This window comes from Micropterus salmoides, unplaced genomic scaffold (assembly GCF_014851395.1).
Source record: "Micropterus salmoides isolate LMB-PRFRI ecotype aquatic unplaced genomic scaffold, ASM1485139v1 Ms_hic_scaffold_22, whole genome shotgun sequence".
Classification (NCBI taxonomy): Eukaryota; Metazoa; Chordata; class Actinopteri; order Centrarchiformes; family Centrarchidae; genus Micropterus; species Micropterus salmoides.
In genome coordinates, this window is record NW_024041373.1 from 22,245,652 (window position 1) to 22,473,027 (window position 227,376).

The 227,376-nt window shown below is 40.1% G+C and overlaps 4 protein-coding genes and 1 pseudogene across 12 annotated transcripts; 2 read left to right on the forward strand and 3 right to left on the reverse strand.

Moving 5' to 3' along the window:
• The first annotated feature begins 1,016 nt into the window (after positions 1-1,016).
• On the forward strand, positions 1,017-16,955 carry cfap36 (cilia and flagella associated protein 36). 2 transcript variants are annotated; one of them, XM_038737986.1, is made up of 11 exons: positions 1,017-1,381; positions 1,919-1,983; positions 2,142-2,243; positions 8,237-8,351; positions 8,443-8,530; positions 10,332-10,491; positions 11,912-12,011; positions 13,639-13,820; positions 14,552-14,713; positions 15,155-15,262; positions 15,788-16,955. In XM_038737986.1, exons 1-11 carry the CDS (start codon positions 1,276-1,278, stop codon positions 15,869-15,871), a joined length of 1,272 nt encoding a protein of 423 aa, XP_038593914.1. In that variant the 5' UTR covers positions 1,017-1,275; the 3' UTR covers positions 15,872-16,955. The 2 variants fall into 2 exon arrangements, with proteins under 2 accessions (XP_038593914.1, XP_038593915.1); XM_038737987.1 differs by lacking the exon at positions 15,155-15,262 and having other exon boundaries at positions 1,022-1,381.
• A 449-nt stretch (positions 16,956-17,404) lies between these two features.
• ppp4r3b (protein phosphatase 4, regulatory subunit 3B) lies at positions 17,405-32,064 on the reverse strand. 2 transcript variants are annotated; one of them, XM_038737984.1, is made up of 16 exons: positions 31,638-32,064; positions 30,969-31,024; positions 30,382-30,480; positions 29,585-30,208; positions 28,337-28,414; positions 27,884-28,000; positions 27,612-27,728; positions 25,744-25,875; positions 25,452-25,554; positions 25,311-25,352; positions 23,176-23,334; positions 22,754-22,923; positions 22,500-22,639; positions 20,334-20,482; positions 20,097-20,236; positions 17,405-19,584 (listed from the first exon to the last, which is right to left on the reverse strand). In XM_038737984.1, the coding sequence occupies exons 1-16, from the start codon at positions 31,777-31,779 to the stop codon at positions 19,480-19,482; spliced, it is 2,373 nt and encodes a 790-aa protein (XP_038593912.1). In that variant the 5' UTR covers positions 31,780-32,064; the 3' UTR covers positions 17,405-19,479. The 2 variants fall into 2 exon arrangements, with proteins under 2 accessions (XP_038593912.1, XP_038593911.1); XM_038737983.1 differs by having other exon boundaries at positions 20,097-20,251.
• A 319-nt stretch (positions 32,065-32,383) lies between these two features.
• On the reverse strand, positions 32,384-43,203 carry LOC119917596 (polyribonucleotide nucleotidyltransferase 1, mitochondrial). Its single transcript, XM_038737985.1, has 28 exons — positions 43,085-43,203; positions 42,721-42,781; positions 41,754-41,828; positions 41,385-41,490; positions 41,215-41,264; positions 41,014-41,077; positions 40,886-40,933; positions 40,632-40,745; positions 40,269-40,455; positions 38,870-38,921; positions 38,595-38,652; positions 38,339-38,435; positions 38,135-38,237; positions 37,881-37,951; positions 37,617-37,653; positions 37,451-37,517; positions 37,261-37,350; positions 37,069-37,122; positions 36,640-36,749; positions 36,413-36,484; positions 35,566-35,629; positions 35,377-35,460; positions 35,071-35,154; positions 34,830-34,936; positions 34,638-34,693; positions 34,394-34,472; positions 34,235-34,282; positions 32,384-34,143 (listed from the first exon to the last, which is right to left on the reverse strand). Exons 1-28 carry the CDS (start codon positions 43,201-43,203, stop codon positions 33,988-33,990), a joined length of 2,313 nt encoding a protein of 770 aa, XP_038593913.1. The 3' UTR covers positions 32,384-33,987.
• Positions 43,204-51,717: 8,514 nt separating this feature from the next.
• On the forward strand, positions 51,718-121,329 carry LOC119917478 (girdin-like). 7 transcript variants are annotated; one of them, XR_005447286.1, is made up of 38 exons: positions 51,718-52,422; positions 52,557-52,657; positions 65,037-65,145; positions 81,410-81,479; positions 87,438-87,496; positions 88,323-88,406; positions 88,617-88,757; positions 89,538-89,710; positions 94,002-94,083; positions 94,571-94,729; positions 95,260-95,406; positions 95,531-95,675; positions 96,327-96,505; positions 97,826-97,963; positions 98,951-99,134; positions 99,287-99,417; positions 100,781-101,074; positions 101,379-101,561; positions 102,103-102,381; positions 102,643-102,767; positions 103,096-103,234; positions 103,856-104,032; positions 104,164-104,325; positions 106,014-106,291; positions 106,454-106,597; positions 106,758-106,944; positions 107,197-107,342; positions 107,539-107,631; positions 108,112-108,314; positions 108,743-108,790; positions 111,028-111,105; positions 112,880-113,116; positions 113,353-113,406; positions 115,595-115,684; positions 116,170-116,450; positions 117,056-117,509; positions 119,360-119,465; positions 120,150-121,329. XR_005447286.1 is itself a non-coding variant. In XM_038737827.1 (37 exons), exons 1-37 carry the CDS (start codon positions 52,360-52,362, stop codon positions 117,965-117,967), a joined length of 6,162 nt encoding a protein of 2,053 aa, XP_038593755.1. In that variant the 5' UTR covers positions 51,718-52,359; the 3' UTR covers positions 117,968-119,307. The 7 variants fall into 7 exon arrangements, 5 of the variants coding, with proteins under 5 accessions (XP_038593755.1, XP_038593751.1, XP_038593753.1 ...); XR_005447287.1 differs by having other exon boundaries at positions 120,408-121,329; XM_038737827.1 differs by lacking the exons at positions 119,360-119,465; positions 120,150-121,329 and adding an exon at positions 114,855-114,941 and having other exon boundaries at positions 117,056-119,307.
• A 4,948-nt stretch (positions 121,330-126,277) lies between these two features.
• Positions 126,278-219,247, reverse strand: LOC119917479 (annotated as a pseudogene).
• Between the last annotated feature and the right edge of the window lie 8,129 nt (positions 219,248-227,376).

A 227,376-nucleotide genomic window follows, 5' to 3' on the forward strand; every position in this document is an offset into this window, starting at 1 on the left:
CCTTATAATAATTTTAATAATTTTAATTAGTATTTAATTATTTTCAGGTTTGGATTGTTGGTTAGACAAAACACTGTTCTGGGTAGCTGTGACAGCATTCCTCACTATTTTTAGTTTTCACAAACCAAACAATCAATTGATTATTGGGTAAATATAATCAGCAAAATAATCCATAATGAAAATAATCATTGGTTGTAGTCCTACACGAAATACCTCAACCAATTACAACAATATCCCGCTTTATATTAACGCATAAGTAATAATAATCTAATGATATAATGGGCTATGTAATAGATTGTTTTCTACATCGAGAACCTTTAGTAATAATAGGCTACTTAAGTGCATTTTTCTAATTATGCTTAAATACTTTACATCCTATATTTTTCAATGCAGGACTTGTAGCCTACTTGTAACAGTGCATTTTTACAGTGTGGTGTTACTTTTACTTAAGTAAAGGATCTGAATACATCCACTCCACCACTGGATTGCATTTTTTTTGTTTTTCTTTATTTTTACAGGCAAGTCATTAAGAACAAATTCTTATTTACAATGGGGGCATGAGCGGCAGCAGATTGGAAAGAAGCAAGACCAAAGGCAGAGTTGGTTTTGGGAATACTTAATTGAAGACGAAGTGAGGACCGGGTGTTGTATGTGACAGGCTTGAGACAGATGACCCAAGTAAGGATAGGCTATAGTTTAAAACTAAAATGTTGCATAAATGTTTACAAGCAGCAACAGTATTTCTTTGTGCTTGCATACGGCTGAAACACAGGGAAAGGATGGTATGATGAAATTAAGTGAAAGTGAGAGATTCCTGTGGCTGGCGTTGGTATCCTACTTGTTTTTTTCCTAAAGATTATTATTTTGGGGGCTTTTATTTGGATAGGACAGATAGAGAAGATGGAAATGAGGTGGAGACAGAGGAAGACATTCTGCAAAGGGCTCCTGGGGCGGGCACACTACCGACTGAACCGCTGGTGGGCTCGAGCAGCAGCCCACTGACGTAACAGTTACCTTAGCAACTGATTAGGCGTTACCAGACTCGGCTGCAAATTCATGAGTGCGCTTTTCTTCTCGGAGACGGCCCCGTCCAGTCAAGAGACGGAGAACCAGCCACTGTGATGGGCCATGGGGGAATAGTTTATGAAGGACGATAAACCAGATGTCTTTTTCCATCTGTTTGAGTTGGTGTAGTGGAGCTGGACGCACCGACCTGAAGAACATCGCTTCTCTGGTGCTGCTGTTGTTGCGTTACGTTACCCAGCAGCAGACAACATGGCTGAGGATGACTGCGAGTGGGTTGTAGAGAGCATCGTCGGCTACCTGGGAAGTCCCGAATGGCTCATTCCTGTCACGGACTTTATGGAAAACAAATGCACAGGTAAGAACAGGTGATCCCCCATGTTCTGTCTTGGGCATCTGGCTACACAGTAACGTTAAAGCCTTTCTAGAGCTGAGGGCACCGTTAGCGCGGTGGCTAAGCTAACGCTAACTTGTGACTGCGATGTTTTTTTATCGTTATTTGTAGTCTATTATGTTGTTGTTGTACCGCCTGCTAACTCTGCGCTTTCCTTAATGCACGGCCTTGTTGCGAGTAAATCCAAATTACAGAACATTTGCCTCGACATGAATGTCACAAAGCACACATGTGACTAAGTTATAAAGGTAGCAAGTCATAAGTTACCACAGCAAAGGTAACTTCGCTAAGATAACTTAGCTAGCTAGGTAGAAGTTACTAAAGAGGTCGTGTAACGTTACTGTCTATACACTTTTTGTGTGCAAGTAACGCTACAAAACTACCAGTGTGTACATAGCTAGGTAAATAAAGGTGTAAGTTAAGTGTGTTTTAAATGTCTATGTGCACGGTATAAATACCGAATTACTAACATTTACATGTTGTTATTCTATATTTTTGTAGTTTTTGATGACGAAGATGAAAATAAGTTATCATACACAGAAATCCATCTGCAGTATAAGAAATTGGTGAGTACAACATTCGGTCCAGATGTGTCAAAGATGTTTACTGAAAGATGTAAATTTGTGCCCCATTTGCATGCATTACCTCATCAACATTATTAACTTGTGGTTTTATGTTGCTGACTCATCAGACTGGGCTGATGTAAGCTGCTTTGATTTTGTAGGTGGAGAAGCTGTTAGATAATTACATGCAGGAGGTTGGCATTAATGAGCAGCAGTTTCTGGAGGCCTGCACCTCTCCTTTTGCCAAGTCCAAAACTCTGCAGGTAAGTTAAGCTCCCTGTCCTCATACCTCTGTCAGCCTGCCAGTTAACCTGGATTGACCAATCATGGGATTTTCTTACACAATCCCAGTTATAGTCCTTTTTTATGTGGTGACATACATATCTGCTCTCTGTCTCCTCCTTCAAGGCAGCAATGTTTGTTTTTCTGATGAATCATCAAAATGAGAGCCCAGTTTGTGAAATAGTATACAACCACATTTATGCTTTTAAAACAGATTTAGATCTGTCCTATTTAAGTGCCTTGATTTTGTCAGGCTGAAGTGTGTGACCCAAACAGTGTCCTGAAAATACAGTATGTGCAATTGTCAAGACAGGTCAGTTCCAAGCAGTGGGTTTTAATCAGAAGTTATTAATTCTTCTTCATGAATTTCTCGAGTTTTCATAACTGTACCTAAAACTTGACATGAGATTCTTCTGTTTGTATTGTTGCCACAACATTTTAAGCAGAGACAGAGAAACAGATGGAACTGGTCTGAAAATGTAAGCCTTTATATCTATGGTGGTGGAGGTATTACTGAGAAGTTGGAAAGTAAAACTTGTATTTGGAAGGTTATTAGCAAACCAGTGGGCTTACCTCAATAATTTTCAATCCTGCTGCTGGTGCCTGTTGGCCTGCTCATCTTTGTTTTTGCATGTTTATGCTCTTGTGTAGCAAGCATGGAACATACACTCACCGACAACTTTATAAGTGCACCTTGCTAGTACCAGGTTGGATCCCCTTTTGCCTTGAGAACTGCCTGAATCCTTTGTGGCATACTTCCAACAAGGTGTTGGAAAAATCCCTCAGAGACTATGGTTCATATTGACATGATTGCTGCAGATTTGTCGGCTGCACATCCATGATGCAAATCTCCTGTTCCACCACATCCCTCTATCGGATTGAGATCTGGTTACTGTGGAGCTGATTGCAGTACAGTGAACTCACTGTCCCATTCAAAAAGAGATGATATTAGTTTTTTGACATGGTGCATTATCCTGCTGGAAGTAGCCATCAGAAGATGGTATACTGTGGTCATACTGAGGTAGGCTGTCACATTTAAACGATGCTCAATTGGTACTAAAGGACCCTAAGTGTGCCAAGAAAATATCCCCCACACCATTACACCACCACCAGCCTGAACTGTTTATACAAGGCAGGATTGAGCCATGCTTTTATGTTTACGCCAAATTCTGGCCCTAGCATCTGAATGTCACAGCTGAGATCGAGGCTCATCAGACTAGGCAACATTTTTCCCAATCTTCTATTTTCCGATGTTGGTGAGTCTGTGTGAATTATAGCCTCTATTTCCTGTTCTTATCTGACAGGAGTGACACCTGGTGTTGTCTTCTGCTGCTGTAGCACATCTGCTTCAAGGTTCAACGTGTTGTGCGTTCAGAGATGGTATTCTGCATACCTTGGTTGTAAAGAGTGGTTATTTGAGTTTCTGTTGCCTTTCTGTCATCTCAACCAGTCTGCCCATTCTCCTCTGACCTCTGACATCAACAAGGCATTTTCGTCCACACAATTGCCACTCACTGGATATTTTCTGGAACATTCTCTGTAAACCCTAATGATGGTTGTGAGTGAAAATCCTAGTAGATCAGCAGTTTCTGAAATACTCAGACCAGCCCGCCACGATCAACCATGCCACATTCAAAGTCACCTAAATACCCTTTCTTCCCCGTTCTGGTGCTCTGTTTGAGCTTCAGCAAGTTGTCTTGACCACATCTACATGCCTAAAAGCATTAAGTTGCTGCCATGTGATTGGATGATTAGCTATTTGTGTTAACAAGTAATTTGAACAGGTATACCCAATAAAGTGGCCGGTGAGTGTATATGGTAAGGTTTTGGGGTTTCAGGTGCGACTTAGCCCACATACCAAAAATGCACTTCCATCACATTAAGGTGATATGAATAATAGCGCTGTGTTGTGTCTGTGTGTATTAGTATTCAAAGATGCAACTGTTTGCCCAGGGTGTGTGAAGCAACTTGCCAAATAACATGATGCTTTAAAAGTGTATTATATTTGTTGAATAAGAATTTAAAAGATAATATTAGTTGCAGTGTAAAAGTTAACAGTGTATCATTAGATGTTCCTCTGTCCTGATCAATAGGTGTAATGTGGCTGTGCCAGATTGGCAGAGATGGAGATCTGGATTTCATTGCAATCCTCAGGAGACTTGGATCTCATTAATTACCACTGAGATAAATACTTAATGTCTGTAAAGCAGGTCAAGTTCTTATTAATTCAAAGGTTAACAGTAGCAGAAATTGCAGTATGCAGAGGTTTCATCACCTGTTAGAGATTACACATGCAGAAACTTTGTATAAAAATGAGAACAATATTATGCAGTCAGGCGAAACAGGCATTATTTTAGTAATTGCAAATTATTATTTTTAGTTCTAATCTCAACTATATGAGATTGCTTGCTTTACTTTTGTGTCCAGGATAATAGGGCTCCAAGAAAACAGAAGTTTTGTCAAGCTTTGCAGTGAAAATCAGTGAAACATAATTTTACCTTATTAATTAAATGTCCTGATGGAAAAAGCTAGAAACATAAAAAAATATGGTCCAGATTTAAAATTACTTAATAATGAATATGTTCCTTTAACTTGTTTAAATTGCTTGTGTGTTTGAGAGCATATGAGAGAGATTTACACGTGAATTTTCAATTTGAAAATACACCTCTATACCTATTATTATATATCAAGATAATACAATGCAGCAGCTTCAGTAGTTCTAATGCTGAATATAACTAGTTCTACACTTATGCTAGAAATCTTTGTACTACAAAGCATGAGCACATGTTTGTTTTAGGGCTTGGGCTGGTTTGGTTTATGTAGCAATGTCTAGGCAATGGCCTCCTGTCTCATGTTTGTTGATCTTTGTTGTTGTATATATTTATGTGTCAGTTTATATATTTATATATACACAATATTCTCTTCCGTTGCCTTACTTCTGCATGGCACAGACCCAGAATAATGCACATGTATATATCTGCAACATTGTTCTTCCATTCCATAGTTATATATTTCTACATTTATTTATGTTGACTGTATGTTTGTCTGCGTGTAGCACCTTATCACCACAGCAAATTCCTCGTATGTGTAAAACACTACTTGGCAATAAAGCTCCTTCTGATTCTGATTGTAGCAAACAAAAGACCAGTTGCTGCAAAATAGTTGACAGCACCTTTTTTTGTTGAATTGTTTCATCAAAGAAAAATTTACAAGAAGGTAAAGAAAACAAAATAGGATAGCCCAAACCTACAGGATGTACTGTAGGGCTTCAGACAGAAACAGTGTAAGATAAGAGAGGCTGACAAAGGGAAATGGTGAGGAGGTTAAAGAGAGAAACTGAGCATGGAGACTGAGAAGCTGGTGACCCGGTTGTACAAAGTACTCTGATCGTGTGTTTAAGTTGGTCAGAAAGATTTGCCCAGCATTAGCCTAGATGGATGACAGAGCTTTACCTATAGACAGGAAGCTGATACGATAGATTAGGTCGAAGTGCCACTCTGTTTATAAACAGCTTAATTTTTCAGGGTGTCCGTGGGGTCTTAAAAAGTCTTAAAAGGTAATAAATAAATTTTGCAAAAATTAAGGCCATTAAAAAGTCTTAAAATGTCTTAAAGGAGACCTATTATGCTTTAAACACAGTCAAAGCTTCAAATAATGTGGGTAAAGTATTTAAAAGAAATCCCTGTTGGCCAAAACCTCATATTTCCTCCTGATCTGAACGCTCTGTTATAAACAGCTTTTTCGGCTCTGCTTGAGGACACACGGAGCTAGACGGAGCAGGTATTCCGTATATGGTCATTTGCTCCACAGAGCTATGTCTGTCAGTCTGTACCACTCGGCGACAAAAACAGCCTGGTGACACGCTTCAGGTCTTGGCCAATCAGAAGACTGTGGGCTTTGAGAGGGAGGGCCTTAAAGAGACAAGAGCATCTACAGCTTGTTTCAGATAGAAGCTGAAATGAAGGCCTACATGAAGTCAGTATAAGACAATAAAATAAAGAAAAATATTTTTTGAACTTTGTATTTAGCTGGCTATTTAGCCACATCTGTGCCTTTTTTATTGAAACACAACTTTTCATAAAGCTGATGCGCTCGTCAGTGTCACTTTTCGTGAACAGATCAATCACAACCAGGAGGGAGCGGGACATAAAAAAGTCTGATGTGCTACATCAAACTTTTCAGATGTTTTTCTTGCACAAAGTTAATGAATAAAAAACAACCCCAAAATGAAACAGCTGTAACTGGAACTAATATTATAGTTTATTGTTTACTATTATATTAACAATATACTTTTAATATAATGTTATAATATTATACTAATACACTCATTCATACTAGCTCCTCTTCCAGGGTGTGGATAGGGCCACTGTAGTTGACAGATGTAGATTTAGCCAGAGCCAGGATGCCATTGTGCCAATATGTGCTGCTTCTAGCCTCCGCCTCCTCCTCCTCCTCCTCCTGAGAGCAACATGTTGACCTTGTTCTGTTTTACATCTGTTTTACAAAAGATCTGTTTTAAAAATCTGTTTTACACAAATCAGATTTAGGATGCAGACAGAAGCTGTTGATCACAAATGTCTGTGCTACACTGCCTACAATACCAACGTTATCCATCGCTCAATTTATTCTCTTCGGCTTTGTTTCCATCTGGCCTATTTGAATTATGTTGTATTGATACAGTGGTCGATGAAAGTTATCACAAAGTTATCTTGTTTAGTTTTACAGTCTCAAAATCTAATATAGTAAATGTAAGTTAAAGATGCGTTGTGTAGTTTTTAGTGGCTTCTAGCAGTAAGGTTTCAGATTGAAACCAACAGTATACCCTTTACATATTTATGCCTGAAAGTAAGTTACAACTATGTCAGGTAGTTATCAACTGGTCGGCGTTTGCAGGCAAGCTAACATTATCTAGTTTGAACCAACTAAAATACAAATTCACACTGTGTTTCACATGTTTTGAATCAGAATCAGAAGGAGCTTTATTGCCAAGTAGTGTTTTACACATATGAGGAATTTGCTGTGGTGATAAGGTGCTACACGTAGATATACATAAAGTCAACATAAATACATGTAGAAGAATTGTAGAAATGTAGAATTGCAGTAATATTGCACACATAAACATCATAGCCTATGTATAAGACAATGGATTTTCGCAGGAAATCCGACCAGTCCTTCACATAGAAAAACGCAGGCCTAAACAGGCTGTTATAGGCAACTGAGAAAGTTGTTGAATTCCTCAATTGTTAGGTGAGGTTACAACCTGGTCACACATACTCAATAAAAATGTTATAAATATATTTAAATTCTTTTAAAAACTCCACAATGCCCCTTTTAAATGTGTGTTGCTGTCAAAGTGGCGTGGCAGTCGTCAAATATGTTGAAATGGTCTTAAAAAGTATTGAGTTTTACTTCAGGATTCCTGTATATGCCCTGTTTTTGGAAGGACTTGAGTGCCTACAAACCTGTCCTGATCTACAAGTGGCTAACAGAGAATAACAAGAATAGCCTAAACTCTACATTGATTATGTTTTATTGTTTATGGTTAGCTACGCTCATGTAGCCAGATACCTGTTTCTGGAAAATTCAAGCACACAATTTGCACATTTTTTTAAAATAATGGAGAACCTTTTTTGAAATGCTGACTCAAAATCAAGCATATCAGATTTTCTGATTGTTTTTCTGTGCAAGAGTAAGGCTCAGTCTACTGGATAAACTTGTTACCAAAAGACTATGTGATATTTAAATAAACAGATTTTTAATTTAGAGAATGATGATTAAAACACTATGTTCAGAGTACATCAGCACTCATTTACTGGGTTTCTATAGATGTGTATACTGACCTATTCTCTACAGTCATAAATGCTTCTCTCTGCTGAGTTGTGATTCATTATTTGCGTTACATGCATTCATTCATTATTATCTTGGGGCACAGTTATTTTTCATCTTCATAGATATAGTTGTTTTTGTTTTTCAGTCGGTGTTCCAGCCTGTTCTGGCTGCAGATGACTTTCAGCTGTTTCGCTCACTGATGGTCCACAAGAATATGGAGCTGCAGCTTCAAGCCCTCAGAGTCATTAAAGAAAGGAACGGTAGGCAGGATCCACACCCCCCCACAAACAGTAAAACACCACTGATATAGCTGCAAGTAAAATGCCTGTGTGTGTGTGTGTGTGTGTGTAGGGGCCCTCCCAGAGTGTCTGACTGATGGTATGGACGTGATGACAGAGTTGCAGCAGCAAGAGATGAAAATCCTGCAGGAGGTTCTCAAGTAAGTCACTAGTCTCTCCTTATCCTATTCTCTGTGACTCTCTCAATCACTCACAGACAATCTCACACACACACACACACACAGTTGACTGCCCTCCCCAGGTCTTGAAGTGAAGTTAAAATTGAGCATGCATGGACAATACAAAGGTAGAATCAAATAAATATGATCCCCGAATTTAGGGGTGCACAATAACTTCACTCAATACCGTTATCACAATATCTCATTGGGCAATATCATATATCTTATTCTCATGTGGGTTGATTTTTTACTCTGTTATTGTTGGCAAAAATCAGCTTTGTTAGACTGCTGTCATGGACAATGTATGTGAAATGTAGGCCTTTATTTATGTGCACAGGTTTCTAGACACTCCTGCCACTGCTCTCTAATGGGATTTTGCTAGTGGCAGCCTGGCCACTGAGTCTAATGGGACCACAGTTAAGCTCCTTAGGGTCCAGCTAATTTAGGTTGGAGGGATTGACACTAAACAAGCAACTGAGAATTTTATTTATTTTTATCCCATTTATCTTACCAGGATGCCAAGGCTGCTTATCAGCACTGCATTACCCTGCAATTCCACCCTTCCAGATATTCTGTCGATACAATGCTTTTCTGCAACTTTCAAGTTTCAAGTCTGCATTTTATACAGACATAACTTAAACCCCATGCATTAACTTAATTCACTGAAAGAAGAGCCTTAGGTAAATTTTTTAAATAATGAAGATGTACTTCCTTTTCTACCAATGACTCAAATCCAGCCCCCCCCCCCCCGCCTTTTTCTTTCTATCTTTAGCTTCACTATCAAAACAGTGTTTGGATGCTATAAAAATCTTAAAAGGATTTTTGTCACAGCTGGAATGAATATGATCAAAATGCTGAAATGTAACTATACTTTCAATTTTGGACATTGATACATTTACATGACACTACTACAATATATATCACCATCACTGAGAATAATTATCATGCATGGATAATTTCTTTGTTCTATGTAAAATCTTGCTTAATTTTGCTGAATACCTATCATGATGACATGCTGATCTTGTGCATAAAATGTGTAAATGTAGACCATTCTTTACTTGCTCTTTTAAATGATATCTCTCTCTATCTGTATTGTATACCTACGGGTAAGTGCTTTGCAGAAGTCTCCTCTAAGGCAATTTAAGTTTTTAAGTAAATCAAATTAAAGGATCTGTGTGGTGCCATAGTGATCTCTGTGATGAGCAAGCCAGGGCATAGCCTGGTTAGCATGTGGGAATCCCTGACGCTGGTATCTGATTCCAGTTTCTAGTCCATTTGTACAAGGTAGATTTATTTAGGGTTGTATAACGAGATGAAGTTGTAGTTCCCTTTATGCTACTCACAAAAGCAAACATATACAACATGCATATACAGTAGATGGGTGGATAGATAACAAATCATAGAAATAAAACAATTTTACATGTTGGAGTGCTGAAGATGAATTTAGGAGTCTCTGAGACTGGTGGAAAAAAGCTGCTCTGGAATCTGTATCTTTTGCCACAGACGGCAGCAGTGCGAAGAGGCTATGGCTGGGGTTGCCGTTAGCCAAAGATTAAATGGACAATAGAATCTGCTTAACTATAGATAAACCAGGCTCTTATCACGCTGGGATGCTAAACATACTCCCGCTCTGTAGCAGGACCAGTTCAGATATTTCAAGCATTGCAAAATAAATTATTTTTGTCTAGACTAATTTATGCATGGTGATAATTCAGACAAATCTAACACTGAACTGTAATAAAACTTGACACTTTCTTTTTCTCTTCTGATAATTTGTCTTCAGAAAGTCAAAGGAAGAGTATGATGAGGAAATGTCCAGGAGGCTGCTATTAGAGGAAGAGGGTGGTTCCACCTCCAGCAGCTCCTCTGATAAGCCAATGGCAGAGAGCTGTGAAGCCCAGAATACCACCTCTGCTCCCAGCCAACAAAGCAACACTGCCAAGGTGAGGCATCATGAGCTGTATTAGCTAAATAAGACCAAATAACACCTGTGAACCAGCCATCTGTAAAACCTGCAGCATCACTGTGTTGCCTTTGTTGAACTTTTCAGTTTTATTTATACAGCGCCAAATCATAACACAAGTAATCTCAGGGCACTCTTCATATAGAGCATGTCTATACCGTACTCTTTATAATATTCTTTACACAGACCCAGCAATTCCCACCATGAGCAGGCACTTGTTGGGAAAAAAAAACTTTTAACAGGCAGAAACCTTAAGCAGAACCTAGACTCAGGGTGGGTGGCTATCTGCCTCGACCGGTTGAGTTGAGAGAGAGTCAACAACTAGGCTAAGCTTAATGGCCTTGCCAACATACATTTTCCCCTTAAACCCCCATGTTCATTTATAGCTTGACACTGTCTCCAATTTGTTATTTATTCCATGCTTAGGCCAAAGCTGAGGGAATCATGATTGATTGTTGAGTTGGAGGCTAGCCAGAGTAAGCCACAATCCTCAGCTGAAAATGTATACACGTGCGTTTGTTGTTCTCCGCCTGATTGGGCTGTGAGTTTTGGTTGTAACGTCACAGTCATGAGTTAACTGGGTGTCGGAGAGAGCTGCAAGTATAACTTGTATAGCACTCGGGTGATGGTTGTGTTGGTAAAGCAGTTGTCTGGTTGTCGTTCTGTTGATGTTGTTGGTCTGATGTTTGCTGTATGACACTGAATTTCCGAAAGGACTAATAAATATCTGTCATCTATCAACTTACACAGCTGAACCCATTATGGGGGGAGGTCGCCGGCAACCAAAAGTACTTCTTAAACGATGCATCCATGAAATAATCTGTAGAAGCTTCGAGGCCATCCCTACTGTATGTGACACCAGTGTTGGCATAATATTCAAAACCTAGGTATCAGTGCATCCTTATGGCAGATAGTGTTTCTGTTTCATAACCTCTTGCTGCTACTGTTTGTCACTTAGCAGCTTTGTTGTAAATTAGGTTGCTCATGTGGTATAAATAGATTAAAAAACGTTTCCTGACTGCAGGGTGACTGGGAATTGTTTCTTGCATTTTACACGCTGTTAACAATTAAAGTGAAACATTGTTTTTTAGATATTTAGAACCCATTTAATAGCACATACTGAGTTATCCACAGGTTCCCTCACCGGTTTGTTACCAGTCAGAGTTCAACTATCAGAGGCTGAGTTGACCAGAAGTGAAAGGTGCCTGCCTGGTCAGGTACCAGCAAAAGGAAAGAAAGAGAAGCAGTTTTTCAGTTTCCAGACGTTTTCTGTTGGTAAACACAAGTCTACAGTCTGAGGACTCTATGTTGTGTTGTAGTGGCATTTGCTTGTTGCAGTATTGGGTTTGCGTTTGATGCAGTGTAAGCATGTATTGATGTCTGTGACTCCCTCCCTCCAGGTCAACAGCAAACCTGTGAGAAACGAAGAGAGCAAGGCAGCAGCCCCTGGAGATGTGAAAAGTGCAGCTAAGAGCAGCTCCATGTCTACACCCACACCAGGTAACCCAGAAAAGCTTCAAACTCTTTACCACCACCTCTCCAACTCTTCTTGTTTTTGTTTTATTAAAATGCCCCACTACACTTATCTGGTTTACTGGTGGCCGTTTGATCTAAAGTATAGTTTGTCAGGCAATGTATCAAGTGAGGATAAATTCCCCACTTGATAGTAATTGGATACAAATTAATTGGAGATAAATTGTTTCTTGTTGTTTTTCTACTAAGTAAGCCATGTGAGCAGTCCTGTACTGCTAGTATTCTTTAAAGAAGTCATATTATTCTTTTTGCTTTTTCCCTCTCCTTTATTGAGTTATATATCTTTTTTGTGCCTGTAATAGGTTTGCAGGGTGAAAAAGCCCATAGTCCACCCCAAAGGGAGTTCCCATCTCCCATAGAAAACACTGCTCTGAACTGCCTGTAGTCCAGCCTTTCCCCTTTGATCCCTGTCACATCACATCAAAATGTGTGTCATAATGCTCGCCAAGCGGCTAGTCCGACACACCCTAAAAAAAACAACGGTGGAAAAACACTGAGCTGTAGCACACAGTGACAAGACGTCCGCCTGCTGCCTCTCCTCTCCCTTCCAAACACTAGCTACTAGTGATGGCAGTGAAGCTTCGATACACGCTTCAAACCCCTGGACTACAATCCTATTGAACCACTGCTTCAAAGCTTGCTTTGGTGCGAAAAAAATCATGTGACATGTGACGTGCCAAGCAGCAACTGCTTCACTTACTGAATGAATCACCGACTGGTTCGCGGTTCATTCACGTGATTCACTGGCACTGCCTCGATCGTCTCGAAAGCTTTGAGTGTGTTTGTGCACCCCATCAATCACATTCACCCCCTGTCATAGTTACACAAGGACATCCAGCCATATTTCCCAGCACTCTTTCCTCAATAACAAAATACATGCATTCATCAATCTTTATTTGAACATGATGTTCAGTCTTAATGTGTAAAAGTAAAGTAGTTTTTCCAGCACTGCTCATGGAGGGGCGTGCATGTATGTAATTAAAAGCCTCCTGTCCACCAGTTAGTCTAATTTACCTGCAGCCTTGAACTTCGTCAGGAGAGGTCACTGTAACTGAAGCTTCGAGTAATGAACCCATTTTCGAAACAATTGGCTCAGATGGTTCACTGCTTCACAAAAGCTTCATTTGCCCATCACTACTAGCTACCCTCCAGGCAGTCAACGGACATAAAGTTGTTACTGTGATGTAAAGACAGAGCTCAGTTAAAACTTTATGGATGAAAGATACATTTGTTACAGATTAATAACTCACCACTCTGAAACTCTTGCTCCAGTCCACGTTGCTAAGCTGGTAAGGGGATATACAGCTGAACCGAAGCCGGCTTCTCACGACCCGTTCTACTCTGCTTCTGATTGGCTAGAAGTCCTTAAATGTGCATGTGCAACTCCCAACAAATATCTTGCAAGATGCATCACTCCATAGCTAAAACGGAGTGTTCTGGTACAACCCCTAAATAAGATTTTGAACCAAAAGATTAGCATAATATGACCTCTTTAACTAATATTACTATTAACACACAATTTTTTAAATAATATTATACAATTTTTTAACACACAACCATCCCGAGAAAGCTGAATTTGAATATGTGTGTTCAGCTTGTGGCAGTAACGGTATGGAGTCCAGAGTGCTTCCAGCAGTGAGAGCTCCAGTAAAGTCTGGTGAACCCTCCGCCAGCCTCAGTCCTGATGCCAAGGAGCAGAGCAGTAGCAGCCGGACTGCAGCTGAGGCGTTGCTGGAGGAGGCACACAGGGAGGCTGGCTTCTCTAAGCCATATACTGTGAGTCTGTGAGCTTGCCACATACAGCACATCATGTGTGAGATGCAGAATGCTTCATTGGCTTTATTGTGCTCATGCTAAATCTGGCTGTCCCTGTAAAGTGTTTGTCATCGGAGACAAAATGTTGCAGAACAACAAAGTTTTTTTCCTACTTTAGTCTCTAGCCCGCTTTTTGTGTTGCAGGTTGTTCCTCCTCCTTGTTTAAGCAGTTGTGTTATATTTTGTTTAACAGTAAGATGTTGACCAAATTCAGTGAAGAAATGTGTCTGACTAGTTCATACTTTTCAATGTGCACACCACCACATTAGAGATGATCTGTAGAAAATAATGAAACTTAATCTCGATGGTACAGGAATCTGGGGAGTTTAACAGCTTTGTAGTTTGTGCTCAGCAGAGATGACCTTATGACATTATGAATGCTGTGTTAGAGATAAAAACCATAGAATTTGATATAAAAACTGCACTGCATCAACTCTGGGGTTAAATCATCTTTATCATAACTAATCAAAACAGTTCATCCAATCATGGCATTTGAATTAACATACACATGCAGTACAATTCAAGAGTTTCTAGAAAACTAAAACTTTAAAAACATATAAATACACTTTTGTTTTGTTTTTTACCATTTACAAAGTTGTCATAAAAAGAGTTGACATGGCAAAATTCATAATGCTTGTGCATGGTTTCAGTTGCACTCCTCCTGTTTTACCTTCAACTCCACTTCCCTCCAGGAGTTATCAGCGTCTCAGCAGGAGCAGCTCCAGCAGAGGGTGGCATATCTGCGTCAGCAGCGAGACAAGCTGCATGCACTGAAAAAAGACCAGCAGAAACCCAAGCAGACAACCACACCAGAGGAGACACCTACACGAGAGGAGACACCCACCAGCACCCCGGTAACTACACCTCTCATCACAAGAGGTCAGGGTCACTTTGGCCAGTGGAAGAACATGGCTTAATATGGAAAAAAAATTTCATTTTGCTGGCCTGATTATATTTATGTCAGATGTAAACTACTCACTATTTCCTCATCTTGACCATTAAAGTTATGAATAGAAGTTATACAAATTAGACAGTTGCATTTTAACACTGACTGAGTTGTGTCTCTCAGTAATCGCAGTAAGTAATGGTGCCAGGACCTAATCATTTAGACTTGATCCATACTTTTCTACTTCTTTTTTTTTTTTTAATCTTTTAATTCAAAAACAACATCCTTAATTTCACTGGATTTTCTTTAACCCACATTTTCCTCTTCTTTCTTTTTCTTTGAACCATTCTTATTGATTGCATTCTTGTTCTTCACTTCCCCCTGTCTGTAATCTGTCCGGGACTGTCAGGAGGCAGTGGGGCAGTCCCAGAGGAATGGGGCCTGTACCCCTCCACCTCCTCTTACATCTCCTACTCCTCCTCCAGCACAACACTCTGCTAACTCCACCAAACAGAAGGTGATCCATCAGCTGCCTCTGCCTGATGTGAACACATGTACTCATTCATCCCTAGTATGTTGCTAAGGTTTTGCTGCGTAGTACTCCCTCCCCGCTGTCTCTGTCGTATGGTCTCACAGAAACTTACTGAAAGTCCTCAAGCCCCTCAAGCGCAGAAAAAGGAATACACTGCAGTCTGAGCTCGTTTCTGCCAGTTAATTGTTTATAAAGCAAACTAACTGTGGGGAATGAGATGTCATTTACACCGCAGATTCATTCCCACCTCACTATTTGTATGCCTTGGGGTTTGAATTGAAATCTAGCATTTTTATGTTTCAACACTTCCTCTTCAGATGTATAAAGCTTTATAAATATTTAATTATGATACCACTTTAGAAACCATGTAAAAACAGGTGTGTTATAGCATACTCCCAACATCAGCTGTTTTTGTTTCGTCCGCTTAGTAGTCTTTCCCACTGCTTTTTCACTCCTTTGAAATTTTGCCCAGTTGTTGACTATACTGCCTGGTCTGGTCTTGATCCACAGGAGATATCTGCTGAGGAGAAGAAGAAGCTACAGAAGAGAAAACATATAGCTGACAAGCTCAAAGAGGAAGTGATCAAGAAATGACTTCTGTCCAACTGCAATATTCCCATTTATAACCTGTTTGTTTACTTTGTAAATCAAACACATTGCTTCCTTTACACTGCCTCCTTCAACCAGAAAATTCACTTTGCGTAACACAGATCAAGGTTTTTCCAAAGAAACATAAAAAGGTCTTCCTTCCTCAAAGTTCTTCTCATTGCTGCCTGCAGAGGAAGCATGTACAACTCCTATATTTTGGATGTACCAGCCTCCACTCATAAGAGAGCACTCAAGTATTCTAAGGTCATGTCTGTCAAGTGAACTGAAAAGCACACGGACCAGTTAAGCAATATTCTGCCAGTGTTACTGACTTCCTGATGACTCGTCTGGATTTTTGCTTTTCATCACTACACACACCTGGGCTGTGTCCAAAGCACTCCTTATTTGCTATAGTGCACTACATTTACTTTAATGACATTCTGGAGTTTCAATTCTGTGTGCAAAATCAATGGACTATATTGTGCCCTCAAAAGGCCACATTGGAATTGTTTGAATTGGAAAATGTGTTCACAGCATGTACACTACTTGCTAAAAATCTTCCAATGCATTGCATAACTATCAATAGATGTGTAAATGTGTGTTATGCAACACTACACTGTTCAGTAATGATATAAAATCACAATAACTGAGTTTCTGCTGGCTATAGAGTAAACTAGTGACTTATGTTGGAAATCCCCGAGATTGTTTTCTCAGACATCAGTCAAAAACGCAATAAACTGACCATGTGGTGAATCAGACTCGACGTTAAGACACATCTGGCCTGGAGTTTTATCAGTGAGTTAAGGGTTAATGCTGGTGAAAAGACTTGATTGGCAGAGTCCTACATTGAGTTGATGGCAACATTAGCTAGCACAAGTGTGCAGTCTGGTTTTCCACTTTTAGCATTCCCAGAGGGAACAGTCAGGAGGTACATTGTGTAGCTGACAACACTGTAGCAGCTCATCCTAGTTAAAGAGCACACTGATGACAATACTGTTGTAAAGGGGCCAAGGGAACAGTATGTCACTTTCCAAGAGGAATGCAGTATTTCATGTATGTTGTTTAATAAATCACATTTTATAAAAACGAACTGGACTCTGACTGTGTATATATAAGCTATAAAGCTGCAGTTACTTGATCAGTACATAGTAGCCGGTCTCAAACTATTCTGATTTAATCTGGAAAAAGGGCTTTTGTTTGGATTTATTACCTTGTGTTCTTATTTGTATTTGCAGCACTTTGAGTACAGAACAACCTGCATGAGTCACTTCCTGATACAAAAATGTCAGGACACACTATATTTGTTGTTAAATTTCTTAGAGTAAGAAAAATAGAGCGACTATTTCAAGAAATTGCAGAATCCTAATATTTCCACAAATAGTATTCAGTTATGATTCCACTCAGTAATATCCAATATCAGAAATTGCTTGAGTGTAGTTTTGATTTGATAAAATACAACCACCTGGACTCAAAGGAGTAGATCAATAAGAATTTTTTTAGCTCCAATTGCCAAATCAGTAAAAAAGCTAGATTCACAAGTTCAATGTCAGGGTCACATTTAATTTCAAAACTTATCAAATAAATTCATACAAATGTTAAGAATGGATAGTGGTAGTAAATGCACTTGGTACAAATTCATCAAGGGAGAGCAAAAACAGTCATGTTTTGGGGCGACGCTTACAGGGGAGGAAAGACACACCGCTGCTCATGTACTGGTGAAATCCTGAAAAGCACATCGTCAATAACTTTACTTGAGCTCGACCCTGCTGTTCGTAGTTTAACTCAGACAAAAGTCTGTAATCTAGCATTTTGAGTCCCTTCACCTGCCTCTCAAGTTTTCTTGCGGTGAGACCAGAAGAGAAGATGCAACACGAGAAATGTTTCAATCAGACACTGAAATATCTAAAAAGAAAAAGTTTCCCTTCAACTTGTTTTTTTTTTTTTATGAACAGGTTCAAAGAAAACTTAACATTAGACGTAGACTGTGGAACAAAGGTGACTTCTGACCCGGATCAACTGGTGCTGAACATTCTGGACCTTCAAACTGGGATTAAAGGCCCCCCAGGCACCTCAAGCCCCTTATAACTCACTAGAATCCTCCTCCATTCAGCAATAACTGTGAGACGTTTCACCAGCCAGCCGTGTTAGAGTGCACAGACACGGTGGGTGGCTTTTTGTTTCTGATGCAAACTGAATTCTGAACCTGAGATCTGTCTGAGAGAAGGGTGCTGAGAGTTGAGCCTCCTGAAGCGCACTAAATCTACTCTAAGCACACCAACAGCTCAGGTTTGTCACCAAAGACTGGGATATGTGTGCGTCACAAAGCCACTAAAATTCTTAAATCCACTAAAATACAAAACTCCAGACATCCTCAAAATGTTGGCTGCAAAAATGACTTTACTGCAGTTTTAATACGTTATTTTTAAAACCAGCATTTGCAACTTCTCTGCATTTTACATTGAATCAAATGAACTGGACTGAAAGGGTGAACAGCGACCCCACCTTTTGTGCAACAACAACAAAAATACACACAGGTAGGTAGGCATCTCTCTCCCCTTTGAAAATCCGATCTGGGGCAAATGATTAAAAATAAGAAAGAAAAAAAAAACATTTGTACAGTACTTTTTAACAAAGTCATGAAATACAGGATTTCTGGCTAACGCAGTCCTGTGTGTGAGACGTGTCTGAGTGTGTGTTTTGTGTGTGCCTCGGCCAAACTGACGCCATGGCTTTTGAAGGTTTGAGTCCTGCTCCTCTGGGTCTAAGCCTCATTACTGTTGAGTTTTAATCCTGGTACATTTTGTCATTTGTCACCTCCCTAGTCTCAACATTTTGTTTAATTCTTCTGTTGTGTGGATCCCTCTATCCCCGACAAAAGTGAACAGTTCTGTGGCAGGGTGGCACACACTACTTCAGCCAGTCAAGCTTTCTATATCTATGACGGCTAGTCCTGCTAGCCTGACTGGCCTGCGGAGCAGTTCATTCACTGGCTGGTTGTGTTCTGGCTTCCTCTGTCTCTGGAGCTCACTGGTTTCAGGTTCGAGAAGGATGGAAGGGAAAGTTCAAATGAGCTCAGGTGAGGGTTCCTGTGTGGTTGCTCTAGTACCGCCGCTTCCTTGCTAAGCAACAGAGCAGAGTTGGGAACCGCCTTGGCACTTTTATTTCCACCACAGCCTCTCTAATCGGTAGGTAGGATGGATGGATGAGGAGAAGAAAGATGTTCAGAAGGAGGTCAGAACTGGGAGAGCATGAGAGTGTTATGAGATGAGTTTGCAGAGAGTCAATGAGTTTCTCCTCGGGAGAAAGAAAGGAGATTTTGGGATCTCCTAGAGGAGGCTGTTGGTAAAAGGAAGAGGTAAAAATCAAAGGACTGATGGAACAGACTGATCAGTCTTCCTATCCAAAAGAGAAGCTCTCCATCTCCTTCCACTCAGGGAGAAAAGAGCAGCAGAGATCAGGAGGGACTGAGTGAGGTGGGAGCTCGTCTTTGCCCGTCTCCTCAGTGAGACTGACAAGTGGCACAGGCAGGCCAAGGACCAATGAGACGACCAGAGGAGGGAGGATGGGAGGGACTCCGTGTCCATCGACCACGACCAAACAGAGGACAATTAGCCTTAAGAGCTCAGACGGGGCCGCTTCCTTGGAGATTGCTCTTCCTCCTCATCTTCTTCCTCTTCATCCTCATCGTCAGGGTAGTCCACCAAACCAACCAGAGCGGTCTAAGAGACACAAGAAGAGAAACAACAAAAAATGAAAGTGAAAGCCGTTTGTCCATCATGATCAGTTTTCATTTCTCTATGAGGAAGAAATGGAAAGGTTTGATGCTTGTTTATCACGATCCTTCTCTGTTTGCTTTTATTTGACAGTCTGTGTAGAGAAAGGAGGGATATGACTCGCAGCAAAGGTCCTACCTTAGCCATTAGGCTACTGGGAGCTCCTTTCAACATGTAATGTTGTAAGCATTAGAGTCAGTGAAATTTTGGACAGTGTAAAACATGATTACCATGACGAATAACATGATAGAGAGAAAATCAGGTCTTTGTGGTATGAAGTGTGTACTTCTGTCTGCAGTGTCGAAGGACAGCATTCAAACGAGATAACACTAGAAACATGATGTGGAACAAAATAAGACTGCATTTCAGTCGTCACAGTCCTCAAAACATAAACACCACAAAATAACCGGATTAAAACAAGGTGATCCATGATCAGGATCTGAACTTCACAGCATTACCTTTACGACCGGTGTGGCAGGAAGAGCAACTGTTTTGACAGAGGAAGTTGAACTGTTGTTTGGAGTGACGGCTGCAGAGGCAGGTGGGATTACAGCAGCTTTCCCATTATTGTTGGCACCGTTAGCTCCGTTGGCAGCTCCTGCAGTAACAGAGACTTTAAATATCAAATTTACAGGGCTCTTGCAATCTGCGGAAACAAAGTTTTAGGAAGATACAGTTATATTAGGGCAACTTACCTTTTTTGGCTTCCATGTACTTGCCGTAACTGTCAGAGAAGTCATCCTCCATCCGGCTCTTCTCCACAGCCTCACCATCATCATCGTCGTCATCGTCATTGAACCACAACTCCTCATCCTCATCCAACGACCGTGCATCTCTGCGATATCTACAGGGGAAGTACAGTTATTAAGTACAGTTATCTTCAGAAATAAATCCTTGATGCCTGAGAGAGCAGTGGGAACTGGGAATTAAAAAAAAAACAACAGGTATGACATCTCTTTAGACTACAGGTGTGCACTCAGTGTGTAGATCTCAGGTGTGTCTGGGGCACGTGGGAGGGAACAGGTGTGCAGGGCAGGCAGTGTGTATGCATGAGAGTGTTGGAGGGAAGGGGAGAATGTTTTCTTTGTATAGATGTATGCAACATATGGGGTGGGGGGAAAAAAAGTGATTCACTTAAGAATTGCGATTCTCATCTTCTAAGAATTATTTTGTCTAAGTGTGGTTTCTTCTCGCTGCTGGCAACTTTAACTTGCCATGTGTCCCTTCAGGCTTCTGTAAAACACAGTTGCAGCATGCAGTGTGGCTGCCTATTGGCTAGTCAGTTGCAGCTAACGTTAGCTCTCGGACAGAGCCCACAATTAGCACTCGCAAGTTAAAAAACTACACTGGCGAATAATAAGAGGTCAGCTGCCAATAGTGGGTTGCTTAATTATACTTATTTTACTTCAAACTCCTCACCGCAACACATAAGTTGAATGACCACTTTTACATCCACTCTGCATGTGTCATGACATGTAATGTATGACCGTCAATAGGGACTTTTTATTTCTCTGTGACAGCAAACACCATACTTTCAGTTACCATTATGCCACACAAAAGCCACATTACAGCTGACTAAAGTAACTTAACTAAAATGAAAAGCAGCTAATCTTCACATCTGTGAAGCAGGAACCATGAAATGTTTTTACATGAAAAACTACTATTGTCAAAATAGCTGATCCCCAGTAATATTGCTCCCCAAGCAAAATTAAAGAACTGTAGTATAATTCAAATGCTCACACCATGCCATCGTTTGCTACACTGCCTGTCTTAGCACACAGCAGACTGGAGTAGATCCAGAAATTAGCACACCTATCTAATGCATTAAGAATCAATTTGGAAATGAATCGTGACCCCAAGGATTGAAAGATACTGAAAGATTCACACCCCTAATGCGATATCGTTAGTGTTTGTATAGTTTAGTCTCAGTTTGGTTTAAAACAATGATGGATGTGTAGGCGTAGCGTGTATGTGTGCAGTGGCAGTGGAGGAACGCTTGCTGAAGAGACGGAGCTCCAGCTTCACATGTTGTGCCGAGTTGTCCGCATCTCGTAGGACTGTCTGATAATTTATCACCATAACCACATAAAGAATATTTTATCGTTTTTAAATAGCCGGCTACTTGAAATAGACCTGCTGGGAACCGCGACGTGCATGCAGTTGTCGGCAGCATTAATGCACGTAAAACTCTGCACCGGTGAATGACAGGCGAGAGAGCGCACCTCAGTTTAGCTGGAAATTTACAGTGTAAGTTGAATGAAAAGAGACTGCAGCTCTGCAGCTTCTCAAGATTAAAGCAGAGCTACAGTGTGTAACCCCCCCGCCCCCCTGCCTGTAATCTCCACGCACAAAAAACACATGATTCGACTATAGGCAGGACTTGATGATTCTGATTCGACTATCTAAATCCTTAGTCGGGGACAGCCCTAAAACAAATAAAAGGAACAATAAACTGGACGAAAAGTTTAAGTGTCTAAATTTAAACACTGTTATTTCTTTAAAACGTTTTGATGTTCTTCCATACCTCAGGCTCCCAAACAAAGCAGAGAATCTTACAAAATTGTCACCCCCACGCAAGATGGTGGCAAAGACAACAAAAATGGGGATTTATTAATCTCGTATTGTGCCAAACTTTACTGGCTCATAACATATCGGGTATTGAATTGATCAGTAGATGCTCCAGGTCAGGATGAGACATCATTTCTATGAATTTCAGTTTTTTAACCATGACAAAGGACACAGTGTGGCCTGCAACAGACTAGGTAAACTTTGCTTTTAGCATAGCTGAATGCAGTTTGCTGTCGTAAGGCATATGGTAAAAAAGGGATGATCTGACCTTTGTGTCCAATGAGTCTACTGACCTGTTGAGTCTCTGACTCTGTCTGTCTTTTTCCTGCTCGTACCGGCCTTTCAGGCCCTTGAAAGTCTGGACGTACTCAATGGATTCAAGTGCTTTATAGAAGTTATCCACAATGTGAGCTATGAGAGACTTGATGTCCTCCTGGAAAGAGAAGACATAGTGGAAAAATCACAAACAACCTACTTACAGTGTCACACGCATACACCGTATACTAATGAACACTTAATAAAAGCTTTGTTTAGTTTGTCTACACACCACTTTAATGAACTCAAAGAGCTCTATGATGGCTGAGTTGAGGAGGTTGTATCGAGTGCCGTTGTCCAGCAGGGCATTAATGACAGGCTCAAACAGGTTGCCTTTGATGATGTAGCGGTTGTAGTACTCATCCTTCAGACCAATGATTCTGCGCATGAAACGCAGGGCACCTTGGACAAAAATAAACAATAACTTAATTACAGTAATAGCACAAATAAAGTCATTTACTTTTGCGTGTGTTGTTGGTGTGAGCTTGGATGCATACAGCAGATCCACAACTCGGGTATGGTACAAACCCCGTGACTGTATACTTGGTAAAAGTTCATTCATAAAGTAGGATCACCATTGACAGAACATTGAAAGAAAGAAAAGCAAGTTAGCAGAAAGGTGTGTGTGAACCATTTGTGAATGTGGGGACTTACAAAGAGCAAGGAAGGTGTGTTTTGAGTTCATTAGCACCAGCACTCTCCTGAGCAGGTCTTTGTTCATAATGTAGGTCTTGATGTGATAGGTGTGGTGCTCCACACAGAAGGTCAGAAGCTCCAGGATAAGTGCCAGCAGCTGAGCTGTCTGGAAGTTGTCTACACAAAAAAACAAAGCTACTTTCACACCAGGACTTCACAAATACAGGTGCTGGTCAAAAAGTTAATTTATTTCAGTAATTCCATTCAAAAAGTGAACCTTGGATATTATATTCATTCATTCATTCATTCCTTCCTTCCATACAGACTGATATATTTCGAATGTTAATTTCATTTAATTGTGATGATTAAAACTGACAACTAATGAAAATCCCAAATTCAGTATCTCCAAAAATTTGAATATTACTTAAGACCAATACAATAAAAGGATTTTTAGAAATATTGGCTAACTGAAAAGTATGAACATGAAAAGTATGAGCATGAACAGCACTCAGTACTTAGTTGGGGCTCCTTTTGCCTGAATTACTGCAGCGTGGCATGGAGTCGACCAGTCTGTGGCACTGCTCAGGTGTTATGAGAGCCCAGGTTGCTCTGATAGTGGCCTTCAGCTCTTCTGCATTGTTGGGTCTGGCGTATCGCATCTTCCTCTTCACAATACCTTATAGATTTTCTATAGGGTTAAGGTCAGGTGAGTTTGCTGGCCAATTAAGAACAGGGATACCATGGTCCTTAAACCAGGTACTGGTAGCTTTGGCACTGTGTGCAGGTGCCAAGTCCTGTTGGAAAATGAAATCTGCATCTCTATAAAGTTGGTCAGCAGCAGGAAGCATGAAGTGCTCTAAAACTTCCTGGTAGACGGCTGCATTGACCTTGAAAACACAGTGGACCAACGCCAGCAGATGACATGGCACCCCAAACCATCACTGACTGTGGAAACTTTACACTGTACTTCAAGCAACGTGGATTCTGTGCCTCTCCTCTCTTCCTCCAGACTCTGGGACCTTGATTTCCAAAGGAAATGCAAAATTTAATTTCATCAGAGAACATAACTTTGGACCACTCAGCAGCAGTCCAGTCCTTTTTGTCTTTAGCCCAGGCGAGACGCTTCTGACGCCGTGTCTTGTTCAAGAGTGGCTTGACACAAGGAATGCGACAGCTGAAACCCATGTCTTGCATACGTCTGTGCGTGGTGGTTCTTGAAGCACTGACTCCAGCTGCAGTCCACTCTTTGTGAATCTCCCCCACATTTTTGAATGGGTTTTGTTTCACAATCCTCTCCAGGATGTGGTTATCCCTATTGCTTGTACACTTTTTTCTACTATATTTTCCTTCCCTTTGCCTCTCTATTAATGTGCTTGGACACAGAGCTCTGTGAACAGCCAGCCTCTTTAGCAATGACCTTTTGTGTCTTGCCCTCCTTGTGCAAGGTGTCAATGGTCGTCTTATGGACAGCTGTCAAGTCAGCAGTCTTCCCCATGATTGTGTAGCCTACAGAACTGGACTGAGAGACCATTTAAAGGCCTTTGCAGGTGTTTTGAGTTAATTAGCTGATTAGAGTGTGGCACCAGGTGTCTTCAATATTGAACCTTTTCACAATATTCTAATTTTCTGAGATACTGATTTTGGGGTTTTCATTAGTTGTCAGTTATAATCATCAAAATTAAAAGGAATGAACACTTGAAATATATCAGTCTGTGTGGAATGAATGTATAAATTATACAAGTTTCACTTTTTGAATGGAATTACTGAAATAAATCAACTTTTTGATGATATTCTAATTATATGACCAGCACCTGTATACAATACAACATTTCCAAAAGGGGCATGAAGCTGCACCTTACAGTCCTGCCATTTTCCAAAACACATTATTCAATTTAAAGCAAGTGTGAATATAAGAATATAAAATTATATTGTTGACAAAACATTGTTTATAGTAACTCTTCATCATATAAGGTAGAAAAAACACAGCCAATGCATCATTTAAGCCATTATGAGGAGGTAGTGGTAAGTTATTTCACCCTTTTCTGGTGGGTGCAGGAAAATAAATGTGTGACTAAAACGAACTGAGGGTCTGACGTGCACAAGTTTTTGACTTTGGCTGGCTAATGGTTGATGTTAAGTTACTGGACACCCACCTGGACAGACCGGGTTGATCTTAGCTGATCCCTCCTGCAGATCTGAAAGGCCATGACACAGAACAATCAGTCAAATCTTTATTTATCTAACAGTCTGAATCACCCCAGTGCAGTTATGTGAGGCATCTGTCCTCAGCTCACCTTTTGAGTTTTTGTCATGTGCAGTATTGGCCAGCAGAGGAGCAGTTAGGACATGCATGCAGTACTTGTAGAAGAAACTCAGAAATTCTGTCTTCTCAGTTTTCTAAAAAGGAAGACGATAACAAGAAGCTTTGATAAGTGCTGTTGATGTTTTAGTGTTGGACAAAGCAAACAGGGGTTTGTAATTTAGTTTGCAAGTTAGATTTAAGTTAGACAAATGATCCTGGCCATCAATACAGAATTTTATAGCTGATCTCCATTAAAATTCTTGTTTTGTGTTTGTTCTGCTTACATTGGTGGAAGCCAGCATGTTCTCGGGGTCGATGAGCGTCCTGAGCAGACCCATCAGCTGGACAGCCCCTCCTAACTCTGGGTCAGAGTCACAAATCATCTGCTTGATCACAACATTTATCAGCAGAACATCCTGTAAACAAAAGAAAGCACACACACACACACACAGCGAAAGATACAGTCAAAATCATGCAGTTTCAGTCTAATAGTGTATTCAGATTAAAAGGGGAATTCAACAAAAACTCTGCATGACACAGGAAAGCACCCCTAATCCTACTGGAACAGTGATAGACCTATTGACCGGCATCAAGGCCAGTATAACAAATACTAAGTTATTGGGAGCACTGGGTACCCCCAGGATTCTCCAAATTAAATTTTTAAGACCTTTTTAAATACCACCTGGGACGAAATTTAATGCCAACTTCACTTGTTGTATAATGGAAAATCTGTATGAATTTTAAGCTCGAGAGAATTATTTACAAAGTATCTGAATTAAATAAGACATTTTATTCATATTTAATACAATATACTTTTTGGGGTGTGTTTGTACTTTGATAACATAAAATGAATCAAGGACGTCACTTTGTGTTGAGAAGTGGTGGGGACATAAAGGTTCAGGTTAGGGGTGTGACGATACACTTAGCTGACATGCAGGATTCACAATATTGGGTTCACAGGAACAAGAGAAGAAGATATTTTAATGAAATATTCAATGCGGAAATATAAATGGGGGGTCTGTGGGTCCTCCCCTAGAAAACGTTGAGCATTAAACACTTAATTTCCTGCATCCTGGAGACATTTTCTGCACCAATTTATGGTAGAATTGTCTTTATTTATATATAGTCAAACATAAAATTCAGGTGACGATTCAAACAGAACACTTCTCAAAGCATTTTCATTGTTTTGTTTTTTTAACATTTCTTGTTGCAAGCCATTTTCCATAACATATTTACAAATGCTTTTATTGCACTAAAAACTCTTATGGTGTGAAATCAAAAATACTAAATAAATGGTGCAGTTTGAGTTATAGCCTAATATGCCTTTGTAAAAGCCAATTGCTTCAGTGATTATTCATCCTGTTCTGTTTTTGCATCTAAAGGCTGCTTGAAATACAGTAGTATTGACTTGAAAGCAGCGGGGATAAGGAGTTGGGCTCCGGTTTGTTTTTTCCTCTTCCCAGTTATCGGCGCATTTGGATGATGTAAGTTTAATGCACATTAAACTGCATGTTAGCAAACACTGACGTAAAGCTAAACACTGACATAAAGTTTAAACAGTAACGTTACCTGTACTGCTGTATAACATCCAAGTCACACCAAACAGAGTAATTTGTAATGTCACACAGACAAAAAGGGTTTATTTATGACGTTACGCCATTTATTTAATCCTACAAAAAGACAAGACAAAATTTAAGACCTTTGTAAATGGAATTTAATACTTTGTTAATGAAATTTAATATTTTTAAAGGCCTTATTTTTAGAATATGAAATTTAAGACTTTAATACTTTTAAGACCCCACGGGCACCCTGTCTAAGAGCCTTTAGTGCTTCTTGCCATGTTCAGTTATTTGTGCATATAAATTATGTTTAAAACTGATGCAGCACAGAGTTATAAAAGTGCTATGAGGGAAACACTTTAACGGTATGTTTGCAGTACACAACATTTCATACAAGTATCAACCAACCTGAGCACGGTACATAATTCAAATATTCTGTTCACTTATTTGTCACAACAATACTGTGCTAAATGGAACCTTTTTTTTATTTATTTATTTTTTTTTTTTTTATGTAGAATTTTATAAATGCAATATTGGACTGAACCAAACCAAAGTGCAAGCATGCTTGTTGACAGGGTTGTGTAGCTGCTTACGTCATCTGTTTGCTGTGGTTCCTGCATGACAAACTCCCTGACCATGGAGGGGCTGAATTCCACCAGGTAAGAGAAGATGTCTGTAGCTGCTGCCCTCACTTGCAGGTCATCCATTCCCTGAACAGGAGAAAAATAGTTACGCTGAAGACCAAGACAGAGAGAATTCTATACACACAAAATACTCCCCCAGTTGACCATTCATAGGCAAAGAAAATATGGAGTATGTTCAACCAAATAACAACATTCACACCCAAATTATGCCTAGAACATACCATGACTATTTCAAGAGCAGGCAAAATGCCTAGATTTGCCAGCGTTTTGAAGAAAGCGTCTCTGTTTTGCGGCTGCAACGTTTGTGAAAAAGCACAGAATTCTTTGACAAAGTTCACCTGAGGAGTAGAGGAGGACAAACAGATGTAATGGCTGATCGGCATTTGACACATTAAAGGCAATATTTAAAGGTCACTCAAAAATACTATCCACAAACATAGTTTCATTTGTGATATTGTGCAGCAGTGGGAAAAAAAATTTCTGGTTCAGTCTCAAACTGTAATTTTCTCCATTTCAGGATGTAAACTTTTTTCCAAAGTTGAATAAATGAAAACTGCATGGGAGAACAGAATTAATCATTTCCAGACATTACAATAGTGCCCATCCTTTGGTTTCTACATTTTCCCACAAAAAACAACAAACTGGCCTGGAGAATTGACAAGTCTTGGACTTACAAGTTCTCTTCTTTTACTGTCCTCTGTGGCTTCATCTGTGAGCTGTGCAAAGACCTCTGTTAGGAACTTCTCATCCTCCTGTGGCACAGGAAACAGTGTTTAGAATCAAGACACTGAACAAATAAAAGGCTACAATACAAAGAGGAAAAAAGGGAGGATGGCAAAAATTAATCTAGGACAGTTTGCATTCAGATTTTGCAGCAACAAGAACCAAAAAAACACAGAGAAACCCATGATTATTAGAGAGTCACTTCTCTTCACATTAGCCCTGAAATACAATAATATAATAATAATATAATAATGCTGAACGCTTAAATATGAAATGATTGGCCTGTAAAGTACTGTTTGCATCATGAAAATGATTATATGGTACAAATTATTTACAATTAACACACAGCTCACATAAGCTCCATATTCAAGTCTACTGACGAGCCAAACAATGGACATTTAACTCATTCACTGAATTTTCAAAACCGTTTCAAAAACTGTTCATTATCTTATATTTTTAATGGGTCAGTCGTCACATTACAAAACTTGATACACAGACACATCTTTAACTTGTGGACTTGTGGAAAGTTTCCAGAGTGTCCATATACATTGGGATAAACTGGAAGGCAATCCAGGCACAATATAACAGGGACGGAAATATTAAAAAGCATTTATTATAGTGGCAAAATCATTAACAAAGCTAACATGCTTCAACAACTTATATTATGGAGTGCCTGGATTGTCTTCCAGTTTATACTGTTGTTTCCCCAATTTTACAAGACCACCTGACACATGTTTGATCTACGATTGAATAAACAGAGTTATCCCCTTTCCCTGGCCACGTGCATTGTTTGATTACAACATGTACAGGTAGATTATCACAACACATTATAGATTCAAATTACTGCTATAAGTCTTACTTAGATACATAGATAAATCGAACTTCCACACGATTAAACATTTTACATTTCCCTTAAGAAATTATTACATTTAATGATGGAAATTCAGTTATTCATTGATAATCAAGTATGAGCCATGTTACTGTCTAGAACCACAGGGAGGACAGGTTCTCTTGTGATTGTCAAACTAACTTCTGTCAGTTGCAACTGATTGTAGATTTGGGAAAACACATGCAGAAATGTTCCACGGCAGCTTCTTCAGCTGGCAAGTAAATTTGGTATGGAATGCCCCATTAGACAAATACACGATGATAATCATGGCCTTAAAGAGTAATACAAGTTACCTGGTTTGGATCCTTACCTGCAACATACTGACAATCTCCACCTTGTTGAAGAAGATGAAGGAGTTGAGTGTGGACAGGAAGTTCTCCTCAAAGAGAGATGGTGTGGGCAGGATGATGTCCTGGATGTACTGCACCCGGTAGGTCTGGTGGATCTTCTGCCGCAGCTCAGAGTCTGTGATAGGGATCACCTCCTTAAACTTTGCTGTCTTGGTCAAGAATTCCCGGTGCCGTTTAGGCTGAACCAGCGCTGGGTCATACTCAAGGCAGCCCACTACATCCATGATACAGTCGTCAGAGAACATCACCTCAAAGAGGGCAGCTTTATTGAGGAACAAGACACCACGGACAATCTCATAGAGGTGATGTAGGCCTTCCCTGTTGTCCAGGTCCTCACAGACTCTAAAGAGACCCAGGAGTTTCTTGATGTAGCCCTCGCTCATCAGGGCCAGGGCGAGTTTTTCCCTCCGGATGGGTGAAGACAGGACAGAGGTAACCAGGTCAGCGATCTCCTCCAGCCGACTTAGCTCGCAGGGAGGGAGCTCCACCAGGTGGCTTGTCTCTGGAATCTCCTCAAAGCGCTCCTCCTCCGACTCATCAATGGGGTCCTGGGTGATGTCCAGGGTAGGGTCCTTGCCTTGAACCTGAGCAATAAACAGTTGGAAGATATGAAGTGAAGAATTAAACTAGAAGTGTCAACGTACTGCATCTTGCTTTTTGTGGTAGTGTCAGTAAAAGGTCTCACTACTGTTTGAGTACTGCCCAGTAAAGAAACCTTTTAAAACAATGCACAAAATTTAGTAGAACTGGACCATACCTGACAGATCTTTTCCCAGATCTCATCACAACCAGCCTTTTCCTGGAAACTAAGGGCAAGGTCATAATTATCTGCTTCCGACCAAACAATCAGCGTATCCTGGAAGAAGGAGAGAGAAACATCAAACTGTACACAAAGAACTGCTTATCATATTAGCAGGACACACTAAAAATGGTTGCAACCTCATATATTAGTTTAACGCATACAAGCGGTTTCATGCCTGTAAATGTATAAACCTGGAAACAAGTCCTTTAAAATTATGAATGAGGTCACTTTGCTACAATATGCAAGGGAAATATTTGGCTCAAATCTATTCTAACCAAATTTCTGTAACAAAATTGTTTATGTATTTTCATATGTATTCACTAATGATGTGACCTGCTTATTACTGGTTTCCAGGTTTACAATCAGATCAGATTCTGATTCCCACTGTCTGCATTGCATCACTGTAGCAGCAATTGTCCAGCAACAAGTCTGAATGTTGAAATTACTAAAATGTAATACTCTGATTTTGACATACAGTGAATTTGAAAGAGGCAACGTGTGAGAAGATGTAGCTGATCCAGACTCAGATGATCTATTCTTACCTGCTGTTTCTGATATGCAGTATTCGGGCTTATCTTCGACTCCAATAGAAGTGATCCTAAAACACAAAGACCTGGGTAACTTTTCACTTTCTAGCTAGTGCGAATGAACAACAACAAAGACTGCCAAATGACAACTTTGATAACCAATTCTTGAAGATTAAGGCCAATTATTCTGCCTGGTAGAGAGCATTTAACGTCAAATAATAGACAATGTGTAATGCTGAGTAAAACAGTGTTGCAACAACACAAAGTGAAAGCTAACAGCGGAGTTTATAACATACCGCTAGCCTTATCCAGTGTTTAGTTTTTTTATGATCTGTACATGAACACACAATCATTTACTATGCTGAGCAATAACGAGTTTGTACGTTTAAGACTAGACTTTGAAGGCCCCCATGCTACTGAGATCACGTCGCCTGCTAAACCAACGAGCTTGCTAGCACCAGCTATTCAATAAATTATTGCCGTTTGTCTACAGGGAGTGCTGTTGTTGTTCACAGTCTGAAACCAGTGGCTCCAAATAGTGCAGCAAATGTAAAGCAGCAAGCCCAATAAATTAAGCAAGTATACATACTGGCCAATGAAAGCATTCTGTGCGAACAACCAGGGGTTAGCATGCTAATGCTAGCCAACGTAACGTCAATGCGGCTATGCTAACCGGGAACTTACCGTCTGATTCGGCCCGAACTAATAATGATATTCCCTTCAGACGTTCAACAAAGGTAGACGAAACGTGTCCGGTACCCCGATCGTCCCACTGCCTGTCTTCATTCAGCGTATATACTTTCACTCGCCGCCGAGTGTCCGACATGGTTAACCGAGTCGGAGCTAGCAGGCTAGCTGGCTGCTAACAAGCTATCACCTCACCCCGTCTGGTGTTTTCCTACCCTCGACCTGTTAACTTTGTTTCCACCCGCATGTTATAAAACATGCACGTCTAAGTGAAGTTCACAATGGCGGCAAAGTGTATCGGTAGCTATTTCATAAACATATTACGTTCCCGATGTGAAACAACTAAAGTGGAGGCCCAAAACCGAGAAGTAAAATTTACTGAGAACACAACAACTCTAACGGCCTCCTTGCTAACGTCCACAGACCGCCATCTTGTAATCCGATCTTGTGTTCTTTTTCTTCTTCGACGTCAATCAAGCGCTAACTGCCGCGGGGTCTCCTCCTCCGAGCGACACCATCCAATGGCAATGACCGCAGCACAACTACAACGCGCCACCTAAAGGTACGAAATGTAACAGCAACAGCAGGTACCTGCAGATGACATGAGGTAGACATGACGATAACTGCCTTTTCTTTCAGATGGTTTTTAATTAATAACCATTAAAATACGGTACTATATTAACTACATAGTTTAAACAAATTATGTACTTGCCCATCAGACTAATAAGCCAAAGAGACACACACACACACACACAGTTTATTGGTACCGTTACAGATATTGAGCATCCTGAATGCCCTCCAGCCAAGAACGAAACACCAGTACACACTGTACTTTCCCTGCCCAAAGGGGTCCGTTTCTGGACAGTGCAAATGACTCTTTCTGTTCTGTTGTATTATTCAGAAAGTTTCCAGTTAACAACAGATGCTATTTGGAAAAGCGTATACATTAACAGATTGTCTCAATGTTTACCCCATGGAGATGACATATTAATTTGGCGCATATTTAGGTTAGGGTGTTGGGAGTTTTAAATGTAACCACAAATTCTGTCAGAGGCCTGAATAATTAAATTCTTATTTATGTAAACAATTCCAACCAAATCCAGGCAGTGTGTGACACAGCAATGGGTATTTCCCGAGCCTCAGGGCTGTACATCTCATGGGTGTAGGAAATCTCACCACCAGATTATTTAGGAGCCCTGAAACCTTAACCCTGCACCTATCAAGCTGTTGATGTTTTTATGTCAAGCATGTTGTCTTCATGGGTATTACAACTGGTGATGAGGTCCTTGTGTACGTCCCCATTTGAACCAGCAACAAAGACGGCCTTTTTTTTTTTTTACATAGGTGAAACAACAACAACTAGCTGTGCGCCAGGGTGGGTGGGTTGAAGATGGCTTAAAGCTTAAAATAGTTTGGATCACTGCCTGTTCACTGGTTGGTATAAAGTAGCTCCAGCCGTCAGATCGGGTAATATTCTTTTTTGAATCATTTCATGTCTTCAATTACAAATTTTTCATTCAACACATTATCCATTTTATTGTATAGCATTTTTACTTCCTCCTATTGTGCAACCTGGCTTTTGTAGTCTAAAATTTTGCTTTAACTATGTTTTTTATCATTTCGATTGGTTATATTGACCTTTTTCTCTACTAAGAGTACAATTTGTGGCATTCTGTTGTTGGCTTTTTTTGTACATCTGGTATCTGAATGTTGGGCTAGATCAGAGTCTGGTTCCTTATATGTGCATGGTATTTCTTTACTGGAAATGGTTGTGAATTTCAACACCACAAAGCAACCACTTATTTACAGATGACTCACACATACTGTAAATGCAACACAACATTAAGGGAATATTACAAAAACAATTTTCTTTGTCCATATCTTGATCCTGGCAGCTTGGAGGATACACTGCCATAGTGGACACCAAATATGGAAGTTCCATACCAGAAGAGGCAGTATGATGAAATTTGAATAAGAAACACTTTGTTAGATTGCACTGTTTGTTAGGTAAAACCGCTAGGTGACTGTGTTGGAGGAAACTTAAAGCAAATCCTCTTACTGCCTGATTCTGTCAAAGTTACTCCAGGTGGCAAAACAAGACACCATGAAAGGGGATATTTAAAAATGAAACATGTAGAATTTTCTAACACATGTCTCCTGCTCATCATAATCCAAATGTTCTTCTCAGTTTGTGTACATTCATTGAAGCACAGTTCACCCCAGTGCTCCAGTTGAATCACATCCATATCCACAACCTCTTTATGTACAGCACTGGTCCAGTTTGTGACAAGATCTGATGCTTGGTTTGGTAGGACTATTCTGTAACACAATCTAGTCTGTTGGTGTGTCACAAATCGGTGCTGGTCGTGTGGCTGTTGCTTGAAACCATGGAGATGCTCTGTTTCTCACTTAGTGTCTTAACAACAGTTGCAGCAGGAGACTGGAGCACCTTCCGTGAAAGTCTCATTCTCCCATCTGTTGGGTCCCGTCCAAAGTACTTGACCTGTTAGCATAAGTCCAGTCAGAGAAAATGAGCCCACAATGTAAACACAGCAGGCTAATTTTGACTATACAGTCTTTAGTTATTGACATACCTGTATCTGCTGTCCCACCTCTAAACCCAAGGCACTTGGATGTTTGATCTGAAAGAGGAAAATGCAAAAGAAACTACCTGTAAGTGGTGATGTAATTCTCAAACACTCATAGAAACATGGACACACAGGAAAACAGCATGCAGAGGCAAATTTACTGACCCGTTTGTGGTCTAGTTGCGAGTTGTGCAGCAGGACAGCACTCATGTTGGGATAAAGTTTCACCATCACACCAATGTCCCTGAAGCAGAGCATGAAAAAGGCTTCAGAATCTGTTTGAATGCTGAAAGGGGCTGCTAGCTTGATTTCACAGTGTGATTTTCTTGACTGTGCTTGTTTAAACTGAGTGCTAATGACTGGCATCAAACACTGTTTGACAGTAAACATCGCAATGTATTATTATTACCTTATCTCAGTGATGGTGGCAGTGTAGATAGCACCAAACTCCAGCTGCTGTTCTTGCTGCAACACGAAACAGAAATACACATATGTTCATGCACTTACCGTACAGCCATGAATTTACATGCAAACAGCCTCATGTTCCGATCAATGTCAGACTCATTCATGTTCTGCTTTTTTAAAACAGGTGAAGACTCACGTCATCTTTGCAGATGTCACTGATGAAGTCTTGGGCTTCATTCATGGCTCCTGGTGTTGGTGCGAACACAGAGAAAGTCTCCTCGTCCACCTGACTTATTGTCACACCTTCAGAAGAGAAACCAAAACTTCAGTTTCAAAATTCTGTTAAAAAGTCTGTATTATGAAAAAACAAACTTCATTGACAAAGCTGTTGGTTTCCTGAGTCAGTTAAAATATGAATTTTAGATTACACACTTTACCTGTTTGAGCTTGTAGCCTGCGAAGGTTATAGCCGCCTGGACCAACAAAGCGTGCTCGTCTAGAAACAGGCACCCGGACATTTTCTGAGGACAGAATGAAACTCACAAACATCAGTTATCAATACACAATAAAAAAAGGTATCTAGCTCCACTAGTCTTACAGATAGTCACAAATTATATCAGAAAACTTTTCACACCATTGTCAGACTTAATGCTCCTTTTAAGCTTCTGAGACACATGTTCAACTCTAACCAAGCGTGTCCCCCTTCCTTGAAAATATATTTTATGTTCTAACACCAAACTTACCCACAACAGGTCCATTCTCCTTCCTAGTCTCTCTGGGTTTTGCTATACATTTGTTCATGATGCCCAAGATTTCCTTCTTTGCCACTGGGACATAATAATATTGAAAGAAAGGCCATCAAACCACAACAAATATGTACAGACTTTATTCTTTAGTGTAAAATGTTCAGTTCCACTGCCAGTTGAGCTTACCTGTGGCCTGCTGGATAGCCTCCATGACCAGCTTCAGAGGCAAACCTGGGATCTTCACATCAGCCTGGAGGTTAAATAAAGTTTTGTAAAATATGCGACAATGTAGTCTAAAGCTGATGATACACGGGGCAACTTTTTGAGCAATGTTGCAGGGCAATCTTGCTGGTGGCAAGTCCGACTATGTTTTGAACGGATAGCGGCGGTGTTGGGAGGTTGGGTGAGTGATGGGGGAAGGAGATTACAGTAGTAATCTTTACTCATTACCATTGATGGCAACGTTGCCCTGCACGATTGCTCTAAAAGTTGCTCTGTGTATCATCAGCTTAAGGCTCTTTGTCCCTTTGACGACCATCCAGTCAAATGTAAATGCTCCGTATTTTTATAGCTTCTTTCTAGTCTTTTCATACACTGAGCCTAAGTGCTAAGTGCTCAAACAGAAACTAACATTCACGCATTCGGGGTTCAGTATCTTGCCCAAGGACACTCTGACATGCAGCCTGGAGGAGCCGAGGATTGAACCGCCAACCTTTCCCAATTAATGGGCAACCCGCTCTACCTCCTGAGGCACATCCGCCTCAGTGGTTCTTTTTCTAAACAAGATCCTGTTTGGCTGGCTGTAACAATGATTCAACACAGTGTAGCAGTATCTTATAATTCAAATTAAACTTTATGTATTCATGAATAGAAAATCTTAAATTGAAGTCTGCCCTGGTCTCTTCTTTAATGTTTGGGCCAGGTGAAATAATACTTTTCAGGTAGATTTATTTTGTTTTCCTTCCCTTTTCTACTCCAGAGTGAGCCTAAAAATATATTTTAGACACTTGCTATGAGTTATCAGACACAGTACCTGTAAAGCAGTGATGCCCTTGTTTGTTCCTGCCAATTTGAAGTCCATGTCTCCAAGGTAATCCTCTATCCCCTGTTTAGAAAATAATAGTTCACATTCAACATCCACTATAGTTAACTAGGGACATTAACTATTCCTTTTTGGGGATTTGTATTGCTTAACTAAACGTTCACTTCCATTTGGTAGTGATAAATGGTTACAACCAGCTACAGTTGTACTGTCTGTACCAGAATATCAGTTAGTAATCTGTAGTCTTGGATCTCAGCAGGCTTCTCTGGGTTGGCCTTGGAGATGAGGCCAACTGCAACACCTGCCACAGCGGAAGAGATGGGCACACCTGTGAGACACAGATTTGGACATATTATGCATATTACCACACAACTGCACTTAACTAAATGTGAATGCAAACACTGGTGCAAATCACATCTAGATATTTTATCATATGTATCCATCTTTAAATAATGGGGTTACTCTTTGAAATTGAAACTAAAAAAAGTCACATACTTTTCATACAACCTAATTTTAAATCCTAGATAGAATTGACTGTTTTATTGGGTTATCGGAGTAAAGTTAAGTAAAAATAATACATTTGAACAATTCTACTATAGGCATTATCAACAGTAAAAGAGCTATTTCAGGCATTCCCACTCTGGTACCTGCATCCATCAGCGCAAGGCTGCCTCCACATGCTGAAGCCATTGAAGAGGATCCTGAGAGGCGATAAAGAGATGGAAATATAGAGTAAAGAAAATAAAGACTCTGAGACATCCTGACAAACAATGAACACATTTCCTGGAGGACTGCATTGTTTTCAAACCTTAAAAAAAAAACTGTATCACCACACTCACCGTTTGATTCAAGCACCTCAGCAGTGACCCTGATAGTGAAAGGGAAGTCTTTAGGAATGACTGGTCTCAGAGCTTTCTCAGCCAGGGCCCCTGGGAGTACACAAACACACAAACATGAACAAATACTTCCACATCCACACAGTCTTTGGTGGTCATTAATGGACACTGAATACAAGTAAATCACACAAACCATGTCCAAGCTCTCTCCTATTGATGCCTCCCATTTTTCCAATCTCATTTGTTGCATATGGAGGGAACTGAAATTAAATGCAAGGTTGATTTTAAATTCACAGGATACAGAATCACACATCTAATAATCTATGTGAATTTAAAAATGAAATCAAGATTTCACTCACTTCATAGTGAAGCATGAAGTTTTTGTCTTTAATGCCACTGCAAAAAGAAAATGAAATAAGAGACCGGAGAGAGAGATTTATGACAGTGTGAATAATTTAGGCTGCCACTCAGGAGAATACAATATGTGAAATGGCATTCAGATATAGACAGGAAAGTACTAAAAATGTGGAGAATGGACCAACACTATGTGAAGTGTCCTGATGAAGTAAACAGTATTAATGTGTGGTTTCATGTGTGAATACCAGTAGTCATGATAATTTTACCTCAAAGCTGTGGTGATAATATCTGCTTTGACACTGGATTCCAGGGAATCAAATGTGACACTGCTCAGCACCTACAGCAAAAGGAAGAGGATAAGAACTGAGCATTCTCTGTTGAAAGAGTGGACCTAATTGGTCGGCCTCCTCCTGCTATTGCAATCATTGTCAAACCTTTACTACTGTGCAGAACACATCAGTTCTTTTACAAAACACACCTTTCAAATGAAGGTTCTGTGGCCCTCCTGTGCTGTACCTACCTGTGTTTGTCCTCTCTGGAACAGAGCTGAGCCATGCAGTGGTTTAAAGAGGTCGACATCGCAAGAAATGTTCCTTAAAGCAGTCAACTCCCTCCCATCACATCTACAACACGCAAAATCAAAAACGTTTTTGCCTCAATTACAAAGGCTCTTCATGTGTCATGTGAAAATACATTCATTTTGCCATGGTGCCACGGTGTTTACCTCTTGTACTCATTAAGCACTAAATTGCGAAAGATTTCTTTGCACACAGTGTTGAAGGATTCAATGACTTCAAAGTGCTCAGCCTGTGGGAATTTTTCTAGACATGGAAGACATCAAGTGACACTGTTCAGCTAACAGACAGGCTCAACTGAATTGAAACGTAATAAATATAAATATATTATTGTGAAGGCGGTTGCAACAATATTTGAAACACCTAACTTAAAATTCTTTCCAAGCAATACTGAAGCTGATCTACCTTTAAGGTCCTCTTCAGTTTCTAGTCGAACTTTGTTGATAGCTTCATCTCTTGAAATCTACGGTAAGATTATTACTGTTATTGATCAAGAAATAAGTTAATCTTCTAAAAAACATAAACATTGTCATATCACTGAGAAGAGAAACACCTGTGATTTAAAATGCTTTAATATACATATTCATTATAATGGGTTCAAAATGGCCATGCCAGGTGGTAAGAGAGGGCTAACACACAGAGATAACTTTGAGTCAACAACAACAGACGTCCGACTTTACCTTATCGTGAGTGTAATCAGTGAAAACCGCATAGATCTTCTCAGAAGCTAATCTGTAAGGAAGAAAAGGTAAAAACAAGTCATTACTAACATCTAAAACAACATTATTCCTATTTCTGTCTCTTACTATTGAGAAATCAAGCTCAGATACTGCTTCATCAAGTTTGTAAGTACACTGAACAAAATTATAAACACAACACTTTTGTTTTTGCCCCCACTCATCATGAGCTAAACTCAAAGATCCAAGACTTTCTCTAAGTGAACAAAAGGCCTGTTTGTCTCAAATATTGTTCACAAATCTGTCAAAATCTGGGTCAGTGAGCACTTCTCCTTTGCTGAGATAATCCATCCACCTCACAGTTGTGGCATATCAAGATGCTGATCCGACGGTATTGCGCAGGTGCGCCTTCCGCTGGCCACAATAAAAGGCCAATCAAAAATGTGCAGTTCCATCCCACAGCACAATGCCACAGATGTCGCAAGTTTTGAGGGAGCGTGCAATTGGCATGCTGACTGCAGGAATGTCCCCCAGATCTGTTTCCCATGAATTGAATGTTCATTTCTCTAGCATAAGCCATCTCTAAAGGTGTTTGGCAGAGAATTTGGCAGTACATCCAACCGGCATCACAACCGCAGACCACATGTAACGACACCAGCCCAGGACCTCCACATCCAGCATCTTCACCTCCAAGATCATCTGAGACCAGCCACCCGGACAGCTGCTGAAACAATCGATTTGAAAACCAAAGAATTTCTGCACTGTCAGGAACCGTCTCAGGGAAGTTCATCTGCATGCTCTTCGTCCTCATCAGGGTCTCGACCTGACTGCAACTTCACACAGCCATTGAAGAGGAGTGGACCAACGTTCCACAGGCCACAATCAACAACCTGATCAACTCTATGCAAAGGAGATGTGTTGCACTGCGTGAGGCAAATGGTGGTCACACCAGATACTGACACATTTTTAAGTGGCCTTTTATTGTGGCCAGTCTAAGGCACACCAGTGAAATACCCATGATGTCTGATCAGCATCTTGATATGCCACACCTCTGAGGTGGATGGATCTTTAAGTTCAGCTCATGATGAATGGGGGCTAAAACAGAAGTGTTGCGTTTATAATTTTGTTCAGTGTTTTATAGGTAAACCCATTTCTGAATAATGCAAGCCTTTGTCTAATTTACAGACAATTTCATTCAGTAAAAATAATCCTTGAAAGTGATTTTGTTTTATTCTGGAAATTAAATCTAAATACAGTCCCAGGGCTATACTGATGTTTTACCATTTTATACACAATTCCTACTAATATAGCTAAAACTCTCCTTGTATTGCACGTAAGCAAACTTCACTTGTCACCTAAATCACTCTTAAACTGCAGAAAACTGTTTCATCTCTGGTCTTACTGCCGAACATTTTCCACCATGTCAGTCGGGGCTGAGAAGACCTTGACTGGGGTGCGCTTGGTGACCTTCTGTTCTCGCGCCAGCTGCTGGATGGCGTGTATGATCTGCTGGGTGTGTTTGACTCCCACCTTCACTGCATGGCAAAAGTCCTGCTGCAGCACGTTCTCAGCTGACGCCTCAATCATCACTGGTGGACAGAGAGACGCATTAAAGAAGTGTTGTATGATGCTACCACTTTGCTACTGCTTTATAAGCAGCTGTTAGTTTATATCACTATGAAATGGTTCATGTATAAGTCAAAGTGTTTTCAGTAAATAATCAACTGACCTTCTGCTGGGAGTTTTACAGTGTTTGTCAACGTACCCACTTGACTGCTGGGGCCCCCAGCCACAATGAGGTTAAGACTGCTGGAAGCCATCTCTGCCCTAGTGGGGTTAATCACCAACTCTCCATCTACCATGCCAACACGCACAGCACCTGGAAAAACACACGAGCAGTCCCGAGCTAGATTAAAACGAGTGTACAGTAATATATTCCAGGAATTGAAATTGAATAGAGGAGTTAAAACTAGGATTCAATAAGTGTGTGAATAAGCCTTAATCTGTTGTGTTCCTCACCTATGGGTCCATGCCAGGGGATGTCAGACAGGGCCAGAGCAGCTGAAGCTGGAATGAAAGAAATTATTGTTTTAGGATATGAAAAACTCTGCTCTGTGGAAAACATGAATAGCTGAAATATAACTCACCTGCATTAATAGCCAGCACATCTGGATCATTGACACCATCAACTGCCAGCAGGTTACAAAGAACCTTCAGGAGACATTGACATAACCGCACACATACACATAAGAAATCGGTGTCAGAAACACATTAATATCATCTTTGTTCAAAAAGCAAAAGAGGGCAAACTTATTATCCCATAACAGTGAGAACCCCTTTAAACTGACCTGAGTATCATAAAAGTAACCTGGAGGGAACAGTGGTCTAATAGACCTGTCTGAGCAACAGAAACATGAGGAACTGTCAGTCAAATCACTCGAGTTAAAGGCATTCACAGTCAGTACACACCGCCTACATCAGTTATACATATAAACAAGACACATTCTTATCATCTCACCTATGAGCCTGCTGGTGAGTATCTCATTGTCGGTGGTGCCCAGCTCCCGCCTCAAATAGTTAGTGGGGATTCGACCGGCAGCAGCCGCTTTCTGTCTGTAGTCAACCTGTCAATCAAAATGAATGTTCATTCACTAGACAACCCAGAAACATGTTACCCCAATGCACTACTGTACTGAGGTCATCTTTTTAGAGTCACAAACGGCGGGTGATGACAGGCTGGATAACACTTTCTATCTACTTAATGATTCATCTACCAAATACTTTTACATTATATATAGATATAACAAGACAAAACAAGAAAAATCCTGAATGAGTGCGATAAACTACACAATCACAGTCTAAAAACAAAGAAAGTTAGAGAACATACCACAAGAGGCATAAACTGAGATGGAGAAGGTTTGGTTTTGCTCACAGCAGTCACCATCACAGAGGTCTCTCCCAGCTTCAGAAAGAAACAGAAATGGAACGGGTTACCAAAAAGACAAATAAAAGCATTATACATAGCATCAAACATCTGGGAGCGCCCAGTTTAGTCCTACAGCACACTTTTCTTTTATGAAAAGGTTTTCGTCACTATATTTTTAGCGATGAAAAGCCACACTACACACCACAAAACTTTAATTTACACAAGCTCTATTGCACTAGCGTTGGATTACCAACTGGAAAAAGCTGGCTAACTGCACAAGGTCCCATAGGCCATATGTGTCCATATCATGTGTCAACTGGTTTGTGTTCTTTTGATTAACTGGGCAGTTGTTTAGCAATATACACATCTGTATCGTTACCCCTCTTATCAACCTGTTTTTAGATGTGCTCCAAAAAAGAGTCAGTAGTCATTTTTGTCAAAGGCTCCCTGGTGGGTTAATCTAGCCATTTTTTACACAAGCCTTATGAATGTTAACAAAAATAAATAAAAACACCCTCATCGGAAAACGTCAGGATAATGTTACATCAGATAATTTGAGCAAATACATTTCCTAATCTGCCGACACATATTTTGCACTGAGTCAAGTCAAGCCAAGTCAGTTTTACTTCAAAGCCCAAAATCACAAATCACAGAGCTTTACAATCTGTACAACATATGATATTATCCTCTATCCCTAAGACCCGTCACATATGGGACGGCTCCATCAAAGGAGTAGGAACCTCAGGAAGAGCAATAGAGAAGGGACCAATTTTCTAGGCCCGACAGACATGCAATAGATAGTAATATTACAACATGGAAATGTTGTAGAATAAAGTAAAAACATATAGGACAAATATGGATAAGGGGGAACATTGAGCAACTTCCAGGTGCAACCATGCACCTATTTGTTGTGACATTTTTTCTGTACCTGTACCACAGCAGCTCCATCAGCAAATCTAGCAAACCTCCCTGAAGAGATCTCAAGTTTCCTGCCAAAACAACAAGACCACAACACATGAAAATGTCTGAGATACTAAACCACTGTCATATGTACATGCAGTCACGCTACCAACGTAATTCTGTGTTCTGTAACGTAAAACCAACACATCCCAGTTGGCTGGTCTGGGTCTGGTGATGAGCTACATCAGTAAAAGTGAGGACACCAAAGCAACAGATACACTTTGACAGCGGGCGCAGAAAAGCATCATAAGTTAAAAATAAATAAATAAATAAATAATGCCTAACTCGTTAATAGTTATTGCCGGTAAATGGAAGCTGGAATGTCAACTCACTTTTCTCCAAGGTCCACTCCCAGTCTTCGTGGGTTTGCATGGCTGCTGTAAACACTATGGTGACATAAACGGACATGGAGGCGGGCAAACGAATGCCCCAGTCGGAGCAAATACCTCATATCTAAAGACCACGAAAACAAAACAAGAAAATTATCTGAGAACAGTCTCTTTACAGCTATGATGTGCGCGTGAGGGCTTCCATGTCAGTTCGTCACATGTACGGAATTACGTATTAGAGCCGCGTCCTCTGATTGGTCCGACCGAGGTAGTGTGTAACATCGAAACTGTCCGTACCACCTGACACGCAACCATTCCGCTTTAGCTGCTTTTAAAATACGAGGAGTCTAATAGATAACACATAAGTTTATTTGTGGCGAGGGAAATTGTTAAATTATTTAAGTTGTTGGTAAAAAAGGTAACGTTACGGGATATAGGAAGAATTAACCAGATTATCTATTCTCCACGTTAAATTATCTTTTCCATTTGTCTCTGGCCCCTTTAAACATTCTTGTTAAAGATGCTTTAACAAGATGCATGCGTTGTATGTTATATGTAAGTCTTTGCCTGTTAAAGTGAAATATTTGTCATTTCTTTTCGAGGATGCAAATGGCTGTTACAAGTGCCACGGCTCATACCGTGACACTTAAACTCAAAGAACAATTTCAGTATCTGTACAGGCAATATAACTCAATTGCCCATTTAACTCCATGTTCAGCGTGTCTCTGAAGGTTGACTGGCAGATGAGAGAAGGTAAAGCAGCCTTAAATGTGCAATTTGAAATCCTGACCGCCAGGTGTCAGGATTGCCTGTCAAAGATCATCTTTCAGTTTAGTGAGAACATCCATAAATACATTTATCAACCACCTCACTTTCATAATACAGTCGTCAGCACTGATACTGTATATTTTAGATATTTTGTGTTACTAGTGTCATTATTTTGATCAACCACCTCCCACTTTTTATATGCATACATCACTGAAACATGTGCCTTTGAAATACAGTATTTTTCAATTGCTAACAAGCATTAGACAATACTGAAGCCACCTTAATACAGTCTGCGTTAGGCTACCAACATGCATCTTGACCAAAACAGTTAATCTTACCTCCAAAACTCTCTCAAACCACCAAAACACTTCATACATGTCTCAAAATAAACTCATTCAACCAAACACTGGCAACAATTCTCACTCAGAAAGCATACACTGTCACTCATTACACACTAACCTAAAAACACTAACAACAGGGAGCATTAGATATAAATGACGCATTTGTATCTTTGAAGTTTTAATGATTTTTCACATAAATTAGTATTTCATTATAGAAGACAGTTTTTGATGGGACACAATGACCACAACCTGTAATTCATGTACCAATCCCCCGAAACAAGTCTGCTAAAATACAAGCACATTTCCTGCTTTACTCTCAGACTGCAGTTCAAAACACTACACACAGTTCTCTATGCACATAGAGGTAAACATAAAAATTACTGTAAATATTGTGTATAAGATTTTCTCTGTATTTTAGTCTGGTTGCTGCAAAAATGCAGGACATTTGCCATCATTCTGTTTTGAATGTGTGTTAGCATTTGAAAAATATGCGGCAAATATATAGTTTTTTGCAGGTGGTGGAGTAGTAATGAGTTCATGGATTTTGGAGAAAGTGGTCATTGAATGCTTTTTTGTATGAAAGCAATGAAAACTGATTCACAGTTTGGTCCACAAACAGTTATGTTTCTCTGACTATGTGAAGATTTTTGACAATGTGACTTCAGTTTTGACCAATGCATGTTAGCAATTGAAAAAAAAACTGTAACAGTTTTTCTGAAAAAACTATGTGCTTCAAACAGCCAGTTTGTTTGCCTGTCAGTACACCAGACAGTTGGTAAATCATGAGTGACCTTGCTTGCTGATCAGCCAACCAGTCTGGAAGTTATGTTACCAGCCAGACAGCCCTCCAGTTAGTCAGTGAGCCTACTCATTAACAGTGGGGCTGCTGCAGTTGTTATGGAAACAGATGAGTGTTAACAGCATCTCTCTGGATTACTTTCACGCATGCAAACACTTGCACACACAGAAACACATGCGCACGCTAATTACAGGGAGGAATAGCAGGATTTCACACAAGCACACATTCCCATTATTACCAAGGTTTCTAATAGTATTATCTTGTTTCCATGGCTCCGGGACACATTGAGATCTCATTATTACCAAGCAGAGCCGTGGACTATGAGTGGGTAATGGACCAGTCAGGGTTTTGTGGTAGAATACAAGCATCATAAACAGCTCAGTGGAGGATGCTGTACGGCTTTGTCTTGAAGAGCCTTTTCTTTTCAGAGAATCTTCTCATGTAAATGTCCACCGACCAACGTAGAAATCAATTGGTTGTCTGTCAATCTAAATATCAATCCATTAATAAATAATGATCCAGTCATCTTACAGCAATCTTTCTGACCCTTGAAATTATTTGGACTACGCTGTGTAAAGAGAAAAGGCATCGATCTAATTTGATTGATCAGTGGGTTTTTATGAGGAGTGATATTCAAACAAATTTCGAGACTGACAACCAAAGTGTAGACCACTACATGAAATGATACTAGTCCACCTGAATGTGCATTTTCTTGTTTGTAAATGTTTCAGTGATAACATTTTTGTAGATAAGTTGTAAAACAATTTGGTCCATAGCAATTGGTCTTCAAAGTAAAGGACCATGTATGAAGCAACAAAAAGGCAAACAGGTTTTTTGTTGTTGCTTGTTGTCATTTCCTTTGCCTAGGTGTAGGAATAAAGTCCAATGGAAAATCAGCTTTGGTGTATGTGTGTGTGTGTGTGTGTTTGTGTGTGCGTTTGTGTGTGCGTTTGCCCCAATCACTGCAGGACTCTAGAGGTTTAAGTGATTTTCATGCTGTGATGTTACAGGAGGTGACAACGTGACTGCCTGCATGAGCGCTGCACTGATCTCTGTTACACACACGAACACACACAAATGCAGATTTCACAGCCAGGGTGAGATTTGAGGATTTTTCTGAGTCCTTGGCAACAAGGGATATTATCTATCATCCATTGACAGTTTTACTGAACAGATTTCTTTTGTGTAAAAACATTTTTGTAATCAATTTTACAACTTTTCTTGCAGAATTTCATGTGTCCAAATGTTGATTCAACTGTGATATAGATATTGCCTGTATCCTTTTCTTTGGTTGAGAGACTTTTCCTCTGTCTGTCACTGATAAGCCACTAATTGGATCCACCCTCCTATGACCAATATGGACATGCATAAGCTTGAGGGAACCACCATTTAGACAGCTCATATTTGAATTGGGGGTGCATGGTTTCCTTTGTCACAAGCGTGGTAATTATATTATGGCAAATGGTATTGGTTCCACATAATAAGGTTCCATGGTCTCGTAACAAAGTAGAGCAGAATTTAAGCCATAACCAACTTTGTCACAGTGATAAAATCCTTTTATCTTATGGGAGATCAAAAAGTATTTATTGAGTCACTATTACATGTGTGTTATGGTACGTCAGGTACATGCTAGAAAATCAACTTTCCATATACATAGTTGAATGGCAGGTTAGATAAATTAACCTCACAGGATTGATTGGATGCAGATCAGAAAACACCCATTGTTTCTGTGTGTGTGTGTGTGTGTGTGTGTGTGTGTGTGTGTGTGTGTGTGTGTGTGTGTGTAGTGTGTGAGTAGACTATCTGGATATGACTGATGATTCATAGATGAGTGGTTAAGTGTCTAAGCCTGCATTATACATGGACAATAAACAATAAGCTGATGCAACAATCGAATTGGAGTAAGATTCAACGATTAATGAAAAACATTAAAAAAAACAGACAGAGAAAATGCACTTTTTCATTATTTGTTTATTATTTTTAACAGTTGCAGGGTGCAATTAGCAGGTACCAGTGTACCAGAGAGTGTACAACTCAACAAATCAATGTTGATTTAATTTTCTCACACAAATATTTGTTTCATTATAACTCTGAGCCTTGCATTCCTAAATATTGGCTCCCTGCAGTGTTGTTGATCTAAAAAGCCTCTCAGACAGAAGGCAGACAGAGTGATTTAAAGACTTGAGGCCTGGACTTCAAAGAGCTGATTACTTTTTGGTCTGAAGCCTTGAATCCAGAACGGTTATTAAGGCCCCTCTCAAGAACCTCAGACTCTGCTGTGGCTCACAATGGGTTAAACAATCTAAGCAAATTAAATAATAAAAGAGAAATATGATGCACACATTTTTGAAATCCATAATAAACAAATTTATGTTGGCAGTAGTCAAACTTGATGACAGCTTGGTGTTTGAGATGGGAGAAAAGAGAATAACATATCATGTTTCTGTATGTCTCTGTGAAAGAAATTTCATCATTTTAGGGAATGCATCAGAATTACAGGATGCAAAGGGACAGGCACACATTTTTACTGCCCTGTAATGTTACGCAATTAGTTTTTGACCGTATGCCACTGGGGTCTCAATAATTTGAACTGGAGATTTGAATGTTGGGCATTGATTTTCCATAACAGTGCTACAGGATGGAGACAGAGACAAAGTGGATGGTCATGTTGACCTCGACTGCAAGGCTGGAGGTCAGTACTTTAAAATATTTTGTTAATCTGGAAAGGCAGGAGTAATGTTTGATGATCTATGTGAAAGTTGTGATATTGTATGCTGATGCTGAAAATATGATATTATTTATGTTATTATATACCTTCTGTGCAGAACCCTGGGTCTGGAGAGAAACTAACCACAGGTTAAGCTACATACCTCTCCATATCACCAAAATGTAAATACACTGTCCACCTATCTTTCAAGTTCCTTATTGTCATATGAATTACAACTTGTTGTTGACAATAAAATTCTTAGTTCTCAGGCTCCCTTAAACAATGCTCATACAAATATGTATAAAAAAAGTAAATAATGTAAGTAAAAATAATAAAACTATTTTTTGTCTTTAAGACATAAAGACAAAAAATAGGGCAGCTATTCAGTAGGAACAGAATATAATAAAATATATATGTGTGTCTATATGTATATACTGTGATAAATATATATTAGAGAGATGTAAACAGGTTTAACCAGCACAGAGTGTAAAGGGACATCCATTATTAATACCTGTAGTATTAGTCATTAGTACCAGTAGTATTAGTCATATTACCTTATATGGGGAAGTCAATGCAGGATATGTGTTACATGAAAAAATTGGAAAGGGTAGCTACTAAACAATTCTGTCCAGCATTAGTCAGTCCTCCATTCATGGCCACATGAGATCAGCACCGCTCCAAATAAACATATTTGTGGTGACTTGTTAAATTCCAGTGAAATAACTAACAGGAAACTGCAGTAATCTTAAGACAGAAGAAATGTATATGAAAAAGCATTGCAAGGTCATGCGGTTGTTGGGAGAAAGAATTTATTTTTGAATGTTTTTTTTTTACCCTTGGGCTAGATTAATATAAACTAGAGGAAGACTTTCCATGTGTTTCCGTGTGTACACTGGTTCTGTAGAGTTTGAGCCAAAAGAGAGTGGGTTTCCTCTGGGTAATTTTTCCAGCTTTCATTGCTGAGTGTGTGTGTGTGTGTGTGTGTGACAAAACTTCTTAAAAGGATCATAAATAATAGATTTTGATGGAACAGGCAGGAGCACCCTATTCAATCCAAGGTTAATAGATCCCACACCAACGTAAACAAACACTACGTACACACACAATCGCAAACACACTGAGCTATACAAAATATCCACCTAATCCTCCACAGTAATTGAGCAGAAGATAATTGTATGCAGGCTGCTGTGTGGGTAACATGCACTGTATGAGGCATGGAAGGTTTTCATTATCTGCGTCAGTGTTTAATCAACCAGCGGTCATAGGATTATTAGAGATGTGTGTGGGCTGCTTCAGTAAAGGGCTATATTTGATTTGAAAAGATTTGATTTGAGTAGATTCTGAAGCAAATTACCCCTTTTATTGTACATTAAGATTAGCTTCATTGATTTCCGAGGAGAACACTGAGTCGTTGTGGGAACAATGGACAGAGGTATGATTGAAGAACAAAGTGTAAAAGGTACTAAACGCCCTGAAAACCTATTTTCTCAATCAGCGTCTTAATCTGACAGCGGGCTCCTACCTGAGCATAACATTTTCAGTCAGTTTTGGTCATTTTGCATTAGATTTTCTGTATTTTGAGAGTTTTTATCAAAGCTCTTCTCACTGGTTTTAACAGATTTAGCCACATGTGAATCATCAAAATGTGATGACAGATATGCGGCTGTTTGTTTATGTTGCCAAATTACTAGCTGGCAAATCTGAGAAAACCACAACCCAACAGTCTAATGCAGCCGATAAACTGAGTTTTTAAAGGCTAAACCATTATTGAATATAACTAAGGTTGTGGTATGTTGTTTTCATTTACTTTTATTATTCTGTGTTCTATGTGCGCTGATATAAAATCCGCTGTTTATACTCAGTGCTGGCTCTGAAATGGGAAACAAACAAAGTGGATCGGACCGAGCCACACAACACTATTCCAGCCATGATTTGTGTGTCAGGTAACTTTATTGTCTTGCCCATGGACATTCTAGTTAATTTCTAGTTTGCCCAGATATGCTGTTGTTGTGATGTTAGTAGCAGGAGAGTTGTGATAAAGGATGTTACTGATTCATTTTGCTGAATTATGAGACTTCTCTGCTTGGGCTTCTGTTACACTTTGGCACCATTATCCTGTAATTGTCATGTGTGGCCACAATGGCTGCTGTTCAGCAAAAGTTATGTAGGCTCACTTTAAGATTTGAAAGTACATATCAAAATATAAAACAGATAAATTAATGAATTAGCACCATAGACTGTATATAAAAAGATTAGCACTGGTATTCTGTACACAATTTCTACAAAAAAACTTATTGCACATTTGGTTTTAAAGAAAGAGTCTCCAAATGGCACTTTCACAGTACAAACATGCCAGATCTTACCGTCAGACATACAGACATAATATTTTTAAACATATGTGGCTTTGACCAAGCTTCTCCTTGTCCTAATGAACATTTTAGCTGTCAATGTCCAGATTAATATGTAGACTAATGTGTAAATGACAGATAAAAGGAAAAACTAAAATCCCTGTTTTGATAGTTTGGTTTTGGGTTTGCCGTTGTGGCAAAGAAGAAGCTGCACTTTATGCTGTAACCTCCTGATGTGCTTTCACTGAGCTTACATCCTTCCAGTCAAACACGTTTTGCAGCAAACAAGGCACAACAGGTCTAGTCAGGATCTCATATAGCCTCAAGCTGAAGCACCAACCAGAGTGACCGTTAGTCTAAATGCAAATGCGAACCTCTGTTTATCCAAGAGAGCTGCTGCTGCTTATTAAAAGTTATAGGTGAACATACAATAATCCATTCATTCTAACTGGGTTCCTGAGAGATGACCTAGGTCCCCAGTTCCCAAATCAGTGATTGTGTTTTAATTGGTTATTGGGCAACACTGCCTCTGATCCCTTTTCACACAGACAGAGCCATTCATCATTTGTTGATTAGGTGTCTCCTACCTCTACAGTGAATTACTGTGGGTCTTACCATTCAGTACCTTGCTGCTGATACAGCCAAAAGAAATACTGTGCATTTAAAATAACTGGTTGCTGGTATAAATTGGAGTTCAGCATACATTTCTTCAGTGGCTATAACACAGTATGTCCTCTCTACAGAACTTCATTCAACAACATGTTATTATAATTGAAGTTTGAGTCAACATATTTATTTGAGTCAATGCAAATTTTTTTACTTGGTGTTCATATCATTGGTATCTTTGCACAGATAGAATCAGTCACTATGATTTGACTGTATAGACTGTATAAAAATATTATTTTGATCAACTGTTTGGGTCATAAAATGTCAGAAAATAGTGAAAAATGAAAATCACAGTTTCCTTAAGGTTGAGGTAATGTCTTGAAATGTCTTGTTTTGTCCAAAATAAAAGACTAAATTAATTCAGTATTTCCTTTAGATCCTGCATGATGCGCCATTGAGACAGTCTGTTCTGTTTTGTCAAACAGGATGTGATACAATCCATTTCCATTTGTCATGTCAGTTTGATGAGAGTAATTTCTATGATTGGACAATGACTTTTCAACCTCCTACATATATTTGGATAAAACTCACAGAATTATCATTTACTGTACATTTACTGTAGTCTCTTTGTACATTACCCACCAGGTGTCAGTAGCCTACTTCCCTTGCTGCTCTAACGCACTGTATGCTGTAAAACAAAACGCAAAAGGCAGCATATGCATGGATCCTCATTATTTCTACTTGCCAAGGAATAAAATAAGCAAACAATGTTGTCATAGCGTACTGTAAATTACAGCAGTAGCACCGCAACCAAACTTTTTCCTATCCAATTATGTCTGCATCACTCCTTAAAAACCTTCTTTCCGACACAGCTCTTCAAATAATTGAATTCAAATGTGTTTCAAGACCTATCATTGACACTAAGACCTTAGAAAGAAATGTTAATAGAAAGGGATGCTCTCATCAATGCCCTATTTTTCTTTTAGAGCAAAAAGAGGCGGAGGGAGATGCGCAGGAGAGACAGAGAGGGAGGCGGTACTAAGTGTGCTCCAGCCATCCTTCAGCTCACCCTGTTCATTAGGATGCAGCATTTGACCGGAGGCAGACGGGAGGATAAGAAATGACTTCACATTTAAAATGAGGAGTAAACCGTCGATTTAAAAACAAGGACCTTGAGCCTCTGAATTCCCCCCGCACTGGATGTTTTCTTTTCTTTTGTCGTGCCGGAGGAATATTTCCCCTCAACGTTAAATCTTTTGCATTAATAGTGGGTTTTTTTCCAGAGTAGCTAGCGTAAAACCATACCTGGCACAGGTCATATGTAGGCTGTCTTTACCATAGACTGTATACTCGCTTTATTACGTTAACTGAGACACCGGACGCTAAAACAGAGAATACGTTCAGCTGAGGGGTTTTTCCTTCAACAAAAATGTGAGTCCTTGTTCTCCTTTCAGTGAGGTAGCCAAGCCCAGTCGTTGGCATCTGAAACAGCTGGGTCGTGTCGAGAAAGACTGGATTAACGTTGTTTTTTCCCTGAACACCTCCAAGAAGAAACCGCGGACGTCTTTTACAGTGACCGTCAATCAAAATGAGCGTCGATTTAACTGAATCAACTACGTGAGTGGAGTCTAGACAAACACGTTTCTCCCAGGGAGCGTACATTTTTCTACCCACATCTGAAATAAACGGCTCCAGTTACCCTGGAAAATATGGAAAGCGAGGTTTTCACCCCTTTGCTGGAGCAGTTCATGCTCACGCCTCTGGTCTGCTGGGTAAGCTCCCTAATTAGCTATTCAAATGTGTCTTAAGCTCGCTAATTAAACACCTCTGCCCTCTGAAAGCATTTCTTTGAAGTGCTTATTGATTACTTTAACAACAATTTTGCATTGTCCCGTTTGTTTTTTAGGTGAAGACAGTCGGGCAACCGACAGTGACCGATGGCAACAAATTATCGGAATATATTGAATTAGTGGATGGGATTTACCTGAACGAGATAATGCTTGAGATGTAAGTAATTTCACACAGTCAGAAATGTTATCTGTCCCCTGCACCACCTGAGTGTAACAAGATTGGCCAAATAAAGGCGTACAGACCTTTGCTTTGGGAGCTTAAACGCACTGTGGTAATAGATCTAGGCCTATGTATGCCTCAATAAATTGCTTAAATATAGTAGACACTTTCAATAAGTAGATATAGATGCAGTTTGTTTTCCTGCCTCTGTCTAGCACTTCAAATTGTCTGCTGAAGTGAATGTAGGCTAAGCACAAAGGGACCTTGTATTGGGGGCAATGATGGGTCACACTGTCAGAGACCTTGGCAGACAGTTATTGTTAGGATCCCTTGGAGCTGTGTGGGTTCCTTCCATTTGCTCTGTTTTTTCAGTCACCCTAGACTGACACCAGGCCCCTGGAAGCCCCTGAGCTCACGTTTCCTGCTGTGCTGCAGATTAAACTGGAAATAGTAGCCTTAAGCAGAGACACACTTGTCTGGTAGCTGTGCAGAATCTGGATGCAGATTGCACATCAGTGCAGAACCTTCTTTAATGTAGCAGGCCGGCACAGATGCACTTTTGTTGGTTTTTATTCAGTTAAAAGGGAAGTAGGTGCTTTTGGCAGATCAGGGGCAGGTAAGAGATTAGATGTCAAATCTGTCTGTCTTTCCAGTCCCCTCCTAACATATAGCATGACCGGCGACAGCTTTCCATTCCTTTGTCTGGCTTAAGGCTGCTACTTTTCGCTAGCAGGGCAGTTTTTCATATTTTCCGCTAATGCCACACTCTACTCTGTCAGCATTTACTCCTCCTGTTCGTCTGTCAAGGGAGCGTTAAACCAAGGCTGCTCCCAATGGAACTGATTTTCACATCACAGGAGATTATGGAGATTGCAGTTTTGTAGGGCAACTTCTTGTCACCTCACTTCAGTATCGGTCATATTCCTAGGTTATAATTGTCTAGCTAAGGGAACCTTGTCTTGTGTACAAATCTCTCTGTTTTTCCAAATGTGTAGATTATACCTCAGTACTCTGTGTGAATAGACTTCAGAGGGGTTAAGCTGTAGCTGTGTTGCATGAGGAGCTGATTAACTCTGAATGGCCGTTTCCTGTCTCTGGTCGTTGTCCTCTTGCTCTGCCCTGTTCCACTGTCCTCGACCTCCTGCTGCTCGTCCGCATCACTCTACTAAGCCGCCTACCTTCAGGTTTCATTTACCTCTTCCACCTCTCTTCCCCATGCTTGTTTATCCCCCTCCTACTCCTCCAGGCTGCATCTACGCTCTCATAGAAATCCTTCAAAACAGAAAGGTGTTTAGGGAGGCCATTGCAGGTTCAGTTGGACAAGGGCATCTTTCCTCTTCCACACACAGACTATTCAAAACCGTGAACAAGTCAACAGTATTTTTAGAGCATTTTCCCTTATGGGACTTTTTATAGTGGAAGGATATGGGGGGGGGGGGGGTTGGAAGAGTTGGAAGAGTGAGCGAGATGGAAAATGATTTGCCAAAATGGTTAAAAACCTTACACATTGACAGGGAGGACATGCAAAGAAAAGAGCAAGAGGGTGACACGCAAAAGACAAATTCAAGCCTTGGTACGCCGAGCCACATGGCAACTCCACAGCTCTACATATCAAGACTGAATTTTTGATGAAATACTCGGTAGGATTTCTGTCTGCAAATAAATGGAATGAGCTGCAAGGGAATTTTCTGTGGTTAGTTGAGTACTCCTGTAGAGAACAGCCAGCACAGAGCTGAAATGAACTGTGACTGGCTTAGTGATCGCCTGACAGGATGTTGGGGATTGCCAATCACAGCCAGCTCTTGTGTATTTATGTTTGTGTGTGTGTGTGTGTGTGTGTGTGTGTGCGCGTGCGGGAGTATGTGTATCTGTGGGTTTTTTTCCCTGTGCATTTGGTTTTGGACAGAGGCAGCTGTTGGTAGTCGTCTTGCACAGCCACCCTCCCACACAGAAGGCCTACAGTGTTGGTCAGATGTTATGTTGGTGAGGCTGCTCTTTGTTTGCCTCTCCAACTTTACCAGCACTACGTGGTCACCTCCAGTAGGCTCCGACAACTAAAATAGACTTTATTATAAGCTACAATGTATGTCACAGATTGTGCATCATATATTTTGCAGCTAGTACCCATCAAAGATTTAAAATGAGTTAATTCAATATTAAAAGACAGAAATGCAGTTGAAATATGCCACATGACCCAATGTTTGTTCACATTTGAAGCTGCATTTTGAGTGGAAGAATTATTTGGGTGTTTAGTAATGCCTCCTTCCCTCTTTTCATCTCTCTCATATTGCTATATTCATTAAAAGTAGCTTAGAAACCGCAGGTGATTTTTCCAGCTTCTTTTGAAGAACTGTAGGCAATAATTAACAGGGATTGTATTTGTTCCAATTCTTGGACTTCCACAAACACACACTTATGTACGCATTTTGTTTTCTCCTCACCCCCTCTGTTCTGACAGCTTGAAATATATAGTGAATGGCATTGCGCTGCTTGTGATTGATCCATTTGTGCTCTGCTTGCGTTAGCCTCAATGCCAGTAGCTGCTGTTCACACTGAAAAAACACCATCCAATTCCCACCAAAACTCAGATTTTCAATGGAAAAAAAATCAGAAAATAGCATTTATATTTACATTTGTACTACATATTTACATAAAAAACTGATTTATGATTCCCGTCCTGTCCCAGTCCTGTGATGAATAGTGACAGTGACTCACAGGAATCCCGGTGACCTACAGGATTTCCCCCCCCCAAAAAAATATATTCAGCCTCTACTCCGCAGCTAAGAAACACACCTGTCTTTCAGAGTGAATGCTAAAACTACAACGATACACGCACTAGTGTGTGGTTTAGAAAAGTGGCTGAAAAATATTTTTATCTCTCTCTCAAACTCACACTTGCAGTACGCTGGCTGAAGAGCTTTTAACTTTTCTGCTGGTGATGTCAGCTGTTGTAGTATGGCTGTGTGAATGTCTATGGCCTTTAGTGCAGACTGGTTGGCAGCCGGTCATCGGGACAGCATGGGATAGCGAGAAGAAGAAAGACCTTGGGATTATCTAACGGTTTGCTGACACCCAGATGGCACCACGTCCCCTCCCCCTGCCCTCTTGTGACTGACATTACCTAGCCAATTAGATTGCCTTCTCGGTGCTGTCAAACCAATTAGTTTTCCCGCTCAGCAAGAGGGAGCCTATTATATTTTTGTTTGAGTAACAACTGTCCAGTTGAATTCTGTGGGTTTTTTCCTGCCAATCCTGTAGACACGTGCTGGCTCATTGCCATCTTCAGTGAACCAGTTAGTCTGCCCTCTACGGGTTCTTGGGACAGAGTTATGTGATTGAGATAGAAACTTTAAGGAATAAAAGGAGATTTGATTAACTTTGAACTTTCTTGCACTACATACCAGTGTAACCCGGCTTTAACCCTGAAAATTTTAAAAACTGGTTGTGTGCTAGTTTGGGTGAAAGTGCAAGTATAAAGATGTAAAACATATGGGGATTATAAAAAGAATGCTGTTGTGCAGGTCAATGTTTCTGTAGGCTTCAGTATTCAGACAGATCTGAGCATGTCTGTAAATCTCTCTGAATGGCTGCACTCATGGGGATGAGAATGTAAATAACGAGGCAATGTGTCCACCCTCCAGCATTTTCCTCTGCAAATTTCTTTCTGCAGATACCATGAGTGTGCTTGGAGGTGGTTGTCTATCATAAGGCTGTAAACCCATGAGTCAGTAAATATGGATCTGTTAATACTGAATGCAGATTGTATTTTTTTTTTTTTCTCGCTCAAGGCCACTTTACAGTAAATTCACTGTGTGGGCTCATATACACAGGATGCAGTCCTCATGCGCTTGTCATCATTTCCTTTCATGACAGAATTAGCTTTTCAACACAACATGCATACACACACACACACTCAGAACTTGACCAATGAGCTTTGGAGAGGAGTATTATATACTGGCACAATACTGAATGACATGTGTTGGTTTAAGCCCTGGACGCAGTTGGTCTTTTGTTCAAAGTTACTTTACTTTGTTGTAGACTATCGGACGCATCATTTGATTCTCTGTTAATTGTTATACTGACATATTGAGGCTACATTATGCTCATGCTATGCAATTTATGACTTTGATTCTCTTGTAGAATATTCTGAGGTTAGACGACCATCTTGCAATGTTTTATTATTACAAGCTGCATCTAGAAAAGGCCACATACAAAGAAACACACGAGTCGGCTCTTCTCCAGTTATTTATTTCAATCTTACATTCGTCTTTTTCTTCTGTTTACAATCCTGGGTGTTTGGGAGACTTGGGTGATAACAGAGGGGGAAGCTGTTTAATGTAGAAATAAAATATTTAAGACCTTAAAGATTTAACAGTTTTGCTACCCCTTTAGACCTAATCAAGCATAAGATGTGATTGATTATAAATGAAATATTTTTAATATGCCCTTTTGAATAAAATGTGTAGAAAAAGTTCCCCGCATTTCAATGATCACTGGTCTTAGAGTTTAATGGGCATTGAACATCTTTGACATTATAATGCACAAGTAGTATTTTTATTTTTTTTACAGTATTTCTACCTGTGCTGGCTTCCAGCCTTGTTGTGGTCATCAGATTTCAGTGTTCCCCACCGAATGACAGTGTAAATGTGGCGGGGGGGGCGTCGACATTGACTAGCCGCTCTGTACAGTGTGCTAACCTCGACCACCCCAGCTGTATTTTAACGTTAACATAGCCATCCTTATTATTTAGGCTCCTCTTGCTAATAATTTATTTGAAGGTGGGTCTTCGAGATTGACAGCGTTGTGTTAAGTACATAAATTGACTAACTTATCAAAGTTAACTTAAATGTATTAGTTTTGGAAGCGTTTGTGTGGTGGTGTTCATGATACTAACCTTTCAACTTCGTATTGATTTAGGAAAAGAAAGAGGCTAAGTATGGAACGCCAGCTAGGTCACAAACACGCTGAGCGAATCTATGAGCTGCGCACACAGCTCTTCAGTGAAATACGATTTTACCCATTTTAAATAGAATAATAAGGAAAAATTAAAATTTATGGTGGTCAGAGTTGATATTGTGGTGGGCTGCCACAAATAAATCAATGTATGGAAAACACTGGATTGGACTTGAGCTCAAATGTAAGAATTTGAACATTTCCTTTGTCATGTAAATAAAATATTTGCGTTTTGGACTGTCATTCAGTGACATCATATTGCATTCTAGGAAACTAGAATGGGTGTTTTTTTTGACATTTCAAAGACTATGAAAAGATTGGCAGACTCATCGATAATGAAAACAGTTGTTAGTTGCAGCCCCAGATTGGACTACTTCATGTCCTCTCCCTTATATTGTTTTTCTCTCACCCGTCTCCCCTTTCTGTCATCCCTCTTTTTCATCATGTCTCAACATCTACTGCTGCTGTACCTCTTGCTGTTTCCCTCTTTCTCCCATCCCTCCTCCTGCTGAAGTCTTTTTTTTCTTTTTCATCTCTGTCTCCTTTTCTGTTCATGCCACACCTCTCCCACTCTCTCCACGTTACCTCCTCTGTTTTCTTTGAGCACCCTGTTGAAGCCTTTTGTTGGCTTTCTCCAGGGCTAATTAGAGCAGACATGGTTGGGATTCCAGCTAACTAGAGAAAGGCAGAGCTGCCTACTCGGGTGCCAGTTGGTTCGGCTCTCCCACTGCTGCTGCCTGTACTGAGGTGTCTACCCGTCCATATCAAAGTGTAGAATCGAACATTAATCTGGCATAATGATCTATGTGTCATTCTGTGTATCTGTCTAGCAGGAGGATGTGTATAAAGTCAGACAGGAAACAGCAGCTGTGACCTTGAGAGGACAAAACTTTAACAAGGCTGTGAGGCACTCAAAATCCCACAACCAAGGACATGTTAAACCCTACAGGGACCATCTTACGATTTTAGACAAAGGTTTGCTCTTAGTCAGTCGTACTCGACATTTAAAGCAAGGTATTCTTCGGATTAGTAGTTGGAATTTGTCATGAAATGGCCAAGATATTACTATGTAATGTCTCAATTGTGCAGCATTTCATTTAAGTACTAATGGAAAAAAGCCCACAAAAAATTAAATTCTACACACATTTTTTAATGTGCCGATGCTCGTCTTGTTAATTATTTATTTATTTAGAGAAACCTGCCTTTAGTTGAGACGTTTGTGAAGGTTCTCAGTCATCCAGGTCATAGTTATCAAAGGAACGTTAAAGTCAGTAGCAACTGGACTTGGTTGAAGATACACGAAGACGTCTCGTTCCGTTATCCGACAGACTTCTTCAGTACTGAAGGTGTGGCATGAACAGTTTCAGAACAAAAGAAGTCTCTTGGATGATGAAACATCTTCATGTATTTTCAACCAAGCCCAATTGTTGCTGAGTTTTACCTTCCTTGGATGACTTTATTTGAGACTGAGATTTTGTTAGACGGGTGTTTATTTTGAATTTTCCCTGCTTAATATTTGATTAGACTTGATCGAAATTTGTCTCCTTTTTGTCAGTTTGCTGTTGCTGCTGTTTACTGTTAATGCAAACTCAACACTTCATCCATCTGTTTCATGTTACATGCCCTTCAGGGCACCTAATCCCTTCTGTTCCCCCAGAAGACTTTTGCTGTGAAACATCTGCAGGTAGTGTTGAGTTTCATTAACAGCAGCTTCACAGTGTGAATTAACAGCGCCGTAGAATTAATCAGTGACAAAGCACAACATTTCTGGTTAAAAAAAAAAAAAAAAAACCCAGTGGCATAGTAATGAGTATGGTATGACTATGTTGTGTTCAGGAAGTGTACACAATACTGGAGCCATTGAGCAGTCACTGAATTGTGTTTCAATGTTTGATGGAATAAGTGCTTTTAGTCCAGTACAAGGCAATGCATCAGATCACATCCAGCTTAGCAGAAATTATTTTAGCTGCAGTCCCTATGGATACAGTGACAGAGGAGAGACATTGGGAAGGCACCCCGTGGAAACAGAAAGACAAAAACAGGAGAGAAACAAGTCCATAAAAAGCCAAGACAGGGAAATAGGGTGACGAGAACCACATACCAATGGTCAGCTTCTCAATGGCCTGTTTATATACTACAGTTCCTGTTGTGGGAAAAGGGCAGGGGATGAGAAAATAGGATGCAGTCGTCCTGAGTATTAGGCTTGCATGACAAATATAATATATTGACATACCTGCAATACTAACAATAACGTTATGTTTTCTAATATCGTGGAATGCAAATGTAATTTGCATTTACAGCCCTAATTCAAAAGTAGATGCATGGTGCTGAAGGTATCGTGTCCTTCTTCACAAGTTTGAGATTAATTAAATTTTTACAAGTACTCGAAAGCTTTCAGCTCTTTCAAGCTTCCATTTGTAAAGGCAGTCAGTGTGTTGACTTTCACTCCAGCCTAACAAGATTTGATTCTAACAAGATTGAGGCAGAATTCCAACCATTGCAACTGTCGTTTAAACAAAGTTGACTCTTAATTTGATTTACATAGCTATATTACTCATTACTGTCTTGAATTACTCTTGCCATATATGCACCATTGCACTGGTTCTTGATTCTGTGCATGCAGCATTGAGGGCACAGTGTGATCTGTTTGGGGAAGGGCATGGCAATATTTAAGGTAACGCAAAATCCTATAACTTCATTCAAAATGATGATTGATGTTTGTCTTAGTTCCTATTGGCCTATCGGCTAAAAGAAACCTTTACAAACAAATGTTTGTTTTTTAACAAGTTGCAGGTTCCCGTTTGTTTGTGGCTGACTACTCATGTTGGTGTCAGTCTGTTTCTATTTGTAATGTTACACAAACAGACCCACAAAATGATCCTGAACTGAGCTGTTAAACTTATCATGGCTGCTAATAAGGGCTCATCCCCCATATTCGTCTTACTGTAGCTGTTTGGCCTCCTGTTTGTGTGTGTTTCACACACACAGAGGCAAAAACACACATTCCCCCCCCGCTGTGTTTGGACAGTACAGCTCATAAGCTCTATGCCGAACACGTGGCCAAATGTAGCCTGCGTTTTCTCTTTGTGTGTGTGCATTTAGCCTACTTGAGCATGTGCCTGGCTGCCCATGCTGAGTGTAATGTAGCCTGTCATATATAGGTTAACACTACTCCCTCCCCACCCAGCCAATCAAAGCCAAGAGATGAGAGGAGAAAGCCCAGTGGCCCCAGGCTCTATATGAAACTGCAGTGCCTGGCGACAGCACCGACGGACCGACTTATTGACTGGCCGTCTGGCTGTATCGCTCACTAGTTGTCTGCCTTGCTGGCTGTTTAGCTGGCTTTCTGCCTGTCTACCCCTAATCTATTTGTCTATTTAAAGTCTTAAGTTTACTGTATCAGCAGGAACAGGTTTGGAGGAAATAAGAGGGATTTTTGACCCCAGTTGCCGTTATAAGTCGCTGCATTAATTCGCCCGCTGATCCACAGGGGACGTCTGCCTCTCGCATGCTTGTGTGTGGCATCGGGGACAGAGCCAAAGAAATGAGGGGTGGATTGTGTGGTGCCGTCATGGTCGTGTTGTTGTGGCTACCATGTTCTTGGCCGACTGATGCTGATGGAATGTATGAATGGGCAACCCTTTCCTTGCTGTTTTTCTCTCTTTCAGTCTCTTTCTCTCACACACACCTCGTCACCCTCCTCGCCCTGACAAGATTACAGCCTCCTCTGTGCTTTTCAATTAACGGGTTAAATAGACCCCCTACTGTGGACCTCTGGGGCCTGTGTGTGTGTGTGTGTGCGTTTGGAGGGGGGAGATGGGCAGATCACTTGATTGTTCATTAAGACCACTATTAAAAAGAACCCTGTGTCCTTCTGATTAGCGTGTGTGTGTGTGTGTGGCAGGGGGCGTATCAGGGTGGAGGCAGATCAAAAGACTAATTAACACATCCACACTGCAACCGGGTGATTTAAGGGACAGGAATTCTGCCCTTTTTCTTGGTGTAACATAAGTATTGTGCTTTATTAAAATATATATATATATATATATATATATATATATAATTTTTAAAGTTAAGCTGTAAACTCCAGGTGGTACATGAAAAGATACATTTCTGGCTTTTATTTTTTTTTCATCAACATGTAAATTTGAGTAAAGGGATAGTTTATAACTTGGGCAGGAAACCGGTTCCTATGTTTTGGTTTTATGTGAAAAATATGTATGTTAATTGAGAAACAGGACAGCAGCATGGTCTGAATATCCTTGATGTAGATAGAAAATCCTTCACCTTTGACCTCCCCTCTCGAACAGAACAAGATGGATAATATACATAAAAATATGTGCTGTCTTTGTGTTATGTCAGGATTCAGCTTTATTGAGCTGTTCTGCCTCACCAGACACAAGACATGGCTGTGCTATTATGAAGTGCAAGAGCACAGATGCATAAATGACGCGTGCATGACTACACATGTGCTACACACTGCATGCATGCATGCATACATTCACAAGCAGCCAGGACTCTCAACCACCTGCTCGAGGCATGTTGACCCTCCATATATAGGTCATGTGATGTACATGCTTTGAAGTCTGAAGTGCATATCATGAAAAAGAGAGAGCTGTTCTTCAGCAGTGTTCATGTAAGGCTCTAAGAATCTTAAGTACATGAGTAGTGTTGTTTTCCCAGACAATCCCAAGGCAAATGCATCATAAATTAATTACAGGGATAGTTATTTTTCGTTGTTGTTGTTTTGTTTTTTTTTGTGTTTTTTTTTAAGGGAGGGTGAGTAGGATTTTACTACTTTTCCCTCTTGGGCTCGATGCATGGTAGATGAAGGATAACACTGATTGTTAAAATGTGTGCCACAACAATTTACATTACTAATTATTTTTTTAATTTCTTAAAGAGTTGGTATTATGCTCATTTTCAGGTTCAAAATCTTATTAAGGGGTTGCAGCAGAACAGGTTTACATGGTTTAAATTTCAAAAAACACCATATTTTTGTCTTGCTGCAGCTCCTCTTTTCATCTTGTGTGTTGAATGCTCCGTTTTAGCTATGGAGTGATACATCAGTGTTTCCCATACTTTCATTTATTTGTGGCGGCCCGCCACAATATCAACGCTGACCGCCACAGATTGATATTTTTTTTTTTTTTTACTAGGCCTATTTAAAATCGTATTTAATTGCAGAGCGTCATAGCGCGTTCGCACAGCACATCCTCTCGCTCGTCCCTCTCTTTCTCACTCACCCGTCCCCCTCTCTCCAGCGCGCGCTCTCTCCCTCTCCCTCATGAACACAGCTGCACAAATTGTCCAACACAACGCTGTCAATGTCGGAGACCCACCTTAAAGTTATTAGCAAGCAGGTAAGAAGCCTAGCTAATAAGGAGAGCTAAGTTAATGTTAGAAAACCACTAGCACTTTGTAGACCTATTACATGCACAAAAAAGATATAAACTTAATAAAGGAGAAGGAAAAGGCCAAAAAGCATAATACCACCTCTTTATTTGTAGGATCGTATCTCATACTAGGGCTGGATAAAATGGCCAAAAATGTTATCACGATAAAAAGTTTCATATCTTTCAATATCGATAATTATTACAATAAATATCAAATCGTTATGTCTCTCAAGTTTTAAGGCTGGTTTTTGCTCCTGAGTGAAAGTTGTAGAAACCTGATGGTTAATTGTGGTTTAAACTCTTCTTTATGGTCAACACTTGATGCAAAACAGTGGATCACTTCACAAATCTGAGGTAGAACTTTCAAAACAATTATGATAAAATCTTTGTCAACAAATATGCGTCATTAAAATTAAGTAAAAACTTTCAGTCCTTTTTTCCTCAACAAAAAGTCATAATTCAAGTCAATAAAATCTAAAATTTATTGAATATTTATTGAACATTTGTTATATTGTTATTGAAAACGTACATTGTGATAAATATTATTTTATTGTCCAGCCCTATCTCATACATGATGAAATTGATGAGATTAGGGGATCTGGGGTGTTAGACAACTAGATGTGGTGTTACTAAAGCACAGTAAGCCCTCTCTCCTGTGCTGCCAATGTTAAACAATCAACCGTGGAAGATAAAAACCCAATTTCAACTGCAGAATAGGTTACGTTTAAAGTTCATCATTGAGACTGGATAAGAAGTAAGAAAAGGAGAGAGGTTTATTCAGAGCAATGACACAAAGGGGTTAAAGTAGAATATTTGGTGAAGTAAGCAAACCAAATCCAACTGCCTTACATTGATTTTTGAAGCCAGCGATGTATGACTGCATGTCCACTCTTTTGAAGCATCCCTCTGCTACATGTTGAAACCGTATCAGCTCTTAGGTGTGTTCTGTGAAGGCTGGAGTCTATAATATCGGAATTTCCCTCAGGGGATCAGTAGATATCACATTAAAGCCACAGGTCTTGCACAGTATTACTCTGTTTTAACTTAATTATATGCAAAACTGCAGTTTTAACAAGCTTTTAATCAATACTACACATGCTGTCAAAGGTAGCAGTTAAGAAGCCCTAACATGTTAACTTTACAGTTAAAACATGGGAAAGTAATTAGCTGGAAATGCATGGATTACTGTTTAGTACTCATAATGCCAGCCACATTATGAGTACTGCCAAGCATTCCAAAACACAGACACAGATGGCCAAGAAACTCAGTTACACCAATGATCTAGTCTGTAAATGTAGTTTAAAATCAGGTTTGAGATAAAATTAGGTTTTGTATATTTTAAGTTAATTTCCCTAACATATGCAAATAGTTGTTTGGATAGTTGTAGATTACAGCGGCTGGGGAGGTGGTACTGTGTGAAGTTGTGGAATGTCAATGAGGCTCACTGAAACATGTTGACACCCGTGATAACATCAGTCGTCATGCAGCCCTTTTTAAATGTCCCTTGAGCAACACACAAGCCTTCTGTTCTGCAAGCACTGAGAAGATGTTTCTCCTCTTTGAAAAGACATGGGAATCATGGCTATCATTCCTAAAATACAACTCTTGTTCAGGAATATGTATCTGTGACAACGTAGCCTGAAAAATGCTTCACGATAATGTTGGAGTTGGAATTAACATTAATTTAATTTTGATTTGAAGGCTGGATACACTGTCTGAACAGTGGTGCCACCAGATTTAAGGAGCTGTGTTTTTTATTTGGGTCTGGGTCTCTGTTTTCTTTAACATGGTCATGGCACTTGAACAAGGGTCCATTGTCACTGTGCTCCGAATGTTTTAGCCAAACACTCAGTTGCTACATCACATAGAGCAACATAATGTCAAACTGAAACACCGATGTTTCAAACAACCCAGTGGCACGCAGTGAGAAACATCCATTTTAAAATGTCTGTCTGCATCATCAACTGACATTTATCTTTTCTACAAACAGCAATTAAAGTGACTGTGTTGCCATTTTTTCCCAACAGAAATCCTAAGGCCACGGTGCAGAGAACCAACAAGAAAGTGAACAATGACCCCACACTGCGCATCCAGAACCTTTCTATTCTCACCAGGCAGATCAAAGCCTACTATCAGGTAAGATTTCTATCTGCTGAAAAAACTGCAAAATCAGATATCCCTTGTTCCTCTTTTTGTTTGATCAAAAGTTATGGTTGTTTAAAAGTCTGTCTATGTAAATAAAGATTTACACCCTGTTTCCTTGTTCCCTTACGCCTGTGCTGGGGTGGCCTGCATTCAGACAGTGGTGGGTTTTACCTCTTATTGTGCTTTCAGACCTACCGCGAATTTTTGCACTTTCCTCGCGTGAGTACATTCGCTGCAAGTGTTCACACACAGCGCAAGAAGGTGATTTTAACGTGAATAAACACAACTTGCCATTACTACAGCTCTATGAACCCAAAGTAAACATTTTGTTGTGATTAAATAGCAACTACAATATGATGCAGTTTTGTTAAACATATGAATTCATGCTTTGTCAGGTCTGTCAGCAGGACAACAACTTCTAAAATGTTTGTTTTCTGTTTGGATCGATCAAGGCTATAATATGCTAACTTGATCACAGTAAAGTACAACAATAGCTGGAATAAAGTTACATACAGTTTTCTGAACTCACCAGGTAGTTCAACCTCCTCGCTTTCTTTTCTCCCAGCAATGTCCAGTTTTGTCCGGTTTTTATATAAATATGAAGTAGTGTCAAACGACGCTAACAACACTGGAACCGGATGTGTATGGAATCTAGCTGCTGAGAAGCTCGAGTGAAGATAAATCAATGTTGTATTCCTAAAAAATAAAGTAAAAAGCTAATTTAATAAAAGCAGTTTACTCCGAGCTCCTCCCTCGAACAAACGGCGTAGTTGCAAGCTCCTCTAGCCCAAGTTTAGCAGCTCTTGATTTTTCAATCGCCCGCTCTGCCTGGCCCTCTCCACACAACGCTCTGAAACTGTCGGTGACAGATTGACAATCTCAATGTTGATAGGCTATCACAACAGAGTCATGAGAATTTTTTGCTTGAGTTGAAAATATTCAACTCGCGCGAATTCCTTCGCGTCGCCGGCGACGCTTCGCACCGCCTGACAGGAAATCGCGGCGCTACGCGTCTTTGCATTGACTTTGTATGTAAACTCACCGCCCCGAACGTTCACTTCGCTTTTGGTCTGAAAGCACCATTAAGTTACATGAGCTCAGACAACACCGCTTGCATACAGACAGAAGTGTCCACACAGCACGTGTCACATAAAGACTTGGCAATATAAACAGAGATATATTTACAGATGTGTACAGTATGTGTGTGACTGCGTGTGATGTGGTAACATAATTCCCGTCAGATGTTGGAGAGGGCCCAGTAAGTATACAGAAGCATAAGGGATTTAAAACGCATGAAGTCACTGATCTGCCTTTCCCACTTACTTTGATGAATCCTTCAGTGCATTTACTTGAACTTTTTTTATCTCAAAAATGATCTTGTGCAGCATTTACCCCTTTATTTATGTATTTATTTTCTTTAGATGAAACCCATCCTGATAGATGGTGACACCAAAGCTACAGAAAGCAGCTCATGGTATTATCTTAATGCCAACTAGACAGACATAGAAGCTTTAATCAGAGAGGTGTGAAGGTGACAGAAGCACAGCAAGTCACATGTAGTGTGTCTTATCTCATGTTCAGTCGGTGTTTACAGCTTTGCTGCTCATAAGGCCCTGAAACATCTCGGTTAACACTCTCAGCACAGTTAATCATTACTTCAACCAAAAGGAAAAAAATATATTTATTTATTTATTTATATGTGTATATCTATATTGAGACTTGCTGTTAATCTAATGGGCTGCAGGGGAAGTGCAGGAGGAAGTGTGGGGGAGTAAAAGATAACGGAAAGACAGGCTCCTTGATAACCAGATATCAGTAAGTGAGCCCCACACTTCTCACACGCAACAAGGCATATTTGGTTATCAGATCACAAGTAGAAAGCTATAAATGCTGGTGAGAATGATGCCTTTATATGAGATTAGTCAGGAAAATATTGTGCTCATACACTATATTCGAATGCATCCTGGACCATCCCTCGACCACTTGGTCAACTTTGCAGTATGCTCATGTAGCATGCTGCATGGTTGATTCGCCTGTGTCAAACAACTTACAATGGTTTGAAGTCCATAGCCGAGGCTAGATGCTAAATCGACGATGTCATCCTAATCTATAATCCATCTCACTCTGTGTGAGTGTAATGTGTATTGTATTTTTTTTCTGCTTAGAAGTGCACACAATTTCTCACCTTCTATCAAATGTGAGAGGTGGCTGTGATAGCTGGTGTCAACTTTAATCATTTTCAACTAGATCTAAACACATTGAATATCTTTATCCTGAAATGTTTAACAGATCCCTGCAAATCCTTGGAAAATGGCTAAACCTAAGCCTGGCTGGGCTTGCTAGCACATGGTCCTAGTTTCTCTGCATTGTGTAAATTTATGTAATCTCTTAGGCAGTGCTTTATCGTGACACCATCATACCATATAATGTCACATCCTTATTGTTCGGTCATTTAAAATGTTAGGTGTCAACATTAACAATATGTGTTAGTTTCTGCTGCTGGTATTCCCAACCAAATGTCAAGTTGCTTTTGCTGTGTACTTTTTCTTTGTTTCCAGTCTGCTGCTGCCATATAATAGTATTGCTTAAAGGCACAGTATCAGTTCTTAACTGCATGTAACCTGTTATGCCAATTGTGAAACCCGTGAGCTTAGCGAATTGAAACAGTCCAGAGAGAATATGATTCATTACACTGCTGCAACAGTGTCTCAACTGTGTTATAAACAGGAATTGAGCATGACCCAGCATGCTGTTGCGACAGTGCGGTTAGTTTAGGAATGTTATCATGGCCAAGCAGCCACACAGACACAGATTTCCCACACTGCAGACCTAGGACTGTGACCTCAGGGGCTGTGACTGTGCAAGGGCTGTTCAAAGGCACTTACTTATCATGTAATTTGGTGTTAAGTATTTTAAGGCTTAGTTTTAGCTGGATCTAATAATATTTTCTCTGTAACTTTATAAGCTCATGTATTTTTATTGTATATAAATCAGCTGTTTTTGTTTCTGAAGTTCCATCTCAATTTTTGCTCCCCGAAGTCAAGTGAACAGTGCCACTAATTGGCTAATTGCTTTGTTAGATCTGGTTTGCCTTGGTTCTAAACATCCTGTTAATCATTCCCAGTTCATCTTATTTAAACAATCAGCCTATTGTGTAGACTTTGACGCTATAAGCCTACAAAAGCTCCACTAGGCCTCCACAAATGGTTAGCAGAATTATCTGTCTCAGAGTCAGTGGTGGGGGTCAGTGGCTGCTGGGGTTAAGTAGTCGGTGAGCCGGCAGATGATGAGATGATGGGAAGGGTTAAGGACATTAACTGGGGGCATCTGGGTGATTCGGTTAGCGAAAAGACATACCCTGCGTCTTTACCATCTTGGATCCAGCATGGTTATGCAGTATTACCCCCGTTTATTAAGAAAATATGAAATGGTCTTTTTTTGGCATTGACAGGAGATATATTTTGTAAACTTTGTAAAAAACATTGCAAAATCTAGTCCATCTGCAGTATTTCCTGTTACTTTGAGTTGCATTTTCAGTCCTTTTTACTTCTGCTCAGCAGGTTTCAGAAAGTATTAAAAATGTACTGAATTGAACTGAATCTTTTTGTCTTAAAGATAAGTCAGCTTTAGTCTGTATATTTTTAATAAATGGCAAATACAATGCTGTCCACTTTTATCAGTTTCTTGGGCTATTAACTGAAAGCAGTGACAGAAAATTTGGTAAATACGATGTGAGTTTTGGAGATCTAAACTGCAGTATTTGTTTTGCAGGCATTTAACACATACTATTGGGTTGTCATTTTAGCTCTGGGAGTTTCGTTAATCTTCTTTTTGTCCCTGCATCGCTCTGTTGACCTCCTGGTCAAACTATTGTTCTGCAGGCTGTCCCTTACAGAGACCACCTACAAATTAAAAACACCCATGGTCCACTGCTGGTCCTTTCTGTGTGTCCGTCTTCCCCCTTGATGGCCTTTTTAATGATGTAAACAGCCACTAAGAGTCACTCAAAGCCCCTTTTTACCAAAGTGGCTCTGGTTCTTGCACTGGTTCTGTTCAAGAAGAACCTAGGTGCTTTGGTGCTCTATAGCAAACCAGCCTGCGTTTAGTTTTGAGTAGAACCATTGTAATCAAGGATGCATCATCAGTGGAGGGCATTGCACAACAACCTGAAAAATATGACACGCCCACTTCGGGTTCGCACTTAAGGTCAGGGGAAACCTGCAGTTTATGGTTCCAGCTTGGAGCTAACTTTTGTGTTCCGAACAAACTTATTTTTGGTCGAAATGCTCCCAACGGTTCAATTTGTATAAAATGTCGATCAACGTTCTCCAAAACCCAAAGATGACATCCTGAACTATCTTGTTTTGTCCACAACCCAAAGATATTCAATTTACTGTCATAGAGAAGTAAAGAAACCAGAAAATATTTGCATTATTTTCTTTAAAAAAAACACCCAAGTAAAATAAGTATAAAAGAATAACTACATGCCTTACATTGTTCACCTAAAATGGACTTCCTAAACAGCCTCTGCTCTGTCATTGTTTCAATGGAGATGTGCTGAAGCACAGATTCAAAATGGCATAAAATGTGTCAATGTCCAAACACTTACCTATGGATCACAGTGTTACTCACACACAGTTTCTTGTCTAAAAGTCAAAAGGAACTGGTTCTTATTGAGGCAGTGAAGAGGAAAACTGGCTTTGATAAATGGTTAAGTGGTAGTCTCCTTTTCCTGTGGTTGTTATGTCGCTTACTGGTTTCAGATTTCCAGAGCCGTATGGGTGAAAACAAAACCATTCAAGTCATAATATAATGGTCTTAGCAGGTTTTGAATGTACTGTACTACTCTTGGAGTGAGTGGAAGCCTTGCATGGTTGGTTGCTTCCTGTGATTAAATAAATTATTACTTAAGACTCTTAATAAAATTTTCCTAGTAATCTTATATCAGAATTGGCTAGGAACCACTCTCTAAGTATATTACTGTATTTCAACAGAGCAAATGGTCTGTATGTGTTTTTTTTATAGGTGGAAAAACCTAAAAGTAATGCAAAAACATGAACTGAAGTCATTCACAAACTGTAGACGTCTAACTGAAGGAACAGCAGTTATGCTTTTTATAAACCCGTGCACTGGTGTCCATAGATATGTTGTCTCTATAAAAGCTCTATATTTCATTCAGAGTGTCTCTGAGGGAGGAGGAGACTCTATTGAATTGAAGCTTTTGCTGACTCGCCAAAGGATCTTCCGGTGTCAAGAGATGACCAATTCATTAACCTTTTTGAACCATCAGAGGCAAGCAGTTGATGACCTTCCTCCCTCCCCCATCCATTGCCTTCCCTATATCTCCATTCCTTTTCCACTCCTCCTCCCTGCACATTCACTTCTGTACAAGATGTAATCCTAGAAATGTGTGGAGATTGACTTTGTGCAGAAGTTGTGAAATGTGAATTGGTGCAGGACAATAATTTTAATAATAATGGTTTTCAACTCATTGCCTTATCTCTCTTGTGTGGAGCGTGTGCGTGTGCGTGTGTGTGTGTGTGTAGTCTGTGATTCAAGTTATTGCTCTGGTATAGTAGATGGTGTAGGAGGGAGGTCAATGTCTAGACAGGCTTCAGACTTTGATTTCAGAATCTGGTGAACAAATCAAGGCTGAACAGCTGTAAGCGTGTATGTGCTTGTCTACATGAATGTACTGTGCAGTTTTTAATGTTACATAAAGGCAGACATGACGATTACTGTAACCAATTCCCTAACCGTTAGTGAGCATACATTTTAATGCTAGCAATTATCACATTTCTTTTTCCTGAGTGGGATATTTACTTTTCCTGTTATTTGGTCATTTCTGGACAGCGGAGTCCACTGAAGGTTTCTTTTCTCTGGCGGTCAGTCCAAATATATCCTGAGCCTCCTTTTAATTTAGTGGCCTTGGTTTGGCATTCTTAAGTAGGGTGTAATATAGAGCTTCAACCAGATGAACTAAATTCTTTGTGCTTTTACTTGCTAAGTGAATCCCTTTCTTTTTTGTTTATAAAAATCAGGCTCAGAGAGCATCTGGTGCCATTCACTGTCAAAATTACTCATTCAAACTGGTGAGGGGGGTGATAACCTTTTTCTTTTTTCCAACGACAGAAATGGGTACTTTTTTTATTCGTTAAACAAGTTGTTTTATAAAAATCTGTAAGCTCCCGTGGATTTCATATAATTGATTTGTTATATTGCAGGCTGATGTGCATTGCAATGCATTTAAAACTACCATTTCTGTGTGCTGGGGGGAAAAAAAGCTTAAGACCTTACTTTTGGAAATAAGGGCAGTTCTGTCCTCTCTTTGCCACTGCTTTGGTTTGGGGTGCGGCGTAAAGGCTGCAAGCTCTGTTTGGACTATTTAAAGGGTAACAGAGGCCACCATTCATGTTGAGTGGGCCTGGCCCCAAAGCTTTGCAAGGTTTTTTGGCATGGCTTTGAGAATAGGTAATGCAGGAAAGGTTATCAGGCTTTCTTTAGGTGTTTTTATTTATCATCTATAGGCTAAGTTGAGACCAGCTTTTACAGTCCTTTCTGCACATTTGTGGTGTTTTTCTCCCCCATTTTGGTCTTTGCATTCAATACCTGGACTTGAAATCCAGATTTCAAATGTTTGTCAGTTGAAACACTATCATTATATATGTCCTGCTGGCATTAAACCTGAAAAAGCCTTTAACCTTTGAGATGGCAAGGCTCTCCCATGCCTTTTTTGCCAGGCTGAAAGGACACACTTTGTTTTTTTTTCACCTGCTACTTGAAATATTCTGAATTATTATGTATTGTACAAATGTTTCTGCTGATGTTCTAAAGCATTATATTAAGATAAGAGTAATTCAGATATTCAGCTTACTCAACTGTTGTTTTGGGACACGAGGCTGGCATTTTGTTGACCTAAAGCCTCAGACACACTCTCCTTGCCTCACTCACATGTACACATAATCTGCTGCAACATATTGCAGCAATGGATGGCTGTTGTTGACTTCATCAAAAATGGAGAAAAGAATTTTCCAACCTTGTTGTTGCAGCTTTTGCCTCAAGCCTGCGGTTATTTTTATTGCCCTCAACTAGAACCCGTTCAAAATATACAAATATTTTTTCTATAGATCTTTGTTTTAGAAGTCTGGAATTCCCCTTTGACTTCTTGTCTTGCTGCTCCTTTCAGCCTCAGTCACGAGGAAATCAGTTCAGTAGGGCATGTGCCTGTAGCTGCGGGCTAAATGTGTGTTGTCATGCAGACTCACATGCTGCACAGTCATCTGAATATCCTGTTGATGATGTTGAAGCAGCTAGCTAACTAGCTAGCTAGGTTTTTAAACAATTGCAGAGGCAACAGCACTCTTAAATTCTCTCACTCAACTCAAACAAGAGATTTATTTCAGTTCAGATGTGATTTAGAAATGGATATATCTGGCTCAAGCCATAAAATAAACAATATGCTCCTACTTATTTATTTTTTGTTCTGTTCCTAAAACTATTACAGTGCTTTGTTTTGAATCGCTGTATGCTATGTTTGGCAGCAAAATAAGAACAATTACAGAATCACTTAAAAATGACTACTACTAGACGTCATGACGAATGTCCCTAATCAAATACCTGACTATATTAAGGACTATCATTTAACCGTATCTTTAGCCATATCCTTAATTATGCAGTGCCACTAATGGTTAATATCTGTATTTAAACAAGCAAGATTAATTCAGCTAGATGAAAAGCATTAATACATCCCACTGATGGGGTGTTTTTTTTTTGTTTGTTTTTTTTCCTCCAATAAATGGACTTTTGTGCTTTCTCTCATTGGTATGATTCATTCTGAATATAATCATACATTGTACTTTTTCTGATCACAAACCACAAGGTGAAGCATTCTAGTCCGCTGGCTTTCTTGTTAGCTGCTTACTTTAAACACTCACTTATTCCGAGACATATTTGTACACAGATATCCTCAGTGTGTTTAGAGCATTCAAGACCTTCATGTTCAGTAGCGTTCCTGCTTACACCCAGACCCACTCACCAATCGCATCATATAATCACAGTCTCGAGTGGGAACTGAACATTGGCTTACCAAAATAACAGTGTGTCCCGATGTGTGCATACATTTTTGCAAGAACTTACTTTGTGTGTTTCTGCGTGTGCCTAGTGGGATAGAGTACATGTGAAGGGGAATTTGTGGCAGTTCTGATGTTGAGTAGGTTCCCAAATGCTAAAAGGGTGCTATATTTAGAGTCAGTGTTTCAAGGGGAAGCCAGAAACTGGGTGGTTCTTCTTGTTTTCCACCACTGCAGTAGAGCATGTGGGTTGTGTCTAGAGTGTGGTTAAAAAATCAATAAAATATAGTCTTAAAAATTCAAAACTTAGCTTTTAAAGGTGATTATACTGTATTTGTCACTCCTCCATTTGAAAGAACACAAGGCGCAGTGATTTTTTTTTTTATTGTAACATACACAAACATCCAAGTAAACACATTAAGTAAACCATCATTGCAAAACGCAATTATCACAGCAGCTCACCATGTTTAGTGCTAAAAAGCTATTTAGCAAATTAAACTTAAAACAGAAGATTAGAGTTAAAAAAACAATCCAACTTCATTTGAATTATGCCTTAAAGAGGGCAGTAATTACACTGACTTAAAGTGCATAGAATGACATATGTGAACTTTTCCAGACAGTGTGAAGTCAAGCCCTGGGGTGATTGGGTAGGGGTGTAGGGGTCAGGCTTCCCCACCCCACCTGCCTCCACATTTTGAGACGAGCAGCAGGATCCGTCCGTCCACTCGTTCGGCCTCAGGGCTCTGTTGTAAGAAGCACTCTAGCTGATAGATAACAGCGGAGAACAAAAGAAACACGGTGTTAATGGCCCGTCGTCTCCTCCTCCTCGTGTAAGAGATGATCTGTCCATCTGGCCTGACAGTAGACCCTGATTGCTGTTCTTTTCACTGGTTTACTGTTGAGCCAAGAGCAACTGTTGAGGGTTTTTTTTGTCAGGTCCAATCTAATTAATTAAGTAGTTCAACAAGCAGGTTGGCTTTATTGCACTTAATTTATGAAATTTGCACATAACCAGTACTTATGTGATGATTTAGTAGAATAGCTTGCACAAGGGCATTCTTAATTCTCCATATTTTGTTCTTTAACTTAAAAGCTCGAGGAAATGATAAGTAAAAAGGTGAATGGCCAAATTAGTTTTATTCATTAGTATTCCACTATGAAATTGAACAAGAACTTTCTAAGTTAAGGAGACATTGTCATGACAGGCCATTCTTTTTTTTTTTTTTTTTTTTTTTTTATCTTCTTTGCACAAATGATTAGAGACCTTAGATTTAAAGAAATCCAAAATGGTCTAGCTTTATTAACATTTTGAGTTATCCTTATTATTTAAACCCTAATGTTGCTGCTTGTAGCCAGCTTGCATCTGTATTCAATCACTCATGAGATCATTGTTGTTTTCCTGTGAAAAATGCTAGTTCCTGAGTCTGAATGAGAAAAATGGTGTGCCTTCAAGTCATCCATCCAATAAGCTACTGGAGAAATGTGTTGCTCCTTGAACTGCAGTGCGCCAACCCCTTTTGTGTGTTCTTATGGGTCTATTACAGTGCTGAACAGCAGGAGAAGCTTTCATTGCATTGATTCAGTTCAAGGGGATGTATTGAGGTGTGTGTGTGTGTGTGTGTGTGTGTGTTTTAGATGTGAGAAAAAGAGGAAACATGCTCCTTCTCATTGTTGTTGGTAATAACCTTTTCAAGTTCATAATCTCTGCAGTTTTTCAATAGGAGAGAAGTCCGCAGTGCCTTACCCAGGAGGGTATGGGGGGGGGGGGGTGCGCGTACGTGTACTGTACTATGTGTGTCAGACTCGCTTGCATGGGGAAAATAAACCCATCTCCTCGTTTCTATGGTAACACTCCATGTCTGCAGAATGGCTGTGACTAAGGCTTTCAGGGTTCAGGCAACACTTGTACGCACGCACGCACACACAAAGTGTAGCAGTACAATTAGTCCGCTGTTAAAGCTGTGTAGCTATAGCGGAACTTGTGTCTGGGTGGATAGATGGGGAGAAGTTGTCGGGAGGTGTGTGTGCAGCTTTCTAACCTTTCCACTGACACAACTGTAACACAAACAGACACGTATATGCTTCCCTACTGTAGGAGCACACGCACTATTTAGCTTAGCACGGCCATTGCCATGTATTACATTTGCAGCTGTGAGCGTTAGGTTTGAATTGAGGATGCAAGAGATTAACTTTCCAGAAGAAATGTTTGAAAAGCACACATAAGTAAAGGCACAAGCCTTATACCGCGTTTCTTTGCACACTGTATGCATACAGACAAAATATATTGAATGAGTAAATTCCATTGTGCTTGACAAGCTCCCCTTTAACCAATGCCTCATTCTATCAATCTGTCTAAATGTCTCTGTGGGATGGAAGAGGAGCCGGTGTTGAGGAGCTGTGAATCTGCTGGAATCAATAATACAGAAATATAGTGTCAGGAAAGGGGGATGGGGGGAAATGTTTGAGAAGAGGAGGGAAAGAGGAGGAGGCAGCTCAGCCCTGCGTGCCTGGAGTGAGAAGTGATGGAATCAAAGCTGCATCTCAGTTCCTCTCAGTCTTCTCTTTCCTCCTTTGTCTTTTTTCCATCCATCCGTCCACTCTTCCATTTTCTCCCTCATCACTCACTCCCTCTCTGTGTGACTGAGCCAAGGACACTTCTGCTGTCACAGCTTCAGTGAGGCAGAGAAAGCTTTCCATTTGAAGTCTGTGTGTGTGTGTGTGTGTGTGTGTGTGTGTGTGTGTGTGCGCGTACATGCATGCCTCTCGCTGTTTGTAGCACATCGCCATGACATGATCAGTGTGGTGGCTAGTCCTCCTCCCGCAGTGTCCATCATGTTTAATGTATGAAAGCTCCACCAGCTAATCCAAGAGGCATATTGGTCTACTATAGTTTAGGTTGATTAGCCTACAGCTTAATCCTCAAAGCATGTTATTACCCACATCTTTCAAAAATACAGCCCTTTATGTACACGATCTGACTAGCAGCATACTATATAATTCTATGTTTGTAGTGTACAATCAATCCATTTCATCAACATGGTGGTTGGTCTTATTGGTGACCTATTTCTTTTAGCTATTTCCTTTTATCTCCAATACCTTAAGCAGTTGGAACCCTGTAGTTTGAAACTAGTGAGTTAATTTCCCTCTCCATTTGGCATAATATGAACAAGACGTGGGAGAGAGAAAGCGGTGACCGTGCTGTGCAGTGCAACACACAGTGGTGTTAGCGCGATGACCATGATCAAGCATCTAGTCTGCATTACAGGGGTTGGACAATGAAACTGAGACGCCTCTCATTTTAGTGTGGGAGGTTTCATGGCTAAATTGGACCAGCCTGGTGGCCAATCTTCATTAATTGCACATTGAACCAATAAGAGCAGACTGTGAAGGTCCAATTAGCAGGGTAAGAGCACAGTTTTGCTCAAAATATTGCAATGCACACAACATTATGGGTGACATACCAGAGTTCAAAAGAGGACAAATTGTTGGTGCACGTCTTGCTGGCGCATCTGTGACCAAGACAGCAAGTCTTTGTGATGTATCCAGGGTAATGTCAGCATACCACCAAGAAGGACGAACCACATCCAACAGGATTAACTGTGGACGCAAGAGGAAGCTGTCTGAAAGGGATGTTCGGGTGCTAACCCGGATTGTATCCAAAAAACATAAAACCACGGCTGCCCAAATCACGGCACCAAAACTGTCCGTCGGGAGCTCCACAGGGTCAATATACACGGCCGGGCTGCTATAGCCAAACCTTTGGTCACTCGTGCCAATGCCAAACGTTGGTTTCAATGGTGCAAGGAGCACAAATCTTGGGATGTGGACAATGTGAAACATGTATTGTTCACTGATGAGTCCGCCTTTACTGTTTTCCCCACATCCGGGAGAGTTACGGTGTGGAGAAGCCCCAAAGAAGCGTACCACCCAGACTGTTGCATGCCCAGAGTGAAGCATGGGGGTGGATCAGTGATGGTTTGGGCTGCCATATCATGGCATTCCCTTGGCCCCATACTTGTGCTAGATGGGCGCGTCACTGCCAAGGACTACCGAACCATTCTGGAGGACCATGTGCATCCAATGGTTCAAACATTGTATCCTGAAGGAGGTGCCGTGTATCAGGATGACAATGCACCAATACACACAGGTGAAAGATTGGTTTGATGAACATGCAAGTGAAGTTGAACATCTCCCATGGCCTGCACAGTCACCAGATCTAAATAATATTGAGCCACTTTGGGGTGTTTTGGAGGAGCGAGTCAGGAAACATTTTCCTCCACCAGCATCACGTCGTGACCTGGCCACTATCCTGCAAGAAGAATGGCTTAAAATCCCTCTGACCACTGTGCAGGACTTGTGTATGTCATTCCCAAGACGAATTGACGCTGTATTGGCCGCAAAAGGAGGCCCTACACCATACTAATAAATTATTGTGGTCTAAAACCAGGTGTTTCAGTTTCATTGTCCAATCCCTGTAGTTCTGTAGTGTTACAGTCTGTCTTCTGTCAACAAATAAGAGGAAAGGCATCATAAGCTCATATTGTCCAATTTATTTTCCTGAAAGCTCAGAGCTAACACCTGGGCAGATCAGAAAAGCACAGACTAACAAGAACAGGTCAATGGACCCTTGAGAAGGCAAGGAAATCTGGTGCTGAATAGACAGTGTTGCACTAAGCCTCTCACTCTGCACAGTACAGATAATTCCTCATTTCTCTTTAACTGAAAAGAGGGGAAATCAGTTTAAATTAAGCATTTGTGGTTGGAACAAGAGTACCACATGTTTGTGTAACAAGCGACACCTACACTGAAGCGAAGCCTTTACTATATTTTTTGCCCTGCACTTGTGTTCAGTACAAGATACATATTAGACTCCCTTGCAGTGTGAACCGGTAGTGTTGTGTTTTTTTTATTTTATTTTTTTTTATTTAAAGTGAGTTGTCATTACATTATGCTTGGGTGGTATGAAAAGAGTCTGACAGGGGGGAAAAAAGCACAGCCTGAAATGTCGTGCTTGCACAGCACATGCTGCCATTCAAGGGGACAGGTGTGAGCGTGTGTTGATGGGAAGCAGTGGTCAGAAGTGGGACAGTTGGTTGTGAAGAAGGTGTGTGTGTGTGTGTTTTTGCCAAACTAAAAGTACAGGAGTTCTCTTCGCGGTGGTGACTCATCATTTTCTACAAAGTTAAAAGCACAATTAGCAGTTTGCAATATATGTGAAAACAAAGCTCTTCTGTTTGTCATGGCAACACACATACAACAAATGTGACTTGGAAGAATTAACAAGTCAGCTTTTCCCTGAGCCAGTTCCTAGGCTTGGAGGTTTGTATCATAAAAGGAATCTGTTTCTCTGAAATTGATTAAGGACACCAACTTGGGGGATGTCCGATAACTTCAGATATCAGGGTAACTGTAGGATCTGTAGTTTTTTGCTGCAGATTTTGGTTTCTTTGCCCTTTTTAGTCTTTGCTGATTCTGCCCAAAGTTGCTGTCATGAGTTGGACATGGTGGATTGGCTGTCAGGCACACCAAATGCTTCTCTGTGAGACACCAACTGCAGCTGTCTGAGCTACACTGATTATTCTGTCTGATGCTTGTTGAGTCAATCTGTCTCAGTCTGACTGGAGCTGCCTGATATTAGTCATCATCAGTATCAGGGTCACATAATAATAATAAGGATGATAATAATAATTTGTTATATGATAAATCAGTGTTTTTGCTACCACCATATTTGCAAATGTCTATGCATTTATTTATTCATAATTAACATTTGGTTGGTATTTCCATAGCTTTACTCACAGAACAGATAACTTTATTATTAAGACCAGTATAATCTGCTCTGAATAAAATATCTTAATTACATATCTGAATAAGTCAGAGTCTCATTGTCTGGCTTTTTCTTGCCAAGGTTAGACTCCTAACACACCACAGACAGAGCACCCGGGGTCAGTGCTCTTATCACCACTGACAGATAAACCATGGCAACCATGCTCCCAACCTAATAACTGTGGCTTCCCATCAGTGCGACCTAAACTTTGACCTTCACCTCGGGGCATAGCATCTCTGAATGTTTGTGTGTGTATATATGGGGGTTAAAGACCCACCATCATCAACACAGGGATGGACAAACTAATAAAAACATTTCACAATACAGCATGATACATAATGTCTAGTTTCAGCTCCTTGTTTGTCAGACTGTGCTACTATCAGCTTGAAACCAGATGTGAGTGATGCACTGGAAATCTACCCCCCCCTCCATTCTCCACATCTTCCTCTGTAAACCAATGGTTTTTCTGTCTGTGCATAAAATCAAACTGACAACAAAGGTCTGGACAACCTCAGCCTCTGCTGGAAGCTCTGATAAGGAGGATATAGCTGAAGTTGTGTTTGTAACTGTACTGAATGAATTTCCCTTGACATGGGGAAACAATGACACGTGTGGGTTCTTCAAACAACAAGCACATTGTGTTCAAACACAGGTATAATGGGAGAAAAGAGGAACCAAATCATGGTGTTGAAGAAAACCTTGGAAGAGAATTGCACCTTAGAAGTTTAAAAATGTTTCCTAACATTTGCATTGACGTAAATATGGTCATTTATTGACCATACGGTTTTAATTATCGTGTTGGGGCATGTCAGTCTACTTTTATAGATGAGTGACAAAGATGGGATGTTACTTGTAGAGTCAATTTGGAAGTCAATGATGCATAAAGAATATCCTAGTAAGTACGATGTCTTCTGACTTGGTATGTTAGCTCTCGGTCAACTTACTTAGTTGCTTATTTTGAGAATGCTTGGAAGCAGCACAGTTTTGGCTCCATTTTTAACCAGTCAAAACCTCCAAATGATGTCAGATTTCCTGCCCCTCTTTACCTCCATGATGAGGTAATGCAATGTGTATAGGGCAGATGGTTATGGCGGCTTCTACAAATCCCCTTACTTATATAAGCTTTTTAGTCATGACATCAGCAGGAACCTGCATAGATAAGTTGAACCATCGGGTCAGCTGAGTTCAAACTGCTCTCTGCCATCAGGTAGACATGAAATATTGAAGTTAGCTGACCTGCAGTCTTTACTGCATTAAAAAAAACAGCTTTTCTTTTCAAAGCAACTCTGGTTTGCTTTGGTTTATACTGCTCTAAAGGTTAGGATTATAAAAATATTTTGGCAGGCTGTTGCGTTATAGCCTCCATGTATGACTTATTATGCATCACCTTACCAAATGGCTATTCTGGTTGTTTTTAAGTGAATACACTGCCTCATGTTACCTACTGAAAGGTTTAGACAAGGTAAGTATGTAAAGACATGAGTGTAAGTAATTTGTTGTTGCAAGTAGCTTGTTTGTGCCCTATTGCAGTGCCCATAATATGATTTGACAAACCAAAACATCACCACTAATAACTAATGTTCTGCCCATCCTGTGTGTCTGTAAATATATGTGTGTGTCTGCATTAATGTTGTAAGTTGCAGCTCTTGGTTTCATTTTGGTTTTTGTGATTGACATGTGAATGTAGTTTGCCTTGCAGCAAAACCCACACCAGCAATTTAACCACATGAATACTTATTTCACTTGCATCACCACACTCACACACAAACAAACACACACACACAGGATGATATCACCTTTGCACAGGAGACCACTACTCTTGTCCACCGTAAGCGATTGATACTGTTAATTTTACTGCCCCCTTGGCTGTCTTGATGGTCTACAACTCGCCCACGCTGTAACACTGTTACAAAAGTGTGCCTTAGGCCTGCCATTCACTATAACCATTTTGACTGAATATGATATTACAGTCAAAGCCTTTCACACTGTCAAAGCCCTGAGGATTGTCGTTATAGTGTTCTTACTCTAATGCTGAAAGCTGTCTCAAATGTGCACTGAAACCCTCTGCTTTCTTAGCTAAAGTACACATGTAGAATGCTAAAAATCTTATCATAGTAAGCTCATGTTATGTCCAACAATAATGCTATTACAATTATGTCAATAGTCAAATGTAAACTATACCTTTTTACATGTTTAAATCTTCCATTTAATGTTGATCAAGCCCACTCCTAATGACAAAGTCCAACACTCAAAAACTGCTTTTGAATAATTAAGTTATTTGGGCTTAGTTTTGTATCTCTTCATTTTTGTATGCCTAATTCATTTTAAAAACTAAATTTCTTTTAATTTCTTTGTGTAACAGGAGACTCTTCAACAGCTGGTGATGATGCCTTTGCCAAACGTGCTGGTACTGGGCCGGAACCCTCTGTCTGGTAAGTGTCAATGTACTAAACAGACTACCACAGTATTATACAGACTAATACTTAAACAAAACCACAAAATAATCCATACCTGCTCCAAGATCTACCTCTTGAATCGCATGGGCAGCAAGCATGTGCACAGTTCACAAGCAGGAAACATTCAGTGTTGAAGTCCTTTTGTCACTACATCATGATGATGATGATGATGATGATGATGATGATGATGATGATGATGTGCTGTCGATTTGACCGGCATTTCTAACCCACGGCAATACAAATTTGACATGATTGCAGAATAAAAGGGGACTTGATAAAATACAGCGAAACATTCTGATTTTGTTGTTGAGGTGATGGGAAATAGATTAATGGATTGGTTTCAAGGACGGAATCCAAATTTTGGTCACATTGATCTAGCCTATAAAGAACAAAGACAAATGGAACCGTTTAAAACTATTAATGATGCTAAAATGGTCTGGGACCTACATTCTAAGCCAAAACAATGTTGAGTGCTTAATAGTGTCACTATGTCCTTTACAAGAACAGTTAAAAGTAAACCTTAACGTAAAATACCCCTGCCAAGGTATAATGAAGATCTAAGAAGATAGAAATCTACATATTTGGTTTGCCTTCATTTGTCTATTACCTGAAGTGTCAAAATTACTTAACCATTTTTCAACAAAACTTTGATCTTCTGTACCCAGCCATGCTATTTGATATGTCTGAGGCAACCTTAAAGCAGCAGTAGTCGAGTGTCGCATTTTGGGAAAATATTTTTGAGCAGTTTAACCTCTGCAGCCCCAAGCGAAACTTGATATTTCTGTGTGACCTTGATGAAGCCACTGAGGAGAGAAGATAACTAGTAGCAGTGTGGAAATAAAAGGTTTTTATGGATTAAAGTAAAACTGTATAATTATTATTGGCAAAATATCTCCCACTGCAGAACATTAGCTAAACCACTACAAGCTCATTTGATTGGTTGTTTTACTTTTGGAAAGGAGTGCCCACACAAAGACTCTTAGCTTTTGTGAACATCTCTGCAAATACAGTCATGAGTTCTTCAAGGTGAATTGTTTCCAGGCTCAGCTTGCAGAGCTTGTTGAAGGAAATCTGTAACTTTTTTTAAGCAGATGAAATGGCTTCTAAATCCCTGTCCTCCCTCAGCAGCCTTTTATCACACTTTCACCACAGCCATTGCTGTTATTTTTGGCTTTTCATCGCTTTTCACTGGTCACAGTTACTGCTTTAATTTTCGTACGCACCCAGAGAGCATGCAGGGTAAATAAACGAACAACAGGAGGCTGCACTGAGTACACACATTGGAGTGCGCTGTTGTGTTTGACTTGGTTGTTAATTTACCTTAGTGATGTGAAAGTGTCATGCCAAAGTAACAGTAAAAAGACGTTTTCATCATTTAAGACGAAAACCAAACTGTCGACACGATCCTTTAGTAAATAGGTTATTGCAGTATAAAAGTATTTTAATGGGTTATTCTAAATATTTGTTAAATTACTGGTGATATCAATCATCTGCAGCATACATTATAACTCTTAAACAGCTTTAATTTGGCATTTTAGTCATGCCTTTCAGTGCTGCTTCCCATAATAACCCAGTCTAGTCATTGTGAAACCAAGAGGGATTCTCTCCCAAACTCCCCAAATTGTGTCTACTGCTTGAATATTTCACAGCAGTACATTTCTGATGATCTACTGCATGTACACCACCTTGTACTACTGCTCTACAGCCTTGTATAACGACCTTCCACACAGCTGAAGTGAGTACTGAGTGAAAAAGCCGACCCGACGCAGACAAGAGTGGAGGGCAGCGCCGAGCAAGTGGACCAGAGCAGGCAGAAAGCATTAGACTGCATTCCTCAGGGTTTCTTTTACCCTTTACCCTCTAGCTTGTCAGATAATCATCCAGTCCGACCAGCGGTAGCTATGGAGTCTGGCTCTCTGGCTCAGCGGCTGCCAGCTGAAAGTCATTGGCCATGTGGCTTTTATTATGCTCTCATTAGGGGGCAGGGGACGACTGTGCATGTTTGTGTGTGTGTGTGTGCATGCACGTTTAGTGTGTGGATGGGGGAGGGGTGTTTTCAAAACAGAGAACAGTGGGAATGCACTGTAGTACCACCCCAGGCTCAGATTTACCTTAGTCTGCCTTGTGTATATACACGCACAGTGAATGTGCACACACACCCTCCCTTGTGCATGCAAGTAGTGTTTAGTGTGTGTATGTATGTATGTATATGTGTGTGTGTGTGTGTGTGTGTGTATATATATATATATATATATATATATTATATATATATATATATATATATATATATATATATATATATATATATACACACACACACACATACACACAGAGAGAGAGAGAGAACCACCTCTGTTTAGTCTGCCTTAAAGCCTGTGAATTTTCAGCATTGATCTGAAAACTTAATACTTTCCCCTCAAATATGTTTGTGACCATCAGTGTTGGACTCTCAGGCCAAAATTTCTGATTTATTTGCTTGTATGTAGCTGCTTGACGTGAGTCTGTTGCTGCCATTTATGTTGTTATTGCATAACTTTAGTCTGCAACAGTGATTGACTACAAAACCATATAGTCTCAGGTCACTACTAGTACTGAAGGAGAACACTGCACAGACAAACAGACTGCCATTGACAAATTTCAGGTGCAATCTAGATTTTATAAATAAATCTTTTATAAATACATTTTATAACTACAAACCTATGGATGACACAAATCAAAACATGGTTTTAAATGAAAGCACCTCTCAATGAGCTCTTTGCTCCTTATTGTTGCTGTTAAAATCTTTTTTAACTGTAGCGACAACTGGAAAGACAACTGTTGACAGCTGATAAGTATAAAGTGAAGGGCTTGTCGTGTGTGGTGAGTAGTTCAGGGAAAAAAAAGTCAGGTCTGCTATTTTTGCTTGAAAACAGTGTTCTATGTGTGCAGGCGAATATTTGGTGTGTTTACAGTCTGTTTTGAAAGCGTAGTGGCGTCTTGTGTCTCCATAAGAAAGAATAGAATAGACAGAATTGTTTGTGTGTGTGTCCGGGTTTGGCCTTGAAAGTTATGAAAAAGATAATATGAAGATAAACAGGAGAAAAGGCCAATTTTTCATATTTAGTTTTTTTTATATATATATATATAATATATTTTTTATGATAAGCTTAAACCAGGTCAGTGTTCATTGTGTGAAGGCAGACTGGGTTGCGTGCAAATGCCCTAAAATAAATCTGAAAATAATGTTAAACCAACTCTGTCCTCTGCTCCAGTTGAGATGGGTTGAATATACTCTGGCATGCTGTCAAGGCAATATCAGATTGCTTGTACCAGTTTCACCACTGACATGCAAGTCATCGGGTCCTGAATGATTCTATTCATCATGGCAGAGGAGAGGGCTGTAGCAATTCATTGCACATGCACGCAAACTCACATTTTTGTTTTTCTTCTGCTTCACTCACATCCTTGCACGCAGATTAACAATGGCATTGCAGGAAGAAGGGTTAGTCACTGTCCGTCTGACCTCTTGTGTGCTGGTAGAAGGATGGGGGGGGAGGGGGGGGACGAGGTGGAAAAAGGAAACCTAGATGAGTGAAGGCAAACACTCAGAGGCGCAGATGATATGTAACAATGTTGAAGGAAGGAAGGATGGGTGGATGTGTGTTGCAGAGAATTAATGGATGGATGAAATGAGTGTGTAAGAAGGGGAAAAGGGACAGAGAAAAGATGAGGCTAGCAGAGAAGACGTGTAGCGCCTTCTTTAAGCCTCGTTGCTGCTGCTAGAGGGAGATGTCTTATTTTCAACCATGCCTCTTTGTCTTCTTCCTGCTCTCTTTCTTGGTTTCTCTGTTACTATAACCCTCCCATGTGTTTGTGTTGCTTGTGCTCTGTGGTGCTTTCCCTCTTTTGTCTTTTTTCCTTTCATCTCTGCCTCTTACCTTTTCTTCCTCTTGTTCTCCCACTCCATGTGTATAAATTATTTATCCTATGAGGTCCCTTATCTCTCCTTCGTTTCTCCAGTAGATATTCTGAGCTAAATCCCTTCCCTGACTAGAATAGGTTCCTATGGCTCTAATAGCGTGCCATTAAGCCCCGCAGCCGTGAGAATTAACTTTTATCTACAGTCATCCTTTCAGGTCCAAATTCCCTCATTCTCTTTTATATGTTGAATATTTCTTCTTATATCGTGAATGTACTTTTTCCTGTTATGGACCAAGACTGACTCAGCACAAAACAGTGACATCCGCTTGATTGATAGCACTCCAAGCCTACCTGGCACACAGCTAGAAAATTTCCCTGAGACCCAGAAAAATTCATCATCTTCCCTTTGCTGCAGTACCCAACAAATACAATTACAGCTGAATTTCCATATCATGAAACATCCTCCTAGCATTAGCCATTAGTCTTAATGGGTGAATCATCAGTGAAATAGCATACAGAGGAAAACGGCTGCTGCAAAGCTTCAGTTTTCCACCAGCTTATAAGGCCAAATAACCTCCTATGACATCACTGATTGGGCCATGACCATATATAACATATCAAAGTTTCAGTCTGTAGAGAGCAGTGCAACGGCAGGTTTCTATCCCTTATCAGTGATGATTTGATTCAAGGTGAACAAGGGAAGGGAGATGGATTTGATTGTGTGGTGGATTCTGTAGAATTGATGAAAACATGCTGTCAATAAATGTCATTTCCTGTCAAATTTTGATTTGGCACACTGCTCGGTCATCTGTTTGTTGCTTTCTAAAGGGGCGCTTTACACATTCGACTCACATATTTATTTATATATAAATATAAAATTTGCGATAATGTTGAAGTAGTTTTCTTCATTTAATTTGATTTTCAAAAATCCCACAAAGTGTAAAATCATTGTTGGTCATAATTGTCTTCCTCCTTTATGTCTGCTGTTGAGCTGTTCCTGCTGTGATGATTGGCCCATTACAGGCATACAGACCTCCCTACACAGAAATCATGCTGTCACTAATCTGGATTTATTTATTTTAAGAGCCGGACAGCACTCACTGCCCCCTGGGCCACATGATGAGCTGGCTTATCACAGACACACACACGCGCACACACACACAGTGCTCCGCTCCGAAAATGAAAAACACAAAGTCCTACTATATACACAGATGCTCACAACTTGCATATACCATACCACACAACTTAGTCAGTGTAACACACACACACACCACCTGGCGTACTTGTTGTTCAGCCTCAAATCCCACAGATGAGTTGAGGCCTGTTGAGCATTCTAGCAGCTGTTTATAAGTTTCAGAAGTTTCTGACAATATGTCCTGATATGTGGAAGAGTACTGGGAGTTCATCATGCTAGCTCACTGCACTGTGGAAAACATTGTGGCACTGTAACCAGGGGAAGAGGTTTTATTGGGGGGAAATTGTAATGACCTAAGAATTTTATTAATTGGTTTGTCAAAGTAAATTTGGGATGGATGGGGAAATCTTCCTGCCTCTAAATGAGGCAACGATAGCACCTTAACAGTTACCTCCTAAATCTTGATTTGTTTTTTATTGGGAAATAAATGCGTCAGAGTTGGTAAATGTACCTTGGAAATGCCTGCTATGACCTAATTATTTATAGCTGTAATTTAAAAAATGACAATGTTTTGCTACAAAGCACTTTATAAAATGTCACTGAAAAGAAGGGCTTTACAATATCGTTATTAGTCATCATACTAAATCGATCAACAGACCTCTCATTTTGTGATGGAGTGCTCGAGGCACAAGGTTTCTACCGCTATCAATCTATCAATACAATTTATTCATCAAACTCTATGTAACAGCTGGTTGAACAGAATGTCAGACAAGACAAAACAGAAACAAGACAGAATTTGAATTCTTGTGCTTGGTTTGGTGTTATGTTTGGTGTCTGCCGACAGACTTAAGTGGTTTGGGTGTAGTAATAATACTCTGTATCTTTGTTTCTTTCTTTAGAGCTTGGCCTGGAGGAGATGAAAAAACTGTTGCTGCTGCTACTAGGCTGTGCTGTCCAGGTAAGAGCACAATTTAGTCCACCTAAACGCTTTTACACACTTTCACAAATGCATATGTTAATTCAGGTTTCAAGGAGCAGGGACCAAGCAACTTCATAATAAATGGCAATCAAATTTTGAAAGTCAATTTGTGCCTGTGATTCAAAATATTGATATTTTAAACGATCCCACTCTGTGATGTTTCCTATGTTGTGAAGTTCTTCAACTAAACTAGTTGGTAAAATGTTTACTTTTATCTTCCAAAACCAGAAATCTAAAAGAGTCTCAATTTGGTTCAGCCTCCCTTGATTACAGCAATTGGCTGTCTTTTGATAAAATGAATTAATTCTTGCTCTGTCACACAACAGACCTTTCCTGTCTTGTGACAAAGCCCCATTCAGCTGTTACTCACTGCATTTCAAACAAGAGCATTGACCTTTCACTGGCTCTATTATTTTAGCAAAAAGACACCATGGTTGCATTCATCTAAGTGACTCTGACTTAATATTCTGTCTACTTGAAGGTGGCATTAAGCCCAGCAGTACCTGGTGCTGAGTTAGAATTAACAGTGAAAAAGAGGTTACGTCTTTAGTGCACAGTCCTGTTCTAATCTCATCTTCTGCAGCAAGAGAGGAAAATTATCCTCTCCTGATCCAGACGATAAACTTGCGTTTGAAGACTAGACTACTTTCCTAAATACAACTACTGCTTCCTGGAAACCTGTATGTTGTAGCAACTTCTGCAATGTGTCTGCCATGTTGGCCTACTAACCTTCAGGTGACCCCCCCCCCTAACCCACATACCTGAAACATCTCAAAAAGCTCTCCTATCCCCTCTGTGTTTAAAGTGCGAGAAGAAGGAAGAGTACATTGAGCGTATCCAGACTCTGGACTTCGACACCAAAGCTGCCATAGCATCTCACATCCAGGAGGTATTTTTCCTTTGGCTCCATCTAATATACAGTATGCCATTAGTGGGAACGGGCCAGTAAATAGTTTAAAAAGGTTAAACTTTTGAATAATGTACCAGTCTGACAAGGTGTTCTTTCTTTCTGCATCTTTGAACAGCATTTTTTTTTTTCTGTACATCAGGAGACAGAATGTTGTTGTTGTTGTTGTTGATATAACAAATGTGATTTTAGGTGACTCATAATCAGGAGAATGTAGTGGACCTGCAGTGGTTGGAAAGTGGGGAAATGCCCCCTGAGGACCTGGACAGCCTCTCCAGAAACCTGGCTTTCCATCTCAAACACCTGGTAGATGAGAGGGACACACAGCTGGAGGTAATGAGATAAAGCACAACTAGGAAAGTGTGGTACTTTTTCCCCCGGTGTTTTTCTATTATTTTTCTGTCATGTGCAGTACATGTTTGTGGATGTCAGCTCACAGAACTTTTGCTAATGAAAATGATGGCCTACTTGTAGAAGCTTATGTGGAAACTTTTCCCCTTTTTGCTCCTACCACAAGAGAGCAGCCTCAGGAAGGAAGGGTTGAAACTGTTAACTGCCTCATGGTGTGTGTGTGTGTGTGTGTGTGTGTGTGTGTGTGTGTGTGTGCGTTATTCAGAGTATATGCGTCATTAAATGAGTTTCCCACCCATAGGACGTGGATGCCCACCACTGATATAGTTGATCTTTGTGTGTCAGGAGTTCTAATAGCCTCCAGATTATCACTGTGTAGACCAGCCGTTCTCAATTAAAATCCCATTTCCTGTCACGGGCACTAGATCAAAATCGGCTGCGTGTGGGACTGTGGATTTACATTTGCCCTAATGCCTGTGTTCTACTTTTGGGTGGTGGGGGTGCTTTGGGTGAATCCATGGATCGACTCCGTTTTTGTGCCTTTAGTCCATGCTAGTTTAACAGTTGAATGTTGTTGGGCAGAAAAGAGGAACAGTGTTTTAGATCTGTATCCTAAATACAAATTTTCTTTAGTGTGTTCATTTTTTTCACAAGTCTGGCTTTGAAGAGTCAAATATGAACTCTTACAGACTTCTATCAATGCTCTTCCACTCATATACGCAGCAGAAATATCACTACATGCCCTCTCATTTTTCCATCCAGACTATAGTGGAGTTGACCCAGGAGAGAGACTGTGTGCAGCTGTCTCCACTGGCTCCTTGTCCGACCCAATCTCCCGGTGACTCCCCCAGTATGAGGAGGACTGAAAGCAGACAGCACCTCTCTGTGGAGTTGGCTGATGCCAAGGCCAAGATCAGGCGTCTTCGACAAGAATTGTGAGTGCCGCGGCTTTATCAGATAAGCAGTTTCAATTTCTGAAATGGGGCAAAGGGGACAAAATAAAGAAAAATAGAAACACTATCTGCTTCAATCTCCATAGCCCAAAAAAGCTCAAGAGCTACATACAAAAAGGTCATTTGCTGAAATTAGACAGTAATAATTAACCCTAATCTTGTTTGCTACTGTAGTTCCCGTTTTTTACTTCTCTTACTGTCATCTGTTTCAATCTGAACTGGGAACATAAAGTCCCAGATCGTCATCGGCTGGTTGATGATGATGTCAGGTCCTCATCGTTTGGACTTGTACTTGTGCTTCTGTGTTACTGTTATGTCATACAGTTCACTGTACCTATACACACTGGTTAAGAAATTTATTTGTCATGAATTTGAAGAGTTTCATAATTTTGTAAATTTGCATTGTTTTCTATCCTGATATCAGGCCTGCCTACAACTTTTTTTGGTTTGCTTTTAGTTATATTATTTTATGCTTTGATTAGGCAGCAGTAGTGGAGAGGAAATGAGGGAGAGAGAAAAATTAAATGACCTTCCCAGCCGTGGTGTTTTTTGCTGTTTAGAGACCTGACAAATCATTGAGTTTTTTTATGACTGTATTCAAGCCTTAAACATTATGCTGAAAGAACAGCAATGATTATGCAGAGAGGAAGAGTGATCAGCAGTCCATTTCCTTCCTACATCTCTGCTACTCTCACAAAACCAGGCTGCTGTGATGTGACTGCATCACACAAATGCACACCCACAAACATTGATGAGGCCTTTTTTAAATCCTGCCTATGAATAATAGAACTTCCTTTTTGAAGTGCTATAATCCCTTGCCAAACAAAGGCTTAATGGTCAACACAGAGCAGTTAGAAGAAAAGTAGCACAGGGAAGTATTTAAATTTTGCACAAACTTGACATGTAATTTAACAGACTGGCTGGCGTCACAAGGTCAGTGTTACTGAGTGCTTTGACAGGAACTGTGATGTTGTAAAAGGGTAAAGAGGGGTTGTGTACTTCATAGTATATCCTTCTTTTACAAAATGTTTTTAAGAGTCCCCACTGAAACTAATCTTGGATTAAATTTCTGTGACGGTCTGTGTCAGGTGAGAAAACAAGTGGTCCCTACTTCTTGGGAATAATTTTCACACTTGAGTGGATCTGATTTCAAGTCCATCATCACCTTTGAGGCATTAAAATGCTTAGTGTTAATGTTGCATTGTTACAAAGATTAAAAGTGTTTTTTTTTTTGTTTTTTTTTACTGCTCAAATTTGACAGAACTTGTTCAGTTATTACATTTCATAATAGATAAATAATGGAAGAATAACTCCTTTTTAAAAGTTGAAAATGTATTCAAATGAACCATCTTTATGCACTTTTTAGCAGTGGATCTTAATGATCTGGAAAGGGCATTGGGTCACATTTGAATGCTGTATCATTCTGTTTCTGTATTTTAGCAGGAGACATTGTTCTGTCTCATTTGTCAAATAGACAATGACATGTGTGAGGGATAAACCCCGACGAGAATTATGGTTCTTTGACAGTCTGAAGGGAGCACAGGTCACCCTCTGCTTAGTCACATGAAAAGACCGAAAAGCATCTCTCCTTGAGTGAGCCCTTCATTGTGGTTTTCGTGCTGAAAGGACTGACATCCATCACTGGAGACATGTCCTGTATACATCCTTGACCTACATTATGACATTTTTTTCAGTAGACCTAAAAAGGAGAACAGAACTACACCCGACAACCCAATGAGTTATTTTTGTTTGTTTTTTTTCCCATGGTATTGTTTGTGTTGCTGTGGTATCTGGCCAGTCACATGATCATACATTTCCATCACGGACAAGGGACAAAAAGGGATCTGTCCATGCTGATGTAGTCTGTTCACATGAGTGCAGTTTGTTCTCTAAGGCAAAAGAGAAGTGTGTTTGTTGTGTCTGGACACGTGCACAGATATTGTGTGTGTGTATGTGTGTGTGTGTGTGTGTGTGTCTTAAGGAGACCAGGTCAGAGCCGGGGGGTATGCTACAGTGTTCCCACTGTGGTCTGTTTAATGTTTCTTTGAAAGCTACTGTGTTTTTGTTGCATTTCCTCCTCCTGTTCAAGATCAATGCACTCTGAGATATTCCACTATGAGTCTTTAAACAATGTATTTTGTATTGCTTCCATTTATCTACCTCTAAAATGCCCACATTAGCTTTAAATTTAAATGTATTGAACCTTTCTTTCAATATAAACTACATTGCAACCTTCGTGAAGGTAGGCTTTATTGCATTAGACTGCATTAGTTGTAGCCTGGTGTACCTAATAAACTGGCAACAACTTGAGTATAAATGTATAGTTTAGACTGGGCTAGGAAAAAATTATTAGCTAGTTGAGATTATTACAAAACAGTAACCCAGCTAAAAATATTAGGTCTTATATACTTTAAACGATTAAATTGACATTAAGTACTGCAAATTCTAACCAACTCAATGGGATGAAAGGCAGGAATGTTATGTAGCAACATCTAAACTTGGTGTGAACATTTTTTTTCCCTAGACAAATTGCATTTTAAACCAGTCCGCTGTACTGTCATCCTTGTTCATTTTAAATGTACAGTGTATGTGAGTGTGTGGTATATTGTGTAGAGTGCAAGGAATAAAGGTTGCCTTTATATTTTCAAATATAGCAATGCATAGTGTTTGTGCCTCTGCTTGCACAGATGCATTGCGTGCTAATCCATTAACATAAGCAGCCGAGCCAGCTGCATCCACAATATGAGCCCAAAGCTAATCTGCCATGCTCGACTTGACAGGTGTGATTTGGGGATGGGCTGCAGGAGGTGGAGGGGGTTAACTGATGAAAGAAAGCAACAGAAATGGGTAAAGGAACATCCTGTCTGCATAGTGACTTCGACTTCCCAAATAACTGTGGGTGGAAGGTGGAGATAAATGGGAGAGCAAGAAAAGAAGTATGCCTTTCCCTTTTTGAGATGCACTCCAAGACTCCACAGAGCTGTAATCAAATAGGCCGTCAGATGTTCAGTGGAGCGGTTTCATGCAAACGCGCGCACACACACAGAACTGCATCTCAGGAATACAGTCGTTTTCCTTCAAAACAGAGTAGCACATTCTCCCTCTATGGTAGGAGCTTGGAGAACTCACACAGCAAATGTCGCAGTGACTTAAATGATGTAGGAAAGTGTTACATAGCAGATAACAAGACCCTACTATTGAGAGTGAAAGAATGAGACATTATAATTATGTGTTTAGTACCGATTGCACAACCAGATGTAAAACTTACTTCTCTCCTCTAATCTTGTCTGTTCTAGTAGTTTCTCTAGAATAAAGGAAGATGGTAGGTTTGAGCCTCAGGGGTAGATTTGCATATGTTTAACTCCGAAGCCGTCACAGGGTACTTTTTTTCTTCAGTTGTTTTTAACTGATGTCTTTCCCCTCTCTGTTTGTCATTGCGTGTTTATGCTGAGTGTGATGTCCAGCACAAAAAGGTTGTTTATTAGTAGCTGAATTCAAGGCATGACACAGGAAAGACATTGTGTCCTGACCACCGTAGCTCAAACACACAAGACACAATAGTCTATTTTTACTGAAGAAAATGGGTTATTAGGTTGGTTGATGTCTTGAAATCAACATGTGAGATGCTTATTTATCCTGCCGACAAAGGCCTATAATGCTTAATGTGATGTTTCATATGCTATGTGTCAATGCTAACAGCAATGTAATTGAATTTGACCAATCACATTTTGAGAAAAACGGACTGTATGACCTCCAAATAGTAAAAGGGGATTGCTTTCAAGTATTTTAGTGGAGTGATTCTTCAATTCACTCTTGACACTGACTACATAACTCCCTTGAAAATGATGCTAAAAACTCACTAAGCTTGCATTGCTACATGATTAATAACATTAATATTTGTTGAAACAACTCAAAAAATGTACAATATGCTACACTACTGAAAGTAAAGTTAAGGTGCTGAAGCTACTGAGGTAGATTATGTGAAAAGCTAACTGTTCTGTGCAACTAGGTCAATAGGTTGCTACCATTAAATGATTTGGCTGTAAGCTTTAAAAAGGAAACAGCCCTAAAGGAATGTCTGTGTTTATACTCTGAATTGATTCACTCCCATGCACTTGGCACATTATTTTTGATGTAGGGCTTCATCTTAATCACAAGAGCAGAGATATCTGCATCTTTTTCTCCCTGCTCCTTTCTGTCCTCTTTCTCACATTCTCCGACTTCTTCCATTTTATCCTCGTTTAACTCCTCTCCCTCCCTGTCTTTTTTTCAGAGAGGAGAAGAGTGAGCAGCTTTTGGACACCAGGCAGGAGCTTGAGAACATGGAAGTGGAGCTCAAGAGGCTTCAGCAAGAGGTGATGGCACAAGTGACGGCAACCCTCGCACACCCACATCCACACAAACCTAAATGCCCCTTCATCTGCTGCTGCCTTCTCTTTCTAAGTACTTTGTTTCTGCAGCACTGCCAGGCTTTAATCAGCTAGCTAGTGACTTAGCTCATTAGAGGCTATTAGAGCTATCTTTAGTCCAGCAACAGCCTCACATGGCTTTTGATTTGGAGTTTGCGGCTGGCTGGCTGGCTGGCTAACAGACTGGATGCTGTAAACAAGTTGGATGAGTTCAGGGCACAGAGGATAGTTTGCACGCGTGTGGATGCGTGTTCGTGGTAATTGATAGTGTGCAGAGTTTGTTCTATTCTTGTATATCTGTTTATATTTTTATTCATACTTTTCCTTATTTAGAGAGATGCCCTTGAGTCAAATGATTTTTGCAAATATTTTCAGAATACTTAAACATATTTCCACACATTAATGCTCTATATTTGTCTGTCAACTCCTGCAGAGCTACCAGCTGCTGTCAGACGCTCGGTCGGCTCGGGCATACCGTGACGAGCTGGACGCACTCAGAGAGAAAGCGATCCGTGTCGACAAGCTGGAGAGCGAGCTGAGCCGATACAAGGAGAGACTTCATGACATTGAGTTTTACAAGGCCAGAGTCGAGGTACACAACGGCACACACACTGTGTTACTTCAAGCTAAGAAGACGGTGTTTATTAGAGAACATCCCTGCCACACTTGAAACCTTTTGTATTTGGTGCCAGCCTTTTATACTATGCAGACATGCATATTTAGAAAAAGTATGACTTATGAGGTAAAATATTTGGAGCAGGTAATGGTGATGCATGTGTAACAAGAGTCGCACTGTTTGGAACACTGTAGACAATGGCATGAATTAAATGTGATCAAGTTTGAGACAGAAAAGATATTAAAAGTTAAAGATGTTGCTAAAACATTTGTGGTGGAGACATGTCTTTACCCTGAAGCAAAATATAAGGAACGAGAGGAACCTCCTGAACCTAAGAATATATCGGTATTACTACTATACAGTATTTATACAAAATATACTACTATTTCTACTGCAGCTCATACTGTTACTAATAATACAAAAAAAAAAATACAAAAAATGTAATGGCTGCAGTGTTTATGTTTTGTTGTTTAACTGGTATTCTCTGCTGATGTTTGTTTCTGTAGGAGCTGAAGGAGGACAACCAGGTCCTGTTGGAGACTAGGGCCATGTTGGAGGAGCAGTTGGACGCTACCCGTACCCGGTCTGACAAACTGCACCTCCTGGAGAAAGAGAATCTGCAGCTCAAATCCAAGATGCATGACCTGGAGATGGTGAGGAGTAGAAAAAAGAAGTAGTAGAAGTTGGGAAAAAAAGGGGAAAAAATGGAAAAAGGGACAGGGTCATTTCAGCAGTCAGCATATGTGTTTATGTCAAGACACCGTCTGTTATCTCCAGGAACGGGACATGGACCGTAAGCGTATGGAAGAGCTGTTGGAGGAGAACCTTGTGCTTGAGATGGCCCAGAAACAGAGCATGGATGAGTCCCTGCACCTGGGCTGGGAGCTGGAGCAACTATCCAAGACACCAGAACTGACCGACGGTAAGAAGAATGGAGCCATGGATCCTATTAAAACCAGTGAACAAGAAAAAGTTTCTGAATGTTGACTGGCAGCACAAACAAGTTAAATAAGAGAAGGAAATCAAAGAATGGGTGTAGAGTTGGATTATCATGCAGCTAATGGTCACCTAAGTTTAAGGCCTCAGACAGCCAACAGACCAGGCTTTGATCATTGGCTCTTGCCCCTGGCGTCATCCCCATGGCTCTTCTGCATTTGTCAACCTCCACTGGGTTTTCTTTCCACATGGTTAAGACCTGTAATTAATATTCAGTGGCTCCTGGAGGATTATCTGTGCGTTTGGATTATAAAAGCTGTTAAGAGGTTTAACTAGCTAGGGATCTGTGTTTGTGTGTGTGTGTGTGTGGGGGGGGGGGGTTGTTTGTTAAAATGGCACTTTAAAAGCACTAAAACCTGTTAAGTTAGACCCTAGGGTTTTGTATTTATTAATTTTTTTGATGGACTTGTAATCTCAACAATATCAACTTTATTTATAGTGATTTGTGTCTCTTAATTTTCTCTGTGGTTCTGACTTGAAACACCAAAAATATTGAAACTGATTTTTCATTTATTTGTTTTTATTTGTTAAAACATTGATGTATAATCCACATTTTCTTGCTGTCATTTACTTCCAGCCCCTCAGAAGTCTCTGGGCGAGGAGGTGAATGAGCTGACCTCGAGCCGTCTGTTGAAGCTGGAGAAAGACAACCAGACCCTGCTGAAGACTGTGGAGGAGCTCCAAGCAGCAGCCAGCCAGGACACCGTGACAAAACTGGCCAAAGTCAGCCAGGAAAACCAGAGACTAAACCAGAAAGTAAGCAACGGACTACGTATCCAAGTGTTTTTCTGTGGTTAGGTAAGGGTTAGGTTAACAGTCAAGTAATTTCCATTTTTAATAACTCGATGCTAAAATTACACACACAGGTAAACTCTTAACACTCTCTCATTTTATTAGTAATATCTTAGTTATATATAGTGTTTTTACAAGGAAAATAGGCTTTGTTTAGCCATCAGATAGCCTGTAAAATAATTTGTTCATTATGAAATACCTTTTTGCAAAGCAGTTAACTTAATAATAGGAAAATTGTGTGGATGTATATGTTGGACAGTTTCCATATGTAGACTGGACTTGAACACACCTAGAGAACATATAGTATCCAAAAAAATGTTTTATTTCTGTGACTGTTTGGAATCAAGTGAGCATGAGAGATGTATCAGGTGTGTACTATAGATAGATTGACTGTATCTGTCTTAAGGCACTTTGCAGCTTTGGTTGGAATTGCAGTTTAATTTCCTGCCCCTCATCAGGGTCTCCACCAAGATTAGCATATTAGACCAGCACTCCTCTGTAATATATCACCCTAGCACTTCGCTTTAGGCCTTTTCACACAGTAATGGTGATAAATAAAAAAGAGAAAGAAGGAGGAGAGTATAAAGAGGGGTGGATAGGAGGATGAAAGCAAAGCTGTAAATCCAGGCATTCTTGCATTGCCTTTTTTTCCCCATTCTTTGACACTCGAATGCCCCTCGCTAAGAGAAGTCTCTCAGCTATTTTCAGAAACATAAGCCTCTCTCTGTGGCCTCTGAATAAAAAGCAATGAAATTGTGTTTTTCTCTCACAAAGAGAAAATTCACGGTGAGAAATGGTATTTCTGAGTGACTTTAGGACACATTAAAATATGAATGCAGCTGCTGGTATGCTCGAACAACAGAAATAGTCTCATTTAACGTGTATCTATCTGTGTATATGTGCACATCAACTTGTGTGTGTTTGTCTGCAGAGTTGTGATAGAATGAGGTGATGTATTATTTGTTTGGATCATGGATTAATAATTGCACCAGCTTCTTTGTGTATAGTAATAATAGGATAACTCACACTATAATACGTTGGTTACAATAATAATAGCATCATAATACAGGTGATACTGCAACATAGGATGTGATGCAAGAAAATTATTTACAGTGCATCGGTATCTGTAACTGAAACAACTTATGAAATGGTACATAAAAGTTGACAAACATTTTGTGAGTCATTACTAAGACTCAGTTTTTGTTATGAACACCAACATTAAATATTAAATCCCAATCAAGATAGTGCAACATTTTAAAATGTTACTTTCACCATTGTTTACAGTTGGAGCAGCTGGGCAGTGAACTGACCGCAGACAGAGAGTCGCTCCGCAGCGCAGAGTCACTCAGTACGGACCTGATGAAGGAGAAGGCTTTACTAGAAAAGACTCTGGAAACACTCAGAGAAAACTCTGAGAGACAGGTACACACACACAATGATTTAGTTTGGGAATTTTGTGTCATGACCAGAAGCTCATAATTTTAAACAAGCTCCACTCCATCCGTAGAAAGTATTTAAGTGTATTAAATCTTCTGAGTGATGTTTGCCATTTTTGGCAGAACAGGGTAGCGCAGTTAACCTTGTATCTTATTTGAGACTAGTTGTTGTGAGAATGACTATAATCACATCAAGCATTCATGTGCTTTAAAATATAGTTAACATTGCAGTACAGTGTACACTGGACAAGTATATGGTCAGAACAGTCAGACAAACAGGGCTTTGAGGCTGAGCGTCATAAGCGCTGCTCTCTCTACAAAACCATTGTTGATTCTTGTTCTTGGAAACTCCCAAGAAAATAACATGTCTAATCTGTGTAATTTACTGAAGTCTATACAGAATTTTCTTGAGCAGACGTTGTGCACTTAATTTGCATTTGGCTCGAAAAACTATTAAGTGGAACTACCACTATCTTTTGACTACACAGATTTCTGGCACTCTGTGGCCCAGATGCAGTCGCTTGCTTTGTGTCTGCAGGGACTCTTTTAGACCCAAATGTGACAAGTTTAATTAGTTTAGCCATCTGATTTGTAAAATCTGGCCTTGATGAGCTACAGCAGCAAAGAAAACACAACACACTGCACTCACAGGTTAGTGTGGGCAAGTGTGTCCACTTGGTTGTAGATATGAGGAGATGTAATTAAGGCAATTCAGTTTCAAAACGCATAATCAAATGAACTGTAGGCTGTCCACGCATCAGGTCATACAACCACGGAACACATTCAGAAAGGTGAATTTTTCATCACCTCCGATAATCCACAAAGAACAGGGTTGAGAGACCTGCCTAATATCTTTGTAAAATAGCCCTAATGAAGTTCCTAATAAGTTACTGCACTGGAGTTGATGACAAAATCACTTATTTTAAACATAACCTGAGGCTGTCATTAAAACTCTCTGATGTCTCTTCTCCAGCTGAAGGGTCTGGAGCAGGAGAATAAGCACCTGGGTCAGACGGTGTCGTCTCTGCGTCAGCGCTGCCAGGTTGGTGCTGAGGCCCGGGTCAAGGATGTGGAGAAAGAGAATCGCATTCTCCACGAGTCCATCTGCGAGACAACCGCCAAACTCAATAAAATGGAGTTTGAAAGGAAACAACTACGTAAGTGAGGTTTTATTTCATAGTTTTTGTGGGTTTGGGTTTTCTTTGGGTCTTTTTGATCACAAGGAATACAAATTTTTACCATCTGGCTTCCTTTTCTGTACACCAAGTTCACATGATCATCATTCTGATTGTGTGTTTTTCTTATGCAGGTAAGGAGCTTGATGTGATGAAGGAGAAAGGTGAGAGAGCAGAGGAGTTGGAGATTCAGATGCAGAAGCTGGAAAGGGACAATGAGAGTTTGCAGAAGAAAGTTGCCAGTCTTGGAATCACCTGTGAAAAGGTCTGCTGCATTTTGTTTGTATTTTGAGATGCCTGTGTGTCTGTATGCTCTGTTTGTCTGTCTGTCTCAGTTTCCCCACATGGTTCAAATGAATACCCTTTTGTTTCATGTTGTCAGATCGGATCTGGAATATTAGTTATTCTCCAAAGCTTGTTAGTAAATGTAACAGTAACATGGGAAATAAACGGTTTACAAAACAGTTTGCGTGAGAAATGCAATGTTTGTATTTGGCTCTTGTACATTTTAGATTTGAACATGAATTTGAATTGCTTCCCAGACAATATGCAATAATTACCAGCCTTTTTAGCTAGGATTTTCATTTGTTGTTATCCCTGTCAGCCTCAGGGAGAAAGAACTTGGACTATCTCTAGTTAGGCCTAATGCATTTGATTTTTTTTTTTAATATATACATAATAGTAAGGCTGGGGCGATTCGTCAACGTAATCGATTACGTAAATGCGCCGACGTGCATTATGTGTGTCGAGATGCCGCAGCACTTTGTCGAGACGGCAGCACCGCAAATCGTGTTTACTTTCTGTCGCCACACAAGCATGGCACATTATCAGCACGAGGACACGTAGTATTTCTTCATTGCCTTCATGTTAAAAGTAATTTCTGCCCCGCTGCTGTCATGGTAACGTTACACTGCGAGTCATGTAACTATCGGCTGTTTCATATTTTCTGTTTATTTAACGGCCAGGTATGAGCGAGAACAGCTGAATCTAATTACAGACAATCTGTGACTGTCTGTACAGTCTGTGAGTCCTTTCAGGTGTTCACTGATGCAGAAATACATTTTATTATCATACTGCATTACTCAGTATTGAAATGAATCCATGTCAGAAACATTTAAAGTTTTAAGTAAAGTAGCCTAATTAATGTCTGTTATAGTTATTATTATCACAACACATCAGTGACGTGGAAATTTGATTCATTTTAAGATTTGCTGCTATTGTCATTATTCTAATGTGCTTCATCAGGATGATTGAATAAAATATAGATTTATTGATTAGACATGTTTTTGATATTTATTTAGGATAAATTGGTATGTTAAACGAGTAATAGGCAACTTTTCTTTCTTTAGAATAAACCAAATTAGTCGTTAGATTAAGCGACTAATCGAAAAAATAATCGTTAGATTAAGCGACTAATCGAAAAAATAATCGTTAGATTAAGCGACTTGAAAAATAATCGATATGTACTGCCTTACATGATAGGCTATGATCTTCCATAGAATCTCTTACAAGTTGGACTCCCTCTTCTCACATATGTGGTCTTTTGTCAGAGAGATGCACTTTACTCATCTTCACCCATCACTTGTGTGTGTGTGTGTGTGTGTGTGTGTGTGTGTGTGTGTGTGTAGGTGTCTTCTTTGGAGAAGGAGAACACTGAATTGGAGGCAGAGGGCCGTCGTCTGAAGAAGAAGCTGGATGCTCTGAAGAACATGGCCTTCCAGCTGGAGGCTCTGGAAAAGGAGAACTCGCAGCTGGAGCAAGAGAACCTGCAGCTCCGGCGCTCGGCTGAGAGTCTCCGGTCAGCGGGGTCTAAGGCCGCTCAGCTGGAAGCGGAGAACAGGGAGCTAGAGAGTGAGAGGAGCCAGCTGAAACGCAGCCTGGAACTGCTCAAAGCCTCATCCAAGAAGACTGAGAGACTAGAGGTAATGCTTCAGGACTGCCAGTGCATATCGCATGTACTTTTATGGCGCTGGAGAGCAGTGAGACGCAGCTAAAATGTGTGTGGCAAGAAGCTTTCTTCGAGAAATAAAAAGCACACTGCACAAGGTCGTTCAGAACAGCTGTAGAGTTAAAGGCACCTTAGATATTATATTTTTCATAACGTTATTATCACCATGAATATTTGTATAGGTAAGTTACGGGGGTTTCAGAAATCATGACATCAGGGAGCGGCACAACTAGTTCATGGATGCTTTTAATATCCTAATCTGGCTTTTCTTCTCCCAGCTGAGTTACCAGGGCCTAGATACAGAGAACCAGCGCCTGCAGAAGGCTTTAGAGAACAGCAGCAAGAAGATCCAGCAGTTGGAGGCAGAGCTGCAAGAGGTGGAGACTGAGAATCAAACTCTCCAACGCAGCTTGGAGGAACTCAAGATCTCCAGTAAACGCCTGGAACAGCTGGAGCAAGAGGTGCTGCCCCCCCAAAGTTTGAAATGCATTCAATAGTAGTAATAATCACAATCGCAAAGAAAAAACTGAATTGTAAAGAAATTGGACACATTTTCTGACTGCACTCTTCTCTGGAGCTGAACAGGCACAACATCAAGTGGGATAGCTGTAGGTAGTTTACTGACACAGTTACTTATTTTGGGATGGACTGATTCTGCCTGGCAGAACTGGGTCAATCAGATTGTCCCAAAAAATTGTAGTTGAGAGTTGTTTTGTGATGCAGCAGTTGAAATCATCTCGTATGTTAAAATAAATAAAACCTAAAAATGTGTTAATTGGCACCTGAGAAGTAGTGTCACAAGTTTTAGTTCATTTTGATAATTACAGCATGTTTCCCCGCAGAGTTGGATTATCCCAGATTATTTGTTAAAATTGATTATTGTCCCTTTGGGTTAATCTGTGTCCACTTTTAGCCAAACATGTATTTACAAGGCATTTAGACTTAAAGTAATTCCATCAAATGATGTTTCATCTGTTTGCTCTCCATTACGCACACGAACAGAACAAGACTCTGGAGCAGGAAAGCTCCCAGTTGGAGAAAGACAAGAAGCTTCTGGAGAAGGAGAACAAGCGTCTGCGGCAGCAGGCCGAGATCCGCGACTCCAAGCTGGATGAAGACAACCAGCGGATCTCCACCTTGGAGAAAGAAAATCGGACCATGGGCAAGGAGATGATCTTCTTCAGGGACTCCTGCACGAGAGTCAAAGATCTGGAGAAAGAGAACAAGGAGCTGGTCAAACAGGCCACCATTGATAAGAAGACCCTCAACACACTCAGAGAGGTAAGAAAAGCCCTTACAGAAGTCTGAAAATATTTCCAACATGTCTTGAGACTGAGCTTCACATTAAGTTATCTGTTGTAAATTGTTGTTAATATTCTACATTTATTTAAATGATCCTGTTGTTGAATCACTGCTGAACTAGAAAACACACAACATGGATGGTTATTGAGAAGTGATTATGTCATTTATTGATGAGCATTATTTCATTAAAATCATGCCTCTTCATTATTAGTTACTTGAGAAAAATTCATGTGTGTTTAGGAGCTTGTGAGCGAGAAGCTGCGGACTCAGCAGATGAATAATGATCTGGATAAACTAACCCATGAGCTGGAGAAGATTGGCCTGAACAAGGAAAGGCTACTGCATGATGAGAGCTCTGATGACAGGTATCATCCCATAAACACACGCCACAAATCTTCACTGTTCTGTGAAGGCTTTTAAAACAGTTTTTTAAAAGCCTTCACAGGGATTTGGGCCCATTTTAGATCAGGTGGAGAAGTTTAAATGAATCTGAGTGTTTTGCAGAATCATGCTGTGGAAGATTTCTGAACTTATATCTCCCCCACCTGCTACACTCTTGGCAAGAAGTCAGTTGGCACTGCTATACTGTGGCTATGACGATAATGCATTATCTGTATTTAGGATTACAAATGTGTGAACACAGGTCTTGACTGGACACGCACCCACACAGCTAATTTGAGTATTTATTTTCAGGTTTAAGCTCCTGGAAACCAAACTGGAGTCGACTCTGAAATCATCATTGGAGATTAAAGAGGAGAAGATTGCCGCCCTAGAGGCCAGACTGCAGGAGTCCTCCAACCTCAACCAGCAACTTCGCCAAGAGCTAAAGACGGTCAGTAACACATAGAAATACATCCAAAGCATACCATATTTTCGATATGCTGCATAGAGAAGCTCTGCTCAACCACAACACCGAAGAGCCAGTATAAAAAGAAACACTCAAAGCCTACCCTCCAAAACAGCCAAAACTCCAATCTGCACTTGAGAACAGCATGTTCCAAAATCTTTCAAGAAACACTGAAAACACTGAGGGCTGCTCAAGGCCGTTGCATTATTTATTCATCCACTCTTCCACTTCTATCGCCAGTTTATCTATTCATGAGGCGGCAGGAGTCTGTGAAGGAGGTGGAGTGGAGGATGTCTGCTTTCCTTAGGGAGGCGTTTGTGTTTTGAACTTGCTGACACAAATTCAATCCAAAGCTAAATGGTTGAGAGGAAAAGTTGAGGCACCTGTGGTAGAACTTTTACTGTGTCTATTACTTAACCATTACTCATGAAATATTATAAAAGTGTAGTCTGCGTTGTTTGTTTTGTGATTTTTACAGTCGCGCCTTCACTATTTAATTTAAAGCGGTCTTGGGTTTACGTATTTATGTTGAAGGAATTTATTTTACTGTACTGAAGGCGCACAAAAAACTACACAATGTCATGTTTCGTGCGTGTCTCTTTCCAGGTGAAGAAAAACTATGAGGCGCTGCGTCAGAGGGAGGAGGAGGAGAGGATGGTGCAGAGCTCACCCCCTAGAGGAGGGGAGGACCCTCAGTCTGTCAGTAAATGGGAGAAGGAGAGTCATGAAGCCACCAGGGAACTGCTGAAAGTCAAAGACAGACTCATCGAGGTGGAGAGGAATGTAAGTTAGCACAATACCGGGATGGCTTATGTGACTTTTGCAGTATGAATGGTGAACGCGTGCATTTTGGTTATGCGCTTTCCTCTGAATGGATTCTCATATGTCCTATATTATGTACGCGCTTTTCCCAGAATGCCACTTTGCAGGCTGAGAAGGCGGCCCTGAGGAGCCAGCTCAAACAACTGGAAACTCAAAGCTCCAACCTGCAGGCTCAGATAGTTGCTGTGCAGAGACAGACTGCTTCTTTACAGGAGAACAATACGACACTACAGACGCAGAACGCCAAGCTGCAGGTAATCCCCTACATGTCCTACAGGACTAGTTTTTAACAGATAAATACACCACAGATATAGATAACAAAGCGGCCAGTTTAGTAGTGTACATCTGAAATTTAACAAAATCAAGCAGGTAATCAGTATAACATTGTATATTACTAAAATACATGAAGGAGTAGCAGACTGTAATAACTTTATATTTTAGTTTTAATAATGTGCCACGCTACAATCTGTGGTCTGCGCATTCAGTTGATACGGCAAACAAATACTGACAAAGAGTTAATGAAAGTGAAGATTTTACATTAAGATGGACCACCTGATAACCTTTTTTAGAGTGCATGTAATTTTATCGTCTGTGTTGACATAAAAGTTAAGGTTAAGGTTCAGCTGAGGTTTAGCTGTTCTGGAGCTTACAATCATATTGCATGATCTTCATCAGCAGATGGAAATGTAATTTTTATTTTTGTGTGTTTTAATCCTATTTAAGGACTGAATAGTTATTAGGCCGATATCATCATCAGTTTTGCCTTTTTTATTTAGAGCCCAAAATCACAAATCACAATTTATTCTCAAATGGCTTTACAATATGTACAACATACAACACTCTCTCTTTAGACCCTCTATTTGGATAAGGAAAAAATATATCCTGAAGATTAGGGCTGAACGATTTTGAAAAAACATGCAATTGCGATTATTTTGATTGATTTTTGCAGGTGCGACATGATTTGTGAGACTATGGGGAATCATAATTTTTCCATTATATTTCTCATTTTCATAGAGTATGATGTGCAGGCCAGGACATCTCTGTAGCACAACAATATTTAATTTAAAATGATCATATCACCTTTTATTATGCACCCCCCCCCTGTCATTTGAAAATTGCAGTAGGGCATATTTCTATAATATTTCGATTAATTGTTCATCCCTACTGAAGATACATGCACTGTAAAGTTATATTGGTGCACATGATATAATTATGATAAAGACAGAATAATAAAAATATGATTATACTAAGGTGCTCAATAGAATCAGATAGTAGCACATGTAAAATGCTTCCTGTAGCAATATTGTAAGACACTATATATAATACAACCTACTTTCAACATTGCTCTGTTAGAGCAGTAGCCTAACCAGGCTGCTTAGCTCCATGGTATGGATTTAGACTTGTACTCCCTGTTTGGCAGCAATTCAAACCCTGCTTATGGGCAGGGTTTACACTAACCATGCAGTAGCGTGTGTGTGTGTGAGCAGGTATGTGTGTACTGGAAGTAAAAAGCTTTCTGTTTTCACGTACAGAAAGTGTGTCAGCACCTGGACAGAGTGTGTATATCAGAGTGTGAATACACACACTAGTCATGACTGAAGAGGGATTTGAAACTAGGAAACCACTGTGACCACAAACGAAACATGAAAAGAAACAGTTTCCCTGCTGCTGCTTTGTAGATGGTGCTTCCAGCAAAGGGGATAACAAACCCAACAGAGACACAGTGCCCCCTATGGACAAAAACCGCAACAGCCTCTACTTATTTTACCTTTCTGTCATTTGATGTTTGATTTGAAGAGCTTATCACTCATTACAGATCAAAGTATCTTTTGATTATTTCCGATATAGACTACAAAATGTTTTTTACCGTGTCATTCCTATCCTCTTTTCTTGTTTCATTTCCTTCCTCCCACACCTTCTCCGTTTTTGTCCTCTCCTTTAGGTGGAGAACTCCACCCTGAGCTCGCAGAGTGCAGCCCTCATGGCCCAGAACGCCCAGCTGCAGAGCCAGCAGAGCAGCGTGGAGGGTGAGCGTGAGGGAGCTCTGAAGGAGAAAGAGGAGCTCAGGGCCACCTATGAGCTGCTGCTCCGCGATCATGAGAAGCTGGCGGCGCTCCACGAGAGGCAGGCAGCCGAGTACGAAGCTCTGATCGGAAAGCACGGGGGCTTGAAGTGCTCCCACAAGAGCCTGGAGCAGCAGCACAGGGACCTGGAGGACAAGTGAGACTGGGTTTAGGATCACGGGAGGTCTTACTCATGGCACTACTTTTTCTTTTGTGCATTGCCTTATGAGAGAAATAGTAAAATATCATAAAAGCAACCATGCTGTAGAGATATGTAACTCTGTGAAAAGTTTGTAATGTGTGTTTTTTATGCGTGAAGGTACAAGCAGCTCCTGCAGAGGAAGGGGGAGCTAGAGGAGCTCGAGAAAAATCTGAAGGAGCAGCGGGGAAAAATGGCGCTGGAGAGCCAAACACACCAAGCCACAGCTGACCAGTACAAACTGCTCAAAGAGGAAAATGATAGGTCAGATCAACCTGTATCACCGTTTTATCTTAACCACTATACAAACATTTGAATAACATGTTGTCACAGCCTTTTAAACTCTTGATGATTTTCATATTTCTATGAATTTACAAAAGCCCCTTTGTCTATATATTGAGAAGTCCTTCTGCTCTCTCCTCAGACTGAATTCTAGCTATCGTCAGCTGGTAAAGGACAACGAGAATCTCCAGCTGGACCATAAGAACATAAAGAGCCAGCTGAACAGCGCAACGCTGGAGCAGACCAAGCTGGAGGCCGAATTCTCTAAACTCAAGGAGCAGTACCAGCAGCTCGACATCACCTCCACCAAGCTCACCAACCAGTGTGAGGTGAGGAGATTAAATTTAGTTTTTTATATGGGGGGTTTCCCATTATGTGTTTGTGTGCCATTTTTGAAGCCAACTGTCTTTTGGCTTTTACCTCTTAATGTTTGAAGAAACAACTTCTGAAGCCAGCTGTGTTGCGGATAGTTTACCCCTTTTTACATATGATATTTTTTGTTGAGCCAGGTGTCTTAGCATCTCTCGTGTGTGTGTGTGTGTGTGTGTGTGTGTGTGTGTGTGTGTGTGTGTGTGTGTTAGTTGCTGAGCCAGCTGAAAGGAAACCTGGAGGAGGAGAATCGTCACCTGTTGGACCAGATCCAGACTCTAATGCTGCAGAATCGTACACTACTGGAGCAGACAATGGAGAGCAAGGACCTGTTCCACGTAGAGCAAAGACAATACATGTACACTCCTTGATATGTTTTCTTTATAACGGACCGCAAACATGTTGTCTGAATTGGTCCACAATTAATTTTATATTCCGTCAATGTGTATATTTATGGGATGGTCAAAAGAAATTGGCTGTATTTATATTTGGATTGCATGCATTTTCACTCTTGTCTGTCTTGCTGGATCATCTATCATGTCTTCACCAATCAGAGACAAGCTGAATGAGCTGAGGAGACAGAAAGAGAAGCTGGAGGAGAAGATCATGGACCAGTACAAGTTCTATGACCCCTCCCCTCCACGCAGGTAAAAAATAACTTCATCTAGTTACACAAGTTAAAAAATATTTGACAAACAAACAACAGAAATTATTTTGTGGAAATGGCCTGACCATGAGTGGTGTAACATCTCAATGTAAAAATGCCTCACATGTGAATCTGAGTGACTCAAACAACACGTCTGTGTATCATAGCAAACTGGATTCAAAATTTTGTTTGCTTGTTGACTCATATGTCTGAGGTGGGGCAATAGTAGAAAACACTCATACTGCAGACTCAGGAAGGGATGCATCAAATATTTATGGTCTGCAGAGCTTTAAACCGCTGTACACTGTAACAGTTTTCTATGAGAAGAAGCCTTAAAATTGAGTACACAAGGAACAAATAAAAATAAATAAAAATCCATCAAGCTTTCATGTTCTTTTCATGTTAGTATGTATTGACTTTATGTCCCATTGCCTTTCCTTGTTCCTCTGGCCCACTCTCCCTCGCCTGTCCTTTTTTGTAGGCGTGGTAACTGGATCACTTTGAAGATGAAGAAGTTGATCAAGCCGAAGAGCCGGGAGAGGATGCGCTCTCTAACGCTAACTCCCTCTCGTTCAGAGTATGGCGACGGCTTCCTGACCTTCCCCCAGGACAGCCAGGACAGCTCGTCCATAGGCTCTGGCTCCAACTCGCTGGACGACACACTTACACAAAAGAGGAGCAGCAGTGAGTACAAAGGAAAACACCTTTACACACACACAGATGTAGACCCAAGAAACCAAACCAGCGTAGTTGCAGTTTCGACCGCCACTGAAGGAACTTCTCAAGATTAATAAGGAGACAAATTTCCTGTACAAAAGTATATTTACCCTAACAAACAATTTACATTAAAAGTAGCTGTAGCAAATACTTCATATACAAATGTACATGCAAAGAAAGCAGTGAACAAAATAGTTGCCAGGCAATTCCATGTGATACTCTTTCACAGACTCATCATCACACTCACATACCCACAAAGTCCCAAAACACACTTTGTGTGTGTGTGTGTGTGTGCACAGGTTTGTGCGATTGTGTACTACTTGAGCGGTTGAGTGGGTCTTTCCTCCCCTAACTGCTCCTTATCTCTCTCTCTCTCTCTCTCTCTCTCTGCGAAGGGAAGAGAGGGCAGCAGTCCCATGCCCAAGGGCAGGGTTCCACCAATGGTATGCTGCGGATGGGGAGGGTGGGCGGGGTTTGTAACCAGACTGTCACGTCCCTCAGGGCATGTTTTCGTGAGTCCATTGTCTGTCACTCGGCTGTTGTAGAGGTTACGGTTGAGCTGCGCAGCACCACAAGGTTGACTCTGAACCTCGGACTGGGTTCGAAAAGTAGATTTCCTGTATTTGAAACAACAGAGGGAGCGCTTGATTTCTATAACCTGAGGTAGCCTTTTCCACCACCGCCATTGATTGTGCCGCCCTCACCCTGCCCTCTGCAGCACACAGCAGGGCCAAGCTCCGGCTTCAAGTCAAAGGTCAGGATGCTGCATTTATTTGTGAGAGGAAAAAACAGGCAAATTCAGAATCTGACATTTTATTTATACACATTTTAGGTATAAGGATGGCTCTGCAGATATATTTTGGTATTTATTTTGCCCCTAGTAATTGAAACCATATTTAGCCGGTACCACAGTTATGGAAAAAGGGGCCAGATTTTGACAATGAAGAAGAATGTGTGGAATAAAAAAAGCAGATATCTCTATTTCGGCTACATTGTTTTTTATTTGACATAATAAAATAATTTATTAAACTATAAATCATTACTCCAACAATATTGAAGTACAGTGTTAAATCGGTGGAGTACTCTTTTCAACAGCGTCAGTTATCAAGCTGAATCAAGCGCATCTTATGTGGTTCACATATTGGAAAACACTTCAGGTGTATTTTGTATAATTTTTTTTGGTATATTTTTGTATAAGTCCAGTTCACTCTTAACCTGTCAGTTACAGTCATGTCAACTGGCTGATCTGTGCAGTTCACCTGTAAATGACATTTAAACACCCTCTAATGTAGCATCAAAGCTATTAAAAGGTGCAATGGTACTGTATTGTGGCTGACTTCCAGTCAATGCAAGATGTGTCAAAATCCTGGTTGTCTGGATTTGGTTGATGTGGAATAAAGAATACAAGTTGAGGTCTAGTAGGTTTATACCTACAAATAAGCAAGTACGTTTGCTGTTGGTTTCAGGTTAATCTGTAAAGGCATATAAAGTTTTATATAATGTGTGTGTATATATTGTGTAAAATCAAAAAGCTATAGCCAGCATTAGTAAGCTAGTATAATGAGTGAGTCAGTATATTTTTCGCACCACTGGGGAAAACTAGGGACCACAGAAATGTTTGGCTAACAAACACAATGCATTTTTAAAAAGCAGTAAATGCTAGAATAGAAAGAAAAAGAAGCCATTTTGCAAAGTGAAATGTAACTTAAATTAAACAAATGAATACATTAGATTAACACCATAGTTACAAAACATTAATACTTGAAAGATATGGTTGGTTATGTATGAAAACACTGCAGTCCTCCCTGATGCTGTTACCCCGCCCTATGACCTTTTAACTCTCCTGATTGCACCCTTTAATATTCTTCATCCTCTCTGTTCATGTAGGTGTGGTAATGTGTTGACAGTTGTGTTGTTGTGTACAGTATATAATGCTTTAAAGCCAGTTGTTAATACAGTATACATACACTCATGACCATTAATGGAAGTGATTGTCTGTTGTTGTGTGCCGATAGTGTAAGTGTGTGTGTGTGTGTGTGTGTGTGTATATTGCATAATGTGTTTACATTTTTGTATTCATTTGCCTAACATGTCTGTGTACAGAAGTCTGCCCTTAAAAGTATTATTCAGGTTTTAAAGACATCTGGGGGCATTTCACCCCAGCCACCAAGCACTTGAACAAGTATTTCATTTAAAAATTGAAATGGGAAATAAAAAAATCAGTGCGGCTGAATACAATCTCTGTGGAAATTAAAGAGATAAGAATGAATGTAATCTTCCTAACACAAGCTTCACAATAAAAAACATCTGCATGTTTTTATAGAGATATTATTTCCAGCTCTGTTAACTTCATCCAGCATTGCTAATAAATGTCCATGAGCTAGAAAGAAGGGAGTGTATTTGTATAGATTGAAATACCTAACACTTGATGATAAATCAAATAGGTCCTATATTGTGGTGGTTATGTCTATTGCATTGTTGTCTGTTGTCCATTTGAGTGTCCAGGGGCTCAGCTCTCTCTCTGCGTCTCCCCTGACGCTCTCTGAAAATGTTAACCACATCCCTCTGTTCTGCCCTCCTTTTTTCTTTTGTTTTCTTTTCTCCCACCTCCCTCGGGCTTGTTCTGTCGCTCTCTCTCCCTTGTCTGTCTGTCTGTCCGTCTCTGGCTGCACTCTAACAGCTATAAAAAGGTTACCTTTCATGAGGAACAGATCCAAGGACAAAGACAAAGCCAAGGCCATCTACCGGCGCTCCATGTGTAAGACCTCTGTTAGCTGCCACGCTAGCCTTCCTCCGCCTCCTCTCCCTCTCATCGTCACTCTAGGAGAAACAAAGAAGGAACAGTCACTGGCTTCAGGGTAGCTGCAGTGTGGGGTTGTGACAGCGACAGTGTGGCAGTTTCAGGTTTCAGTCCCAGCTCTTAAACCCACTCAGGCATACAGTCATTAATTTGGCCATTTAATCTTTAAGACAGACTTTTGAGTATTTCACAGCGTTAATGTAATCTGATATCTTTTAGAGATATCTGCACACGATTTTACCAAAGATTCAAGCTTAAAATTTGCTACACTATCACTGTACCCCTATGCTGCATCTGGTGACATCAGTGACCTGTCCTTATCATTTTTTTTCCTAGTAACCCCCACCCCACATCACCTCCTCCGCCCTGCTTCTGCCGCCTCCACTTCTTCCTGTAGAGAATCTATTTAGCTTTTATCACCTTCCACCAGTCTAGTGTCACTTTGTTCTCACTAGTGACAGATGAACGAATAACACAAACGTCACTAATTTTGTCTTAAAGCAAGTGTACAAATGAAAATGAATGTATTGGTGGCAGAAAACATTGAGGACTAACCTCACAATAAAAGGCAGATGCGAAAACGGACAGTAGGATTTTTATTCTTTTTCTATAGATCTGTGTCTCTTGTAGCAGCTTGATTTTCATCACTTAGTTCTGAGTGTCACTATGCAACGGGTAACTTATCGGGCAGCTTTGTCATGTGCTCTGTGGTTTCATTTTGTCTGTGTGTCTTGAATGAAAGGCTCTATGAATGTGTTTGTCTGTGAGCTTGTGTATTCAGGTGAGAGGGTGGGAGAGACTGCGGGTTTGCCTTTCATGCGCCTGTGGTTGTGTTTGCTACCATCTTTGATTACAGCATGACTTTAAAAAAAATAAATAAATAAAACCTGATCACCGCCACTCGCACTCACCATGGAGGACTTGAAATGGAGCCTTTACTCCCTCTCTCTCTGTATCTCTTGCTGTCTCTGTCGTTCTTTTCCGCTGTCGGTGTGCTGCATTTCAGATCTTATTCTGCTGACATGGATTTGCCTCGTTCTGATTCTGGCATTGATCTTTTGTGTAAAGCACTGCCTCCGCCGCTGCTGCTCGGAGCAGCTCTGCATGCCTTCATGCTTCTCTACCGTTGCATACAGCTCAGTAAACAAAGTGTATAAAGACAGTGGCCTCTTAAGGTGATGTATCACCTCTCCCAAAAATCTGTCTGAGATTGGATTGACTGGGTAATGAAAGATGACAAACCATGCAGCCGCCATCTTTATGCACTTTGTATTTATTCAGATCTTTTTTTATTGATTTTTATTTTTATAATACCGTATGCCTGCATGTGCCTTTAAGATGAATTTGTTATCAAATATTGAGATAGACCTAATAGTAATTTTGATCAAGAAAAAAGGGCAATTCTCTGCCATCTTTCCATGCTTACTACTCCTTTATAAGGCCACTACATTAAGGCACTATGAACAAGTAAAAGTTTGAAAACCACTGTTTGAGAGGTAGTACTCCAGCCTTAAGCAACTTTTGGCAACCTGAGCTAAGTCAAGTTGCCAAGTGGATGCATAAAAATGACTGATATAAAGTTAACAGTTTTATTATCTGAAGTATATGGCTTTCTTTAAATCCTTTTGGCTACAAAATCTGCACCATGACTTTAAGCGAGATAAGATGTAATAAAATGTATAATTTTATAATGTTCCTGTCCTGAGATTCATCCTTCTGTCCGTCCATTCAGCTATGAATGACTTGCTGCAGACCATGGCGGTGGCAGGCGGACCCGGGGCTCAGTGGGCGTGTAGCATCGAGAACCTAGAAGGCGCTGAGGCCGGAGACGTCTGCATGCCGGGCAGCAGCAGGCGCGGCGGGCAGCGCATGAAGGAGCTTGCCTTTTCCACCACTGCCATTGATTGTGCCGCCCTCACCCTGCCCTCTGCAGGGCACAGCAGGGCCAAGCTCCGGCTTAAAGTCAAAGGTCAGGATGCTGGATTTATTTGTGAGAGGAAAAAACAGGCAAATTCAGAATCTGACATTTTATTTATACACATTTTAGGTATAAGGATGGCTCTGCAGATATATTTTGGTATTTATTTTGCCCCTAGTAATTGAAACCATATTTAGCAGGCTAGTGAAGATTCATTTGAAAGTGGTAAAAATCCTGTCAGATCAGATTGGAAAAAGCAGCTGTAGCATCACTCTTTGTCTCAACAGATAATGTCTCCTGTGAGGATGTTGCCGGCTCCTTGGATGACCCCAAGAGTCAAGGTAAGACTTGCCAGTGACGTGTAAAATGAGAAAAGACAAAGCATGGGTAATTGCAGCAGCCTCTCTGCACCAGCACAGGAATCTGAAGCCCTTTCAAACAAGGAAAAGGAAAAGACTGAGTAGCCCCAAAAAAGCAGGTCATGTCCTTAGGAGTCCCACTGGTAATCTTTGGGCTGCCTTCCTGCACTTCGATTAAACCTGATCTACAGTTGGAGAAGCAATTTTAGTGGAGAGCAAAAGAGAGAGAGAGATCAGCCTCCACTGAAAGTAGGATTGACTCTAATTCTGGCTTTAGGACGTTATCCAGGGCAGTTAATCTGCGACCAGCCAACTATTCATCAGTTCTGTGCCGTTTTAATGTAGATGACCCAGTTGTTAAACAGCCACCAGACTACTGACACATAGCACTTGAGCGAGGTCTATACATTGCCATTAGATTTGTTTGTTGATAAACTTTTTTTATTACTTTAAGTGCATTTTGTACCTTCATGCTTCATTTTCCCTGCCTGGTGCTTCAGACCTGTTCCTTTTTTGGGGGTTTTCATTGGCAAAAGATGTGGATAGTACCTGGTATTTTGAGTGAGCTGAGCTGATACTAAAAGACTGCTGGAAACCACTGATTGGTCAGAAAGAATACTCACTGTAATCGCCACTTGCGCAGCAAAGGACATCCTGCTGAAACCTGCCATATTTAAGTAGCCAAGCTGCCATCAATAGCGACCACAATTTTGTTATTCACTGTACCCAGATTTTTTTTTAAATGGCAGACCACAAAATCAACGATCAACTGACAAAGTGCAGACATTCCTCTGTTTTAGTTGCCGGTAAAAGGATTGAGTGTGTGGTGTTGAAAATGTCACTGCGGTTTCATGTGGTCTCGCTATAATGACTTAAAGCAAGTAAAGCCAAGCCACACCGTGCAGTGAAAATGAGGAAATGAGTCTACCAGCAGTTATTCTTAAACTAATGCTGAATGTTCATACACCAGACTCACTGCTACTTGGCATCAAAATACTGTATGTGACCTATAGTCCAAACACATTATTCAAGTGTTCCCCAGGACATTGGCGTGGCATTAGTGCCCAACCTGGATTCTACTTAGCTGATGAATTCCCAGAATGCACTCATAAAATCCAATACATTATTGTGAGACCCATTTCCCAGTACATCTTGTAATGGCTGGAAGAAACATCCACTCTCATTCACACACCGGACGTTACTTATAATGTATCAGCCAGTAGGTAATCTTCCAAAGATGTTATTGATTTTTTTCAAGCTACTGTTATGGCTGCCGTGATATTTCCTCAATTTTGTTACATGTTATCTGTGTTTTGAACCATTAAGCGACATTAAACTTTGCTTGCTTTGCTCTGTGGGCTGCAGTAATGAGTATTCATGTCATAACCACTGTTGAGTGTTGAGGTGTGTGTGTGTGTGTGTTTTATCAGGCCTGAAGGTGTATAACAGCGCTCTGGCTCTGTGCCCTTCTCCTGCTGAGCTGAGCATTACGTGCAGAGTTCCTTGTAGCATCTGTAGTAAGTGGCTACTACTCTGCACTAAATCCCACTCTGGGCTGGTTTTCTAGACATAAGAACTTTGACAAAGATCAGTAATGTAATTGTTCATTTTAAATCCTAATTTGGTGTTATCCATGTCCTGAAAACCAGTTTGAAATAATTTCACGGTCCCTGGTTTCCAGCTGAGACTGTCGCTACAAACACAGTCAAGAGCAAGGTCACACTTTCACCACCCCTTTCTTTCTTCTAAGTTCCTCCTCCTTGGTTTCACACAGCACAAGCCTCCCAATCCTTCGTTTTATTAATAGTTGACTTACTTTCTCACTCTTATCGTCTATCCTCTGTTACACAGTATTGTCTCTATCAGTTGCCCTTTATCTCTAGGTTGGGCTGCTCCTGGGATTTAGGCGTCGCTGTCCTCTCAGTCAGTAGTTTCTTTGTCTATTGACTGGACATATTGTGGCTGCAGCCTGGCACTGTGCCACCCTTCCTGTCCCTCTGCCTGGCATGTGCCATCTGCTGCCCCAGCAGGAGACACTCTGTCAACTGTCAGCGTGCACCTACGTGTTACTCTTTGTGCATATCTGTGTGGATATGTGTTCAGTGTGTGTGTGTATATTTTCTAATTGTGTATGTGTGTGCGTATGTCTTCCTTCTTGTCCCTTACCCAGCCTCCAGACCCTCCAGTCTCCATAGCAACAGGACTACCAGTAGTAATAGTAACAATAACTCCCACCTCGCTTCTCCTCTGGAGGGCAAAGGTATGCTCCTCCTTCCCATACCCCCTCTTTTTTTTCTCCTCCTCCCCTCAACTAATGACTCTCAACCTTCCTCCCTTTGCTGCCTTTGTTTTTCTTTCATGCCTTTACTCAAACCTACTTCAATGTGAAAATTGGATCAAGTTGGTATGAGTTAAAAGTTAAGGGTTGCTTTTTTTTCTCTTGTTCAAAATCAGTATATCAGGATGATCAGTTTCTTAGTTTTAATGGCTCAGGTGAAAATATTAATTTAGCAAATCCAAATAGGTGACAGGTGCACTTTTACCATGGCACAAAAATTACATGTCATTACCTTATCATTAAATTTAATGTTCAATGTAGGTAGAGTAGGAGCACTATTCTCCTACCCTACCTACATTTTCATATATTGTTATTGTTTATGAATACTAAGGCAGTTCCTAGTGGTGAATGATATAGATCATAGATTACTTTCCCCATGTCCTAATCACTGCCTCCCCCTCCCACAGGCACAATGAACGGCAGCCTCAGCAGGCCTCACAGCGAGAGCAGTGGAGAGTTCAGCCTGAGCTTGGACCAGGAAGTGTGGTCCAGCAGTGGCAGCAGCCCAGTCCAGCAGCCCACATCCTCCCGCTCGTCCCACCAGAGCCCCCTGCAGCTGCGCAGGTCCCTCGACCCATCCACCGCCGCAGGCAGCTCTGCACAGACCCAGATCAGGAAGACAGGATCCCCAGCCACTGAGGTGCTTTCCCTGCAGCAGTTCCTGGACGAGGGTATTGATCCTGCTGAGGTGAGGCCTCTAACTCAGTTAGAACTGATGTCTTATGTTGCCTTTATGCTTTTGATCGATTAAAACCTGCAGATGATGTCAATCAAGCTTGTTTGGCTGTGTCAATACGATATATATTTAAGTTTTCAGATGCTGGATTGCAATTGTATGAGGGGATCAGTTTAGAGCTGGAGCTACCAAGGACTTTTATTAACAATTTATCATTTATCATTAGTGGAAATTTATCTGTTAATGTGATTTAAAAAATGAAGTATTCACATTGTAATTTTCAGAGACCTCTGGGGTGACGTCTTCAAAAAGTCTGACCAAAGCCCACAAGATTTTTTGGTTTATTGTCTCATATGACATAGAAAAGCAGTAAATCTTCAATTTGGAGAAGCTGGAAACAGAGAATGTTTGACATTTCGTTTACAGCTAATCAAAATAGTATGCTGATTAACTTTCTGTCAACTAATCGAATGATCATTTCCACTCTTAATACATTTTTTTCTGATTTCCAAGACTCTAGGGGACATTAAAAGTCATCAGCATATAAAACCTAGATATGAAAGGATTGTATGATGTTAATAATGGTACTTGATACCGTTTGTTTGCCCTTTCTGCAGTCTGGCAGCCAGGAGAACCTCACTGTAGACTCTCCTCGCCTGTCCACTTCTAATGAGCATGTGCAGAAAGAACGCACTTCCACAAAGGGCCGGGGCATATTACGCTCATCCAGTGGGAAAACAGCGGCGGTCAGCTCAGATCGCCCGCCGAGATCCGCTGGACAACCGGGTCGCCCAACCCTTCGTAAGGCGGAGAGCACCCGTGTAAAAGGCTCCGTCCCGATCCGCTCCAGCCTGTCCTCGCAGGGCAAAGCCACATCTGTCTCCGAACGCCTGGACTCCGCTTCCTCCACGCTGCCCCGGGCCAGCAGCGTCATCTCCACCGCCGAGGGCACCACGCGGCGCACCAGCATCCACGACCTGCTCTCCAAAGACAACCGGCAGCCCGTGTCCGTCGACCCTTCTCCTGCTGTCGCTCCCACCAAGGCTGCAGTACGCTCCCAGCCTACACCCAGTGAGTACCACCCCAACAGCACCAACCTAAAAGGACACCTTACTACCACCCCCCTGCCCAAGTCACTCAGCTTACCTTGCCATAGCTCGGAGGATCCCGACCTCTCCACCCTCGAGTCTTTCCTCGGCCCTTCCTTTACTGTAGAGTCGGTGTTCATGGACTCCATCTTTAGTGAGTCGGCGGGCAAAAATCTCCCCTTCTTGTCTCTAAACCCCACCCTAGTCAGCAACATCAGTGGGCCTCCTGTTACAAACAAAACACACCCTCCTCCTATCCTGAATAACATTTCCACCCAAAACCAGGCCCCTCACAGCAAAGCAAATGGCCAGATGAGATCCAGCCCAGCCAGTCTGAAAGAGCACAACGAGGGCATTGATCCCGATCGTGTGCATAATTCAGAGCAGTCACTGAGCCCAGAGGACAACCAGTCCCTGTGGTATGAGTACGGGTGTGTGTGAATGACAGGGAGGTTCTGGCTTTTTTTTTTTTTAACCAGACTTGACTTAAAGAGGGGAAGGATAAACGACAAATCCTCCTCGCCTGCATGTATTTATTAGAGCATTATCCCTATCTCTGTGTGGTGATTCCCCCCCCCCCCTTTGTTTCTGTTTGCCATGTTGCTGATCGGGGAATTGCTTTTTTCTTTTTGTTTTCTGCCTTGTTATCTTCTCTGATGTGGGAATCTGATGAATGTTCTTCCGTCCAACTGCCTTTGTTATTATTTTCCTATTCAAATCCATTTCACTGGCTAACACGATACTATTATCTGCAGTTAGGGGTTTATGTCTCACATTTAAGCCTTAGTATTTCTGTTTATAGCTTAAATCTTAAATTAGCCGTGAATAGAAACATTGAATAATCTGTCACCAGGAACATTTTAATGTCATAAATAGCTGTTTCTGATAGAGAGCAAAGCATTGTGGGACAGCCCTCGTAGGAGCAATTTTCAGTAGAAATCCAAATTAAAAATTTTCACTGTGTCAGATAATAGATTCACTTTCCACTTTACGTTTATTATGATGTCTGGATGTATGGGGGATTGTCTTTTTCACTGCTTTTGAACTCTGCTGCATCATCCACTAAATTGCACGGCTTTGTTCTGTCTGACCTGAAACGCTCATTTTGATTGTTGTGATCAAAATGGTCATCATGTTTATCTTTTTTTTTTCTTTCTTTCTTTTTTTTTTTTTGTATTGCCAGTGTGTACTGTTTGTTTTTGTTTATTTGACACCTTTTCTGTATTTTCTTTTATATATCTGTGTATATTGTCTTGGGCATTTGCTCCGGTGGGTCGTCACTGACCTCTTGGGCTGGTGACAAAATGACGACGCTTCGTTCCCAAATGATCTGAGGGAAGGTAAAGCTGGTTAAGTGAAAGTTGACAATGAAGGTAGTGGGGTATGTTTTCGTTGATAGTTGGTGAAACAGGGAGTCAATATAGTAAGTTGAGAATAGTTTTCAGTGATCGGATTGTTTTGTGAATGAAGCTAACATCATTTCCTTTGGTATCTGGAAACTTATTTACTCATCCTGATTCCTGATGACCACAACTGCACCACAACTTGAGAATGGTTAATATTTGGTTTATGTATTTTAGACTGACAAGCTCTTGTACAGATTGTTGTAATCATTAAGTTATAATCAAAGACGAGCACTGCTTTATGTGCCAATACTAGTAATACTGTCTGCCTCTAGATGCTTATTTATTTCTGCTTTTGTACTCTGTACTTGGCTGTTTTATAGGTGCTCTATTGTTTTATTTATCTTAATCTACATTATATTCAGGTATAAAGTCAAATGTTTTTGTCACTGTTTACAGATGTAACATAAACATTGCCTTTGTCCTACAGATGTGGAGGGCAGAAAGTCTAAAAGCAGGAGCGGGGAGCCGCAGCAAAGCTGCTAAACCCCGCCCCCACCACCCTCGTCTGTCTGCTACCATGCTGTGAGCGCGTGGTGAGTGAGTGCTGCTCGAGTGGGGGGGGTGGGGGGTGGGGGGGGTTGAGTTTTGTCTCCATGGGAACCTAAAACATGGTGTAACAGATGTCATCCATCCTGCTGTGCACTTGCTTCCCCTGCTTCTCGTAAGCCAAACCCCATCCCCGCTGTCCTGTTCGTCGACCCACTTACCCTGTGGTGCCAAACGCCTGTTCACAGAGCCTGACAGGACCCTGCATGGCATATGGGCCGTTTTGCCATGTTGCTCTGAGTGTGTGAACGCTTTGCCTGTTTGTGTCCCCAAACCCCCAAGAGAAGTCCTATGACTCCAGCACCTCAACGTATCCCTCCTCTACGATGCTTCTTGTGGTGTTGGTGTAGGTACTGCTGAGTGTTTCCTGGTGGTGGAAAAAAAATAGGCCCTTTGCTGTTCTCAGGCTGCGTGTTGTTGCTGCATGGCTTCGGTGTAGCGCTGAAATCCTTCCCCCGTCTTGTTCCCTTGATAACGCACATAGATCCAGACTGGCTGTTTTCTTCTGCCTCCTTGTATATCACTGTCTACTGAAACAGTTTCTGACTTTTAATCTTCTTTATTCTCTCTTTTTTATGTTGTGTTCTCTTCTGTTTACTGTTTACTTTCTAATCTGTCTATTGTTCTTTCTATTCTTACTCTTTCCACTCCTTTGCTTGCCTGGGACTCAGAGAGAAAGGTGGCCTTGGAGCTGTGTGTCTGAAGCCAAGTAGAGTTAATCTGCTGAGACCGTCTACAGTGAGAAAAGATTGTATATGCCAGTTTCCATTTTCTTCCCTGTTTCTTTTTTTTTTTTTGAAACCCAGGACACTTCAGTAGAGAAATGTGGCTTCCTTCTCTGTTTTGTTTTTTCTTCCTTGAATCAAGGAAATGACAGAAAAATATTAAAAATGTTGCAGTGACAGTTTTTTTTCTTTTTTTCTATAAAGACTAAAGATGTGGCAGATTGCACTGCCATGTGTCCTTCAGTGTGACGGACTGCTAGATGTGCACTAGTCAACGGATTTAAGATTAAAGTGCCAATGTTCACACAACAGCCAAAAGGGCGATCTTAAACCAGACTGATGACTCCTTTTTGGATCATCTGTGTAACTTCAAAGACAGTCAGACATTCTGCCCAACACCATGACCATAAAAAAATGTTTTTGTAAATGGGCAGCATGCACAAGCAAAAATAACATTCAGGCAGGCTCGTACAAAACATTTTCATAGCATGTCAGCACTGAACATTTCCACCTGCTATCAGACTGAATAATCACAATGTGCATGAAGCAATCAGCCAATCACCCCACTTCCTTTATCCAATCAAAGAGGAGGACAGTGTTCAGTGGGGATTTTACTTGCCAGGATGCCAAATGGACTTGGACAGGAAGCCATGACAGCTGTGGGATTGATTGGCGTCTGTTGACTGCCAATCATGAGTGACGGTTGTGTGATCTGAGTGCGAGAGAGACTTATCTTGGGGAGTGTTCCAGGTCACCTATATGACAGTTGGCAGCCATAGCTCATGCCACCACAGACAGACATCCTGAAACAAACCCCCTACACACTGTTCATCTTAGCTGAAATCATATATCATCATAGATCCTTGATCAAATAACAGTTAGAGCACCCTCATAGTTCATTGACATCATACCATCACAGTATTGTGTATTTACTTTCTGAGGCATGCAGTGAGAAACTGTTAATAAATCTGTTTGTATAGGTGACCTGTAATCTGCTCCATCACATACGGAACGTGCAGATTTCTGTTGCTGTGTTGAACATGGTGGTGGTGATGAGACCCAGTGTTTTCCTCCTTTTCCACTTTTACATAAACCCATTTGATGTAATTAAAAATCATGAAGTCTACTGTGTGCTCTTTTTGTTTCTGTTTTTATGCCGGAACATCCAAATGTTCATGTTGTTTTTAGGAACACAGGAATATGTTCCTCGTGTTAAAATTAAGTTTGGGTAAGGAGTCTACACACCTTTACAAGAGTGAAAATGGTGGAAGAAAGCTCCACCATTTTCTTCATTCTTTTTCAGTGTTGCACTAAACTTTTTCCCTTTTGTAGAAGTGCACATGTGGAAGTGTAGAATTTCCTTTAAAAAAAAGTCCCTTAGCTGAGATGGAGCAAATATTGTAGCAAATTGAGTCTTACCTGTTCATTAGATGCACCTGTATCACCTTGTGCTTTCTATTTCAAAAGCCCTAAAGGATATCCTACCCTGGTTTTGTTGATACTGTCAGAGAGGTGTTGATTCAATTATATCGTCATTAAGGACGTTGTTGTGTTAAAATATATTAAGAAGGGTTTCTGATACTCTGGTCCAGGACAACATCCTGGTTAACACAGAGTACTGGTTTAGCAATTCACTCGGTGAATAGGTCTTTAAATAAACTAATCAAAGTCTATGTAGAAGAACCAGATATATTGTGTTTTTTTTTATACCATGTATTCTTCTTGTCCAAACCAGGTGCCTACATTGCCCACATTGCAACTCAAACGCTAAGCTCGCTGCTTTGCGTCTCCACACCTTTTTTTTAGATTTCTTTTAATTTTTAGACTTGTATAACTCCCTCAGACCTGTAAAAAGAGTGTGTGTGAAAGTGTGTAAAATTGGTGCAGTTCCCCTCTTAAAAAAAAAAAAATCAATACTTTGTGGTGTAATTTCAGGTATTTTTTGCAAAATTTGTTTGGGGTTTTTGTACAAAAAGCTTTTTGCAGAACTGATTTATATCAAAGGGAAGGTCCTTGCTTGAAAAAAAATTGTACAGATTAATCAGGTGCTTTTACTGACTGTGGCTGATTCTCAGGTGGTTCTCTTGTTCTGATTCTCAATTGCGTTGAGGTCTAATGCAGAATAATTGAGAAAACGTGTGAAGGTTTGTAGGGCCTCAAACAGAACATGAACAAAACACAGATGGGTAGATCTGTGAGGAGCTGCCAGTTGTTGAATTGTCCCTCTTGGTAAGCTCTTTTTCCACCCAGCAATATTTGACAAGGAAACTCCACATCTCCAAACATCATGTCCTTGGTCGCGTATGTATTGTGAGCCACCACAGGCGAACACATCATGTCCTGTCTGAGTGGTGAGGAAAGATTTCATCATGAATCAGAGGTATGAAAACACATCTTCACACCTTCACCCAGGAGCTGAAGCTTAAAGGAGGTTCACAATCTTTCAATAGTCAGAAGCCCACATTCCTGTACTATTTAAGTGTGCTGTAATACAGTGGTGGAAATTAACTATCTAAAGTATAATTTGCGTATTTCCATTTTATGCTACTTTATACTTACTTTACATTTTAGATGCATATTGTTTTTACTTTTACTACGTTTATTTGATAACTTTAGTTATTGTTACTCTGCAGATTCAGATGTATATTACAAAATACACTGCTCAAAAAAAATAAAGGGAACACTAAAATAACATCCTAGAACTGAATGAAATAATCTCATTAAATACTCTTTTCTTTACATAGTTGAATGTGCTGACAACAAAATCACGCAAAAATTATCAATGGAAATCAAATCTATCAACCCATGGAGGTCTGGATTTGGAGTCACACTCAAAGTCAAAGCGGAAAACCACATTATAGGCCGATCCAACTTTGACGTAATGTCCTTAAAACAAGTCAAAATGAGGCTCAGTAGTGTGTGTGTGTGTGTGTGTGTGTGTGTGTGTGTGACCGTGACCTCCACGTGCCTGTATGACCTCCCTACAACGCCTGGGCATGCTCCTGATGAGGTGGCAGATGGTCTCCTGAGGGATCTCCTCCCAGACCTGGACTAAAGCATCCGCCAACTCCTGGACAGTCTGTGGTGCAACGTGGCGTTGGTGGATGGAGCGAGCCATGATGTCCCAGATGTGCTCAATTGGATTCAGGTCTGGGGAACGGGCGGGCCAGTCCATAGCATCAATGCCTTCCTCTTGCAGGAACTGCTGACACACTCCAGCCACATGAGGTCTAGCATTGTCTTGCATTAGGAGGAACCCAGGGCCAACCACACCAGCATATGGTCTCACAAGGGGTCTGAGGATCTCATCTTGGTACCTAATGGCAGTCAGGCTACCTCTGGCGAGCACATGGAGGGCTGTGCGGCCCCCCCAAAGAAATGCCAAACCATTACTGACCCACCGCCAAACCGGTCATGCTGGAGGATGTTGCAGGCAGCAGAACGTTCTCCACGGCGTCTCCAGACTCTGTCACGTCTGTCACATGTGCTCAGTGTGAACCTGCTTTCATCTGTGAAGAGCACAGGGCGCCAGTGGCGAATTTGCCAATCTTGCATCCTGCACGGTATTGGGCTGTAAGCACAACCCCCACCTGTGGACGTTGGGCCCTCATACCACCCTCATAGAGTCTGTTTCTGACCGTTTGAGCAGACACATGCACATTCGTGGCCTGCTGGAGGTCATTTTGCAGGGCTCTGGCAGTGCTCCTCCTGCTCGTCCTTGCGGAGGTAGCGGTCCTGCTGCTGGGTTGTTGCCCTCCTACGGCCTCCTCCACGTCTCCTGATGTACTAGCCTGTCTCCTGGTAGCGCCTCCATGCTCTGGACACTACGCTGACAGACACAGCAAACCTTCTTGCCACAGCTCGCATTGATGTGCCATCCTGGATGAGCTGCACTACCTGAGCCACTTGTGTGGGTTGTAGACTCCGTCTCATGCTACCACTAGAGTGAAAGCACCGCCAGCATTCAAAAGTGATCAAAACATCAGCCAGGAAGCATTGGAACTGAGAAGTGGTCTGTGGTCACCACCTGCAGAACCACTCCTTTATTGGGGGTGTCTTGCTAATTGCCTATAATTTCCACCTGTTGTCCCTTCCATTTGCACAACAGCATGTGAAATTGATTGTCAATCAGTGTTGCTTCCTATGTGGACAGTTTGATTTCACAGGAGTGTGATTGACTTGGAGTTACATTGTGTTGTTTAACTGTTCCCTTTATTTTTTTGAGCAATGTATAATCAAATAAATTATGTATTATTATTATAGGTTAAGATACGACTTCATTGATCCACGGGTGAAATTCATGTGCTACCCAGCAGTATATAAAATGATAAAAATCCACCTTTGTCAGCTGCAACATTAAAGTAATGGACACAATTATGAATCAATACTCCAATAATATACTTTTAAAAAAAATTTATTTATTAACCGTTCCACATATTGACATACTTCCTGGTACTTTCAATATATTTTGATCCAAAAACCTTTGTACTTTAAGTAAAATTTTGAATGCAGGACGTTTTACAGTTTTAAGAGAAGAATTCTATGCTGTGGAATTGAACTTAGATCGGAGTACTTCTTCCACCACTTTTATCATTCCTCCTGTTCATACTGGCCATTAAAAGATCCCTTCCCTAAGGCTTCCGATTGAGATGTGGGACCAAATCCACATTGCTTGTCATTTACAGCGTTTTTAGTATAAAGAAAGAAAGGTAATTCTGTACTAGAAAGACCACTCTTCTTACTTGATTTGTCTAACTGCTGAAGGCTAATAATTAAATCAGATAAACTTTTGAATATTTTTATTTAGCATTTTACCACAAAACAAGGACCTTGGCTTTTGTCACCCATCACTTATACATAAAGCTCTGCCTAAGTTCGAACTAGGAACACTAGCTTTATACTTTATGCTCAGCAGAGTCAATCACTTGGTTTCTATCATACTTTAAATCTGTTCTCTCCTGCTGTCAGCTGTCATTTCAGTAACTCGCTGTAACCCTCCTCTACCCCATCCACCTCTTGCTCATTAGATCCAGGCCCAGTTCAAGCTCATCATAAGTTCCTCAGCATTTTCTTCATCACCACTGGTGTCTATACTCAATCTGGGGATTTCGATACCTCTATGGCTTCATTACCCCTCATTAAATACCACGTCACCATGATGTGGTCTAATCGCCAAAGACTTTTCACATCCTCAAATTCATTCATTGCTCATCAATAAATTGTTGTTCACTCAGTCAAGTCCCTCCTGATTGAAACGAAGCACATTAGGAAGGAGTCTTTTAAAGGCTGGTATGAACAGGAGGAATGATTAGAGGAAGTAAAACTTGTTTCAGTGTACATATGGGCACCTGATTGTTTTAAGACAGACTTGGAAATTTGTTTTCCTATTCTTTAATAGGTGTAAACTTATTTAAATTTTGTAAAATGCTCACTACATGTTGTAAAACATGACAACATGGTCTTTGGCATCTCCTAGCGGTTACTGTCAGTACTACAGTTGCACCAGATTGACAGATGGAATAATATAGATAGATAGATATGACTGTAAAAATTGGTCTGTGTGAATGGAAAGCTAACATTTGTTGTGCAAGATGGATAGCCTTAGTTTTTAATTAATAAATACATTAAAAAATTGTCATTTATTTTCCTGAGTTGAGCTGGTGAAATATGAATATACTGGTAAATACAACATACTGTTTATAACAAGTGTAAAATCATCAAAGGGATGTTGAATGAATTTAACGTTATTCCAGTGTTGTAGATGTTCTTTAAACATGTAAAACAAAACTTCAAAAAAATTTTTGGTTGCTTGTAGTTGTCTTTAAACAGATACATATTTCAATTACACAGTACCTCTGAAAGTTCATAAATGATAGCATTAAATTATCACCCAGCCACATACATAATTTGATCAACCACAGTACTGGGTGTTTTGATAAATGCAAACATCACAAAGAGATTTATTATAAATTGTAACATGAGAGAAACAGACACCAATATTGAAATGCTATTTTTATTATTAAACTTTTCCAATAATAAAACTATGAAGAACAACTATCCACACAAACACGTGATAGTTTTAATGAATGTTTATTAACTGTATGGTCATGCAAAAAATCCAGCATCCAATTGAAACTCAGAGTATAGACACATGTAGCCCCTTTTTAGTACAAGGTTACACTGCAATAACTTTACTTACATACAAGCTAAGGTTTTTGCTAATCTTTTATGCATTTTAATGTGAGATAACATCAATTGATTTCGATATCTCAGACTGAGCCATTTCATAACCTCAAGGATGCAATTAACATAGAATTTCATTGCTTTATCAAGTAAACAGTGAAAAATTACCAGAAAGTAGACATGCATATTTCTTCCATTTGTAAAACTGCATATATAGTCTTGCTGTTTAATATTGTGGTTCTTAAATATCCATTTTCAACAATTGTTTTAAGCATTTCAAGGATCTTTTCTTCCCCTCAGTTCAGCCAGGTACTGTTTTAATCTAACATTGGACATTTGCCAAAGTATTTTGATATTTTAAAACAAATTTTAAAATTAAGATGAAGCAAAATGACAGACAGCAAGCTACTTCTTGTAGGTAGTTGGTGCGCTTAGCCCAAAATTATTCTTTGTAAAGTTTATATTTGGTCGTATCCTATATACATAACTGTGAAAATATACACAATATAAAAATTATGTCATGTAAAAATGCTATTACATTACAATGAATCCTAATGACACTTCAGCTGAAACAGGGAGACCACTCTTTAGTACTGCTATGGAAGCAAAGACAGGCCGTACAGTTTTTATTTTATTAGCAAATTAATACTTAATTGTGACAATTGCTGCAGAATGTTAATGTTGAAATGTAAATACCACTGAATTTATAGCAGTAAAATACTTCAGAATCTTATGTAGTTTAAATTGAAAACACTTACAGGTGGACCAGCTCACCACTAACTTGTGACGTGTGAGGAGTGTCCATGAATAGATTCTACCTCATTTTAAGGTATGAGTGGGCTCACTGCACCAGCTGCCTATTAAGACTGAGTAGATTCAGAATAGACAGATTTTGACTTGTCATAGCAGGAAAAGCACAGCTGTAACATGAATGATGCGTCTGTTCCAGAAAGAACCACCAGGACCCTGGAACTGGCAAAACTGAATGGGTTGCAGCCACCTGTGCTTTTACTGCTACAACATGTCAAAATGTCTGCTGTGAAGGTCTACTTTGGCTTCATAAGAATCGAAAATGCAAATCTGAAGTTGATCCAACTGTTTAAATACTTTGGCAAAATCATCCAATGCGACTGGCTGTTCCCTCAGATCAGTTTCCATTCTTTCAGAAAACCTGTTAAGTTTAACTGCATCTTGCTGCTCTAAACATTCCCATGACTGTGTGGAAATTTACACACACACACACACAACGAAAGAAAGCATTTTGTCAGATTGGTGGCATCAACAGACAACTGGGCCAGAGCCCACAGCACAGACAGAACTACTTAGAGCCATAAAAAACATCACATAGTTTCAGTACTGGTTTTACAACGCGTTGTTGTCATGGTGCAAAAATGTGTGCGTGTAGGGGGTGAGGAAGGGCACAATTTTCATGGCATGTCAGATATGTCACAACACTCAAAGTAGCATGGGCAGTTGATACAGTAGGGTGAGTCTCACGTATGATTCACAGCGTTGTTTGTTTTTTTTTTTAAAAATATGCTGTGTCAGTGTACATACAAAGACATGATATGCAATGATTTGAAGCATCATCGTGGTTTCAGCTTTAAGGTGACCACCAGCTACAGCATGAGTTACTATGGAGCAGCGTAGCAGAGACGGGACAGCCTCAACCCTCTGCTGGTCACTCACTCAAAGTTTCTACAACACTAGTGGAAAAAACAGTGCTGCAAAGTTTAACCACTGACAGAGATATGTTTTGACTTCTTTAAAGGGAGAATCTTTGATCTCATGAGCTTATATTTTGGTGAATTCCAATATATTTAGCCACAGGTGTGCATTTAATATTTTTGTCTCAAGATTTCAAAATTCAGGGTGTGTTTGTGAGTGTGAGGGGACAGTAAAAAAGGGGTGTGGCAGTCTCAGCCGCAATTCATTTCAACATGTTTCTTTTTTCATAGTTCTGGCTAAAACAACTGAAAAATATCAACATCAAAACACTAAATTACTACATTTACAACTGTGACAAAAGGGACAAATCCATTGATTGCCTTCAGCAAAGGTCCCACAGCCTTCAAGCAAGCGTAGCCCTCGTCTAATCATGTCTTTGTCTTGTCCAATCCCTCGGCTGCATTCCCTTTTAACATGCTTTTTATAGTGCCAGGACTTCACACAGAAGTACAGCAAGCCAAGACGGACAACATACAAACTTTTTAAGAACACAATCAGAACAAGAGACAGGCAATAGGGTGACATCATCATCATCACCACACGGCATGGTGCTACTAAGACATTAATGGGGCTGGTTAGTGAAGGTCACAACAGTAACGAATGTGGAGAGTGTAAGAGGCAGGAATGATGGAAGTAGAGGGGCCGAGGTAGGGTGAAAGGAAAGGATTTTGGCGAGCGTAACCTGAAGTTGCAGAAAGGTTCACTCCCTCAGAAGAGCGAGCACAACAGCATCAAGTCTTAAGTGTCTGTGCAAAAACAGTACAGGCCATTAAATAGTTCAAATAATTCATGCTTCACATCAAAAAATACACAAACAGATATAAGACAATTTAAAAAGTTGCTGTGAGTGTGAGTCCGTGCTTTCAGATTAGGTAATTCAGAGATGCGAGGAGCTTTAGACATTGACTGATGGTGCCTCTTAGTGTTTGACTCAAAACACTGCAGGGCAGGCAGATGGAGGCCTTCTGCAACTTCAGGATGAGCTGGCTTGGATGTTGTGTCTAAAGCTCAAGAGAGAAAGAGATTCAGCCCTAAAGACTGAAACAAATGGACCTTGAGTGTGTATGTGTTTACACCTCCGGACCTTAAATCTGAAATAACACAACACCCACTCATGCTCAACTCCCCTCCCTACACCTAAATAATTTTCTCCTACATAAATATCTATTTATACACAATCCTATTAAATAAAATCCACCTTTTTATTAAAAAGTATAATTTTTCAACACAATACTTTAAAATACATTATTCAGGAGATAAAAACAGCTTAACACAATACAAAAAGACAATAAAAATAAAAAGGTCCCTTTGCTTTTAAAAGATTGTGTACAGATGTTTGAACCCAACACATAAAATGGGTGTTAAATTCTGATATTAAGTAAATATTAGTTGCTCACATTCCCATACACCCCACTCATATAACTGACAAAAACAACTTCTACTAAAGTAGATGTTCTGCTGCTCTGAAGACAAAACAAAAAATAATCACATTTTCCCTCATTTTATATTTATTTATATATATATATATATATATATATATATATATATATATATATATATATATATATATATAATATATATTTTTTTTTTTTTTTAACATGTTAATACTTTTGGAGACAGCAGACAAAACACACAAAGGGAAATAAAGGCCATGGGAGAAAAGGACCAGGACAGCGTCACCCCCGTGTCTCCACCAGAAGCATGCACCATCTGCAAGAAGGGGTGACATCAGGCAGGCCCCAACCTCATCTAGCTAGGGTTGGACTGGATTGGTGTTGGTCGGTCATTCAGTCAAGCTTTTGAAATATGGTTGTGTTTTTTTCTTGTTTTGTTTTTTTAAATTTATAATGTATAATTTCCCCCACTTTTGTGTTTTCATAACTTTCCAAGCAGACTCTTTCCTGGCCAGGATCCAGGCACCAATCCGACCATGGAGATTAAATGCTCCAATCAGCTTTAGAGTTCAGGCAAAGCTGCAGAAGGAAGAATCAAAAGGTTAGTGTGCAAATGTCTTTAAGGGGTTGTTCACCTAATTTACAAAAAAATTAGGGATGGGCAAGTTAAGCCGTTTTCGCGTTAATGCATTAATTAATGCTAACAATTATATTACCTCACGCAGTTTTTATTATTTTAGCAAAGGAAAAACTCCCGTACACAGTCTAACTTGCAAAAAGAAATATTTTGACAAAATTTCGGTACACCTACACTACACCACATACATAGTGAGAAGCCATCTTTTGTAGGAGGTGACTTATTTGTCTACACCAATCACCTACTTCCTCATAAAATAAGGCAGCCATTGCAAAACATTCATTCATATTTCCATGAGATGAATGTAGATTTCTGTATACTGTATGTACATCAAAACAATCTTAAAATGCACTCAAAAATAGACACTCGCAAATCTTACTGATGCCTTATATATCAATAGACAAATAACTTAATAGCAAATAAACATAACACTAGAGGAAAAAACCTAATACATATGACATATGACCCAAAAAACAATAATCTACTAATACTTCAATAATGTAACTGTAAACTAACATTGAAATTTATAAAATTTCTAGAACAAGAGGAAAAATCACTATAAATGTTAAAATCTTCACATTACTATATACGTCCAACAAATACCTTGTTGCAGTGCATACATATATAAATATACACAATCAACAGGACACAATCTTTAATGGTCCAGATCATATGTGTGCATATTCATACATCAAAATCAAAAATGTTTCTGCTGATACCTGTTCAGGAAAAAAAAAAAAAAAAATCAAGAGCACAGGTTTATATATGTTGCTCAGAAGGTGCCTGTATGATGTTATGATCGTGGCTCTGGACTCTAACGTGTTTTAACAAGCTAGATAAAAGGTAATGCCCTGGCAGTGGCAAATATCTTTGGTGATATATTTCATTTGATTACATTAATGTTTAAATTGAGATTTACAAGAAATATTTTATTGCTACTGTGTAAAGGGAATACTGCTGGTAAAAAAAACAACTGATTTGTTTAAAATGTTTGCAAACCACGTTATTGCACTTTTGTGTATATAGCAGTACATTTAAATTATAAACTATACTCTACTTTAGAATTCATTATTCAATTTTGTGCATAACTATGCGATTAATCATGATTTTTATTTTAATCGTTGCCCAGCACTAAAAAAATAAATAAATCCTTACTTAGCCCTAGTGGTATCTAGCTATGCAGATAGTTTGTTGAGGTTTTGAGATATCTGGCTAAGATTTCTACCTTCACACCAAATAAGTTGAGGTAAAGGGAATATTGTTTGTGCTTAACAAAAATTACATTGCTGTTCCATGCTGTTTTTGTGAAAGTTTCATTCCAAAATGAAGAATTTCACACCACAGGGCTTCAGGCCCTGCTGTTGGATATTGGCAGGGGGATGGTTTGACAATCCTTTCATAACTGTGAGCACCACAAAATAAATTCCATTGTACTGACGCGGTGGTGGAAGTCTCAGATACAGATATCTCAAAACCTTAGCAGAAACTTTCTGCATGGCTTGATTACCACTAGGGCTAAGTGAGAAATGTGTTTCTTGTAATTTGGCTGAACGGGCCCTTTAATGCTGAATTAATCAACCTTTGTTTGTTTTGTTTTTTTACATTGAAGTATTACTTCGACAATTTGGAAAATATTTATGTGTTATGTATGGTTAGGATGTGGTTAGCTCAGCTTAACATAAAGACTGTACGCCTGACAATACAGCTAGCCTGACTGTCTTGAATTCAAAAACACACTTACCAGCACCTCTAAATCTCACAATTTAACATGTTCTATCTTGTTTTTTTGCTCTGTACATAAAAATATAAAAAATAAATAAATAAATAGATTTTACGGGGAGTTACGTGTTGTAACTACTTGGGTGACTTCCCACAGTTCTTTAGTGACAGTGAGTTTGCCACGTGTGGCACAGAAGTGCCCCTCCCAAATAATTGTTTCTGTCTGTGTTTGAAGGTAGGCATATTTTTTCCCCTGACAGGCTGCTTCCCCTCACTTCTAGTCTTTATGCTAAGCTAGGCTAATAACGTCCAGAATCAAGCTCCATATTAATCGCACAGACGTGGCAGCAGTTTTGGAGCCTCTCATCTAACTTGTCTGTAGCGAAATGTTGAACTATTTAAAACAGTAAATTAATAGTAAATAGTGAATCCAGGAAACTTACAAGCCTAAATCCTAAGTTTCTTTCAAATAATTTCCAGAAAGGAGATTTATCTATTCATTACAGATTGCCAGCATTCACTGTTTACTTAAGCATCTTTTCAATTTACTGGAGACACGGATATTTGCCTCAGAGACTAGCCCACCTAAGAGGGAGGAGGGGGAGATTTACAACAAACTCTGCTGACTCAAGGCTTCTGTTACTGCACGCTTCAGACTGTTGTAATAGTGAAGTGTTCTCACCTTACCTGGGCCTGGGTTGTCAGTTCACTGCAAGGGTGCAGCTGGTGCCCCTGAGCAGTGGAAGTGCACATTGAGCCACTTAGCATCGCGGCGATGCCATACACGCGTCTCCTCTGACTGGCAGGAGCGCGGCCGGCCCTGGCTGTCCATGTACTGCGTCAGGCGGATGTAGGCGATGCAGGCGGCCTCCTCGCCGATCAGATGGACGTGGGGGTTGAGGATGGTGGTGTGCACTGGCTTGCTGTTTTTACTCAGCACTGTAGGGATGGAAATGTGCATTTTCAGCTGTTTGTAAATGGACTTGTCAGGTGTCAAAGTATAGCTGATTTGAGAGCATTTAGACATTAGACAGCTTCTATAGGCAACACATGTTGGCAGCTTCAAACAGCAAGAGGCGCTCACTGTTAGATAACTGAATTTCACATTGACATTAAATGCATTTGAATAAATGGACACATTAAAGTTGTCTCGCTTATCATTCTACAGATATTTCCCCCAAAATTCAGCATGACATTAGCTGTGTTTTGGAAACTCTGGAATCTCTACTTGAACCTTTAAAGTTTTGTTTGGACAGGTAGAGACGCACTACAGATTTTAAGAGGTTAATACCACCACCACTCTGATACCTTTTTATACCAAAGATTTCCGAATGGATGAAAGGACAGCTGCAATACGATCTGCAACAGTTTTAATAGCCGATTAAGTCATTTTCTAAGCAAAAATGCCCCAAATTTACTGGGTCCAGCTTCTCAAACGTGAATATTTGCTGAGTTGTTGTTCTTGTTCTATAATAGCAAATTCAATACATCAAAGCAAGCTGTTTGAATATGTCAACTTGGGCTTTAGGAAATTTCCTCACTCCATAGGGCACCTTTAATTTGGGTAAAGCTGCTGTCTTGTTCAGGTGACACTGGGTACTCCTTTCCATAGCAGCACCGCTTTATAATTTGGTTTATTAATCTGTCTCTTCCCCAACCCCCAATAATGTCTTTTAGAATATACATTTTTTTAACTTTTATAAATACCCAATACTAATTTTAGACTGAGCTCGTGTCAACAAAGGCCTACTTTTGTGTGCCTGTAGATTTAAAAAGATCGATCAAGCACTACAGTAAATAGACTACAGAAGACTGAGTCACAAATAAATGAAAGCAACAATGAGCAACTTACAGTTCTCAAAGTAGAACTTGTGGAAGTCCATGCCCTCCACCAGGTTTCCAAGAGCCTCTGGCTCAAAAGAAGTCAGTCCAGGGTCACAGATTCTCCTGTTAGAGGAAAGCACAACCAGAAATAAACTTTAGCTTTAGAATTTATCCTGCGGTGAAGGAGGAGAAAGCTGTGATGAGATCAAGGTATGTGTTGAAGCCCAAACAAGCATTTTACCCAGCCTCAAACAAGGCACTTAAAAGATGACTTATACACAAAGAAGTTTAAGTTGCAAACGTACGTGTAAGCCTCGAAATCGCCATTGTTGATGGCTTCAATCAGCTGCTCTGTCATTTTTATTATCTCCTGTTTACGAGCTGAAAATGGAGAAAAAGAACGAAAGAATGAGAGGGAAGACAAGCATGAGGTTAAACAGTCAGAAATCATTTGGAAGTTGAACAAACGCATACTGCTCCTCATGCTTTCCCTGAACCTACTGGAAACCTCTGAGATTTGAAATGAATTCACCACATGGGCACCGCCTCTGGTAAAACACAACAGTGTCCACTCTCAATGTTAAACACAGAATGAAAAGTATCTGATGTGTGTAACGCTCGGGAGTCCATGTGCCAAACAACTGAATTTTTTTCCCCACATTTGTTGGTTGCTTTGGGTGCTAAAGGATTTCTCAAATTTTTACCCATGTTTTAAATATTACAGTCTCAACAAAAACAAATCAGGTAATCTATAGTTCGGTCTTTGCAAAATTCGATTACATTTGTAGGTTTTTTGGGGGGGGGGTATTTCCATCATTCTGTTCAGTAAACCCTCTTTAACTAAACAAATTACTTGTGCAAACTACAAATTGGACGCTGCTCAGATTGCTGCTCAAATTTTTAAAATGTCATAGCTCAAAATATGCCCTAATAACTGCTTGAGAGAAGCATTAAAATACAAATACTTCAACTAAGACACTTGAAAAATCTTTTACTGTGCACACACAGACCCACTCCAAGGTACTCCACTGCACTTCTTTGGGAGAAGGCAAATCATTACTGAAATTCCACAGAAATGCAGAGATTGAGAAATGTATATTAGAAAAACATCAAACCAGAAAAGCACAAACTGCATGCAAACACTCTGAACATCAGTTTTAGCTGAGAATAAACCAGCAGAGATGAACGCAAGGGTTTTGTTCACTTTTTAACGAACATGCAGCTGCTGAGCCAGAAAAGCCAGCTAGCAAATCCCCAACATGTGTTCATAGAGTCAGTTTATTTCCTCAAACCTTCTGCCATCAAGCAGCACAGAGTTGACAGACTATATGAACACTGCTTCTGGGTGCCAGTAGATGGCAGCACAGGAGGGCAGAGGGGTACAAGTGTGGTAAGTGTGGAAGGGAAGAGATTAAATTTTTCTTTTAGTCTTATTTATGTGGCACCTTTTTAATGCCAAAATGTCTGGTTTTGCTTGTAGGGTAGATTTTCTTTTTTGTTGGACAGGAAAGGTCAGGACACAAAGGCCAGAGCTGAGAGCTGAATCAGGTAAACTGCTGCTGACTTACAGGATGGTGGTAGACAGTGAGGAGACAGCGTCTGGATCTGCTCCTCAATAGTGCTGCACTGGCTTATCACTGCACTGTCTGTACTAGTAGACTCACGGGCAGCCACTGCCCCCATCCCAAAACAAACACACAAATAAAAACAGATGCACAGTGACTGGGAGCCTGAGAGGATGTTTCTACAATATAATACGAACTCAATTGAAGCGGATCTATCAATACATTTTAAATTAATCAGTTGTTTAGTCTGTAAATTTCTACAGAAAATTGTAACAAAAAACACTACAGCTGCAACACTTGAACAATGAATCAATCATTAGTCAGTCGATAGAAAATTAATCTGCAACTATTTTGATCATAGATTAATAATTTAAGTAATTTTTTAAGCACAAAAGCCAAATATGTGATATTACCAGCTTTCCAAATGTGAAGATTTGCTGCTTCTTTGTCATATTATAGACAAAATGACTAATTGAGGAACTAATAGTTATCTGCAGCCCTAAAAGTTCCCACAGCCCAGAACTGACCAATATCCCCAAACTATTCAAAGTTAATTCACATAAAAACAAAGGAACATTATCTTTACATTTGACAAGAGTTGAGATTTGATTTTTCAAATGGTTGTTGATTCATTTTCCATCCATCAACTATTCAATTAATTGACATATTTAAACACTACAGTATAAATCACAACACACCACCAGAAAATAAGGATCTGTACAAGCCGCTGTAGCCAAACCTTGCAGGTGACTTGTGCTCTAAAGTGGTAAAATTTCAGAAGCTTAATGCACAAGCAACAAGTCCTACTCATTAACTAACTTGTATGGTGAAACCCATTTTTACTCCCACACTACTTTCAAATGAAGCTACATCTGCACATTGCTGGTGCAACAGGCAGCAGAATTGTTGTTATGCAGTGTCAGAATGTGTGACATGCTGTTACTTTCTTCTTAATTAGAGGAGGAACACTCAGATGTTGTGCATGGAGGAGCTAGCCGTGTTTGAGTTTGTATTTCAAAGTAGACGAGACAAATTACGTGACATTAATTTAGCGGATGCTTTCATCCAAAGCAACTTTAAATAAGTGCATCCAACCTCAGAGAAAGACTGAAAAGAACAGGAACTACAGCCTCCATAATCCATTATAAGATCGAGTGCTGGTAAACCCACAGAAAGCTGCCTTAAGTAACTGGATTACCTCTTTTCAGGGAAAGCTGCAAGTAGCAATGTCCTACTTCATTAACCTGAAAACACTAAGGGGTCCACCCTCAACCTGAAGACGATTAGTGTAATGCTGTCACACACTCACACACACCATCAATCAAAATGAGGCACAGGTACCTGCATACTTTAGGCAACGGTAGGTGAATACAGGGATCCTGTATTTGAGCCTTTGCATATCTGGAGGTAAATGCTGTAAGAGCAGTGTGTATACCCTGACTAAAGGCTACTACGTGTTGAGCTTTTATGCAATTACAGCATTTTAAAAATAATTATAATTGTAAAAGTTTTTGTTTCTAAAAATATTAAACAATCCTGTTAAATTGTGATGGGAGTGAAAATTGGTTGCTTTCCGTTGATTCTTCTCAGGTTGAATCCGTGGGAGGAGAGGGTTACAGTATTGATTGCGGTTTGTCACACTGGGTTTTTTATAGTCAGAAATGTGCAAATTATAAACATGGTGGCTTTACATACAAATACCTTTATCATCGGACTGTTTGATGGATGATTATTAAAATTACACAAAGCCTTTTCATGCTGCATTATTCGATACTTTTCAGCCACTTGGGGGCAGATAAACTCTGCTCTAAACAAGCTGAGAAAATGCATAAGTCTAAAATATCTCTTCACTAGGGATGGCAATGTTCAATTACTATTAATCGGCTGATCATTTTCTTGATTAGTCAATTTGTTGTTTTGTCGAAAAAATTACGGAAAATGCTCGTCACACTTTTCCACAGCCAAAGGTGATGTCTTGTTTTGTCCGATCAAAAGTCTAAAATGCTAAGGTATTCAAGAATTACAATTGAGGAGCTGGAACCTCAGTTATTTTTCGCATTTTCGCCTAAAACTGACAAGACTAATCTGTTAATTGCCACTTTCTGTCATCAAATAATAGTTTCAGCTCTACTTTTCAACCTACAAAATAACCTTATCCAACCTTAACCAAATGAATGTTTTAAAAAAGGTTTCATGTTTAAAAAAACACTAGTCACTTGAACATTTGCTGAATAGAATAATCAATTTGGACAACTGAATTTCACTTTCTCTTAAAACTGATTAAGGATGATAATGAATTATAACCCAGTTCTACATAACAGAACCACATGTACACACACAACATACACACAACTGACTTTTTGGAAAGGAGAGAATTTAAGACAACCAGAGCAAACTTTCCTCTGGAGCAAGTGATAACACGACACTACCGTGTTGTTAGTTTTTACAGGACACGTATATGGAGACAACAGCAAAAGTATATTATTTGAGAGCGCTGTGCACAGTGTTTACATCATTACAACTGTTTGTCTTTCCTGTGAAGCTTAAAGGCATCTGTAATTTTTTTCAACTACTAAATTTACTGGCTCTCCAGGCATCCATGACCCTGACTGAAGTTCTTTGAGTTGACAGTTGCCTGAAACCTCTACCCAGCAGACATGCATTACCTCAAATATATTCATATATTATAATATGTCTATCTGATCTGGAGTTCAACAGAGGGACACAACCTGGACAACATTTAAAGTGAACAAAAACAGGCATGCAGAGTAGGTGAAAGTTGGACAAGTACCTTTCCTACCTTTCATCTCCTCCTCTTCTGTGTTATTACAGCTCTCTGTGGAGCCCTGTCAGACAGAGCGGAGACAAAGGAGGGACAAAAAAAGGAGGGACAAAAAAAAGGGGGGGGGGATAAAGATAAATAAAGAGAAAATAATGGATAAAGAGAGAAAAGAGAAATAGTAACAATAATGTTTTTTTATGTGTAAGTGAGATAGGGTTGCAAAACCTTTGACGCTTTAACCATACGGACACACAGACAACCTGACAAGACAGATGGACGGGTGGACAACTCCCTCCCAGGAGCACAAACCAGCCAGGACAGCAGCACAGAGAGCCACACGCACCAGAGCAACAAAGTGTGTGTGCAATTTGAAACTGTGTGGCTAATTTTAACAGGAAGTGCATGTTAAGAGTGTAAAAGTCTTTGTAAGAGACTCAAATTAAAGACAATTGTGTTGGAATTTTAATTATCTAGTGATTCTAGGGCTGGACAGTATGGCCAAAAATGTTATCGCGATAAGAAGTTTCATATGTTTCAATATCGTTAATTATATATATTATTATAAGTATCGTTATTTCTTTCAAGTTTAAAGGCGCATTTTTGCTCCAGAGTGAAAGTTGAAGAAACCTGATGGTTAATTGTGGTTTAAACTCTTCGTTATGGTCAACACTTGATGCCAAACAGTGGATCATTTCACAAATCTGAGGCAGAACATTCAAAACAATTATAAAATAAATAAAGTCTTTGTCAACAAATCCAAGTCCAACAAGTCCTAATTTGTTTAAGATTCAAGTGAATAAAATCAAACATTTATTGAATATTTACTGAACATTTGTTATACTGTTATTTTAAAAAATGATATCTTGATAATTATTGTTGTGTTTTATTGTCCAGCCCCAAGTGATTCTAGTCTTTTGCAAGCTTGTACACCAACATAACAGCACGAGCAGCATGGCAGTTGGCCTATCTTAGTGAAAAGTCTGACATGAGTATTTGAAGTTAAAGTTGTCAGTGTGCATGTGCTGCCATTGAAAACGGTCCGTGTACGACTTTCTCTTTCATATAAATTACCACCAGAATAATTATATACCTTTAAAGTGTTTAATCATAATAACCCATCATCACCCACAGTGCAGCAACAAGAGCTCTGGCACTTTAATAAACATTTTTTTTTACTTTGGGTTTTTTCATGCATCATTTATCAAGCTAGAGATATTTTTGAATGGATTAATTGATTATAATAAAACACTGAAACGCTACATTTATTCCAGTGGCTCCATAATGGTATACAAACAGGAGCTGCACTGATCTGCTTCCAGATTTGGGGAGTTCAAAGGATTCAAATCTCTGGTGAAATCCCTTCTGGTAATCAGGAAGAGAAATAATAAAACATGCTGACAGAAGCCAGCTCACATTAGGTGCACAATGAAGTTCACAGAGTCATTGTTTTGACAGCAATGTATGGAGTATATTTAGAGAAAATCCTCCACAAGTTACCTGCATGTGTTAGTAGTGTCTGGTGGCTGGTGGCTAGTGGGGGGGGGGGGGGGGGGGGGGGGGGGGGGGGAGGAGGAGGGGGGGGGGCTTACCTTGGTGCCGTCAGCTGGGTTGTGTACAACAGTTGTCTGGGCTTCCTGGGGGGAGGTAGGAGACACTTTACCATGCAGGGAGGGGTTGGGTTATGGTGGCACCAGGGAAGATGCCAGGGAATACAAACTTATTCCATGACGACATACATACATAACAGATGCATGTGCGCACACCAAAACAAAGCACAGGGGGTACAGTACAGTGGCTGTGGAGCATTTATGGTGATTAAATAGATGACAGTGTCAGTCTGTTCCCCATTCACCAGCATCGTGGCCTACAGGAAAACAGCCATGAACATAAATTGAGAGCCATGACTGAGGAGGAGGGTTCTGTGAGTTATTGTATGTGCATGTAAGTGTGAGTGCAGTTGTTATGACACGTTTGACTCAATGACTAATATTTACAGAAATATCTGAAAAGCAAACAAACACTGATGCATTAATGAACCAGAATAGCAAGCTTTCAATAACAATCTCAATACTATGGACAGTTTTCCACTGCATTACTAATGACTTGTTTTTGCAAACAAGCCTTGACAGGGCATCACAAGAGCAAAGGACTTTTATCCTTTTAGAGAGAATAAGCAATGATCGTCAGGTCTGATGAAGCCTGTTTACCGAAACGTGTCAGCATAAGAAAAAATTTTTTACAGGCCACAATATTATCCCAGTCCATAAGCTGTTGTTACTTAGCAAACACACACTAGCTTTAAACCCTGCATGCCAAATCTTACTAGCGCACAGCCTATTGCTACATATTCATTGCGTAAATTACTTTCAGTAACACTGGAAATCTCCTTCCTCGTTATCCGATGCCATGAACACTTGTGAGTAATGACCTTGTGAATCTGCGTGATGAATGTGTGTCTGTGTAGCCACTCCTCATCCTCAACCTTGACCCAGCCACAGAAACGTTCAGCACAAAGCAATTCAAGAGCTCCACGTACTGCATTGTTATCCACAGTATATAGGTTTAGTCAGTCAGACACACACTCAGACTCCTGATCAACCCTGGACCAAACATCCAGGGGAACTACAACCTTAAAACATGCAGCCCCTTCGATGACATATTGTATTAAGGGGAATTTAAAGAGTTTAAAGTACTTTGGGGGGCATTTTAACCCAGACAGCGGAGAGGCGCCCAGATTATGGGCCTGGAATTTTTAAAGCAGTCTGAGGAAATCCAGTCCTTAGCTCAATGCCTTACCCCAGTTTCGTTCTTAATTTTGCTTGTTTGGCATGTAGCTCACTGGCATTTGCTGGTGCAGAATTCAGCCCTGGCATTATGTAGAAAATAACGGGCATTATGTATACTTTCTTGCAGAGAGTTAGATGAGAAGATTGATACCTTCTAATATTTGAAAGGCACCACAAGCAGCCAGTTAGCTTAGCTTAGCACAAAGGCTGAAGACTGAGGCTAGCCTGTTTCTGTCCAATGGTAAAAAAAAAAAAATCAACCTATCGGCACCTCTAAAGCGCAATGATTAAAACAATATGTGAAAAGTAACACGTTGTGGTTTTACATGACATTATTAGATGGACAATTTCTTGGCCGGACTTTACTCAGGTCTCTTCTAGTTTCCTGGTAAACCTCATGACGGAGACAAGTCTCAAATATGTTAATTGCTGCGCTTAGAGGTGCTGGTCAGTGGATTTTGTTACCTTTGGACAGTTAAATTAAAGATTATGCAGTTACACGCTGAAAAGAACCAGGGTAGCCGTTTTTCCCTGCTTCCAGTGTTAATGCTAAGCTAAATACTTAACATTAGACATAAAGGTGGTCTTGATCTTGTCAATTTACTCTCCAAAAAAGTGAATATTGTATAATAATAGCAATAAAATGTTGAATTATTTCTTTACACTGTGAACTAGTAAGGACTATAATCTAGTACTTCCAAGGCTATTGTATCAGACTGGATTAACATCTGTCCAATAATTATATAGATTTATTTTAAATTTGTAAGAACATAATCTTAAAGATCTTAATGATATAAACACTTTGACTGCATCCTTCTACCTTTAAAAATTAACACTTCTTCAGTTTGGTCTCACAGAGGACTTTACTAATGCACTTTCTGGTGAGAGGATAGGTTTGGCTTTCATTAAATTGCTATTTCTTTGACATCTTTTCTGCTAACATATTTAAAATCAGAGGCATCCCTTGCTAAAGTTCTGTTGTATGTTGTAAATAAATCCCATTGCAAATATGTACAGAGGGGCTGCATCCTGATAAAAGTATGATCTCTCTGTTACACTTCCACTCCAGCTCCTGTTTTACCCAGAAGTCCTCATCCATATATCGAAGAGCAATTTGTAAAATGCCGTCATTTGATGTAGCAGAGGTTGAAGCTTTTGAATTTTTGAGTTCAGCTTTCAAATAAATTGCTATAACCCCGTTCTTCTTCAAAGACAAACCACCAACAAAGCTTAGGTGACACTGTTAAACAAAGGAGTCACCAGGATGTAGCTGAGCAGAACTTGTGTGAAATATCTGCTGTTGTATCACAAAATGAAAGTAATTGGTCTACCTGTCAGTGTTGTGCACTGTGTAAATATATATACGAGTGTGTCCACAGGAGGTCTGGGTAAAACACAAGCCAGGAGAGAGACACAAACGCACAAACCACTCGTTCAATTTTAGGGCCGTCCACAGCCAACATCACAGTTTGTGTTCAATACAGAAGCAAAGAGGCAGAGGATGAAGTACGAGAGAGAAGATGTAGTACAGAGAAGATTTCACTTAACATGGGATTTGAATAAAAAGGTGAGGAGGAGACAGAACTAAACATTAAAAAGATGGAAACAATGAAATGATGCCATGAAAAGCAACATGAAAGAAACCAAATAAAGATGAGGTACCATTGGTGCTGAAGATGACATGCTGCTGTCTTTGGTGCTGCTGCTGCTTACTACACTGTTTTTACTGTTGTTTCCCTGCGACTGGGGCAAAGAAACACAACACAGAATGACTCCCATTGCTCCCACTGGGTCTAAATCATAAACCACTCTATGGGAATCTTAGGCGTAAAACAGGAACGGAGCCATTACACGGCTAATATAAATATTCCACATAACTTAGGTGAGTAGGATTTAAAACAGCGCAGTCGAGGAGTCGGGCGTATGTGCAGGACTTCGATGCTAAACAGATTTATTTGAATCAATAATCTGCAAATTGCTGCATTGTTCAATTTAAATGGCAGTTGCTGTATTCTCCTGTATGTCTGTTGTGCACAAACTACAAAATAATCTGTTTAATCCATAATATGAGCCTTCTTTTGATCATCAGTAACATATTGTGTTGCTCCAGCAACCATGTGAACCATGTAACTGATATTGTTATTTCTATTATAAAGCTGTGTATTGAGAGATTGTAAATGTTATTTGAGTCTAGTGTCCTGATGTACTGTACGCCTGCATTTAATATCTTTACCTTTTGAATTGTACAACATTACATAAAAGTAAAAATAGTAAAACAGTCAATAAATGCATTTTAGACTGGATTTTGAGTATTTTCCCAGCACTTTAACAAATACTGTAAATCAACTGTACTCTTACATCTGCTGGGATAAAAACTGAAATCACACGTTTGTATCTAAAACAAGTGCCAGCGATTAGTGGCCCATTTCTGACAGCAACACAGCGAAAGCGAAAGCATGTGTAACAGAGTCAGAAAATAAGTTCATAATAATGGTTCCCAGTTCAGGTCTGTGCATGCAGTGAAAGGCCTTGATGACAGGTTCTTCTCTAATTGTGGAGAACAGTGTGTGTGCCTTTATGTAGGTATGTACTGTGTGTTGTTGTTTCCCTTGTTTAGCTCATGCAAAGTCAGCTTTAAGACAATAATAGACTATTTTACCCACAAAGCAACTTTAGCATTACTGCAACTGCTTAGTTGCTTAGCCTTGAACAGACGCTGTTCATTGATTTGACAGAATTTTGACTACTCAACGCTCTGTTCAAACATCGATCAAACATTAGCTTGCCATTTAAAAAAAAAAGATACATAAAGATTTTAAGCAACGTGTGGTTTTAAGACTGTTCTTTTGTAAAAGAAACTAACTTTTCAGCAACATGTTGATGTTTCAACAGCCCCTGCTAAGCCAGAACATATACAGCACAAGTTTTAATTAAACTATTATAAGTATATTCAAAAGGTATAGTCGAAGGTTTTTGCAATGTCCTAACTAAGTAACTATAAATACATTATTTATACTTTTCTGGGGGCGATTTCTGTGCCTTATGCACAGAACAATTACAAAACAATGGTCTGACGCATCAAGGCCAGTTTAACAGTCATGGTTAGTACCACTAGGATTGTGAAAGCAGGTGTATAATGTCTGTAGCTCTGGAGGAGTTTTGAAATGCCAAAGTGATCAGTCATCAGGGTTTATCAGTCGGGCATTAGAGACTAGACATTTTCAACAGAAAGTGTGTGTTACAAACCTGGGGTGCTGAGTTTGAAAAGCTTTGGCAGTTCCCAGGTACGGATAGACTGACAAAAAGATGGTTGCAATTTGGGAAATGTAGGATTGTAGGAATGTTCGGCCTTAGCTGCTTCGATTTTGATAAAAACAAATTTCCCACTCTGTCTTCTGTTTCCCAACTTTATGGAAGCATAAAGCAACATTGTGTGTCATGCTGTAATGTTTTATTGCTTGCTCACTCACATACCAACTTTGATCCTGTTTTGTTGGAACCTGCAAGCCTAAATAGCGGTTAAACTACATAGCAAAGGTGTAGATTAAAGCTATAGATTATAGATGGAATGTGTGATGTGAACAAGAAAACACAGTTTGAGCTGGACTCTCCCTTCAGCCTCAGGTTAACTGGAGGGGAAGGAGTATGAGAAGCTTGTTGAATGCAAATCAGTTTTCCCACAAGAAAGTTGAGAGGCGTGGACGAATAAAGGCAATAAAAAGGTTAAGAGCAAAGTGCTGGGAGGTTTTTCAGCTGTTTTTCTACAACTCTGAGATGAGCGAATACCCCAGTGTGACTTTAAAGATTATTTTGGCGGTCTCCGTGGCCTATTAGGAACATCTTCTAACAGAAAAACTAATGTGCAACACTGAGACCAAACAAGACAAACTACAGTTCCTTCAAGAAGCGTAAATATGCAGGCTACATTTCTTATTATCTACCGTTTCAGGAAATCAAATGTTCTTGATTTGACATGCAATCTTATCCTCCTCTATTATAATACATGTCACCTGAGGACAAATACTATTTTCTTACCAATCAACACACATTCATACCTGCTAGGTATTTAGTACAATTTTAGTGCTGTTGAAATAATTTGAGCACAGTGTTCAATGAAGATCTCTCTCTGAGAGTTTTTTTTTTTCCAGCTTCAAAAAGACTGTTTACCAGAATTGAAATGTTCAGAGCAGCATGTTATTTATAACTGAAAATGTTTATTAGGGCCGGGTATCAAACCTCAACACTCGCTTAGTACCAACTGTGTGTCCATAGCGCATCGTTTCTGATTTAAATCATGTATGGCTGCTTGTGTTTAACATTTAACATTTGAGAGGTTTGGCTTCTTTTGTTAATTTAAAAAAAGGGGTTTTGAAGAAAACAAAAACATGCTTATATTCTCAAAGTAAGGTATCTAAAAAACATGTCCTTTTGGTATCAGTACTGAAATTGAATTGTATCAGATACCCAACCCTGATGTTTATACGCAGGCCTACATTTGTAGCGAGTAAGGCCCCCGATATACTTGCTTTTAACTATGCATCTGGTCCTGATCTGCATTCACGTTTAATCACCCAGGTATAGGGTTAGGGTATATCGGAAGCTTTACAAGCAGTATCAATTTAAAAATGCATTAGATGGTAGAAGTGCAACTTAATCAAAAAGATCAATAGCCTATATTCCTGAAAAAATACTGTTTTAAAATTTCAATTAGATATGTTGTATACACCACTTCTGATATGCAATATGATACGCTCAATCCATCAGACCGGAACTGTCTGTAGTACAATGGTGATTTTCTGCAGGTGACCAAGACAGCCATTTTATTTACAGGAGGGGGGGGGGTCAACTCAAATGAAACATAATGAGGGTACAATAAATGCGCAATTATTGAAAAAGGGAAAATTATGTTATATTAATTTTTACAGCGATTAAAATGCCCCTCTCTTCTGTGAAGGTCATGGATGTTGATAAGCCAAAATGCCTGATCTTATCCACAGGCAGATGCTTCAGACATTGGATAACTTGAAGGGGGCAAGTGTGTGTGTGTGTGTGTTGTTTGTCTGGAGTTGAAATGGTTTTGGTGGAACTTCTAGCAAAAGGGAATGCAGGGATGTTGAATGGAGTTGCGACATCCAACAGATATCGGACAAGACGGAAAATGTCATGGACGACGCTTCAAGCATCACTGCCCAGAAGAAAAAAACAACAAACACATGAAACAGAGAGGAGGGAGGGGAAGACCGGAGGGGAAAAAGACTTGGAAAGACGAAGAATGAAAAATGAACGAAAACGACAGAGCTGATCTCACCATCAAACAAACACTCGAGCTGGACTTCCTTTTCTGACAGACAGCAATGGAAAGGAGGAGGAAAAAATAAGGGGTCATCGGGAAACAGGAAACTAATCAAAAATACTAAAAAAGTGAATCTGCCAGATTGATCCCAGAAAGAGAGAAAAACAAAATAGCTTCACAAGCTTACACAGGAACAAAGATGAGACAAAGGGATACTAAGAGGGCTTTAAAAGACAAAAACAATCAACTGCAAAAACAACATATTGAGTTAATTATTTAAAGGAGAACTGAAAGATATAAATCATTGGTTGTGCAGTTTATTTGTATAATGTTTTGGGATTGTTTTTGGGGAGGAGGTTTAGTTATTGTTACTGTATGTAATGGGAGTTGTGTTTTGGCCCTTGTTGATCATGGCGCTTCACTGTATGCATTGACGCTGACTGTCGTTCAAAACAAAATGAGCACCAAGACATGATGGTCGCTTGAATCGCTGTGAATCAAAGAAAAACCTGGTGGTAAAAAAGCATTTTAACAGCCTATTGGTCTTTATTATGTCCCTTACTTTCACTTGAATCTGATATTTGTATTACCTGTGCCATACCTTTAACTGCTAACTCATAAAAATGATCAAGCAGCTACTTTAGTTTTAAGATCAATCATTTCCCCTGAGAAACAATGTTTAAATCACATTTAATAGACCTTAAATAAACTAACAAAGGAGCACCAGAGCAGAAAGGTAATCCAACTAAAAGAACATAATGCTTTTCATATGCTCACAATATCAAAGATACATGTTAATAGAGAATAGTTAGGATGTCAGACCAAAAAGGAGACAGGGAGAGGAAATAAACAGAAGACAGGAACAGTAAGTAAGACAAAAACAGTAAAGTCAATAAAATCCTCATGAGTTAGAGAACTTACCTTCACGCCGTCCGACTTTTTTGTTTAGTAAGGTTTTGCATGCTGAAAGAAAGAGAGAAAAGATGGTAAAGACACAGTCTGAGATGTAATTGTTCAAAAAAAAAAGAACTGTGGTTGAGATCACTCAGTCAGCACTAAAGCATAAGATGGTCCAATGAAAAAAAAGGTTTATCAGGCCTGGTGAACCTGACTTTACATTTATATTTTTGATAAATAGAACTGAAATTTGATAATATCAAATTTCAGTTCTATTTATCGAATCAATAATTGTTGATCATAGAGAAATAGCAAACTTAAATTAAATTCTGGAAGTATTTGTATTATGTAAAATTTTTTCTTTTAACTTCAACAATTTCGTTCTAGGACATTGTTGATGTTTTGTATGAAAGTCAATTTCCTCCAAGAAAAGAAAAGGGACAACAAATTAGACATGATAAAAAAAAAAGTACTGAGTCACATGTTCAGCTTAATAATACAATTATGTGATAGGAGGATAGAGTAGAGTAAACTTTGAGTAAGTCCATCCAATATTTTTGATTTAGTATCTCGTAATATTTACTGACCGTGAGCACTTCTGTTTATCATGCATAACTTTATGTATTATTTTTTCTTTTCCTGGCAAAATATAGCAGATTTGATATGTGCAGATTTGTAAACATCAACAGTAAGAGGCATTTAGAAGCACTACTGCTCAGTAGCGCAAATATGAAGACATTTATCTTTGAGCTTTGGTTGATATCTTTCTTATCTTCTATGAGTTTCTTTTATCCATTTTCCACTGCAATTTTAAAAGTATGGATTTTGAACCATTTATTTTACTTCCCACTTTCATGTTTCATTTGATCAAATATTAAATTTCCCCTTGTTGTGGAGCTACAAATAAATTAACCTTTTTCTTTTTTAAAGTTCTTTCATGCAAGTTCTATCACCACTGTGGGAGCAGTTAAAACAATAAGACATTAAAAGCATGTACAACAAAAACAATTTAAACACTAAAATAAATGTGAGCACAGTGCCATAAAGTACACAACACAGTTAAGCAGTACTACTAATGAGTGATAAATTCTGGTTCAGTGTTTGATCAGTAATAAAACCTCCTTATTCCTGAACGCCTACAGGGAGCAAATATGGATGGATGAATGACTATTAACTAATGAATGAATGAATGAACCTACGAGGTGCTTCTATCCAAAACAGCCTGTTGTTTATTTCTCGCTGAAATCAATTTAATTTATTTAAGTACAGCTAAAAATATACCACTAGTGTTGAAATAACAATAGAAAAAATCCAAACTTTTGACTTTTACCACAGTTGAGTCCCCCTGCAGGTCAAACACCACCTACTGTATTCTCACCAGTTCATGTTAAGTGAAACTGACATAATATCATGTGCATGCATTTGAAATCCTGATCACATTTATGACTAGACTTGCATAGAAATGACACCAACTACATTTAACAAGAAACTGAATAAAAATGCATGCACACACGAACAAATAAATAATAAACACACATACACACACACTGTATAAACACTCATATTTGTGTTAGTCATGTTCCAATGATCCTCCCTTACCTTCCATTTATAAAGTAGGAAGGAGGGCAATGAAGAAGGCATGAAGAAAACAGTAATGTATTTAATATCTGCATCTCTGAAATGAAAGCTTAAGATGACAACTGCAGGCAAAAACACCTGATAGGCTTTTACTGTATGTTAAAAGACATTCTTTCATCATTTTCACAGAGGTGGTGGGTTCATGCGGTGACAGTGGCTTATCAACATGTCTGGCATGCAGCATCCACTTCAAAGTCTGTATCTTAAAAAGTGTGTCAGAGGGCATTCCTAACATTTTAGACACTGAAACGAAACCTTTAAGTGCGAGACATCATCTCAAAACCAAATTCTTCACTTTTAACAATCTTAGTCAGAGAAGAAATTTAACGGATTCAAGCATAAAGACAATTCCTTTATTAATAACATATCGGCATCCACTTGTTGATGTGTGAACGGCCTTTAAGCAAGCAGCTCGCCCTGTCATGTGATAGTCTCCTGTAAAAGGGTTCAGTATGCTTCATAGAAACGAGGGCTGTCGCAATAACCACAAAATTGAAATACTGCACTATTGGTCAAGACTACCGCGGAGGACGACCGCAATGTTCATACTGTACACAACCATAACGAGCTCTGTAACGGTTCAAGGATGGATCGCCATGGGATGTACATGACCAGACTTCAAACTCTGAAGTTGTAAGTGTTGCCGTGTTTTGTGTTGTTTTACTGTTTATTTTAACTAACGTTGTGATCCTGAAGGATAGTCCAGAGAAACTGTGGACAGTAAGCCTCATTTGAAGCTCACGAACTAAGGAGTGTAGTGTGCCCGATGCCTGCAGCTGTTTTTCATGTCGCTTTCTGTGGAAATGCAGTTATAACGTTACTACAGCGCAGTGGTTAGTTGTGGACAGCCATTCTGTACGCGTGCATGTGTGTGTGTTGCTGCGTTATGTAAATTGACTTGACATGCCCTAAAGTTAATGATATAGTTACGTGTGAAAAAGACGTGGTCAAACTACAAAAAGGTGTTTGCTTGCCAATGTTGTTGACTAGCACACAGCAGATAGCTTAATCAGACCATGAAACTGCTGTTAGCGGCTTGCTGCGCAGTAGGGTGACAGACACAGACACTCTTACTCAGCTATATGGCACCAAATTACTCAATTGATGAATAATAATAAATTTAATTTGTAATGCACTTTATATTTAAGCAAATCCCAAAGTGCTAAAAATAAAAATACACAGAGAGCATGACAAATACAAGCAGAATCAATAGCCTAAGGCAAAGGGAAAATGGCAAGAGTTCAATCAAAAGCTCTCCTAAAAAGGTGGGTTTTAAGGCCAGCGATAATACCGCATACCGCGCTGTTGACCCCCAAAATGGTGAAGGCCATGGAGGAGCTGGACGCTCCGGAGAATACACCAATTTCCGTGGTGGAAATTACTTCACTGCGACAGCCCTAATAGAAACTAGTCTGTACGACGGCTAAAAGCCTGCTGTCATTGGGAGGGATGAGATGCGATGAATCATACAAAGTAAGAAAGTGGGCATCTGTGTTGCTTTAAAAGGGCTATAAGCATAAACCTCTTCAAGGCAACTGTAAGTGTTGAACCTGTTTAATCTGCCATTATACAGAGGTGAGACATCCAGTTCTCTATAGGAGCATACCAAAGAACATTGGAGCTCCATCATTAGGAATTATGTAACTAGTCCTGTTGCAAAAAACTTAAATTAAATTAAACTGTATAGGTATACAAGTCAATAAGCACAGCCATAAAAAAATTGGTGGTAATATCAATTTTCTCTGAATAACAGAGAGAGAATGATTTTTGAGGATTATTTTTTTTTTTTATCTCAAAAGGTCTATTTGTATTATTATATTTTACTGTAGAGTAAATAGTCCTTTATTTGTTTGTTTTTATAATGTATCTTAATGCTGGTTCTCTTTTACTTTATTTATTAGCTTTTTACACTAATTATAGATTATATTATTATAGATAGCACAGTGTAAAACACTAAAGAGGCCAATTTTGGGTGAAGCCTTCCACTTAATCCAAATTATAACCAGAAATGGCATCACCCATATCTATCATTAGGCATAACCCTGACCTCTGTACCAGTTTAGAAATCTAACTGTGAGTGAATACCCCATTGAGCCCTCATATTAATGTTATTAACATCACCTTTGTAATGTGTTGTATGACGATGACCCTGATGCACACACTGGTCTCATAATAATGTTTAGTTTTTTTGTGCCACAAGTGTGCTGGAGTTTTGTTTCAGACGCTGTTTGACAATCCTATACACAGTTTGTTTGAAGCATACTGATGCCTTTAGGTTTTTTGTGGTTTTGTCTGTTCACACAAAAACAACAGAGCAGACAGGAGAGAGGAGACAAAGGAAAATAACAAAAGACACTGTGCATTGTGTTTAACCAGCTTCCCATGCAGGTTGGCATACTGTACTGTACTGTACTGTGCACTCATACACATGCTTGGCTGGCTGTTAGTGCCAGAGCCATGCGGAGGGAAGGTTGCAGCGAGCACAGGCAGGCATCGATTGGGCATCCGCTGAGTACTGTGGATACAAACCAATTCAAAGGAGGCAAAACAGGGAGTGTCACGGATGTTGAATGCTGCCGTGTCTATTTATATTTGTGATATAAAAGGTTAAATGGTTGTGCTGCAGAGGAAAATATATGCAGCGTGCACCAGTAGTAATGCAGAGATGTGTAAACAGAGCTTTTCTGGGTGGCAGCTGCGGTAGTTGAACGAAGGTCAGAGGGTCATGTGGGGTATCAGTTAAATGGCTGTTGTGTTTGACACAGGAAATTAAATAGCCAGTCTTGGAGAGGAGCTCTGTTCATTAGAGTGTCAAAACATGCAGCAGCACTGAAAGGTCAAGAGCTGAGCTTCGTTTGTGGTTTCCATTTAAATGTTTGTGTGTTTGTGTGTGTAAGATGCCCCAGTGCAATGACGACCATGGCAGCAGGTGGAGGGGTTCAAGCAGCCCAGGCCACATGCCAATAGCCTGAGTACAAAGTTGGCAGTGCACGACTCCAACGCCCCCTCAAGCAGACGTACCTTCCTGTGCCATTGCGGCTGTGCTGGTGGTAGCGGCAGGGCTGGTATGCTGCCGTCCCACTATTGGACAGAGAGGGATTCAATGTGGAGGCACAGGTGGGAGAGAGCCTCTAAAGTCTTTAATTTTCTGGATTTCTTAATGTTTAATAAACTTTAGTGTGTTAAACAAGAACGACAGGTTTCCAGAAAGTGTTGGGATCAAGCGGGCTTACAATCAGAGGAGTATAATAAGCAAAGGTGGGAGACCTGCCTGTTTTTGTTTTCTATTTCACTTTTTTATATTTCCCTGTTGCTTTTATGTTTTGTGCAAAGCACTTTGAATTACCTTGTTGTTGTAATGTGCTATACAAATAAACTTGCCTTGCCTTACTGATCCTGCGCCACCGATTGAGCTGCTCACCATTTGACATTTTAACAGTAAAGACAAGATTTTCTCTGATACCAGACTCCTTTTTATAAGGAAGTGAAGGAGCAAACAGGAAATCTTCTCAGCACCAAAATACCTGTTCCCCGACAATTACTAATCTTGTTTCTGTGCATATTAACTTGATAAACATGCCTAAGTATAATGTATAAATCAAATCAGAGGTCTGGCTCGTCTGCTTTTTTCAGTCTAGACTGATCTTGACCAGTTAAAGTTGGCTGTAATCCACATGAGCTGCTTTACTTACATGAAAGCATATAAACACAGGGCAAATTGTATTAATGCATTAGCTTGCTAGGCCATCATCTAGCCCGCAAATTGGGTGCTCTTAAGTGCACTATGTTTTAGTGATCAAACTGCTTTGAGGAGGAAATCCAAGACAAACCCTTGAAGTGAGAAATCAATACTGCAGACACAGAGCTGACAAGCAAATGTGAACGGGAATAAAAATGTGCGGTTAAGGGAACTACATTCAGGCCAAAGAAAAGTAGCAAAGTAGCAGAACAACAGCGATTCGTATCATTTGGCCTCTTTGAGATATCAGATCAGGAAAAAGTGATTACCTATGAAGTGTATTGAAATCTCTTTATTATTAGATATAACAATAAAACAATTTTTTTTTTTTGTCACAAAACAGCTCAGTTTCTCTACATCCAGGTGCTTTCTTTGTATGGCTTCATTCAAATATGTATCATCATACAGCCCTGGGCCCTGTTTAAATTCTATGGACCAAATCAAACAGTTGTCTCTTGATGTATAATTAGTATCACTGCCAAAGCTCACCTGAAAAGTTCCTGGACACCAGCATCGTTGTGAGGATAGCTCCCTAGAGAGAGACAAAAATCAATGTTATACAGATTTGTATCACATATATGTATGTGTGTGAGACTGTGTGCACACTCACTTTAAGTTTCCTCCTGGCGTTGAACTTGCGCAGACACTCTACAGTCTCTTGACGGTGCATCATGGAGGCCACAGTAGAGCGTTGCTGTATGTAAAACAACATTATACATAAATCTAACTTCACTGTAACACAATGTCATTGTACTGTGGGAAGGCACTGTGTTCACTACAACAGAAAATGACAAGGAGTCCTAATAAATGACGATAATGCACAAGGTGGAGGCAAAGAACACAAACTTTGCATCCCGTTTCTTCAGCTAAGTCCATTATTAGGACAACTCCCAGTAGCATATTACTGTGCCATGACCACCTACTTTAAATAATCGTCAAGTGTGTTTATTGTCAGTTTAGCACTTCTAACTTCATTGTTAGCAAGTAGCAAATGTAGCTGCTTTGGATCCGGGCAGTGTAATAGAGTTACATGACTCAAGATTGAGCACGTCTTCAGCTCGGAAAGGCATGAATCATCAGTGCAAAGATTAACAGCTGCTTTAGAAAATATCTGGGTCTTTGAAAAAAAGTCAAAAGGTACAAGCCTATGAGCATAAAAAAAGTATGGTGAGAAGTTAACTATGACTCCCCAGGTGTATTTCGGTAGGAAACATTTAATCACAAATTTTGGATGAATTCGACTACTGCGCCATGTTCTGTTTACAGCTACAACAATGAACCATTTTGAATTCGCATGGTTTCTTCTCATGGTCTGAGGCTCATTGGTATTGCAGTATTTAGAGCCAAACTGACGGCAAACAATTATTTATGAGAAACAAAACAGTTTGAACAATTAAAACTGATGGCCATAAAATCAACCTATATGATAATTTTATTACCCAGGATATACTCGTTTTTCTATATAGTGCAACAATAAGGATATAATTAATAGAACATTTTGAAATTGAAATTAAGAGTGAGGAAAAGTATTTCCAGTACCAGCAGCTTCTCCAACAATTCTATATTTCTTGTGCACGTGTTTAGTTCACTGGTCAAATTACTGACTGGAACTATGTATATCCTGTTAAACGTCTTTTATGCCAGACAATCAGAACCACATATTTTCTGTGGTCACGGTAAAATGTATAGTGTTGTCTAAAGTTCTTACATGTAGTCCTATTGCAGGTCTCTGTTTAACAATACATGATTTTAACACTGGACTACTTGTTGTTTTGAAAAGCAGTGCCAAAAATGAAACGCTTCACATATTTTACAATGTAACTCCAGGAGTATGTGTGTGTGATAGAGCTCCTGGTCATGGTGTCCTGCCAAAGTATTCCCAAATTGAGTCAATGTATAACTGCTTAATGAGGTAGATAGTAAAATCCTGTGAGATAATTTATTGGACGATGGCATGATCATCCACACCAGTACTTTAAAAGACGAAGAGTGTGACTTACGCAGACCCAGGGATGCTTGAGGGCCTGGTCGGCAGTGATCCTTTTGGCAGGGTTAATTGTTAACATCTGATTGATCAGATTCTTGGCCTCGGGAGTCACAGTGTCCCACTCGGGAGAAGGAAACTGAAAGAGGGAGATAAAGAGGAAGAAATGTTAGGAATATCTATCACTGTATATGCTGTCATTTAACATGCTATCATGGAACAACTGGTTTAACACACATACATATGCACACATATGTACTTATATGGACCAGCCAGATTCACGGTATTAAGGATTTAGTGCCAGTTTTTCCAGGTACAGATGTGATATTCTACCCCAAACACGTGCTGTATTGATAAACTGTCAAAAACCTACTCTAGCAGGCTAGAGTCACAGTCTGCTTGTCATTTGTGAGAGTGTTTCCAAAAGGTACCTCTGTGTAATCATTGCATATGCATTTAGAGAAGGTATGACCAAATACCAGCAGGAGACAGGGGTTGGTTATGTATTGCGGTGAATTTAGTAAGGTCACGCAACTGTCAGTTTTGCTGGGAACATTCTCCACCTCTGAGGACCGGGCATAAAACATCGGATTTACACGAGCCACAAAGGAGGCTGTGGTCATGAAAAGAAACGTGCATTCAATAAAGACGTCATTAATGATTGAACACTATCTGATTACTGCGGACAGGGAGTTTTGGTCTATGTTCTTTGTGTGTGTGACCACTAATGAAGTGTAAAACTACTACAGGCTGCAATTATCATTATCAACTGCTAGAACTGCTGCTCCAAATCTCTCTCCTCATTGTGAATATTATGTGCATTTTTAAACGTGTCTTATTTCACCCCATTCATCTCCTTTTCACTTCCTAGTGTACTAATACTTATACAAAATATTTTATCATCACTTTATGATGTTTAGTTACTGAATACACGCAGATTGCGAACACAAACTCTGAGGAAACCACAGTTCATGTTTGTTTTCTTAGTAAATCTGTCCATCTGTCAGATTATCTGGACAATACAGTGACAATAAGAAAGAAATGTGTTGTGTATATATACAGTAGCTTTATTGTTACTCTATTGTGGTTGTTATTTTATAAAACTATATTATATATATATTTTATTTTATGTAGTTTGGAACATGCATAGTATGTAGAACAGTGCAAAGATTTCTCTTTAGATGGCCATATCAACAGTATGACACACAAACAAAAAAAATATTTGATTGTATTGAAAAAGTAAAAGTGATTTTTAGCTAAGTCAATACATGGAGCCCTTCAGTAGTAACTGGTGGAGTTTTCAAAGTCAGTGTAGTTTCTCTCACTTCCGTCACCCATAGCTGTTACCCTCATCCCTCCATTCAAGTAGCATAAAGTGCATGCAAACATAGCAAGCTGTCAAGAGACATTTACTTCAAATATTAAAGTGTCAGCTGTCACTTACTGACAATAAGGGAAAATATGAGATTCAAGGTATTTGCATGACAGTGATGAAGAAGTGCACATTATTACATGTGCATGTCACTTCATATCAACGCTCATATTATGCACATCCATTAGATGTGGTTGCTTCCAATTACGGAAATTAATACGGGTAATAAATTCCAATCTCCCAGAGGACTATGACAAGATCTGATAAATAAGCCTATTGCTCACTTTTTTTTCTACAGCAAGATCATGCAATAACAAGTAGCAAGCAATTAAAAAATTAAACTAAATTTCTAAATTGCTTGTACGACTGAATACAGTTTGTTAATATAATGAGACTTGAATTGAAGGTGTCCTGTAGGGCTCATCTCGAGGCTCTGTGCTTATATTCCCCAATTAAATAATTTATGACTAAGGTTATGTATTAGAATTCAACTTTCAGGAACAATGATGGAGCTCTCTTACAGACTCTACGATCCTTAACTTCTCATCTCTCATCTTCAACTAAAAATGTGCAAAACACATGCTCAGTCAATCATCCTGGGGTGAGCACGCAAAAAATAGCTCCATTAATCCTTTATAAAATAAATCGCCTTAATCAATATGTTATATAAATAATGGATCAAATTACTATTGTAAATTGTAAAAATAGTGGCCACTATTTACCTCAGTGGCAGAGGGAGCCAAGTCTTTATTTCTTATTTCCCCCCAGTTAATGCAAACTCAAAACTTTACTTTACTTTGATCTTGAAAAGCTGCAGCCTTTATTCGCTGACAAACTGTAACCTAACACTGTACATTAACTGCTAAACTTCACTGCTCTCTCCCTCAACCACACACACTCACTGCACACAAATAAAAGAGCTACTCGAGGGCGACGGCGAGTAATGGGGATAACGTTACAGGACTAGCAAAAATGCCTCTGCCCCCTGTTCGGGGAGTATTGTGGGACAAAGCTGTGTGCACATCAGCACCGTTCAGCCCACTGATGTGTCGGTATCCTCCGCAGCAACAAATGTCATTGGGTCCTCCAGCAAGAATCAATTGAAGAAGGGTGCTCATTTGCTATCTATCCATTATTCTATGAGCCATAAGTATTTACTCTAAGCCAAGTAGCAAGCAGCTTTTTTATTGTTTGTTTGTTTTACACAAATGCCATCATATACTCTGGTGAAATGTCAAGAAGGTATGAAAAAATAGATACTGGCCGAGCCTAATTGCAGCTTTCTTTTTACATGTAGGCTAATGTGAACAATCAACATAAAGAGTTGAGTTTTGTTGATGGTAACTCAACATTGATCAGGAGTACAGCAAAGAAGAAACCAAGTAACTATGCATGTAAGAGTATGAAAACGTTGCTGTACTGATAGTTTCAGTGCTGTGGAAAAGTATATTATACTGAATTTACCATGTGAGCTGCTGAGGTTTCAGGTAGGTCCTTCCCCCTCAATATTTTTTAACCAGCATTTATTAGCTGGTTATTAATCTTAAGTAGGGAGCACCCCAGTACTGCTAGTGGAAAAAAGTTAGTCTGTAGCCCTGAACTACCTGATCAGCACCAAATGTCAGATAGACAAAGTGACTAGGCACTAGCTGGTGAACATAGTGGAGCATTTAATAACTAATATATTTATACAGTTGGTATTTACCAAAGGATAGTATCACACTTACCTTCGCCACACACATTCGACTCCACATTAATGCTAATATTGCTCTGTGTCTGCTAGATGTGTAAATAAGCAACTGTTTGCTAACACTTTTGCCATATCAACTTCATAACCTCATAATATGTAAATGCTGTGTGTAGTGGAGTTACAGAGCTCAGCTTGTGCTTCCAGAACTACAATTACAATACATATCATGGTTATTTTAAGTGTATCCAGGAGAATTGCACACAAGCAACACACATGCAGCTCAAATGTACAGATGTAGAGGAAGGTAACTACAAGAACACAAAAGAGAATTACTCACATCATAAGCACCAGCCTTGATTTGTTGGTACAGTTTGTGTTGGTCCTCATCCCAAAAGGGAGGGTAGCCCACCAGCAAGATGTACAGGATTACACCTGACACACACACAAAATACACACACTAAATAAATATACTGCATATAAAACTTATACAAAACCATGTAAATGTACTTTCAGATGCATAATTTTCCTGATGAGTATATGAATGCAGCAACATATACACATACAAAAAGACAGAAAAGACTAACTGACCACATGCCCATATGTCCACTGGCTTGCCATACGGGTCCTTTCTTAACACCTCCGGGGACAGATAACCAGGAGTTCCTGCAAAACCTGCAAAAATGCAAACATACTTCTGTGAAATTTGCCATGAACTCTATGAAAATGGTTGCTTTTATGACGATGATGAATAATATACAGTTTTCTTTTTGATTACCGCATGATTTGAGCAAGAGTACTATTTCATAAGCCTTTCAGATCTCTGGATAAAGTGTTACAAAACGTTTTTCATTTGCAGTGACTATGTGACAAATGAGCATAAAGACATTATCTTAACATTTGTCCTTCTCTATACCCAATACATAAATACAACTGTATTATAGACACCACAGTTGACTAAAATGCAACAATTTAACATGTTCTTAACACATGAAATTGTTTTTCAAAGTCAAAAAATTAAAATAAGTGTCCCGTATTCATTTCCCTCAGGGCATTTTGATTTAGTTCTAGTATTATGTATTGCTTTTCTCTTACACAGTATTAAAACCAGAGCATATTATTATCATAATATGCTGAAACCCAAACTCTCACTACTAATTTAATACTTTATTATTTTCTCAAGCAGTGACGGTGAAGCAAACACCTAGAGCCTTGTTGTGCTCGAGGTTCCCCTTCGAGGGAACTCGAATTGCGTCGGTGACGACACTATGGGAACGCCTCTGGGCGTGGCAGGGCTGAACTATGAATGAAACTACTCCAATCCTATTGGTGTTGCTAGAACGGTAGCGTGTGACGGCGTAACCGGAGGGGTATATAAGCACGCCGGCACACAGGACACATTAGCCTTCAGCAGGCACTTCAGAAGCTCCACTATCGAGAAAGTTGTTGTCTTACCTGGAAATCCTGACGAAGCAGTAGAGTACCATGTCTGGTAATCAGTTCCGACAATGTGTTTTTCCATGCCCACGCTACATAGCGGCTGGGGAGACTCATGAGATGTGTGTTCCTGTCTGGGGATGTCGCACGCCCAGGCAGCTCTCGAGGGGGCTGCCTGCGGCCATGGCGAGGCCCAGTCCCTGAGGGTGCTGAGGTCTCGTGCGGCTCTCTTTCGGAAGACGGTCGGATGCGCTCTCCCCGTGGCTCAGGCCCCGCGGTTGCTGAGGCGTTGCAGCTACGGTCATGGGGATCGCAGCGTAATATCTCCAAGGGCGTCGGGACGGCTGAGGCCTTTTTCCAGTCCTCGTCTGCTGACTCCGCCTCCTCTCTTCCCCGTTCGGAGCCCGTTTCTCGGCTTCTCCCGCCCGAGGTATGAGTTTAGAGAGGCTTGCACAGTCTGATTCTGAGGAGCTAGACGTGCTTAGTATCATGGAGGATGACTTCCCGGAGCTGGGCCGACGTCATCAGTCCGTGCAGGAGCCGCGGGCCGGCAGTAACCTCAATGAGCTTTCTGCAGCCCGAGCGCCACCCCCGCGTCGATCCTCGCCATTCTTTCCTGATTTACACAACTCATTGTGTAAATCATGGAACAGACCGAGGAAAAAAAAAAAAAAAAAAAAAGAGAGCTGCCCTGCACGGCCGACTGCGTCCCCTCTGCTGGACTACAGCAGCGTGACAGAAACTAAGCAGCACGGCGTTGGAACGATGCCTCAGGTGGAGGAAGCACTCGCGAGCTATCTTTCTCCCACCCTCGCTTCATTCCTTCAGACGCCGGCGCTCCCCACCAAGCTGTGTCGGACAACATCCGCTTTGGTGGGCAAGGCGTACATGGCAGCGGGTCGAGCTGGTGCAAGCCTGCACACCATGGCCACCTTACAGGCGTACCAGGCCGATCTTCTCAAAGACTGTGACCTAGGGGGAGGTCCCTCTGAGGAGGACCTGACTGAGCTCCGTAGAACTACGGACTTAACACTCCGTGTTACCGAGGAGACAGCCCGTTCCAGTAGCTACGGAACGCCATCTGTGGTTCAACCTCACAGGCATCCAGGGGAAGGAGAAGGCTTTTCTCCTCGATGTGCCCCTCTCTCCTACTGGCCTGTTTGGTGAGGCAGTGGATGCTGTCGTCAGCAGGTTTCAGCATGCCAAAGGCAGGAAAAGGTGTTTGAGCAATATCTCCCCCGCCGGTCTGGGTCCAGGACGGTGACGGCTGAAGAGAGACGAGCTCAGCCCTCGGCTAGCTCCTACCGCCGGAGCCAGAAGCGAAGCGTCGCTTCCCGTAGTCCCTCTCAACAAACCTGGGACGCGAGGCGACGCTCTTGCCCACAGCCCCTCGAGAAGACGGGCCTGAGGACCATCATTCAGTCTCGGCGGGCTCGGGGAAGAGATCGGGCTCACACACCGTGGGTCGCCGGTGAGTTTCACTAGCGGCTCTCCGCTTCAGGGTGCCACCGGGGACCTACACATAACACCAGCCACCAGCCCCGAGGGGTTGGTTCCCTTAGCGGATTTTGTAGAAGCATGGCGGAGCCTTGCAAACATTTCCCCGTGGGTCCTGTGCACCGTAGTGGATGGCTACAGGCTGCAGTTCCGGGTCCACCCCCCGCAGAAGTTCAACGGGGTGGTCTGGACTGCAGTGCACGTGGGGCAGAGCCAGGTGTTGGGACAAGAAGTTCGTTCCCTGCTGGAAACGGGGCCAGAGAGCTTATTTTCCCGCCAGTCAGGGAGTCCGGGTTCAACAGCCGGTACTTCATAGTTCCCAAGAAGGACGGATGGGTTGCGTCCGATTTTGGATCTGCGGTCCCTGAACCCATCTCTGAGGAGAGAGAAGTTCAGGATGCTCACCATCCCCGCCATCATCAGTTCCGAGGATTGGGTTGTCACGATAGACGCCTCACTCGCGGGATGGGGCGCAGTCATGGACGGCCGCTTTGCGATAGGCTCCTGGGAGGAGCATCATTTCTCCTGGCACATAAATTGCCTGGAAATGTTGGCGGTATTCAGAGCTCTGAGGAGTTTTCTGCCCGCTCTCCGCGGTCGCCACATCCTTGTCAGAACCGACAACGGCCACGGCAGTGGTGGCCTATTTGAATCACCAGGGGGGTCTGCGCTCACGCCCGCAAACTGGCACATCAGATCCTCCTGTGGTCCCAGCAGAGACCGCTGTCCCTCAGAGCGATGTACATCCCTGGGACCCAGAATCAGGGAGCAGACCTGCTGTCGAGACAGGGGCTGAGGCCCGGGGAATGGAGATTCCACCCCGAGGTGGTCGAGTAGCGGGGCTGGATGCCATGGTGCAGACGTGGCCGAGGCTGCGTCTGTATGCGTTTCCCCCAGTCGCTCTGCTCCCGGGGGTTCTGGAGCGGGTCCACCAGGACGGCGTCAGTCTACTATTAGTAGCCCCGTTTTGGCCGGCACGAGTGTGGTTCTCGGATTTAATATCGCTCCTCGAGGGCCTGCCCTGGCAGGTCCCTCTGAGGAGAGACCTGCTGTCCCATGCAGAGGGCCAGATCTTTCACCCGCACCCCGCCCTGTGGCAGCTATGGGTCTGGCCCCTGAGGGGGCGCAGTTCCTGGAGGCGGGCCTGACGACAGGAGCAGTCGAGACGCTGCTCAGCTCCAGAGCCCCGTCCACGAGAAGGATGTACGGCCTAAAGTGGAATGTGTTCACCACCTGGTGCAGAGAACGGGCGGTGGACCCAATTACCTGCTCGGTAATTGTGATACTGGAGTTCCTCCAGCACCGTTTCTCCGCCGGCCTGTCCCCGTCCACGCTCAAAGTGTATGTGGCTGCCATTGCAGCATTCCACGCCCCTCTGAGTGATGGGCCCTTGGGGAGGCTTCCACTGGTCGTGTGCTTCCTCCGTGGACCCAGGAGGATGAGACCCGTGACGCGTTCCAGGGTTCCCACCTGGGACCTGGCAGTGAAGCGCTGGCTGAGGCCCCCTTCGAACCCCTTTTACAGTCTGGACCTTCCTTCTGCACCTGGCACCCGTGCGCTCTCCTCCTAGTCGTGCCGTCGGGTTCTGCACGCTGGGGGCAGGCGGGGTTTCGGCGCGGCCTAAGTGGGTATCTCGTTCCCATAGTGTCGTCACCGACGCAGTTCGAGTTCCCTCGAAGGGGAATGTCTCGGGTTACGTATGTAACCTTTGTTCCCCGAGAAGGGGAACGAGACACTGCGTTGGTCCGTCACACCTCACCCCACCTGGAGTGCCTTGCTTCATAGAAAAGGGCTAATGTGTCCTGTGTGCCAGCGTGCTTATATACCGTAATGCTACCTGCAATAACTGTAACGCTTGTTACCCTTCTTGGGGAACAAGCGTTACATACGTAACCCGAGACATTTCTGCCTGTGAAAAGGGAGTTTTTCCTTGTCACTGTCGCCAAGAGCTTGCTCATGGTTTTCCAAGCACTTGGCGTAATAAGTACGGCCTAGACCTGCTCTATATGAAAATGTACCCGAGATAATCTCTGTTTTGATGTGGTGCAAAATAGATAAATTGAATTGCTGAAAAATACAGAGAATAAGGTTAAAAATTCACATTGTTATTAGAGTGTTTTTTCTTACCAAACCATGCCTGTTGGTCCCCCTGCACCTCGATGGCTAGACCAAAGTCTGCCAGCTTCACTGCTGCTCCCTTCATCTTACTAGCCAGGAGGAGGTTCTCAGGCTGCAACACACACAGACAAATAGTTATTTAGGAGGAAATATTTTCACTCAGGCTGTAACTAGTGACTGTTTTCAATATTCCTTTCTCAATTAGTTTTTTCTCTATAATGTCAAACATACAGACAAAAGTGAGGACTTAACATCCTAAAAGCAACCAGTCATTAAACAAGAACAGGTTGCTACATTTATCTTTGGACAAACTCAAAAAAGTTCTGCATGGTACAAAATAAATTGTATAGTATAAATTGTCATAGTTAAGAGCAAAAAGAGGAAGAAATGTGTAATTAAGGGCAAAAGAGATAATCATGTACCCTCCTTAAAGAAATGTTCTATCTGACTGCATGATTGGATGAGCTGCAGGAACACGATGACATATACAGTAGTAATGAGGCATGATTTGGTCAAACAGACTTCAAAGGCTTCCCCCAAAGGAAAGACCTTTTCAGTCATATGTCACAGAATTTGACAGCATTTTGACAGTGTCCCTCTGTCCCTCAAATGATCGTGCAAAAAGTCGGGACTTGGCAAAGACAAGGACATATTAACTGTGTTTTAGTTGTCTTAACTGCTTCCTCGTCTTCCTTATTTGCGTCTCCAAAATGTGGAAACGCAGGTCAAGTGTAATCAGACGCAAGGTCAGTTACTGATTATGGCTGCACAGATGTTTTACTTTTGTCTTCATCATATAAGGTGGATTTGTGTTTTTCTTTGCACAGGGGCTCAGTGGTTAGCACTATGACCTCACAGCAAAAATGTCCTGGGTTTGACTCCAACGGCCAAGTTGGCTCTTTCTCTGTCGAGTTTGCATGTTTTCCCTTGCTTTAACCCTATGCAATGCACCGTCACAGACTTTAAACAACATCTCATGTATGATCACTTTAATAACAAGGTCTCCAAAAGCAGTATGATGAACGAAAAATCGACGCTTTGGTGGGACAAAGGTGCTTTCTGCTATGTGACCCTTTCCTCAACAAAGGAATAATAATCACCTCTTAACAGTATAAATAATGTTTTCCAAGTGGCCAGGGCAACAGAAAGTACAGAATGAATGCCTTTGATAGTCTTTATCGGTAGAATATGCTGCATGGTTTCTCTAGACCTCGGACCTCATTTGCCTGACAGCTCTTCCAACCTAATTTGCACATTCACTTTGGTTCACAATGGAGGCAGAATTGAGATAACCTAACTCTCCAGGTGTCCAGTTCTTCAAGTGAACATACCAGGTGTAAATGCAAAGGCCTGTGATCAGATATCGTAACCTATCTACATAACAAAGCTGGATACGGCATGTTAATACCAGGTGTAAATGTAGTCTACACAAGCGTTCACCCTGATGGACGAATACCCAATGAATGCTGGGACAGGCTCTAGGCCCCTGTGACCCTGAGCAGGAAAAGCAGTTCAGAAAATACATGTTTATCTTTAACAATGCGGATGCCCTACATTCTAGACTACAGGTCACAACTGGCAGGCCTAATATGTGTGTGTGTGAATGTGTGTGTCTTGAGGGCAAAAATCTTTGCTGTGCTGTCCATATTGCCTCAAATGCAGCCAGACAGATGAATGTCTGACACTTGTACAGACGGCCTTTTGTGTTCTTAGTCTATTTCTACTCATCTGTCCTCGCACTCTTTAACTCTATATATCTAGTTATCAATCCCCCCCCCCCATCTTCCCCCTCTAGCGGGCAGAGCTGAAACAATAGGAAAGAACAGGGAGAAGAGAGCTGGAGTGAAAGCAACAGCGCAAGAAAAAGAGAGAGAGACAGATAGATGGGAGGTGGCATAATGAGTCCCTACGCTGGCGCTGCAGCAGCCGGGTGACCTCACCCTACAGTTACCATGGCAACCCAGCCTGCCACCAGCCAACAGCGTTCGACTCTCTCTCTAATTCCCTTCAGTGAGTGGCCCTCCCAAGATGACAGGGAGGCAAAATTATGACGTGTGTGAGGTCACACCTCTCCATGACACTCTTTGTTGACATTATTAGTATTTTATGGCTCAGATACCGATGTCAGTTATGGCAGCTTTATCCCCACGAGGTTGTTGGAAAAAGACAAATAAACTCAGATGTTCCTTTCTTTTTGACTGTCGGTTTTACCAAGAGTCTCTAAGAGAAATGCCTTAAAGAAGTAATTATTGACTTGGGGGCAGCGCAACATCTGTGAACACAACATTGACTCATTTATAAAGTTGTCCTGGGTGGCACAGTGGTGCAGTGGTTAACACCTCACAGCAAGAAGGTTGCGGGTTCAAACCCTAGCCTTTCGGTGTGGAGTTTGCATGTTCTCCCCATGTCTGCGTGGCCGGGTGCTCCCACCGTCCAAAGACATGCGGAATACCTTTAGGTGACCCTAAATTGTCCTTCGGCGTGAGTGGTTGTTTGTCTATGTGTGGTCCTGCGATGGACAGGCGACCTGTCCAGGGAGTACTGTATGCAGGATAAGTGGATGGATGGATAAAGTTGTCCTGGCACCATGTTCCCTTTTTACACATCCAGCAGATACGGAGCAACATTAGGTTTAATTTGGAGTCCTAGCCACGTGAGTCGTTCACTCTCCTTTAAGCTCTGGTTTTGGTCTCTACCAACTCCTAAGGTAAAGCTAGCTTTAAAGTGGCAATAATTTATATTTTTATAATAATGTGACAATGTGAAAACAATGTGGCAATGTGAAAGGGGCCGCTCGTAGTGATGAACCTAAAGAGAATAATCACCTGAATCTGCAGCTCTCCTCGGTTTTACAGAGATTTACACTGAGTTTAGCCATCCAAACCACAACTTTACTGTTTCCATTTACTCTCACCATTCTAATAGTATCGTTTCTGGATGCAGCAGGCCACTGTTTTCGGTGAAAAACCAGTAAAAACCTACTATACACAAGGTGCTCAGCAACAAACGGCAGACAGACAATTTTAGCAACTTACTTGTGAACATAGTGGACCATTTCATAGCTAAACAGTGAGAAGATGGCAGGTGCCCAGAGACATGATTCCAACTGAATGATAATGTTGCTCTGTAACTGCTGGATGTGTAAATAAGCAACGGTTTACTGACAACTTCACCCCATCAACTTTGCTCCACAAGTGACCAAAAAACAGTTATTGCAGGTAGATTAAGGCTGGAAAAATCATCTTATTCCACTTATATAACAGTTTTTATGCTGCTTTATTCCATAAAATGGAAATAGTCAAGATGCATCATTTTAGACACATTTCCCCCAAATTCAGCCTGACATGTTTGGTATTTTGGGAAGCTTTGGGATCTACTGTATACTAGAATTTAAAATACCTTTCCGTGGGTCTGAAGGGTTATGGTTAGGCTGCACAGAATGAAAAGTTTTGATGCAGCAAAGATACAATTTGAATACATGAAAGAGAGATGTACATTAACAACTAATGTATGTCTTTATATTTCTTCTCTCTGCCCTCATCATCAATCATTATTATCTTAACTATAAAATGATTCCTTCTCCAAATTCATTTGATACAGAGATCCATATACAAGCTAAAAATCAATGAAAAGCAACACAAGGCCACTTTCTTTTCCAATTGCAGTTTGTCTACTTACCCTTACTGCTCTGTCACATAAAAGTAATAGACTAGATTGTTAAGTAAACTATTAAAGTTTAGGTCTCTGAACTCAGTATTGGCAAATGTGGTGCAATTATCCAGGTGTATAAATCTCAGCTCAATTTGCTGCCCTCATTCACAGTATTATTAAAATTTAAAATTAAATAACACAGCTGAGGAGGTCAGGGTGCTGTTGGTTTCTTTTAAGGGTGAACAGTCTTGCTGTGGGGAAAATCGTCACTGGCCGTCATCTCATCCACTGGCCTGCTATTAATAGCAGCTGGTCTGCTTTCGTCACTCCTCAGCAGTGCAGGGGGGATTGAAAGAGAATAAAGAGGGAGAGGAAAGAGGGGGACAGAGGAAAAAGAGGAGGGGTGTAGTCATAGAGGAAAATGGGAATAGAGAAAGAGGAGAGAAAGCAGGTAAAGAGAGTGAGGGATGAAGCTCACCTCTTGAGTTGTTCTTAACGTCACAGCGTGACGTCTATGTGTGTGTGCAAGTGTGTGTGTTTAGACCTGTTGTGAATCTCCGCAAATGCCTTTCATCTTCACTCACAACACAGTGCTATACAGTATATAAGAGATTTTTGTACAATTGGATAGTATAAAAGTCTTCATATTCAACACTGGTACACGATAACTCACCTTCAGGTCCCTGTGCACAATGTCATGCTGGTGGATGTGACTGACGCTCTCCAGGATCTGATTGATGCAGTGACTGTAGGAGACAGATAAGGATGAAAAACAGAGGAAAGGCACATCTGTCAATCCATAACAACTAGATGACAATGGAGTACAGACTGAAGTAGAGGAAGAAAAAATGTTACGTGAAGATGTTTAAAATCAACACAATGTCCTCATCATTGGCTCTTTGTGTACTTACTAAAGGCAAGAATATAGTTAATCAGAACTGCTTGTTAGATGGTCGAAAAGCCACAGAACCTCCTTCTGTAACTTTCCGTAACAGACAATCAAAACCACTGTGTCTTACAGTCTGTAAGTGTGCGCCATTATCTCCATATTTAAATCATCATGAGTCTCCCCCCTCGCTCTCTCTGACGGGCGTCTTTTCACTTCACCTTCCAGTGTGGCCATCTTGAATAGCTATAAACACTTTTGATGTCCGACGTGGTCAGACAACACTACGTACGAACTAGTTCTGTTCTAGTATAACCCAACCTTGATGCTGTTTTGGCTGAATGAGAGCAAATCCCTGCAACTAGGGGCCTGTCTCACAAAATATGTTCAACATGCCAGCAGTGATTTGCAAGATACTTTTGACATGTTATAAATATCCAAGTTGTTTCGATTATAGGAACAAGTGCATGAGCATGTGGCAGCCCTTTAAGACTCGCAAATCTACCAGCAATTTGGGATTTGGGAAACATCACACTGACACCATTTGCGATGGTGTAGTTGGACAGCAGGAGAAGTGTTGTATGTGAGCAGAAATTTAGGTGCATTATTATGTGAATGAATGTGTGGAAGGGAGTGGGCAGGGTTTGTGTGTTGTTCAGGCAGTGGGGGGGTATCTTATATAAGCTTGTCCTTAACTTGCGTTTCAGCAGATTTGCTGGTCTGGTGCGCAGTTAAAATTACTAATATTTCCTTTAAATTAAATTGAGCCTGACATTAGTAAAGGTGAAGAAAGTTTCAGCAGCAGGAGGGTGTGCAGAGACAGATTTTGGCATAGTGGTCTCTCTCTCTGCAAGACAGAATCAAAAGAAAAGCTCCCAGCGTTATGTCCAAATTAGGCTAAATCTGGACTCCACACTTGATACTCCTCCCTGTTTTGCAGCTAATATGGTGCCCGGCAGACTATCTCACTGCTGTACTTACTCACTTTAGCATTTAACATCCCCTCACATTTTTTCTCTTGCCCTGCCCCTCCAATCTTCACCTCATATCTCTTTTGCCTTTCCTTCATTTGTGGCTCAAATGGAACATTTGGTGTAGGATCACCTGTACAGATCACTATCAGAAGAGAACTAATCCCTAATCTGTCCTCTGATCAACCAAACGTTTGAGCCTGGCAGCCCTGATTAGTTTTGTAGTAGTCGTTTTTACTTCTCTCTTTATTTATCACCAAGGTAACATCTGTGGCTAGAAATGTCATTGTCACATATAATTTGGTTTCATTACCAATATGAAACTTTGTAAATATAACTTATAGCTGTTATTTACATGTGGTTTCAAGTACCAGTGCAAGGTGAGGCATTTAAAATGGCTGCACAGTTGATGACATTTGATGGGCATGACAACACATGATTTCATTATGTCACGGTCAATCACAAGTTTGGTTTAAAATGACGCTGAAATGGTGTGTCAGAGGTGGTGACTCGCTGGGCAATGGCAGCGAATACGTTAAAGGTTTTGGGTGCCCAGGCTTCTACCTTGTTCACCCGTGTGTATGATGCCCATTAGTGTAAAAAAGAAAGTGTCTGAAGCTGCCTTCTCTTCTGCTGTTTTGTCTTGGCTTAGGGTGTCTCTAAAATCCATCGAGACCCCCTTCATGGCTTCGGTAAAAGCTTTGCTTGGAGAGAGAACCTCCACACCCAACTTGACCTGTTTATCAGAGGCAGGGCTTCCATCAGTAAAGGCTTTGGAAAGAGACAAACAAGTTCCTCTGTAAGATGGAGCATTGGCTTGATAGGCACAATGATCAGTTGTGTGATTGACTCAGATATAAGAATCATGTCATCAGCTCTCATCTGGTGCAAGTGATGGAGATAACAGATTATATCAGTGCTGTATAAGGGAGGGAAAATGGGTATGAGCAAAGCAGGGAAGCAAATAAAAAGTTTATTATGACGTAAACTCTGAATCAACAACTCACCCGATGTATCCAAATAGTATACACTATCATGAGAAGTCCTTGGAGTGTCTCACTTTCTTGAGATATGCTTGTGGGTAACTGGCTCTTGGTTTTGTAGACAAGATAGCTAAGAACAACTGTAAACACTAGGTATCTAGGCTAGTGTTGGGGGATTGCCTAGCTGACACCATACTGTTTTTTGCGCATTGAGTGTGGCATCCGCTTCCTGGTACTAGAACATTCAATAATACATTCATATAAGATCAACAGAGACTGACCAGAGAGTTTTTGTATATTCATCATTACCTAAAACACATTTGACCAAATTAAATGATCCAGGTTAATTGTTTATAGGCCTGAAAGTGCTGGTACATGCGTTGCATTTGGATAATTGTTTTTTATTTATGTGTTGAATGTTTGGATCCAATGTTTTTATTTGATCATGCAGAGATATTTTATGTTTAAGTCACTAAACTAACTGCCACATGACTGTACAAAATGTGCTGCACTGTTTGATGAAGTTTAGTCTGAACAATCCTGGCAGGTAATGTGCAGCAGTGCAAAAACAACTGCAACTTCTGTTAACAGGCACAAAATAAGGTTTAAAAACTTAAGACAGCTTTGTCATTATTTATTAATGGAATTAAATTTAAAAGCCCTGAGTCACATGATCAAAAATAAAGTGCATACTGTGAACTGAAAACAACCTCAAAGAACTCAGAAGCATTGCTTCTGCTACTAAAGCACAAAGTACATTAACACAGATTCAAATGGCAAAACATTTTGTGCTTTCATAACCCAACTTTACAGCTTTGGCAGCCTGAAATTTTACTTTGTCGGCCTTGACTAGCAACACATAACTTGCACTACATAGCATTTTCACATGTTAGCATGATAACATACTGTACCTGGCATCTGCCTCGCTGTAATACTCTCTAGCAACAATGTCCTCAAACAGCTCCCCTCCAGTAACACTGCAGACACAGAGACAAATTAAAGACTTGATGTTGTTATTTCTATTTTCTGCTAAAGAGACAATTGAAGATCCTCTCACAAATGGAAAAAAATGCAATGCAACAGACAATATCGTGACAAAACCTTTTAATGGCTTTTCTAAAAAAAAACCTTGGATATTTTGATCTGCCATTTTGTCTCAACTTACACTACTTACTGGTTTGATAGGTGGTACGGGTAAACGTCTTTGAGGAAGGGTATTGATTTATGTAGATGTTAGTGGTGACATAGGTCCAACTGTTCTGTGTTAATTTAATGTGTAACATGTTCTAACTGGTGCTGTAAGAAGCCATTTGAGTGGTTGCTGTAATACAAGCCTCGCCAAGGATGATGTCTGGTTTACTTATACCTCATATACAAAACTGATGGCAGTAAAGCAGAGCTTGGCCTGAAACTTTAAGTATTCCTCATTTAGGATTTTTTATGTGCTGAATTCTACCCATCACAATCTGATACAGTTCAGTGCAATCACATTTCAATGGGTTAAACACAAATGTCAAGTATACCAAAGTAAAGTCGAAGACAAATGTGCAGCAAGGTGGCTATTATGATGAAAAACATTTTACTGAAGGTAATTTGGCTGTCTGGCTAACTTAAAACAGAAAATAGAATTTTCTTTTTTGTAAATACACACGATTTACATATTTAGTTGGGGGAAATAAAATGTGATATTTGGCACATGCTATTTGTTTTCAATCCACTCCTAATAGTGTCATTGGAATACACATTTCATGTTAGACAAGTGGGTACAAAAGACGACATGAAAAGACAACCATTTTATTTGTGGGGTAAACATGGTGAAAGGTGAGTGAAATTTACATCACAAGTGTGAAAAAGAGGTAAATTACTAGAGTGAAGTTGTAGTCACAAAATCGTATTATTAATTAGTGAAATTACTATTAAAATAGGGCTTAATTTAAGAGCAGACTGATGCTTTCTGTCTTGGCAGCTCAGATGAAAAGCTGGTGTGAATTCACTGCTGTGAATGGTGACAGTCATGGAAAATAAAAAAGGGACAACCGGCTTGATTAAGCATCCTGGAGCAATATTCCAGCCTGAACCTGTGACCTGTGTGTGTGTGTGTGTGTGTTAATGTGATTTACTTACAGGTCAAAGACAAGGTAATGGAAGCCTTCCTCTGAAATGCTGTCATGGAGTCGTACTAGAGAGGGAGAAAGAAACAGAGAGAGAGACAATTAGAAATCAGAGAATTAGATCATGTAAATTATCTTCTATATGGAAACACTATGAGTGTCACATTGAAGCAATTTTCTCTGTGTGTATGTAAGTGTGTGGGGGTCAGGGACGGTTAAAATTACTTGTGCCCTATGACCGGTGTTTCAGTTCTGTGATTACTTTTTTCAGGAATGCAAAACTGGCAAAAATTCCAGTTTTATCTTATTTACATGTTGTGTGTTCTTAGCTTAGCTAACATGTGGGTGTGGAGTTGTTTAAAGGAACTGGGCTGAGTAACAAGTATTGAGTACTGAGTAATTAGTAAAGTAAACTTGCCCAACACTGCTTATAACAAGAAATGTTTGGATCATCATTGATAAAGTTATCACTGGTAACTATTTGATCATAAAAGAATATTCTAAAGAAAAAAGCAAGTTTAGCACAACGTTATTTATGCATCCCCAAGACATCGAATCCAGCTGCTTGATACCTGCAGCGCAAATACCACGAGGAACTATGATCGAGAGTGTTTTTTCATAAGACAGGAAAGGCACAGTAAAAGGGCCTTTACCTTGATGAAGTGTTTTCGAGGTCTGAACTTACCCGCACTGAACTGAACGCAACCTTCAATTCTTCATTTACCCAGTTCCCCATAGCTGCTGCTTCTTTTACCATCTCTACTTTGCAAAACTGCCAAATTTTCAACAACAATGGGTTAGTGTGTGGACTGCTCACGTGACCCACCCATGGCTTTGCAGATCTTAGGCTCATATTCTTAAATAAAACCCAGTAAGACCCAGTCTCGTGACAAGGTGGTCTGTTGTGTGTTAAAATAATGGGTGAGGGTCTGCATGTTTAGTCCAATGTAATTTATGTAAGTCCTTAAAGTTTGTCAAATTATTTTGTTCTTTTTTGGTTTACTAGCCCTTTGTTTAATTAGTGACAGGTGAAGCATTAGCAGCATAATTGTGTGCTATGTAATTTATGACTCAAAGAATTTACTTTTGTCTTTACTTAAATAAACACATTTGGGTTGTGCTACAAAAATAGCCTGTCGATTGATTAAATACAGTCGGGCTTTTATTGAGGAAAAACCTGCATTTTATATTTTGTAAGCTCTTAATCAATACTTATCATTAATGTGGCAGACGATCATTGCATCCCTACTTACAATAGTCTCTGATCACTGGCCAGTTAAACAATGCACAAGAATCAGACTAAACACAAATCACCACAATGGTATTATGGTACGTTCATTCACACCCATGAAAAATACACATAAGGTCAATTGAAACACAGTCCTCCAAGGAATATGAGGTTTCCAGCAGAATAGGTTTTTCTCAGCCTATCTGAAATGATCCACTCCAGGGCGCCACACTAGGTTTCTAAAGCCACCTGGGCTTGTTGGCAACCAGGAATCCGCTTTTAGATGACAAAGTTGACAGAATGGCTGCCATATTTTAATCATTCATAATTAATGTGATATTGGTAATTTCCTTTCAGGTTTTTTCTCTGTTAAAGAAGCCCAAAAGTAGGCAGGAAACATTGAATAAAGGGTGAGAGGTTTTTCTTTACAAAGGAGCCAACAAGGACAACGTTAACCAGCAGCTCGAGTCCAACAGAGTTTTGAAATACAGACACGTACTAACGTGTTCACAGGTAGATTAAAAAGCTGCTTATGTCAAGGTAGGTGAAGGTGCTTAAATTAGCCCTAAAATGTATTTTATTACTCGCCTCTTGCTTCAGACAACTTCACATTTAGGGAAAAGGAAACTTGACAAGCTCTCCCCTTGAGAATGGGATCAGAAAAGAGCAGCTAGGGGAGGAAAAGAAAGGAAGAAGAGGCAGGAATCAAGTGGGACTAGAAAGAAAGAGAGAGCAATGAAACCATACCTATTATGGTGTTATCATACTCTGCGTGTGTGTGTGTGCGGGGCTTGCACTGGGCAACATACTACTGTATGATAAGACACTTGGCAATTCTGCCACAAAGATACTTTGCCATTTCCTTCCTTTCTCCCTTTCTCAAGGGGCCACTGCCTGTTGTCTGGCTTTTACACACACACACACACACAGGCGCCTGAGAAATGGACCAAGTGGAGTAAATGCATTCCGATTATTCAGTTAGGGGGAGCAAAGTTATGGTTTTGTTACTCCACTGTATTTTTTAAAATAAATGTATCATCATACAGTCGCTGCAATCATGTGATTATATTTAAGCGGCCGATATCAGTGACCGTTTTACTATTTTCAGCAACTGACAAAAACACACACGTTTTTGGACCACTGTTTGTTTTGTTTTTTTCAGTTTAACCCGTCGCTGAGCGCTTGCCACAGCATGCTTTGGCTGTCAATCACAGTCTGTGGTCAATCCACATAAAAGTCTGACCGTTTACAAAAGGTGAGAGACATCTCATTTAGCCTAACTGCGATCATGAACTGAAACTTAAACACAGGAAAAGATAGGCTAGCCTATATTGAATGAACCTGCTTGACTAAAAGTAAGATTGTTATGTCGCCAAAATGCCGAACAGATTTGCGATCGGATGGGATTCGGCTGTGGAGATGAAATGTTTGTGAAGGAGCCAAATCAATTTAAGTGTTACGTGGCTATTCATATTTAGCGTTATTTGGGATGTAGTGGACCTGTCCAGGGTGTACCCCTCCTTTCGCCCGATGTAAGCTGAGATAGGCTCCAGCCCCCCCGGGACCCTGTATGCAGGATAAGTGGTTAACGATGGATGGATGGATGGGATGTAGTGGAGGTTAACTACACGTTTTTCAAATGCAACATCGGGTCTACTCACCAATCTATGAGTTAACCATTACCTAATACTGGACAGTTTAGCCAGCCGACATTTATAGTTTGCCAACCTTTTATTTTACCGCTACATCCCCCCTGATTTTGTCCAAGGACTGTCTCAGGCTAACTTGCTGATCCTCTCTCTCCCTCGCCCCACACAACAGTGGACTAACCTAGAAGAGTGTTTCCCAAACCTCTATTAGAGCACACATCCCCAGTCCAGGTTTCCATCCAATCCAGCTTCACTACAACTGGCTAAAATGGGATTTTATGAGCCATGTAGTTACATTCACAAAAGTGAGGACCTCAACATTTGTCATTATTCATCAAACTGTAAGACTGAGTCGGGCTTATAAAAAATAATGATTATTTTATGTATTGGAAAGATTTTTCACTAGACAATTACATCTTTTCTAGTTTACTCAATCATTTTAAAACCAGAGACCCATGTGCGCATACACACACACACACACACGCACACAGACTCTTCAGTAGTAAATGATCTGATGAAACTGTTAAATAGATTTAGTATACACAAGTATAATGTATGAGAACCAAATTAATCTCAGATTTACAAAGTTCACAGACATTTACAGCCCTGTGTCTGCCTGACAATTTATTGCTTCAGAAACTAAACAGAGCAGTTTGGTTCTTTGGGGAAGGGGGTTCAAAGTCTGACACTGCAGCAGCACCCTGACTTTGTATGTCACCAGTCAGTGGGATTGTTCAGAAGGAATGCAGGTAGGTATGTGCTCTGTAAATTAATGGTTAACCATTTGTAGTTCATTAATGTGATGTGGGCACATTCCCACGCATTTGTGTGTCCTTTAACTTCTGTTTGGGGTCCTGGAGACCATGTGACTACACAGTGACACTGGCATTGTGAATCTACACTGTCTCTGAGTCTTCTGTCTGACTGAAATCTCTGGTAGTGACTTTTCCCAATGTTCTGAATTAACAAAGCTGTTTGACTAATCGATGAGTCTGTCGGCTCTCACAAATGACTCACCTATGTTTGGATGTTTCAGCAGACGACAGATTCTTGCCTCCCGCTCCAGTTTCTGGTGATCTGAGGAGAGGAAAAGAGCGGAGAGGAAACTGTAAATTAGAGTGACCAAGAAAACGGGAAAAAAGTGCACACAGAAGAATATAAAGCCAACATAAAAGTATACAACAGGGGCTGCATGACATTCACTAAATCTGACTGTAGTTCATGTTGTTCCCTAGCACTTTTGCAACATAGCATTTTGGAAATGACTTCTTCTACACATTTTTTAACAGATGTAGTGGTGATAAATAATAAATACTTTTAGTTTTTCTAAAGCAAATATTTTTGCACCATTAAAACAAGAAATTGTTTTCTGAAAGGTTTTCAGAAAAGCCAGCACTAGTGACAATGTTAAGTGATTAAACATTTTAACTGTGCAGCTGTAACACAGGAACACACACACTGTATTCCCTTTCTCTCCAATCTCTCCTGCTCCTCCTTCTCTACTCAGAACAACAGTTTTCTTCTAAACCTGACATTTTGCGACCAGCACCAAATCGATTTAAAGTGGAGTGGACAGCAAATTTGTTTCAGCAGAGACAGGATGTCAAAAAGGTAAGACACACACCGAGCAGGAGAAACTAAGAGGCCAAAACATTGGCTGTCAACTAATATGAGCTTTGACAAGTGGACAGACAGCTATACACTGTACACACACACGCACAACCTCTAGCACAAGCTTTTTGCACTTAGTCAAATTAGTATTGTGGGTCCAGCCTTAATATAATCAGTGTCCAGTTAATGATTCTGATGGCAAGAGGAGGATGTGTGTGTGTGTGTGTGTGTGTGTGTGTGTGTGTGTGTGTGTGTGTGTGTGTGTTGTTGCAGCTGTATGCTAAGGACAGGCAGATTGGTTGTAGGACAGATACAGTAGATAGATACAGTGGATGACATTTCCTGTTTTAGGGTCTCAAGAGGTCAAGTTCACACTGGACACTCCTGCCACCCACCAGCTGCTGGTCTCAGGGGACAGATGGCCTGCTTACGTGAGTGAGTTACGCCTGTGTGTGTTTGTTTTTCGGTGTGTGTGCGTGACAACAGAGAGGAAGAGACACTGGACATCCTTAATCCCCTGTCCTATCCAAAGCTTTGGGTGGTGTCATGTTGTCTAGATAACTACTAGTGCTGTGGGTGACAAGATATCATTTCCAATATATAGTCAATTGCTAAATTGTAAAATGTTCTCTTTTGATGAATTATTTTTCCAAATATTTATAAATGGATTTTTCAATGTAGTATCAGAGAAAACTGCTGAGAAGCAGGAACCAGTGACTTTTTGTCATTTTTTGCTTAAAAAATTACTAGTGAGTGGACTAGTGGTGAAGCGGTATATCATAAAAGCCAAACGGCCTGGTTCGATTATGTTGTAAATTGTAATATATGTCAGAGGTCTCACTCCTCTGGAGCAACTAGGGGTTAAGTGTCTTGCTCAGGGACACCTTGGTGTCTTACAGTGGATTCAAACCCAGGTCTCTCACACCAAAGGCATGTGTCTTATCCACTACACTGTCACCACCCCCAGAATTAATCCATAATGAAAAAAATCATTAGTTGCAGCTCTAATTATTAATATACTTACAGTTTCTGCTATAAGTTACATTTATACAGTTGATACAGTTATATTTTTTGTGTCCCTGGTGCATACTATTGTGTTAATTATCCCAATAAGTTCCACGCAATAGAGGTAGCAGGCTTAAAATCTTGGAAAAACAGACCCTGAGTTTGTGGTTTCAAAATCTGTATCAGGAGAGGAGAAAAGCCAGCTCAGTGAATTATAGATAAAGATGGTGACTTTTCGATTAAACATTTCATTGTTTACTACTGTATGGTACAAAGAACCAATAAATTGCATCCAACTCCGGTTACATGACTCAACTGCACACAGAAAGAGTGACTGCATCAGATGGTCTCTCACAGTGGTCTAGGGCACATCCTTTTCTACAAAGCCTTCTATTTATCCTCTATACTAAACTATAACTGATTAAAACACTGCAGGTACAAGTGAATCAGAGGTGACTAATTAAACTGTTAAAAAAAATCGAAGAAGACGGAAACAAGCCAATATCATGATGTGTCAGAGTTAAAGTGCTTGAGTCATTATTTAATCTTATCATGTCCTTGAATATATTCATTTAGTAGTAGCTGATGGAAACATTTTGCAATTTCTTTCAATGACTTTTTGGGAATGAGAGATGTAGCTAAATTAAGAGAAAAGAAGAGTCTTGTTAAAACTTGTCAGGAGAAAATATGTATGGTGACCAAATTCAACCCTGAGTCATCAGACTTAAGTAATGGTTGTTGATTGATTCGGAGAGTTGGCAAGATAAAGTGTGAACACAAACTTTAATGCAAATGGTATCCTAATGAAAGTTCTGGTGGCAAATCAGTTCACTTGTCCAGTAAGTAAACTCGGTTTGACATTTGTGAAATCCCACACTTAAGAGGAAACAAATCAAGTAGTATGTAATCAGTGAACCCAGCTAATAGGGTGGAGGTAACCCAGAGGTTAGAGAAGACTTTGGCTTGTTCAAATCCTCCAACTGGCTGGAAAAACACTGGCAGGAAAAGTGAAAAGGAAATACTTCCTTCCTTCGCAGCAAACACTGAGGGGCCTTTAGAGGCGATGGAAAATGAAGTCCATGCCCGTCACCTAAATATGTCATTTCTGTTTGTGTGCATACAAAGCATTTAAAATGTATACTTCTGTATTTTACATGGCACCAGTGATCTGTCTTCACTAATAATTTACAAAACATTTTTTAATAGTAGAGTCATTATGCAAAGCTAGCATTTCAAGCATATAGCTAATGTCATGTGTATCCTAAAAGAAAAGCAGAAAAGCAGTAAATCCTCATTTTGAATGTTTTGACATTTTTACTTGATCAACAAAAACGACTAATAGCTGCAGATAATTGATTAGCGGCGTAAAAGTTTACGCATTGATTTCCTATAAAATCCACTGTCTTAACCCTCAACAAGCTCCTGCAGGAAAACACAAGGAGGGATTAAAACGCTACACCAAGTTTCACCCCAAACCTCTGACCCACAGGGCTAAGCCAATCAGCTGCAGCTTTCAGCCTGCATGTCTCTGTACACAGACATGTCGTGTACAGAGACACACGTAGAACTTAGAACATGTAGGCCTATCTTGTTCAGTTCAATTTCCATGTTTTGGTTTCTCTCACGAACACGAGCTTTTATCTGACCAGTGTGTTCAGACGATGAGAAATCAAAGCATTCTGCAGACATTCCACAACCTTCTTCTCAGAGCCATAATGGGCTATTTTGGCTTCTTGTATTCTTAGAAGTTGGATCAGCCAGCAAAAATAGGACTATTTTTCAATGCTGGCCTGAGATGACGCCTTTATTATGCTTGTGATGGCAGACAGTCTTGGCAGCTGGCTGCTTCGAAACACTAGAAACTGACTGAGGAGTATCAATAGAACGATGAGAGTATCAGTACAGGCTTCAAAAGGACAAACTGTATAGAAAAGAACAGAAACAAGAGAAAGTGACTGCAGCTTAGCAGACGCTGATCAGTGTCAAATATAGAAGATAACTGCAGGCTCTTTATAGAAACAACACAACCGATAGGGAGACATTACAAGTGAGGGACAGAACCAGTGTAATATGTTGCACATGTTGTCTGCCAATAATTAGTTGTCAAATTCATGATACTTTCTCATGGATTCATTTAGATACTTAATATAAATTGTTGTTAAAAATGGTTAAATAAATACTGCTGCACAATAAATAGAAGGCTTCAAATAGCCGATACTGCTTCCAACGGCCTCAAAAACCCTGATCAGAGCACCCTTAATCTATGCGCCATTAAAGGCCCTCAGCACATATTGCTCAACCACAGGAAATACAGAGGGCTGGAGGCTGAGCTCAAACAAACAAAACTCAACACAACACAGGAGAGCAAACTACCCTGGGTGCGGTCCGCTGGCTGAAACAAAACAATAAATAATGCAGGGAAATTGAAGACAGTTTCAACCAAACTGGTTACTAGCATTGCAACTAGTGACTAGATTTGGTTGGTTGTCCACCCATGAGGGTGGCAAGGAGGGAAAGAACAGAAGCATTTCTCTCTATAACAAAATATAATTCAACAGCACCACAAACTCTCCTAAAATGATCATAAAAGCTCATTTTCCACCAAATGGTACCAGCTCAACTCGCCCCGACTCTACTCGCCTTTTTTGGTTTTCCATCGTGGAAAAGTTGTACCTCCGTTGAGGTTCCAAGCGAGCTGAGGCGATACTAAAATGTGACGTGAAAACACAGCAGACTGCTGATTGGTCAGAGTGAATTGTCACGATTGACTGCATCATCATTGCGCGCACCAGACAGAGGCCAGCAACAGAAAGTTTTATATATTAAAATTTTCGTACATTTCTTCACAATCCACTCCTGAGAAGTTTTGAGGTGAGAAATCAGCTGTGTAGATTTCAAATATTGACAGTTTTACGAAAAGTGATGGTGGAACAAAAATGTGCTTGAAAGTTTTCGGAGTTGAGGAGCTCCGCAAGCGGCGGCGGGGGGAGCTGGTCTCACAGTCACACAGACCGCTGCAGCCAACGCAGCAGAGACTCCATCAACAACGGCAGAGGAAACCACAGCTATAAGATTTTTGTACAGCTTATCTGTCTTTCCATTCTGAGTAATATTAAAACGTTTCAACTTAAATCAAGAAACAGCTGGTGTGTGTATTTCACGTTGAACCTTACGTTGCGGCAGTTGTGTGTGACGTTTCTATGACGACCAGCTACATTGAGGGGTACCATCTCTGACTATGTTTAGCGATGGGAAACGGTGGACGGCGGGCCAAAACCGAGGCGAGGCGAGGTGGTACCGGTAAACAAAAAACAGCAAAAGTTGAATCAACACCTCTCTAAAACAGTTTTAACAAAAATGGTACATTTTAGCCTTCATAAATGCAGTACTTATTGCTTTATTTGACTGTATTAGTTTTAGCTACCCAATAAACTGGCAAGTGAGTGTATATTTATATAACTTGTGTTACAGCAACTCCATAAACTCGCGTTTCTGCCAAAGCGCACTGCTTTTCATAATGTTTAACCCACATTTGCAAAATACAATATAAATGCACAATTAAAATGTCTGTTACACTGACTTTATCCTAGTTGAGGACTACATGGTACAGGGTGTGTAAGGCTAGCTCTCTAAAGCCCAAACCAAAACAACGATGTTTGGGACACAAACTAAGAAGTGACCCATTCAAACATATTTTAAAGTATAATGGTTTTGCAGGGGGAAAAATTGCCATGGTAGATTAAATTACTAAAGTGGGTTACAATGGTAAAGTACACACAGAAGAAGAACTGGTTCCAACTTGCAGTAACTTTCAGTTCCTTTGTAGGATTTAAAATAAATAGTGAAAGAGTCAAACCCATGACCTCCTTTGAACCGTTTTACAGATTTCTAGAGAAATGGTGTGATATCAAAGTGTCTGCTCTGAAAAGAACAACACACAGCACTTAGCTCAATTGGATTGAGTGATGACCGACGGCATGGCACATTATCATATTTATTTATCCATCCAGCCCTCCCCCTCATTACTATCTCATCTAGACGGTCTTAACAGAATGGAGTAGAGGATGGATGGATGGCTTCTTTCAGCCCACATCCACCGTTTGAAAAACGATCCATACCCCCTCCCTCATGTACATCAATTAACGTCTGCCTGCAGGGAAAGAGACTTACAATACTTTAAAATAAATGCCAACGAGAGTAAACACCCAAAAACAGCCAAAAACACTTTGATGGGTAAACGTGACACGTTTTGTATTTTGTTAATAAGTGGTCATTGTTGTCATTTTTTCTCTGTACTTTCTGAAGATTTTGCTGCTGAATTCGGTGTTCATGTAGCTGGCAACACATAGGGCTTCTTCTGCTGTTTCCAGTTGCACATACTTCCTGTCTACCAGATATTTAACCCCCCCCCCCCAAAAAAAAAGGCTGACCATACACCAGGTATTTTGCAGAAAATGTAAAAGATGTCATAATTTGGCAATGATACACTACTGGGTTTAACATTTATTTACAGTATGCATGTCACAGGTTTGAAAGATTCTGTCGAGATTATAACTGTCACTGCTCTAGTCTTTAAATAGTCAGTGTGTCAGTCTTCAGCTTCGTCAAAGTCCCCTCTCCTCAGGGACTGCCAGAGACCGAGCAAAGTCAATAAGAGATCACAGTTGCCATGTACTGTTCTTCATCTGCTGATTGAAGCTGACCTGGCAACCTGCACCCTAAGCGTAGCAGGATATTAGCATGATGAGTTGCTGATTAGACACAACCAGTTCACTTCATTATGAAGCCACTCATGCACAGCTGCTATTGTTCCAAAGTAGTTGCATACAACTACCCCTGACCACACTGTTACGATACCATGTTAACACAATATGATTCCGAGATGTAACATATTCTACAAAAATATCATCTATAAAACATGACAATATCTGTGTAGACAATATTTGTGTAGTTTAAGATAAAAACAACCAGTCCATTTGCAAAATAATTATTCAAGAAGCATAAATCATAATAGATTTAATAAAATAATATTTATTATTCAAGTTTACATCTACTTGAGTGCCTGGAATGCAATACTTTGTCACACCCTACCAATACATTTTTCCCTTTTTAAAATGACTACTACAGTATTTTTTTTTTTGCAGCATTAGGAATTAAAAAAAAATTTATAGACAGCATAGTCTGAGCCTTTTAGACACAACAACATGTATGCATGTGTTTCAAATGTAAAACAGCCATATAAACTGACTGAAATTAGTTCTAGAGGATCAGTGGGGTTCTATGTTTGAGAATATTTACTGTAAATCACTAGGAAACCATGCTACGAGGTTTCAGAAATTGTATTTTATCTCTTATTTTAGGCATCCATTGGCTTCCTTTCATTTCTTTAATTTAGATCATTTTAGATTTTGGGTTTAATTTGATCTGATCTGACTCGTGAGGTTAAAAAAATACTTGTAATCCAGGAATCTGCTGTACACTCAGAAACAAACACACGCATGTTCGGTATTGCATGCTTAAATAGATCCTGCTCCTGCGAATCTGCATGCTTTAAAATGTTGACTTGCAGCCTGGATAGCGCTCAGAATTTGTTTTTGTGCTCTCTCAAATCTTTTGTCATCAATATGCTTCCATAGGCTGGGAGGTAGGTGTGGCACACATGGCAGATGTTTTCACATTTGCTTTTTGTTGGAGGCTGTTTTGCCTCCGTTTACTTACACTTAAAGTTGTGAATTGTATTAAGAGTGCAACTATGCGCATTTTAGTGTGTGTGTGTTGTTACACACATCTTTTTCATCTGAGCAAAGCCATTAGATAACCTAGTGATTCCATTTGAAGCCTTTAACGACATTCCAGTCAAGTCAATGAAAACAGCGATGTGAGCACTAAACTAAAAGCCTGGCTCTCAGCCTTATTTCCTCACTACACACACGCCGCACACAAAACAGCACAACCCAAATACACACACAGACCACTTTTGGATGCTCTGATTCCATGAGTCCTTCTCAGAAACACGCACACTGGATGAAGCTGGGTGTGTCCCTGACAAATCGTTTCTGCCCAAATTATAGAAAGTTAACACAGGGTCGATGATGATGCTTTAAAAGTGATATGGGATATGGAAGAGCTATCATGTAAAGGAACAATTTCCCAGAGCCAAACGTGACATACTCCAATCCAAAACCCAAAGATATTGCGTTTATAATCGTGTAATTGTCTAATTGATCAACTGGCTATTTCAGCTGACCTTTATCATCAACAGCAATTTGGAAAATCAAGTGAAAACTTCTTAGGAATCCCTGGCAACAGACTCCAAAACTGCTTTTCTTGTTTGTATATTACATTACATTTATTCATTTAGCTGACGCTGTTATCCAAAGCGACTTACAATTGCTATTTTATGTCAGAGGCCACACGCCTCTGGAGCAACTAGGGGTTAAGTGTCTTGCTCAAGGACACAATGGTGGATTCAATTCAATTCAATTTTCAATTCAATTTTCAATTCAATTTTATTTATATAGCGCCAAATCACAACAACAGTTATCTCACAGCGCTTTTCATAAAAGAACAGGTCTAGACCGTACTCTGTGATGATGTGTGGATGTCACAGTAGGGAGTTAAACCCACATCTCTCACACCAAAGGCATGCGTCTAACCCACTGCTCCATCACTACCCCAAATGTGCATTGCTGGCCATGAGAATGAGGATGGGTATTTGAACCCTGCAAGGCGGGAGCACTGGCCAGCATACCACATGCAATTTGTGATTTAATCTTAAACTTTTTGAGTGCTGGAAAGACAAAATAAAGAAAGTCTTTAGTCTGAGCTCAAGCGGACATTTTATAAACAAATCCATTGACTGATTAGATTAACCCATATTATTAGTTGCATCTTTTCTTAGGATCAGTGTTCGGTACAAAAGGGAAACGGACCTATCTAGTTTATTACCTCATCCCAAGAAAAGGAAGAAAACCGGATTAACATTTTATAGGAACAAGACATGAGTATGTGTTTGAGTATCTTGAAGACAATGCTGCTAGATATATTTACAGTGAGGTAGCGCTTCTTAAGATAAAAGGATAAAAGAAGACCAACTGATATGAGATAAATTAGTGACAGACAGAAACAGAAAAATAGACAGAGACTTTGGGTCAGTGTTGCCCAGAGCAGACAAGACTATAAATAGATCCAATCCTCCTCCGGCTTACAGCCCTGAATCACACTGACCTGGCCCGCCCTGCATCACCAAGCAGAGACAGAGACACAATGAGACAGAAAGTGAGAGACACAGAAACTGAGAAAGACTGACAGATGGAGGCGTACAGAGAAACGAGAAAGGCGTAGGAGAGATTCTGACACTGATTCTTTATCAAGTGACTCCAGTCAGACTTGCATTCGCTGTGAGAGGTCAGTCTGGTGTCAGTGGGCCAGTGCTGAGGCTCATGTCGCCTGCTTAAAGCAAACCACCTAATGATATAAACTCGAATAGGACAGTGATGGAGAAGATAAGGGGAAAGATAAAAATGGTGTTGATAATATGACAATTCTGATGACCAATGATGGAAATTAAACTCAAAATATGATACTTAAGGCTATAACCATTGAACAGTAGCACGCTGGAACTTCTTTCAGCTTCCACTATGGCCAGGCCCAATCCACATAACCCCTCACCTTTTCCACCACCACCAGCTAATTTTTTCATCCGTCCTCTGCAGTATGCAAATAAGACAGAGACCGACACCAGTTCTGCTCTACTGGACCTGAGAGACGGACCCTAGTGCACTGCCACAACTCAGCCAAGAGAAGAAAATACAGAAACAAGAATAAGAGTAGGCAGACATACAAGCGGCTTTGTGAGTTTGTACTTAGGCACAGTGGTGCTTCGAGATAAATGCAAACACCAATATTAACATGCTGATGTTTAGCAGGTATAATGGTAAAATCATGTTTACCATCTTAGTTTAGCATGTGAGCATGTTAGCATTGGCCAATTACCAAATGTACAAAGAAGGGCAGCTGAGGCTGATGGGAATATCATTAGTTTTGCAAGAATTTAGTCACAAAACAAAGTATTGGAGAAATTGACATTTTGACTTAATGACAGCGCTAGATGAGAAATGTAGGGACCACCAAAGTTATCACAATTCATACTCAGGGGAACAGGGGAATGTGTGTACAAAATTTTTATGACAATCCATCCGACAGTCAAGACATGTCGCTAAAGGCCAAAAATGTCAAACTCATGATTGTGCTACAGGAAAAGTAAAAGGATCACCAACGTCAGTAGGATTCATCCTCTGGGGACCATGAGTCATGGGCAATCCATCTGATAGTTAATGAGATATTTCAGTTTAAAACAAAGTGATGAACCAACATTTTCATCCCTGAAGCAAAGACGCCAGCATGGCTAAAATCGCAAAACGACATAGAGTATTATAATAATAAAGTACAAGTACAAAAACAACGTAGGGCTGCTAATCTAATCGCAATATTGTCATGTGCGATTACATAACTGCAAAAAGTGTGTGATTTAATAAAACATAAAAAGTGTGTTTAATGCTCTCTTCTGTGTGTGCGCTGCAGTCTGCTCATAATCTCCGCCCACACCGGGCTATTGCATGTGCCCCTTAAAAAAGTTTTTTGAGCAGTGTGTGAGTAACTTTTAAGACAACAACCTACCGTAACGCCCCTCTCCACCATGCCACTAATCATTCAAAAGATAGTCACACTTGTCACCAGAGCACCAAGAGAAATGCCGGTGCTCCGGTCGCTCTGTGACAGACAGAGACGTCGGTAGCAGCTGAAACCGTAATACAGAAGAAAACTGAAAAAGGTTTGACGTGCTACAGCAAATCATTAAATGAACAATATGATTATTACAAGTTAGTACTTAGCATTAACAAACTAGAGACCGTTGTAGATCCTTTTGCTTGCACAAGGATTTAATAAATAAAAACAACCCACAGAAATGAAACAGCTGTAACTGGATCTAATATTCATCTACTGGTAAAATAGTATACCATTATATGAAATTCTAATGAAAGTAGAATTTAATATATTATTGTTATACTAACAGTTAACTATTAATACACTCATTTACAGTTCCTCCTCCAGGTTGTTGATAGAGACACTGTGTTAGACAGATGTACATTGAGACGGTGCCAGGATGCCAATTTTTGCTGCTTCTAGCCGCCTCCTCCTCCGTAGAGTAGCCCGCTGCCCTTGTTTTGTTTTCCATCGATTTTACTTGTTAAACTTTGTTCAAATTGAGAAATACGCATTTCAAAATGTCAGTATTTCGCACATTCCTTGATAATTAAGCAAACAGACCCATAGTACCATTCGTTCTATTATAATCAAATCACAAAACTGTCCACAATAATCGCAATATGAATTTTTCTCCAAATTGTGCAGCCCTACAAACAAGTGTAGTATAATAAAAGAGTCGACAGTCACAATTAGGAATCTTACACACACAGGTTTTGTATAAAATACGGCATCAGTGAATCCAGGTGCACAAATAAACAGGTGCCAGGGACAAAAAAATCACAACCATGAAACCACATTTTAAAGGTTAACACTTCTAAATATAGATGTTAACCTACAACAGGTTTCTCACAAGACTAGGCCTTAGACAGTTGCATTTCTGCTGACATCCAACAAGTAATTTCAAATTAGTAGACACAACATGCCTGTACAGATCATCAATATCTCTTGGGCTAACATGAGCATCCATAATAGGCAGTGCAGGCATGGTACCAATAAGAACTGCAGTATTTTCCCACCTGGCTACATACAGTATATTTAGATGAACCTCCTTACCATCCTTTCTCTAATGTTTTCACAAAATAGAATACAGTAATACAAAATATCAGCTTTCATTATTTTTAATGAGGTTGTCCTGACCTTTGTATTTATAAAATATTTGCACAGCTGTGGAAAATTGCTCCTTTATTCCCGCTGCAAAACCTCTCACGCATGCCTCATCTACAAAATACTGGCATTCAAGTTTAAAGTGTCCTGACTCTGTGACTACTCCCAATCATTTTAGATTTTGTTTTGAACATAAGTAAATTTTTTAAATATGTAGTTAAACTTACGATTATGAGAACAGGACTTGCTCAGTCAAAGTCCTTACATGCTTGTTCCCAAATTTAGGATGAATAACAACAGTGCAGTAGTCTGTATGTGTGTTGGGGTCTGAGAGTTGTCAAAGTAGCTCAACCAAAACATGTAGTGACACACTGTGTAACACTTCTTCTATCTCAATTTGTTTTTCACCCTTATATTCTGTTCTGCATTATGCTCTGCGTGCTTATTCTAAACAACTAGTCAGAAACTGTTTCTTCCAACTGAGGAATATTTCCACATTGAGAACACTGGTGTCAAAGGGTGAGCTGGAGATGATTTATGCTTTTATTTCCTCTCGTTTAAATTACTCTAACAGTCTTTTTACTTGTTTGAGCAAGAAGGAGCTTTACCATCTCCAGGCTGTTCAGAACTCTGCTCCAAGGCTTTTAACTCACATTAACAACAGAGCACACATCACACACCTGTTTTAGCATCACTTCACTGTTTACCACTCCAGTATACAATTCAATAAAAAAATCCTGGTCCTTACGTTTCGAGCCCTGCACGGTCAAATTCCTCCCTACATCTCTGAGTTGATACAGCTTCGTACTAGTCTGAGGTCATCAGGTCAGAGGTTATTGGTGGCTCCCTACATTCATTTTATAACCAGAGGGGATCGTTCATTCCAAGCAGTGGCACCTAGGCTGTGGAACGCTTTGCCTTCCTTTCTACGTTGTGTGAATTCTGTTGATTCTTTTAAAAAGCAACTGAAGACTGGCTTTTAGTTAGACGTGGGTTTTTATGGTTGTTTGTTCTCTGTTTTCCATTTGTATTTAAATTTTCTTATGCATTGTATTTTACTTTGTTGTATTGTATCACATTTTATTGTGAAGCACTTTGCAATTTTTATCTGTGAAAGGTGCTATACAAATAAACTTTACTTACTTACTACTAAAAGAAACTGTCTTCAGTCAGTGTGTCGCTTATAGGGTGTATAGATTTGAGCCATTTAATTAAGCTTTAAAAAAAGACCTAAGCAGACCAGCTGAGAAAGAGTGAGTCTACGAGTCCCTGCCAGGATCCCTTACAGAGTTTGAAAAGTTCACTCTGACCAACAGGATAACAAATATGACTACAGCTTCACCTCCTTTAAACGTCCTCCTGTGGGGAGATAGCAGAATGGGCTCTTCTTTGTGATCCCAAAAGCTAGGGGAGTTTAACACCATAGGAAGGCAGCCGTAACAATAACACTCTCCGGTATGAGGAAGGTATCGAGGTGGAATAAGTTTATTTTTGAAAAGCTTTTGGTAGCTCTGTTACACAACAACCATGGAAGACATCTTACCGACATTAAAAGAAATGCAAATACCTGATGTTACCCAGCAAATCAAGGTTCTTTGGGTTTGGGGCTGCTAGTCAGGCAAAACAAGCTGTTTGGTGGAAATAACTGTCAACAGATTAATCAATAATGATAATAGTGATCATCTATTTCGTTAGCTTCCTCTGTCTGTCTTTGGTATATGATGTCATGATTTCGAGACAGTTCCTCTTTCCCTGTAACCCAGGAGCAGTTGATTCGGCAACTTAAATGCTTTCTTAGTAATTTCAAATAGATTTTAAAATATCAATCAAAAAGACAATACCCCTTTCTTTTATAGCTGAGACCTGCGGCTAATTAACACAGTAATGCGACACACTCTACAGCAGCAGCCTTTGTAGATGTGATGAGGTTGAAAAGGCCCTTCTTGGGGAGTTGTATCAGAGTTAGAGCACAAACTTGATTACGGTCTAAGCAGACTGAAAGTATAAGTCTGATTACAGCATTTAGCCTACATGAACTGTAAAAACACTTTGCTATTAACCCATACTAAAACAATTAGTTTTTCAGTAGAGCAACACAGAAGTAGAATTAGAACTTTTCTTTTTAATTAATTACTTTGGTCTTTGATAGCAACGTGCAGTTTCATTATTGTAGCTATTTTTTTGTCCAAATGAATAATTATTAAAAGATTAATTAAATAAATAACTGAAATAATTGTTGAAGCCCTACATTAACATGACCTGCTGGACATCTAATTTAATAGCCAGAAGGATGTGGTTGCTTATAGGTAAATAAGAAACGGGAATAAATTAGGAAAACGTCTATGTTTGTTGTTTTCATGTTGATGGATTTTCAGAGCACTTTGCACCTGCAGGCATTTTTGTAGCATCACTTGTACTAGGAAAACAGTTTCACTGAAATGTTTTTTTCCTAACACCACTTGTCATGGTTGTGACATGTTTGTTTTCTTGACACTCTGCTTCTATCTGGTTAACTCTGTGACCTTTGTGGTTCGTGCAGAGAATCAAACAACAAAAGAAAGAGGGCGCATAATTTACATGCTTAGACAGATTAACAAGTACTCAAGCTCCGTAAATTAATTTATGGGTACTCAGATAAATGTATTACCTTGTTAATCTAGTCAATAATTATATATATTTTGATAATTGTCATATCATTTGAGTGCAGCTAAGTTCACTAAGGGAGAGTTTGTCTGTTTGAAATGTTCATTATAGACCCAGTAATCAGTTATAGTGGACACTTCCTTTCATCCATCCCTCTATGTCTTCTAATTGGCTGGTCCAAGACTACCGATTAGTCCAATTTATTTAATTACACTAACAATACTTTCCATTATAAAGTTGTGGCAAATGACAGAGGACAAAGCTTGGTGATAAATGATTAACGGACCAGTCAAACTTAAATGTCAAAATTTCATGTAAAATCAATTAGAGCTGAAATGATTAGTTGATTAACTGATTAGTGTATTGACAGAAAATGATTCTGCAACTCTTTTAATGTCCTTTTTTAAGCAAGAAATATCAAACATTTGGTTCCTTCTTCTCAAGTTTGCTTTTCTTTCTTTTGATTGTCTTTGGGTTTTGGTCAGGGTGCAAAATTAACTATTCTGTCCACCGGCCAAATGGCTAGTGAATGTTCAAATTGTACCAGCCACTCAATAGATTATCTCTGAAGACTTTTCTTTTTACCACTGGCTTTAATTAAATACATTTTAAGGCTGTAGATTGATAACTTACACTGTACTGTAACTTTAACTGTTCTATTTTTTCCCGTTTTTATTTTACTATTTAACTATTTTACTATTTAAAATTTATATTTCCCTGTTGCTTTTATGTAAAGCACTTTAAATTACCTTGTTGTTGTAATGTTCTATACAAATAAAGTTGCCTTGCCTTAGGCTGGTGAGTGAAGTAAATCACTCTAAAAAATTGCATATTTTACCAGCATTTGGCTAGTGCTAATTCTGTGCCCTGGTTTTGGACAACTTGGACTTTACTAACTTGTGATCTGCATTTTTCCCCATTTTCTGATATGAATATAAACCATGAATCGATTAAATGAGAAAGTAATGAGAAGATTAATTAGTAATGAAAATGATCATTAGTTGCATGCCTAATTATTGTCAATGTAATCAAAGAGACTAAGTCAATCCATGGGAATTTTTCTTCTACAGTTCAACTTTGACACATATTATTATATATATATTATATTTGACACAAATACAGTGGATGTTGCTGAAACTGCAGTAACAAATAATGACTTGTCAGATTTTTTTGATTAATAGACTATTTGGTATATAAAACATCATAAAACTGTGAAAAAGATCCATCCCAATATCCCTGAGCGCTTGTGACATCAAATGTCTTTGTTTGTTCAACCCCAAAATCCAAAGATATTCTGTTTACTATGATGTAAGGCCTTACATTTGAGAACCTTGAAAGCGCGAAATGTTTAGCATTTTTGCTTGAAAAATTACTTTAACGATGAATGAAATGTTTGGCATTTTTTCTTTAGCGATTTACTATCAAAATAGTTGCGATCAATAGTTGCGGCTCTAATTGTTTCATATTTCATTTGACTGATTATTCAATAATGTTAATCAATGATTGTAACAACCCTAAAATACTTTATAAACATACTACACCTCTCAATATTACACCTAATTATATATATATATATATATATATTTTGTTTATCCACTTTAAATACTAGTATTTGCTTTCCTTCTTGGGGGTACACAGTCCCACTGCCGTTTAACATCAGCACTGCTAGTGAAGACAAAAGAGAAGCCATAGCAGCCTCTCTCTACGGATTCATCCTTTAGGAATCATGAACATCTACCAGTTTTTATGTTGATCCACCCAATAGAAAAAATGTCATTGTTGTCCAAACTGTCAGACCAAACACTGCCATATCTAAAAAAGACCCAACCTAAGAGGGAAAAATGTTACATATTAAGGTATTCTGGTATTGCACAGAATCCCTTCTTAACCTAAAATGTTCAGTTAATATGAACTGAGGAAAGCCAGAAGATTAGTGCTGCATCACCATCTCATCATTTCTGTCCAGTGACAGTTGCTACAGTTGGATCATTTTGAATAGGCAGATTTGCAGGAACCTTCTTTGACTGACAGAACCACTTCTGCGCATGTGCAGAACGCATCTTGCTGCCGGTACGGATTTGGCACTGCACCTGTACCTGCTTCCAGGTACTTTTTTTCATATCACCTCACCTCAGCTGTGTAGATTTCAAATATTGACAGTTTTACAAGAAGTGATGGCAGAACAAAAATGTGCTTGAATATTTTCGGAGTTGTGTAACCCACGGGAGGAGCGTGTGAGGCCGGCCAGCTGCCCGCTCACAGAGCCCTCTGCTCCCGCGGTCACACAGACCGCTGCAGCGGCAGTGGAAAACACAGCTGGAAGGTTTTCATACCGCTTATCTGTCTTTACATTCTGAGGAATGTTGAAACGTTTTACCTTAAAAAAGAGAAAGCTGTTTGTGTCGCATTGAACATTATGTCGCGGCAGTTGTGTGTGGCGTCGCTATGACGACCTGCTACATACTATCTCTGGGTACTATCTGCAATTGAAAACGGAGCAGGGCCGAGTAGAGTCGAGTCTATCGATTTGCGCTATGGTAGCATTTTTCGGCAAGGCAGCATAGATCGTTAGAACACCGGCAACAGTTCAACGTTTAGTCCTAAAAGACGATGCAACTCCAACTCTGTTTGGGCCTGGAAATTCACAATCACAACCTGTAAGTACGCTTTATTGGTTGTGAATTATATTTAAAATAAACATGGCAATGTAACTTCACAGACTGTTCAAGTGCGGAGTTGTTGTAAACGCTGGCTAACACAGATAAAGTTATAGCTATAATGCTAATGTTACACCTGATGTGAAAGCTACTGAGCAAACGTTCAAATTGTTCGGCCAATTTTTATGTAAAATCGAGTTGAAATATGGTGATTTTTGTAGTGGTTTATGGTAAGATGTGGAACAATGATGATGTGTGGTTGTGGACTTGTGAGCAACTTATACCATGTGCTAGGTTACGGTCGCCTGAAACGGCTTTGATTTGGATCACACTACCTTGTTTCTTACGACCTGCCCTTCTCTGCTTCTGATTGGCTTGTAGTCCTTACCTGGGAACTGCGCATGTGCAACTCCCAACAAAGATTTTATACAAGTAAGATGCATCACTCTGTAGCTCAAGAGCGGATCGTACAACACATAGGGTGAAAAGAGGAGCTGCAGCAATGTGCAGTATGAGAAAAATATGGTGTTTTTTGAACATTAAACCATGTAAACCTGTTCTGGTACAACCCCTAAATAAGATTTTGAACCTGAAAATGAGCATAATACTACCTCTTTAAGTCACAGCATCCCCAAAAGTAACAACAAATCTCAACATGAACAGCAGCCAATGTGGTTTCTTACATTGCTACTGTACAAGTCCTGTTTTTTTCCCTCCTGTTATCTCAATTACATTGCACTGTGGCTAAGTAAATACATGAGATTAAAAGGTAAATTAGATTTATCACAACTACTCTGCCAGCTCACCATGTCACATGTCATTAAGTACATGATACAGCTTATCAGCATTAGAGCTGTGTGAGCAGTTGAGCATGACGTTGAGCATCGAGAACCAGTGTGCATCCATCTCGGAGTCAGAGCCATCTAGGCTGGGGAATATGGTCGCTGAGGGCTGCTTGTAGGAGAGCGCTTCATGCGGGGTGCGCCGAAGTAGGAGTAGGTCCCCGTGAACTGTAAATGTGTTGTTTTTAGCCTGTTGCCGTGTGGTCATTTCAGCAGGTTGTAGTGTTACAGTAGGTCTACAGTGAATAGAAAATAATTAACAGATTATTATTAAATCATATTCATAGCAACTAAATTAAACCGTACGAAACTGATTTACAGGTACCACAAACAGGGAATTGTGAATATTAATATGAATGAATCTGAATTGTATCAAAGTGTTTTTTCTGTTATGACCCATCCCTCAAAAGACATTGAATTGAGAAAATGTCATCAATATTTAACAACACTGAGTTTGTGTTGAGTGAGGTTTCTTTTAAGTAAACTTGCATGGTTTGAGTCTTTCATTTTCACAGAGCTGCCTGGTTTAATGTAGCCAGGAAAACGTAATGCTTTGGCTCTGTGTTTTTAAACAAATTACATGATGTCAACTGCTCAACATTTACAAAAAACAGATGATTCGATAATTTACTAAAACTGAAACTATGCTATTTTTAAAGCATGTGGTAAGATTCAACAACATTCATTTCTTTTACGCCAGAAATAATTTTGTCACGTGAGTTACTTCATTTATTATGCCACGGTGTGACGGAGCACCGTCACTACGGTTGAGTATGCACTGTGACTGCCATACCAACGAGCCAGGCTCTTTGGAGTTGCACGTTTGGTACCCTGTAGACCCAGGTTCGAATCCGGGTGGGGTTACTGCTCTTGCCTTTCCGTCACACCACGGTTAATAGGCAGGACTTAGTATCAGTATACTGTATACTTACCCTAACTGCAAATCTCATTTAAAACTAGTAATTATTTCTAATAAAATGTATTTTAACATATTTTAGATAGAATCCTCCCTATTTTCAGATGGGCTTCTGTTTTAATTTGCTGTTGATACTGTTTTTTGTACAACCCATTTATGCTTACCTCTTGCCTTGATAAATTCAGTGTAATGTACATTTCCACCACACTAATCCCATCAAAAGAGTTATGTCATACTCATGACATTGCTTCTCTAACATTCTTTACAAAGTTTCTCAAAACACTTGTTCACTGTTTTTCTGCACAGATGTTTCACAGCAATAGCATTTCAGTGGCTCATATGCATAATCCCTCCTCTTCCAGACAAGCTTTTAATGTGAAACATCTGTGTGAAACATCCACTGACTAGTGATCGAAATAAATGTCAAAATAAAAGTGATTGGAAATAACTGATGAACCTCCGTAGCCAGCTCCTCATATCTGCGCGAGGCTAGGCTAGAGGTCAGAAGCTACTAGCATAACACACCCAAATCTCTGAACGGTCTGTGGTCGAGTTGGAATGTGGGTAATGTAGGCGGCAGGTTTTGACAAGAAAAACAATTTCATGAAATAAAAAGATGATGTCTCTGGTTCTACACCTCTTGTTAAACTTACCATCATGAGTCTGACAGAGTTGTAGGAATGCTAAATTGGTAGGCCTCTTTTAGGGCTGTGGAAATGTACATTATGCTTAATTTACCATGTGAACTATTTGAGTACAGATATTTCAACTTCCCCTCAGCGCTTTTTTTACCTGGCTTTTATTAACAACCAACCATTATTTGTTTGTGGTGGCCATATTTGAATATTGACTTTCACAGGAGAAGGTATGACAGCAGTGTTTCCAATACTGGATGTTCATTTGGCAGTCGAGACAAGCTATTGGCTAGAGGAATGTGTGATGGTGACACCCAAATTAGTTCTAAAAAGATCTGGAGGCTAATAGAGGGACCTTTATTCCAGCACATAAATAACACTGCCCGGGTTCCCAGCCTTGTTGTGTTAGCGTGCCGCCTTGATCCTCACTTAGTGATAACTAATCACCAATGAACAGCTGTTCCAGGGAGACATGCTTCAACCCTGACAATAACCAGCCCCTAGAGTTAATCAAACACACACACACACACACACACAAACACACACACACACAGATCTCTTGTTTATTCCCTGAGAGAAGGGATAATGACCTCCATTGTGTTTTGAGACTCCCAGTCCTTAGGGTAAGACGTGAAGCGACACATCCACAGTACAACAAAAATTTTACGCAACCAACTAAAGCTGTGTACAGAGTGACAGCTGAGGTAGATCATGTCTGGCAGCTGAGTCTTTATGAGATAATCCTAAACACACAGGATCAGATGTTGAATGAGCTGCTTGATTATGGCAAAAATCCTAATGAAAAATGTTTTTTTTTTAAACAGTGGATTTCCCTGACCTTTAAATATATTTCAACTGATTGCAGTAACGTAGGGTTAGGGCGTACGATTATTACATTGTCTTGTGGTGCAGACACCACTGTCTGACTCCTTGAAACCGAAGAGTTTCCAAACAGCTGAATTAGTTTTACCTTTCTTGTTGACCAAAGGCTTTCTTTCCGTGATCTTGGCTCGAGCTGAACTAAACATGCCACATCCTGGCTGGGAGTGAGTTTAGACTTTTAGGGAAGGGCAACAGCCAATGCTGTAAGAAGGGCAGTGTTTCCCTTATATTTATTCAGCAGCGAATTATAAGCATCACTCCTGAAATTACACATCATTACTATCAATGGGCTATTAACGATTTTCACTCATGCACTGTGTGAGCACAGTATCACTCAGCAGTTGGCTAGCTCCCTCTCTTCATTCTTCAAAGGACATCTACGTGAAAAGTGCTGATGTAACAGTAGCGTAACTCCTTTAAGGAATAGGGCAGTGAGTAATGTGTGCGCATAGCCAGTGTTTTTGGTTGAGCAAATGAGAGAGAGAGTGAGTAGCAGAAAGTGACTGTGAAGCCAATTAAGGACAAAAATATTATGCAAGTTACTATTTTTCAATCTGAAAGGATCCTATTTCTTCATCATTGGAAAAAGTGCTAACATCCAACTCCCGCTGTTCTTGTGGCAGCTCATTTTGTAATTATAATCCATCAAAAGCCTTCACCAAACCTGCATCGCCCACGCTGGCACAAAAGCGTGTCAAAGCAGCAGGACCTGAATAGACTTTTATTATGAAAGGCTGTTTTGATTGTAACCTTGAAAGCAGACACAGACGCACCAACTGTGTCAGTGATGTCCCAGTCAACAGGAGTTCAACCAAAAGATACTCTACTGTAATGAACAAATGTATTGGGATACTACAAACTATTTTTAGAGCTGCAGGGCACTCGGCAGGGATTATCAAATTATTTTAACTTGGCCAAAATCCTGCAGGCAGATGTCAATTTATAAGGTGAAATTACTATTAAAACATGCCATGTAAAATAAATTACATGGCATGATTGACTATGGGTGTGTGTTTGTGTGTGGCTGGTCAAACATCCTCCTCTTGGGAAAACATCAGCCTAGTGCAAAGAAACCATAGTGTGAATGGAGATAATGACAACGAAAGGTGAACTAATATTTACACAGATCTTTATGTTGTGTTTGTTCGTGTTTCTTCACAAATTAGTCAGTGTGGTTTCCTGGTCCTAGTTTTATTACACTTAGTTTGCATCTTCTAAAATGAACATTCAAAAGCATACACAAATAAAAGTGTCAGTATCAAACTAAATGAAGCATTAAAGCAACCTAAAGTACTCAAAAACCCCATGCTGTGCAAATAAATATTTTCAAGTTCAGTTAATGTCTATGTGGTCCCACACAACTGCCCAGGAAGGCTAATGACAAATGTCACCAACACTCAGTGCAGTTTGTCAGTCTGCACTTTTAAATTTTTCTTGTCAGCAAATCCAATAAAACCACCCAAACCAACAGCGTATTGATATCACCAACATGTACTGTCTGTGTGTCCAAAGCCTGATGTTCCTGATGTCAGAAACATCAATGAGCCACACTGTTGCACTGACTGCAAGTTCCTTCATTACAATTACAAGGAATTTTTTCTAATGAAATCCCACATACACATCCTGATAACTTAACTATAGAGCACGGAATGTGTATTGATCCACACTTTAAAATAGTAAATAGTCCAACAAATACACAAATTACTCAGGTATGAATAATGTTTGCAAAGATCTACAGTGCCTCACTCTTTTAGGAAATGATTTAAGCTGTTCTGAAAAAAGGAAAATAGATATTTGTGACCCATTTTTAAAGATTCAAAGTCTTCAGTAGGAACCAATGGGGATTGGTATAAGGTCTAAGGTATGATTTTAAATGCCATCAAAAAAAGACGCTCCTCTTTCTTTCTGGTGGATCGATCACATTGGCTCTTAGATTGTTGTTTTTCCTGTGTGCTCAGTTCGGATTGGAGTGGGTATGTTTGCTCAAAAGATGCTCTGTGCTTTTGTCTCGCAATGTTAGTGACACTTTTAATAATCGCCACGATCTGCCCGTGGGAACAATGACCAAGTATCTGTCCAATCATGATTAAAAGCTCTCTTTTCGCCGTTTACTTTTCTCTTTTTGGAGCCGCCATGTGAAATTACTTCTCTGACCCGCTTTACTTCTCCAGCTGTTTCTCATCTTGTCTCCACTGTGTCACACAGGCTGTGAGTTCTGTCACGTGAGAAGATTCACGTGAGATGATTCTGGGCTGCTCAACAAGCACTGTAAAGGCTAGAAAGTGCCGGTTAAAATCGAAAAAACACTCGGCATGCTTTTTTACACAAATACCTCGGTGAAATGTCAGGAAGGTATGAAAACAACGCCCAAACCAAGTGGTGGGATGTCAGAAAGTATTGAAAAACCAGCACCGTCATAAAAAAAGAGTTCTCACTTTTTATTCAAAATGTGAATATTTTTGGAACGTGGGAAAAAATATTTTTTCATTCTACACATTCTTCTACATCAAAAACTGGCATCTGCATGATCCACACTGCAAACTGACCACCAACAGTTATTTCGGAGAGTAGCGGCTAAAGTAGCCTCAATTGACTAGCCTCAAGCAGAGATGATAATCTTTTTCCAAATCCACTCGAGGCATTTATCAGACCTCTGATAGCTCCATCTGGAGCCATAATTGGAGCTTTTATTCTGCCAGTTATTCTGTGAATTGAATCCCTGATATGGAATCTTAAAATGCATTTACTTCAATGGATGCAAAACAAACTGGAATACATCAGTTTGTCCGATTGACAACCAGACGTTCTGACTGGGTTTTCTCAGGTTTAAGGACTTACACTATGTTACTATTCATTTTAAATGACAACCAGTGAACATGCTGACCAAGTTGATGTAATCTTGGCTGGCGGGGGTGAAGAATATAGGATGCATGTAAGCTAGCTGTTACCATGGAGACAAGCTTCTTGACTGACAGCATCACAGTGAGTTTGTGATCAGGAATAGATTATCCCCTGGGATGTCTGAAGAGCCTGGAGAGTAGCAGACACACACACACAGCCATACAGAGTTAGAGTTATTACAGTACCTCCTTAAGTGTAATTTATACGTAGGTGACGGCGTAGACTACGGGGCTATGCAGAGGCTACGCCGTCACCTGACGTGCACCTCCCATATACTGTAGGCACCTCCTAAAAAATGTAACTACACGTCGAGTCGACGCGGAACGTAAGCACTGTGATTGGTCGGCTGGGTAGTCTCGCAATGCCTCTGAGCCAACAGGAAGTGCCCCGTGCTTTGTGGTAACTAGTGGCCAAAATGGCGGCTGTAACATGGTGGATCAATATATTTGACCGTCACAACCCGAGCGAAATGACTCGATTTACTATCAGAATGAGATGCATTTGGTTGATAACATTTGAAAAGGCTACACCAGCTGCACGGATACAGCGTAGCTACGCACGTAGACCCTACGCAGGAGTATAAAGCTTGATTTATACTCCTGCGTAGGTTCTACCTCTTTACTTCCTTCCTTAGTCCAGTCCGTCCTTCCTTTCTTCCTTCTTTTCAAGCGTCTCGGCCACGGATATTTAGTCCACACCAGAGTTTGATACAGTTTTCACACCAGCACAAATTAACCAAACCAATCGGCCAAACACAACAGTTTGTTTGAACTGCACCAAACAGGTTTGTCTAGAAAACACCCTCAAACAATCTACCCCTCTAACTGGTATTTGTTTGTAAAACTAGAAAAATATTAGCTTTACATTGAGCTCAGACAGTATGCAGTGGATTTTTGCATGTGTGAAACATGGTAGGGTAGAAATCTTGAGTCAGAGAGGTAGAAACAGAATGAAAAACAAGAGACACAAAGACTACAATTTGGAGACCTTCATCTTAGGTGAGAGCATTTCCAGCATGATGTGATCTCATTGTCACACACAGACATACAGAGATACAGACACACACACAAACATTATTGCTGGATGGCTCTCCCATGTGTGTACCCTGCTTTATTGCCTTTTCAATCTTCCAACTGTCGCAATAAATAATCTCAATAAAAACCTCTCTATTTAGAAAACAGCATTATTTCACTGTCTGCAACTTACTTATATGTAAAGTGTAATTACTGCACCTATCTCGCAACTAAATATAAGTCTGATGTGTATGTGTATATGTGTGTGTGTGATCTTAAACGTGACAGAAACTCAACATCTGGTGCTGTACCTCCCACAGAAGCTTTACTTTATAGTTAGGGGTCCAAGCCCGAATGGGCTGGGAACCCTATTGTAATCGTTCTCGTTTTTATTATTATTTTTATTCTTCCGTAAAGAAAACTGATACTGCAGCCTAGACGGTAAGTGCTACAGACGTGAAACTCACAGGGTAGGTCCGGGTCACCGCAGTGACCGCAGATGAAAAAAATTGCACACTTCTACCACTAGGGGGCGCTATCACAAATTATTTTGACGTTTTGCCTTGGAAGGCGCATATCAAAAACCTTACATCCACACGTTTGAATCTAATGGTATAGGCCACGCCCATTTCCGCCTAAACTTTTTTTTCGCTACATCACAAAAACTGAAAAACCTATTTTAATTAACTCCTCCAAAGCCGCAAGTCCGATCGACACCAAACTTGGCACGGATAATCTCTGGACCAAGCTGTTTGTAGAGGAAATTTTGATCTGACAAAAAATTTCCCAATTACAAGCTAACAAATATTTGCGAAAACGCTAAAAACATGTATAACATATCTCCGATCAACACAAACTTGAGGACCTTATGTGGCATGCCCCCCTGAGGGGCTGTGCAAAATTTGGTACAGTTAGCCTCTAGTTGGTGCTACTGAAAAAAATCCCATTGACTTACATGCATTTTATATTTCCATAACCGCAAGTCCGATTGACACCAAATTTGGGGAAATTGTTCCCCATGGGGCCCTGATCACACTTGACAATTTTGGTGCAATTCGGCCAAAAGGTGGCGCTATAATGGAAGCTCAAATACCCCATTCATTTGAACCAAGGAACATTTTGCCTCATAACTACGGCCCACTACATCGCACATTCATAAACCTTATGTCTACGTGTTTGGGGGATGCTGCTGATTCCAATGGTATAGGATACGCTTCTGTGCAATGACGTTTTAATTTCACTAAATAGCGAAAACTGGAAAACCTATTTTAATTAACTACTCCAAAGCCGCAAGGCCAATTGGCACCAAACTTGGCACGGACCATCTCTGGACCAAGCTGAAGAAAGTTTGTAGAGGGAATTTTGATCCGCCAAAAAACGGCCGCATTATAGGCCAACAAATTTTTGCGCAAACGCTAAAAACAGCATGTCAGACCTTACGTTTCCAATGCCCGATCTACACCAAACTCGGTGACCTTATCTGGCACGCCCTCCCGAGAGCCTGTGTGAAATTTGGCGTCAATCGGCCTCCAGGTGGCGCAATAAATTGGAAATCAAATCATACTCCCATACAAATACGTTCATTTCGGATCTCCGTAACCGCAAGCCCCTTTCATTTATAACTCTGGTCATTTATTCTCCATGGGCCCACAGAGCTGCGCCGGGGCGCCCGGGCCAACTCGCGCGCCCTCTGCAGGGCCGGGGGTGGGCGGCTTGCGGCGGGAGGCTTGAACCCCGCTTATAACTGCTTGCAGTTCTAGTTTGCTTTTATATCTATACTGTATGTTTCCTTACACAACAAGTCGGATTGGATCAGAGCTGCAAAATCAATAAGGTCCGAGCGCTGCTATCGAGACTAGCGGGTCTGTAACGTAATGTCCCTAGCATCAAATCTGATTTAACTTGAAACGCGATGGATAGGAAAATTTATTTTTCTAATGATGACATCGAAATGCGGTATTAAACGGGCCTGGGACTGTTTACCATCACCCTGCAGCCTCTCTCTGTTCTCTGTTGGCTCCTACAGTCTATGGACACACACACACACCAGCAGAGGTGAAGTTAAGTTAGCTCCAAAGTACTCAAGTTGCCTACAGCTATGCTTGCTACTTTAAGTATGTGCAATAAAAGCTTCACGAGTAAATAGACAATACTTTATCAATACACCTGTAAATAAGGTAAACATTAGGGTTGGCCGATGTTTACAAAATTTCCATCGGACGATGTCTACAATGAAACACTGGGATAAACGATGTCATCGGGTACGCGGCGCAACGGTTGTCTTATGTGCATGTGTTCTCGCACAGACTTCACTCGGGTAACGTTGTGATGTCTGTCAGCCATCGCCGAACGTAAGCTTGGATTAGCTTGGAAGCAATTAGCCAAATGTTAAAAACAAGCTAAATAGAAAGCTGTCTGTCTCCTTCTACCAGGTAACGTTACCTGCATCATGTGATGTCAGATAGAGTTTATATAGTGACTTTTTGTTGTAAACATTAATGTTGCTGCTCTAGAAATAGCATTTAATTAAGTAAGTAAGTAAGTAAGTAAACTTTATTTATTTTGCAAATTTTACAGACAAGAGGGGTCACAAAATGCTTCACAGTAAAAAATTGAATAAAAGAAAACAAATAAAAACAACACGTAAAATACAAAACCATATGGCTAGTTAAATGCCTGTCTAAAAAGATGTGTCTTAAGGTGTTTTCCAAGGCTCTCAAGGCTAAAGGAAGAGAGTTCCAGAGACTTGGAGCCACCACACAGAAAGCACTATCACCTCTTGTTTTATAACGTGTTCTGGGAACAGTTAAAAGGTCTTGGCTTGAAGACCTCAGAGAGCGACCAGAAGTGTGTGCATGCAATAGATCCTGGATGTAAGAGGGAGCTTGACCATGCAAGGATGTGTAAGTAATGGTTAAAATTTTAAGATGCACTCCAAAATGAATTGGAAGCCAATGATGAGCCTTAAGCAGAGGTGTAATGTGTGATCTCCTGTTGGTCTTTGACAAAAGCCTTGCAGCTGCATTCTGTGCAACTTGCAGTTTGTCCATGTAGGATCTGTTTAAAAAAGTGTACTGTACATTGCAATAATCCAGACGAGAACAAATAAAAGCATGAACAAGCATCTCCATCTCTTCTTTAGAAACCACAGATCTAATCTTAGCAATGTTCCTGAGATGGAAAAAACACGAACGAACCACAGATTTAACATGACTGTTAAAAAACCCAGATTTCGCACAATATTACAGTCAGAGGATGATACAGGCCCAAGGGCCTGCCTAATCTTAGGGGTAATGTTGTCTGGGGCAAAAATCAGCACCTCAGTTTTGTCTGAATTTAGTTGCAAAAAGTTGTCTGCCATCCATTTGTTACTGGAGGCTAAGCAATTGTGCAACAAGGACCGATGTGTCTAGCCTATCAGGGCTAAAAGATAAATATAATTGGATGTCATCGGCATAGCAATGGTAAGATATTTCTTCAAAACTACCTACTACTAATCTTTCTGAGAGGAAGCCTATACAAACTGAAAAGCAGGGGGCCGAGTACAGAACCTTGGGGCACACTACAAGACAAAGGAGCAGAGTCTGACATATATGTTCCTATGGACATATATGTTCCTATGGACAGAAATTCCTGTCTGAAAGATAGGAGGAAAACCAGTCCAGAGCTGATCTAGTAATACCTGATTGTTTTCAGTCTATCAGAGTGCAGTGATCCACAGTAGCAGCAGCTGCAAACGCTGCACTGAGATCTAATAGGTCCAGCACAGAACATTTACCCCCATCAGCAGCCATCAAAATACAATTTGAGACCCTAAGGAGGGCAGTCTCAGTTGAATGTTTTTTTTCGAAAATCAGACTGAAACTTATGGAAGATATTATGAGAGTCCAAAACATTATTTAGCTGGTTCGCCCCTGGTTCACGCTTTCTAGAATTTTAGAAACAATAGGCCTATAGTTTCTAAATGAAGCTGCATCAAGATTGTTCTTTTTCAAGATAGGCTGAACAACAGCATGCTTAAAATGTCATTCAGGGTAACGGGGCAGAAGGAGTCTAGTATTCAAAGTCTGTCATGTTTATATGGGGGTTTGCTGATGGAACAATGCCTGCCCTGATAGCTCTAACCTTGTCCACAAAATGAGACAAAAAGTGGTTGCAGTCAACATTTGAAAACACAGGGACAATATATGCGGCAGGAGAAATCTTGAGGAAATAATGTTGTTAATAGTCTCAAACAGAGCTTTATGATTTCTTTTTTTTTTGTTTTTTTTCTTTTTTTTTTTTTTTTTACAGGCAGATATCAGATTAGTAAAATAAGAGGCTCTAGCATCCTTGATCATTTCGTTTAAGTCTATTAAGAGCTCTTAAGCTCATTCTCTAGTTTTAAGAGGCTCCACTTTGTCCAACAGCAGGGTGCAGTGATCATTAAAAGCCTGTGCACAAGCGTCCACGTCATTCAAAATAAGAACCGAGCTTGAGTCAAATCAAATGTGGCTGAAAATTTCTCAACAGTAAGCTGTATAAGCAAATGTGAGCAGGACACTTGTTTAGCAGGGAGAGGATCCTCATCACAAACCGAATCAAATAAGATGCATTTGTGATCACTAACAAATACACTGATACACCGATGAAGACATTATTAATGTTAATACCATGAATAAATAATAAAACAGACAAAGGAGTATATTAATACTCTCTTGTTAAAGTAAAATCTGTCTAGCACAATATGGTATCCAGCTCATCATACTCTATACCAGGCTGCTGAAAAAAAATGTTAATACCATGAGAAAGAACAACATCGAGCGTATGTCCCTTGCTGTGCGTAGGACCAGAGACATGCTGAGTGAAATTAAAAGATTCAGTAATAGTTACAAATTCAGAAGCATTTTTGCAAGTATCATCATCCCCATGGATATTAAAATCGCCAACAATGATCACTCTGTCCAGCTTAATAATGGATCATAAGAAGTCAGAAAAATCAGTAAGAAAAGAGGCAGCTGGCCCAGGTGGCTGGTAAACTGAAATACAATAAAATCTATTTTAACGACCAACCTTAGTCATCTGTAGTTCAAAAGAAGAGTATGTGCCAGCGCTCACTGACTGGCTGATAAAACATTTTTTTAAAACCACAGCAAGACCTCCACCACGGCCTGTGAGTCTTGACGTGCTGATAAAATTACAGTCCACAGGACAGAGCTCATTCATGTGATAGTATTCCATACCCCGTTGCTAAGTCTCTGTGGGCAACATGAAGTCCATGTTTTTTGGAAGTAAATAAATCACTGAGCATAAGAGACTTGTTTGCAATTGAACGGGCATTTATCTGAGAGGTGCAGGAACACCTGAAGTAGAGAAAGAGTCTCATGGCAGCAACCTCAAATGCACAGAACCCACACCGCGACCAGTGGTAGGGTTTCTCCAGGACACTGGAACCAGAGCCCTGGGGACGTTAGGGAAGGCAGAACGAAGACATAAAGGTCTGGAGTCATAGTCAAAGACCCCCAGCTTCAAGAGTTTTTTTTTGTAGTCTATTTGTAGGGCGTATTAGGCCCTCTCCACGCCGCATACAGGACTAATAGTATGAACGAGGCTGCAAACACACCTGTACCACTCCAGGTACATCCTATAAATAATTTAATAACAACCAGACATTAATAACTCTTGAATATACATTTATTTATCACAAGTCATGTGTCATCTCAATCTACAATGTTATCGCACATTGAATATATTCCTCATACCGTGCAGGCCTACCTCATGCCTGTTGTGGCTGGTCTTACCAAATAACAGTAAAATATCGATAGTGGTACCGATAAAGAATCAGGTCATTAAAGTAGGTATGTGAACAAAATTTTCAACATGGTTAAATGCTAAAACAAATTGTACAGATAGAAATAGCTTGAAATATCCTTTAAAATGATACAAAGACCATGTTTATAGGTTATTTTGTCCTCTGTTTTCCACTGAAGTCAAAGCAAAAGGTGTGACCCTGCGGCACGGCTAAAGCACACTCTGCTGGCTGCTTCTTACGTTGTTAGCCAATGGAAGCAAATTTTGCGGGCAATAAAACTCCCAAGGTCGTCATTCACATTCATTGAAAATTCTTTCACTTGTAGTTTAGCAACTAAACTAAATGTCTATTACAGTTTAAAGAATGTTTTTACTCACTTTCAGCAAAAAACGAGACAATTTTAGGACCGACAAACTTTAGCTTGCTCAAAATGCCAGTATTTCAACGGGAAAGACGGAGACTTGAAACGAGGAGGTACTATGGTTTTTCTGGTGGTGTAATCAATCAGAACCCAGAAGTTCCACAAAAAACAAGCCAACAGGAGCAATTATTTTCATAACACTGCAAGTTGCCAGGGAAAATCCCGAGTTACGTCTGTTGGAACCAAGACGGCAGCCGCGATGGTGGAGATAGTCACGTACCTAATTAAAGCCCCCCTCCAGCCAGTTTTAACTGCCGTTTTTGGGGAACGTTCTTTCTCAAACAGAGAATGGGGTTGTGGTTAATAGTCGGACGTAATACATTACCATGACAACCAAAAACTGACCGGCTGGAGTGTTCAATAACTATATGCGGTGTTAACATCACTACACTGTATAGTTTAGTACACTTTACTGTCTGGCAGGAGTAGCTATTACTTACCCATGATAGAAATTAATGTGTGCGTATCAGCTGTTCTGAATCATACAGTTGATGGTCCTGTCACGCACTGCACACGATAACTCCCACTACGTTTTATGGTGCGCTTACTTTAATGCGGGGGTGTGGGGGGTGCCTCCGCCGATGCATTGGTAAAATGGCCGTCAGTAAAATGCGTGTTGCAAACTGTATATAAAGACGGTGGCAGGTGAAAGTGTCATCTGTCCTCGAACACCACACGCACAAATGAAAATTAACGATCCCCATCCCTAGCTGCAACTAATGATGAAATTTTCATTATCAATTCAGCTGCTCCTTATTTTCTTGATATATTGTTAAGTCTGCAAAATTTCAGAAAATAGTGAAAAATGTCTGACCAACAGTCTAAAACACAAAAATCTAACTGGAACCGAAGTGTTTTAGGTTGAAAAATTACTCAATAAACAGACAGATTGTTTCTACTATAAGTGGATTAAAGAGGCAATAAAGAAAAACAAAGAAAAAATTACTCAGAAGTGAGGAAATTTCTTGCACAAGATGAAGGATTGTTAGGAGGTGTTGGAGCCAGAATTGAACAAATCCGTAGACACTGTCAGATGAAGGACTAGAGCCGCTGCATGACTCACACACCCTGACATGACAGCAACTGACAAGGTAGTGTGTACACACACACACACAGATGGACACACATGCACACACCTGAGATTCCCTAATATCATGTAATCCAATGAAGTGTTGGCAGACAGGCAGCCTTCCCCTTTGAAACAAACTCACTAGTTTCAATGGAGTGATAAGCAGAATGGATGTGAACACAGTGGGGCTGCAACTAATAATTACATTTTCATTTAATAGATTAATTGTTTTTGTCTACAGAATGTCAGGAAAAAGTTAACAAAAATTATAATCATTTGGAGTGTAAGTTGAAGTTTTCAATTTCCTTGTTTTACCCATTTAACATTCCAAAGCCATTTGGTTTATTATTGTGTATGAGTAAAACAATCAATAGTTGCTGAAAATTTTCTGTCAATCAATTTATCGACTATGTCACCGGTTTAATTCTGGCTGGAAATCTTTGTCTCCACGTTCTCCAGCAAAATGTCAGAAAATACTAAACAAACACAAATGTGCAACAGTACAGAATCAAACCATACAGGACAGAGCAGAATGTCAACTTCATCTGTCAGCTGACAGAAAATTAATCAACTCAGTCACTGGTTCCAGCCTTTAACATGTAAGGATTTTATGTTTATGTGTTTTTTTTGTCATTGTCACATTGGGTTTTTAGCTTGTTGGTAGAACGAAACAAGCAATCTGTGATGGGCAGTTTTTGCTTTTACTTGAACAGGACATTAATCTGCAACTATTTTTATAATTGTTTAGTCATGCATTATATTACGTTGTAAAAAAGTGGGGGTTTGGACAGTTGGTAAGACAAAACAAGAAATGTTAATATGTCAATATAATAATTTCAATCGGGATTAAAGCATGATTTTCTGTGATTAATTGCATTGTTATGCGCAACATTGAATAATGAATTTTAAAGTAGTGTATTGCCCACTTTTAATTTAAATGTACTGCCATATACACAATAACATTGCAAACACTTTAAACAAACAAGGTGCTTTTTACCAGCAGTATTAGTGGCAATAAAATATTTCTTGTAAATCTCAGCTTAAACATTAATGTAATCCAATCACATATTAAACCAAAGCTATTTGCCACTGCCAGGGCATTACCTTTTAGCTACCTTGTTAAAACAAGTTAGAGTCCAGAGCCACGATCATAACATCATAACAGGCACCTTCTGAGCAACAGGTTAACATTTATAAATCTGTGTTCTTGTTTTTCTTTCTGAACAGGTATCAGCAGAAACATTTTTATTTTATCAGGGAGCAGCATAAACAGTTTATGTTCAGCAGGAAGTGTCCCTGTTGGAGTGAGTTGATTGAGTGAGGTGTTGTTGTACGTGAGGTGGAGCACAAATCATTGGAAGAGATCCTCGCTGTTTGTGAGTTTCCAGAATCTATTACTGTTTACTAAGTAAATTAGAATTGACTTTAAAATTTTATTGATCACTTTTAAAGCTCTTCATGGCCTCTCGCCTTGTTATATTTCTGACCTTTTAGTCCCATACACACCAGCACGTACCTTGAGATCCTCGGGCAGAGGTCTGCTGTCTGTTCCAGAGTCTCGACTGAAAACTAAAGGGGACAGAGCGTTTGCTGTCAGGGCCCTGAGGCTCTGGAACAGCCTGCCCGAGGAAATCAGGTCGGCTGAGTCAGTGAACTCTTTTAAGTCCCTTCTTAAAACATACTTTTATAGGAGAGCCTTTCCCGATCTTATTTGACTTTATTTTATCCCTGTTATTTTATATTTTTTATCTTAAATGTGTAATGTGTAATTTGGTCTTTTCAATGTTTTCTTGCTTTTATCTTGTATTGTTTTTGCATTATTGTCTTTTGGGTATTATTGTCTTTACACTTGTTAAAGCACTTTGTAACTTGTTTTTGAAAAGTGCTCTACAAATAAAGATTATTATTATTATTATTATTATTATTATAATAATAATAATTGCCATGGTTACACCTGCCATTTACTTGCCGAGCACTTGTCTCCTGTTCACCTGAGAAGCAAAGAGCGACCCCGCAGAGCCAAGCGACTGTGACATGGTTTGACTGTATGTGTATTCAGAGCCAGTGAGAAACGGACTTTCAAAATAATAAAAAACGCGTTAAAGTGCGATAAAATAATTGTTGGTAATTAATGCGATAACTAGTTTGAATTAATTTTATTTTTTTACACTTTATGGACAACCTTAGCCTTACAATTACTATTTTTATTTACATTTCATATTGTTAGTTGTAGTCCAGCTGAGCAGCCAATGCCCCCCCCACACACACAAACACAAAAAAATTAAGAGTCAAATTAAGAGTCTCAATCAGCTTCCCCTGGCCCTGTCCAGCACTATGTGGCAAATAAAAATTTTATTCAAGTTGGCTCCCACATGACACCATATGCTTCGGACAAAGTGTGTGTGTGAGTGATGAGCACATAAGACAGAAAAAGAGGGCAAGATGAATATGACAGGAGCGTCCTGGAAAAACACACTGAACCTCAGGACACAGAAACACACACACTGTTGATTCAAAGCCTTGATAAGAAAAGAGGAAGTTTTGCATGTGTGGGAAAATTCACACCATGCATGTGTTACAATGCACTATTTCTGCTTTAGAGCTTTTAACCCTGACCGTCTCCTTCTCTGTTTCCATATCTGCATCTTTCTCTTTCCATATGACTCTCTCACTCTCATCAAATATTCACAGTTGGTGACATTAAACATTCACTGCGCAGCGCTGCTACGTTTATCTGCCCTCTGCCAATCAGCCTCCAGCAAGTGCACTAAAATACACACACACACACACACACACACACACACACACATTGTCTCCTTGCGATTTGGCGGCTTTGTAGAGTGAGGTGGAGATGACTAGAAAGAGGGGGAAAGAAGTGGTAAAAAAGAGAAAGGGACAAAACAAAATAAAGAATGGTGGTTGAGGGAGAAAGGGCACACATGAAAGAAAATCAGATTTAGAAAGGAGGCAAAGAAAAGCAGTATGAGGGTCCACTCCTCAGCTCTTGTCCACGTTCAGTAAGAGCAGAGCAGCCTTGCACCTCAATAATTCAACAGCGGGACGCGAGCCGCCAGCCTCTCTCTCTTGCTCCTTCTCTCTTTCCCTGACATCACAAGGCCTTACCTAATAACAGGGTAAAAATACACTCCCTTCACAGTTCAACACAATACGTGACACATAATTGCAGCTAAAAATAACATGAAACACCGAGATAGATCACACAATCAACACAGAGAGCGTTTCAGTCGCACTTTTCAGTCATCCGTTTCCACATGCGCCTAATGGAACAGATACACTCCTGTTTTAATCAATACAGCAGTTTACACAGACCGCATAACAGCTCGTGTTTCACTTCAGGTGGTTCACACTATATGCGAGTAAGCATTGGCGCATATTTTTAAACTTCAGGTCTATTTTCTTCCGTTCTATGCACGTAACTACAGTGATTGTGTTTGGGGCTCTGAATGCTGCCCAAACACCGGTGACCTACATTCAATACTGTGCCTGAATTAAATTAACTGATATTCGATCAACTGCTGAAAAAAGCAGCGAACATTTGAGATGCTGGAACCAGAGAGTTTTTGGTATTTGCACTTGAAAAATGACTGAAACCATTAACTGTTATCAAATTTCTTGTCAAAACATTTTCTGTCGATCAACAAGCAACTTTAAATAAGGCTTAGAATCAACAATCAAAAATGACGGCGCTTGACCACAGGTATTACAGACCGAACGTTACTTTGGATGGGCACTTAGGAGTGCAAACTAGTGTAAAGCAAACATGGGCAAATTTATTAAAGAGATGTTGGCCACTAATGGACAGTAACCAGTACAACTAAATCTGCTGAAACGATTAGTCAATCAATGGATAAGTCGATCAAGAGAAAATGGCAATGGCAAACTATTTTGATAATCGATTGAAAGTTTTTGAAGTCATTTCAAATGTGACTATTTGCTGGTTTTCCTTATCTCCTTTGATAGAAAACAGAATATCTTTGGAATTTGGTTTGTTAGTCGGACAAAAAAAAGCCACGGGAACGTCTGGGAATTTATGATGGACATTTTATTTTCATTATTGTATTTTATTTTTAACATCTTATACACCAAATACTTAATCAATTGATTAAAATAATTGCCAGATTAAAGAATAATGAAAATGACTGCTAAATAAATAATTTCCCTTTCTCCTGGAAAATGTACAGAGCACACCTGAAACGAATCATAACATGGGAAAAATGAAGTGAGGCCGTGTTCAGACACACATCAATGCAATGGCTTGCCTCTTGTACATTCAGTACCAATTTTGTCTAATTACTGGTTCACAACTTCAGTTGCTAACAACTAGCAGGAATGGTTCAGATGTGTGGAGTGAATCCTGTCACCAAAAACCAACTGAGCAGGCAAACAACTTGCTTTAACCGATACAGTGTCATTTACATACAGGAAGACCTGAGTTTTGGACACAAGTTAAAAATAGCATACTGTAATGTTTGGTTAATGCTAAACATAGTAACTGTTTACATTTACTGGGAGAAGTGCCAATCTACAACAAAGCTGGAATGTGTATACATTTTTAAATGTAAATCTGGTAACATTTCCTCAGGCGATATGAATGGAAACACCAGTCACAGTAGTCACATGACACATGTACGACACATCGGGAGATTTTTCATTGTAACAAAACCTTTCAACAGGTTACCGGCCTCACATGGTTACACTGTATGCAAAAATTTGTTGGGTGTGACAATTTTTTTCTTGGTTGCCTAACATTTCACAGGACATCTTTTTGTGGTGTGTTTTCCACATATTTCACGTGGAAGAAGGTGAGAGCAAAATCAAAAGCAGAGAGGGACGCTGGATTTATACTCCTGCGGTGACTCAACACCGATACCGTTCCACTGTATTGACTTTTGCCGGTAAGCTAGCTAAGTTTTGGTTTAGCCCTTTGCTAACTTGAATGGAGGTAAAATAATAATTGTGTGGCTCTTCTAGACTTTTCAAATATTATCAACTGAATGGATCAAATTCAGATAGTAAAACGCGTCATTTCACAGGGGTTGTGCTCAAAAGAAAGTATTCACGTTTTACAGCCGCTTGTTCAGCCACTTGTAAAACTGGCTTTAAAAGCATGGAGTATTTCCTGGGAGCTTGGAGGAAATGTGAGGTTACCAAGCCGACCAATCACAGTTCTTGTGGTATGTAACAACGTATGGTCCACGGTAACGACATACCACACGTATTGAATGACAATGTGAAATGCGTGGATCTGCAGCTCCCCTCGGCTTCATGGAGCTTTAAAACGTGTTTCAGCTCATTGTTTAGCTAGTATTGATTCACTCTCACCGCTCTCATAGTGTCATTTCCAGCCACAGCACGCACCTATTTTCAGTAAAAAAGCTTTTAACCCAATACACACTACCTGCTTAGCACCAAACAGCATACAGAAACAGTCAGCAGCTAGCTGGTGAACACAGTAGCGCATTAGCAGCTAAAGACACAGATATTTCTCTGAGGAGTTGGTAGAGACCGCAAATATAGCTAAAAGAGAGTGAAGATTACATTACTTACATTCAAATGAATAATAATGTCGCTCTGTAACTGCTGGACGTGGACATAAGCAACTGTTTGCCATCGTGTTTGCCATATAAGCTTAAAAGGTGATGAATGAAATGCCAATGTTGTGTTTGCCACATTATCACAGGTGGTGTTTCCATCACATGTCAAAGCTGAAATACCTGTTTTGACATCACTAAATTTACTGTTTTGTGAATAAGTAGATTTACAGTATCATCATCAGTGATTCAGTAAAAGTAGAAGATTGGTGATGATGACAATGAGCTCCATAAATGGAAAGTTGGAGACGAAAGCAGAGTCAGCAAATGCTGACAATAGATATGCAAGGTTTGGTTTCTACACAATGATCTGAGTTACTGTAATGAATCTACTGTCAGAAAAGGAGATATGAAAATATCGCCTACACTTCCTTTTACTGTATTCTTCAAATCTAACCACTGACTTCTGGTGCTTTATCTTTGGTCAAAATGGATTCGAGCCTCTATACGAGACGAACAGAAGTCATGGCTCATCACAAATGCCACGGAGCGGAGAACACTCCACTGTATCTCCTCTTTTCATCAGTGTGCACTAAAGTCTGTGAGAGCCCTCCACCACTAAAGAAAAAGTAACATAAGTTTGCTTAAGAGCACACTTCCCTTCTCAACTTCTGCTTCCCATGATTTTTAGACAGTTGCCTCTGCCATCAATAATTGTCATCACCTACTTCTGTAAACGGATGTTAGAGTCACTTGTGAAATACAGTATTACATTACTTTACCAGTGGCCTTGGACTGCAGGACCATTTTCACGTCAGAGAAGCCGGTATTTGTATAAGTATAAAAACACCAATTTGCCGTTTTGTGGGGGGTTATTAAGTTAAACAAACAAGATATAACATTTTAATTAGTGAGGCTCATTATTCGGGCTAGCCTTTTCCCCCGTCTTCCAGTCTTTATGCTAAGCTCCACTAACCAGCTGCTGGCTCCATTTAACTTGATCGATATGAGATTGTTGTCGATCTTCTCATCTAACTCTCCCGTCAGAAAGCGAATGAGTGTATTTCCCAAAATATCAAACTTTATCTTGAAAAGATCAATCAGTTCATCAATTGTTTAGCTGCAACACTAAACTTTATAGTACGGTATACACTAAGCTTTGCCTTTCATAGTGTACAATATCAAATGTTTAAGGTGTGTGCAGGTCAGAGATGGGGACTCGAGTTTGAGACTCGGACTCGAGTCGCACATACAGTGACTTCAGACTCGACTCAGACTCTTAAGATTTTTAGGAAATGTCTGATGAGCTTGCTGTTTTCCCCCCCGTGCGTTACCTATAACCTGCCTACGTAACACGTAGTATCAGCTGCGCGCGACCACACGTGAGAGAGGGAAACAAACACCAGCAGCTGCTGTGCCATTCATCATAAACTTTCACTTTAAAACTTCATACAACAAGGCCCAAACAAAGAAGCGTTGAATGCAAAATAGGTTAGTAACCTGAGGTTAGTAAACATGTTCAGTTCAGCATTGGCCATCTAACATTAGCTTGCTTCTTTAGCTTGACCTACCGGAGTTTAACTCCAACTGTTGTTGAATGAGCATTCGTTTACTTGCCAAACTTATGGTGGTCGATTAACGTAATCATTTATGTCCCGCTGGCTGCCATCAGGTGAAGTATTAACGTCGGCTGCAAACAGGTTACAGGTTTATTGTTGATCATGTAACGTTACAGTTTTATTTAGTGATAACGTTACACTGGGTTTGAGAGTGTCGGGGATGTGTTGAGCATCTTTGGTACAGGTGTATAAATGCAGTTTAATGTATCACTCAGGTCATTCATAAGCCTTAAATATGATCTCTACATTTTTTGAAGAATAATTTTTAACAATGTATAAAATTAATTGACTTTTGGTTTAAAGATAAAACGCCATGAACGGTTCATTGACGAGAAAATGTATCCAAAATAGAAAATATGACTCTTAGCCAATAAAATTCAAATAAAAACACAGTAAGTGAACGTGATCTTAACAATGTGTCTGTGTCAATGCACACGTGTGTGAATGTCAGTGGAAGTGACAGACCACGTGTGCATGTGTGAATATCCGCTTCAGCGACTGTGTGCATGCATGTGACGCCACACAACCAAGCCATAATCGCTGACCTCACCGCCAGCCAGCGTGCCCTCTCTGAGCCTCACAGAATAGGGCTTAATCCTGCCTACAAACACAAACACACACACCTCGTAAAAAGACTAAGCGATACTTCAAAGTTCCCCAGACATCAAACCACCAAAACCGATACACTGTAGGTTCAGTGCTTTAAAACATAAACGGATCACACAAGCAGAGATCAGACTAAACATGTACAGTATGTGTGGATTTGTTCATTTTCAGCTGTGCCAAAGAGCAAGGCACTGAACCTCCAGCTGCTGCAGTACTGCTAGTAGCAGGACTATATGTGTGCTGCGCAGCCCTGACATATTCTGCATGGCTAAAAATTGGGATTGTTTTTGTGGTCAATCAGTAATGACAATAACAATTAGAGATGCACCGAGAGCTGAAGTTTCAAGTATCGGATTCTGTGCCGCTCAAATTTACATGAACGTAGGGCCAAAAAATGTTATCACAATAAAAAAATTCATATCATTCAATTTTGACAATTATCACGATAAATGTCAAATCATTATTTCTTTCAAGTTTAAAGGCAGATTTTTGCTCCTGAGTGAAAGTTGAAGAAACCAGATGGTTAATATAATAAATCTGTGATAGAACATTCAAAACAGTTAATCTCCGCAAATACGCATTAGCAAAATGAAGTAAAATCTATTTTCAGTCCCTTTTCCTTAACAAAATATCTTAATAGAAAAATTAAGTGCCAATTTGTACGTGATTCAAATTAATTAACTTTTGTTATTGAGGAAAATTATATTGCGATAATCATCTTTAATATTTTATTCAAGCCCTACACACACGTCATGTCTGAGTAAACACTAAAACACAAATATAACCCCCTGACCACCACCACCACAGTTACTTACTTTACTTTGAGATTTGTTTGAGTGAGAGAGAGGGCCCTGAAACGTGGTGCAGTTTGGGAGAAAATGTGAAAGTTATTTAATAGTCAATGGTTTATTACGAACATTCAATTCAATGGACCCCAAAAAGAACAGTCAATGCTCTTGCTGGTGCTAACTGGGATCCAAAAGGAACAAAATGTAATTTGATGTCAATTATAGTTCTAAGAATGAAAGAACATTGTAATCGGCCAACAAAATTGCAAGTGATGCACCTCTGATAACGATGTACCTATAGTAATTGAGATCTGTGAACAAGCCAATGATGTCTGAAGGGGAAAGAAGAAACTACAGATCAGATGATGAGACAAGATTATAAAAAACAAGGCAACAGTTTAGCCACCAAAACCACTTTATGTGGAGGATAAACATATCATAGTGGAGGCTCACCACCTTGCCTAAAACAATACGCCTCCGCTAACGTCAGAGGACATTATTATACTTTACGTGCAAAAACCACTGAAAGTGGGTCAAAGGTGAACCAAGTGTTCGTCTATAAACTGTGATAGATGTTTAGAACGGATGGTTTGGGTAATATTTGTACCCTTCGCTTTACCACTCCAAATCCATTTAGCTAGCCTGTCTATTTGTCTGACTTCTTGTCTTTCTTGCTTCATCTGACTTAAAAAGATAAGAAAATAAGACTTAAGTGGTAATTAACCAGAATTATTCTCTCTCATTATCATTTCTCCTAGCCTCTCTGTCAGTTCAATAGGCATGGTGTGTGTGACGGCTTGAGTGAGGGAGAACATGCTTGTCATGCTTGTGAAAAACACAATAGCAGCACCAGCATATTTCAGCCCTGATTAAGGGCACTGCACACTGGAGGAGACTAATGTGTGTGTATTTCACAATGTGAAACTGTATACTGACAGGCCTTGAGCACATTAAGTATGAGAACTAAGTAGGTGATAGAAAATGTGCAACTGTTTGTGTTTTAAGTGAGAAAAGAGCAGTGTGTGGGTGTGTGATAATTGTGACCACGACCCAGAGACGCACACACAAACACAAACACACAGAACACAGCCAGACAGCCTATGGGATGAGGAGTTTCACCCATGCTGTTGCCGGGTTACTAACACCAGACCACTGCCAACACAGCCCTCCTCGCACAAGCACGCACGCACTATAGATCAAATTGCCTGGTGAGAAGGGTTTTTAAGATCTTTCCTCAAATCAATCTTTTTGTTTAGAGAGAAGGGAGGGAGAAATGGGGAGGGGGAGTGAAAAACACAAAAAGGAAGGGAAATAACATGGGTGGGGGTGTTTGCGAGAGATAGGAGGAGAGACAGAGGTGGAGGCAGAGCAATTCAGCCTTCATCCCCTGAGAAAAGAGCAGCCCAATCTGTCCAGAAGTGGCCCTGATCTGCAGCTCATATCATCACTCAACCTTTGGTGTCCTGGACTGACGCTTAATTGGACAAATATGTAGCACACACAGAGTCTGCAACATGTTCACACACCAAGACAAAAGGAGACACAGTGGAGGATCAATGGAAAGCATGAGCAAACACAAACACTTGTGACAGACACAATCAACAGACACAAATGCTTTTGGATTCAGCCACATGGCATAAGGATTGCTATGTCACACACGCAGTGTAACAGGCAGACTAATGCCACTGACAACAAGTCTACCACAAATCCAGAAGCACGGGTGGTGGTATTTCTGCATGCGAACACACACACATGCACAGGCTGCCAGTAATTGCAAACTTCATAATTCTGAACTGACACGGATTTAAACAGTCCAGGCTATTGCAACTTGGGTCTTATTTTCATAGTTTTGGTTATCATTTCTGAAAGAGATTTTATCCAGATTAGCTCATTATTTTGAGATTAAAGCTGAAGTATCTGAAATGTTGGCAATAGGACTGTCATTCAAACATAGGACAGAAATATTTGGAAATTGTCACCGTAAATGCACAACATGCGGGGCTTTGCACTCCAGCGAGAGGCATTCTTAAAATTCACTGACTGGCTGTTTGCTAACTCTGTAAAACACACCTGTCTTGTAATGTTCACTTGTCACTCAGATGAGGCAACAAAGCTTGGCATTTTACCTGAAAAAAATTTAAACATGTGCTGACAAGCAGGCAGGACAGAACTGGTGGGGCAGGATTGTAAGCATAAACTGCAGGGGCTTGGCCTACACCAGGTAACAACAGCAGTCCACAAGTTGAAAATGATACAGCATTTTAACTAATTCATTTGTCATTTTAATCTATTAATGTCCTTGCCATTTAAGATAGGCTACATGGGTTGTGTCTGAACTAATTGGAACAAATTACATGTTAGTCTGTCACTTTTTAATAATAATAGCAATAATAATAATTTTAATAATTAGTAATAATTTATCATTGGACAGGAACACTGGACTCATTTATTATCGTTTCACAGTCACAGAATTAAGCATCTGTTTTTAAGGGACAAAAAACTTTTTGCCTATCTTTGGTTTTTTAAAGTAATTTACCAGCACTTCCGACTGATTTCAAAGTATTTCCAGGACCCTCAGAAATAAGAGTTTCAACTTTGGAAGTGGTTTTAAAACCTTTTGACTTCTTTTTAGCAAAATTGCTGCATTCCCAGATTTCTGCAATTAACTTTGCAAGTACAGTGTTATTATAACCAATACAAACCATGGCCAGATCTACTAAGGTGTAAAGCAGAATGTTCCTTTATTTCACCCTAAGAGCTGCTGTAAGAGTTGAGGATACTTTAGGCTAAAGGTCAAGCTGGTGCAACAGTAACTATAACACACCAAAAATGGTTGCAGACAACTGACTGAGCTCACTGATCTGCACCCTACAACTTAAACCACAGCAGCCAAGCTCTGCCAAGTAAACTCCGGCTTTTCAGGAATCTCTGCTGACAAGGTTGGGACAGAGCCTCTGGATCGCTGCTCTCCAGGAAATAAACTAACAAACCTGCAGTTGGAGAGACTTCCCGGAGACGCTTCAGCAGTGTGGACAGCAGTCTACTGTTGTTGCATAAATTCACTTTTCTCATTTTCTATGATGCTGAGCTACACAACACGTGTATCCGCTGCACTTACCTCTGGCTGAGAGCTTTTTTGTGTTAATAATTTTAGCAGCATACTCCTGGCCGGTGGACTTCTTGACGCATCGGCGAACGATGGAGAAGGCACCCCTGGAGCAGAAGAAATCGATGACACAGATGACAGATCAGTGAAACCACTTTAAAGAAATAAAACTCTCAACAAAACTCTTATCACATTTGTGCATTGCAGGGGAAAGGGCACGTCTGTGCTGCTGAACTTGGAAAGGCATTAATCACATACACCTAAAGAGAGGGGAAAAGAAGTCACATGCATAATTAACACAGTCTGATATTCTGAGTATGAGATGTGATCAGTGATCCTGGCTACCAGTGCTCTATAGGAGGAGGGAGGGGGCCTAAAAGTGAGATTGAAGCCACTGAAAGGTACAATTAACATTTAACTGTGTCTTCTCAGCCTGGCAGCATTTTTGTTTTACACAGATGCCTCCTTTAAACTCGTTCTGACGACTGTATTGGTAGGTGGAGCAGCTCTATTAGCCACAAGCAGAGATAAGACGTTACAAAAGTGGCTTTGTAGCCAGGATGTACACTGTAACCTATGTGTCCTCTCTTGTTTTAATCCGGAATGCAAGAGGGGGAGCGCATAGCCAAAATGTGCAACCGCAACAGTCTTAATTTTTGTATGTGTGTGTGTTTGTGGCATGACATACAGCAGCCCTGCAGTCTGCTCAGAAATGCACAAAAACAGAGCTGAATGATTGAGCACGAGCCCGAGGATGCCACCAGGCAACGGGTCCGTGCAAACGAGTTTGTAGACACATTGACAAACAAGTTGCTCCTATAAGCGCTTGTTTCACACCTTTTCTGTTACAAAGAGAGACATAATGGTGCGATACGTGTTTAAATGCGCAGGATTAAAGACGAGCTTCTGTAACGCAAACATGACCCTGCCTACAGCTTAATGTTGCTTATGTGGTTCTGCTACCCTTCCCTGTTTATTTTTTTGACAACCCCTCTCAAGCCTTGTCAACACACTGAAGTAAACGCGCACAATGGCAGCAGCAGTAGAGAGGGGAAAAACGTGCAAGCACACGCGCGCGCGCGCGCGCACACACACACACACACACACAGACTGAATGCAACAAGAGCAGCAGCAGAGGTGGTGACGGTCGCTTACTTTCCGAGTTCCTCGTACAGCTGATATTCGTCTGTGAATCTGGTCGAGGTTACAACTGTAGCCATGTTGACTGGAGTGACGGGGAGAGGGGGAATCGGCTCGCGCTTCAGTGGCTGCCTCGCGCAGGTTTCGGGAGGAGAGCTCGTGAAGGCAAAGAGAGGGGGAAGAGAAGCTCGAGCTCAGAGAGAGGAGCAGGGAGTGGGAGGGGAGGAGGGAGGAGGAAGGAGGGGAGCGTAGCTGTAGTAACAAAGATCCTCTATTGAGATGATGAGCCACTCTGTCCTTAAAACCAGTCTGCAAAAGTGGGCTTTAACCATCACTGTCTGGCTTCATGTCATATTTTAGCGTTATGACATTTTTCTAAATCATCCTATGTTTTCATAATGTATTTTACTTCAGAATCAGAATGAGCTTTATTGGCCAAGTCTACACATAGGCCATAAGAGGAATTTGACTCCAGTTTTAAGTTGCTCTGAGAATCATAGATATAAAACATTTGCAATAAAAAAAATATATGAAAAATATATTTAAACCATATGTAATAATTAATATAGAACTACTATTATGTAATATATAAATAATAATAACAATGATCAACAGCCTACAATGTCTATTGTACATCTAATGTTAGAACACAAAAGTGGTCCTTGAAGTGAAAGGTCAAAATAAATTTTTTATAAATAACTGAAATCCAAGGAAATTCTTTTGAGTATAAAAACAAGACAAACACTTAATTATCAAGAAACATAAAGTACAGCTGAGGCTGATGAGAATGTCATTAGTTTTGCAGGTATTTGGTTAGAAACCAAAGTATTGGACAAATAAATAATTAGACCTGATGAGGGCACTAGGGGAAAAAGTCAAGGGATCACCAAAGCTATTGAACACTGATGTGCCATATTTCATGACTATCCAACCAATTGTTTTTGTGATATTTCAGTCTGGACCAAAGCGGTGAACCAACTGCTGGATCGACATTAGCATCCCCAGAGCTATGCTGTTAGTGTGGCTTCTTAGCCAAGCTGAGAGAAAGTGGGTGAAACACGTGTGCTGGGGCTTTAATTTTGTCGTCTTTTCTTAAAGAATTACCTTACTGACCATATTAATATTGACCATTTGCACTGTTATTTCCTGTGGGTGATTTTGATCTTTTTTGTCCACTCTATTTTCATACATGGGGTTCACCCTTGGCTCAGCATTCTGGGAGAGTAGTTTTCTGACCACCTTGGCAGTGTTTTTCATGTATTTTTTTTAACTTAGTGACTGTTGTGTCTCCCCCCTGGATGGGGAGTGAGGTGGCACTCGTCTAATTTCCCCTGCTGTATTTTGACAGAGTAAGACCTCTTTCTACTTTCTCCTCTCTGGCAGTAGTGGTAGAGGTAGGATGTAAGCAACGCGAGATCTTTTCTGGTGTACCAGGAGCTACAGATCCAGGTTCAGTTTAATCACCTCTCCCTTCTATATTCAAAGGTAAAGCTGACTCCAGAACAGCTGACAAGAGCAGCATCCTTCGATGAGACCAAATCTTGTAGTGAGATGTGTTGCCGCAATATTTTAATATTGGCACAAAGCAATGAGCTGCATGCCCACCACATTGTGGTTTTCATTTCCTAAACAGGACCTCCCCCGAAAAAGAGGGCATCCAGTCACAACTCACAATGTGGCACCAGGAACACATAATGATTTTGAATGAAGGAATTTTGTTTCACACATTCCTACTAAAAATCATTTTATAAATCAAACAAAAGTGTTCTTATGTAACAACCTGCAGTTCATACAAATTCGTTCACAAACGCATGCTGTCAAAACAGTTATACAGTATGTTTCTACACTTACTCTTTAATCTTTAGTTTTGCAGTTTTTAACACAGAAGCCTTTCCACAATAATAAGTTGTGTGTTGATGGCTGTCTGTAAAATAAATTGCCCCTCAGGGACACAGATATCCTTGATCCTTGAACATAGGCATAAACTTTGCCTATGGAAAAGTGGAAAAGACACATGCCTTTGGTGTGAGAGACCCAGGTTTGAATCCACTGTGAGACACCATTCTGTCCCTGAGCAAGACACTTAACCCCTAGTTGCTCCAGAGGTGTGCGACCTCTGAAATTTATAGCACCCGTAAGCTGCTTTGGATAAAAGCGTCAGCTAAATGAATAAATGTAATTTATTTTATGGTACTGACATGTTGTCTTGAAACAGAAACAGAACAGATTCATTGAAATGTGACATTTGTCTGAGGCAATTTAAATACCTTTGGCACTTCTGGGGACAAGATTGTACAAGTTACATTACATTTTCATTCTCAGTTACTATGGAAGTCCTGAGAGGCAAGTGAGAGAAAAAATCCAAGCTAACTTGTTTGAAAAATGTGAAAAAGGTTTTAAAAAAGTTACTTTTTGGTTTTAATCTGTGAAAACCATAAACTGTATATAAAAAGTTGAAAACAAGTGAAACTAGTGGAAAGTTTTTTTTGTCAGGATAATTTTTCTCATGTCTTTCTTTTGGCTAGAAATGTATTTTATTTGGCATTTTATCAGGAAGAAATTATGATCACAGATGAAATAAAAAATTAAGTAACTTAGAAAGATTACCCTGGCAAAACCTTTAATTCATCTGTTCTTAAAGCTGGGGTAGGTATCAGTATAGAGACACTAGTAAGAGACAGCTAGACTGTGAAATAATTCAACAGAAAAAATCCCACCTTTGAGGACCTGCTCCAAAGCCACAGGCAGGTAGACCAGACAATGTCCTGCAACAGCCACAGATACCAAATTTAGTTTTGACTTTTGCATTTTATTTATTGATTGCAGTCGGAATGTAAAGAGAATTGGAAAATGGATAACCACCACATTTATTTTCTCACTTGCCTCTCAGGGCACACAATAGGTTAAAAATGTAGAAATAAGAAGCCAAAACCCTGACACATTATTTTTACTATTCACCTCAAATGTCCAGTTGGTGTAACATAGCACTGTTAGTATTATCCTTAAGACTGTTTCCCTGTGACAGTGTATTTGCATATAGGCTATCACCTTCACAGCTAAATGCACATGCCTTCCTTTTTGTCTTGCTTCTATCCATCTGCCTTCAAACTGCTGACAAAGCTTCTTTATGAAAACCACGATCATCATAATTATGGTCGCAATGTTCACATGTTTCCAAAATGTTTTACCTTTTCACAATCAAAACTGTCATCCGAATCTCACAGTAATTTATCAAAATGCAATTTCACCAAGAAAAAAAATAAACTAAAATAAATACCAAAAAGAGACAAAAATATGTGTTCAAAGAGCCTTTATAGCAGAGACCTGATTTGCTACCTTAGTTTATCATCTGGACCAGGCAGTAGGGATCTGCTTCGATCTGACTCATATGCAGTTTTGGGGATTTTGACTATAAGCCGGAGCATCACTGTATAAGAAAAAGGGAATTATATGTGTTATATAATGGGCGGCTGTACTGTAAAGGTTTATCTGAGCTTTCATGAATATCTCATGAGGGGTATTAATATATCCTCTTGGCACCATGTTTAAGTACGGATGTGTGTATGTGGGTGATTACTGCTGCACACACTCCAGTGAGGTAATGTGACGAGCTTATGTTAGCAACAAATGTTTCGTTGCTCAGAATCATATAACATGTTTTTGTTTAGATGATGCATTAGATATTCATATGTTTCTTTTGTCCTTCATAACAAACTACTTTGTACAGTTGAAATTCAAAGTTCACTGTTCACCTTAGAAAATAATCTCACCACCACCACCAAGATCCATGTAGTAGCTGTTCTGGAGCATTTTATTCATATCACAAGATCTTCATCAGCAGACTTAACTAATTTAATCAATATTTTTATATTAATAATGGGTCAAATGACTACCTGTAACATGAAAGGTGTCACCAGTTATGAGCCCAAAAACTGGTTATTGTGCTTTCCATGCCAATGGTAGCATAACAAAAAATATAAATGCTCTGTGTTCCATGTATGCATTAACACTACCTAAAATCATTTCCAATTTCCTTCTAGATACTGTACCTGAGCTCTGTGCTTCACTGTTGTGTCTTCAACTGCTATTTAATTCTACTGTCTTTTATGAGATTAACTGTAATAAAAATATTACCTGAAAAACAAAGTTTGCAGTGAATTCTGACAGCCCTATCTATTGTCTGCAGGTATTCCTTTCAGGCTGCATACAGCCCCAACAGCCTTCACCAATAATGTACAGCATCCTAAACTCCATGTACAGTTAGCCTGAGGTGCAAAACCGGGCCAAAATGTATGCAGTGCACTTGCTGCTACATGTGAAGCTTTTTGCTTTGAGCACAGGGTAATAATTGAAGGGACTTAGACAACCATCAACATTTTTGTCAACTCTGATCTTCTCCCTACTGGACTATGGTGGCTGTACAGTATGACAACAATGTTCTGGGATACTTCAAAAAGAAAAATAGGAGGGACAAAAATTTTATATACAATACTATTACAAAACTATATGATGACATTTGTGGTTCTTTACATACTGTATGTATTTGCAGTTCCATGCAGATCCATTTTAAAAACACTGAACCACTACATTAGTAACCACACAACCAGAGGACAGCCAATGTGACCCAGGACTCAGGCCGTTCCTCACCTCTCCCATTAAGTTTCCCCACCACTGTCAATCCTGGTGATTAGCCATTTTCATCCACAGCTGTTCTCAGTTCAGTCATTAGTTCCCTATTATAAATAGAAGGCTGTTCACCCTCTTTGGTTTGTCAAATTGTTATTTTGCTTTGTGGCCATTGTGTTCCTGCTGTTTCTGCCTGCTTGTTCAAGTCTGTAACCCTGCCTCCCTTTCAGAAAGAATTTCCCTTTAAACCTTCGTTCTCTACCTGTGTGTCTGCATTTTGGTCTTGTTCTCTGTTGCCAGCATTAGTGAAAGGTCAATATGCATATTCTTAATAAAACAGACTAACGCTAGGAGACAGAATTTTTTAATAATATAATTTAATCCTATGTGATGTTTCTAGCTCTTTGTTAAATAAAACAGTACAATGTATTTAACATGTTCAATATGTGTTAATGCAAACATGTGCATCTCCTTTCTCTTCTTTATCTCCCTGCCTTGCCTCTGAACTGTGAGTGTATATCTGGAACAGTGTTTAGAGAGCATTGCTGGCGATTAATGAGTGTTTGCAGTGAGCACAGGAGCAGTGCACCATAATCACAGGGTGCCACTCTGATATGAAAGTCTAATTAGAGAGGGTGCAGAGGTACCATCGTATTAATTGCTGAATTGCTGTGTTTCTCACTGATGTACCTGTCAGGCGAATCTTGGACACGCTGTGGAGTGGAAGGTTGAAGGGTGGGTGGTAACAGTGGGAACGGTGGTATAGAGCAGCGGTTCCCAAACTTTCCGGCTTGTGACCCCTAAAAATGAAGCAGTGTGTACTTGCAAACCCCTTGCCACAAGTTGCAAATGCTGATGAGTTGGTGAACAATTCACCAAAAAGTGGTTTCCCCTTTAACCTGTTTCATTTGAGTAGGCTAAGGAAAACTATCCGATATTGCATCAGAAGAAAGCAAAGATTAGAAAAAGTAAATATAATTTTCTTTTTTTCCCTATCATCTCACAAAATCTCAAACTTATCTTGTAACCCCTTTCAACCTCTGGTCTGGTAGACCTCAGGAGGAAGCTTTCTGGGGCCCAGCTGCTAGGGGGGCTCATGCAGTCCAGTACTAATGATGTTCATCCTAAATATAAGCAAAGATAATCAAATCTTATTTTTATTTTCATCAAAATTGCACTGCATGCAGTAGGCTATGTCTGTGTTTATGTAGGAAATAGAGAGAGAGCACAGCGTGTGTTGACATGAGTAAAGCAGATTTGCGGAGGACCCATTTACAGGATCTTGTCAGGGGCCTAGTCATTTCAATGGGCAGTCATGATTGGATGTAAAGTGGTGAGGTCATGTAGAGTGAAAAGGAGAGAGGACTGAGGTATTCTTTTTTTCTAGGAACTTGGATGTTTTTGGCAATCTCAGGGAATTTTACATTCTATTAGCAACATTTTTAAGCAATTTTGTAATATTTTCAGACTCATTATATACAGTGCCTGAAGTGGAAAAAAAATAGGTGTGTGAACCCTCCCCCCACACTGTCCTCAACCATAAGATGAAACTATTATAACATTAACGACTTTGTGCATTAACTAGTACTTAATTTCTTGCATTCTCAACACCAATTTATGGAGGAAATGTCTTTATTTATATGAAGGGGAACAAAATTAAGGTTACAGATGACAATTCAAAATATAAAAATATAATGGAATATAATGCAGTAATCAGCTTTTGGACAATGCACATTTGTTTCTTCTATATTTCAGTTGCATTGCTTTATAATGTTGTTATTCAACATTTCTTGTTGTAAGCTGTTTTTCAAAAAAGTGATGGAGACATTTTGATTCTGACGTCCCCAGTGTAAATGACACCTATCTGTCAATACTTTTAAATGTCCCGCCCCATCCAGGCTGTGATTGGTCGGTTCACGACAAGCGACATTTACGAGCTACATTCATTACACGGCTGCTGGAAAGGCACCCGAGCTTCTCTTCTCCCTCGTCTCTCTCCGCAGACGAGAGAACAGGTGAGCGTCACGTAGCGTCCAGAGTACCTGATATGGAGAGGGCAGAGGAGAAGTACCGACAGCTTGGGAGAAGTCCCAGTACGTCAAAGAGTAAAATGTCGAGGTGCCAGCCCTACGTACCGGTGCGTTACTGGAATGTAACTCATGTCTGTGTGGTGAGGGGTTTTGGAACAGCATGCTGTTTAATAAAACAGCAAGATGAGGCAAATTAAGTGGCGAAAATGGTGAGACATGGGAGGTTAAGTGAGGCGGTCAGCACAGAAGGAAAACTGAGATACAAAAATTCTGTATCTTCTTTCTTTGTAACACATCCACAGCCTCAATAGGCTTCATTTTGGTGAGGTAATTCCCTCTCATTAGGAATAATTCACTGTCCTGTCTTCCTGTTTGGATAGCTCCTGCCTCATCACTAGGCACAGCATTATTTAACATTAGAGAAATAAACCCTCCAGCAATGAGTGCATTGAGAGCTTCCAAGACCACTGACACATTAGTATTGATTGAAGGATTATGCTAAATGATACACATTAATTACAGTGGTGGAAGATAAATAATTACATTTACCGGCTGTACTTAAGTACAATTTTGAGGCATACTTTATTTGAGTTTATTGAATTTATGGTACTTTATACTTCCACTCCTGTACATTTGTCTAACTGCTATAGATAATAATTTTATTATATATGATGCATTGTTATAATTAAAGACTGTGCATACCAAGACAGAGTTTTCATTTGTGTTTTCACAGTAATTCAGTTGTGTATGATTAGAACAGGACTTGTGCAAAAACATCATGGGATTTACATGAAATTATCATATACTTAGAAGAATGGAAATTCTCCTACAACAAAACTAACAGGAGATCCCCTGAAATCTTACTGCACACAATAATAACTTGTATGCATAATACTTATAACATGTTCTAAAAGCTAAACCTCCTCGCAGTGATGATAGTGTAACAGCAGTGTTGTGGAGCCATTGAGGCTGAAGGGGAGTGACTCATTTTTCAAGAATGTTTTCAACTTGGCTCATGGCTGCTCTACATATCTTTTAAGAGCCTCTCCTCTGTCACGCTGACCAGTGACATCACAACACTTGTATGGGTTTGAGGTGTGTGTGTGTGTGTGTGTCTCAGGGAGTGACCACTGTCCTGTCTGCTGCCGAGCTGCACTGAGACAGCTCGTTGAATGTCATTCAGTAAATCTTTTTTCATTCAGGTTTCAAACTGTCGTGTAGAGTTCATTAGAGTGAATCTATTACCTACCTTTGCCAATTTCTAAATGGTCACATTGTTCCAAATAAGCATTTAAGAGTACATCTGGGCTCTTTATGCAGCTTAATGGGCTGCAATTTACGATCCTAGAGACTCTAGCGAATATGTCCCTATCGAGTCGTTGATACCACCCTCGGTCTCACTGAATGAGTGTAGAGAAAAGGCGGCCTTTACTTTCAGTGTGGAATAGCATAAGCCGTATCTAGAAAATAAAAGTTGTATTTAAAACAGTGTCATGAGCTTATTGTGTTTTACTTCACGATTTCACCAAATAATCTGAAGTCAGCCATACCTTCATCTGATTATCTAACAGTGGATATGACAGCTCCCTCCCACGCACTACATAGCACTGTGTGTTCAAGTGTGTATGTTTCTGTGTGTGTGTGTGTGTGTTTGTGTGTGTGTGCGTGCGTTTGTGCAACACCTCCTC

Bases quoted from the DNA above. Each gene is read 5' to 3' on its own strand.
- cfap36 (XM_038737986.1), top strand. From the start codon at position 1,276: ATGGCTGAGGATGACTGCGAGTGGGTTGTAGAGAGCATCGTCGGCTAC. The intron at 1,382-1,918 runs GTAAGAACAGGT...ATATTTTTGTAG, and splicing joins TATGGAAAACAAATGCACAG to TTTTTGATGACGAAGATGAA. The intron at 8,352-8,442 runs GTAGGCAGGATC...GTGTGTGTGTAG, and splicing joins AGTCATTAAAGAAAGGAACG to GGGCCCTCCCAGAGTGTCTG.
- ppp4r3b (XM_038737983.1), bottom strand. From the start codon at position 31,779: ATGTCGGACACTCGGCGGCGAGTGAAAGTATATACGCTGAATGAAGAC. The intron at 20,252-20,333 runs GTAAGTTGCCCT...TGATATTTAAAG, and splicing joins GTACATGGAAGCCAAAAAAG to TCTCTGTTACTGCAGGAGCT. The intron at 19,585-20,096 runs GTAATGCTGTGA...TGTGTCTCTTAG, and splicing joins CTGCCACACCGGTCGTAAAG to ACCGCTCTGGTTGGTTTGGT.
- LOC119917596 (XM_038737985.1), bottom strand. From the start codon at position 43,203: ATGAGGTATTTGCTCCGACTGGGGCATTCGTTTGCCCGCCTCCATGTC. The intron at 36,750-37,068 runs GTACCAGAGTGG...TGTGTCTCACAG, and splicing joins CCTTGCGCTGATGGATGCAG to GTGTGCCCATCTCTTCCGCT. The intron at 34,473-34,637 runs GTAATAATAATA...GCTCTGCTTCAG, and splicing joins GCCACCATCACTGAGATAAG to GGACATTGGTGTGATGGTGA.
- LOC119917478 (XM_038737827.1), top strand. From the start codon at position 52,360: ATGGAAAGCGAGGTTTTCACCCCTTTGCTGGAGCAGTTCATGCTCACG. The intron at 113,117-113,352 runs GTCAGGATGCTG...TTGTCTCAACAG, and splicing joins GCTCCGGCTTAAAGTCAAAG to ATAATGTCTCCTGTGAGGAT. The intron at 116,451-117,055 runs GTGAGGCCTCTA...CCCTTTCTGCAG, and splicing joins AGGGTATTGATCCTGCTGAG to TCTGGCAGCCAGGAGAACCT.